This window comes from Bufo bufo, chromosome 1 (assembly GCF_905171765.1).
Source record: "Bufo bufo chromosome 1, aBufBuf1.1, whole genome shotgun sequence".
Lineage (NCBI taxonomy): Eukaryota > Metazoa > Chordata > Amphibia > Anura > Bufonidae > Bufo > Bufo bufo.
The window spans coordinates 798,385,488-798,673,845 of NC_053389.1; the positions used below are offsets into that span (position 1 = coordinate 798,385,488).

Below are 288,358 nucleotides of genomic sequence, written 5' to 3' on the forward strand. Positions count from 1 at the left end.
GGGATTGTTGGTACTGTATATGTATTTCTGTTCCCAGTATGCCATTGTTAAATTGGCTAAAGCTGGGGAGTACTTCGCCCCCATTGAAACTCCCTTTGATTGTAGGTAAAATACCCTATCGAAAACAAAATAATTATGGGCCATGAGAAACATGGTCACATCGAGGACATAGTCAATGAAGTCATCTCCATATCCACTATAATTATGCAAGTGGAACTCCAAGGCCTCCACTGCAACATTATGTGGGATTGAGGGGTAGAGTGCTACCACATCTATTGTAAGCCATCTATATTCTGGTTTCCATTCTTTAACATAAAAGGACCTCAAGACCTCTGACGTGTCCCCGATGTAACCGGGGTAACAGGGAAATCGACATTCATATAATCATATTCTTTTTGTGATAAATATGCATAGTCCAGTCCTTTTTTAAGGATCTGGACACATTCCTTTTGATATTTTCCTATAGGATTTGATGGAAGTTTGATATACGTAATACCATCTCCTAGAATTTCCATTATTTAGTGGTAATATATATCCCTGTCGAGGACTACAACAGATCCCCCCCTTGTCTGCCATTTTAATAATTATTTTCTGGTTATCAGACAGCTCTATCAGGGCTTGTCTTTGTTTTTTGGAGACATTGTGGGATGTGTTGCCGTCCGCGACAGCATCATGCACTTGTTTTAATTCTTTTTCCACCAAATCCTGAAATAGGTCCATATTGCTAGTACGGGACATTAGTGGATAAAAGTCAGGGTTAGAAATCCTAAACCTTTGCTTTATCAGACAGCTTTTGTCCTGTTCATTTTCCCTCTGTAAATCCTCCAGACATGTCAGAGTTAATTGCTCCCGGAATTCCATATTACTATATGGGTTGTGCATATTTGGAGAATCTGACACGCTGGTAGGATATTCTGGGGGATCGGCATAAAAAAAATGCCTAGCTACTGTTAGCTGTCTGATAAACCTGTTTATATCTAACAGTGTTGAAAATAAATCAAAATTCACACTTGGCACAAAATTGAGACCCAAACTTAATACATATATTTGTTCTTGAGTTAAAGTCTCTGTAGACAGATTAATCACATCATTGCACTTTTCCTTTATATCGGCATCATTTACCTCCTTTTCTGTCTTGTTGACATTACATGTCCTTTTCTTATGTTTGCGTCCCGATCTCCGGACTCGTTTTTTGCTGGGGTCGAATGGTAGTTGCTATTTGCTTTATTCTTTCTGTAGTATGAGGTTTTGGGTCTCGTTATTTCATATGCTTTGTCATGTTGATTGCTTTCTTGTGTGGACTCCTGGGATAGATCGCTTAGTTCCATAGTGTCCAGTTCAGATGAGAAATTCACTTTTGGTGCGTTTTCTTTTCCTTTATCTTTTTTATTGGTTTTTCCTTTTTTGAGGATAGATTTTGGGCTGGAGAAGGGATTTTCTCTTCTACCCCATTCATATATTTGGTTATGTTTGTAATCATATAAGTCTCTTTGAAACTTCTTGTGTTTCATTTCAATAATATGTTCCTCCATTTCTTTGATATTTGCACTCATGTTATTTTGCTGGGTTTCGAAGTCCGGTATGTTTTCAGACCTATTTGCTTTTTGTTTTAGGACCTTGATATCTGTCTGTAGGTCTTGTAGTTTTTCTCCTTCGTATTTGACAATCAATGTCATAAGTTTGGTTGAACAGGCCGATAATATTTGGTTCCATTCCAGCACAAATTGCTCAGAGAAAATCGTGGTTGGGATCTTTTTTATTTTTATTTTTTTTATCCTTAAACCTCTCGGGATCATGTTCTTTTCCAGGTACTTTACCAGTGTTGTATGCTCCCACCATACTCTTGTCTCTTGGCATAATATTTTCTCTAGTTGGTACATATCACTGACACAGGATGCTTCTTCCAATACATATTTATCCGTATCTGAAAATACTCGATCTGCTTTAGATCTTCGTTCCGGTGAGAAACAGAAAGCCATAGCAGAGTTCACACAAATCAGCCACACCTAGGTTTGGGCCAAAATAAGAGAAAGTCCTTGTAGTCTGCTGCCTTAAACCCTTTTGAATGTTGGAGTAGACTTGCTTCTGACCGGGTTAGTGAGACACGGAAGAGAAAAAGTCCTATGTAGGTATTTAAAATACAGTGCAGATACCAGCTCACTCAAATTTGCAGATCAGATATACCTGTGTGCACGGTGCCTGGTTTTTCAACCTTCTAAGCTACCAACAGAGGCTGGAACACCTTCTCATGCACTTCAGCAGCTCCAGCAGTGACGAGGAGCTTGACACCTACCTATAAGGTGTCTCCAAAAAAAAAATATCAATAGTGACATTTTGGGAGCCACTCCGTGGACTGCTACTTGACGGGTGAGGACCTGTTTTCCCTTTGTGTGTGCTGTTTTAACCGTTTTGTTACAGGTTGCCAGTGTTTGTCCTCATCCAGATGGTCATGCTAGTTAGGACTCCCCCCACCAGCACTTAACTCCCTCACGTCCAAGTTAGGGCTCTTTCACACCTGCGTTCTTTTCTTACGGCATAGAGTTCTGTCGTCGGGGCTGATCAGTTTTATCCTAATGCATTCTGAATGGAGAGAAATCCGTTCAGGATGCATCAGGATGTCTTCAGTTCCGGAACGGAACGTTTTTTGGCCGGAGAAAATACCGCAGCATGCTGCGCTTTTTGCTCCGGCCAAAAATCCTGAAGACTTGCCGGAAGGCCGGATCCGGAATTAATGCCCATTGAAAGGCATTGATCCGGATCCGGCCTTAAGCTAAACGTCGTTTCGGCGCATTACCGGATCCGACGTTGAGATTTTTCTGAATGGTTACCATGGCTGCCGGGACTCTAAAGTCCTGGCAGCCATGGTAAAGTGTAGCGGGGAGCGGGGGAGCAGCATACTTACCGTCCGTGCGGCTCCCGGGGTGCTCCAGAGTGACGTCAGCGCGCCCCAAGCGCATGGATCACGTGATCGCATGGCACGTCATCCATGTGCATGGGGCGCTCTGACGTCATTCTGGAGCGCCCCGAGAGCCGCACGGACTGTAAGTATACTGCTCCCCCGCTCCCCGCTACTACTATGGCAACCAGGACTTTAATAGCGTCCTGGCTGCCATAGTAACACTGAAAGCATTTTGAAGACGGATCCGTCTTCAAATGCTTTCAGTACACTTGCGTTTTTCCGGATCCGGGGTGTAATTCCGGCAAGTGGAGTACACGCCGGATCCGGACAACGCAAGTGTGAAAGAGGCCTTAACCGTTTTATCCCCTTTCTCAGGTTACTTGATAGCCTGTTGCTGCTATTATTATATGACATTTTAACCCTTTGGATTACAATTAACTCTTTTGCCCTGTGGATTGCAAAGAACTTTTATTAGTTTCCAGAGGATTCTGCAACTTCAAGCACTTCCAGGAATAAGGACTCAAGTTATTGTTGAGCCTATCCTTGCACTTAATAAATTTGCACTATTTTATATAACATGTTTTACAGCAACATAAAAGCTTACACCCAAAGAAAAGACTCAAACGTGATACCTGAGCTCTTTGTGATCCTATACTGTGACAATTTTGCACTATTGTAATTAATTTACTGTTATGTAATGTTTAAGTAACCTGCCCATTGTGTGTATTATCCTTCTAGGTGCCGCAATGTAAATTTATGCACTGTTCATGATGATTGCACTTAACCATTGCACTTAACAAAAATGTAACTTACTTAACCACCTCAGCCCCCAGTGCTTAAACACCCTGAAAGACCAGGCTACTTTTTACACTTCTGACCTACACTACTTTCACCGTTTATTGCTCGGTCATGCAACTTACCACCCAAATGAATTTTACCTCCTTTTCTTCTCACTAATAGAGCTTTCATTTGGTGGTATTTCATTGCTGCTGACATTTTTACTTTTTTAATCGAAATCGAAATTTAACGATTTTTTTGCAAAAAAATGACATTTTTCACTTTCAGTTGTAAAATTTTGCAAAAAAAACGACATCCATATATAAATTTTGCTCTAAATTTATTGTTCTACATGTCTTTGATAAAAAAAAAATGTTTGGGTAAAAAAAAAATGGTTTGGGTAAAAGTTATAGCGTTTACAAACTATGGTACAAAAATGTGAATTTCCGCTTTTTGAAGCAGCTCTGACTTTCTGAGCACCTGTCATGTTTCCTGAGGTTCTACAATGGCCAGACAGTACAAACACCCCACAAATGACCCCATTTCGGAAAGTACACACCCTAAGGTATTCGCTGATGGGCATAGTGAGTTCATAGAACTTTTTATTTTTTGTCACAAGTTAGCGGAAAATGATGATTTTTTTCTTTTTTTTTTTTTTTCTTACAAAGTCTCATATTCCACTAACTTGTGACAAAAAATAAAAACTTCCATGAACTCACTATGCCCATCACGAAATACCTTGGGGTCTCTTCTTTCCAAAATGGGGTCACTTGTGGGGTAGTTATACTGCCCTGGCATTCTAGGGGCCCAAATGTGTGGTAAGGAGTTTGAAATCAAATTCTGTAAAAAATGACGAGTGAAATCCGAAAGGTGCTCTTTGGAATATGGGCCCCTTTGCCCACCTAGGCTGCAAAAAAGTGTCACACATCTGGTATCTCTGTACTCAGGAGAAGGTGGGGAATGTGTTTTGGGGTGTCATTTTACATATACCCATGCTGGGTGAGAGAAATATCTTGGCAAAATACAACTTTTCCCATTTTTTTATACAAAGTTGGCATTTGACCAAGATATTTATCTCACCCAGCATGGGTATATGTAAAAAGACACCCCAAAACACATTCCTCAACTTCTCCTGAATACAGAGATACCAGATGTGTGACACTTTTTTGCAGCCTAGGTGGGCAAAGGGGCCCATATTCCAAACAGCACCTTTCGGATTTCACAGGTCATTTTTTACAGAATTTGATTTCAAACTCCTTACCACACATTTGGGCCCCTAGAATGCCAGGGCAGTATAACTACCCCACAAGTGACCCCATTTTGGAAAGAAGACACCCCAAGGTATTCCGTGAGGGGCATGGCGAGTTCCTAGAATTTTTTATTTTTTGTCGCAAGTTAGTGGAAAATGCTGATTTATTTTTATTTTATTTTTTTTCATACAAAGTCTCATATTCCACTAACTTATGACAAAAAATAAAAACTTCCATGAACTCACTATGCCCATCAGCGAATACCTTGGGGTCTCTTCTTTCCAAAATGGGGTCACTTGTGGGGTAGTTATACTGCCCTGGCATTCTAGGGGCCCAAATGTGTGGTAAGGAGTTTGAAATCAAATTCTGTAAAAAATGACGAGTGAAATCCGAAAGGTGCTCTTTGGAATGTGGGCCCCTTTGCCCACCTAGGCTGCAAAAAAGTGTCACACATCTGGTATCTCCGTACTCAGGAGAAGGTGGGGAATGTGTTTTGGGGTGTCTTTTTACATATACCCATGCTGGGTGAGATAAATATCTTGGTCAAATGCCAACTTTGTATAAAAAAATGGGAAAAGTTGTCTTTTGCCAAGATATTTCTCTCACCCAGCATGGGTATATGTAAAATGACACCCCAAAACACATTCCCCACCTTCTCCTGAGTACGGAGATACCAGATGTGTGACACTTTTTTGCAGCCTAGGTGGGCAAAGGGGCCCATATTCCAAAGAGCACCTTTCGGATTTCACTCGTCATTTTTTACAGAATTTGATTTCAAACTCCTTACCACACATTTGGGCCCCTAGAATGCCAGGGCAGTATAACTACCCCACAAGTGACCCCATTTTGGAAAGAAGAGACCCCAAGGTATTCGCTGATGGGCATAGTGAGTTCATGGAAGTTTTTATTTTTTGTCACAAGTTAGTGGAATATGAGACTTTGTATGAAAAAAAAAAAAAATCATCATTTTCCACTAACTTGTGACAAAAAATAAAAAATTCTAGGAACTCGCCATGCCCCTCACGGAATACCTTGGGGTGTCTTCTTTCCAAAATGGAGTCACTTGTGGGGTAGTTATACTGCCCTGGCATTTTCCAGGGGCCCTAATGTGTGGTAAGTAGGTAAATGACCAGTGAAATCCGAAAGGTGCTCTTTGGAATGTGGGCCCCTTTGCCCACCTAGGCTGCAAAAAAGTGTCACACATGTGGTATCGCCGTATTCAGGAGACGTTGGGGAATGTGTTTTGGGGTGTCTTTTTACATATACCCATGCTGGGTGAGAGAAATATCTTGGCAAAAGACAACTTTTTCCATTTTTTTATACAAAGTTGGCATTTGACCAAGATATTTATCTCACCCAGCATGGGTATATGTAAAATGACACCCCAAAACACATTGCCCAACTTCTCCTGAGTACGGCGATACCAGATGTGTGACACTTTTTTGCAGCCTAGATGCGCAAAGGGGCCCAAATTCCTTTTAGGAGGGCATTTTTAGACATTTGGATACCAGACTTCTTCTCACGCTTTGGGGCCCCTAGAATGCCAGGGCAGTATAAATACCCCACATGTGACCCCATTTTGGAAAGAAGACACCCCAAGGTATTCAATGAGGGGCATGGCGAGTTCATAGAAATTTTTTTTTTTTGGCACAAGTTAGCGGAAATTGATATTTTTTATTTTTTTCTCACAAAGTCTCCCGTTCCGCTAACTTGGGACAAAGATTTCAATCTTTCATGGACTCAATATGCCCCTCACGGAATACCTGGGGGTGTCTTCTTTCCGAAATGGGGTCACATGTGGGGTATTTATACTGCCCTGGCATTCTAGGGGCCCTAAAGCGTGAGAAGAAGTCTGGAATATAAATGTCTAAAAAATTTTACGCATTTGGATTCCGTGAGGGGTATGGTGAGTTCATGTGAGATTTTATTTTTTGTCACAAGTTAGTGGAATATGTGACTTTGTAAGAAAAAAAAAAAGATTCCGCTAACTTGGGCCAAAAAAAAGACTGAATGCAGCCTTACAGGGGGGGGGGGGATCAATGACAGGGGGGTGATCAATGACAGGGGGGTGATCAGGGAGTCTATATGGGGTGATCACCCAACTGTCATTGATCACCCCCCTGTAAGGCTGCATTCAGACGTCCGTATGATTTTTACGGATCCGATCAGTCTATCAGTGGATCCGTAAAAATCATGCGGACATCTGAATGGAGCTTTACAGGGGGGTGATCAATGACAGAGGGGTAATCAATGACAGGGGGGTGATCAGGGAGTCTATATGGGGTGATCACCTCCGTCATTGATCACTCCCCTGTAAGGCTGCATTCAGACGTCCGTATGATTTTTACGGATCCGATCAGTCTATCAGTGGATCCGTAAAAATCATGCGGACATCTGAATGGAGCTTTACAGGGGGGTGATCAATGACAGAGGGGTAATCAATGACAGGGGGGTGATCAGGGAGTCTATATGGGGTGATCACCACAGTCATTGATCACGCCCCTGTAAGGCTGCATTCAGACGTCCGTATGATTTTTACGGATCCGATCAGTCTATCAGTGGATCCGTAAAAATCATGCGGACATCTGAATGGAGCTTTACAGGGGGGTGATCAATGACAGAGGGGTAATCAATGACAGGGGGGTGATCAGGGAGTCTATATGGGGTGATCACCACAGTCATTGATCACTCCCCTGTAAGGCTGCATTCAGACGTCCGTATGATTTTTACGGATCCGATCAGTCTATCAGTGGATCCGTAAAAATCATGCGGACATCTGAATGGAGCTTTACAGGGGGGTGATCAATGACAGAGGGGTAATCAATGACAGGGGGGTGATCAGGGAGTCTATATGGGGTGATCACCACAGTCATTGATCACTCCCCTGTAAGGCTGCATTCAGACGTCCGTATGATTTTTACGGATCCGATCAGTCTATCAGTGGATCCGTAAAAATCATGCGGACATCTGAATGGAGCTTTACAGGGGGGTGATCAATGACAGAGGGGTAATCAATGACAGGGGGGTGATCAGGGAGTCTATATGGGGTGATCACCACAGTCATTGATCACTCCCCTGTAAGGCTGCATTCAGACGTCCGTATGATTTTTACGGATCCGATCAGTCTATCAGTGGATCCGTAAAAATCATGCGGACATCTGAATGGAGCTTTACAGGGGGGTGATCAATGACAGAGGGGTAATCAATGACAGGGGGGTGATCAGGGAGTCTATATGGGGTGATCACCACAGTCATTGATCACTCCCCTGTAAGGCTGCATTCAGACGTCCGTATGATTTTTACGGATCCGATCAGTCTATCAGTGGATCCGTAAAAATCATGCGGACATCTGAATGGAGCTTTACAGGGGGGTGATCAATGACAGAGGGGTAATCAATGACAGGGGGGTGATCAGGGAGTCTATATGGGGTGATCACCACAGTCATTGATCACTCCCCTGTAAGGCTGCATTCAGACGTCCGTATGATTTTTACGGATCCGATCAGTCTATCAGTGGATCCGTAAAAATCATGCGGACATCAGAATGGAGCTTTACAGGGGGGTGATCAATGACAGAGGGGTAATCAATGACAGGGGGGTGATCAGGGAGTCTATATGGGGTGATCACCACAGTCATTGATCACTCCCCTGTAAGGCTGCATTCAGACGTCCGTATGATTTTTACGGATCCGATCAGTCTATCAGTGGATCCGTAAAAATCATGCGGACATCAGAATGGAGCTTTACAGGGGGGTGATCAATGACAGGGGGGTGATCAGGGAGTCTATATGGGGTGATCACCACAGTCATTGATCACTCCCCTGTAAGGCTGCATTCAGACGTCCGTATGATTTTTACGGATCCGATCAGTCTATCAGTGGATCCGTAAAAATCATGCGGACATCTGAATGGAGCTTTACAGGGGGGTGATCAATGACAGAGGGGTAATCAATGACAGGGGGGTGATCAGGGAGTCTATATGGGGTGATCACCACAGTCATTGATCACTCCCCTGTAAGGCTGCATTCAGACGTCCGTATGATTTTTACGGATCCGATCAGTCTATCAGTGGATCCGTAAAAATCATGCGGACATCTGAATGGAGCTTTACAGGGGGGTGATCAATGACAGGGGGGTAATCAATGACAGGGGGGTGATCAGGGAGTCTATATGGGGTGATCAGGGGTGATCAAGGGCTAATAAGGGGTTAATAAGTGACGGGGGGGGGGGGTGTAGTGTAGTGGTGCTTGGTGCAACATATTACTGAGCTGCCTGTGTCCTCTGGTGGTCGATCCAAACAAAGGGGACCACCAGAGGACCAGGTAGCAGGTATATTAGACGCTGTTATCAAAACAGCGTCTAATATACCTGTTAGGGGTTAAAAAAAATCACATCTCCAGCCTGCCAGCGAACGATCGCCGCTGGCAGGCTGGAGATCCACTCGCTTACCTTCCGATCCTGTGAACGCGCGCGCCTGTGTGCGCGCGTTCACAGGAAATCTCGCGTCTCGCGAGAGGACGCACCGGCGCGTCCACCCAGAACAACAGGACCGCCGCAAAGACGCAATCCTGCGTACGGCGGTCCTGAGGAGGTTAAAGTGTGCCTTTTTACAGCTCTTGTTCTCTCCCCCTTCATACGGACTGTCATCATAGGGACATTGAATACTAATGGCCTACACCCGGTGATATATACCCATAGGTACCCAGGGTAGGACCAAGTGGTAAGTCCAGACAGATCCAATTACACAGGTACACCTGCTGCTTCGGGAATCGTTAGAAGCCCTAGGCTGCTCCTTCCCACTTGTTTTATGTTCTGGATTGTTCCCATCCGGAGGTGTCTTATTTCCAGGAGATCCATGGGAACGTACTGCCCTCCTCCTGTGACTTGCCAGAAGACACGGAGACGATAAATACTTCCCCTTCTGAGCTTTTGCCTAAGGTATGGTACCTCAAGCCTTAGAGCCTTATACACTGCTCAAAAAAATAAAGGGAACACTTAAACAACACAATGTAACTCCAAGTCAATCACACTTCTGTGAAATCAAACTGTCCACTTAGGAAGCAACACTGAGTGACAATCAATTTCACATGCTGTTGTGCAAATGGGATAGACAACAGGTGTAAATTATAGGCAATTAGCAAGACACCCTCAATAAAGGAGTGGTTCTGCAGGTGGTAACCACAGACTACTTCTCAGTTCCTATGCTTCCTGGCTGATGTTTTGGTCACTTTTGAATGCTGGCGGTGCTTCCACTTTAGTGGTAGCATGAGACGGAGTCTACAACCCACACAAGTGGCTCAGGTAGTGCAGCTTATCCAGGATGGAACATCAATGCGAGCTGTGGCAAGAAGGTTTGCTGTGTCTGTCAGCGTAGTGTCCAGAGCATGGAGGCGCTACCAGGAGACAGGCCAGTACATCAGGAGACGTGGAGGAGGCCGTAGGAGGGCAACAACCCAGCAGCAGGACCGCTACCTCCGCCTTTGTGCAAGGAGGAACAGGAGGAGCACTGCCAGAGCCCTGCAAAATGACCTCCAGCAGGCCACAAATGTGCATGTGTCTGCTCAAACGGTCAGAAACAGACTCCATGAGGGTGATATGAGGGCCCAACGTCCACAGGTGGGGGTTGTGCTTACAGCACAACACCGTGCAGGACGTTTGGCATTTGCCAGAGAACACCAAGATTGGCAAATTCGCCACTGGCGCCCTGTGCTCTTCACAGATGAAAGCAGGTTCACACTGAGCACATGTGACAGACGTGACAGAGTCTGGAGACGCTGTGGAGAACGTTCTGCTGCCTTCAACATCCTCCAGCATGACCGGTTTGGCATTGGGTCAGTAATGGTGTGGGGTGGCATTTCTTTGGAGGGCCGCACAGCCCTCCATGTGCTCGCCAGAGGTAGCCTGACTGCCATTAGGTACCGAGATGAGATCCTCAGACCCCTTGTGCGACCATATGCTGGTGAGGTTGGCCCTGAGTTCCTCCTAATGCAAGACAATGCTAGACCTCATGTGGCTGGAGTGTGTCAGCAGTTCCTGCAAGACGAAGGCATTGATGCTATGGACTGGCCCGCCCGTTCCCCAAACCTGAATCCAATTGAGGACATCTGGGACATCATGTCTCGCTCTATCCACCAACGTCACGTTGCACCACAGACTGTCCAGGAGTTGGCAGATGCTTTAGTCCAGGTCTGGGAGGAGATCCCTCAGGAGACCGTCCGCCACCTCATCGGGAGCATGCACAGGCGTTGTAGGGAGGTCATACAGGCATGTGGAGGCCACACACACTACTGAGCCTCATTTTGACTTGTTTTAAGGACATTACATCAAAGTTGGATCAGCCTGTGTCACGGATGGTGTACAGGAAACAAGACAATACAATATAAACAATGGCTCACTGGATCCACAACTAAGGAACAAAAGGGAGACCCCTGCAAGAGACCTGCCGCTCTCCCTTATTGCTCAGCCTATGCGACCACCCCAAAGGTGGATGGGCGCATATCCACGTACCTCGACTATCTTACACCTGATGACCCTACAATAGTGAGGGGACACGACCACCGGCTCCCTACACAGACACGGAGGGAGTCAGGGTCACCTGGATCCAGAAAATCATAAATACATAAACAGAACTTATCTTGCAGATGACTGGGGACTGTGGACTGTGGACTGGGAACTAGGAACAGCATGCACACACACTCCAGGAAGTTGTATAAGCCGCACACTACTGCATTCTGGGGAGGAACTTAAAGGGCAGCAATCAGTCCAACTGCATGACAGCTGAGATAGACTAACGAGATGAGGAACTTAACAAAAACAAAGAAACTCAAGGAGGAGGATCTGGAAAGCTCCTGTCAGAGCTTCTCAACTGTCTGGTTGTGACAGTACCCCTCCCTCTACGAGTGGACTCCGGACACTCAGGGCCCACCTTCTCAGGATGGGACCTATGGAAAGCCCTGATGAGACGAGTGGCCTTAATGTCCGTCACTGGGACCCACATCCTCTCCTCAGGACCATAACCCTCCCAATGAACGAGGTACTGGAGGGAACCGCGGACAAGACGAGAATCCACAATCCTAGAGACCTGAAATTCAAGATTTCCATCAACCATAATCGGAGGAGGAGGCAAAGGCGAGGGTACAATAGGTTGAACATAAGGTTTCAATAAGGACTTATGAAAAACATTATGGATCTTCCAAGTCTGAGGAAGATCAAGACGGTAGGCAACAGGATTGATGACAGACAGGATCTTGTAAGGCCCAATAAACCTAGGACCCAACTTCCAGGAGGGAACCTTCAATTTGATATTCTTGGTAGACAACCACACCAGATCACCAACATTCAGGTCCGGACCAGGCACACGTCTCTTATCTGCCACACGCTTATATCTCTCACTCATGCTCTTTAGATTATCCTGAATCTTTTGCCAAATAGATGACAAAGACGAGGAGAATCTGTCCTCATCAGGTAAACCAGAAGACCCCTCTCCCGAGAAAGTCCAAAACTGCGGATGAAACCCATATGCACCAAAAAATGGTGACTTATCAGAGGACTCCTGACGACGGTTATTTAAAGCAAACTCAGCAAGGGACAAAAAAGAACACCAATCCTCCTGATTCTCCGCCACAAAACAGCGCAGATATGTCTCCAGATTCTGATTGACGCGCTCCTCAACATGAGCATCACTCACAACTGCGGGTGGAAAGCAGAAGAGAATGACAACCGAACCCCCAAGCGAGAACAGTAAGCCTTCCAGAATCTGGAAACAAACTGCGTGCCCCTATCAGAGACTATGTCTGAAGGAATACCATGCAATTTGACAATGTGGTCAATAAATGCCTGCGCCAGCGTCTTAGCATTGGGCAAACCAGGAAAAGGGATGAAATGCACCATTTTGCTAAAACGGTCCACCACCACCAGAATCACAGTCCTCCCCGAGGAACGAGGCAAGTCCGTTATGAAGTCCATGGACAGATGTGTCCAAGGACGGGAAGGAATGGGTAAGGGAAGGAGAGGACCTGATGGCCGTGAATGAGGGACTTTGGCACGAGCGCAAGTCTCGCAAGCTGCCACAAAACCCTCAACCGACTTACGAAGCGCAGGCCACCAGAATCTCCGAGCGATGAGATCCAGTGTGGCTCTTGCCCCCGGGTGCCCAGCAAGGACCGTATCGTGGTGTTCCTTAAAAATCTTGTGTCTCAAAGCGAGAGGCACAAACAACCTCCCAGGAGGACAAAGATCAGGAGCCTCTGACTGGGCTGCCTGCACCTCTGCCTCCAATTCAGGAAAAAGAGCAGAGACCACCACACCTTCAGCCAAAATGGGACCCGGGTCTTCAAAATTCCCACCTCCCGGAAAACAACGTGACAGGGCATCTGCCTTCACATTCTTAACCCCAGGGCTGAACGTGACAACAAAATTAAACCTTGAAAAGAATAAAGACCATCTGGCCTGTCTCGGGTTCAGACGCTTGGCTGACTCCAAGTAGGCCAGATTTTTATGGTCAGTAAACACAGTAATAGGGTGTCTGGCTCCCTCTAGCCAATGGCGCCATTCTTCAAAAGCCAACTTGATGGCCAACAATTCCCTATCTCCCACATCATAATTTCTCTCTGCGGAGGAGAGTTTCTTTGAGAAAAAGGCACACGGTTGCCATTTGGCAGGAGAGGAACCCTGAGACAAGACCGCACCCACCCCTACCTCAGAAGCATCAACCTCAACTATGAAGGGTAACGAAATATCAGGTTGTACCAGGATGGGAGCGGAAGCAAAACTCTCCTTGATATTAGAAAAGGCCTTACGCGCCTCTACCGACCAGGAAGAAAAATCTACCCCCTTTCTGGTCATATCAGTGAGTGGTTTAACAGAGGAATAATTCAAAATACATTTCCTGTAATAATTGGCAAAGCCCAAAAAATGCATCAGCGCCTTCTGATTCTCAGGAAGCTCCCACTCAAGCACAGCGCGGACCTTCTCGGGGTCCATGCGAAAACCAGAAGCGGAGAGAAGAAACCCCAGAAATTGAATTTCTGGAACCGCAAACACACATTTTTCCAGTTTCGCGTATAATTTATTCTCCCGCAGAATGAGCAAGACCTGAAGTAAATGTTCCTTATGAGTCTTGAAATCAGGAGAAAAAATCTAAATGTCATCCAAATACACTAATACAAATTTTCCCATTAAATTATAAAAAATGCTGTTCACGAAATGCTGAAAAACGGCTGGGGCATTCATCAAACCAAAAGGCATAACCAAATTCTCAAAATGGCCCTCAGGGGTATTGAAAGCCGTCTTCCATTCGTCTCCTTCTCTGACCCTGACCAGGTTGTATGCCCCTCTTAGGTCTAATTTGGAAAAGACTTTAGCCCCAACAACCTGGTTAAACAGGTCCGGGATCAGAGGAAGCGGATAAGGGTCACGAATAGTGATACTGTTCAGCTCCCTGAAATCCAGACAAGGTCTTAAAGAACCATCTTTTTTCTTAACAAAGAAAAAACCAGCGGCAACAGGTGACTTCGAGGGTCGTATGTGTCCTTTTCTCAGACTCTCAGAGATATAAGCACGCATAGCGACCCTCTCAGGTTGGGAAAGATTGTATAAACGAGATTTAGGCAGCTTGGCGCCTGGGATGAGATTAATAGGGCAATCGTACTCCCTGTGCGGGGGCAAATCCTGAACTCCACTCTCAGAGAAGACATCTGAAAATTCAGAGAGGAAAGGTGGTACAGTCTTAGTAGAAACCTCAGAAACAGATGTCATGAGGCAATTCTCTCTGCAAAAGTCACTCCAACCATTTATTTGCCTCGCTTGCCAATCAATGGTGGGGTTATGTTTAGTGAGCCAGGGTAGCCCCAACACTAGAGGAGTAGGCAAACCGCTAAGGACGAAACATGACACATCCTCAACATGAGCATCACTCACAATTAAACGGATACTGTGAACTATGCCCTTTAATGATTTCTGAGAAAGTGGAGCGGAATCAATAGCAAAAACAGGAATATCCTTTCCCAAAGTGCATACCTGGAAACCATGAGTTATTGCAAATTGATTATCAATGAGATTGACAGCTGCTCCACTATCCACAAAAATCTCACAAAAAATGCTTTTGCTCTCTAGCGCCACCCTAGCAGGCAGGACAAAACGGGAACTACAAGCAAACGGAAAACCTTCAATTTCCGCCTCAACCCTGCCAATAGTAACAGACGGAACATTTTTAAAAGATTTTTTCCTTTTTGTTTCTTTATTACTCCCAGAAAACTGCCTGAATCTCCTAGAGGGACAAACATTTGCCAAATGATTTATACTTCCACAACAAAAACAAACCCTCCCATGCGGGCTGAATCTTCTATTGTCAGAGGCAATCAACCCCAGCTGCATGGGCTCCTGCTCAGAAGGGACTGACAGCGACTGAGACCCCTGCGCACAGAAAGAGACCGCTGCACTGTCCCGGGACTGAGTATGACAGGAAGGAGAGATCTCTCCTCTCTCTCTAAGATGCCTGTCAATACGAACGGCCTGAGACATAGCAGAATCCAAGGAGGTAGGTCTCTCATGAAAGGCAAATGCATCTTTCAATCTCTCTGAAAGACCATGGCAAAATTGACTTCGGAGTGCAGCATCATTCCAACCAGTATCAGCTGCCCATCTCCGAAATTCTGAGCAGTATATCTCTGCGGATTGTTTACCCTGGCATAACAGACGTAGTCTAGACTCAGCCAGAGCAATACGATCCGGATCATCATATATCTGACCCAGGGCTAAAAAGAATTCATCCACTGAACGGAGGGGCCGTGCCCCCTCCGGCAGCGAAAAGGCCCAGGATTGAGCGTTACCCCTGAGCAGCGATATAACTATCCCCACCCTCCGTTCTTCATCACCAGAGGAATGGGGAAGAAGGCGAAAATGGAGTTTGCAAGCCTCTCTAAAACGCACAAAATACTCACTACCCCCGGAGAACGTATCCGGGAGCGAGATCTTAGGCTCAGAACAAACTCCATGAACGCAAGCTGAACCGGTCACTTGAAACTGAGAAAAAGTCTTACGGAGATCAGCTACCTCCAATGAAAGACCCTGGAAGCGCTCAGCCAAAAGTGAAACCGGATCCATGCTTGAGACGGTTTTGGCGGCTTATAATGTCACGGATGGTGTACAGGAAACAAGACAATACAATATAAACAATGACTCACTGGATCCACAACTAAGAAACAAAAGGGAGACCCCTGCAAGAGACCTGCCGCTCTCCCTTATTGCTCAGCCTATGCGACCACCCCAAAGGTGGATGGGCGCATATCCACGTACCTCGACTATCTTACACCTGATGACCCTACAATAGTGAGGGGACACGACCACCGGCTCCCTACACAGACACGGAGGGAGTCAGGGTCACCTGGATCCAGAAAACAGAAAATCATAAATACATAAACAGAACTTATCTTGCAGACGACTGGGGACTGTGGACTGTGGACTGGGAACTAGGAACAGCATGCACACACACTCCAGGAAGTTGTATAAGCCGCACACTACTGCATTCTGGGGAGGAACTTAAAGGGCAGCAATCAGTCCAACTGCATGACAGCTGAGATAGACTAACGAGATGAGGAACTTAACAAAAACAAAGAAACTCAAGGAGGAGGATCTGGAAAGCTATTGTCAGAGCTTCTCAACTGTCTGGTTGTGACAGCCTGTAGTGTGTTTTTCCACTTTAATTTTGAGTGTGACTCCAAATCCAGACCTCCATGGGTTGAAAAATTTGATTTCCATTTTTTTATTTTTGTGTGATTTTGTTGTCAGCACATTCAACTATGTAAAGAACAAAGTATTTCAGAAGAATATTTAATTAATTCAGATCTAGGATGTGTTATTTTTGTGTTCCCTTTATTTTTTTGAGCAGTGTATTTAGCTTCCTCATAGACATCATAGTGATCGTGCTATAAGCCAAATTTCTACAGGCTATGATGCAGGGAAGGGAATACAGGATAAAGCCACCCTTCTATTTGCGGGCATTCCATTACATAATGGTGGGATTACGGAGTAAAGACCCCCCCATGCTTTCTTTGATGTCAAAAGCACTTAAGACATACAAAGTCAGTTAGTGAAGGTTTTGCTTTGTGCAGTTATAGGTTCACTGGTTATACCAAGAGAAGGAAACTGTGTGTTGGACATTTTACTCTAGTGGGCAGGAACCTCGAGGAAACCGTTATATGTTTCGTCTTTGTATGTTATTTTTGTGTATATTCAGGCAGCACTTTGTATTTATTGGGTACCCAGAGCTTATTCCTCACCGCCTAACATACGCCGAGGACGGCTTCATTTAAAGTAACGGGATATGTAACATCCTGAAGTATGTCACTAAACTTCTGTTCCCCTGCTTCATAATGTTAATTGTAAATGTGTATTACCATCTTGTGTAATTTAACTGTCTATTTGCCAAAATGTATATTTTTATGCCTGTTTTATATATATGCTGTAGTTCTCAATGTACACCAGCAGGTGGCAGCAGTATACAGCAGGTCAGAGTTAGCTTCCAGGCTGGAATAGACCATTCCAGGCTAGCTCCCCCCTTTCTGAGGAGGAGTGGACTGTTTCCCACATCCTACTTCAGGGTGAGGAAGGAAAGTTTTAGGCAGTGTGAGCCACCCCCCTGCTGGGGTAGGCTGTGTTAGTAGGAGCTCCCAGAAACAGGGATCCCAACCTAGGATCCAAGCCTCGGCTTAGGCCCAAGATCAACCTTCCCAGCCTGAGTCCTCTACCTCAGCTGTGGACAAAGAAAGCAGCCATATACAGCACTATAGATCTCCAGGAAGACAACACCATTCCCTGCGAGCAGTTCTGTAAGTACAGATCCAAAGACAAAGAGAAGCTAAGTACCTCATCAGCTAGTCAGGCCCAAACCAAGCAGACTAAAGACAGAGCAGAAGATAGATACCTGCCAGATTCTAATAGGTGTATGTACAAGAAGCAGAATATATGTAAATTCCTGCCACATATTGCCACTACCTGCTGGGATCCTAGACTATTGCTGTACTTGTATGGATCAAAGCTGCATAACACCAAGTAAAGACAAGTTGGACCCTATTATCTGTTTGGAACTTCAATTATTCCACAATTACTCCTGCTAACCACACTCAATTTATTGCATGTGAGCCAGGATACAGGAGTCCAGCCGTACCAAGGTAGGAGACACCGTTGATACTATACAAAGACATTATCCCCCTCAGGCATTCCTAACCTGGTACGTGTGCTCATACCATCTTAAAGGGCCCTGCTACAGTACCTGCGCAAGCTGCAATTGGCGTCACGAACTCTTACACATATAATCTGAAACACTGCATAGCATTCCCACTGACCCAGTGTCCTGCTCATTGCACACTGCCCCCACAGTACCAATTGTCCCCCACACTGCCACAACAGTACCAATTGTCCCCCGCACTGCCTCCACAGTACCAATTGTCCCCCGCACTGCCTCAACAGTACCAATTGTCCCCCGCACTGCCCCCACAGTACCAATTGTCCCCTACATTATCAATTTCCCCCACACTGCCCCCACAGTATCAATTTTCCAGACAGTATCAATTTCCCCCACACTGCCCCCACAGTATTGATTTCCCCCAGACTGCCCCACAGTAGTTATTTTTCCCTCACACTGCCCCACAGTATTAATTGTCCCCTGCAATACCCACACAGTATTAATTTCCCCCCACACTGCCCCCATGTAGTAGTTTGCTCCCCATGTAGTAATTTGCCCCATTGTCCCTTCAGTAATATGTATCCTCGCCTCCTATTCCCCTCAGTAATGTGCCCCAAAGTTGGCTTGGCACACAAAAAAATAAAATAAAAGCCAATACTTACCTGTGTCCTAGACTCCTGGCGCTCACTCATAGATAGGCAGGCACGCGGCGCACATCACTGTGCTGCGTCCCGGCACAGGCGAGTGATGACGTTATCGCGCCCGCCTGCGTCGGGAATACTATAGGTAATATAGCGATTTGCGACTTGCTGCGACAGCCGCCGTGCCCGAGCCCTGATAGCCTGCCCCGGGTGAATAACTTTGCAGTCCGTGCACATTATGTTATGTGCACGGCTGTGGCGGACCCCTATCCCGGCCGGGCCTTCGGACCACGTCAGTGGTCAGTCCACCCCTGCCCTACTGACAAGCCTGGTGGCTTCCTCGAAGGTCCTGAGTATGCGACAGGCGACTCTGACGAGCTGCCGCTGCATGATCTCTCAGTGACACATGCTTCCCACTGTGGGGGTCTTTAGCATGATGTAATCATTGACTGCTTTATGCTGCTCATACAGGAGCTCCAACATGTGCAAGGTGGAATCCAGGGAGTTGTAACATTACAGGTCAAGCGGTACAAAGGCGACTTCCAGGATTTAGCCACATTAGAATGGCTGAAATATATACGGACACTCTTCTGGACATGGACAACACCATGCACTGCACCATCAAATGTATCACTTGCACCATGCAGGGAGCATATGTTACTTCTCCCAAATGCAGCCACAGTGTTCCTGCCACTGTAGATGTGCTTGATGCGGATTTGCAACAGATCCACTGTGTAGCTTCTCTCACTCAGGCTCATCATCATGCATGGCAATGCACACATATGAAAGGAGGTAGGTGTAGTTGAAGCAATACTTGGATGTCCATTGAGGAGGACATGGAAGAGATGGATAGGCGCCTTGTATGGGAACCAGTCCAGCACAGACATCAGTAGGACCTGACCTTGTTGCTGTGGTGGAGCGTTGGCTCTGCCACACAAAGCATTGGTCCAGTGGCCCATGAAAGACATGTACTGTCTCTGGCAGTAACAGCTGCTCCTCGTGTCAATGGTGGCGTACACCTTGCGCACAGCAACTATGCCTGGGAGCGGCCCAGGTTCCCATCCATGTGAAAGCATAAGACAGGGGTGTCATTGTTTTTTAAAGTATTAAAAGATGACAAGTTGTAACATTTTCTGAAGACAAGAAGACAATTTTCAGCAATTTTTAAAGACAAGAAATTTCCATTTTTTTTAAAATAGTTGCAAAGTCCAATACAATCCATAGGAGGTCAGATAAACGAAATTTTTCATAAATTTTTTGTTAGAAAAAAAAACAATACAATACACCAGGGATCTGCAACCTCCAGCCCTCCAGCTGTTTTGAAACTACAACTCCCAGAATGCTTCATTCACTTCTGTGGGAGTTACAAGAACAGCCAAGTAAGTGTGCATGCTGGGAGTTGTAGTTTCACAGCAGCTGGAGGGGCGAAGGTTGCTGATCCCTGCAACACAATATTGGCCTTCACTGTGAAGAAAAATGACCACATGGGAGATGCACAGAGCCCCCACCAGCAATGATCACATAATTGTGGCCACCACCCGAGCTTAGCAGAGCCTATTCCGAGAGGTCCCTGCAGCAAAGTCCAGATCCCTGTATAAGGGTTAAAGGGTGACTACCGGGGGAGGGGGGATGTCTGTTGGTGGTGCAGTAAAATAAGTTTCTTGTATACTTATTAACTGTAAAAGCTTTGCAATAGGTTTTTTGGGGAAAAGGATGCAATTGTGCAATGCTTGTTTCAAGAATATATGCTGCCAGTGATGGGGTAAAATACACTTATTTGGACGCTTATTAACTGGCATTGTGGGGGGAAAAGGTGCAACTGTCCAACCTCTGCAGCAAAATATATGCTTCCGGGGATGCTGTAACATACTCTTTTTGTAATTGTAGCAGCTTTGCACCTTTTTTTTTTTTAAAGGCTGGCTCCAGCGCATAATTCAGCCATATAATGCCCACGTAGTGTACATGCTCATCCTCTGCTCCCAACCTGGGCACCCTACCAACTCATGTCTCTGGGCTTAATTCTACTGAAGAACTCTTCGTCTCCATCCCTCTAATACCATCCCCCTCTGTCAGACCCCTCATTGGTAGCCCATCTTACATAGATTCCAATTTAAAATCCTTATTCTAAATTACAAAGCTCCATCCAATCCAACCTAAAGGTCTTTCCACCTGGTGTCCTACCACTCCCTCCACCAGACGTGTCTACAGCTGACGACTCCCTATCCCGGCCTCTGTTATCTGCACACCTATTACAGATTGGAAACCAATATGACAACAATAATGTGCTACAAAAAATGCTACGAAGGCGGATGACGCTGACCAACAGTTTTGGTGACCATTTAGATCAACCAACTGGTGCCCTACAGTCTGAGAATAATACTGTTACACAGTGCCCAAGTAGTAGAACTAACACAGTACTACTAGAGCCAACCATATCAGTACCTATTCACTAGAATTAAGCAGAAAAATAGTGCCATACAGCATGAAAGTAATCCTATAGAAGACACTCTACTGCTATAAGGTAATTCCTGTTAAGTAGAATTAATAGTGCCATGCAGTGCACATAAAAAGTATCAAAAGCAGGGCGCACCATATACTACTACTAAAAGCAACCATATGAGTTTCCATAAAATAAAACCAAACATAGTAGCACCATACAGTGCTGAAATAATAAACTCAACATACTTCCACTAGAAGCGCCCTTATTAGTACCCCATCAATAACATAGTGCCCTCTATGACCTACATCCTTGGCATGGAAGAGTTATCTCAGTTACACATCCCCTTTCTATGTCTTATGTGGGTACATTGTCCCACATTTGTCTTTGTGTGTTATGGTCTTGTTTCTCCAGTAGGTGGCGGTACAATTCTTCAATAAATTGTAATTTCTGTCATAAAAAGATTAATGTGTCCTATATACTCTATATACTGTCCAGTTCCCTGTGTATTAGATGTAACTCAGCTGCCAAAATTCTTGAACCCCAAATCTGTCCAAGTCAGTATGTGTTGTGTTGGTGGCATGGGTACGCTGCTGTCCTGTCTTCTCGGACAGGCGACTCTCCACTTACCCTGTGTGAATTGGGACTAGTGCTCAGTAAACTTCCTTACTGCACTGCTAGAGTTAATCCTTCCCTCCTGCTCCCTGTCCAGCTGCTGACTAAGGTGCTGATCAGCCTTCCTATTTAGCTGGGCTGTGGATCCACCTCCTCGCCTGAGCTTTGAGGTTTTGTAGTCTCTAGTAACCAGCGGAGGTGTGATCTCTTCTCTGACTGCCCATCTACCTACCTTGCCCGTTTACCGATTCTGCTCATTGCCTCCTGCCCTTAACTTGGAACTGTCATCTGGAGTAAGTACATACTTATACAACCTGGCAATGTAATTCTGGATGTGGGGGGCACTCTAATATCTCTGGCTGTATATACTAATCACAATATGTTTAAGTAGTTCAATATAACAATAAAAGTGGATCTTGGTGAAATATAATTTTTTTTGCTAGAATGCTGAATAAAAAGCGTCATGCGCATCCAATTGTAGTTGTTATAAAAATTACTATAAAAATGCCGTAAAAATGTATTAATTAAGCCTATTTCTATGAATGGAAACCTTAAAATAGAAAACAAACAAAAAGATAATAACAAATAAAATATAAGAAAAATACTAGAAATATAAACAAAATATTAATTTGTAAAAAGAGACCATTCCTAAAATATCCCCTTCATAGGGATTTTTCCATCTGTTAATATTTGCAGGGTAATGGTCTTTTTACTTGTGTTCAGTAGGTGGCGCTGTGGCTTTAGAATTAAAAAGCTGCGAAGCGATCGGGATAGAATGACATCTAATTACGGGTATTAGTTTTTCTTTCTTCATTGTCTGAAAAAAAGTCCTTCTGTATTGGTATAGTTGATAATCCTGTTATGGAATAAAGGGGTAAGGATTCAGCTGATCGCTGCTTGAGTGATAGAGAGGTGCTATTTGTTAAGTAGGACTAGATATATACAGCCAGGTCCATAAATATTGGGACATGGACACAATTCTAACATTTTTGGCTCTATACACCACCACAGTGGGTTTGAAATGAAACAAACAAGAAGTGCTTTACCTGCAGACTGTCAGCTTTAATATGAGGGTATTTACATCCAAATCAGGTGAACGGTGCAGGAATTACAACAGTTTGTATATGTGCCTCCCACTTGTTAGGAGGCCAAAAGTAATGGGACAGAATAATAATCATAAATCAAACTTTCACTTTTTAATACTTGGTTGCAAATCCTTTGCAGTCAATTACAGCCTGAAGTCTGGAACACAGAGACATCACCAGACGCTGGGTTTCATCCCTGGTGATGCTCTGCCAGGCCTCTACTGCAACTGTCTTCAGTTCCTGCTTGTTCTTGGGGCATTTTCCCTTCAGTTTTGTCTTCAGCAAGTGAAGTGCATGCTCAATCGGATTCAGGTGAGGTGATTGACTTGGCCATTGCATAACATTCCACTTCTTTCCCTTAGAAAACTCTTTGGTTGCTTTTGCAGTATGCTTTGGGTCATTGTCCATCTGCCCTGTGAAGCGCCGTCCAATGAGTTCTGAAGCATTTGGCTGAATATGAGCAGATAATATTGCCCGAAACACTTCAGAATTCATCCTGCTGCTTTTGTCAGCAGTCAAATCATCAATAAATACAAGAGAAGCAGTTCCATTGGCAGCCATACATGCCCACGCCGTGACACTATCACCACCATGCTTCACTGATGAGGTGGTATGCTTAGGATCATGAGCAGTTCCTTTCCTTCTCCACACTCTTCTCTTCCCATCACTCTGGTACAAGTTGATCTTGGTCTCATCTGTCCATAGGATGTTGTTCCAGAACTGTGAAGGCTTTTTTAGATGTCGTTTGGCAATCTCCAATCTGACCTTCCTGTTTTTGAGGCTCACCAATGGTTTACATCTTGTGGTGAACCCTCTGTATTCACTCTGGTGAAGTCTTCTCTTGATTGTTGACTTTGACACACATACACCTACCTCCTGGAGAGTGTTCTTGATCTGGCCAACTGTTGTGAAGGGTGTTTTCTTCACCAGGGAAAGAATTCTTCGGTCATCCACCACAGATGTTTTCCGTCTTCCGGGTCTTTTGGTGTTGCTTAGCTCACCGGTGCGTTCATTCTTTTTAAGAATGTTCCAAACAGTTGTTTTGGCCGCGCCTAATGTTTTTGCTATCTTTCTGATGGGTTTGTTGTGTTTTTTCCAGCCTAATGATGGCTTGCTTCACTGATAGTGACAGCTCTTTGGATCTCATCTTGAGAGTTGACAGCAACAGATTCCAAATGCAAATAGCAGACTTGAAATGACCTCTGGACCTTTTATCTGCTCATTGTAATTGGGATAATGAGGGAATAACACACACCTGGCCATGGAACAGCTGAGAAGCCAATTGTCCCATTACTTTTGGTCCCTTAACAAGTGAGAGGCACATATGGAAACTGTTGTAATTCCTGCACCGTTCACCTGATTTGGATGTAAATACCCTCAAATTAAAGCCGACAGTCTGCAGGTAAAGCACATCTTGTTCGTTTCATTTCAAACCCATTGTGGTGGTGTATAGAGCCAAAAATGTTAGAATTGTGTCCATGTCCCAATATTTATGGACCTGACTGTATATCACATATATCGATCAATATGTCCGATATTCCCACATCAGCCAGCAGACGCAGCCATTACATCCACAGGAAAGGACTTTAACACTATATGTGTTATCTCGGCACTTTCAGTCTTTGTGTTATTCCATAACAGGATTATCAACTATACCAATATAGAAGGACTTTTTTTCAGACAATGAAGGAAGAAAAACTAATACCCGCAATTAGATGTCATTCTATCCTGATCGCTTCACAGCTTTTTAATTCTAAAGCAACAGCGCCACCTACTGAACACAAGTTAAAAGACCATTAGGCCTCATGCACACGATCGTTGTTCTGGTCCGCATCCGAGCCGCAGTTTTTGCGGCTCGGGTGCGGACCCATTCACTTCAATGGGTCCGCAAAAGATGCGAACAGCACTCCGTGTGCTGTCCGCATCCGTTGCTCCGTTCCGTGGCACCGCAAAAAAAAATAGAACATGTCCTATTCTTGTCCGTTTTGCAGACAAGAATAGGCATTTCTACAATGGGCCGCCCGTTCCGTTCCCTAAGTTGTGGAAGGCACACAGGCGGCTTCCGTTTTTTTGCGGACCTTAAAAAACTGAACGGTCGTGTGCATGAGGCCTTACCCTGCAAATATTAACAGATGGAAAAATCCCTTTGAAGGGGATATTTTAGGAATTGACTCTTTTTACAAATTAATAATACATTTTTTATATTTCTAGTATTTTTCTTATATTTTATTTTTTCTTATCTTTTTGTTTGTTTTCTATTTTAAGGTTTCCATTCAAAGAAATAGTTTTAATTAATTAATTAATTTTTACTGCATTTTTTATAGCAATTTTTATAACAACTACAATTGTACCTATTGACGATGCGCATGACGCTTTTTATTCAGCATTCTAGCAAATAAATGTATATGGCACCAAGATCCATTTTTATTGTTATATTGAACTACTTAAACATATTGTGATTAATATATACAGCCAGAGATATCAGCGTGCCCCCCACATCCAGAATTACATTGCCATTTTTGCCTAGTGACACTGGGGTGAGTCGCGGGGAGAGCCCCGAACCATAGTCTTCCAAAAAGGTGCAGCCACTTACTGACCTACACATACTTATACAACCTACAGGAAGGTTCCCAAACAGAACAAAAGAACCATGCCCAAAGATACAGTACAGACCAAAAGTTTGGACACACCTTCTCATTCAAAGAGTTTTCTTTATTTTCATGACTATGAAGGCATCAAAACTATGAATTAACACATGTGGAATTATATACATAACAAACAAGTGTGAAACAACTGAAAATATGTCATATTCTAGGTTCTTCAAAGTAGTCACCTTTTGCTTTGATCTTGGCATTCTCTTGATGAGCTTCAAGAGGTAGTCCCCTGAAATGGTCTTCCAACAGTCTTGAAGGAGTTCCCAGAGATGCTTAGCACTTGTTGGCCCTTTTGCCTTCACTCTGCGGTCCAGCTCACCCCAAACCATCTCGATTGGGTTCAGGTCCGGTGACTGTGGAGGCCAGGTCATCTGGCGTAGCACCCCATCACTATCCTTCATGGTCAAATAGCCCTTACTTTCAAAGTTTTCCCAATTTTTCGGCTGACTGACTGACCTTCATTTCTTAAAGTAATGATGGCCACTCGTTTTTCTTTACTTAGCTGCTTTTTTCTTGCCATAATACAAATTCTAACAGTCTATTCAGTAGGACTATCAGCTGTGTATCCACCTGACTTCTCCTCAACGCAACTGATGGTCCCAACCCCATTTATAAGGCAAGAAATCCCACTTATTAAACCTGACAGGGCACACCTGTGAAGTGAAAACCATTTCAGGGGACTGCCTCTTGAAGCTCATCAAGAGAATGCCAAGAGTGTGCAAAGCAGTAATCAAAGCAAAAGGTGGCTACTTTGAAGAACCTAGAATATGACATATTTTCAGTTGTTTCACACTTGTTTGTTATGTATATAATTCCACATGTGTTAATTCATAGTTTTGATGCCTTCATTGTCATGAAAATAAAGAAAACTCTTTGAATGAGAAGGTGTGTCCAAACTTTTGGTCTGTACTGTATATTATAAAATAATTATCAATTTATTAATGGTGAAATAAGATTCAGGATTAGGTGGCACTACGGCAAACTTTCGCTTCACCACTAGTCACACAGAGAAAACAGGGCCACGGTCTCTCGCGGTCTGGTGGTGCACGACTTGTCAGAAACAAAAATGGTTCCACATATAGAAATAAATAAGCGGCACTCACCATTCGATGCGAATGTTTCTTTTACTGGGTACAGAGAGGGGGATGACAAAAACAGTGCAATCACAGAAACATGGCGACGGCCGTTTCGCGTATCACCGCTTCATCTGGCCAATACTGACAACCTTTTGACGCAAATGACATAATCTTTTATGCGCCACGCGCGCTAACTTAGGCGCGTAATGTTGGCGTAGGCTGTCGCATATCATTGCGAATATAGGCTACATCAGCAACGGGGGGTTGTACATCGATGTAAAGTTATGCACATGGGAAGGAATAATGCAAGTCACCCGTACATACTAAATGGTAAAACACTGGGTAACACTGACATGGAAAAGGACCTAGGAATTTTAATAAACAGCAAACTAAGCTGCAAAAACCAGTGTCAGGCAGCTGCTGCCAAGGCCAAGAAGATAATGGGTTGCATCAAAAGGGGCATAGATGCCCATGATGAGAACATAGTCCTACCACTTTACACATCACTAGTCAGAACACACATGGAGGACTGTGTACAGTTCTGGGCTCCAGTGAACAAGGCAGACATAGCAGAGCTGGAAAGGGTCCAGAGGAGGGCAACTAAAGTAATAACTGGAATGGGGCAACTACAGTACCCTGAAAGATTATCAACATTAGGGTTATTCACGTTAGAAAAAAGACGACTGAGGGGAGATCTAATTACTATGTATAAATATATCAGGGGTCAGTACAGAGATCTATCCCATCATCTATTTATCCCCAGGATGGTGACTGTGACGAGGGAACATTCTCTGCGTCTGGAGGAAAGAAGGTTTGTACACAAACATAGAAGAGGATTCTTTACGGTAAGAGCAGTGAGACTATGGAGCTCTCTGCCTGAGGAGGTGGTGATGGTGAGTACAATAAAGGAATAAAGGTTGCACCTGGCAACCTCTCTATAGGTGTGCCTTTTATCGGTGTGCACAGGGTGTTATATGTGTTGTGTGCACTTCCCCTTTAAGTTGTTGTTTTCCCTTCCCTGGTGTTGGAAGGGTTAACCTCCTTCCTAGTGCGTGTGTGCACTGGGTGTGTCTGACTGTGGGTGTGGCTACCTGGCCCTATAAAGCCTCAGTGGAAGGCAGTAGTGAGAGAGGGTGCTTCAGCCATGCTTGCTGGAGACATCCTCCTGCTTATTTACCATCTGCCAGTGAGCGCCACCCTGGTTGTCATAAACGTTATGTCTGGTGTTAGTTTATGGTTTATCTATTATTGCAGCATATGGTTTACTGGGTTCCCGTGTGATGTCTGTTGTGTGCTGTGTCCTTTATGTTGGTTGTGGATAGCAGCACTTGCACGTGGGTTCCAGGTTGTGTGTCTGTGGCAGGTAAGTGTGGAACTAGTCTCACTTACCTGTCATTGCCATATGTCTGTTTATGTTCCCCCTTTCTATGTAGCTTGGCCAGTGAGACTCCTGTTCCTCCGTGTCTAGGAGGAACGGGTCGTCTTACCCTGCTCCTAGTCCAGGGCCACCTTGAGGGCGAGCAGGAATATCAGGTTCCGGAGTATGAGCCCTCCTACCTTCAGGGTTGGCTCATACGGATAGGAGACAGGGTCAGAGTTAGGGATGTGTAGGAGGTGACCAGCTCCCAGTTCTCTGTCCTGGCCTTGCAGCGACTCCATCTGCTGATACCGCACGGCTGAGGGTTTTCCCCATCCTCAGCCGTGACAGGGCCTGGATGTATTTCTGGAGCGTAATAATATTACAGGCTATAGCTACTAGAGAGGGGTCGTTGATCCAGGGAGATATTCTGATTGCCTGATTGGAGTCGGGAAGGAATTTTTTATTCCCCTAAAGTGGGGAAAATTGGCTTCTACCTCACAGTTTTTTTTTTGCCTTGCTCTGGATCAACTTGCAGGATAACAGGCCGAACTTGTAGGGTGTGCAGGATATGGCTGGGGTGTATTATTGTACGAACAGAGCCAATAAGGAATATTGTCATTGAGGGTACCACTTGTTCATGCACGTATTTACTTTTGTACCTAATTATAGCTTGTTTTGATTTTGTATAAATTATCTTGCCTGTTGGCAGGCTCATCTTGGCCTTTGGCCCTTGTATATATAATTATGTAGTCACTGTTGATCATGTGTTGTTCACTAAATATATGTATGAATCATTGTCCTGATTGGGGGTCTATTATGGCCCATAATTTGGACATGTTGCTTGTTCACTTACAATCACATCGCATATATAATCATGTAGTTACCCTCTTGAGATTGACTCAAAATACCAAATCATGATAAAATATTTAATTCGATGTTAGTTATCGGCTTGTTTGTTTATTGATGGTTACCTTTTGTGCTCGATTTAAATGTCTGTATCAACAACATTCACCTTTGCCCTTTGCGTTCCATTGTGTCCCATTGCGCTCCTTACCTGTTTGCGTTCCATTGGATGTGTGGCGCAGGTTGGCGGCCGGAGGTGACGTCGGTGCCGAGGTGCGTTTCCGGTCTTTGGAGCGCATCACGGCATCGACTTCCGTTTTGGGCCCCAGCGCGCGACCATGCACCGGGGAGTATCCAGGTAACACACACCCTCTGCCGCCCTTTCCCTGGTTCCCTCCCCATGACTTTTTGATAGGTTTTACCACAGCTTTGCATAATTATCAAGTAATCATGATGTGTATAAGAATTTTGAAACAGTCATTTGGATTTACATGGACCTCTGAGGAAGCTAGTCTCTGCACTAGCGATACGCGTGAGGGCTTTCTGCTCTCCTCACCGATGGGCTTTTGACCTTCCATGTGCTACCACTGTGTTGTGTGATAAGTATATTACCTAGGAATTGCAGGCATTTCATTGTTTTCCTGCTTTAGAATTGTTTATTTCATGGTAACCTTGGATGTATTATTGCACATCACTTTACCCATCAGTGGGGCTTGCTCCATGAATCCATGTTTTTAATTAATATATCTCAATAAATTATGTTTTATTCTTGGAGGTGCGGCTCAGTTATGGTATTTCTTTTCTTAGTTTAGTTTACACTATGGGGGCCTTATTACTACTGAGGGGTCTGTAGAGGCTTTCTTACCACTGGGGGAACAATAGGGAGCCTTATTTCTACTAGGGGCTCTGTAAGGACAATATTAATAATGGAGGGCTCTTCTACTAATGGAGACACTCTTGGGGATCATTATCACTGTTGGGGCACTGTAAGGGGTTGTATTACTAATGAGGGCATTCTAGAAGGGAATTACTATTGGTGGGACTTTGAGGAGCACTATTACTAATGGGGGGGACTATCTGTATGGGACAAATTTTTATTCAGGATACTATTTGGGGGTATTGGGGAGCACAGTGAGCAGCAGGATAACACTGCTGGGACTCGAGGTTGGAGGATCATGATAGAAAAGTGAGGAAGCTAAGATGTCTATGTGTCAAAGAGGCGCGGCTGAAAGAAGTTGTCCGGACCAAATGGAGTAGATGATAACAGAGAAGATCTATATTGAAAGAGACATCACCTGGGATGCACTGGATGTGAGAGGTATGTGCTGCTGTATAGCAAATACTGTAAAATGCAGTGTGTGGGGGAGAGGGTATTTGGCCATATCCATTGTTGCTTGGGCCCTGGGTCTTTTGGGACCCTAGCAATCTCCCTACACTGTCCCTGCACTGCCCCTATCCAATATTCTACAATTAAATGATTGCTAAAACTCTATCTCCCAATGCTCAGTTTACAGTGAAATGGTGACTCCCGCTTGGGATGAGGCTTTTATAGAGCTGCGACATCACAGTGGATGGCTATCTGCTGATTGGCTGACTGCATGTCATTATGGGTCATATCTCATTCCCAGGCTTCTTAATTTCTCTTTGTAACACATGTAGCCACCATTTTAGGGAAAAGAAAGATTTGTTATGTGAGGGAATTCGTATTTGTTGTGAATCACAAATTCTTATGGTTAGTGATGGGTGGACCCAGAACTTAACCCCGATCCACACTGAAGTCAATAGGGACCCGAACTTTGGGGTTGAAAAATGGCTGTAAAAAAGTCATAGAAAGGGATAGAGGGCTGCAAAAGGAACCAACATGGTGGTAAGAGTAGTGCAATTATCCTGCAAACAAATGTGGATAGGGAAAGACAGAGAACAGGGAAAATTCATTCTTGATTCTATTAATTTTATTTTAAATCATAATTATTTCCAATATAAGAGGGAATTCTATCTACAGAAGTGTGGCACGGCAATGGGGACTAAGTTTTCCTCTTTTTATGCAAACATCTTTATGGGGGCATTCGAGAAAGAGACAGGTCTTCTAGAACATCATCATATTAAATTCTATAATTGTTATATACATGATAATTAGAGTTGAGCGGACACCTGGATGTTCGGGTTCTACGAGTTCGGACGAACTTGAAAAAAACTGTTCGGGTTCGGGACCCGAACTTGACCCGAACTGGACCCCGAACACGAACCCCATTGAAGTCAATGGGGACCCGAACTTTTGGGCACTAAAATGGCTCTAAAATAGTCCTGGAAAGGGCTAGAGGGCTGCAAAAGGCATCAAAATGTGCTTAAGAGCATGGCAACTGTTCTGCAAACAAATGTGGATAGGGAAATGACTTAAAATAACATAAAATACAGAAAAATTAACAATAACAATCTGGATCTAGGAGTAGGAGGTTGAGGAGGCGGTGGATGGGTGTATGTGGCGGTGTAGGTTGACGTGGCGGTGTAGGTGGAAGCGGCGGTGAAGGAGGAATAGGTAGCCAACACTGATTTGTGTTATTTTTTATTTTTAAATTGGGGTATCCCCCAAAATATTGGGACATATAACAAAATAAAACAAAGAATAAGTGCACTTGAGTACAAGAATGGATGGTTGAGGCTGGTATAAATGTCTATTCTGCACAAGGTACGGACAAGTCCTGTGGGATCCATGCCTGGTTCATTTTAATAAACGTAAGCTTGTCCACATTGGCTGCGGCCTGTGATAAGGCTCTCTTCCGTGCTAAACATACGTTCACACTATACACTGGCTGCAGGGCAGGTCAGCACCTCCAAGGCTGACAAAGCTTTTCCACATTTGGGCCATGCTAACCCTGCCTTCTCAGGTGCTGGCGGTGCCCCAGCTGCGTTGGCGACCTCTTCCTCCTCCTCTGCCTTCGCCTTGTGCTTCCCCTGTGCCCGCGCTGTCAGGTGGGAATGCCATCATCAGCGTGCGCTTGTAGTCGCGCATCTTCCGATCAGTAACAGATGTTTTCACTAAATTTAGTTCCCTGTCAGCAATGCAGAGCAGGGGTTCATTCACGGCAAAAGGGGGTTCATGTCACCCAGCAATAGAACAGAGGATTTTGAGAGATTTAGGCCCCTGTCACCCAGGCACAGCAGGGGTTCATTCACGGCAAAAGGGGGTTCTTGTCACCCAGCAATAGAACAGAGGATTTTGAGAGATTTAGGCCCCTGTCACCCAGGCACAGCAGGAGTTTGTATACGCCAAAAATGGTAAAATGTCACCCGACAATTGAAAATAAGAATTTTTTCAATTTAGGGCACTAAAATTGGTACTTTTTTGCATTAAAATGGCTATAAAATAGTCCTTGAAAAGGCTAGAGAGATGTAAAAGGCAGTAAAATGTGCTTAAGAGCATGGCAACAGCTCTGCAAACAAATGTGGATAAGGAAATAACTTAAAATAAAATAAAATAAGTAAAATTACAAATTATTAACCTGCAACTCAGAGAAGGAGGTGGATATCGAGTCGAAGGTTGAGGAGGCGGTTAATGTGGTGTTGTAGGTTAGTGGCGTCGCTAGAGGGGGACGAGGGGGGGCAATCGCCCCCCCTATGTTGTTCTTTGCCCCCCCCGGTTGCCCCCCCGCTGATTCCCCCAGGTGAATACTATCTAATGAGCACTTCCATTATGGAAGCGCTCATTAGTACCGAAGGACCAGGAAGTGGTGAACGCTCTGTACTTACCACTTCCTGGTCCCCGGCTGTCGGCTGTGCAGGGCTGCGCACAGCGTGAGGACGCTCTGTGACCTCACGCTGTGCGAGCCAGTTTAGAGCACAGTCGACTGAGGAGGGAGAAAATTGCAGGCGGCGTCCGTCCAGGAGCAGGAGAGGTAAGTGTTTTTTTTCTTTTATAAAAAATGTGGCTGCTGGGGGCATAATGGGGGCTAATTGGAGCCATATGGGGGCTAATAGGAGGCATATGTGGGCTAATTGGAGGCATATGGGGGCTAATTGAAGGCATATGGGGGCTATGGGGGCTAATTGGAGGCATAAGGGGGCAAATTGGAGGAATATGGGGGCTAATTGGAGGCATATGGGGGCTAATTGGAGGCATATGGGGGCTAATAGGAGGCATATGGGGGCTAATTGGAGGCCTATGGGGGCTAATAGGAGGCATATGGGGGCTAATTGGAGACATATGGGGGCTAATTGAAGGCATATGGGGGCTAATTGAAGGCATATGGGGCTAATTGGAGGCATATGGGGGCTAATAGGAGGCATATGGGGGCTAATTGGAGGCATATGGGGGCTAATTATGCATAATGGGGGCTAATTAGAGACACAATAGGGGCTAATTAGACTATTAGAGGTATATGGGAGCTAATGAGGCATATGGGGGCTAATGAGGCATATGGGCGCTAATAAGAGGCATATGGGGGCTAATGAGGCATATGGGGGCTAATAAGAGGCATAATGTGGGCTAATAAGAGGCATAATGGCTTATAATGGGGGCTAATGAGGCATAATGGGGGCTAATAAGAGGAATAATGGGGTCTAATGAGGCATAAGGGCTTATAATGGGTGCTAATGAGGCATAAGGGCTGATATAGAGGCTGATATGGGGGTGATAAGAGGCATACTGGGGACTAATAAGAGGAATAATGGGGGTTAATGAGGCATAAGGGCTTATAATGGGGGCTAATGAGGCATAAGGGCTGATATGAGAGGCATAATGAGGGCTAATGAGAGGCATAATAACAGTGTCATCAACAGATGCCCCCATAACAGTGCGCCTGCGGAAGCAAGCAGAGGACGGCACAGCAGACGACTGAATAGCTTCTTTTGTAAGTAAATTGTTTTATTATAAATGTATCCCTGCATACCGCAATTCTCTCGTATTTTGTAATATTACAAACCGGATTCCAAAAAAGTTGGGACACTATACAAATCATGAATAAAAACTGAATGCAATGATGTGGAGGTGCCAACTTCTAATATTTTATTCAGAATAGAACATAAATCACGGAACAAAAGTTGAAACTGAGAAAATGTACCATTTTAAGGGAAAAATATGTTGAATCAGAATTTCATGGTGTCAACAAATCCCCAAAAAGTTGGGACAAGGCCATTTTCACCACTGTGTGGCATCTCCCCTTATTCTTACAACACTCAACAGACGTCTGGGGACCGAGGAGACCAGTTTCTCAAGTTTAGAAATAGGAATGCTCTCCCATTCTTGTCTAATACAGGCCTCTAACTGTTCAATCGTCTTGGGCCTTCTTTGCTGCACCTTCCTCTTTATGATGCGCCAAATGTTCTCTATAGGTGAAAGATCTGGACTGCAGACTGGCCATTTCAGTACCCGGATCCTTCTCCTACGCAGCCATGATGTTGTGATTGATGCAGAATGTGGTCTGGCATTATCTTGTTGAAAAATGCAGGGTCTTCCCTGAAAGAGATGACGTCTGGATGGGAGCATATGTTGTTCTAGAACCTGAATATATTTTTCTGCATTGATGGTGCCTTTCCAGACATGCAAGCTGCCCATGCCACACGCACTCATGCAACCCCATACCATCAGAGATGCAGGCTTCTGAACTGAGCGTTGATAACAACTTGGGTTGTCCTTGTCCTCTTTGGTCCGGATGACATGGCGTCCCAGATTTCCAAAAAGAACTTCGAATCGTGACTCGTCTGACCACAGAACAGTCTTCCATTTTGCCACACTCCATTTTAAATGATCCCTGGCTCAGTGAAAACGCCTGAGCTTGTGGATCTTGCTTAGAAATGGCTTCTTCTTTGCACTGTAGAGTTTTAGCTGGCAACGGCGGATGGCACGGTGGATTGTGTTCACTGACAATGGTTTCTGGAAGTATTCCTGAGCCCATTCTGTGATTTCCTTTACAGTAGCATTCCTGTTTGTGGTGCAGTGTCGTTTAAGGGCCCGGAGATCACGGCCATCCAGTATGGTTTTACGGCCTTGACCCTTACGCACAGAGATTGTTCCAGATTCTCTGAATCTTCGGATGATGTTATGCACAGTTGATGATGATAGATGCAAAGTCTTTGCAATTTTTCGCTGGGTAACACCTTTCTGATATTGCTCCACTATCTTTCTGCGCAACATTGTGAGAATTGGTGAACCTCTACCCATCTTGGCTTCTGAGAGACACTGCCACTCTGAGAAGCTCTTTTTATACCCAATCATGTTGCCAATTGACCTAATTAGTGTTAATTGGTCTTCCAGCTCTTAGTTATGCTCAAATTTACTTTTTCCAGCCTCTTATTGCTACTTGTCCCAACTTTTTGGGGATTTGTTGACACCGTGAAATTTTGAATCAACGTATTTTTCCTTTAAAATGATACAGTTACTCGGATTAAACGTTTGATCTGTCATCTACGTTCTATTACAAATAAAATATTGACATTTGCCATCTCCACATCATTGCATTCAGTTTTTATTCACAATTTGTTTAGTGTCCCAACTTTTTTGGAATCCGGTTTGTATTTATATATACTTATTTTGTTTTTGCCCCCCCATTTTTGACTGTGGTATCTTTGTGCCCCCCCCCCCCCTATATATTGTTCCTAGAGTCGCCACTGTTGTAGGTGGAGACAGCAATGGAGGAGGAGGAGGTAGCCAACAATGTTTATTTTTTATTTTTTATTGGGGTAGGTAGCCCCCAAAATATTGGGACAAATAAAAAAAAAGAAAACAAAGAATCATTTCACTTGACTTGAGTACAAGAATGTATGTTTGATGGTGGTATAAATGTCTATTCTGCACAAGGTACGGACAAGTCTTGTGGGATCCATGCCTGGTTCATTTTAATGAACGTGAGCTTGTCCACATTGGCTGTGGACAGGTGGCTGTGCTTGTCTGTGATGACGCCCCCTGCCGTGCTAAACACACGTTTAGATAATACCCTGTCTGCAGGGCAGGCTAACACCTCCAAGGCGTAAAGGGCAAGCTCAGGCCATGTGCCCAATTTGGAGACCCAGAAGTTGAAGGGGGCCGAACCGTCATTCAGCACGTGTAGGCGTATGCACACATACTGCTCCACCATGTTGGTGAAATGCTGCCTCCACGTTCCATATCAGCTGGTGGTGCTGGTTGTTGTGGCGTGCTGACAAAGCTTTTCCACATTTAGGCCATGCTAACCCTGCCTTCTTAGGTGCTGGCGGTGCCCCAGCTGCGTTGGTGACCTCTTCCTCGTCTTCCTCGTAAACATGGTTCCTCCTCCTCCATCTCCTCGCCTTGTGCTTCCACTGTGCCCCCGCTGTCAGGTGGGAATGCCATGAGCATGTAATCGCTCATGTGTGCCAGGCTGCCCAGAGGCAACGAAAAGCTGTCCTCTGTGGGAGGTGTATCGTCTGTGTCCTGTGTATCCCCCCAGCCACGCACCAGTGATGGCCATGAGCTGGTCTGGGTGCCACCCTGCTGTAAACATGGTTCCTCCTCCTCCATCTCCTCATCCTCCACCTCCTCATCCTCCAGAAGTGTGCCCTGGCTGGACAATTGTGTACCTTGGGTTTGTGGGTGCAGGAACCCACCCTCAGAGCCACTTGGGAAAGACTGGCCGGAAACCCTACAAAATGATCCCTCTTACTCCTTCTCCTCCTCCTGTGCCACATCCTCTTCCATCATCGCCAGGAGCGTTTTTTTCAAGGAGGCATAGAAGTGGGATAGTAACGCTGAGAACGGCGTTATCGGCACTGGCCATGTTGGTGGAGTACTCGAAACAGCGCAACAAGGAACACAGGTCTCGCATGGAGGCCCAGTCATTGGTGGTGAAGTGGTGCTGTTCCGCCGAGCAACTCACCCGTGCGTGCTGCAGCTGAAACTCCACTATCGCCTGCTGCTGCTCGCACAGTCTGGCCAGCATGTGCAAGGTGGAGTTCCACCTTGTGGGCACGTTGCATATGAGGCGGTGAGCGGGAAGGCCGAAGTTACACTGCAGCGCTGACAGGCGAGCTGCAGCAGGGTGAGAACGCCGAAAGCGCGCACAGACGGCCCGCACTTTATGCAGCAGCTCTAACATGTCGGGGTAATTTTCAAGGAATCTGTGCACCACCAAATTCAGCACATGCGCCAGGAAAACTGGCTAGTCCCAGAGCTGCTACGAGATTTCGCCCATTATTGCACACCACCAGGCCGGGCTTGAGGCTGACTGTCACAAACCACTCATCGGTCTGTTGTTCAAGGCCCGTCCACAGCTTCTGCGCGGTGTGGGGTTTGTCCCCCAAACAGATAAGTTTTAAAACTGCCTGCTGTCGTTTACCCCTGGCTGTGCTGAAGTTGGTGGTGAAGGTGATACGCTGACCGGATGAGGAGCCGGTAGAGGATGAGGAAGCGGAGTAGGAGGAGGAAGCAACAGGAGGCAAACTGAAGCGCCCTGCAATCCTCGGTGGTGGAAGGACATGCGCCAAACTGCTATCCGCCTCAGGCCCAGCCACCACTGCATTTACCCAGTGTGCTGTTATAAAGATAATAATGGCCCTGACCGTGCTTACTGGTCCACGTATACGTAGTCAGGTGCACCTTGCCACAGATGGCATTGCGCAGTGCTCACCTGATTTTGTCCCCTACTTGGTTGTCAAGGGAAGGGATGGCTCGCCTTGAAAAGTTGTGGCGGCTGGGCATGACGTACTGTGGGACAGTCACCGCCATAAGGCCTTTAAAGCTATCCGTCTCCACCAGACGGAATGACAGCATTTCAAAGGTAAGTAATTTAGAAATGCTGGCAGGTGGGTGGGTAGGGGGGTACTTCCTCTTCCTCTCCAGCGTTTGGGATATGGAGAGCTGAACGCTTCCGTGTGACATTGTGGAGATGCTTGGTGACCCAGGTGTTGGTGTTGCTGGCAGATCCTCTGTTTATGGGGTGCCAGGTGGCACTGTCACTCCAGAGGTGGATAAAGAGGCCGCGACTGCAGCAAAAGAGGAAGAAGGAGGAGCCAGAGACCTTTCTTGGTTTTTGAGGTGTCTACTCCACTGCAGCTCATGCTTTGCACGTAAATGCCTGGTCATGCAGGTTGTGCTCCGGTTGAGAACGTTTATGCCTCGCTTCAGGCTCTGATTGCACAGCATGCAAACCACTCGTGTCTTGTCGTCAGCACATTGTCTGAAGAACTGCCACGCCAGGGTACTCCTTGGAGCTGGCTTTGGTGTGCTCGGTCCCTTTCTGCGGTGGGCAGTAGGAGGCGTACTGTCTAGAGGACTGCCGCTCCGCTTTTGCACCCTTCTCCCTCTTCTGCTGTGCTGGTGGCTCTGTGCAACCACCGCCTCTTCCTCTGAACTACATCAGTCACTCGCATGACCTTGATTCCATGTGGGGTCGAGGACCTCATCGTCCTCTACACCATCTTCCACCCAGTCTTCACCCCTGACTTCCTTGTCGGTCTGCACGCTTTCGAAAGCCCCAGCAGTTGGCACCTGTGTTTCGTCATCATCCGAGACATGCTGCGATGGTCCTCCCATGTACTCATCTTGAAAAATAAGTGGTTGGGCATCGGTGCACTCAATCTCTTCCACTTCTGGGGCAGGGCTAGGTGGATGGCCCTGGGAAACCCTGCTAACAGAGTCATCAAAAAGCAGAAGAGACTGCAGCATGACTTGGGGCTCAGACTGCTTGGCTGATTTGCAAGGGGGTGAGGTGAAAGACTGATGGACATCGGCTGCAGGGGCCACCTGTGTTTTTTCAGCAGGAGGCTGGATGGGAGACAATGTGAAGGAACTGAATCCACTGTCAGCAACCCAATCTACTATTGCCTGTACTTGTTCAGGCCTCACCATTCGTAGAGCAGCATTAGGCCCGACCAAATACCACTGCAGGTTTTGTCGCCTACTCGCACCTGAGGAAGGGGTTTCACTTTTGCTTGTAGCTGGCACAGATCGACCACGTCCTCTCCCTGTAACAGGAGCTCCACCAGCAGCACCACGACCTGGGCCACGTCCCTTATTTGACGCTCTCCTCATATTTTTTGTATTTAGGATCTTGCCCTAAATGGGTGTTTAATTAATAGTAGAATATAACGACAGTATGTAAAGGGTGTATCTCACACGGCCTGAACCAGACTAGGCCTAAATTAAAGATTTCTTTGCACAAAATGGCTGTATTTCAAATGCCTAATTCTAACCCCTGTATGTATAGTGGGGATCACAAACGCCCTGAATCAGTGTAGGCCTGAAGTAAATATATCTTTGCACAAATAGGCAGTATTTCAAATGGCTGTATTTCAAATGCCTGATTTAAACCCCTGTATGTAGAGGTGGTATCTCACAGGGCCTGAACCTCTGTAGGCCTGAATTCAATATTGGTGCACCAAATGGCGGTATTTAAAATCTCTGAATGTAACCCAAATGTATTAAGGGTGTATCTCACAATGACATCTGCATCAAAGGCTGCCAACTACATTTTTGGAGCCCAAACAACTGTTTGTTTAACAACTGAATTTGACAGCAGTATATAAGCCTGTAATTTCACACGTGCTGATGCTGCAAGGCCTGAAAATAGTGTTTTTTGTCAAATAAGTGTGTTTTTCAAACCCCAGAAAAGTGTATTTCTAGCTTAAATTGCACACTGACTAATACAGATGTTGTAGATTGCCCAAAAAGTCTTTTTTTGCTAACAGAATATGAATGCTGTACATATTAAACTTGAATTTAACACTTGCAGATCTGGAAAATACTGTTTTTTGGGGGGGAAAAGTGTGTTTTTCAAACCCCAGAAAATGATGGGTGTATTTCTACCTTAAATTGCACACTGACTAATACAGATGTTGTAGTTTGCCCCCCAAAAATGGTGATTTGCATTGTCCCAAAAGCTCAGATGCAGTGCTGGTGCACTGAGCATGCATAAAATGGCCGCCGCCGCCACCCACCTAACTAACAGAATTCTAAAAGTTAGTATTTTTGGTCAATGAGCTCAGGGCAGGGTAAAACGATTGTGTCCTGCACCCACACAACTATTTGTCTGTAGATCGCTGAGTTAGATTCTCTCCTATTCTCTCCCTGAAATCACAAGTCCAGCAGCATCTTCTCTCTACACTTGTAACAGCAGAGTGACGTGCAGCGCTACGTGACTCAAGCTTATATAGAGCCTGGGTCACATGCTGCTCTGGCCAATCACAGCCATGCCATTAGTAGGCATGGCTGTGATGGCCTCTTGGGGCAAGTAGTATGACGCTTGTTGATTGGCTGCTGTGCAGCCTTTAAAAAAGCGGCAAGAAAGCGCGGAACACCGAACCCGAACTTTTACGAAAATTTTTGAATTTGGGTCCCGGGTCCAAAAATCCTAAAGTTCGGTACGAACCCGAACTTTACAGTTCGGGTTCGCTCAACCCTAATGATAATTATTTTTATTTGGAAAGTGGATAAAACCTCCCACTAATCAGTTATAGAAGAATTGAATTGTAACAAATGGAACATTTACAGGCCACATTGATCCCTTCTCCGTGGTATTTCTTTAATTTGAATTTATCTGTAAAAAATGACTGCATCGTAACGAGTACACATTTTAACCACCTCAGCCCCCATAGCTTAAACACCCTTAATGACCAGGCCACTTTTTACACTTCTGACCTACACTACTTTCACCGTTTATTGCTCGGTCATGCAACTTACCACCCAAATGAATTTTACCTCCTTTTCTTCTCACTAATAGAGCTTTCATTTGGTGGTATTTAATTGCTGCTGACATTTTAACTTTTTTTGTTATTAATCGAAATTTAACGATTTTTTTGCAAAAAAATGTCATTTTTCACTTTCAGGTGTAAAATTTTGCAAAAAAAACGACATCCATATATAAATTTTTCTCTAAATTTATTGTTCTACATGTCTTTGATAAAAAAAAAATGTTTGGGTAAAAAAAAAATGGTTTGGGTAAAAGTTATAGCGTTTACAAACTATGGTACAAAAATGTGAATTTCCGCTTTTTGAAGCAGCTCTGACTTTCTGAGCACCTGTCATGTTTCCTGAGGTTCTACAATGGCCAGACAGTACAAACACCCCACAAATGACCCCATTTCGGAAAGTAGACACCCTAAGGTATTCGCTGATGGGCATAGTGAGTTCATAGAACTTTTTATTTTTTGTCACAAGATAGTGGAAAATGATGATTATTTTTTTTTTCTTACAAAGTCTCATATTCCACTAACTTGTGACAAAAAATAAAAACTTCCATGAACTCACTATGCCCATCAGCGAATACCTTGGGGTGTCTTCTTTCCAAAATGGGGTCACTTGTGGGGTAGTTATACTGCCCTGGCATTCTAGGGGCCCAAATGTGTGGTAAGTTGTTTGAAATCAAAATCTGTAAAAAATGGCCGGTGAAATCCGAAAGGTGCTCTTTGGAATATGGGACCCTTTGCCCACCTAGGCTGCCAAAAAGTGTCACACATGTGGTATCTCCGTACTCAGGAGAAGTTTGGGAATGTGTTTTGGGGTGTCATTTTACATATACCCATGCTGGGTGAGATAAATATCTTGGTCAAATGCCAACTTTGTATAAAAAAATGGGAAAAGTTGTCTTTTGCCAAGATATTTCTCTCACCCAGCATGGGTATATGTAAAATGACACGTCAAAACACATTGCCCAACTTCTCCTGAGTACGGAGATACCACATGTGTGACACTTTTTTGCAGCCTAGGTGGGCAAAGGGGCCCACATTCCAAAGAGCACCTTTCGGATTTCACCGGTCATTTTTTACACATTTTGATTTCAAACTTCTTACCACACATTTGGGCCCCTAGAATGGCAGGGCAGTATAACTACCCCACAAGTAACCCCATTTTGGAAAGAAGACACCCCAAGGTATTCCGTGAGGGGCATGGCGAGTTCCTAGAATTTTTTATTTTTTGTCACAAGTTAGCGGAAAATTAAGTTTTTTTTCGTTTTTTTTTTTTTTCTTACAAAGTCTCATATTCCACTAACTTGTGACAAAAAAAAAACTTCTATGAACTCACTATGCCCATCAGCGAATACCTTGGGGTGTCTTCTTTCCAAAATGGGGTCACTTGTGGGGTAGTTATACTGCCCTGGCATTCTAGGGGCCCAAATGTGTGGTAAGTTGTTTGAAATCAAAATCTGTAAAACATGGCCGGTGAAATCCGAAAAGTGCTCTTTGGAATATGGGCCCCTTTGCCCACCTAGGCTGCAAAAAAGTGTCACACATGTGGTATCTCCGTACTCAGGAGAAGTTGGGGAATGTGTTTTGGGGTGTCATTTTACATATACCCATGCTGGGTGAGATAAATATCTTGGTCAAATGCCTACTTTGTATAAAAAAAATGGGAAAAGTTGTCTCTTGCCAAGATATTTCTCTCACCCAACTTCTCCTGAGTACGGAGATACCACATGTGTGACACTTTTTTGCAGCCTAGGTGGGCAAAGGGGCCCATATTCCAAAGAGCACCTTTCGGATTTCACTGGTCATTTTTTTACACATTTTGATTTCAAACTTCTTACCACACATTTGGGCCCCTAGAATGCCAGGACAGTATAACTACCCCACAAGTGACCCCATTTTGGAAAGAAGACACCCCAAGGTATTTCGTGATGGGCATAGTGAGTTCATGGAAGTTTTTATTTTTTGCCACAATCTTTCATGGACTCAATTTGCCCCTCAACGAATACCTTGGGGTGTCTTCTTTCCAAAATGGTGTTATTTGTGGGGTGTTTGTACTGCCCTTGCATTTGAGGGTCTCCGCAATCATTACATGTATGACCAGCATTAGGAGTTTCTGCTATTCTCCTTATATTGAGCATACGGGTAATGAGATTTTTTTTTTCCGTTCAGCCTCTGGGCTGAAAGAAAAAAATGAACGGCACAGATTTCTTCATTCGCATCGATCAATGTGGATGAAAAAATCTCTGCCAAAAAAAGAAAAAGGAGGGGAAAGGCGTCTGCCAGGACATAGGAGCTCCGCCCAACATCCATACCCACTTAGCTCGTATGCCCTGGCAAACCAGATTTCTCCATTCACATCAATCGATGTGAATGAATAAATCATTGCCGGGATTTTTTTTTTTATATATACAAAGTGTTTGCCAAAGTATATGAACACCACCACCTCCTCAGCTCATATGCCTCGGCAAACGTATCTTTTACACCGACTTGCGTGTAATCTGACAGCAGCGCAATGCTTCTGTCAGAATGCACATCAGTGCTGCAGCTAGTCGATCGGTTGGTCCACCTGGAAGGTAAAAAAAAACAAAACAAAAAAGAAAAAAACAGGCCGCAACGCAATAAATTTATTAACTTTTGAACAGAACATATAAACTTTTTTAAACTTTTTTAACTGAACGTTAACTTTTTTACTTACCGGTAATTTTTTTTTTTGTTTCGTTTTTTTTTACCTTTATAGAACAAACCTCTCCTTCCCCATGGGACAATGTGCAAAGCGCAAATCGCCCAAAGATGTGGCGAAGTACGTTATGCACTTTATCCCAGGTGAAAGGAGAGGTTTGCAGCAGCTGTGAGTAAAAGGGCCCTAATAGCCCTGTGTGCCTGTCCTGTGAGATGCAATCCCTATGCTAGGTGTACCTGTGTGTGGTACTTCCGGAAACACTCTCCATAGCATAGGGCAGGGTGGTCAGGACAGTCAGGACACAAATAGCGGGTGTCACGCCTTATTCCACTCCTGCTACAGACACGACATCTTTTTCGGGGTGATGGTTGGGTTGAGGTACCAGGAACGACACTGGGAAAATGTCGCTCGTGTAGACGGCTAACTACACTGGTGGATGGGGCCACGGAACCTTCTGGATACAGGAGGTTCTCGATGATCTCTTCCTGGAATTTGAGGAAGGATCGTGTTCTCCCAGCCTTACTGTAGAGAACAAAACTATTGTACAGAACCAATTGAATTAAATATACAGACACCTTCTTATACCAGCGTCTGGTGCGTCGGGAAACTAAATACGGAGACAACATCTGGTCATTGAAGTCCACCCCTCCCATGAGCAAATTATAGTCGTGGACTGAGAGGGGCTTTTCAATGACACGGGTTGCTCGCTCAATTTGTATTGTCGTGTCTGCGTGAATGGAGGAGAGCATGTAAACGTCACGCTTGTCTCTCCATTTCACCGCGAGCAGTTCTTCGTTACACAAGGCATCCCTCTCCTCCCTTGCAAGACGGGTGGTAACGAGCCGTTGGGGGAAGCCCACGCGACTAGTTCGCGCGGTGCCACAGGCGCAAATCCGTTCTAGAAACAAATGCCTAAAGAGGGCCACACTTGTGTTGAAATTGTCCACATAAAGATGGTACCCCTTGCCAAATAAGGGTGACACCAAGTCCCAGACTGTCTTCCCACTGCTCCCCAGGTAGTCAGGGCAACCGACCGGCTCCAGGGTCTGATCTTTTCCCTCATAGATCCGAAATTTGTGGGTATAGCCTGTGGCCCTTTCACAGAGCTTATACAATTTGACCCCATACCGGGCACGCTTGCTTGGGATGTATTGTTTGAAGCCAAGGCGCCCGGTAAAATGTATTAGGGACTCGTCTACGCAGATGTTTTGCTCTGGGGTATACAAATCTGCAAATTTCTGGTTGAAGTGGTCTATGAGAGGCCGAATTTTGTGGAGCCGGTCAAAAGCTGGGTGGCATCTGGGACGGGAGGTGGTGTTGTCGCTAAAATGCAGGAAACGGAGGATGGCCTCAAATCGTGCCCTGGACATAGCAGCAGAGAACATGGGCATGTGATGAATCGGGTTCGTGGACCAATATGACCGCAATTCATGCTTTTTAGTTAGACCCATGTTGAGGAGAAGGCCCAGAAAAATTTTAATTTCGGAAACTTGGACTGGTTTCCACCGGAAAGGCTGGGCATAAAAGCTTCCCGGGTTGGCGGATATAAATTGTGTGGCATACCGATTTGTTTCTGCCACGACTAAGTCCAAGAGCTCCGCAGTCAAGAACAGCTCAAAAAAACCTAGGGCCGAACCGATCTGAGCCGTCTCAACCCGAACTCCAGACTGGGCGGTGAAAGGGGGAACTAATGGTGCGGCTGAAGTTGGTGACTGTCAATCAGGATTTGCCAGCACCTCAGGGACTCTAGGGGGTCTACGGGCCTGTCTGTGCGGTGGCTGCAACTACTGCACGTGCCACCGTACCAGCTTCAACTGCCCTTCTGGTGCTCGCCACGTCACCATGTTGTACGGCAGTGCTGGTACTAGGTCAGGGAGGGCTGCGCTGCTGGTGTATGCCTCACCACGTGATCCGACAGCGCCAGCCCCACTCTGCTGCTCTTGAAGCGGATCCTGCGCAACCTGTGGTCTAGCGACACGGGGCCGGGTACGCCTGGTTCTATCAGGGACCTCCACCTCCTCGTCCGAACTTTGGGTCAGAGAGCCACTGCTTTCTACAGGTTCATATTCTGACCCGCTAGATTCGTCAGATGAGGGTTCCCATTCCTCATCCGACTGGGTCAGAATCCTGTAGGCCTCTTCAGAAGAATACCCCCCGTTTGACATTTGGACTACTAAATTTAGGGGTATTCCCTGAGACTACCCAAGAAAAAAAGCAAGCCTGTCTTACAAAGGGGAGGCTAGCGAAGTACCGAAGGCCGCTGCGGTTGATAAAAAATATCAAAACTGTTTTTTTTATCGCCGCAGTGCGTGTAAAATGAATGTACAGTGATCAAAAAAAAATATCTTTTTTGTCACTGCGGCGGGGCGGGCGTGGGTGAACGCACGTGTGGGCGACCGATCAGGCCTGATCGGGCAAACACTGCGTTTTGGGTGGAGGGTGAGCTAAGGTGACACTAATACAATTATAGATCTGACTGTGATCAGTTTTGATCACTTACAGATACTATAAAAGTACAAATGCTGATTAGCGATACGCTAATCAGCGAATCAGTGACTGCGGTGCGGTGGGCTGGGCGCTAACCGATCGCTAACTACCTAACCAAGGGGCCTAAACTATCCTAAAACCTAACAGCCAATACTAGTGAAAAAAAAAAGTGACAGTTTACACTGATCACTTTTTGTCTTTCACTAAGTGATTGACAGGGGGCGATCAAGGGGTTAATTTGGATGATGGGGGTGATGGAAGGTGATCTGGGGCTAAGGGTAGTGTTTGGTGGGTACTCACAGTGATGTCTGCTCCTCTGCTGGAACCAACCGACGAAAAGGACCAGCAGAGGAGCAAACAAGCCATTTAACACATCATATTTACTAATATGATGTGTTATGTGGCTTCTGATTCGTTTTTTTGAAAATCGTCAGCCTGCCAGCCAATGATCGTTGCTGGCAGGCTGGTGACGAACTTGTCCTCTAACTTTTGCCGGCCCGCGATGCGCATGCGCGGGCCGGCTTGGAGCCAAATCTTGCGTCTCGCGAGATGACACGTATATGCGTGACTGTGCGCAGCGCTGCCGCCTCCGGAACGCGATCCTGCGTTAGGCGGTCCGGAGGTGGTTAAAGAGGTCGACTCAAACAGCCCTACGGGCGAATTAAGTGAGTGAAGAGAAATTGTTCAGAAGAGACAACTCTAAAAGAACAACTAGGGGTTTTGCAAAAAAGGTTCAAGTAAAAAGTATATACATCTGGTCTGATTAAAGGCACTATGGAGAGGGTTATGAAATAAAGCCAACTTGATTGTTTGAAACCCCAGGCTCAAATGAAAGATTTAGGAACTCATTATTTAATTTCATCACTATGTATAACCCTAAACATAAACTTATTAAAAGAACCCTACAGAAACATTGGTCCATCCTACAAAAGGACCCGAGTATTGGTGGGGCGCTCCAAAAAACACTGAATATTACTTTCCGTAGAACACGCACCTTAAAGAACCTGATAGCCCTTTCATGCCCGAAAATTCATGCGAATATCCTTCAATCTGGTCAGGGCCATAAAGACAAAAATAGATGTCCAGAAACTAAGGGGTCATTCAAATGTGGTTCTAGATGTTGTAAATGTTGTGACACCATCTCTAATGAAATCAGTGAGGTCACAATTACAAATACAGGGGAATCCATTCAATTGAAACACTATATGAGCTGCAATTCAAGTAATGTAGTGTACATGTTGGAAGGTCCCTGCGGCCTACATACAGTACATAGGCCGCACCACTCAAATGCTCAGAGAAAGACTTAACCAACATTGCTCAAATATCACTCGACAATACATGAAACACAGTCTCCAAATGGTCTCCAAACATTTTTATAACATTCATGACAGAGACCCCAGCCTGTTAAAATTAACCCTCATCGACTGGATACCACATTCATATTTACATGTTCTGGATATTTAAGTTTAACTGCCTGGTCCCGTTTGGATTCAATGAGGCATTGGAATACAGCAACTATTAAACCCATCCGGGAGTATTAGCTTCCAGAACAACCCCCACCCCTCTCCCACATATCAGGTTCTTTAGCTCCTATAGGGTCCTTTTATACGAGATCGTTTTTTCTGCAATGTCTACTACCTATAGATATTGTAGCACCAATCTCCCTCTCTATTACCGTAATTCTATTTAGATGACAGTTTCACTAATGTGTAAAGACCAGGTCCCCAAAAAAAGATTTTTACATACCAGGAATATTTTATACACTCCTAGGTATGTGCATATATACACATGAGCGTACATATATATATACACATAGGTGTATAGAGGTGTTTGATTTAGAGTTCTAGGTGCACATATATACAGTAATTAACACAGACTGTGCAGAATACATAATACTTTAATAGTGAAGAATATGGTACAGTACATAAATCCCATTGCTTAAAGAAGTAAGATTTGGACTGTTTGTGATCAACTTTGACATCCAACAACTTCAAGTTCATCAGCAACGGCAGCAAAGTCATTACAGAGGGCTTGATGCTTAGGGTTTTGGCACTCTCTGTCATTTGGCCACCACTCGAGCCAAGAATCACTGTCCAGGACATAGGTGTAGCTGAGGAAATAGAGAGTACATAGTCAACATTTGTTGATTCTATCATAGAGTTGACCAACCAGTGAATCCTTGACTCCAACCTCAATGGTCAGACCTCTCACTTACCCTGATGTCTCTGTGTGAAATACATTATGGAAGGAGCCATAGATGATGTAATCTTTTCCTGTCTCCAAACCCAAATTTTCTCGACACTTGATGTGGCTGATAAAGGTCCGTTGCTTGCCCTTGGCATCTTCATCCGTTCCTAGGGTATATAAGATGAAATTAGTAGCGATGAGATGGCAAAATTGGTTCAAAAGTTAAAGCTGGAGCTTTAGATGTTATAATAATGACATAAGATGTGCAAATTGATCCAACCAAATTCAGAATTGTTCTGGCATTAGGGTACACTGGGTGAAACTTTTTGCCCATTATATTTTCTGAACTGATGGATTGGGTGGGTTGACACTATTGGCAGCTTCTCAGTACCATTTTCATGCCGATTACACCTATTTTAGCCTATTTTCTAAGAGTTGCTGTTTAGAGATATGCTTTACAGCAGCACATGAGCTATAGTAGACTTGAGATGTCAACTGATTTCTATGGGCATGCTCTGTGACCTGAACAGTGGTGATTGTTCAGGAAGGGGGAAGAGGTGAGCTGCGACCATCATCTCTTATGAATGATAGTTACTATCTTATAGGTATCCTGCCTGTGATGATAATGAAGTGACTGCTGAGAAGTAAGCACTACAGAACAGGAAGCTTATTATGAAACTTATTGGTAAGTGATAACTAAAAAAAAATCTGGTTTTTCTTTAAATAGATATAGAGATATAGTGGCAAAATTCAAAAATTTCACCAAGAATTATTTTAAAAAATTAATATAAAAATTTGAGACACTTTCTGATGACACATTACTTTATCCATCGAGAAAACTTAAAGAGGACCTTTTACCTATTTTTATTTGTTAAACTAAGTACCTTTACAAGCGGCGTACACTCCAATAATGCTCTTATAACTTCTCTTTTGTTCAAATGCCTCTCGGCTACTCCACTGTGCTCCGTTCTGTTTCCGTGGCCTGTATGCTAATAGATAGCATCGGTACAGGGAGGAGAAGATGCCAGCGCTTCTCAGTGGGCGTCTCCTTCTCCTTAGCTTTGGTGCAGTCCAATTGCAATGGAACGCATCACAGCCAGGAAGTAAAAAACAGCTCACCATCTTACTGGCTGTGATATGGTCCGCTGCAATTGGAATGCGCCACATCCAAGGAGAAGGAGACGGCCACTGAGAAGCGCTGGCATCTTCTCCTCCCTGTACCGATGCTATCTATTAGCATACAGGCCACGGAAACAGAACGGGGGCACAGCTGGGAAGCCGAGGGGCGTTTGAAAAAAAGAAAAGTTATAGCGGCATCAGCGGGGAGTACCCCGCTGGTAAAGGTACTTAGTTTTAAAAAAAAAACTGACAGGTCCTCTTTAACAAGTCTTTTAATTATTTATATATTTTTTTTGCTGGGTAGCTTTCCTTCGCCCCATTTTGGGGTACATAGAACTTATATATTAAATTTCCAAGATTTAAATACTTATGGATTATTTTCTGGAAAGTTTATCAGTATATGATTGGTGTGGGTCCGATACCCGGGACCCCGCCAATCTGTTTGATAAGGCATCTGCGCATCCTTTTGCAGCCCACCAGGCACAGTGTTGTACATTGTATAGTCACTGTGCTTGGTATAACAGCTTAGTTCCATTAATTTCAATGGGGCTGAGCTGGGCCTAGGCCTGGGCTTTGGCCATGTGGCCGATGGACGTGATGTCACCTGGCCTAGGGAATGCTGAGAAAAGGATGCTGCGCTATTGCGAGCGCCGCTTCTTTCTCAAATACTGTAGCTGATCGGTGGCGTCATCATTATTTAAGTATCGAAAATCCCCTTTAAGTTATATCATGAGTCCAAATCAGTTCTCATGGCTCATAATAACTTCCAGAAATTATAGAAAGATAGAAATATAGGTGTTATATAATATATTATCTATAGAAAGAACCTTATCTCAAACAGATCTGGATAACACTCCTTGGTCATTTGGGACTCATCCATGGCAAAATATTTCTTCTAGCCCTGCCCCAAGTTCTTCACAAACCCAAATCTCTTTTCCCGCTCACTCCTAACATGGGAAGAATTTTAAATTTTTAACGCATTTGTTGGTGGATGGGAGAATTTGGTGGATGGTATAAATTTCTATGACCTCAGTGACCTGCATCGAATCAGTCCTGGAAATAGTTTCTTGCTTAGAGATTTAGTTGTTGTACATCACATTCAACGTTACCTCTCTTGAAGACCTCTTTAATGTGCATTTCATATGTGTCATAGTCCTTTTCATAATGTATCTCAAGAACCACCGCCTTGAACACTGTGTAGATGAGGAAACAGTGAAATTAGCCATTACTTTTAACTAATAAGAAGTAAAAACAAAACTAAAAATGCAATCACTGTAGTGGTATATGGAATAAGAAAGTGATGGACTCTGTGGTGGGGGAACTACAGAGAACTCTGTGCTGTATATCTGGTAGTAGTGCAATATAAAGAACTCTTAGGACCCTTTTACAACAGTGATAGAAGGGTCATACAAACTCTTATTCCCAATAATTGACATGTGCAGAGGCACCGGAATAATACCACAGAGAAAAGATAATACCCACAGCAGATATAACCATGGGACTTCATAGTTAAAGTTAAAATGGGGCCTCCTTCAATTTATCGATCCCCATTTCAGAGTCATTCCTAAACAAAGGATTGAGGAACAGTCTGCAATTCCTGCTAACATGGTAGTTATGCCCATACTAAGATCCCTCTAAAGCATCGGTCTCATTCAGAAGTGTACTCATAGTGATTGCAGAGGTAGCAGTCACATCTGGGCCCTGGTTCCTGAGCAGGCCCAATGGCCCCTCTGGCACATAAGACACCCAAATTATACATGATCCATGGCCGGTGAGGACGCTCTGATACAGTAATCCATTGGCCCCCAGATGCTTCTACCTCCGGTCTGAAACTTTTCATAATTCTCTTAAATCTACAATAAACTACTCATTTACTATGGTAGTGTAACTCTCCATCTGTTGTAAAATTGCAGGGCATGTTAAGAGTTGAACTTTCATAATAACTAGAGGGTCACTCTTTGGAGAACACTCCCCAATGGTATCCCCTTGTTTGTTAGTGTAACAGCGGCTGCTGTGCGCCGCTGTTCCCCTGCTTACCGCCACGGTCCCGGGCGCAGTGTTCAGCCGCTGCTTCCCATTCACCGCTGCAGACCTGGGCTCTCTGTGTGGGTGCTATTGTTCTGGGATCCGCTCCACAATTTTCTCTCAGCCCTGGCCACAGAATGCTTGCTGCTTGTTTCATGCAGCACTTCCTTAAGGGCCGGAGCCCGTGACTTTCTGGTCTTTATGGGTTAGGTCATGTGACCTCACTGACCTATCCTAGCCCTCCTGCGCATATATAAGTGGCTCAGCCCCCTTCCCAGATGCCTCAGTGTCAAGGTCCTTGTGCCCTACTAAGGTTCCGGTTTTCAGCTTGTGTTCTTATGTTCGTGACTCGTATCTGTATTCCTGTTATATCCCTACCCGCTTGCCTTGACTCTCCTGTTGCCGACTCGGATTGCCTGACCTGTCCCTGTGCCACCTGCCCTGACCTTTTACCTGTCTGACTACGCCTCTGATACCTCCTGGTCCACCTGGACCAGCTGCCTCATGTGTCTATCCTCCTCAAGAGGCAGCGACCTGGTGTTCCCCTCTGGAAATTCTATCCTCACCATCAGGGGTACTATGAAGATCCAGGGGTTCACTTAAACAACACCCTTAGAGGAGGTAGGACACGTGTCACAGTGGGTTAACACCCGCTGGTTCGTGGCAGTTAGGTTTTTTCTCACATCTGTTAACTCCTTGTTCTACAAGTGTACTGTGCAAGCTGGAATTTAGTAATTAGCACCTAGTACAATATGGCAAGAGCACAACGCCACTGTGAAACACACCAACCCAAGGAAAGATAAAGTTAGATTCGGCCCACGCTACACTTGTGATGACCTTAGCATCACAAGGGAGGGGAAAGGCAGTCGGTTCTTAACCGGATTATCAGCCACTGTGATAGGGATCACTAGAGCTGATGTCTTAAAGGGACAGTGATGGGCCTAGCAAATGCCCCAGGGCTGTCCTATGAACCCATATGATAGCATACCCATGTTAGAATATACACAGCCAATGATGTACTAAAATACAAAGATATTCACAGGTATTATAATAAAAATAAAACTGTACTAAAAAAACAATGACTAGATTTAATTTTTAAAGATCATATGCCCTATCCACAGTATATGGTATAAGTATCTGATCAGTGGGGTAACAAGCTCCCCATTAAACATCACTTATCTAACTCAGGGAGAAGTGCAGATTAAAATATAGAAATTACCAGGCTCAGATAGCATACACCCATGTCTACTAAGGGAATTAAATGCAATAACAAACAACAAGGGTAGGTTAAGCTTAAGCTTTTCCACTGTGCACCAATAAAAAGCATCCAAATTAGAAGTCCACAACACTTCTCCAAACATGACATTCCAACACTACATCCGTGCCAGCTCTGAGAACTGAACAGGGTTGCACGTGAGGAGGGAGTTGTTTGGGTAAGGGGGGGGGGGGGGGGTGGAGTTGGGGGGGCCTGTATTATTAAAATATAAAAATATTTATCCCATACGGCGAATGGCTTAACACCTTAAGGACCCAGCCATTTTTCACCTTAAGGACCAGGCCATTTTTAGCAAATCTGACATGTGTCACTTTATGTGGTGATAACGCTTTAACTTATCCAGGCCATTCTGAGATTGTTTTCTCATCACATATTGTACTTCATGACAGTGGTAAAACTGAGTCAGAAAATTTCATTTTTATTTATAAAAAAAATACCAAATTTACAGAAAATTTAGTAAAAAATTAGCAAATTTCCAAATTTCAATTTCTCTACTTTTATAATAGGTAGTAATAACTCCAAAAATAGTTATTCATTTACATTCCCCATATGTCTACTTCATGTTTGGATCATTTTGTGAATGCCATTTTATTTTTTGGGGACGTTAGAAGCAAATCTTGAAATCTTTCTGAAAATTTCCAAAACCCACTTTTTAAGGACCAGTTCAGGTCAGAAGTCACTTTGTGAGGCTTACATAATAGAAACCACACAAAATGACCCCATTTTAGAAACTACACCCCTCAAGGTATTCAAAACTGATTTTACTAACTTTGTTAACCCTTTAGGTGTTACACAAGAATTAAAGGAAAATGGAGATGAAATTTCAGAATTTCACTTTTTTAGCAGATTTTCCATTTTAATCAATTTTTTTCAGTAACAAAGAAAGGGTTAACAGCCAAGAAAAACTCAATAATTACTGCCCTGATTCTACAGTTTACAGAAACACCCCATATGTGGTCGTAAACTGCTGTATGGGCACATGGCAGGGTGCAGAAGGAAAGGAACGCCATATGGTTTTTGGAAGGCAGATTTCACTGGGATAATTTTAAGCTGCCATGTCACATTTGAAGACCCCCTGATGCACCCCTAGAATAGAAACTCAAAAAAAAGACCCCATTTTGGAAACTACGGGATGAGGTGGCAGTTTTATTGGTACTATTTTAGGGTACATATGATTTTTGGTTGCTCTAAATTACACTTTTTGTGAGGCAAGGTAACAATAAATGGCTGTTTAGGCACCGCTTTTATTTTTATCTGACAGGTTAGATCATGTGCTATTTTTATAGAGCAGGTTGGTACGGACGCGACAATACCAAATATGGTTTGTTTCAGTTTTATATAAGAAAGCATTTTTAAAAAAAAAAAATTTTTGGAGTCTCCATATTCTGAGAGCCATAGTTTTTTTTTTATGCAATTGTCTTAGTTAGGGTCCCATTTTTTGCGGGATGAGATGAGTTTGATTTGCACAATTTGGGGTGCATATAACTTTTTGATCGCTTGCCATTACACTTTTTGTGATGTAAGGTGACAAAAAATGTTGTTTTTTATACGGTTTATATTTTTATTTTTTTATGGTGTTCACCTGAGGGGTTAGTTTATGTTATATTTTTATACAGCAGGTTCTTACGGACGCGGCGATACCTAATATGTATACTTTTTTTATTCATTTATGTTTTAAACAATAACAGCATTTTCTAACTTTAAAAAATCATGTTTCAGTGTCTCCATATTCTGAGAGCCATAGTTTTTTTTTTTTTTTATGTGATTGTCGTAGTTAGGGTATCATTTTTGTGGGATGAGATGATGGATTGATTGGCACTATTTTGGGGTGCGTATGACTTTTTGATTGCTTGGTATTACACTTTTTGTGAAGTAATGTGACAAAAAAAATTGATTTTTTGACACAGTTTTTATTTTATTTTTTACTGTGTTCATCTAAGGGGTAAGGTCATGTGATATTTTTATAGAGCAGGTTGTTATGGATGCGCAAAAATGAGAACACCTTCGGTATTGAAGAGCTTCATGTACAGCCAATTTGTGGCACTTAAACATAACTGTATCACATCTGTGGTTTGTGTGTTTCTGTAGCCTAGATATGGATATTTTAGGTAATGTATTACCACCTTACAAACTAGCATTGTGGCTAGACATCTGAGGAAGCGTACGCCTGGGCAGGAGCTGGCGTGGGATGCAACTTTTTGCTACATTTTGAAAGTTTGCAAAACATAAATGAGCCATTATCCAGGTCTAATTTGACGTTCTCGTCAAGAAAATTCAACTTAAGAAATGTATAAGTCGCAAAAAACTGCAAAAAGTCACAGAAATGCACTTCGACCCCATTATCTGTATTTTAGAAAACTAAAGGTCTAGATTCTAGATATGTTTGTGGCTTGGGCAGAGAAGTGGCAGATGAGGTTTAACACTGACAAATGTAAGGATTATGCACATGGGAAGGAATAATGCAAGTCACCAGTACATACTAAATGGTAAAACACTGGGTAACACTGACATGGAAAATAATTATTTTCACTAAGATGAGGAAAGTGGTCTTTGCCTCATGAGGGTTTTTACCTTCCTTTTGATGAATGTTGCAAGATAATGTTGGACATATATGTTTATTTTGCTTTAGCAAACCATGCAGGGAATTTACTAATATGGGATTTTCATACAACTGATTTAGGCTTCATGCACATGGCCGTTGCTTGGCCGTTCCATGCATTGGGGACCACAATTTGTGGTCCCCAATGCACAGGCACTATCCGTGCCGCAACGGATCCAGACCCATTCAACTTGAATGGGTTTGTGATCCATCCGCACCACAAAAAAATAGAACATGTAAAAAAAATTGCGGTGCGGAGGCACGGAGAGAAACCTCCCGCACCTCACCTTCCGGATTGAGGACCCATTCAACTCTCCCCTGACAGATTATGTCAAGAGAGACAAGGATCAGTCGAAATGAATATTTTTGGACAATCCTTTTGTTTCTCCAGGGCTTAAGCTGCCTCCAGAGGTGTTTGGCAGGAGCTTTTTCCGTTCACTCCAAATAATATGTTTGGCCGAGGTGAATGTGTATGGAAAAACTGGTACGGAGTCAGGAGAGATAGCGGTCAGACGAGCGATCATGAATGTGTATGGCCGCCTTTACTGTGCAGCTGTAATACCAATTGGAAGAACTACTGTGGGATTAAAGTCCTCAACTTCAGTTGATAGTGGGAGTAGAACAAACCAGGAGCAACAAAAACATGCAGAAAATTTCATTATGTGGCAAGAAGCCTATCTGTATATGTATGTTGATTGAAATCACCCTGGGACAAAAATTGTGCAACTTTCCAACAGTCCAAAGTAGGAATTGTGCAGAATGACATAAATGGGTGAATTGAACAAATGAGATATAAATATTTTATGAGCTGGACTTCTAGCTGGACTGTTGTGAAGGCATAATGATGATGCTGATTGGCTTATAGAAGTGTAATAGTTATAGCTCACCATAGTCTGATCCAGATTTGCAGGCCTTAGTCATTCGATCTAAAGCTCTGTTTTTGTCTGTTGTCTCTTGTTTCATCAAGCAGTTGCCTGAAAATGGATAAAAGTTGTTAAATCAGGAAAAATAAAGTCTATATACAAGATGCTTCTGACCTCCAAAATACAAACCGGATTCCAAAAAAGTTGGGACACTAAACAAATTGTGAATAAAAACTGAATGCAATGATGTGGAGATGGCAAATGTCAATATTTTATTTGTAATAGAACGTAGATGACAGATCAAACGTTTAATCCGAGTAAATGTATAATTTTAAAGGAAAAATACGTTGATTCCAATTTTCACGGTGTCAACAAATCCCAAAAAAGTTGGGACAAGTAGCAATAAGAGGTTGGAAAAAGTTAATTTGAGCATAACGAAGAGCTGGAAGACGAATTAACACTAATTAGGTCAATTGGCAACATGATTGGGTATAAAAAGAGCTTCTCAGAGTGGCAGTGTCTCTCAGAAGCCAAGATGGGTAGAGGATCACCAATTCCCACAATGTTGCGCAGAAAGATAGTGGAGCTATATCAGAAAGGTGTTACCCAGCGAAAAATTGCAAAGACTTTGCATCTATCATCATCAACTGTGCAAAACATCATCCAAAGATTCAGAGAATCTGGAACAATCTCTGTGCGTAAGGGTCAAGGCCGTAAAACCATACTAGATGCCCGTGATCTCCGGGCCCTTAAACGACACTGTACCACAAACAGGAATGCTACTGTAAAGGAAATCACAGAATGGGCTCAGGAATACTTCCAGAAACCATTGTCAGTGAACACAATCCACCGTGCCATCCGCCGTTGCCAGCTGAAACTCTACAGTGCAAAGAAGAAGCCATTTCTAAGCAAGATCCAGAAGCTCAGGCGTTTTCACTGGGCCAGGGATCATTTAAAATGGAGTGTGGCAAAATGGAAGACTGTTCTGTGGTCAGACGAGTCACGATCCGAAGTTCTTTTTGGAAATCTGGAACGCCATGTCATCCGGACCAAAGAGGACAAGGACAACCCAAGTTGTTATCAACGCTCAGTTCAGAAGCCTGCATCTCTGATGGTATGGGGTTGCATGAGTGCGTGTGGCATGGGCAGCTTGCATGTCTGGAAAGGCACCATCAATGCAAAAAAATATATTCAGGTTCTAGAACAACATATGCTCCCATCCAGACATCATCTCTTTCAGGGAAGACCCTGCATTTTTCAACAAGATAATGCCAGACCACATTCTGCATCAATCACAACATCATGGCTGCGTAGGAGAAGGATCCGGGTACTGAAATGGCCAATCTGCATTCCAGATCTTTCACCTATAGAGAACATTTGGCGCATCATAAAGAGGAAGGTGCTACAAAGAAGGCCCAAGACGATTGAACAGTTAGAGGCCTGTATTAGACAAGAATGGGAGAGCCTATTTCTAAACTTGAGAAACTGGTCTCCTCGGTCCCCAGACATCTGTTGAGTGTTGTAAGAAGAAGGGGAGATGCCACACAGTGGTGAAAATGGCCTTGTCCCAACTTTTTGGGGATTTGTTGACACCATGAAATTCTGATTCAACATATTTTTCCCTTAAAATGGTACATTTTCTCAGTTTAAACTTTTGTTCCGTGATTTATGTTCTATTCTGAATAAAATATTAGAAGTTAGCGATTTGTATAGTGTCCCAACTTTTTTGGAATCCGGTTTGTACTTGACCTCATACTTCTGAGAAGGGACATCAGGGAGATAGTGAAAAGGGAAGTATAAAATGGCGCACAAAAGTTTGGACTTCAGGCTAATACCTACTTACTGTATATGGGACATGACCCAAACTTATGACATTTTAATCTCAAATAGTGCACACAGTATTTATTTTTGTCAAACCCCAAAATGAATACAGACAGCCTAAGCTAATATTCCCCCAAAGACCAGATCCCCTAAACAATTACAGGCCCCAGATCAGATTTCTAAATATATATACCAGACCCAACAAACTGATACAGATGGTGACCTCAGATCAGATTCCTAAATATATTTAGAACCTCCAGAGCCCCTGAACTTTTACAGACCCTAGACGAGATCCCTAAATATTTTTAGAGCCTCAAGATACCCTGAACTTTTACAGACCCTAGACGATATCCCTAAATATTTTTAGAGCCTCAAGAGACCCTGAACTAATACAGACCCCAGACCAGATCCTTAAATATATTTAGAGCCTCCAGAGACTGTGAAATAATACAGACCCCAGACCAGCTGTCCCCTTAAACAGAGTAAAGACTAGATTCTTCTTAAATAAAGGCCCCAGGCTATCCTTAAAATACAGACTCCAAACCAGACATATAGATCATCACTTCTCTTTGTGTGGCAGTCCTTTTCAATCCTGAGTTTTCACCAGCACATTGTCCTGACGCTTGTCCCGAGGGGTTGAAGTGAATACATTCAGTATCTGGGGGAGTTTACAAATATACTTACCTTCAGCACATTGACACACATTTCCCCGACAAATGCGACCAAATAACTTGTTATCTTCTTGGGTGTGGTAGAACTTTTGACAGCGACTTTCTATAGGATTGAAAAAGGATACTGGTTATAATCTTTAGGTACTTGCTGTTTTGCCTCATTTAAGAAGTTCCCCAACTAAATTTTTTTTTTTTTTAAATATATCTGCCCTCTCTGAAATTTTTAGGTGTAGAAATTCCGCCAGACCTTAGTAAACTATACAAATTGAACTTCATACCATTACTAGACTCCCTACCAAAGGTATTAAGTTCATGGACCCCTACTTTTATCTCATGGCTAGGACGCAAAAACATGTTTAATTCCTTAATACTCCCTAAACTCACTTACTTAATGCAGATTTTGCCAATCAAACTTCCAAAAAACTTTCTTGAGTCCTTTAGAAAAACCTGCTCTAAATACATATGGGGCAACTTAAAACCAAGGATATCTCACAAAATTCTCCAACTACCCTTTACAAAAGGAGGTATAGGTTTCCCTTCATTAGATAGATATGTCAAAACTATTCACCTCTGTCGCATTATTGACTGGGTGAGACACCCAAAACATAAAATGTGGATTAAACTAGAAGAAGAGATAACCGGCTACCCTTTGAGAAGTCTAGTATTCTCAGACCCTCAATTAGCCCCGGTCACAAAAAAAGAAAACATTTTAGTTAATGCAACGATGTCCGTGTGGAACATAAAGCTTATAAGAGAAAGCTGCTCAAAATATCCATCACATCTACTAAGTCTGGGAGATTGCCTTCTCACAACAGGAGAAGGATTTAAAACCATCCCAACACAAATTCAATACAACACTACCCCACCCGCGGACCTCCTGGAAGAAGACGGGAGCATCCCAGACATATTTGCAATGAGAGAAAAGCTTAAGACCCCACTTCTAAACAACCTACATCACAATCTTATATCTAAGGTGTTAAAGAAAGCCATGAACCCAGATCAACAAACAAGAGAGCCTTCATGGTTTGAGAATTTGATCTCACAGTCACAGGCACCCAAGAAACCCATCCATAATATTAGCCAACAACTCCTCCTGAATGAAACACCGAGCTCATTATATTTCCTGAGAGAGTGGGAAAGAGATTTAAATATTAAATTCACAAAAGAAGACATTAAATGGATACTGATGTCACCAAAATGGTCCTCAAGATGCTCTAACATACAAGAGAATACATATAAAGTAATCTCTAGATGGTATCTCACACCAGTCAGATTAAGCCAGATGTATAGCAACACATCTGATAAATGTTGGAGATGTCTTGAGGATAGAGGCACCTTCTTACACATTTGGTGGACATGTCCACAGATAAAAACATTCTGGTCTCAGATCTTTAATAACATTAACGCCATTATAGGGAAAGAGAAATCGAAGATATCCATCAGTGCAGAAATTGCACTTTTAAACATTCTCCCACACAACCTAACCTCAACAGATAAGAAACTAGTAAAAGTCCTTTTGGCAGCAGCAAGGTTACTTATAGCTTCCAATTGGAAAGCACAAGGACCCTTATCCAGCACCTGCTGGTCAAACAAAGTAGCTTCCATTTCCAGACTGGAAGAACTTTCACATTGGGAACTTAGGACCCACGGTAAATACAAAAAAATCTGGTCTCCATGGATGAAATGGTTTTCCTCAAATAATCACACACTAACAGGCTCATTTGGTCCTGAAAGCGAGACATAATCTTTCGTAGCTCTCTCTAGACATCTAATACAAGTCAAGCTACAGCACGAAATCATCTAGATTGGCACATTTCCCCTACCCCCCCCTACCCTTTTTTCCTCCTTCCCTCTGTTTTTATACCTTATGTTTTGAGGTTTGTTTTTTTATTTCCTTCTCCTTGCAGGTACTAATTCATTTCCATGTCTGGAACACGATTATGTGAACAAATAAGTTTCTCACGACCTTTTGCTTACTCCAGACCTCTCCCTCCCTTCCTGAACCTTAGAACAGCATTACCTAGATTTGAGGTAGGTTCTCTGGCTCAGATCGTGAGTACTCAGAGAGCCTGGGACTAAGTAAACCTTTGCTTTTATTTTTATGTAAACTAAGTCCACTCTTCTCTTGGAAATGTTCTTATAAGTCACCGATGGCATAATATTTCAGAAATTGCCTTCAATCGCTTTATGGATTGTACCTGCCTGTTGGCAGTTTTGTTTCTGCCTTTATGTATGTATTTCATTACTAAAAATTAATAAAAAGATTTTGAAAAGAAATATATCTGCCCTCTCCTCACACCAATGGCAGGACTACTTTCATCAGAAGACATAATCTAAAACAGATTTGCTACTAGGGAATTATGATTCATACAGTACCAACTGCCTGACTTCTCTTGGACTTTGATATTGTGGGCAGTGCTGTTGCCGTTTTACCTGAGCAATCAGCCAAAGATGAGGGAGCGTTTGCCACTGAGACCCCTATAAAAACTCTGTTCCTGGCTGTTTAGTCGTCATGATTTTCAGTTAATAGTGATTGTGGCATTAGAAGGAAGGGGGAATCTAATTTTATTTCAAGACACGGAGGCTCCTATTGCTTTAACCCTTTCTTTACTGTCCACCAATAGCAGCAAAGAACATGACATAGCAAGTGGCCGCTCCCCACCCTGTCCCAGTATAATGGATCCAACATCCTTAAGTCCTTCCTCTTTCTTTGCTGCTGCCACCAAGATAAGTGCAATTCATACTGTTACATTCCTTTATTTTATGCCTAGTCACTGTACTGTATTTGCTTCTATTTGTTGTTTAGGGATTCTATCTTTCCCTTATAGGTCTTTTTCATATATATATGTATTTATAGTTCGGCATATACATTTATATATATAGTCTCAGCCTTAGGGACGGGTGTGGTTCCTTCTGGCGCCCCTGTTTTCCATACCTCGCTCTCCGCTACTTAGTCTGTCTTTCCCTCTACCCCTCACTGGTATTCTCCCTGCTGCGCTTGTCGGCAATTTTTTCTCTTCCCTCTCGTTCTTCGGCTGAGGTAACGTTTTGTCTCAGCCTTCCCCTGGCCCCACCTCCTCGGCTGCGGCACTCCCTTCTTCCTTCTCCTCTCCTCCGCGTGCTCTCCGGTCGCTCTGGGTTCTGACCCCGCCCTCCGACTGACGCGCCCGTAATCTTGCGAGACTTCGGGCGCCGCATTCTCCATTCCTGCCTGCAGAAGCGGACTACAGGCCTCTGGTTTCTTGCCTCCAGTCTCCAGTTCCTGTGAGCTCCCCCATTTTAGCCTTCTGTCTTAGGGGCCCCTACCTTGCTTGCTCTTTTTCCTGGCAGCCATAATTCTGGGCGGAGGGATCCAGTTAGGCCTTTTACTCTGTTCCCCTTTAGCCAGGGTTTGTTGCAACTAGGCCTACTGCCCTCTATTTATATTTACTATGTCCAGGCAAAAGGTTCCCTTAGGCCCCCTTGCCCTGGAGGCCCTGACTTGGGGGAAGCCCCAGGTACTCCTGGCCCCTTGTTGCCCGCGGGAGAGGACAATCCCCGGGTGGATGACTCCCAGTCTCTAGCGCTCCATCGCTCTATGACTGATACCATTATAGCGGCTATGGGGTCGGTGTCCTCCACTCTTACCGGGTCCATTTCTGTGGCCCTTATGGCCCACCCCTCTTCATCCAGAGTTCAGGTTCCCCATGCCACATTTGACGCTCAGTCATCAGCACTTGACCCGTCAGCCTCCAGAAATGCTTTTAGCGGTGTGTCTTTTGCCACCCATGATAGCGTGTCTATGTCACGCAAAAGGGCCTGTACCCGCCAGGCAGAAAAAGTGCGCCCTTGGAAATGTGCCAGAGCACAACCAGACACTGAGTCTGAATAGGACATCGGTTCAGATGAGGAGGCTCCGACTGATGCTTTATGCAACACTGATAGGGACCTTGGGGACGTGCCGGTGGACTGATCCATTTCAGCCCCTTCGGCCAGCGGCTTCCTAACTGGGGCCGCTACCGTCTCTTCAGCCACCCTGATAGACCCGGTTGGGGAACCCCTTATTGACCCGGATGCCCTCCATCATCCTAGATCGGCGGAGTGGCTCCGGGTGGACCATGTGGCCAAATACTTAGAGGCCCGTGTGCTGTCCCCCCTTAGCAAGGAAGCTCGCAATGCGCTATGGGCGGAATGCCCGAGACCACTGGTACTTAATAAGGTCTGTGATACCCCAGTGGTGGACCCTAAGATGGCAAAAATTTTGGCCAAATCAGGCTGGAATCCTTGCAAGGGTCTGGAATCAGCCTTAAAAGCCTGTCAGGACAAACTCATTGATATTTTTGGCCCCTTAGCCAGAATTTTCGAGCTGGCAGAAGCCGCTAAAACTGAGGATAGGCAGGTGGACCCGGGACTGGGTTCAATGGGCCATTTGTATTGCCGAGAATGTGAATACTTCCCTCTCTATTGAGAGGCGCAAGGCTATCTTATTTAAAATCTAACCTAAATTGGCCAACCTCGCCCTTACGGAGGCAGACAGGGATGCACAAGGATTGCTCTTCAGCGAATCCTTTATTAAAAACATGGGCCGTTTCGTGGGCGCCTTTACAGCACTGGACAAGGCCCAGTCCTCTATGAAGAGGGTTTTTCAGAATAGGGTTTCTACCAGGGCCGGCAGTTCCAGGGGCCATCTGTCCGGCTGGTCGACCTATCAGACCCGAGGTATGGGTCGAGGCTCCTTCTCTCAGAGATCCTTTTCTCAGAGGAAGCCCTACCCAGAGGCAGGGCAATCTTCTTCTTTCTTCCCCACTCATGGTTGATCGGGCCACTTCAGGGGCTACAGAGGTACCACGGGTTCAAGACAACCTTACGGTAAGTCTAACACCTCCTCTACATTTTTGGGATATTTATGTAGGGGGGAGGCTCCGTCTTTTTTCTCATGTCTGGTCCAGCATCACATCGGACCGGTGGGTTCTTTCCACAGTTTGGGGATTCCACATAGAGCTGGTAGACGACCCTCCTTTCCTGCCTCTCCCGCATACCCGGGTCCTCTCCCAGCAGGCGCAAGCTTTGGTGGACCAGGAACTGTCGGACCTCTACCAGAAAGGGGCAGTGGAACATGCCCCAGAATTGACTGTCGGGAGTTATCAGCAGCATCTTCCTAGTGGGGAAGAAAGGAGGGCAGATGCGCCTGGTAATCAATCTCCGAGCCTTGAATGCATTTGTGAGATAGCGCCACTTCAAAATGGAAGGGATTCACCTCCTCAGAGATCTTCTTCTTCAATGGTATTGGATGGTGAAGCTCGACCTCATGGATGCATATTTGACGGTCCCGGTGTCAGAGTCTTCCAGGGACCTTCTGTGTTTCATCTGGAAGAAGGACATTTGGCGGTTTACGTGTCTCCCCTTTGGTGCTTCACCAAATTGATGCGTCCAGCTATGGCTTTTTTGCGCAGTCGAGGGGTGCATCTAATAATCTACCTAGACGACATCCTTATCATGGCTCAGGACTGTTCCATCCTTATCAGGCATCTAGATTGGACGTTGAATCTCCTTTCCCGTCTGGGTTTTCTCCTCAACAGGGAGAAGTCCGTGCTATTACCATCCCACACCATGGACTTTCTGGGCTTCACGGTGGATTTGACCACGACAATGCTACGCATCCCTCGGAAGAAAATCCACTCTATCCGCAAAGAGTTGCGCTGCACCTTGGCGGTACCTCAGATCTTGCTGCACCACCTGGCCCGGATTATCAGCCTACTGGCCTCCTCAATTCAGGCAGTCTTCCCAGCCCCACTGCATTACTGGGCCCTACAACTCTTGAAGATTTCCCACCTGCACGCGGGGGCTTCGTACGCAGATCTCATCTCGCTGGATTCAGATACCAGAGACGAGTTGTTATGGTGGATCCACAATCTCTCAGCCTGGAATGGCAAGGCGATCTTCGGGCCCCAACCGGACTTTACGGTGGAATCGGACGCCAGTCTTTGAGGTTGGGGTGCTCACTGCGATGGTGTGGCCACCGGAGGATACTGGTCGGAGGTCAAGTCCTGCCTCCACATTAATGCTCTGGAACTTCTGGCGGGATCCTTCGCGATTCGCAAGCTTTGCGAATGGGGTGGCCAAGGCATGCATCAGGTTGCGCATGGACAATGTCTCTGCGGTTCGGTACTTCAACTCCATGGGGGCACTCATTCTGGTATGTTGTCTCAGCTAGCAAAGGACTTCTGGTAATTTTGTCTGTCCAGGGACATCGTGGTTCTGGCGGAATACCCTTCGGGGCTCCACAACACCCATGCGGACTGGAGATCTCGGTACCTCAAGGACGGCAGCGATTGGAAGTTGAGCGAACAGGTGTTCACTACTATATCATCTAACTGGGGTCCTTTCTCTATCGACCTCTTTGCTTCTCGTCTGAACACTCAGCTTCCCTTTTACAGTTGGCGCCCGGACCCAGACCCAGGACACCTTCCTACAGGACTGGTCGGGTTCCCTGATGTACGCCTTTCTGCCGTTTGCCATGATTCCGTGGGTCCTGAGTCAAGTTCGCCAGCAATTGGCCAATCTCGTTGTGGTGGTCCCCTTTTGGGGCACCCAATCCTGGTTTCTCCAATTGCTAGAGCTGACAGTCGACACACCCTTTCTCCTGACATACTTTCTGGATCTATTACGAGGACTGTCAGGGCTAGAGCATCTTCTCATACTGGACGGCTCTCTACGGCTCCTAGCATGCAGGATTTCGGGAACTCCTGATTTCGGAGACGACTCAAAGTCTTTTGGAGGACGCATGGGCTCTCGGTACAAGAAGATCTTATAGAGCAGCCTGGAGATCTTGGTCTAGCTGCTGCCTGGCTCGGGACTTGGATCTTTTTTCGGCACCTGTAGTGGAGATTTTGCAGTTCCTTACTTCTTTGTTCGAAAGGGCAAGGCGTACCGTACAATTAACTTGTTCAGGTCTGCTATTTCATCCGCTCACCAGGGTCTCGACAGGCGTGCGGCGGGCCGGCACCCCCTGCTGTGCCGTCTATTCCATGAGGCCTCGGTTCTCCATGACCTGGCATGTGTCTTGCGTTTTGATCCTCTTCTCTACCTGGCCGTCCAACCCGGATCTCTCCTTGCGCCAGTTGTCGGCCAAGTTAGTTACACTCCTGTGTCTCATCTCTTTTAAGAGAGTATCCGATGTCCGGGCCCTGGACTACGATGCCCGCTCTTTTACTCCAGAGGGCGTTACTTTCAATATTACTCGCCGCACCAAGACTCACATCTGCTCAGTGCATTATCCCGCGTTCCCTTCGACCCCAGCGCTCTGTCCGGTGGTCTGCCTCAAGGAGTATGAGGCTCGTACGTTGGTGCATCGCTCTCCCGCTTCTCCCCAGCTCTTTCGTTCTGTCGGCCCTTCACCCCTGTCACCAGCACTACATTGGCTCGATGGGTTAAGTTGGTGATGTCCTTAGCGGGAGTGGACACGTCAGTCTTTACGGCTCACTCCACCAGAGGAGCGGCGGCTACTTCTATGGCAGTAGCAGGTGCGAAACTGGAAGACGTCATGAGGTTGGTGGACTGGTCTAGAGTATCCACCTTCAGGGAATTCTACTTTCGACCACCACAACATGCATTCTCGTCTGTTATGGGTCGGCTTTAAACACGCAATAGGAGCCTCCGTGTCTTGAAATAAAATTGCATGATTTTCCTAGTCTATGATGTAAAGTCATGATTTTATGAAAGACACTGAGACGAGTATTGCCCCACCCTTCTGCCCGCCCTTTGTAGTCCTTTTTTGCTTCATATGTGATTTTCTCTTGCCTTGACTAGTTGCATTGCTAATGATCTTTTTCCTGAGGGAAGTTCGGCATTTTTTAGGTGTAATTCCGCAATTTCTGTATTTTCTTGTTTTTCAGGGTAATTCATCAAGATAGTTAGGAGCTTAACAGAGTGACTCCAGTGCAGAGTTCGCCATGGGGGTGTTTCCAGTTCCGAAGAGTTAAGCAGTTCGGGCCACATCTGTTGAAGGTTGAAGAGGAATGTTCCGAGTTCCTGTTATTGAGTTGGTGGCACCCCGCCAAGAAAGAGGAAGGACTTAAGGATGTTGGGTCTATTATACTGGGACAGGGTGGGGAGGGGCCAGTTGCTATGGTTACTATTTCTTATGTCATGTTCTTTGCTGCTATTGATGGACAGTAAAGAAAGGGTTAAAGCAATACTCGCCTCCGTGTCTTTCATAAAATCATGACTTTATGTCATAGACTAGGTTTTAAGGAACAGCCTTGGGCCTAACAAAGGTACTCAGGGCTAACCTGTGCTATCACCTATAAAAAGATGCCTGTGCATTTTGCATAAACACACAGGCAGTAAAAATACTTAATATTTTTTAAAGATTATGGAGGAGATTTATCAAAACTGAAGTAAAGGAAAACTGGCTTAGTTATCCATAGCAACTAGAGTTGCTTGAAGAGTGGGCAGAACAGTGCGCATGCCCGGGCCCGGCAGTGATGCGCGAACAGCCTACAGGGTAATATGATGTCACAGAGCCACAGGGCTGGCCTGAGCTTATTAAGGCGCGGAGTTAGGCGCGAGTGAGGCGGAGGAAATTGGGCACTTTCAGAAAACTCTCCGCCCCTGGGCACTTGCAACCGGTCATTGGCATATGATAAAAACGACTTTTTGGGCGATTTGAAGCATCTGAAGAACTAACCACGGGTAACATCTGTGTCATGTCTTTGTGCCCCACTAAACAATGTCACCTGTTTGGAACCGGTCAGGTAGGTGACAGACTCCCTTTAAATATTTTGAACCCCAGTCTCTGTGCAGCCTTGAGTTTTTCTAGCAACAGGCTCTGAATTTTCACTCTGTTCAGTCAGGCAGCTCAGCTGACAACTCCTTATCTCTGATCTCTGACCTCCTTAACACTCATTATATCTCAATTATTATCTTATTGATATAAATGTGACTTAACCCTTTCTACCCCGGGCTATTTTTTACCTTCCTTCCCAGGCCATTTTTTTGCAAGTCCGACATGTGTCACTTTATGTGGTGTTAACTTTGGAACACTTTTACTTATCCAAGCCATTCTGAGAATGTTTTCTCATAAAACATTATTCATTCACAAATTTAAGTCAGTATATTTTTCTATTATTTATTTAAAAAAAAGAATTTACCAAAAATTTTGAAAAATTCACAATTTTCTAAATTTTAATTTCTCTACTTTTAAGACAGATAGTAATGCCTCACAACATAGTTTTTATTAATCATTCCCCATATGTCTGCTTTATGTTGGAATCATTTTGTAAATGTCATTTTATTTTTTTAGTACGTTAGAAGGCTTAGAAGTTTAGAAGCCATTTTTCAAATTTTCAACAAAATTTCCAATACCATTTTTTTAAGCACCAATTCAATTATAAAGTGATTTTGAGGGGCTTACGTAATAGAAACCACCCATAAATGCCCCATTTTAGAAACTACACCCCTCAAATTATTCAAAACTGATGTTACAAACTTTGTTAACTCTTTAGGTGTTCCACAAGAATTAAAGGAAAATGGAGGCAAAATTTCATTTTTTAAGCAGATTATAGAAATACCCCATATGTGGTGGTAAACGGCTCTATGGGCACCTGGCAGTGGTCAGAAGGAAATTAGCGCCATATGTATTTTGGAGGCAGATTTTGCTAGAATGGTTTTTGGGCACCATTTTGTATTTGAAGAGACCCTGACGTACCCCTACAGTGGAAACCCTGAAAAAGTAACCTAATTTTGGAAATGACACCCTTTAAAGAATATATTAAGGGGGGTACTGAGCACTTTGACCCCCTAAGCGGTTTACAGAATTTGAAAACACTTGGCTGTGAAAATGAAAAGTTTGATTTCTTCCAATAAAATGTTGTTTTAGCCCCACATTTTTAATTTTCACAAGGGGTAACAGGAGAAAAAGCACCCAAAATGTGCTGAATACGGCAACACCCCATATGTGGTCGTAAACTGCTGTGGGGGCACATGGCAGGACTCAGAATGGAAGGAGCGACATATGGCTTTTGCAGCTCAGATTTGGATGGATTGATTTATGGGCGCCATTGATCTTTATTTTTTGAGTGATTGTCTTATGTGGGGGCTCTTTTTTTGCGGGATGAGGTGACCTTTTCATTGGTACTATTTTAGGGTACATAAGACTTTTTTTTGGTATTACACTTTTTGTCAGGTAAGGTGAAAAAAAGACTGTTTTGGAGTAGTTTTAAAAAAAATTATTCACAGTAATCACCTAAGGGGGCATATAATGTGATATTTTTATAGATCAGATTGTTATGGATGCGGAGATAACCAATGGGCCATATTTCTCATTACTCTGACAGCTCACTCCACTTTCACATATGGCTAAGGCCTCTTTCACACTTGCGTTGTTGGGATCCGACATGCACTTCCGTTGCCGGAGGTGCCAGCCGGATCCGGAAAAACGCAAGTGTACTGAAAGCATTTGAAGACGGAACCGTCTTCCAAATGCTTTCAGTGTTACTATGGCACCCAGGACGCTATTAAGGTCCTGGTTGCCATAGTAGTAGTGGGGAGCGGGGGAGCAGTATACTTACAGTCCGTGCGGCTCCCGGGGCGCTCCAGAATGACGTCAGAGCGCCCCATGCGCATGGATGACGTGTCCATGTGATCACATGATCCATGAGCTTGGGGCGCCCTGACGTCACTCTGGAGCGCCCGGGGAGCCACACGGACGGTAAGTACACTGCTCCCCCGCTCCCCACTACACTTACCATGGCTGTCAGGACTTTAGCGTCCCGGCAGCCATGGTAACCACTCTGAAAAAGCTAAATGTCGGCTCCGGCAATGCGCCGAAACGACGTTTAGCTTAAGGCCGGATCCGGATCAATGCCTTCCAATGGGCATTAATTCCGGATCCGGCCTTGCGGCAAGTGTTCCGGATTTTTGGCCGGAGCAAAAAGCGCAGCATGCTGCGGTATTTTCTCCGGCCAACAAACGTTCCGTACCGGAACTGAAGACATCCTGATGCATCCTGAACGGATTACTCTCCATTCAGAATGCATTAGGATAATCCTGATCAGGATTCTTCCGGCATAGAGCCCCGACGACGGAACTCTATGCCGGAAGACAAGAACGCAGGTGTGAAAGAGCCCTAAAGTCAGTTTTAGCTAAGTCAGATTTATGATCGGCCCTTTAAGACTGTGATAAATGTGGTTTGACGATAGCAGTTTATCCGTCAGTAAGCGGCTTTACAACAGCTGCACGTCTTTACGAAAAAGTCTCATGTTATTTTAAAAAGTCGCATAGGATAAGCATGATCCGCACTGGAGGGATTTTGCGCATTTTTATGTGACTTTTTTTTTACTTTTTAAATTGTCGCAATAGTAAATCTGTCTAGAGATTAATTTACATAAGAAAACACACCCTCTTTCAGAAAACTGGCGAGCATAGCGCAGAGCCAATAAAAGTCGCAAATTTTTGCGCAGTATAAGCAATTGCGCAAAAATTTGTGACTTTTTCACTCCATTATTCTGACTTTAGCTAATGATAAATCTGGCCCATATGTATATTATTTTTATTTTTGTTAAGTTTTACATAGTAAATGCATTTTTGAACAGAATTAAATCTTGTTTTGTGTTGCCATTTTCTGACTAGCCTTTTTTTATTTTTCTGACGATTGTCTTAGGTAGGGTCTCATTTTTTCATTTTTTGTGGGATGAGATGGTGGTTTGAATGATACAATTTTGGGGTACATAAGACTTTTTGATCGCTTGGTATTACACTTTTTGTGAGGCAAGGTGTCAAAAAATGGCTGTTTAAGCATAGTTTTTAAAAAATGAGAGGGGGCATCTCATGTGATATTTTTATAGATATACAGTACAGACCAAAAGTTTGGACACACCTTCTCATTCAAAGAGTTTTCTTTATTCTCATGACTATGAAAATTGTAGATTCACACTGAAGGCATCAAAACTATGAATTATCACATGTGGAATTATATACATAACAAACAAGTGTGAAACAACTGAAAATATGTCATATTCTAGGTTCTTCAAAGTAGCCACCTTTTGCTTTGATTACTGCTTTGCACACTCTTGGCATTCTCTTGATGAGCTTCAAGAGGTAGTCCCCTGAAATGGTTTTCACTTCACAGGTGTGCCCTGTCAGGTTTAATAAGTGGGATTTTTTGCCTTATAAATAGGGTTGGGACCATCAGTTGCGTTGAGGAGAAGTCAGGTGGATACACAGCTGATAGTCCTACTGAATAGACTGTTAGAATTTGTATTATGGCAAGAAAAAAGCAGCTAAGTAAAGAAAAACGAGTGGCCATCATTACTTTAAGAATTGGCAAAACTTTGAAAGTAAGGGCTATTTGACCATTAAGGAGAGTGATGGGGTGCTGCGCCAGATGACCTGGCCTCCACAGTCACCGGACCTGAACCCAATCGAGATGGTTTGGGGTGAGCTGGACCGCAGAGTGAAGGCAAAAGGGCCAACAAGTGCTAAGCATCTCTGGGAACTCCTTCAAGACTGTTGGAAGACCATTTCAGGGGACTACCTCTTGAAGCTCATCAAGAGAATGCCAAGAGTGTACAAAGCAGTAATCAAAGCAAAAGGTGGCTACTTTGAAGAACCTAGAATATGACATATTTTCAGTTGTTTCACACTTGTTTGTTATGTATATAATTCCACATGTGTTAATTCATAGTTTTGATGCCTTCATAGTCATGAAAATAAAGAAAACTCTTTGAATGAGAAGGTGTGTCCAAACTTTTGGTCTGTACTGTAGGTTGTTACGGACGTGACGATACCTGATATGTCTATAATTGTAATTTTTTTGTTAAGTTTTACACAGTAATTGCATTTTTGAACAGAATTAACCTCTTAAGGACCCTGCCGTTTTTCACCTTAAAGGGACACTGACAGGCCAAATCAGCATATTTAGTTATATATATGACATTACAGGTCTTATACAGTCTATTAAAAGCATCTAAGTATCCCCCCTGTCCACCTTATAAATACCGAAAAATAAAGTTTTATAACCTGCCTGTCTCGTCACCAATCTGCCAAGGGGCGGCGTTTCATCTCAAAATGCGCCCAGCCAGCCGCTCCTAACTGCCGTTCTGAAGCCCCGCCCAGCTCATCAATATTCACTTCGCTGGGTGGCGGCTATAACTCTCCACAGTCACGATCCTGCGCATGGGCAATTGAATCCTCCTGGCATCGTTCATGTCTAATCTTCTGCGCCTGCGCCCCGCCGTGGTTACATCGCTTTCGCGTACACACCCAGCCTGCGTCTTCGAGGCCGCTGCAGCCTCTGCCTCATCTGCCAATTGCCCATGTGCAGCATCGTGACTGTGGAGAGTTGTAGCCGCTGCCCAGCGAAGTGAATATTGATGAGCTGGGCGGGGCTTCAGAACGGCAGTTGGGAGCGGCTGGCTGGGCGCATTTTGAGATGAAAAGCCGCCCCTTGGGCATATTGGTGACGAGACAGGCAGGTTATAAAACTTTATTTTTCGGTATTTATAAGGTGGACAGGGGGGATACTTAGATGCTTTTAATAGACTGTATTAGACCTGTAATGTCATATATATAACTAAATATGCTGATTTGGCCTGTCAGTGTCCCTTTAAGGACTAGGCCATTTTTTGCAAATCTGACATGTGTCAATTTATGTGGTAATAACTTTAAAACACTTTTATTTATCCAGTCCATTCTGAGATTGTTTTCTCGTCACATATTGTACTTCATGACAGTGTTAAAATTGAGACAAAAAATTTCTTTTTTATTTATAAAAAATACCAAATTTACCAAAAATTTTGAAAAATGTGCAAATTTCCAAATTTCTATTTTTCTACTTTTATAATAGATAGCATTAACTCCAAAAATAATTATTACTTTACATTCCCCATATGTCTACTTCATGTTTGGATCATTTAGTGAATGCCATTTTATTTTTTGGGGACATTAGAAGGCTTAGAAGTTTAGAAGCAAATCTTGAAATTTTTCAGTTCAGGTCTGAAGTCACTTTGTGAGGATTACATAATAGAAACCATCCAAAAATGACCCCATTTCAAGGTATTCAAAACTGAATTTTTAAACATTGTTAAACCTTTAGGTGTTACACAAGAATTAATGGAAAATGGAGATGAAATATCAGAATTTCACTTTTTTTGGCAGATTTTCCATTTTAATCTATCTTTTTTCGCTAACCAAAAAAGGGTAAACAGCCAAACAAAACTTAATATTCCGTAATATTCAGTAGTTTACAGAAACACCCCCATATGTTGTCATAAATTGCTGTACGGGCACATGGCAGGACGCAGAAGAAAAGGAGCACCATATGGTTTTTGGAGGGCAGATTTCACTGGGATAATTTTAAGCTGCCATGTCACATTTGAAAACCCCCTGATGCACCCCTAAACTATAAACTCCAAAAAAGTGACCCCATTTTGGAAACTACGGGATAAGGTGGCAGTTTTTTTCATACTATTTTAGGTTACATATTATTTATGGTTGCTCTATATTACACTTTTTGTAAGGCAAAGTAACACCGTTTTTATTTTTTGTTATTTACAATGTTCATCTGTGCTATTTTTATAGAGCAGGTTGTTACGGATGCGATAATACCAAATATGACTGAGTTTTACATAATAAAGCATTTTTGAAAAAAAAAGATTTTTTAGTATCTCCATATTCTGAAAGCCATATATTTTTTTTTTGGGGGGAGCGACTGTCTTATGTAGGGTCTCATTCTTTTCATATGAGATGACGGTTTGACTGGTACTATTTTAGGGTGCATATGACTTTTTTATCGCTTGGTATTACGCTTTCTGTGCTGTAAGGTGACCAAAAATTGCTTTTTTGACACACTTTTTATTTTTTTTACAGTGTTCACCTGAGGGGTTAGTTCATGTGATATTTTTATACAGCAGGTTATTATGGACGCAACAATACCTAATATGTCTACTTTTTTACTTTTTTTCATTTATTTAAGTTTTACACAACAATATCATTTTTTAAGCAAAGAAAATATGTTTTAGTGTCTCCATAGTCTGAGAGCCATAGTTTATTTTTATTTTTCGTAGATTGTCTTAGGTAAGAGTATCATTCTTGCGGGACGAGATGACGGTTTGATTGGCACTATTTTGGGGTGCATATGACTTTTTGATCGCTTGCTATTACACTTTTTGTGATGTAAGGTGACAGAAATTAGCTTTTTTTTCAATTTTATTTACGGTGTTCCATCTGAGGGGTTAGATCATGTGGTATTTTTCTATCTAGAGCAGGCTGTTACAGATGAGGCAATACCTAATATGTATACTTTTTTTATTTATATAAGTTCTATACAATAACAGCGTTTTAAAAAAAGAAAAAAATCATGTTTTAGGGTCTCCATAGTCCAGAGCCATAGTTTATTTTAATTTTTTGGGCGATTGTCTTAGGTAGGAGCTAATTTTTTGTGGGATGAGATGATGGTTAAATTGGTACTATTTTTGGGGGTATACGCCTTTTTGATTGCTTGGTGTTGCACTTTTAGTGATGTAAGGTGACAAAAAATGGTTTATTTAGCACAGTTTTTATTTAATTTTTTTTACGTTCACCTGAGGGGTTAGGCCATGTGATATTTTCATAGAGCCGGTCGATACAGACGCTTTTGGGAAACTGACTTTTTTTTTTACTTGAAACGTATAATTTTTATTTAAAAATTTTTTTGGAAAACATTTTTTTTTTTACTTTTTTTTGTCCCACTCTGGGACTTCAACTTTTGTGGGTCTGATCCCCTTTACAATGCATTACAATACTTCTGTATTGTAATGTATTGGCTTTAAGTGTATTACTCAATGTAATACTGTGAGATCCAGGCAAGCAGTCTGTAAGTGAATTACTTTGAGTAATACACTTACAGCCAATGCTATGGCTGTCATAGACACCAAATTACCAAAGTGTGCATAGCCTTTAAATTTTAAGAACCAAAAAAGATACAAAATAAGTTGAAATGGGCTTTTCCAGGAATTTGATATTGATTCATCAATATTGGATCAGTGGGTGTCAACTGGAACACCTGGAAACTTCACCAATCAGCTGTTTTGGGCAGCCGCTGGTGCTGGAAGCTATGGAATGAATGAAAAGCTCTGTTGCCTGTGTATTGCCAATGCTGGCATATTGGAAATCAGCTGCCACTGATACTATTTATCTAAGTACCAGAGACCCCATGGATAATCTACTAGGGATGGACATATTAGAGACACCCACAAACCTTCAGGTATTGTCTGTATAGACAGTACAGCAGGCTGTGTGTGCATTATGGCAGATGCAATAAAGTAGGAGTTAATGGGGAGAAAAGTGTTAATAGACCGTACAGTCTCCAGGACTATGCCACCATCTAACGAGACCAGCGAGTAGCAAAGGAGCTTCATATACAGTTGTATCTGTGTGTACAATGTATAATGTATTATCTAGGCCTCCAGAATACAGTCCAGTTGTGATTTGTCATTACACTCCCTGCCCTCTAATAATGAAATGACTCTGCCGATCATGTCCCAGTCTACACAGCAGAAATGTGAGCTACAGGAAACAGAAAGTTTTCCATTTCCATTTTCTGTACAATGTTATTTAGCGTTTTTGAGATCATTACTAATTTTCTAACCTGTTTTTTCATGTTTGAACTATTTGTAGCTATTGGGGCCATACAGCTTCTAATATTTCATCCGATTACAGTACATACTGTAGAAGGTTGGGTTGCAGTATAAATGGTGTGTTGCTTTTTACATCAGTCTATAGCGATCTGAGGACTAAAGGTTTTCCATTTCAGTTTCCCAAGTCTATAAAGTTACCTGGTGAATAATAGTCATAGATTGTGATGGATCCAGGTTGGACAAGTCCCACATTTAAATATCTGTTAAGTTTAACCTTCAGACATTGTTCCTCACTGTGCGAGACCTGCCGGGATAAAAAATACATAAAAAAAAAAAAAGTTGAAGATCATAGTCCATGTGGAAATGGATTCCTCCAACATTATGACAACCTCAATTACAGCGTGAAAATATAACAGAAATGTAGATTACTGCAGCCTTCTTCCCAAAGAAAGAAAGAAAGCCATGCCAAGCTAATATCAAGTTAATATTTGCCATATAGTTCCTCACACCCCTGCAAACCCAGACCTCAACTTTTGCTCTTGGCCAGCACTTGGGGTGGAAGCCAGAGCAAAACTGGCACTTCTCCAGCTTCGGCTGTGGGGTGGCCATTAGCCCTGGTCCCATGTAGGAGCCTTCTAGTCCAGAGGGACCAGGATTGGTTTATGGGCGGCCCCTTCTGTTATGATGAGGGTCTCTGATGCACCATGACCTATGGCACGTTTTTGATGCAGAAAGCACGTACCTCGGTCTTTCATAAAAAAAATGTGTCCAGAGTGTCAATGTGGTGTGTTCAGTACCCTAGCATAGGGTAGTTGCAAACTGTTCTTTTAATGTAATGTTATTTAATATGTCTTGTAATGTACCAGCATATCTCAGTATGGATTGGTCACAGGTTAATAATCCTTACTTTCCCCTGTAGGAAGTTAGGTGTTAATCTTAGTAGTAGTTCAGTCATAGTGGATTTGCTGAGGAAGTGAGAGAACCTACATGTGCTCAATCCTTAGAGTAATAGGCCTGAGTTCTAGAGAAAAATTGTCTCTGAGGATGTTTGCATCAAGTAAGCTATTTCTACTTTATAGTGCTCCAGAAAGAAAGAGAAAGGAAAGATCTAAAAGGGCCAGAATCTGCATGGTTGGACATTGGAGTCAGTCAATAAAATTGAAATTAAAAAAAAAGTTATGGCTTTTGGAATATGGGGAGAAAATAATGAAAATCAAAAATTGTAAATGGACTTTTTCTTGAAAGGATTAATAAAGATCAATTGAAAAAATGTTTGTTTTTTTTAGCCCAAAATGAGTACAATGAATCATAATAAATTGCCCCAAAAGTGTGCATATTAAGTAGCAAAAATGATACAAAAATGTTTGAAAAATTACACAAGGTATTTGCTGTTTAAGGCTGATGAAGACTTTACTGCAGTGAGAGGGACATTGCTTATACACCCTTCACACTTAGACATGACCTGGCCAGTTGTATCTTAGTCAGGTACCCCTCATCTGGAAATTACAGCCACCATTGCAAGAGTCATATTGCCAGCCTTAGATTCTGCAAAGAGAGGGACTTTGGAGAGATATAGGGGAGTACTACAACCCCCATCCTCACCTATATCCACACGTTGCTATCTCAAAAGATTTGCAATGTCAATTGTTTGGAACGGCACCTACATCTCCTGACTTGCACCCTTACAACACTCATAACACCAAGGGCACCCCAACTACCATCAGGCAGGAGCCCCAATATCAGGCTATGCCTAGACAGAAGAAAGGGTATGCCCCGATTGCAAATATTGATAATAATTTGAGTCCAGCTGTTCCCTGCTCTGATGAGTCCTGTATATATGGTTGGGCGTGACCTGTGTTTCGTCATTTAGGGCCTTTGAAATTGCCTTCTAGCTACTCAAACCTCAGCAACCCAAGATACTGTCAGACAGGGCTGGCGTCATAAAAAAGAGTCATGGATCTAGCTATACTCAAATCCTCCACAGTGATATCAGAGAATGGAGGATAGATATAGTCAGAGAAAGTTGATAATTACAGATGCAACAAGAGGACGTAAAGACTTTTTGCCCAGTTGGCACACTTTGAGATGGGGTGCATCATTAGACTAAGAGAAGCAAGATGGTCATTTTGACGAATTGTCTGTCATCTAGGCCATTCAGACCTAGCTTTTAGGAGGGGTTGGGAGCAAGGACACATGGTTAACAGTCTCCAGATAACCCTGACAGACAACTTAAAGAGAGAATTATTTGCTCCACTGACAAGAAAAAGCTCCCACAATTTTTTGTCCACCGTCCAGACACAGGTGGCCCCTTCATTGCACACCCTGGTCTCTGCCCTGACTATTTCCAGGTGATTGCATCACTTCCTTGGCTTATCCATTTGCCAGATGGACAGGCCAACATTTATAGGACCAGATGCGGCTCCAGTTTCAGAAACCTATGTGTGCGCAGGATCTACGTGCAGGATATACAGGCGCAGCTGCAACATATGTAGGCAAATGTGCCACGGGATACCATACGGAACCTGTATGCCTCCATGCCCAACCATATCTCATTTTCTATCCATGCTAGTGTCCTGTTGAGCCACCTTTCAATTGTAGTGTTTCCCAATAAACTTCTCCTTTCGCTCTACCATTGTAATTAAAGATGAGCGAATTTCTCAAAAATAAGATTTGGCTGGTTTGTTGAATTTTCCGAAAAGATTTGATTCAATACGAATTTATTTGGGGTGAATTGCATTAAAAAACAGCTATTTCCTGGCTGCAGATAGCCTGTATAGTAGTGTAGAACACTGTGCCTTGCAATAACACGCATAGGGAGTCTGCTGTGGTAGTGAAACAATAATGTGAGTCAGTATGACATGCAGATGACAGGAGTCGCTTTTAGAATCAATGTACATATCACTTATTTGCGCAGTTATGGGGCCAAAACTGACCAAATAACTCAAGTGTGAACTCAACTTTATAGGTTGATATTAGCGTCAAGAAGAAGCACACTCCTTTTACACCGTCGTCAGTTGATTCCACATAGATGTCTACAGAACCTGTTCTATTAAACACTTATACAAGTAGAGCCCCCCGAAAGAGTGGAGAGGGTGTCAGCAGTAAGTTTGTGTTGACGTCACTGATTATTTTGCCCTTCCTCTGATCCGTCGGAACAATAACCCCCCAAAAAAACTGATCCTGTCTGTTGAGCATCAGCCTTCACTCAGTCAGCTTTGGTCAGTAATTCATCAGTATTGCTAAAGCCCAAAAAAAACTGGAGTGGATCCAAAACAGAGATGACACGTGAATAGAATATTTGCATGTCTTCTGTGTTTTGTACCCACTCCTGCTTTTGGCTACCAAATCATAAACAAATTCTGATGGAAGATAGGGACCATTTCATACGGGCCTTGTAGCTGCTACATAGACAGGATCTGTAGTGTGTCTCATTTCTGACAGATCAGAAGAAGGGTCAAATAAATGATGATGTCAACCAGGCCAAAAAAGGCTAAATAGTGGCCCAGTCATGGAGTGGGGAGAGTGGGAACAGCATGAGAAGTCCACAGAGTGGCCCAATGACATAGTGTTAAGGTAGCAGCAGCATGAGGAGACCACAGAGTGGTGAAGTGGCAGCAGCATGAGAAGACCACAGAGTAGTGATGTGGCAGCAGCATGAGGAGACCACAGAGTGGCCCATTGAATAGTGTTGATGTAGAATCAGCATAAGGAGACCACAGAGTGGCCCAGTGACATAGTGTTAAGGTGGCAGCAGCATGAGGAGACCACAGAGTAGCCCAGTGACATAGTGTTGAGGTAGCAGCAGCATGAGGAGACCACAGAGTTGGAGTGGCCAGTGACATAGTGTGGAGGAGGCAGCAGCATGAGGAGACCACAGAGTACTGATGTGGCAGCAGCATGAGGAGACCACAGAGTGGTGAATTTGCAGCAACATGACGAGACCACAGAGTAGTGATGTGGCAGCAGCATAAGGAGACCACAGGGCAGCGAAGTGGCAGCAGCATGAGGAGACTACAGAGTGGCCCAGTGACATAGTGTTGAGGTGGCAGCAGCATGAGGAGACCACAGAGTGATGAAGTGGCAGCAGCATGAGGAGACTACAGAATGGCCCATTGACATAGTGTTGAGGTAGGAGCAGCATAAGGAGACCACAGAGTGGCCCAGTGACATAGTGTTGAGGTAGCATCAGCAGCATGAGGAGACCACAGAGTGGCCAAGTGACATAGTGTTGAGGTAGCAGCAGCAGCATGAGGAGACCACAGAGTGGCCCAGTGACATAGTGTTGATGTGGCAGCAGCATGAGGAGACCACAGAGTGGTGAGGTCACAGCAGCATGAGGAGACCACAGAGTGAAGTGGTAGGAGCATGAGGAGACCACAGAGTGGCCCAATGACATAGTGTGGAGGTGGCATCAGCATGAGGAGACCACAGAGTAATGATGTGGCAGCAGCATGAGGAGACCACAGAGTGGCCCAGTGACATAGTGTGGAGGTGGCATCAGCATGAGGAGACCACAGAGTAGTGATGTGGCAGCAGCATGAGGAGACCACAGAGTAACCCAGTGACAGAGTGGGGAGGTGGGGGGCAATACCAGTACCAGCTGAAGATTGTGGCTGGCAGTAGAAGCACCTTGCAGCAGGTGTAGCATCAGGAGGGTGGAAGCATCAGAATAGTAGCTGAACCAGGTAGCCAGAAGAAACAGGTCTCCTTTGTCAAAGTGTTGGTATGGAACCATGGAAGATCTAGTCTGATGCATCAGGCACTGGTGTTTGAAAATCCTGGCTGATCCACGCCTGATTCATCTTCACAAACGTCAGTTTCTCCACATTTTGGGTGAACAGGAGAGTTCTCCTTTGGGTAACTATGGCTCCCGCAGCACTAAACACCCGCTCTGATGCCACACTGCTGGCTGGGCAGGAAAGCTTGTCCAGGCAAACTCTGCCAGTTGTGGCCACAAATAAAGTTTGGCTGCCCAGTAGTCCAAGGGATCTTTGATGTGGGGTGGTAGGGTGAACTCCAAGTATGCCACAACCTGCTGGATTAGGTTCTGCTCAATGTCTAGCTGCTACTGCTGGTGAGCAGTTTCTTCAGTAGGTGGGTGAAGAAAACTGCTCATCAGCGCCTCCAGACTTAAGTTGCTGATAATGGAACTGGTACTGGTACTGCTCCTGCCCCCCACCCCCCCGAGCAGCCATGGCAGTGGAACGTGAGCGCAGAGGCCCTGCGTGAGAATGGGCGATAGCGCACATAGGCAGCGGCCAACTGACTACATAGGATGTCTTGATAGTAGTTCAGTTTGTCCTCCCTCTCAGTGGGTGTGAAAAAGGCCCCCATTTTGGATCAGTAGTCATGGTCTAACATGGTGGAGAGCCAGTACTCATCCTTCTGCCGAATGGTAACAATTCGTCTGTCACTACACAAGCAAGTGAGCATGCATTGGGCTATTTGCGCAAGTGACTCGGAGGGAATCCCTGCCTCCATCTCCACTGCATACTGCCATGGTGTGTCCGGGTCCTCTGCCTTGTCTTCCTCATCGCCCTGTAGCTCCTCTGGCTGATCCTGCTCCTCCTGCTCCTTCTCTCCTGTCTCCTGGGTAGAAAAACCACCGATTTCTCTACAAATTACTTGTGCTCGAATGTCGTCCTCCTCCTCCTCCTCTAGTTCAGCCCCCAAATGGCTCATGTGGCCGTGTTGTAGTGCCATGTTTTCTGTCCCCTGGCCAGCCAGATTTTGCAGCATCTGTTCCAGGACATGAATCAGGGGAATGACGTTGTTCATCCAATATTTCTTGTGACTGACCATTAAAGTGGCCTCCTCAAAGGGTCCAAGCAAACGGCAGGTGTCAAGCATGAACTGCCACTGGCTAACATTGAAGTTACACAGGGGAGTATCTCTGTCCACCTGTATCATTAAGAAATCGTTAATGGCCTTTCTCTGTTGATATAATCTGTCCAACATATGGAGGGTGGAATTCCAATGGGTGGAAACACATATCAGCCTAAGGAGGGTGTGCTTTGCAGTGTACGAGTGGCTGAAGTGCATGCAAAGTTTCCTGGCCATTTTCCGGATGTCTTGCAGATGGGCGGAAGACTTCAGGAACAGCTTTACAATCAGATTGAACATGTGCACCATGCAGGGTGCATGGCTCAGCCCTCCTTGACGCAGCACCAACACCATGTTCTTCCCATTGTTGGTCACCATGCTTCCGATTTTGAGTTGTCGAGGAGAAAGCCAGGATTCAATTTGTTGATGAAGAACGTGGAGCATTTCCTCCCTTGTGTGACTCCGTTCGCCCAGGCAAACCAGGTGCAGAACAGCGTGACACATTTACCCAGTTGGTGGTAAAGGACATATATTGTCCTTGCCCATAGTTACCCCATAGTTACCCTGGCCACGCTTCACCTTCTGCCCACAAATTCTGCAAATGGCCATGTTCACGCCTAACAAAAATTTGCCACACCGCGTAATATGCCATTTTCCCCCAAACTCTCCACGCTGACTGCCTGCTACCGCTGCCCCCGTGAACCCCTGCACCGCTACTTTCCTGGCCGTTAGGCTCCTGCGAAGCGGGTGGTCTTCCTTGCGCACGTTTGGCTTCCGACCACCCACTGCTGCCACCCTGCTGGCTCAGCCGCTGCCTCAAGCTTGCCACCCTCTTCTCCTGATGATGATAATGATGATGATGAAGTCCCTAATTCACCTGGCTCCCAAGTGCAATCAGATACACATAATCATCATCATCATCATCTGCTACTGTCTGCACATCACTGATGTCCCCCTGCTCCACCTGCTCCTATGTGACTCTCCTTATCTCTACTTTCCCGCCTTCCGGAGGAAGCAGTGGATGTCTTCTCCAGATCTTGGCTGGGTAGTAGCTGCTGACTGTCCTCTAGTAGCTTGCCCTTGCTGAAAAGTGGAGCCGAACCTATATATAATATAATATAATACTTCTCGCGCTGCGGGAACGGAAAATGACAGAGGAAGGTTCAGGACAGGTGGGGGCACAGGGCCTGCTCCCGGGCCATGCCAACTAAGCGTTGTGTCAGAGGAATCCACCGACTCTTGGCTGGGGTGTCTGATGTCCCTTGCGACGAAGTCAAAGACCGAGTCAACCATTCAAGCACTGCTGGGTTGCTGGTCAAGACACGACCGCTTGATTACTTTGGGAGCCCAGGCTTCTCGCTCGACTTCTGCTGCCACTCCCCCCTCTGCCTGCGACAGAAACATTTTGTCCACTGCCCTTTCCCTTTGTCCACTGCCCTTTCTGTCTGACATACTGTATGATAAAATAATTAAATTAAAATAATTCCAAAAAGGCTGTAGTACAATATTACTTCACTGCTGAACAGCAATTAAGATATATATATATATATATATGTATTAAGGCATTTGCCTGGATTTGTGGGAGGGGCTGAGGTCCGCCTCCAGCCTATTTAGGGCACCCCCCTTACCTGGCTCCTGCACCGTCTGAGGTCTGAGCTTTGTGAGAGGAAGTCGCTTGTTGGAGTTCTGAGGAATTTACCTGCGAGCCGCTGATTTTCTGAGAGCTTTTTTCGTCGCCGTCTGGTTCTGGTCGTGGAGCATTGCTGTTCTTTTCCCAGCTTCTCTCGGTTCACTGTGGGTCGCGTTTGCCCGTCAAACTGTGAGTTATTTCGTACGGGTCAGCAGGGCCTCACGGTTGCCCCAGCACCGGTTCATCTCATTTCATCAAGGCACACCAATGTCACGGTTTCATGCAAGTCACCATCATTCATTTCTGTCACACCTGTTCATGCGTTCTCATTTACAATCCGCACCACCAGTTGGTCATACACACTGGCAGCATGCGGCATGGTTCCTGGTTCAAACACCCCCCCTTTTCTGTTTTCCACACGCTGCACCCATGTCACCAGCAGCTCCTTTTTCAGGCCCTCTGGCGTCTCCACAGGGCCGTCATGCCGGCCAGCAACCTGCTGATCCCAGCACATTCCCCGGTTGGTTCACCCCAAACAAACATTCATCATGCACAGCACAGTGGGCTGCTGCCGTGCACCCCCCCATTCATTTTCACTTTTTCACCGGGCTGCCGTTCGTCCCTTCCCTGTCGCCTCCTGCCTGTTGCCGCTCCTCCTGCCGCGCGGCCGATGGCGCCCGACCGCGTCCTGGGGCCTGGTCTGCGCATGCGCGGCCGGGGGTTCTGCGCATGCGCGGCATTTTCGCTGGCGCATGCGCAGTGTCCCGACGCCTCCGGACGTTTGTGTTCAACACACTGATTCTTCCCAGCCTCCACATGTCACTCCTCACTCGCAACCCCCCCCGGTCATTCATGTGCGCAGTCGTGGGGGCCAGCAGCAGTGCAACCGCACAATCTCCCCCCCCCCCCTTTCCATTCATTACCTGCACTGGGCTCACCGCGGCCGTAACTTCCCCTCACCACCTGCTGCCTGGTTGCCGCTCTCCCTGCCGCGCGGCCGGCCGCGTCCTGGGGCCTGATCTGCGCGTGCGCGGCGGGGGTTCTGCGCATGCGCGACGGCTCGTCGGCGCATGCGCGGTGTCCCGGCGGCCGTGCGCGCGGCATCTGTGTCCGGGGGGCCGCCGTCGGGCGGCAGGGGAGGCCGCGACATGCCCCTCTAGTTACACATTCCCCAGGAGCCCCATTAAAGACAGTGAAACACATCACACCCATGAAATAAACAGGGAATCATGAGCAGGCCCCTCTTGGCCAAATCGTGCATGATCTCACCATGCTGATCGCCGGAGGGGCATAGTCTTCCCATCCGCATTCAGCTACAAGTGACGGTCTGTCTCTAAAGGGGTCGTCACCTTTTCACAACCATGTCCAAAGGAAAAAAAAAAAAAAAAAAAAAAAAAAAAAAAAGATAATATATAATATATATATTTTTGCTTCATATTCAATAAACATGTGGGAATTGCGGGGGCACTGTCCAGAAATGTTCCAAAAAAAAAAAAAAAAAAAAAAGACAATATTTTGCAGGCGCACACTTTCCGCCTGCCCATGGCCACGGCACGCACTGGTCTCGTTCACATCAGGCGCAAGCTATCATTTCATGTGTAACCGCCATGATCCTCCCGGTCATACATATGTACCACAGGCATTTACGCTTTTCATCACGCTATGTCATGTTTACCCTCCCCCTTATTTTTTAGGCGGTCAACCTATACTGTTTTACACTACCGTGTATCCGGAGAATTTTTCTTGGTACCAGGTACGTTCACCTGCTCATTTACCAAAATCTTCCTTACATTTCGGATGGTCCCGTTAGGGTCAGCGTGCTGGCTTTAGGGGCACGATCATCCCACTAGGTAACCCCCCCCCTTTTCTTGGCTTCGCCGACAGTTAGTGGTCCCGCGAGGCCGACACCCCGCCTCAAACGTACGGAGGCACCTGCCCAACGCGCCACCTCGTTAGTAAGCCGCCTCGCATGTTGCATAGAGAGGGCCTCACCTGTCACTCCCTTCCCCTAGTCCTGTCTTACAGTCACCGAGAGGCCAACGCTCCTGCCGCTACCACGAGTGGCCTCATTACCCCCTCGCGCCAAATCATAGGTAGAGCCTCTCAAAGCCGCTTGGCAATTAGCAGGGCCTCATCTGTCACCATGCAAGTGTAATTTTTTCGCCATTTGGCCTAGCTAGCCAGCACGATCCTGCATGGCCTCAAATTAATCAATTTTTTTTATTGTAGTATGTCGCTGGATGGGTTGGAAAACTTCTCCCTACCTGGCACCCCTGCTAGATCTGTCACTGCCACTTCGGGAGACGATCTAGCCAGTCCAGCGTCCATCCGGTCCTGGACAATTCCTCGCATCACGGCGGAGTTGAGGAAACGGCATGTTCCCTTCCCCGCCACGGCTAGGAAAGCGGAGCTGTTCCGGCTGTTACGCGCTTCAACCGATACTAGCGATGCGGGGCAAGGACCCAGCCAGTCCGGCACCGGGGACATCCATGCCATGCTGGCCTCTCTGATGACATCCATGTCAACAATCAACGCCAGGCTGGAGAGGCTGGAAACGGTCACCACGACCCTCTCCTTGGCGGGTCCGCCACCGGCGGCATCACCGGCACCAGTCGGTTTGCCGGTGGTCACACCATCCACTAGCGTGGAGGACCGGGAAGTCAACCCGGCGCATATGATTCCTGAGCACTTGAAACGGGATATCCTGGAAGGTAAGGATATAAACCTGGCCTCCCTTCTGATTGCCTCCCAGGACGTGGTCGAAAACACGACGTACGCCTATGACGAGGTGTCAGTTGTGGTCAAGTCCAGGGATGCCCGGCTCAATAGGAAATTGACCATTCCCGAATTCGTGTTGGCCTTCGGAATCTACAGAGAGGTCATCTGTGCGGTCTACCCCAACAGAAGGGAGGAATTCGACCTCTACTTACACAAACTGGTGGATTTGGGCAACAAATACGGAGGGTCAGCGTTTTATGACTATCACAGGTCTTTTTCGGCAAAGGTGGCAGGGGCGTTCTCCCAGTACGGAGTCCGCTCCAACTGGGCGAGGATCGACACGGTCATTTTTTGTCGCCACTTCGCAGGCCTTAGGACCCCGGCCTGTGCGCACTGCTCCTCCACGGCCCACACCACCAATTTCTGCCCGAACACGTCGGTCAGACAGGGCCCCTCCCAGGCAGCTGGTCCCTCCGGGGTCCCGGAGAGACTGGCCCGGGACAAACTGGGTCGGCCGATCAAATTTCTAGGCAAATCGATGATTTGCAATAATTTCAATGAGGGGTCCTGTATTATAACGGATGTAAATTGTTACACATATGCACCAAATGTTTCCGGGCACATGCCAAGTCCATGTGTCCAAATAAAATGTTTACAAAACCGTATCTAACAACTATCAACATGCCAGTTTTTACCGCGCTCATGTCGCAACACCCCTCCAGGCATCTATCAGATTTCCTCGTTTCAGGATTGACAGAAGGATTTCACACGGGCATCCTGTATATGCCAACAGGCACCCTGGAATGTCCCAATCTTTTATCCGCTCTACACAACCCCACCGCCATTGACGCCCTCATAGCCCAAGAGGTAACAGAGGGTTTTGTGCTAGGTCCTTTCAAGACTCCCCCATTCGCCACATGGCGCACCAACCCCATTGGCATCGTCACTGGGAAATCTTCCCAGAAACAGAGGCTCATCATCGACCTATCGGCACCTCACGGGACGGGCAACCCCAGTCTCAACTCCCTCATTCCCTCGGAGGAATTCTCTCTGCAGTATACCACCATAGATCACGCCATCACGGCCATCAGTCAAGCAGGGGTGGGGGCATGGCTCAGCAAAACCGACATCGCCAACGCCTTCAAATTACTTCCGATTCACCCTACACTGTGGCACCTGCATGGCATCAAGTGGTCTGGGGATTATTATTTTTTCTCCCGATTGACCTTCGGGTCCAAAAGCAGCCCGGCCATCTTCGACGTGTTTGCGGAAGCATTATGCTGGTTGCTATTGAATATAGCAAGGTGCCCGCTGGTTTTACATTACCTTGATGACTTCCTATTGGTGGAAGAAAACACTTCCCCTCCTTCCAGCCTCAGAGCCACCATCAAGCTGTTCAAGGAACTGGGGGTCCCCCTCTCCACCAAGAAGACAGAGGGGCCGGACACGATCATCACCTTCCTGGGTATCCAGTTGGATTCAGCTTCAATGCAAGCCAGTTTGCCGTCCGGGAAGATCCAGGACATCCTCACCCACATAGACGGCTATCTTCAACTCGGCACCTGCAACCGCAGAGAACTACAGTCCCTGCTGGGCTCCCTGAACTTTGCCATGCGCATCATACCCCAGGGTCGCTCGTTTATTTCACGGCTTCTGCACCTCTTCCCCTTGTTCCTACACGACTCGCACAGATTGTCCCTGGATGCCCACGCTGCGGCGGATCTGGGAATGTGGAGGAGATTTCTGTCCACCTGGAATGGTAGGAGCTTGTTTCTCCCTCACCTGTCGGACTCTTCCCCCTCTATCTGGTCAGATGCGGCATCTACCACAGGCTTTGCGGCCATATTTGGGGACGATTGGCTGTGGGGCAGCTGGCCTCCTGAGGTCCAGGGTCTGGAAGGATTCTCCACTACCTCAGCGCTTTTTGAGATCTATCCCATCGTAGCGGCTGCCGTGGCGTGGGGTCATTTATGGGCAAATCTGGCGGTCCGCTGCTACTCGGACAACCAAGCAACCTGCCAGATTATAAATAAAGGTCGTTCTAAATCCCTCACAATCATGAGGTTCATGCGAAGACTTACTTGGCTGGCCGCCTGCAACAATTTTTTCCTGCATTGTTTCCATGTCCCAGGGGTGTGCAATTCGGCTGCTGACAATTTATCTCGCTTCAAATTTCAGGCTTTTCATCAGGATCTCCCATCAGCATCACCCACTGCCTCCAGCACCCCGTCATTTCAGCAACTCATTCTGGACTAGAGGCCATCATGCGGCATAGCCAGTCTTTGTCCCACTTTTCACTATCAGTCAATACACATAGAGCATACAACAGAGCATTCACGCTATTCAACAGATTCCTGGTAGAACACAACATCACGCACCCTTTCATCATGACGTCTGTTTTGGGATTTGCTTCTTTTTGCCACCTCAAACTAAAAATGTCATACAACACCATCAAACTGTATCTTACTGGCATTCAACATCATATGCTAATCTTGCACCCTAACTACACCAGCTTCATGGCCTCCCACCAAATCAAAACAATACTCAGAGGCATTCAGAAGACGGAACCCGCACGTCCAGCCCAAAGGCTGCCCATCAACAGTCATGTTTTCAAGACATTATCCGACCTGCTGGACGCCACGCCTTTTGATACAAATACCAACGCGGTCATCAAAACGGCTATTTACTTAGCCTTCTACGGGTTCCTGAGGCCCGGGGAATTCACTACCACCTCCACATCCCAAACCTCATCTTGTCTCCTTGTCTCCCACTTATCTAAACACCTGGATCACTACGTCCTGACCTTACCTCACTCCAAGAGTAGTCAGCGTTCACCTGTCAACATCTCATATTACCCCACGCACAACAAATGGTGTCCGGTGAGGGTGCTGGACACATACAGTCAGCTTCACAGGTTCCTACCCTCTCAACCGCTACTTCAACTTCATGGATCGGTGCTCACCACGACCACCTTCATGATCCATGTCAGATCATTTCTCACCCAACTGGGCCTTAACGCGGCCAACTACTCGGGGCACTCCTTTCGCATCGGAGCTGCATCCACGGCCTCCAGTGCCAACATCCCTGCCCATGTTATCAAGAAATTGGGACGCTGGAAGTCGTCCGCTTACGCACGATACATTCCCAATCCAGCGCAAGAGTTAAGGGTGGCTTTCCAAAGCATGTCGGGTTGAGCTGTTTACATGTTTTATTGGTTACAAATAAACTGGTTTATTTCCATTTTTGCCCTCTTCTTTCTTAGGCCTACCTCGTCCTCGGTTTCGGCACACCACAACCGACTGCATTTCTTTCCCTGCTTCCCAGGGCTCTTCTCTGTACTACCGTAAGCACCTAACACAAGTATTAAGGCATTTGCCTGGATTTGTGGGAGGGGCTGAGGTCCGCCTCCAGCCTATTTAGGGCACCCCCCTTACCTGGCTCCTGCACCGTCTGAGGTCTGAGCTTTGTCCCTCCCACCACTCCACTCATTTACAACTCATTTCTTTTATGTCTTTTCCTTGGGTGGGCCCTCTTCTTTCTTAGGCCTACCTCGTCCTCGGTTTCGGCACACCACAACCGACTGCATTTCTTTCCCTGCTTCCCAGGGCTCTTCTCTGTACTACCGTAAGCACCTAACACAAATATATATATATATATACACATATATATATATATATATATATATATATATATATATATATATATATTTAGTCCAGAAAAAAGAACGGCACTTCAATAGGTCATGAGAAAATAACTCATTCAAATACCCGTGCGGTGCAACATTTTGGCTCAATGCTAGAGCCTTTTTCAAGCAAAGAACATATAAATATGGTGAGTATATATACACTGCTCAAAAAAATAAAGGGAACACTTAAACAACACAATGTAACTCCAAGTCAATCACACTTCTGTGAAATCAAACTGTCCACTTAGGAAGCAACACTGAGTGACAATCAATTTCACATGCTGTTGTGCAAATGGGATAGACAACACGTGGAAATTATAGGCAATTAGCAAGACACCCCCAATAAAGGAGTGGTTCTGCAGGTGGTGACCACAGATCACTTCTCAGTTCCTATGCTTCCTGGCTGATGTTTTGGTCACTTTTTAATGCTGGCGGTGCTTTCACTCTAGTGGTAGCATGAGACGGAGTCTACAACCCACACAAGTGGCTCAGGTAGTGCAGCTTATCCAGGATGGCACATCAATGCGAGCTGTGGCAAGAAGGTTTGCTGTGTCTGTCAGCGTAGTGTCCAGAGCATGGAGACGCTACCAGGAGACAGGCCAGTACATCAGGAGACGTGGAGGAGGCCGTAGGAGGGCAACAACCCAGCAGCAGGACCACTACCTCCGCCTTTGTGCAAGGAGGAACAGGAGGAGCACTGCCAGAGACCTGCAAAATGACCTCCAGCAGGCCACAAATGTGCATGTGTCTGCTCAAACGGTCAGAAACAGACTCCATGAGGGTGATATGAGGGCCTGACATCCACAGGTGGGGGTTGTGCTTACAGCCCAACACCGTGCAGGACGTTTGGCATTTTCCAGAGAACACCAATATTGGCAAATTCGCCACTGGCGCCCTGTGCTCTTCACAGATGAAAGCAGGTTCACACTGAACACATGTGACAGACGTGACAGAGTCTTGAGACGCCGTGGAGAACGTTCTGCTGCCTGCAACATCCTCCAGTATGACCGGTTTCGCATTGGGTCAGTAATAGTGTGGGGTGGCATTTCTTTGGAGGGCCGCACAGACCTCCATGTGCTCGCCAGAGGTAGCCTGACTGCCATTAGGTACCGAGATTAGATCCTCAGACCCCTTGTGAGACCATATGCTGGTGCGGTTGGCCCTGGGTTCCTCCTAATGCAAGACAATGCTAGACCTCATGTGGCTGGAGTGTGTCAGCAGTTCCTGCAAGACGAAGGCATTGATGCTATGGACTGGCCCGCCCGTTCCCCAGACCTGAATCCAATTGAGCACATCTGGGACATCATGTCTCGCTTTATCCACCAACGTCACGTTGCACCACAGACTGTCCAGGAGTTGGCAGATGCTTTAGTCCAGGTCTGGGAAGAGATCACTCAGGAGACCGTCCGCCACCTCATCAGGAGCATGCACAGGCGTTGTAGGGAGGTCATACAGGCACGTGGAGGCCACACACACTACTGAGCCTCATTTTGACTTGTTTTAAGGACATTACATCAAATTTGGATCAGCCTGTAGTGTGTTTTTCCACTTTAATTTTGAGGGTGACTCCAAATCCAGACCTCCATGGGTTGAAAAATTTGATTTCCATTTTTTTATTTTTGTGTGATTTTGTTGTCAGCACATTCAACTATGTAAAGAACAAAGTATTTCAGAAGAATATTTAATTAATTCAGATCTAGGATGTGTTATTTTTGTGTTCCCTTTATTTTTTTGAGCAGTGTAGGTAAAACAGCACACATCATCCTCATGTGACCCAATCAAATCAGTGGGTGTTGACAAAATTAGCATACATAGCAGTAAGAAAAAATGCATCAAAATATACAATATGCATTGCTAACTAGTAATATATATATATATATATATATATATATATATACACATATACAGTACAGACCAAAAGTTTGGACACACCTTCTCATTCAAAGAGTTTTCTTTATTTTCATGACTATGAAGGCATCAAAACTATGAATTAACACATGTGGAATTATATACATAACAAACAAGTGTGAAACAACAGAAAATATGTCATATTCTAGGTTCTTCAAAGTAGCCACCTTTTGCTTTGATTACTGCTTTGTACACTCTTGGCATTCTCTTGATGAGCTTCAAGAGGTAGTCCCCTGAAATGGTTTTCACTTCACAGGTGTGCCCTGTCAGGTTTAATAAGTGGGATTTCTTGCCTTATAAATGGGGCTGGGACCATCAGTTGCGTTGAGGAGAAGTCAGGTGGATACACAGATGATAGTCCTACTGAATAGACTGTTAGAATTTGTATTATGGCAAGAAAAAAGCAGCTAAGTAAAGAAAAACGAGTGGCCATCATTACTTTAAGTCAGTCAGTCAGTCAGCCGAAAAATTAAAAGTAAGGGCTATTTGACCATGAAGGAGAGTGATGGGGTGCTGTGCCAGATGACCTGGCCTCCACAGTCACCGGACCTGAACCCAATCGAGATGGTTTGGGGTGAGCTGGACCGCAGAGTGAAGGCAAAAGGGCCAACAAGTGCTAAGAATCTCTGGGAACTCCTTCAAGACTGTTGGAAGACCATTTCGGGTGACTACCTCTTGAAGCTCATAAAGAGAATGCCAAGAGTGTGCAAAGCAGTAATCAAAGCAAAAGGTGGCTACTTTGAAGAACCTAGAATATGACATATTTTCAGTTGTTTCACACTTGTTTGTTATGTATATAATTCCACATGTGCTAATTCATAGTTTTGATGCCTTCATAGTCATGAAAATAAAGAAAACTCTGAATAAGAAGGTGTGTCCAAACTTTTGGTCTGTACTGTACAGGGAGTGCAGAATTATTAGGCAAGTTGTATTTTTGAGGATTAATTTTATTATTTAACAACAACCATGTTCTCAATGAACCCAAAAAACTCATTAATATCAAAGCTGAATATTTTTGGAAGTAGTTTTTAGTTTGTTTTTAGTTTTAGCTATTTTAGGGGGATATCTGTGTGTGCAGGTGACTATTACTGTGCATAATTATTAGGCAACTTAACAAAAAACAAATATATACCCATTTCAATTATTTATTTTTACCAGTGAAACCAATATAACATCTTAACATTCACAAATATACATTTCTCACATTCAAAAACAAAACAAAAACAAATCAGTGACCAATATAGCCACCTTTCTTTGCAAGGACACTCAAAAGCCTGCCATCCATGGATTCTGTCAGTGTTTTGATCTGTTCACCATCAACATTGCGTGCAGCAGCAACCACAGCCTCCCAGACACTGTTCAGAGAGGTGTACTGTTTTCCCTCCTTGTAAATCTCACATTTGATGATGGACCACAGGTTCTCAATGGGGTTCATATCAGGTGAACAAGGAGGCCATGTCATTAGATTTTCTTCTTTTATACCCTTTCTTGCCAGCCACGCTGTGGAGTACTTGGACGCGTGTGATGGAGCATTGTCCTGCATGAAAATCATGTTTTTCTTGAAGGATGCAGACTTCTTCCTGTACCACTGCTTGAAGAAGGTGTCTTCCAGAAACTGGCAGTAGGACTGGGAGTTGAGCTTGACTCCATCCTCAACCCGAAAAGCTCATCTTTGATGATACCAGCCCAAACCAGTACTCCACCTCCACCTTGCTGGCGTCTGAGTCGGACTGGAGCTCTCTGCCCTTTACCAATCCAGCCACGGGCCCATCCATCTGGCCCATCAAGACTCACTCTCATTTCATCAGTCCATAAAACCTTAGAAAAATCAGTCTTGAGATATTTCTTGGCCCAGTCTTGACGTTTCAGCTTGTGTGTCTTGTTCAGTGGTGGTCGTCTTTCAGCCTTTCTTACCTTGGCCAGGTCTCTGAGTATTGCACACCTTGTGCTTTTGGGCACTACAGTGATGTTGCAGCTCTGAAATATGGCTAAACTGGTGGCAAGTGGCATCTTGGCAGCTGCACGCTTGACTTTTCTCAGTTCATGGGCAGTTATTTTGCGCCTTGGTTTTTCCACACGCTTCTTGCGACCCTGTTGACTATTTTGAATGAAACGCTTGATTGTTCGATGATCACGCTTCAGAAGCTTTGCAATTTTAAGAGTGCTGCATCCCTCTGCAAGATATCTCACTATTTTTGACTTTTCTGAGCCTGTCAAGTCCTTCTTTTGACCCATTTTTCCAAAGGAAAGGAAGTTGCCTAATAATTATGCACACCTAATATAGGGTGTTGTTGTCATTAGACCACACCCCTTCTCATTACAGAGATGCACATCACCTAATATGCTTAATTGGTAGTAGGCTTTCGAGCCTATACAGCATGGAGTAAGACAACATGCATAAAGAGGATGATGTGGTCAAAATACTCATTTGCCTAAAATTTCTGCACGCAGTGTATATATATATATATATATATATATATATATATATATATATATAGAAATTGGTCCAGATAAAGAATGAAAATAAGATTGAGATATAAGCTACCATTGCTTACATAGTCTGTGTAAACATCCATGTTGCCTAAGATATGCCAAGGGATAGATCTTTGAAATGTAGATGAACTAGAGTCATTCCAGCTTACAGAATTTAAATTCCCCCCAACCCCATATCTCTTTCCCTCTTCATCAGACTTTTTGTATTGACGATGGTCTAGTAGAATTTATAAAATGGCCAAGGGTAATTTTTGTTGTTGTTGGATGTGTTGCTTAGTAGCTCAAATAGGGACCAAATAAGATTGATTGGATAGTCTTACTATGACAATTGATGTATCAAAAAGGAACTTAGCTACTTTCCTTAACTGGTTTTTAAACCAGCAATTAAAATGTCTATCACAGTCAGGAACTGGAACTGAGCTGCACCTAAGCCACGTGACCTATGAGTGTGATGTCACTGGTATAGGGTATGCTGCAAGAAGGCCACAGCACTCACATGTGTGTTAGATCCCCACCAATCAGATACTGGTGACCAGAGCATAGGACATCAGTATAAAAAAGATTAAGAAAAAAGTTTTCCCCCAATAAGCATTCTTTTGTTATGTTAAAAATTGTTCTCCCAGAGTCGGATGACCTCCTACAAATGATGTGTCACTATCAACTATCCAACCCTTACTCCTTTCAGTCTGTGACACCTTCAAAATGTTATTGCATGCAAACCAACAAAAGTACCAAACTTTTCTCTGGGAGACTCCAGTCAGGACCACAATAAAGCCCCAGTAGCTAAAGAGCCACTATGTATGACCAGAACTTTCAAGAGCTCCAGTCATGTTTCTTACCTTGTAAGGACAGGAAATGGCTGAGGGGAAATAAAAGGCCCTTTCTTATGTCCTTAAGCAGGTTTCCTGTCTCTGAGAGGTATGGTGTTGTCATGGAAGATAGAATTCATTTGTATGTATGGTATGAGTGCAACCATGAGCATCCTATTTTATTTCCTTTTATACTTAATTATATTATTATATGTTATATAGTATAGTACATATGATATGGTATTATAGATGAACCTTATTAAATTTTACTTATTGTAATGTTAAACGAAATAGCAATGGACATGTAACCAATTGACTTCTCACCTGCTGCAGGTAGATGATTAGAGCTCCTTTTTCAAATGCCCCTTTGTTTATCTCAAAGTAAGAGATGTACTTGTCCACTCCATTCTTAAGCTGGAAAACATAACAATATTCTGGTTAAGATAACATAACAGCCTTGATCTTCAAAAAACTTTCTCATTGTGTCAGTATAACATGTCTGTGTACATGAAAATAGAAGCTCTCCTATGATACATGCGCCACATCCCTTTTTATTGACCTTTACTTGCCTTGTTTAGGTCTTTTTCATCTGGGGAGAATCCAGTCATCATGGAAATATCAATGATGGACATGGTAGCATCTACAGGTTTGCGGTGTCTGTGGATATCCCAAGTTTTTGTTATTCAATGGGTTTTGGATATAATCAACTTCTAACATATAGACACTTTATTAGCTCACTATTTATGAAGTAAAAAGTGTGTTGTAAACTTCTCAAGGCTGGGCCACAACCGTGACCCTAAAAATACTGTCAATGTAACCGGTGACTCTCAGTGTATAAGAGATATCAGTGCCAAGTGGAACCAAATAGATGTAAATGGAAAGTCGCACATTCCTACTTTGTAATAAGACTTCAAACACAGAACTCTAGTGTTACACATTGTTATCAAAGTCAATAAATCCTATCCAAGTGACCTACCAACCTTTATACACAAAGTGTAGAGTGAAGTTCAAGGGGTGTGGAGAAGTCCACTTATACACGTATCTAACACCTTTCCTATGTACCGTACATAGACTGACTTCAAGCTTTGTCAAGGCTGTCCAGCAAGCTTTTGTAACAGAATGAGAAGGTTTGGGTTCATTTTCATGTTGTAGGGTGGTCTGAATTATAATTTAGAGTCTGGTTTCAGGTCTTGCAGGCCAGTGTCAGGAGATAGAGCCCGAAAGAGAAGAGGACTCGGGAATGAAGAGTGGTAAGTAAACACAAAGGGGTCTGGTCAGAGATCTAAATATATTTTGATGTTTGGGGTATTCATTAATTTTGGTGTCTAGGCTGGAGTCTGAATTAATTTTATTTGCGTGTGAGTGACTCAGATAGGATTTATTGTCTTTCAAACACTGTGTCCTCACAGTGATGTTATAAATGGAAAGATCTTTTGACTCAAGAAAGATATAAACCGAAAAACCATAGAGCACGCTAAAGACAAACCTGAAGCAGATGTTGAGAGAAATTGTCTCCAAAGCATCATGTCCAGCTGTTAAAAGATAGAAAATCAGAGAAACACATAATTATATACCAAAAACATCAAGTTGGATTAACAAATTAGAATATTTTAATAAAAACATAATCATCATAGTAGTTTACAAGATGTGCATGAAAATAACATCTTTTTTTTGTCTAAGATAAACCTCTTCCAGGACTTGATTAAAGAGGTAGGCCACTATATAAGTACGTTACATAACATTGTAGGAGGCAGGGTAAAAATGAGTTTCCAAATATACTTTATTTAAAAAATCTGTCTGCTAATCTTTTTATAGTAAGCCACGCCCCCTGAGCCCCGCTCTGCCGTGCATCCAGTTCGTCCATGGCTGCACGGGACATGCAGGAGCTTTAGAGAAAGCTCGTCCATGCCTTTATTGTAACTGCACAGGCGCTGCTCTCCTAATCTCCTAAGAGCAGCGCATGCCCAGTCTGCCCCTGCCACTTGCGCGCTCCCTGTTCCGTCTCTGACAGGAATCCGCTGCTTGTTCTGTCAGTACAGCTTATTCCTGTCAAAGTTCTGAGCGGGGAGCCTAGTAAGAGCACGTCTGATCTCCTGGCTATAATGAGGGCAGGAGCTTGATCAGGTTTACTGTGAGTGATAATGCACTGCAGAACACTATACAGTGTACTGCAGTGTATTGTAAACCATCAGACCCACTGGATCTTCAAAAACCAAGTGGGTCTGGGTCACAAAAATAATTAAATAAAGTAAAAAAAAATGTTAAAAAAAAATTCTTCTTGTAAAAAAATAGGGAAAAAAAGAAAAGTAGACATCTTAGGTATTGCCACGGTATTGCCGCGTCCATATCGACTGGCTCTATAAAAATATCACATGACCTAACCCCTCAGGTGAACACCAAGCGATCAAAAAGGCGTATGCCCCCCAAAATCATACCAATCTAACGTCACCTCACCTCGCAAAAAATTAGCCTATACCTAAGACAATCACCCAAAAAAAATAAAAATATGTCTCTCAGACTATAGAGGCACTAAAACATGAATTTTTTTGTTTCAAAAATGCTTTTATTGTGTTAAATGTACAAAAAAATAAAAAGTTTACATATTAGGTATCGCTGCATCCGTAACAACCTGCTATATAAAAATACCACATGACCTGACCACTCAGATGAACATCGTAAAAAAGATAAAATAGAAACGGTGTCAAAAAAGCAATTTTTTGTCACCTTCATCACAAAAAGTGTAATAGCAAGCGATCAAAAAGTCATATGCACCCTAAAATAGTGCCAATCAAACCATCATCTTATACTGCAATAATGATACCCTACCTAAGACAATCGTCAAAAAAAATTTAAAAACTATGGCTCTCAGACTATGGAGAAACTAAAACATGATTTATTTTTTTGTTTCAAAAATAATATTGTTGTGTAAAACTTAAATAAATAAAAAAAGTAGACATATTAGGTATCGCCGCGTCCGTAAGAACCTGCTGTATAAAAATATCACATGACCTAATCCCTCAGGTGAACACCGTGAAAAAAAAAAAAGTGTGTCAAAAAAGCCATTTTTTGTCACCATACATCACAAAAAGTGCAATACCAAGCGATCAAAAATTCATACGCACACTAAAATAGTACCAGTCAAACCGTCATCTCATACTGAATAAAATAAGCCCCTATATAGGACAGTCACACACAAAAAAAAACTGGATATCAGAATATGGAGATGCTAAAAAATTTTTTTTTGCAAAAATGCTTTATTATGTAAAACTAAAACAAACAACACAAAAAGTCATATTTGGTATTGTCTCATCCATAACAACCTGCTCTATAAAAATAGCACATGATCTATCCTGTCAGATGAACATTGTAAATAACAAAAAATAAAACGGTGCCAAAATAGCTATTTTTGTTACCTTGCCTCATAAAAAGTGTATTATAGAGCAACCAAAAATCATATGTACCCTAAAAAAGTACCAAGAAAACTGCCACCTTATCCCGTAGTTTCTAAAATGGGGTCACTTTTTTGGAGTTTCTACTCTAGGGGTGCCTCACGGGGTCTTCAAATGTGACATGGCAGCTTAAAATTATCCCAGTGAAATCTGCCCTCCAAAAACCTTATGGCATTCCTTTCCTATTGCGCCCTGCCGTGTGCCCGTACAGCAGTTTACGACCACATATGATGTGTTTCTGTAAACTACAGAATTAGGGCAATAAATATTGAGTTTTGTTTGGCTGTTAACCCTTGCTTTGTTACTGGAAAAATTTATTAAAATGGAAAATCTGCCAAAAAAGTGAAATTCTAAAATTTCATCTTCATTTTCCTTTAATTCTTGTGAAGCACTTAAAGGGTTAACAAAGTTTGTAAAATTAGTTTTGAATACCTTGAGGGGTGTAGTTTCTAAAATGGGGTCATTTCTGGGTGGTTTCTATCATGTAAGGCCACTTTCACACTAGCGTTCGGGGCTCCGCTTGTGAGCTCCATTTGAAGGGGCTCACAAGCGGCCCCGAACGCATCCGTCCAGCCCTAATGCATTCTGAGTGGACGCGGATCCGCTCAGAATGCATCAGTCTGGCGGCGTTCAGCCTCCGCTCCGCTCAGCAGGCGGACACCTGAACGCTGCTTGCAGCATTCGGGTGTCCGCCTGGCCGTGAGGAGGCAAGCGGATCCGTCCAGACTTACAATGTAAGTCAATGGGGACGGATCCGTTTGAAGATGACACCATATGGCTCAATCTTCAAACGGATCCGTCCCCCATTGACTTTCAATGTAAAGTCTGGACGGATCCGCTCAGACAACTTTCACACTTAGAAATTTTTCTAAGTTATAATGCAGACGGATCCGTTCTGAACGGATACAAACGTCTGCATTATAGGAGCGGATCCATCTGATGACGGACCCGCTCTGAACGCTAGTGTGAAAGTAGCCTTAGCCTCATAAAGTGACTTCCGACCTGAACTGGTCCGTAAAATGTGGGTTTTGGAAATTTTCTGAAATATTTCAAGATTTGCTTCTAAACTTCTAAGCCTTCTAACGTCCCCAAAAAATAAAATGGCATTCACAAAATGATCCAAACATGAAGTAGACATATGAGGAATGTAAAGAAATAACTATTTTTGGAGTTATTACTATCTATTATAAAAGTAGATAAATAACATTTTGGAAATTTGCTAATTTTTCCCCATTTTTGGTAAATTTGGAAAAAAAATATAAATAAAAATGAAATTTTTTGACTCAATTTTACCACTGTCATGAAGTACAATATGTGACGAGAAAACAGTCTCAGAATGGCCTGGATAAGTAAAAGTGTTTTAAAGTTATTACTACATAAAGTGACACATGTAGGATTTCTAAAAATGGCTTGGTCCTGAAAGGGTTAAGGGCCCCCTTAAAAACCATTTGTCACTGCTTTTTGCTCCCAAGTTCTCTTCACCTCTATGCTCTGCCACACATAACCTCTTGATGGTATGTGTGGCAGTGTCAGGATCTTGTGTAAAATGGAGCCATAGGGTTGGAAAACTTTAATACACTGATCTGTAGTCTGACTCTGTATTATTTTTTTTTGCTTTGGTCTGGGATCTGGATTAATTTTGGTTCCGATATCAGACCTAATTTTATTTTTAGGCCTGGTCTGAGGTCTCATTATATTTTGGGAACTTGGTGGGGTCTGAATTAATGTAACTTCTGCCATAATTTTGAGACAGTTTAATCTCTGACTTAATCTGGGGGTCTGGGTCTTAATTTTGGTCTGGTCTGGGTCTGGAACAAATTTAACATCTGGACGAAGGTCTCAATTTATTTTGGAGTTAGTCTATAGTCTCAACTAATTTTAGGGTCTAGTCTGAGATCATCTCCTCATTAACTTTGAAGTTTAGCATGGGGCCTGAATTAATTTTAATATCAGGTCTCATTTTATTTTTTAGTCTAGCTAAGATCTAAATTTATTTGGGGTCCTATCTGGATCACAATTCTGGTTTTGGTCTGGGATCTGAGGTGTCAATCCATGTTAGGACTGTTATCTCCGTTAATTTTGGTGTTTGGTTTTGGGTCTGTATTAACGCTAGGATCCGGTGTCATTTTAAGGTGTATTTATTTTAGAGTCTACTCTGAGATGATAATTTTATTTTGGAGTCTGGGATCTGAATTTATTTTGCGATCCGCACTAGGGTCTGAATTCATTTTGTCGGAATTACATTTTTTTTATACTGTCTTTGGAGCAGTTCATAATGAAGCCTGAGGTCAAGTTTAAATTTGGGGTTTATTGGCATCTCGACTAACTTTGAGGCTTAGCGACAAAATAAATTTTAGGTTCTGTTATGAGTAGAGTTGAGCGAACACCTGGATGTTCGGGTTCGACGAGTTCGGCCGAACTTTCGAAAAATGTTCGGGTTCGGGATCCGAACTCGACCCGAACTTCATCCCGAACCCGAACCCCATAGAAGTCAATGGGGACCCGAACTTTTGGGCACTAAAAAGGCTGTAAAACACACCCGGAAAGGGCTAGAGGGCTGCAAAAGGCAGCAAAATGTAGTTAAATCCCCTGCAAACAAATGTAGATAGGGAAATGATGAGTTAACATAAAATAAATAAAAATTAAACAATATTAATTGGAGTGAGGTCCCATAGCACAGAATCAGGCTTCAAGTCACCCACCAATGGAGAAGGTCACTTACTATTATTTTGACCACAGCACCCAGACAAAGGAGAGAGGTCCCACAGCAGAGAACCAGGCATCATATCACCCACCACAGGAGTAGGCCACCATTTAGTTACTTTGACCCCTACACCCAGACGGAGGAGAGAGGTTACACAGCAGAGAATCAGGCATTTAGATCACCCACCACAGGAGTAGGCCACCATTGAATCAGACCCCGGCAACCATGTCAGATGGCACAAGCATAAGCTTTATATCAATCAGCACAGGAGAAGGCGACTTTGACAGACTTTGACCCCTACACCCGGACGGAGGAGAGAGGTTTCAAAGCAGAGAATCAGGCATTTAGATCACCCACCACAGGAGTAGGCCCCAATTTAATGGGACCCCGGCAACCATGTCAGATGGCACAACCATCAGCTTCATATCAATCAGCACAGGAGAAGGCGACTTTGAAAGACTTTGACCCCTACACCCAGACGGAGGAGAGAGGTTTCACAGCAGAGAATCAGGCATTTAGATCACCCACCACAGGAGTAGGCCCCCATTGAATCAGACCCTGGCAACCATGTCAGATGGCACAACCATCAGCTTTATATCAATCAGCACAGGAGAAGGCGACTTTGAAAGACTTTGACCCCTACACCCAGATGGAGGAGAGAGGTTTCACAGCAGAGAATCAGGCATCATATCAACCACCACAGGAGAAGCCACCATTTAGTTACTTTGACCCCTGCACCCAGGAAGAGGAGAGAGGCACCACAGCACATATTCTGGCATCATATCAGCCACCACAGGAGAAGCCACCATTGAGTTACTTTGACCCCCGCACCCAGGAAGAGGAGAGAGGCACCACAGCACATATTCTGGCATCATATCAGCCACCACAGGAGAAGCCACCATTGAGTTACTTTGACCCCCGCACCCAGGAAGAGGAGAGAGGCACCACAGCACATATTCTGGCATCATATCAGCCACCACAGGAGAAGCCACCATTGAGTTACTTTGACCCCTGCACCCAGGAAGAGGAGAGAGGCCCCACAGCACATATTCTGGCATCATATCAGCCACCACAGGAGAAGCCACCATTTAGTTACTTTGACCCCTTCACCCAAACAGAGGAGAGAGGTTCCACATCAGAGAATCAGGCATCATATCAACCACCACAGGAGTAGGCCACAATTTAATGGGACCCCGGCAACCATGTCAGATGGCACAACCATCAGCTTCATATCAATCAGCACAGGAGAAGGCGACTTTGAAAGACTTTGACCCCTACACCCAGACGGAGGAGAGAGGTTTCACAGCAGAGAATCAGGCATTTAGATCACCCACCACAGGAGTAGGCCCCCATTGAATCAGACCCTGGCAACCATGTCAGATGGCACAACCATCAGCTTTATATCAATCAGCACAGGAGAAGCCACCATTGAGTTACTTTGACCCCTGCACCCAGGAAGAGGAGAGAGGCCCCACAGCACATATTCTGGCATCATATCAGCCACCACAGGAGAAGCCACCATTGAGTTACTTTGACCCCCGCACCCAGGAAGAGGAGAGAGGCACCACAGCACATATTCTGGCATCATATCAGCCACCACAGGAGAAGCCACCATTGAGTTACTTTGACCCCTGCACCCAGGAAGAGGAGAGAGGCCCCACAGCACATATTCTGGCATCATACTAACCACCACAGGAGAAGCCACCATTGAGTTACTTTGACCCCTGCACCCAGGAAGAGGAGAGAGGCCCCACAGCACATATTCTGGCATCATATCAGCCACCACAGGAGAAGCCACCATTGAGTTACTTTGACCCCCGCACCCAGGAAGAGGAGAGAGGCACCACAGCACATATTCTGGCATCATATCAGCCACCACAGGAGAAGCCACCATTGAGTTACTTTGACCCCTGCACCCAGGAAGAGGAGAGAGGCCCCACAGCACATATTCTGGCATCATACTAACCACCACAGGAGAAGCCACCATTGAGTTACTTTGACCCCTGCACCCAGGAAGAGGAGAGAGGCCCCACAGCACATATTCTGGCATCATATCAGCCACCACAGGAGAAGCCACCATTGAGTTACTTTGACCCCCGCACCCAGGAAGAGGAGAGAGGCACCACAGCACATATTCTGGCATCATATCAGCCACCACAGGAGAAGCCACCATTGAGTTACTTTGACCCCCGCACCCAGGAAGAGGAGAGAGGCACCACAGCACATATTCAGGCATCATATCACACACCACAGGAGAAGGCCTCTTTCAGTGATTTAGGCCTTTGGACCCAGACAGAGGAGAGAGGCACCACAGCACATATTCTGGCATCATATCAGCCACCACAGGAGAAGCCACCATTGAGTTACTTTGACCCCTGCACCCAGGAAGAGGAGAGAGGCCCCACAGCACATATTCTGGCATCATATCAGCCACCACAGGAGAAGCCACCATTTAGTTACTTTGACCCCTGCACCCAGGAAGAGGAGAGAGGCACCACAGCACATATTCTGGCATCATATCAGCCACCACAGGAGAAGCCACCATTGAGTTACTTTGACCCCCGCACCCAGGAAGAGGAGAGAGGCACCACAGCACATATTCAGGCATCATATCACACACCACAGGAGAAGCCACCATTGAGTTACTTTGACCCCTGCACCCAGGAAGAGGAGAGAGGCACCACAGCACATATTCTGGCATCATATCAGCCACCACAGGAGAAGCCACCATTTAGTTACTTTGACCCCCGCACCCAGGAAGAGGAGAGAGGCACCACAGCACATATTCTGGCATCATATCAGCCACCACAGGAGAAGCCACCATTGAGTTACTTTGACCCCCGCACCCAGGAAGAGGAGAGAGGCACCACAGCACATATTCAGGCATCATATCACACACCACAGGAGAAGGCCTCTTTCAGTGATTTAGGCCTTTGGACCCAGACAGAGGAGAGAGGCACCACAGCACATATTCTGGCATCATATCAGCCACCACAGGAGAAGCCACCATTGAGTTACTTTGACCCCTGCACCCAGGAAGAGGAGAGAGGCCCCACAGCACATATTCTGGCATCATATCAGCCACCACAGGAGAAGCCACCATTTAGTTACTTTGACCCCTGCACCCAGGAAGAGGAGAGAGGCACCACAGCACATATTCTGGCATCATATCAGCCACCACAGGAGAAGCCACCATTTAGTTACTTTGACCCCTTCACCCAAACAGAGGAGAGAGGTTCCACATCAGAGAATCAGGCATCATATCAACCACCACAGGAGTAGGCCACAATTTAGTTTATTTGACCCCTGCACCCAGGAAGAGGAGAGAGGCCCCACAGCACATATTCTGGCATCATATCACACACCACAGGAGAAGGCCTCTTTCAGTGATTTAGGCCTTTGGACCCAGACAGAGGAGAGAGAGGTCAGAGATTAGCTTCATATCCCCCAGCACAGCAGAAGACCGCTTTATTTGACTTAGGCCTCAGCACCCAGACAGAAGACAGAGGTAGCATGGCAGAGGTTATGGCTTCATGTCACCCGTTAGTTTAACCGGCCACTTTCATCTGGTTAGGCCCCGGCGCCCAGACAGAGAAGAGTTTCATTCAACTGTGGGTTTCATAAAATTTGTATCAAATAAAGAAGTGGCCCGTAGCACAACAAGACATGTTTTAGGCAGTTAATAAGGACTACTCTGCACAAGGGAGGGACAGGTCCTGTGGGATCCATGCCTGGTTCATCTTTATGAAGGTCAGCTTGTCCACGTTGGCTGTGGACAGGCGGCTGCGCTTGTCAGTAATGACGCCCCCTGCCGTGCTGAATACGCGTTCAGATAAAACGCTGGCCGCCGGGCAGGAAAGCACCTCCAAGGCATAACATGCTAACTCTGGCCACGTGGACAATTTCGAAACCCAGTAGTTGAATGGGGCCGAACCATCCGTCAGGATGTGGAGGGGTGTGCAGACATACTGTTCAACCATGTTAGTGAAATGCTGCCTCCTGCTAACACGTTCCGTATCAGGTGTCGGTGCAGATAGCTGTGGCGTGGAGACAAAACTTTTCCACATTTCTGCCATGCTAACCCTGCCCTCAGATGAGCTGGCCGTGACACAGCTGCGTTGGCGACCTCTTGCCACTCCTCTGCCTTCACCTTCCACCTGTTCCCCTGTGACATGTGGGAATGCTCTTAAGAGCGCCTCTATCAGCGTGCGCTTGTACTCGCGCATCTTACGGTCGCGCTCCAGTTCAGGAATTAAAGTGGGCACATTGTCTTTATACCGGGGATCCAGCAGGGTGGCCACCCAGTAGTCTGCACACGTTAAAACGTGGGCAACTCTGCTGTCGTTGCGCAGGCATTGGAGCATATATTCGCTCATGTGGGCCAGGCTACCCATGGGTAAGGACAAGCTGTCCTCTGTGGGAGGCGTATCGTCATCGTCCACCGTATCCCCCCAGCCACGCACCAGTGATGGGCCTGGGCTGCCACCCCGCTGTGAACTTGCGTCATCCTCGTCCCCCTCCACCTCCTCCTCCTCATCCTCCTCGTCCTCCAGTACAGTGCCTTGGCTGGCGACTTGTGAACCTGTCCTCTGCTGCTTAAACAAACCTCCCTCTGAGCCACTTCGAACAGACTGGCCCGAAAGTGTTAGAAACGAGCCCTCATCCTCCTCCTCCTCCTCCACCTGGGCCACCTCCTCTAACATCATTGCCCTAAGTGTTTTCTCAAGGAGACATAGAAGTGGTATTGTAACGCTGATAACAGTGTCATCGCCACTGGCCATGTTGGTGGAGTACTCCAAACAGCGCAGCAGGGCACACAGGTCTCGCATGGAGGCCCAATCATTGGTGGTGAAGTGGTGCTGTTCGGCAGTACGACTGACGCGAGCGTGCTGCAGCTGAAACTCCACTATGGCCTGCTGCTGCTCGCACAGTCTCTCCAGCATGTGCAAGGTGGAGTTCCACCGGGTGGGCACGTCGCATATGAGGCGGTGAGCGGGAAGGCCGAAGTTCCGCTGTAGCGCAGACAGGCGAGCAGCGGCAGGATGTGAACGGCGGAAGCGCGCACAGACGGCCCGCACTTTATGCAGCAGCTCTGACATGTTGGGGTAGTGGTGAATGAACCTCTGCACCACCAAGTTCAGCACATGCGCCAGGCAAGGGATGTGCGTCAAACCGGCTAGTCCCAGAGCTGCCACGAGATTTCGCCCATTATCGCATACCACCAGGCCTGGCTTGAGGCCCACCGGCAGAAACCACTCGTCGGTCTGTTGTTCAATACCCCGCCACAACTCCTTTGCGCTGTGGGGCCTGTCCCCCAAACATATGAGTTTCAGAATGGCCTGCTGACGTTTACCCCGGGCTGTGCTGAAGTTGGTGGTGAAGGTGTGTGGCTGACCGGATGAGCTGGTGGAAGCAGTGGAGGAGGAAGCCGAGTAGGAGGAGGAGGCTACAGGAGGCAGAAAATGATGCCCTGCGATCCTAGGGGGCGGAAGGACGTGCGCCAAGGAACTGTCCGCCGGGGGCCCAGCCGCCACTACATTCATCCAGTGTGCAGTTAGTGAGATATAGCGTCCCTGGCCGTGCTTACTGGTCCACGTATCTGTGGTTAGGTGGACCTTGCCACAAATGGCGTTGCGCAGTGCACACTTGATTTTATCGGACACTTGCATGTGCAGGGAAGGCACGGCTGTCTTGGAGAAGTAGTGGCGGCTGGGAACCACATACTGCGGGACAGCCATGGCCATCAGCTGTTTGAAGCTGTCTGTGTCCACCAGCCGGAATGACAGCATTTCAAAGGCCAGCAGTTTAGAAATGCTGGCGTTCAGGCCAAGGGCTCGAGGGTGACTCGGGGGGAATTTGCGCTTCCTCTCTAAGGTTTGAGATATTGAGAGCTGAACGCTGCTGTGTGATATAGTGGAGACGCTAGTTGACGGTGGCGGTGGTGGTGGTGTCGGTGGCACATCCTCTGTTTGCTGCTCGGCAGGTGGCAACATTCCTCTCGAGGCGGAAGCCGAGGCAGCAGCGGTAGAGGGAGCAGGGGGAGCCTCAGCGAGTGCCTGGTTTTTAAGGTGTGTACCCCAGTGCAGTTCATGCTTTGCATGTAGATGCCTGGTCATGCAGGTTGTGCTGAGGTTCAGAACGTTAATGCCTCGCCTCAGGCTCTGATGGCAGAGCGTGCAAGTCACTCGGGTCTTGTCGGTAGGACATTGTTTAAAGAAGTGCCATGCCAGGGAACTCTTTGAAGCTGCCTTTGTGGGGCTGGGTCCCTGTTGGCGATGTCCAGTAGCAGGCGAACTCTGGGGGCGGCGGCTCGTCTGCTTTGGCCCCCTGCTCCCTCTTTGGCTTCGCTGTTGTCTCGGTCTCACCACTACCTCTTCCTCTGAACTGTGAAAGTCATCGCCACGACCTTCAGTCCATGTGGGGTCTAAGACCTCATCGTCCTCTGCATCGTCTTCCACCCAGTCTCCCTCCCTGACCTCCTCCTGTTCAGTCTGCACACTGCAAAAAGACGCGGCAGTGGGCACCTGTGTTTCGTCATCATCAGAGAGTCGGTGACTCTGCTGTGGTGGTATTCCCATGTCCTCTTCATCTGGAGACATAAGTGGTTGTGCGTCAGTGCATGGTATGTCTTCCTCCACTGGGGAAGGGCTAGGTGGACGCCCCTGGGAAACCCTGGAAGCAGAGTCTTCAAACAGAAGAAGAGACTGCTGCATAACTTGTGGCTCAGACCGTTTCCCTGATATGCTTGGGGGTGATGTGACAGACTGATGGGCTTGGTTTTCAGGTGCCATCTGTGCGCTTTCCGCAGAAGACTGGGTGGAAGACCATGTGGTGAACGTGCTGGAAGCACTGTCGGCCACCCAATCGATTAATGCCTGTACCTGCTCAGGCCTTACCATCCTAAGAGCGGCATTGGGCCCCACGAGATATTGCGGTACATTCTGCCGGCTAGTTGAGGGAGTTCGTTCCCTACTGTGTGCGCCTGGGGCCGAACGGCCACGTCCTCTACCAGCAACAGAGGCTCCACGGACACCACCACGACCGCGTCCTCGTCCCTTAATAGTATTTTTCTTCATTGTTGCGATTCAACTCGCACCACAATGAAATATATTATTTTTTATAAGCAAAATCCCCTCACTGGAATACTTTCAGTCTTTTGACTGTATGGATTACAGATGGAATGACTGTTATATGTGAGTACCGCTTTCTTTGACAGATTCTAGTATGGGTACATATATGTTTTCCCAACCCCAGCACATTAGTTTGCTAATTCCAGATGTATGAAACGCAGGCCTAACTGTATCTAGTATATTGAACGCCAGATAAACTAACTTGGCTTTTTTTAAATAAAATAAAAATTCCCTCACTGGAATACTTTCAGTCTTTTGACTGTATGGATTACAGATGGAATGACTGTTATATGTGAGTACCGCTTTCTTTGACAGATTCTAGTATGGGTACATATATGTTTTCCCAACCCCAGCACATTAGTTTGCTAATTCCAGATGTATGAAACGCAGGCCTAACTGTATCTAGTATATTGAACGCCAGATAAACTAACTTGGCCTTTTTTAAATAAAAAAAAAATTCCCTCACTGGAATACTTTATGGCTTTTCACTGTATGGATTACAGGTGGACTGGTATTAGTAGGGGTGACACAAGCACACCCAAGTCCCTGATGTAGGATTTCTATGGCACAGACCACTATTACAAGTGATTAATGGACGTTGGGAGAGATTGTGCTGCAGCACTAGTCCCAAGATGGCCGCCGCCTATCAGCCCAGTAACATGTGCCACAAAATGGTCTGCACAACCTTTAAAAAAAATAGCCTTGGACTGTGCTGCTAAATCGCTATTGGTCTGAATCCCAGGTGTAGATGTCTGACTTGTTTGGAGCTTTGGAATGCACACTGTGGCAGCTTCTGCTGCAGCACTACAAGTCGCAAAATGGCGGCCGGCGGTCAGCCCAGGTACATGTGGATGGAAAAATCACTCTGGCCACTCTAAAAATAGCCAATCCCTATCAAAAAAGCAGCTCAGCTGCAGTTGTTCAGATGAATCACAGGTGGAGGAGAGAAATTTGCTTCCAGTTATTCAATTATCCCTGCCTATTCTCGCCCTAGCATCAGCTGCGTCTATCCCTGTTCTATTCACATCGGGAGTGAGCACGTCCCGACGTGCGCACAAGCTTATAAAGAGGCTGAGTCACATGCTGCACTTGGCCAATCACAGCCTTGCCAATAGTAGGCATGGCTGCGATGGCATCTTAGGGCAAGTAGTATGATGCATGTTGATTGGCTGCTTTGCAGCCTTTCAAAATGCGCCAAAATACATGCCGAACGACGAACCCGAACCCGAACTTTTACGAAAAAGTTCGGGTTCGGGTCCGTGTCACGAACACCCCAAAATTCGGTACGGACCCGAACTATGCTCGAACTGTTCGCTCAACACTAGTTATGAGGTCTCAATTTATTTTGGAGTCTAGTGTCTAGATTCATTTTGTTATATGGTCTGAGAATTGTACAGATTGAACTACTGTATACATAAAAATATACTGTTCTGTCCATCATTTTATATTGTATGGAGGATCTTAGTAAAATAAAAAAGGGGGACTGTTTTTTCCTTGCATGAATTCCAAATAAATATGTTACTTTTGATAAATATGACAATAAGGTTGACGCCCACTAGATATTGTGGAACCTCCACCAAGCTTAAAGGGGTTGGCCCCCATAACTAAAAAAAACAATAAAGTGCCCCAGACAATAACTAAAGCCAAGAGGTATTTGTATCATGAGAGATATACTGTGTATATATTTTTTTTCTATTTCATTCAGCATAGCATTGCTCACATTGATCAACACAACATATAATGCAACAGCTCTCTGCAAACCAAATAAAGTACAAAAACATATTATAATGCTTATGCTATGCTTAGGCTAGTTTCACACTTGCGGCAGGACGGATCCGACATGCTGTTTAGCATGTCGGATCCGTCCTGTGGCTGTTCGCCGTGCCCCCGCTCCGTCCCCATTGACTATAATGGGGATGGGGGCGGAGCTCCGGCGCAGCACGGCGGTGCACGGAGAAAGCCGCCGGACTAAAAAACCTGACATGCAGTAATTTTAGTCCGGCGGCCTTAAGCCGTGCACCGCCGTGCTGCGCCGGAGCTCCGCCCCCATCCCCATTATAGTCAATGGGGACGGAGCGGCGGCCCGGGGGCACGGCGAAACAGCCGCAGGACGGATCCGACATGGTGAACAGCCTGTCGGATCCGTCCTGCCGCAAGTGTGAACATACCCTAATAAAGTACATTTTGTACAAAATTATTTGAGCCCGTCTGCCGCACGTCAAGGCGATCTCTGCAAGACGAGAACCTAACACTACGTTCTACCTGTTAAGTGCCATGACAGCGACCATGAAATTTAGAGGCTGTGTGTGCGTAAAGTAATCCCAGCATGCATCACAGCAAGCATCTTCAGAGGAGCAGTCACATGACATCCCTGCCTACTTGTGAGGCCATAGTGACAACAGCACCTCAGGTGTCATCTCATCTGTCCACCAGTCAAATAACTACATAGAGAAATCAACATAATGATAGAAATCCTGCATTCTCAGCATTGAATAAAGGTTACCGCTTTTCCCACAATGTGATATATATAAAATACATACATGTGTGTATATGTACATAGTTGTACAGGGTGTGTGTATATATATAATATGTGTGTGGAGATGGAGAGATATCTATCATCATTTACTGTATCTATTTACATCTCTATATCTATCTATATCTACTGTGGTGGAAGGTGTGTATTTATGATCCAGATACCTCGATGGATGAGATAACTGAAATCCAGAAAGCTGCAGTCGTTTCAGCAAAGTGTAGTTAGCTGAGACAGGTTTGTTTAGATTCTGTTCTGGGTTTCTGCTGTTTTTTTAAAAAAAACAGAGCTAATGTCTGTGATTGACCATAATGCCGATCGCAGACAGATGTCATGGTCTTTTGTAACCACAGCATCTGAGGTGGCTTTACCCAAGAGTGCTGCACCACATATAGTGGCCCACAATGCACAGGTACCAGCCGAGTGCAGGCAGTTTGCAGATGTGGACCCATTCACTTCAATGGGTCTGCGATCCGCAAGATACGTTCCGCACCACAAAAAGATAGAACACGTTCTAATTTTTTGCGGTGCATAAGCACGGAGAGAAATCCTTTGGAAGCACTTTGTACTGCTTCCGTGGGCTTCTGATCCGTGCCTCCGCTCCATACCACTCTGTATCTTGCAGATTGCAGACCCATTCAAGTCAATGGGATGTTTGCTGTCCGCAATACAGGAGCAGGGCACACACACACTTGTGTGCATGAGCCCTTAGGCTACTTTCACACCTGCGTAAGGTGCGGATCCGTCTGGTATCTGCACATAACGATCCGCACCTATAATGCAAACGCTTAGATCCGTTCAGAACGGATCCGTTTGCATTACCATGAACAAACAAAAAAAAAAAAAAAATTCTTTTTTTTTTTTGTTCATGATAATGCAAACGGATCCGTTTTGACTTTACTTTGAAAGTCAATGGGGACGGATCCGTTTGAAAATTGAGCCATACTGTGTCATCTTCAAACGGATCCGTCCCCATTGACATACATTGTAAGTCTCGACGGATCCGTTTGCCTCCGCACGGCCAGGCGGACACCCGAACGCTGCAAGCTGCGTTCAGGGGTCCGCCTGATGAGCGGAGCGGAGGACAAACGGTGCCAAACTGATGCATTCTGAGCGGATCCGCATCCACTCAGAATGCATTAGGGCTGGACGGATGCGTTCGGGGCCGCTTGTGAGCCCCTTCAAACGGAACTCACAAGCGGAGCCCCGAACGCTAGTGTAAAAGTAGCCTTAGACTGCAAATGATAATTCACAGCAGTCTATAGGAGAAGCAATCTAAAGATCGCATGTTCAGATTCCTTAGGAGGGCTTTTAAATAAGGAGGGCTTTTTAAAATATTAAAATTAAAATCATCCCTCTTTCTCCAAAATAAAGATAAAAATAAATATGAAGTAAAAATATAAATTATCTTTGGCACCGCCTTTTAAAAAAAAAAGCTATCACTATTAAAATATGTATCCCATAGGGTGGACGGTATAACTGAAAAAAAAATCTAAAATGGCCAATTAGACTTTTTTCATTGCTTCATAAAAAATAAAAAAAAGTGATCAATAACCCACTCACCCACACACTCCAAAGTGGTATAAATAATAAAACTACATATCACAACGCAAAAAATTAGCCCTCAGTCATCAATGTAGACAGAATTCCAAGCCTAATGATGGCTTGCTTCACTGATAGTGACAGCTCTTTGGATCTCATCTTGAGATTTGACAGCAACAGATTCCAAATGCAAATAACACACTTGAAATGAACTCTGTGGAACAGACGAGAAGCCAATTCTCCCATTACCAGTGGCGTAACTACCGGGGAAGCACAAGAAGCGGCTGCTTCGGGGCCCGGGCTGCCAAAGGGCACAGCGCCCCCGCAAGGTGTGACAGTTTATTTTCAAGTTAGTTAAATATGATCGATTCTTGTCTTAATGTTCAGGGCCCCTTCACAGCAGCAGTGGCAGCAGACCAGGCCCCCTCGCTAATGTGATCTAATCTTACTGTCTCCTGATGTGTCTGGGATTTGAACCCACAACCTCCATGTGCCATGTATCAGAGGCAAAGCATTTACCCACACAGCCATAAGGGCTGCATTGCTACTGATTGAAAAAATATGAGACTTCTACTGTTATAGCTGGCTAAGTCTACATCTATACACAACACACCCAGCTGCCCCAACACACCCAGCACTGTTATATCTCTTTATGACAGCTGTCCCAGCACACTCAGCTCTGCTATATCTATCTCTATTAGCACACTCAGCTCTGCTATATCTCTATATATGACAGCTGCCCCAGCAAACCCAGCTCTGCTACATCTATACACATGACAGCTGCCCAAACACACCCAGCACTGCTACATCTATACACATGACAGCTGCCCCAGCACACTCAGCTTTGCTATATCTCTATATATCTATCTACTGTATAGCAATACTTAGAGATATATAGATGTAGCAGAGCTGGGTGTGCTGGGGCAGCTGTCATATATAGAGATATAGTAGAGCTGAGTGTGCTGGTGCAGCTGTCATGTGTATTAGAAGTAGCAGAGCTGGGTGTGCTTGGGCAGCTATCATATATAGAGATATAGCAGAGCTGAGTGTGCTGGGACAGCTGTCACATAGAGATATAGCAGTGCTGGGTGTGTTGGGGCAGCTGGGTGTGTTGTGTATAGATGTAGACTTAGCCAGCTATAACAGTAGAAGTCTCATATTTTTTCAGCCAGCAGCAAGGCAGCTCTTGTGGCCGTGAGGTTAGGTGCTTTGCCTCTGATACAGAAGGTTGTGTGTTCGAATGCCAGCAGAAACTTTTCTGAAATACAAGCACTGTCTCCATATATGGACATACATGGCGGGACACAGGAAGAGGCTGCATCGCATCGCTGACATGGAGGTAAGTATAAGTGTTTATTATTATTTTTTAATACCTGACTGTTACTGCCATAGGGGGAGCGGGAGGCACTTGATACTGGCACATGGGGGGAGGGGGGTTGGCACCTGATACTGGCACATGGGGGGGAGGGAGGTTGGCGCCTGATACTGGCACATGGGGGGGAGGCACCTGATACTGGCACATGGGGGGGGGAGAGGCACTTGATACTGGCACATGGGGGGGTTGGCACTTGATACTTGCACGTGGGTTTGGCACTATGATACTGGGACATGGGGAGGGAGGAGAGAGGCACTTGATACTGGCACGTGGGAGGGGGAGTTTGGCACTTGATACTGGCACATGGGTGGGTTTGGCACTATGATACTGACACATAGGGGGGAGATAGGCACTTGATACTGGCACTTTTTTTGGGAGGAGATGGCACTATGATACTGGGACATGGGGAGGGAGGAGAGAGGCACTTGATACTGGCACGTGGGAGGGGGGGTTTGGCACTTGATACTTGCACGTGGGTTTGGCACTATGATACTGGCACATGGGGGGGAGGCACTTGATACTGACACTTTTTTTGGTGGGGAGATGGCACTATGATACTGGGACATGGGGGGGAGAGAGAGGCACTTGATACTAGCACATGGGGGGTTTGGCACTATGATACTGGCACATGGGGGGTGGGAAGGAGAGAAGCACTTAATACTGGCACATTGGGGGGATGGGAGATGGCACTATGATACTGGGTCATGTGGGGGGGAGTAGAGAGGCACTTGATAATGGCACATGATGGGGGGGCATCTATGGGGACACTTACTGGCACATTATTGGGGGGCATTATGGGGGACACTAGGCCGGCAGCCTATCAGAGGCCGGACACTGAGGGGCATCTACTGGGGCATTACAAGGGGGTATTTTTGCACTGTCACATTATAAGGAGAATTATTACTACTGGGGGGGGGCATTATAGTGGGCTTTATTACTCCCCCATGGTATAACCCCCTAGTAGCAGCACCAGCCTCTCCCTGCTCTGCTATCCCTCTGCCCCTTCTCCAAATCCTTAATATGAAATCTTTCTCATTAGGATAAAGCACATCAGCTCCGCCGAGCCCCCCGGCCAAGTGTTGAAGTGGCGTCCGAGATCCCCAAGGGTCAAGTCAAGTAACTGTAAGTTTTCATTTGAAATATGTTTATGTTATACACATATAGCATCCACTGTACCACACAATATACAGTATACCGCTACACTGTGCCCCACAATATACAGTATACCGCTACACTGTGCCAAAGGAGTGGGGTTTACACAGGAGGAGGGAGGTGCAAAGCGCACTGGGGGGGCCCTTACAAATATTTGCTGTGGGGCCCAGTCACTTCTAGTTACGCCCCTGCCCATTACCTTTGGTCTCTTAACAAGTAGGAGGCACATATACAAACTGCTGTAATTCCTGCACCGTTCACCTGATTAGGATGTAAATACCCTCAAACTAAAGCTGACAGTCTGCAGGTAAAGCACATCTTGCTTGTTTCATTTCAAATCCATTGTGGTGGTGTATAGAACCAAAAATGTTAGAACTGTGTCGATGTCGCAATATTTATGGACCTGACTGTACATTTCCAGTTCCCTCAGAGACGTTAGATGGCTGAAAGCTTCAACTATAATTGCCTGGATCTGCTAACACATCAAATCTTAAGATGGCACAGTTCTGAAATCGACACTTACCAAGATTTTCTTTATCCACAGTGACTGACAGATCAAAGTCTTTGCATTCTTGTTCCTCCGCTCTCACTAGCTCATAGTAAACAGCCATCACCTAAACAAGGGATGATCATAAACACCCATGTGAGATTGAAGGGTTGTTAACAATTAAAAAACAACTGCCTCCTTCTCGAAACAGTGCCAAATCTGTTCATTGGTTGTGTGTGGTGGTGCAGCTCAGATACTGTACATTAGTAGAACTTGGATGGAATACCAGACACAAACCATGGACAGGTGGAGCTCTGTTTATGAAAAAAGCAGCCATGTTTTTTTTTCTAAACCTTGATAAAAGCGTCACTATGCAAACTTTAGATTTTTTTACATTTTGACCCGTAACTGGACCAAACAGCTAACATCTTGAGGATGAGCAGCATTTCAGCAAGGTGGCTCAGTGGTTAGCACTGGTGTCTTGCAGCGCTGGGAGTCCTAGATTTGAATCTAACCAAGGACAACATCTGCATGGAGTTTGTAAGTTCTCAATGTGTTTGTGTGGTGGTACTCAGGTTTCCTGATAGGGAACTTAGATTGTGAGCTCCACTGGGAAAGCTACGAGTAAAAATACATTCAAAAATAGATTATACAAAGTGACAGAGAGTGCACTGAGAATGTGTGTCTGCCCTCCATTTATTTCTATGGGAACACAAAAAATAGCCAGACGCTGACTTCTGGCAGACCCATAAAAGTGAATGGAAAGGTGGCTGCACTCATGCAGTATACTCTCCATTTATTTCTAGGGGACTCCCGAAAATGGCTGAGCATGCTAACACCTATTGTCGGCTCTCGCATAGAAAAAATGAAGGCACACTCTCCCCCGCTTTGCAGACTCCATTGTACAGAGGTGGGACCCTCACCTACCTAACATTAGTGGCCTAGTCTAGAGATATATCACCTATGTTTGAGGTGAGACAACCCCTTTAACCAGCTAACTGGTTTGCCAAAATCCAGCTTGGGCAGTGGGAAAAGTAGCTAACTGTTCTGCCTGAGCTGGGCAGAAAATGGAGGGGGGAGGGCTGCTTTAGATTCTGCTATCTCATAAATGGTAGCAGCTAGAAACATGCAAATGACTTTGTTTGAATGCTGACTTTCCAGTCTTTGATACAAGACCAGCCAAGTCCAAGCAACAGAGGAGAAATCACTGTTAAAAATTGAGTTGGGAATAATTGCGGGTAAAAACAGCATCCCGATTTCTATCAGTGATATCTTCCCCTGTACTGAACACATTGCTGTCATTCTGGTATTGTTTGAAAGCTTGGAATGTCATCATTCAAACAATATGAGCAGTTAAAGCAGCCCCCCCCCCTCCCCTTCAGTCTGGAGGATAATGAGGGAGCAGCTGCAGAGCTGACAGGAGGCAGGAGGAGAGAAAACAGTAAAAATAAACAGAAATGTGACATTATCATCATGTTAGTAACCCAGATAATAAAATTATATTATTTGTACCACAAAGTGAAATCTGTAAAAAAAAATCCACAAAATAATGTAAAAATTTACCCCTAAAAATAAAATAATAAAAGTTATTAAATACACAATATATACCCCAACATGGTTCCTAAAAAACCTACAACTAATCCCGCAAAATAAAAATATAGAAGAAAATTTTTAAAAAAAGTTATGACTGCTAGAACACAAAGGGGAAAATGTTATTGGTTCTTAAGGCTAAAATTAATAATGTCACTAAGGGGTTAAAAATGCAATAGTGTCCCCTGAGTTGTGCCCCAACAAGATTTACTGCAGACAGACATGAAAAATTGACAAGAAAAAAAATTTGACATATTTGGGCGGGTTTTTCCAATTTTAATGTTACTATTAGGAGGTTAAGTTTCAGATAAAATAACTGCAAAGTATACCTCAATATTATGTACAGTCTTACCGTTAATGTAGCTTTTCCACTTCCCGTTGCCTTGACCGCGAAACCTTCATTTATATTGGTCTGTAAAGAAGCAATCATATGAAATGGCCTCATCATTTTGTTATGTGCCCCAGTGAGTATCACATCAAAACATCAAAGTCATTTTGTTAAAGGGAACCTGTCACCGGTTTTTAACCAAAAGAATCATCGATATCCTGTTCTTCCCCACCCTAATCATCCTAGAGTTTTCTTTTTTTAAACACCTCCAAGTACTTCTTTTACAGTCGACTTTTGCTTTTTTTCAAGTTATGTAAATTAACTGCTTACCTCATCACTTCCCATTCCTAACCCCACCTCCCGTTATAAGAGTGACAGAATCTAAAGATCCTACCCTCCTCCCAAACTCACGTCCCCAATCCCGCGTATGTGCAGAACCAGTCACCTCACTCACGAAAAAAAATCTAGAATATTCACGATTACGAAGATATAGCACTATGTTCTAGATCTTCACGAAATCTCGAAGTGCCGATATTCACGATAAAAATTTGTGATTTGAATATTTGCGATCAACATTACTCCTCATCTCACACTGATCATATAATGTATACTGCGCAGCTGCGAGACTTGGAAGAGAAGGGGTGGAGATGAGCAATCGTAGAGGTGGTGTCTTATTCGTTTGTGAGCATGGCTGGACTCATATCTGAAGCATGGAGGAGACAGGACTCATCTAAGGTGCATTTACATATATGGCGGGAACATTTATTTTAGGTTTTTCTCTGAACTGATAGTTTGTTCAGAATTGATTTTAATATCATTATTAATGTATTAAAAAGTATTTATAGAAAAGTTAGTGGATAAATAGGCTTAGAAAGTGATGACAAGTTTCCTTTAAGCCCTAGGCTCCATTGACGGATCATATAGTTGCATTCACAATGGCTTCATTTCTCCATTTTGTGGAATATTGACTTTGTTCTCAATGGCGTCATGGTTTTGTTCACAGTGGCATTATAGCTCTATTCACAATGGCTTCATGGTTTCATTTTCATCAGGTTTCAGTTGTCTCTGATGAGCATAATAGTGCAATCAGTTGTACTTTCTATCTCTAGTAACCATAGCACATTCCCATCTTTTAAGGTCTGCAACTTTAGATCCATCTCTACCCATTTCCCCATGAGTACCAGTTGTCTATAGCCCCAGGGCATACCCCACCAGTTCCTTGATCACTTTGCTGCCTGGCTTCTAAGTATGTGAAATACTCCCATTATGGGCACGTTTAACATCCCCATTGACAATCCCATCTTCCCACCTTCCCCTGTTTCTATCTTTAAACTCCTCACTAGGCATTTCTCAACTTACAAAATCTTGTTCTGATCTTCTTCTGACTTTACTCAGTTTCTGACTTTATCAACTCTCTTCTCTCGCTCGCTGAATACAACCTTCTCTCCTTTGCTATCAAACAGTCTCATCCATCTCAGGACACATCTACTGTTCCTATCTCACATATAGAAATCTGCACTCTTATAGACACTCTACAATCTTCATTTTCCCAATGTGTCTGCCAAACATTATAAAACACTTTCCTGAATGAAGCACTGCCCCTATACTCCAAACCTCTTGACACAGACAGCAACAACCTTGGTACATGTCTGAAACTCCTTGCTCTATGTTGTTCCAGAAATGTCCTGAAATACGAACCTCATCCATGACCTGAACCTCCTAGTCTAAAGACCACTCGAGTAGCACCAGTTCTCTCTAATATACTACTATGGACAATCAGATTAATTTCCAACATCCTCACTTTTAAGGGTGCTAATCTACCTCTTCTCTGCTCACCATGTTTCTACATTACTCCTCACAATCTGATCCTTCCATCCAGCAGTATCTCCAACACTCCATGCACTTCAAATCTGTGCACACACAAATACTGGATGAATGAGTGTCTCATACTGTTTCACTTACTAATACTATGAGCTATTACTAGACAAGAAGGTGGAACCATTTTACAAAAAGAGCACTTTTACCTCTTGGGGCACTTATCTCCTCCTAGATAGTAAGCTCTTGTGAGCAGAGCCCTCACTCCTCTTGTTTACATTTTTACATAGTTTATAGTGATGAGCGACAGGGGCAATATTCAAATTCGTGATATTTTGCGAATATTTGGGCAGTCATTATTTTCTTGATTGTGGAAATCGGCAATTGAAAAATTTGCAATAAAAAAAATATGCGTTACGAAAATTCTTTTTCGAAAATTCGCAATCAACACTACTCCTAAAGTCAAAGATATTGCAGCCTTCTCATTGGCCCACAAGCTAGAAGCAGTGAGGGATCATGTGTACTGATTAAAAAATAAATCTCGAATATTCGAAATTAGGAATATATATCACTATATTCTAAATATTCGCGAATTCTTGAAGTGCCGATATTCGCGATAAAAATTTGCAATTCGAATATTCGTGATCAACACTAATAGTTTCTTAGGCTACTTTCACTCTGGCATTTTAGTTTCAGTTTGTGAGATCTGTTTCAGGGTTCTCACAAGCGGTCCAAAACGGATCAGTTTGGCCCTAATGCATTCTGAATGGAAAATGATTCGCTCAGAATGCCTCAGTTTGCCTCCGTTCAGTCTCCATTCCGCTTAGGAGGTGGACACCAAAACGCTGCTTGCAAAACGAAACTGAGCCAAACGGATCCGTTCTGACACACAATGTAAGTCAATGGGGACGGATCCCTTTTCTATGACACTATATGGTGCAACAGAAAACGGATCCGTCCTCCATTGACTTTTGATGGTGTTCAAGACGGATCCGTCTTGGCTATGTTAAAGATAATACAAACGGATCCGTTCTGAACGGATGCAGACGGTTGTATTATCTGAACGGATCTGCACCAAACGCGAGTGTGAAAGTAGCCTCATACTGTAATGTCTGATTTTGTCTGTGCATGTTCTCTCTGATTTGTAAGGTGCTGCCGAATATGTTGGTGCTCTACACAAAGATTATTATTAGGCAGTGACATTCATTAGGATCAGTTGCAAAACAGATTGGTAATACCCAAGCAGAAGATCTTAGTAACTGTGGAGCTCCAAATCTCCTCTGACATTAACATCAGCATACAAACTGTGCACAGGGAGCTTCATGGCATAGGTGTCCATGGCCGAGCAACTGCATGCAAGCCTCGCCTCACCCTCGAGTTTCTGCTGCGGAATCCACATCGGATTTTTCCACACGACGAACATAGTCAAGTGGACATTCTCAACTATGGTCAACACCAGCATTTGACAACATAACGACAATGTAGTCAAAGAAGATGTTCTCACCTCCTCTGATCGAGGTTGCAAAGCATTTTGTAAATCGATACGTTGTACAGTTTTGTCTTTTCTTCCAGGTAAGTGGAATGAAACATCCATGTTCAGCTTCTTTATATCAGCTTTAGCCACATTGTATTCGGCCAGAGCTTGAAATAGCATTATCGTGGCCTAGAGAAGATCAATAAAAAGAAGAAAAAAAAATAAGCCTCTTAAAATGGGCGCAATGTATTATCTCGGAAGTCATCTACATGTGTAATGAAGGACACATATTGTAAAGTCGGGTAGAGCAGCAGACTAACACAAAGTTACTGGTGGTGTAGAACAGTCCAGCATCATATCAGCATAGTAGCCTACCAGACATTATGAAGAAGGCCTGTAGAGGCATCAGATTGGTGGTAAATGGCAAAAGCTATTTAGAGGGGGGAAAAAAGACTTGTTGTTTTTCCAGAAGTTGCATCACCATTGTCCATGGACTTTTTTTTAGCTGTAACTCAATCTCATGCATCAGAAAGGAACAGAATTACAATGTCTGACACAGCCCATGAACAGCAGGGGTGCAAACCATTCTTTCTAATTCTGGACAACCCCTTTAGGCCTCCATGACTCACTTGTGTTGAAACTACTTTTTCACCATAGCGATGCTGCTCGGTAAGCCAACGAACCACTGGATCTACAGCGTCATGTGTTTCCATTTTCAAAAGAGCAAGGAGAGCATAAGACGTGGCTTCTATAGAGACCATCTTGGATCCTTCATCCCAGAAAGTTTTATCTTGGAAAGTTGGAGAAAATGATGGTAAATATTGGTGGTAGTAGAGTATAATGGAGAATATTTTCAATAAATAATGGCAATATATTAGACATAGTTAAAGTGATCTCACTTCAGCAAATGGCTTTTATCATGTAGACAAAGTTAATACAAGGCACTTACTAACATATTGTGATTGTCCATATTGCCTCCATTGCTGGCATTATACATTGCTCATTTCCAGGGGTTACAACCACCCTACAATCCAGCAGTTGTAGAAAAAAGCTGCTGGCTTCTCTGGTGGTTGGTACCATGGGAGTTCACTTAGGCACTTTTTCCTATGGCCATCGCTGCTGGACTGTATGTTGGTCATAACCCCTGAATATGAGCAGTGTATAATGCAATGAAAAACAATATATGATGCCAGCAAAGGTCTCAATATGGACAATCACAATATGTTAGTAAGTGCCTTGTATTAACTTTTTCTACATGATAAATACAATTTTCTAAAGTAAGACAGCCCCTTTAACAGTCATTTTTACAATGGAGCGGTCAGGAGCGTAGCTATATGGGATGCAGAGGTAGCAGTCGCTACCGTGCCCAGGAGCCTGAGGGGGCCCAAAGACCCTTGTGGTGCATAAGAAGACACCAGTATGATAGAAAGTGCATGCTGGTCAAGTAACACCTCTGGCTGGAGAGAAGGAGTTAGGTCAAGACTTTGGTGTGATGGGTGCCGTTTCAATTTTTGCCTCAGGCAGCACAAAGGCTATGGCCCCTTTCACACGGGCGAGTATTCCGCGCGGATGCGATGCGTGAGTTGAACGCATTGCACCCGCACTGAATCAAGACCCATTCATTTCTATGGGGCTGTTCACATGAGCGGTGATTTTCACGCATCACTTGTGCGTTGCGTTAAAATCGCAGCATGCTCTATTTTGTGCGTTTTTCACGTAACGCAGACCCCATAGAAATGAATCGGGTTGCGTGAAAATCGCAAACATCCGCAAGCAAGTGCGGATGCGGTGGGATTTTCACACATGGTTGCTAGGAGACGATCGGGATGGAGCCCCGATCATTATTATTTCCCCTTATAACATGGTTATAAGGGAAAATAATAGCATTCTGAATACAGAATGCATAGAAAACTAGCACTGGAGGGGTTAAAAAAATAAATAAAAAAATTTAACTCACCTTAATCCACTTGATCGCGAAGGCGGCATCTCTTCTGACTTCTTTCTTTGCTGTGTGCAGCAACAGGACCTGTGGTGACGTCACTCCGGTCATCACATGATCTTTTACCATGGTGATGGATCATGTGATGGACCATGTGATGACCGGAGGGACGTCACCACAGGTCCTGTTGCTGCACACAGCAAAGAAAGAAGTCAGAAGAGATGTCGGCTTCGCGATCATGTGGATTAAGGTGAGTTAAATTATTTATATATTTTTTTATCCCCTCCAGTGCTAGTTTACTAAGCATTCTGTATTCAGAATGCTATTATTTTCCCTTATAACCATGTTATAAGGGAAAATAATACACTCTAGAGAACACCGATCCCAAGCCCGAACTTCTGTGAAGAAGTTCGGGTTTGGGTACCAAACATGCGCATTTTTTCTCATGCGAGTGCAAAGCGCATTACAATGTTTTGCACTCGCACGGAAAAATCGTGCATGTTCCCGCAACGCACCCGCACATTTTCCCGCAACGCCCGTCTGAAAGAGGCCTATGTGCTTCCCTGCCCCGGGCCACAAAGCACTGAGGGAAAGGGGGCCCAAGCTGAACTCTTGCACCAGGGTCCATGAGCCTTTAGATACCCCTCTGGGAATGGTCCATATACAGTTGCAGCAGCTGATATTGTAACTGCCGTGGTGTAGTGTCCCAATAATGGAGTATGCCTACACTATTTGCATGGTGCTACTCATTCACAGTATTAACGTCACATGCCGGTCAGCAGAGTGGTAGCTGCTACATACAGTGTATAGTTGAAATGAATCCCTTTTTATCAACCGAAAAGAAAAGGAATAATACCATTAAATTTAAGCCAGAGCGTACATTAAAGAGGTTGTCCCATGAAATATATTATACAGTTTTCAAACCAGAACCTGGATCTGAATACTTTAGTAAATATATGTAAATATTTTATTATATCTTTTCATGGGACAACGCTGAAGAAAAGTAGTCAGTGCACAGCTTGTATAAGTATATGTAAATTTGGTGTGCCCTCAAAATAACTCAACACACAGCCATTAATGTCTAAACCGCTGGCAACAAAAGTGAGTCCACCCCTAAGTGAAAATGGTCAAAATCTGCCCTCCCGGTGTCATGTGACTCGTTAGTGTTACAAGGTCTCAGGTGTGAATGGGGAGCAGGCAGGGGCGTACATAGAAATCATTGGGCCCCATTGCAAGAATCTAAATTGGGCCCCCTAACTCCTCCCACTACCCAGCCTAGCCCATACCACCACCTGCCCTGGCTCCTCCCCTGCCACACCCCCATTGTATTCCTACTGACCCAGAGACTGAAGGGCACAGGTCAGTTTGGCCACAAAGGGAACACCGTAGGAACAAAACCCGTAAAACGGTGGAGGAATTTCTTTTTTTTTCTATTCCACCCCACTTGGAATTTTTTTGCCTGCTTCCCACTACATTGTATGCCATATTAATGTACAACTTGTACCGCAATAAATGCAACAGTTCTTCACCCTTATGGCCCCAGAATACGCCACATGACCTTTCCCCTCACAGCAATGAGTTTCCCTCACTCACAGCATCTGAGAGTGTTAACAGCCGGAAGTGTGGGATTCCTCTTCAGGTGCGCTTTTCTCCAGGGGAGATCGGGAAAAGCATCCTGTTCTATAATTAAGCCACAGCCTGTACTCGGCTTCCAGGCTCATTGTTAGTATATCCCAGTTTTGGCCACTAGGTGGCAGCACTGAACTGTGATATAGTGATTTCTATACAAACTAAGGGTCCATTCACACGTCCGCAATTTTGCTGAACAGGTGCGGACCCATTCATTTTTAATGGGGCTGGAATGTGCTGTCTGCATCCACATTTGTGGATCCGCACTTCCGAATCCGTAATTCCGTTCCGCAAAAGAATAGAACATGTCCTATTCTTGTCCGCAATTGCAGACAAGAAAAGGCATTTTCTATGGAACGCACATTGCCTGTGTCCGTGCTTTGCGGATCCGCAAAACACATACAGACGTCTGAATGGACCCTAATGGAGCAATGTAAGTTGTCGTCCACTTGGGGGACCTAACAAAAAGTAAAAAATATAAAAAAATTATTTAATTCACCCCCATTCCCCAAAATAAAAAGAAACAAAAAGAAAATAGCATTATGGGCATCGCCGCATGCGAAAATGCACATACTATTAAAATATTTAAAAAGGTTAGCCCATATGGTGAATGGCGTAACAGATACAATATTTTAAAAAATGCAGATTCATGCATTTTTCATCACTTTCTTACCCAAGAAAATTGAATAAAAAGTGATCAAGTCATGCATACCCCAAAATGAACCCCCATACATCTCCGTAGACATAACTATAAAAAAGTTATGAGGGTCAGAATATCGCTATGAAAATTAAAAAATATTTATTTTGAAGTCCTATGTATTTAAGTTTTATTTTGACTCTATTTTTAAAACATTTCTGTGGGGATTTGCACTCACAACCATCCACATTAAAGGCGAGAACCTTAACCACTGGGCTATAGAGCTTAATGCTAAGTCATTGCTGAAAAACCTCATAGAAGTTTCTCTTGTATTAAAAACCTCATAGACGTTTCTCTTGTATGACACAAGAGAAACGTCAATGAGGTTTTTCATTAATGACTTAGCACTGAGCTCTATTAGACCAGTGGTTAAGGGTTGATGTTCCTGGAGGGATACACCAAATGGAAAAGGACTTAGGAAAACTAGAGGAATGGTCAAAAATATGGCAACTAAAATTTAATGTTGATAAGTGTAAGATAATGCACCTGGGACGTAAAAATCCAAGAGCAGAATATAAAATCAGTGATACAGTCCTAACCTCAGTATCTGAGGAAAGGGATTTAAGGGTCATTATTTCAGAAGACTTAAAGGTAGGCAGACAATGTCATAGAGCAGCAGGAAATGCTAGCAGAATGCTTGGGTGTATAGGGAGAGGAATTACCAGTAGAAAGAGGGAGGTGCTCATGCCGCTCTACAGAGCACTAGTGAGACCTCATTTGGAGTATTGTGCTCAGTACTGGAGACCATATCTCCAGAAGGATATTGATACTTTGGAGAGAGTTCAGAGAAGAGCTACTAAACTGGTACATGGATTGCAGGATAAAACTTACCAGGAAAGATTAAAGGACCTTAACATGTATAGCTTGGAAGAAAGACGAGACAGAGGGGATATGATAGAAACTTTTAAATACATAAAGGGGATCAACAAGGTAAAAGAGGAGAGAATATTTAAAAGAAGAAAACTGCTACAAGAGGACATAGTTTTAAATTAGAGGGGCAAAGGTTTAAAAGCAATATCAGGAAGTATTACTTTACTGAGAGAGTAGTGGATGCATGGAATAGCCTTCCTGCAGAAGTGGTAGCTGCAAATACAGTGGAGGAGTTTAAGCATGCATGGGATAGGCATAAGGCCATTCTTCATATAAGATAGGGCCAGGGGCTATCCATAGTATTTAGTATATTGGGCAGACTGGATGGGCCAAATGGTTCTTATCTGCCGACACATTCTATGTTTCTATGTTTCTATGTTTCTATGTTCTTTTCTTTAATGTAGATGGTTGTGAGTTCGAATCCTCACTGAAAAATTTCAAAAATAGAGTCTAAATTAGACTTGTATACACAGGGTGTCCCCCAAGCATAGTGACCATGCTTGGGAATACTCCTTTCATGTTCATAACACTGACTCCATATATGGACACATATATGGAGTCAGAGCTTGGAAATTCCCCACTCTGGTGCCCTGACTGGGCATAGGGAAAGCAAGCAGGGCCCCATAGCAGCTGCATGGCCCCAGGCCCCATAGCAGCTGCATGGTCTGACTATATTGGCCACTGGGAGCAGGTATGTTAAATTTGGTGTTATTGTTCTCACACTCTCTCATACTGGTCACCAGAAGTTCAACATGGCTCCTCATGGTAAAGAGCTCTCTGAAAATCTGAAAAAAAGAATTGTTGCTCTACATAAAGATGGCCTAGGGCCTAGACTATAAGAAGATTGCTAATACCCTGAAACTGAGTTGCAGCACATTGACCAAGGCCATACAGCGGTTTAACAAGACAGTTTCCACTCAGAACAGGCCTCACTAGAAGCCTTTTGGAAATCCATTACAATGATAATCAATAAAACTTTTAACACGACAGCTAAAATTCCCCCAAACCTGATTCTATTTAGTATATTCGATATGCAAACTTCTACTATCAGGCACCCTTTAACACTACATATGTTAAACGTAGCCAAGCTGCTTATCCCTAAACTATGGAGGGAAAAAGAACCCCTTTCCATCTCAGAGTGGCTGAAGGAGATGCATACCCTACATAATTACGAGAAACTAAGATTAATTAGAGATGATAATAAGCCAAAATACCATCAAACTTGGGACGCTTGGATCAAACTTTTAGAAAAAGATGCCATAACTGAACATCTTTAATTAATCAGCTTCATCATCCTGACCCTGCACTCATAAGGTTAGATTAAACCTGACTCCCTCCCCTCCCCTGCCCCGTGGTTCCCCTGTTAAATTGTTCTCCCCCAAAGTTACTGTTCTCTTTGAGATATAGCTGGGATGACTCGACTAGGTTTGGCACACTCAGTAATTTAGAAGTTGGTTAAACTCCAAAGTATTAAGGACACTGTAGTGGTAATGTTGTCAATAAAGACTTCGGTCCTAACTTGATATTTGATTGCCTGTCAACCCAGCGTCAATGGTTATAGGTTCAATAACTTTTGAGAACTGAAAATTTTCTTTCTTACATTAATACTTGATTGTTGTACAATCCCATTGTAATACATGTCATGATATTTAATGCTATGTAGACCAATCTTATTTATGTTTATGATATAGATTTTCATTATCATTTTATTGTAAAACAGAATTACTTTTTTGAACCTTAAAAATTTGAATAAAAAAAAAGAATTTCAACAGAACAGGCCTCGCCATGGTCGACCAAAGATGTTGAGTGCACGTGCTCAGTGTCATATATAGAGGTTTTCTTTTCAAAATAGAAGCATGAGGCATTTCTGCAGATGTTAAAGGGGTTGAGTGGTCAGCCTGTCAGTGTTCAGACCATATAACGCACACTGCATCAAATTGGTCTGCATGACTTTCATCCCAGAAGGAAACCTCTTCTAAAGATGATGCACAAGAAAGCCCTCCAACAGTTTGCTGAAGACAAGGAGACTAAGGACTAGTGATGAGCGGGAGGTGCCATATTCGATTTCGCGATATTTCGCGAATATTCGAATGAATATTCGTATTATTTTCGTCGAAATCGAATATTCGTAATTATTTTATTTTTCGCGAATAATATGCGATTAAATTAATCGTACGATTTTTTATTTATATTTTTTTCCTGTATAAGGCAACGTTCCTATGACTATGGCTAGGCTAATATGTGTATTTTACGAAATTTCTTAATATTGCTCTAACTTCGTCTTTTAGAATATTCGGAATATTGCTCTAACTCCGTCTTTTAGAATGTTACGAATATTCTAAAAGACGAAGTTAGAGCAATATTAAGAAATTTCGTAAAATACACATATTAGCCTAGCCATAGTCATAGGAACTTTGCCTTATACAGGGAAAAAAAAAAATAAAATCGTACGATTAATTTAATCATACGATTATTAGCCTAGCCATAGTCATAGGAACGTTGCCTTATACAGGAAAAAAAAAAAAATCATACGATTAAATTAATCGTCTGATTTTTTTATTTTATTTTTTTTTTTAAAAATCCGAATATTCAATTTTGCGAATATTTGGAACTATATTCTAAATATTCGCGAAATCTCGAAATTGCGATATTCGAGAAAAAAATTCGAAATTCGAATATTCGCGCTCAACACTACTAAGGACATGGATTACTGGAACCATGTCCTGTGGTCTGATGAGACCAAGATAAACTTATTTGGTTCAGATGGTGTCAAGTGTGTGTGGCGGCAACCAGGTGAGGAATACAAAGACAAGTATGTCTTGCCCACAGTCAGCATGGTGGTGGAAGTGTCATGGTTTGGGGTTGCATGAGTGCTGTCGGCTGTGGAGAGCAACAGTTCATTGAGGGAACCATGAATGCCAACATGTACTGTGACATGCTGAAGAAGAAAATGATCCCCTCTCTTCGGAAACTGGGCCGCAGGACAGTATTCCAACATGATAACGACCTCAAACGCACCTCCAAGACGACCACTGCCTTGCTAAAGAAATCCAGGGTAATGGTGTTGGATTGGCCAAGCATGTCCCCAGACCAAAACCTTATTGAGCATCTCTCAGGCATCCTCAAACGGAAGGTGGAGAAGCGCAAAAACTCTAAAAGCCACCAGCTCCGCCATGTCGTCATGGAGTAGTGTAAGAGGATTTCAGTGGCAACCTGTGAAGCTCTGGTGAACTCAATGCCCAAGTGAGTTAAGGAAGTGCTGGAAAATAATGGTGGACACAAAAAATATTCACAAATTGGGCACAATTTGGCCATTTTTCACTTAGGGGTGTACTCACCTTTGTTGCCAGCGGTTTAGACATTAATGGCTGTGTGTTGTTATTTTGAGGGCACGCCAAATTGACACTGTTATACAGGCCATACACTGACTACTTAACATTGTATCAAAGTGTCAGATCTTCAGTGTTGTTCCATGAAAAGATATAATAAAATAATTACAAAAATGTGAAGGGTGTAATCATTTTTCTGAGATACTATATGTGACAGGGCTGGATCTAGCTTTGTTGGATAGAAACTGTAAGGATCTGTCAGCTCTCCTGTGTGGTGTAGTATAGAGGATCTGTCAGCTCTCCTGTGCGGTGTAGTATAGAGGATCTGTCAGCTCTCCTGTGCGGTGTAGTATAGAGGATCTGTCAGCTCTCCTGTGCGGTGTAGTATAGAGGATCTGTCAGCTCTCCTGTGTGGTGTAGTATAGAGAATCTGTCAGCTCTCCTGTGTGGTGTAGTATAGAGGATCTGTCAGCTCTCCTGTCTGGTGTAGTATAGAGGATCTGTCGGCTCTCTTGTATGGTGTAGTATAGAGGATCTGTCGGCTCTTCTGTGTGGTGTAGTATAGAGGATCTGTCGGCTCTTCTGTGTGGTGTAGTATCGAAGATCTGTCGGCTCTCTTGTGTGGTGTAGTATAGAGGATCTGTCGGCTCTCTTGTATGGTGTAGTATAGAGGATCTGTCGGCTCTCCTGTGTGGTGTAGTATAGAGGATCTGTCAGCTCTCCTGTGTGGTGTAGTATAGAGGATCTGTCAGCTCTCCTGTGTGGTGTAGTATAGAGGATCTGTCAGCTCTCCTGTGTGGTGTAGTATAGAGGATCTGTCAGCTCTCCTGTGTGGTGTAGTATAGAGGATCTGTCAGCTCTCCTGTGTGGTGTAGTATAGAGGATCTGTCAGCTCTCCTGTGTGGTGTTGTATAGAGAATCTATCAGCTCTCCTGTATGGTATATAGAGGATCTGTGAGCTCTCCAGTGTTGTGTGGTATACAGGATCTGTCGGCTCTCCTGTGTGGTGTAGTATAAAGGATCTGTTTGATCACCTGTGTAATCCTCTATACAACACAGGAGTATCTGTCCGCTCTCCTGTATGGAGTATTGTATATATGATCTGCTTGCTCTCCTGTGTGGTGTAGTATAGAGGATCTGTCAGCTCTCCTGTGTGGTGTAGTATAGAGGATCTGTCAGCTCTCCTGTGTGGTGTAGTATAGAGGATCTGTCGGCTCTCCGATGTGGTGTAGTATAGAGGATCTGTCGGCTCTCCAGTGTGGTGTAGTATAGAGGATCTGTCTGTTCTCCTGTGTGGTGTAGTATAGAGGATCTGTCAGCTCTCCTGTGTGTTTTAGTGTAGAGGATCTGTCAGCTCTCCTGTGCGGTGTAGTATAGATGATCTGTTAGCTCTCCTGTGCCGTGTAATATAGAGGATTTGTCAGTTCTCCTTTGTGGTATAGTATAGAGGATATGTCTGCTCCCCTGTGTCGTGTAGTATAGAGGATCTGTCAGCTCTCCTGTGTGGTGTGGTATAGAGGATCTGTCAGCTCTCCTGTGCGGTGTAGTATAGAGGATCTGTCAGCTCTCCTGTGTGGTGTAGTATAGAGAATCTGTCAGCTCTCCTGTGTGGTGTAGTATAGAGGATCTGTCAGCTCTCCTGTCTGGTGTAGTATAGAGGATCTGTCGGCTCTCTTGTATGGTGTAGTATAGAGGATCTGTCGGCTCTTCTGTGTGGTGTAGTATAGAGGATCTGTCGGCTCTTCTGTGTGGTGTAGTATCGAAGATCTGTCGGCTCTCTTGTGTGGTGTAGTATAGAGGATCTGTCGGCTCTCTTGTATGGTGTAGTATAGAGGATCTGTCGGCTCTCCTGTGTGGTGTAGTATAGAGGATCTGTCAGCTCTCCTGTGTGGTGTAGTATAGAGGATCTGTCAGCTCTCCTGTGTGGTGTAGTATAGAGGATCTGTCAGCTCTCCTGTGTGGTGTAGTATAGAGGATCTGTCAGCTCTCCTGTGTGGTGTAGTATAGAGGATCTGTCAGCTCTCCTGTGTGGTGTAGTATAGAGGATCTGTCAGCTCTCCTGTGTGGTGTTGTATAGAGAATCTATCAGCTCTCCTGTATGGTATATAGAGGATCTGTGAGCTCTCCAGTGTTGTGTGGTATACAGGATCTGTCGGCTCTCCTGTGTGGTGTAGTATAAAGGATCTGTTTGATCACCTGTGTAATCCTCTATACAACACAGGAGTATCTGTCCGCTCTCCTGTATGGAGTATTGTATATATGATCTGCTTGCTCTCCTGTGTGGTGTAGTATAGAGGATCTGTCAGCTCTCCTGTGTGGTGTAGTATAGAGGATCTGTCAGCTCTCCTGTGTGGTGTAGTATAGAGGATCTGTCGGCTCTCCGATGTGGTGTAGTATAGAGGATCTGTCGGCTCTCCAGTGTGGTGTAGTATAGAGGATCTGTCTGTTCTCCTGTGTGGTGTAGTATAGAGGATCTGTCAGCTCTCCTGTGTGTTTTAGTGTAGAGGATCTGTCAGCTCTCCTGTGCGGTGTAGTATAGATGATCTGTTAGCTCTCCTGTGCCGTGTAATATAGAGGATTTGTCAGTTCTCCTTTGTGGTATAGTATAGAGGATATGTCTGCTCCCCTGTGTCGTGTAGTATAGAGGATCTGTCAGCTCTCCTGTGTGGTGTAGTATACAGGATCTGTCAGCTCTCCAGTGTGGTGTAGTATAGAGGATCTGTCAGCTTTCCTGTCTGGTGTAGTATAGAGGATCTGTCAGCTCTCCTGTGTGGTGTAGTATAGAGGATCTGTCAGCTCTGCTGTGTAGTGTAGTATAGAGGATCTGTCAACTCTCCTGTATGGTGTAGTATAGAGGATTTGTCAGCTCTCCTGTGTGGTGTAGTATAGAGGATCTGTCAGCTCTCCTGTGTGGTGTAGTATAGAGGATCTGTCAGCTCTCCTGTGTGGTGTAGTATAGAGAATCTGTCAGCTCTCCTGTGTGGTGTAGTATAGAGGATCTGTCAGCTCTCCTGTGTGGTGTAGTATAGAGGATCTGTCAGCTCTCCTGTGTGGTGTAGTATAGAGGATCTGTCAGCTCTCCTGTGTGGTGTAGTATAGAGGATCTGTCGGCTCTCCTGTGTGGTGTAGTATAGAGGATCTGTCAGCTCTCCTGTGTGGTGTAGTATAGAGAATCTGTCAACTCTCCTGTGTGGTGTAGTATAGAGAATCTGTCAGCTCTCCTGTGTGGTGTAGTATAGAGGATCTGTCAGCTCTGCTGTGTGGTGTAGTATAGAGGATCTGTCAGCTCTCCTGTGTGGTGTAGTATAGAGGATCTGTCAACTCTCCTGTATGGTGTAGTATAGAGGATTTGTCAGCTCTCCTGTGCGGTGTAGTATAGAGGATCTGTCAGCTCTCCTGTGTGGTGTAGTATAGAGGATCTGTCAGCTCTCCTGTGTGGTGTAGTATAGAGGATCTGTCAACTCTCCTGTGTGGTGTAGTATAGAGAATCTGTCAGCTCTCCTGTGTGGTGTAGTATAGAGGATCTGTCAACTCTCCTGTATGGTGTAGTATAGAGGATTTGTCAGCTCTCCTGTGCGGTGTAGTATAGAGGATCTGTCAGCTCTCCTGTGTGGTGTAGTATAGAGGATCTGTCAGCTCTCCTGTGTGGTGTAGTATAGAGGATCTGTCAACTCTCCTGTATGGTGTAGTATAGAGGATTTGTCAGCTCTCCTGTGCGGTGTAGTATAGAGGATCTGTCAGCTCTCCTGTGTGGTGTAGTATAGAGGATCTGTCAGCTCTCCTGTGTGGTGTAGTATAGAGGATCTGTCAGCTCTCCTGTGTGGTGTAGTATAGAGAATCTGTCAGCTCTCCTGTGTGGTGTAGTATAGAGGATCTGTCAGCTCTCCTGTGTGGTGTAGTATAGAGGATCTGTCAGCTCTCCTGTGTGGTGTAGTATAGAGGATCTGTCAGCTCTCCTGTGTGGTGTAGTATAGAGGATCTGTCGGCTCTCCTGTGTGGTGTAGTATAGAGGATCTGTCAGCTCTCCTGTGTGGTGTAGTATAGAGGATCTGTCAGCTATCCTGTGTTGTGTAGTATAGAGGATCTGTCAGCTCTTCTGTGCGGTGTAGTATAAAGGATCTTTCGGCTCTCCTGTGTAGTGTAGTATAGATGATCTGTTAGCTCTCCTGTGCCGTGTAATATAGAGGATCTGTCAGTTCTCCTTTGTGGTATAGTATAGAGGATATGTCTGCTCCCCTGTGTCGTGTAGTATAGAGGATCTGTCAGCTCTCCTGTGTGGTGTAGTATACAGGATCTGTCAGCTCTCCAGTGTGGTGTAGTATAGAGGATCTGTCAGCTTTCCTGTCTGGTGTAGTATAGAGGATCTGTCAGCTCTCCTGTGTGGTGTAGTATAGAGGATCTGTCAGCTCTGCTGTGTGGTGTAGTATAGAGGATCTGTCAACTCTCCTGTATGGTGTAGTATAGAGGATTTGTCAGCTCTCCTGTGTGGTGTAGTATAGAGGATCTGTCAGCTCTCCTCTGTGGTGTAGTATAGAGGATCTGTCAGCTCTCCTGTGTGGTGTAGTATAGAAAATCTGTCAACTCTCCTGTGTGGTGTAGTATAGAGAATCTGTCAGCTCTCCTGTGTGGTGTAGTATAGAGGATCTGTCAACTCTCCTGTATGGTGTAGTATAGAGGATTTGTCAGCTCTCCTTTGCGGTGTAGTATAGAGGATCTGTCAGCTCTCCTGTGTGGTGTAGTATAGAGAATCTGTCAGCTCTCGTGTGTGGTGTAGTATAGAGGATCTGTCAACTCTCCTGTGTGGTGTAGTATAGAGAATCTGTCAGTTCTCCTGTGTGGTGTAGTATAGAGGATCTGTCAACTCTCCTGTGTGGTATAGTATAGAGGATCTGTCGGCTCTCCTGTGTGGTGTAGTATAGAGGATTTGTCAGCTCTCCTGTGCGGTGTAGTATAGAGGATCTGTCAGCTCTCCTGTGTGGTGTAGTATAGAGGATCTGTCAGCTCTCCTGTGTGGTGTAGTATAGAGGATCTGTCAGCTCTCCTGTGCGGTGTAGTATAGAGGATCTGTCGGCTCTGATGTGTGGTGTAGTATAGAGGATCTGTCAGCTCTCCTGTGCGGTGTAGTATAGAGGATCTGTCAGCTCTCCTGTGTGGTGTAGTATAGAGGATCTGTCAACTCTCCTGTGTGGTGTAGTATAGAGGATCTGTCAGCTCTCCTGTGTGGTGTAGTATAGAGGATCTGTCAGCTCTCCTGTGTGGTGTAGTATAGAGGATCTGCCTGCTCTCCTGTGTGGTGTAGTATAGAGGATCTGCCTGCTCTCCTGTGTGGTGTAGTATAGAGGATCTGTCAGCTCTCCTGTGTGGTGTAGTATAGAGGATCTGTCATCTCTCCTGTGTGGTGTAGTATAGAGGATCTGCCTGCTCTCCTGTGTGGTGTAGTATAGAGGATCTGTCAGCTCTCCTGTGTGGTGTAGTATAGAGGATCTGTCAGCTCTCCTGTGTGGTGTAGTATAGAGGATCTGTCAGCTCTCCTGTGTGGTTTAGTATAGAGGATCTGTCAGCTCTCCTGTGTGGTGTAGTATAGAGGATCTGTCAGCTCTCCTGTGTGGTGTAGTATAGAGGATCTGTCAGCTATCCTGTGTTGTGTAGTATAGAGGATCTGTCAGCTCTTCTGTGTGTTTTAGTGTAGAGGATCTGTCAGGATTCCTGTGTGGTGTAGTTTAGAGGATCTGTCAGCTCTCTGGTATGGTTTAGTATAAAGGATCTTTTGGCTCTCCTGTGTGGTGTAGTATAGAGGATCTGTCAGCTCTCCTGTGTGGTGTAGTACAGAGGATCTGTCAGCTCTCCTGTGTAGTGTAGTACAGAGGATCTGTCAGCTCTCCTGTGTGGTGTAGTACACAGGATCTGTCAGCTCTCCTGTGTGGTGTCAGAAACATAGTTAGACAAGCTGTTTTAGAACAATTTTGGAGGCACATTAAGGGGCACATTTATTTAGACCATTGTTTTAGACGCCGGTCTTAATAAACCTTTTAAGCTGGCGGTGGATTCGCCTGAGTTATCAAGTGGCACCAGCCTCTTAAATACTTATGTGGATCTTCTATCAGCTCTAAATGTAAAACAGCTACCGAGCTGTCTTACATCTATGACTGAAACAGGCGTTGAAAATGGTAAATTATAGGGGCTTGCGGGCCCGTCCCCTTCCCCACCCATGCCCAATTTTTTAGACCTGGAGTGAGCGGGGAGAAGTCTCAGATTGTGGCGCAACTAACCGCTGCACCGCAATCTGCACCTGAAATATGCCTAATAAATGAAGCTTAATTACCTTCACCGCCATTTGCTCACAGATATGCCTCCAGCTCTTTTTTAAATCCCGGCATTTTGCACCATTACTACCTCTTGGGGTAGACACTCCACAGTTTGATTCTGTATTTGTAAAAAAAAAAATCCTGTATTCGTCTCTTAATTACCGTTTCTTAACACAAAGATTGTCCCCTGGTCTTTTGTGTCTTTTCTTGGTATGGACCACCCAATTATGTAAAGCAGAGCCTCTCTAAGGCGTCCAGCGTAATACTATTCTGGCTAAGGCCTGTTTTGCACCACATATGAAGGAAGACATCTGTGATTCACAGCCAGCAGTTCTTTTTCTATTTTGTGCACTTACATATTCTGCACCGCTTCACAGACATTATCATCACTCACTGTCCCAAGTGAGGAGGTCTCTTTTTAATTTCCTGTCGTCATGTGAGGAAATCCACACAATCATAAGAAGAACATACAAACTCAAAGCTGATGTTTCTCTTGGTCAGATTACAACCTACAACCGCTATAATGTTAAACACTGAGACCACCATGCTGGCCAGTTCTCCGACTGCAGGCAACCCTCTAACCACCTACCGTACATAAACCTCACCTTTTGCTACAGACAGAAGCTTCTGTGGGTCCTTTAGTCTGCCAGCCAAAGCAAGTGCATATGATGTGATTGCAACTGAATGTGGTTTCTTCAGTTTTTTATAGTGTTCCTCTATGAAGTTCACAGCTTTATTAATGCTGACATGCAGATTCTTAAAGGAAGGAGAGATACTTTAGCAAACATTTGGAAAATATCTGGTATCAAAAGCAGTGACAGTTATTAACATCTTATGTCTCTTAAAAGGTTTATCAAATACAGAAGCACTGTCATAACATTGTAATATAGTGACTTCTACTAGATAAGGGTTAAGGAAAGAAAGTAACAAGCATTAAGCAAATCTATAGGCTCCCGTTATAGCGACAAAGACCAATAGAGCCTTTTGGCCTCCCTGGGTGGTATATCTCTTGGGAACCTTCTTTTTCACTATATTAACTAGTGACAGACTGTGCTGTTCCATGCCGGGCATTCCAGTGAGCTTACAAAATCCATCCTTACCTAGTCAAAATGTCTATTGTAGCCTTCATTATGCCACAAGTCTTAAAGGAGCTACTACACAGAAAACTGTAGCATTGGGATACAGCTCCTGCTCAGATGGGGTCGTATGCGCCACTGCAGCCAATGACTGAGTTTCAGATTCAGTTGTTTCATGTCCACATGTACATCACTGCTTGACCATGTGCTGCTTGGGGACACATGAAGGCAGGGGGGCCAGTCATTGGCTGCAGCCGTAGATACATAACCTTGTCTACGCAGGAAGTTGAGAGACTGGACCACAAATCCAGTGAACACAGCCTAGGAGCCTGAGAGTCGCAACCCAATGGCAGGGACCAGGTGAGTATGGATTTCTCCACAGTTCCCAATGCCTGGGGTTAGATAAAAAAAAAAAAAAATTATATATATATATATATATATATATATATATATATATATATATATATATATCTACAACCTGGACAACCTTTATAAGATAATCTACCTGTACACAGCAGTGCTCAACAAAGTCTTTGTTAAAGTGTAGCTAGGCTAAAGATCTAAATTCTACCTTCCCTTTAAGAATGACTCGCCAAAATTTGCAGATACTACAGAACATGACTCTTCACAGTTTAAAACTGGTTGTCTGGTCTGACTGTTTACTTTTTTTATTCCTTTTCCAGAACATGATTATGGAGGGTTGTCTGCTTTTAACAGAATTCAGGGATCAGCATGACTGCAGCTACATGGACTGGAGACGTTCATTGTCTTCTATGGGGGAGTGTTGTGGGCATGCTCAGCGACCTGTACAGAGGTCACTGTCCACCAAAGGTAAAATGTGAACCATGAGTATCAACTATTCAGACAGGTTTGATCCTACATTACACATATACTCTTCTGGGTGCTATTTATCATTAGGGAGACTAAAAAATGTGCATGAATATTGTATGCCAGGTGACACTGCTCTTGATTTCTAGGAAGAATATATGTAAATTTGCATATATTAATTCTTTCCGGCAGTAGATAGGATGTAACCTCTTCATTTTTGTCAAGCATGCCAATTTGCATACCTTTGGGTTCCTGGGAAAGATATTCAAATTAGCTTTACTTCCAAAACAGAAAAGAATGCTAATCAAAAAGCTCTTGAAAATAAGTTTAACAAACTAGATTGAAACAATATCATTTTCTGATGGCACATTCCCTTTTTTGGGGCTTCTGCATCCTCCAATATGGAGCACAAGGAAATTTATCTGTCAACTTTACATGTGGCTATTCCACACATCACCCCTGGTAATACGTTGGTCAGGAAGCTAGAGTACAGAGATCCAAATTTTCCTAATGCTTCAGATTGTGTAGTTCTTAGCACACCTGATTTCATAGTCCCTCTGTAACACAGTTCCCTCCATTGCAGATATGCAATTAGACCTTTGTCTTTTCCACTTGCTGACCCAGTGGAATTTTGGACTTACCAATGAAGGAGTTTTCCAGTAGTTAGATATGGTCCAACACCCAGCACCCCCACCAATTAACTGTTTTGCGCAGCTGTCAATGTAAAAATCTATACAGAGGATGCCACTAGCAGGCGGAATGTTTCATCCATTGTGTAATGGTCATGTTGGGGTACTGCAGCTCAGCTTCCATTCAAGTAAATGAGAAATGTGCTGCAGTACACTGGCAACAGCAACTCTGAATGGCAAAGTGGAACTTTAGTGTAAAACAATGGTGGAAATCATGCTACAGGAGGACAACGAATAAAGGTCTGGTGTGCCAAGAGATCGCCAACCTCCTGGCTGTAGAGAATTACTTCCTTTGAGAGAGGTAGAGAGAAAAACAGGACCCGTGAAGTCTAGGGCTTTAGATTGTACCACTGAGCACCATTAAAGAGTCCCTGCCCTGCACCTCATAGAAAGAGTCATCCAAAGGTCTTCCTTCTGTTGCTGACCAGACTTGTCTATAAAGTATCTTAGGGAATTCTAAAGGTCAAATAGGATTATGGTTATCATGTGGGACTTGCTGCTTTAGAATCCATCTCCTTTATTCTGTGTCCCTGGTAAAACGGTCTACAAGTACATCTGCTAAGAATGTGACAAAAAATATCAATGAGTCACTGCTAGGATGTACAGAGATAGAGGCGCTGATAACTAAGGTTTGCAGCACCCTAATGGTTGAAAAGCATAACTTCTGAAAATGCTGTAGTTACTGGTTGCACGCCACGTGATCCATGTAGATGCCTATAAGGTAATGGTGGTATGACCAAGAAAGAACCTCTGTAACATCTGGTCAATGGGGTCCTCCCTCAGGAGTTGATGTCCTCAGCCTTAGATCTGTTCTGACTGAAACATCGGAGTTTCACCGTTACCAAATACAATTTTGAAAATTGCAACTGTGTCTGCTCTTACTCCGTCTACATATTACGTATGAGTAGAGAGTGTCCACCGTCCGACCACTGTGCCAGTGAAACAACTCCCTACAGGTCATGTTGTTAGTTAATAAGTTCTTTCTACAAGTCACTTACATTGACAGAACTGGCGCAGAGTTTCTGACTTTCCGAAAGACTAATAACAACAAAAGCCGTCACAGCAACATCAGCATCTGTCGAACCCGCGAGACCACCCTGAGAAAGAGAAAAAAATATTTTTAGTAGGCAACATCATCGCTGAATCTTTACAGTTTCTTAAGCTTTGCTGAAGCCTGTGTTGCCTGACCACCACAAGATGCCACTCAACAAACCCCAACGCAAGTCACTTAGAGAGAGTTCAGATCTCCGTTTCATTTTCCGTTCTTCTAATCCGTCAGAAGAACAGAACAGAAGAAAAAAAACAGGATTCTGTAAAAAAAAACAGACCCTGTGTATCAGTTTATGCACAGGATCCATTTTTTACAGGATTTTGTAAAAAAAAAAAGTGATCCTGTTGCAAGTTGTTATCCGTTTAAGCCATTTCCATCAGAGATCCGTTTTTTAAGACAGGAAAAAAAAAAGTCAGACGGAAATGGCTCAAACAGATGACAAATCTGCAATAGGACCGGTTGTTTCACAGAATCCTGTTTTTTTCTGTTCTTCTGATGGATCAAAAAAGAAAAGAGGAAGAAAAGGAAGAACAAAAAAGGATATATACAGTACAGACCAAAAGTTTGGATACACCTTCTCATTCAAAGAGTTTTCTTTATTTTCATGACTATGAAGGCATCAAAACTATGAATTAACACATGTGGAATTATATACATAACAAACAAGTGTGAAACAACTGAAAATATGTAATATTCTAGGTTCTTCAAAGTAGCCACCTTTTGCTGTGATTGCTGCTTTGCACACTCTTGGCATTCTCTAGATGAGCTTCAAGAGGTAGTCCCCTGAAATGGTCTTCCAACAGTCTTGAAGGAGTTCCCAGAGATGATTAGCACTTGTTGGCCCTTTTGCCCTCACTCTGCAGTCCAGCTCACCCCAAAGCATCTCGATTGGGTTCAGGTCCGGTGACTGTGGAGGCCAGGTCATCTGGCGCAGCACCCCATCACTCTCCTTCATGGTCAAATAGCCCTTACTTTCAAAGTTTTCCTAATTTTTCGGCTGACTGACTGACCTTCATTTTTTAAAGTAATGATGGCCACTCGTTTTTATTTACTTAGCTGCTTTTTTCTTGCCATAATACAAATTCTAACAGTCTATTCAGTAGGACTATCAGCTGTGTATCCACCTGACTTCTCCTCAACGCAACTGATGGTCCCAACCCCATTTATAAGGCAATAAATCCCACTTATTAAACCTGACAGGGCACACCTGTGAAGTGAAAGGCATTTCAGGGGACTACCTCTTGAAGCTCATCAAGAGAATGCCAAGAGTGTGCAAAGCAGTAATCAAAGCAAAAAGTGGCTACTTTGAAGAACCTAGAATATGACATATTTTCAGTTGTTTCACACTTGTTTGTTATGTATATAATTCCACATGTGTTAATTCATAGTTTTGATGCCTTCAGTGTGAATCTACAATTTTCATAGTCATGAAAATAAAGAAAACTCTTTGAATGAGGTGTGTCCAAACTTTTGGTCTGTACTGTATATATATATATATATATATCACTCCCCTTCTCCAAATTTCAAATAAAAATGAACAATAAATAAAAAATCATAGGCACCACCATGTCCAAAAGTGCCCCTACTATTAACCCTTTGAGGACACAACTATTTTTCACCTTAAGGACCAGGTCATTTTTTGCAAATCTGACGTGTCACTTTATGTGGTAATAATTTTGAAATGCCTTTGCTTATCCAAGCCATTCTGAGATAGTTTTTTAATGACACATTGTACTTCATGACATTGGTAAATTTGAGTAGATATGGATAAAAACATTTTTTTTTGAACATTAGAAGAATTTGAATGCTAGAATCAATTATTAAAATGTTTAAGAAAATTTCCAAAACCCACTTTTTTAAGGACCAGTTCAGTTATGAAGTCACTTTGTGGGGCATACATTGTAAAAACCACCCATAAATGACCATTTTAGAAACTACATTCCCTTAAGTTATTCAAAGCTGATTTTACAAACTTTGTTAACCCTTTAGGTGTTCCACAAGAGTAAAAGGAAAAAGGATAAGAATTTTTTTCTTGTCAGGTTTTCCATTTTAATAAATTTTTTAGGCTGTAACACATCAAGGATTAATGGGCAAACAAAACTCAATACTTACAGGTGAAACTCGAAAAATTTGAATATCATGCAAAAGTCCATTTATTTCAGTAATGCAAATTTAAAGGAAGCTTAAAATTTGAATTTTGTGAAAAGGTTCAATATTCTAGTTTCAAAGTGTCAGACTCTAGTCGGCTAATTAATCCATACCCCCTGAGCAAAAGGTACTTCAAAATTGTGACTTTGGGGTTTCATAAGCTATAAGCCATAATCATACAAATAATAACAAATAAAGGCTTGAACTATCTCGCTTTGCATGTAATGAGTCTATCTCATTTGTTAGTTTCACCTTTGCATTACTGAAATAAATGAACTTTGCGCGATATTCTAATTTTTCGAGTTTCACCTGTATTACCCTGATTCTGCAGTTTACAGAAAAACCCCATATGTGGTCGTAATTTGCTGTATGGGTGCACAGCAGGGCGCAGAAGGAAAGAAGCACCATAGGGTTTCTGGAGGGCAGATTTTGCTGAACTGGTTTTTAGGAACCATTTCACATTTTAACTCCTTAAGGACTCGGCCCTATTTCACCTTACGGACTTGCCCATTTTTTGCAAATCTGGCCAGTGTCACTTTAAGTGCTGACAACTTTAAAACGCTTTGACTTATCCAAACCATTCTGAGACTGTTTTTTCATCAGATATTGTACTTCACGACACTGGTAAAATGAAGTAAAAAAAAATCATTTTTATTTATAAAAAAATACCAAATTTACCAAAAATTTGTAAAAAATTGCAAGTTTCCAAGTTTCTACTTCTATAATACATAGTAATACCTCCAAAAATAGTTATTACTTTACATTCCCCATATGTCTACTTTATGTTTGGATAATTTTGGGAATGATTTTTTTTTTGGGGGATGTTACAAGGCTTAGAAGTTTAGAAGCAAATCTTGAAATTTTTCAGAAATTTTCAAAAACCCAATTTTTAGGGACCAGTTCAGGTCTGAAGTCACTTTGCGAGGCTTATATAATAGAAACCACCCAAAAATGACCCCATTCTATAAACTACACCCCTCAAGGTATTCAAAACAGATTTTTACAAACTATGTTAACTCTTTAGGTGTTCCACAAGAATTAATGGAATATAGTGATACAATTTCAAAATTTCACTTTTTTGGCAGATTTTCCATTTTAATAATTTTTTCCAGTTACAAAGCAAGGGTTAACAGCCAAACCAAACTCAATATTTATGGCCCTGATTCTGTAGTTTACAGAAACACCCCATATGTGGTCGTAAACTACTGTACGGGCACACAGCAGGGCGCAGAAGGAAAGGAATGCCATACGGTTTTTGGAAGGCAGATTTTGCTGGACAGTTTTTTTTGACACCATGTCCCATTTGAAGCCCCCCCTGATGCACCCCTAGAGTAGAAACTCCCAAAAAGTGGCCCATTTTAGAAACTACGGGATAGGGTGGCAGTATTGTTTGTACTAGTTTAGGGTACATATGATTTTTGGTTGCTCTATATTACACTTTTTGTGAGGCAAGATAACAAGAAATAGCTGTTTTGGCACCGTTTTTATTTTTTGATATTTACAACATTCATCTGACAGGTTAGACCATGTGATATTTTTATAGACCAGGTTGCAATTTTTTGGGGCGAAAACTTTATTTTTTAAACTTTTTTTTTTCACTTTATTTTTTGTCCCACTTTGGGATTTGAACTTTTGGGGGTCTAATCCTTTAAAATTGATTCCAAAACTTCTGTATTGGAATGCATTGGCTGTATGAGTAATACTGTGTGTATTACTGATACAGCTTCCGGCCTGTGAGATCCAGGGGGCTGGATCTCACAGGCTCTTCACCGGAAGGCAGCGCGATGCCTCAGGAAGGCATCGCGCTGCCTTCCATGCCATCGGGTCCCCCCACAGCCCCATGGGGACCCTATGGCACCGCCGACCACCGCCGCCGCACCAGGTAAAGGCCAAAAACCGCAGGTCTGAATTGTCACGGGACCCCCCCGCACATTTTGCCGTGGTGCCAATGATTTGAGCAGGCACCGTGTTCCTATCACCGCCCGCCGGGCGGCGGTGATCGGAACTATAGATGACGTACCGGTAAGTCATGGGTCCTTAAGGACTCGGGAACCATGCCGTACCGGTACGCCATGGGTCCCTAAGGAGTTAAGCCCCCTAATGCACCCCTACCTTAGAAACTCCCAAAAAGTAACCCCATTTTGGGCTCCTTTTTTGCGGGAAGAGTTGACATTTTTATTAGTACCATTTTTGAGTAAATATGATTTTTTGATCATTCTATATTACACTGTGACAAGGTCATCAAAAAATTGGTTGTTTTGGCACAGTTTTTATACAGCATTCAGCTTGGGGGGTAGATCATGTGATATTTTTATAGAGAAGGTCGTTACAGATGTATAGATACCTAAGGTATCATATGCACTCCAAATAAAATCTATAAAAAATTAGAGATGTCCCAAACATAAAATTTTCCGTTCGTGAACGGCAAACACGAATTTCCGCAAATGTTCGCAAACCGGCGAACCGGGCAAGCTGCCATAGACTTCAATAGGCAGGCGATTTTTAAAGCCCACAGGGACTCTCTGACCACAATAGTGATGGAAAAGTTGTTTCAAGGGGACTAACACCTGGACTGTGGCATGCCGGAGGGGGATCCATGGCAAAACTCCCATGGAAAATTACATAGTTGACGCAGAGTCTGGTTTTAATCCATAAAGGGCATAAATCACCTAACATTCCTAAATTGTTTGGAATAACGTGCTTTAAAACATCCAGTGTGTGTATCGATTAGGTATGATGTTGTATCGATCAGGTAGTGTAAGGGTTACGCCCAGGGCCGGATTAAGAACATCATGGGCCTGGTGCTGAGGATTTTGCTGGGCCTGTTTATGGAACTGCACTCAGTGTCTTAATTACATATATATTTTATCGATACCAATAAAGTATTTTGTTCCTGCAACTACCCCTTCATTTGGCGTCTATCTTGGCAACATAGAGGGGGACCACGGGAGGGGGACCCTGAGGGTGTGGCACCCTCAGGGCACTATAGTGTCAGGAAAACCGCTTTGTTTTCCTGACACTATAGTGATCATTTAACATGACTATGAAGATTACTGTTTTCTAGCTGCTGTGGACTGTGGACAATAGTGGTAATTTTCATAGAGCTGTGTTATGATTTATGGACACAGCACTCAGCATGCTTAGCCAGTCAGATAGAAGGATGGCTAAGCATGCTGAGAGCTGTGTCTAAATAACATAACACATTAAAGGGATTCTGTCACCAGGTTTCACCCCTGTCAGCTAAACATATGCTGATGTTCAGGGCGTCTTCACGATTCCTAATGTGGGCTTATAAATGTCATCTGTGGGCTTATTTAGCTAAAAAACAGCTTTTACTAACCTGTCAGTCAAACAAATAAGGTGCCCAAGGGGATGTTAATGGATGCAAGGTGTCGGCCGCACCCGCCGCCGTTCGTGCCCAGCGCCGCCTTTCCGGACTTCTGCGCCGCCTCCTAATCCTCTGTGCTGCCTCTCGCTCTCCCTCCCTCCCCCTCCTCCTGCTGTAAGATCTCGCACATACAGGGGTTGAGCGAAGTGCCGGCACATGCGCACTTCGCTGTAAGAAGCCAAATGGAGAAGTCTGCACGGGCGCATCAGGCAGAGCCCTGTGCGCAAGCGCGAGATCTTAAAGCAGAAGGAGGGGGGAGGGAGGGAGGGAAAGCGAGAGGCAGCACAGAGGATTAGGAGGCAGTGCAGAAGTCCGGAAAGGCGGCGCTGGGCACGAACGGCGGTGGGTGCGGTGGGCATCTTGCACCCATTAACATCCCCTTGGGCACCTTATTTGTTTGACTGACAGGTTAGTAATAGCTGTTTTTTTAGCTAAATAAGCCCACAGATGACATTTATAAGCCCACATTAGGAATCGTGAAGACGCCCTGAACATCAGCATATGTTTAGCTGACAGGGGTGAAACCTGGTGACAGAATCCCTTTAAAGAAATTACTGTTTCTAGCTGCTGTGGACTGTGGACTGTGGACTAGCAGCTAGAAACAGTAATTTCTTTATGTGTTATGTTATAGAGACTGAGCTCTCAGCATGCTTAGCCGGTAAGTAATTTTCATAGTGCTGTTCTGATTTATAGACACAGCTCTCAGCATGCTTAGCCTTCTATCTGGCTGTGCTTCTTGAGAGTCACAGTCCACAGGCTCAGAATCAGCCAGATAGAAGGCTGGCTAAGCATGCTGAGAGCTGTGTCCATAAATCATAACAGCACTATGATTGCCCTCCCTTCCAACTGGATGAGTTTATCTGATACCTGCTCCAGAAGCTCCTGCTGTCTCGCGGGCTGGTGTGGCTGAGCGCTGTGGGCCGTGTGCTGGTCGAAACTGCTGAGCAGGTTGTACACAGCGCAGCATGCAGGAGGGATAACTGCGGGGGCACTGAGGTCATATCCGGCGGGCCGCGGCATTACAGGAACAGCACCAGCTGCTCTGACGTCCTGCCGCCGGATATCCTGTGATGTATATCCGGCGGCAGGACGTCAGAGCAGCTGGTGCCGGATATGACCTCAGTAGTGATAGGAAGTTCGGATCTTTCAGATGAATCGGTTCATGAATCGGATCTTGGGTTCACTTGCTGAGTCACTGACTGCTGAGCTGACTCGCAAGTGAACCGAAGACTCTAGGTGCCGGTGCGCATGCGCAGATGCTATCCATTCGATTCACTTGCTGCTGCTGACTCAGTCGGCTCTTCAGCTCTCCAATGAGTGAGTCAGGATCAGGAAGAGTGATTGATTATAGTGATAGTGAAGGGAAGCTGAGGCTGACGCCGGACAGGAGGACTCAGGAGCTGTCACTGTGGTGTGCATTGTTGTCTGTTGTGCATTGTTACCCACAGTGACCGCAGTCTGACACTGACAGTAGTACTACCAACCAAGTGAAGTGAAATGTGAATGCACAGGGAAAACTATGTGCTGAACTGATAACAGTATTACAGTAACACAGTCACTGGCTGATAATAAAACAGTCCCCACTTAACGGAATCCATAAAGGAGATGTGAACCCACCCTTAGTTATATAGCTACTGAATGAGATGCCTTTAACATATAGATCTCCTGAGAAGCCAATTTGATCCTAAAGGGTTAATTCAACCTGTAATCTAAACTCTGTGTCATCTGTCACTTCTCTTATCTCTCTGCTCCTGTCAAAGGCGTACATAGAAATCACTGGGCCCCATAGCAAGAATCTAAATTGGGCCCCTATTCCCCTTTTATAGCCCCTCCCACTACCCATTCCAGGCCTCTCTCTTTGTTCCATGAACTATGTTCGCTGCTGTTTTATAATTTATGCCATCAGGGCCGGATTGGGATTACAAAACAGTCATAATAGATACAGTGTGTACAGATGTATAGTGTATACAGCAGTGTACTGATATGTGAGGAACGTGGTATAATAGATGCAGTGTGTACAGGTATATAGTATATACAGCAGTGTACTGATATGTGAGGAACGTGGTATAATAGATGCAGTGTGTACAGATATATAGTATATACAGCAGTGTACTGATATGTGAGGAACGTGGTATAATATATGCAGTGTGTTCAGGTATATAGTATATACAGCAGTGTACTGATCTATGAGGTATAAATTACAGCTCGTACCTCACATATCAATCCAATACTGTATATACAATATACCTGTACACACTGCATATATTATACCTTGTACCTCACATATCAGTACACTGCAATATATATTATATATCTGTACATATTGCATCTATAATACTGTTTAATATATGCAGTGTGTGTGTGTGTGTGTGTGTGTGTATATATATATATATGTGAGGCATACAAGGTATAATACTGTAGATGCAGTATTTATAGAAATATGTGGTCAGTTATACATTATAGTCACTGTGTGTGTGAGGTACATGAGGTAGTGGTCACTGTACCTGTCTGAAGTATTATACATGAGTGAGCAATGAGTAAAAACAGGGCATGGGGGGGGGGGGGGGGTAAATGATGAAAAGTGGAGGACCTCCTCTTACCACTCCATTCCAGTCTGTATGGATCAATGCAGAGCTGCTTGTGAACTTCTAATACTTGCTGTTAGGGGTTGAAGGACCTGTGATGATGTCATCACAGGTCCTGGCAGATGTACCTTTCAAACCTAGGAACTACACCATTTTTGGTGCAGTTCCTTTGCTAGATTCTGCAGGACCTGTGATTCTGAAGATGATGTCATCACAGGTCCTGGCAGATGCACTGTTCTAACCTGGGAACTACACTTTACACTGTGCAGTTCCCTTACAGGACCTGTGATGACTCCCTGTACTACTCAGACGACTCAGAGCTGCTAGTGCTTGCCTTGCCTCAGCTCTGATTGGTTGGTGGGCGGGGAGGGGAGGGGCTGGCAGAAGCAGCTTCCACTCTAGGATCATATTACGCTCCTCCCGAGTCCCTCCCTCAGGCTCCTGCTGCCAGCGTGAGGTGAGCGTCTCTGCAGTGTCTGTGTGCTGTGTGACGCTGTGTACAACAGAGGACTTTTAACCCTCCCGACGGCCTTTTGGCTGGCAGATGGGCCTATTTTATGGTAGGGGCCTGGAGCTGCAGCTCCATCAGCCCCTACGTTAATCCGGCCCTGGTTACGCCCGCTTCACAGTGACAGACCAAACTCCCCGTTTAACACACCGCAAACAACCGCAAACAGTCCATTTGCACAACCGCAAATTTCCCATTTGCACAAGGTTGGATACCAAGCTAGCCATATCCCGTTCCTTGTCCTCACTGACGTCATTGAAGGTCTCTTCCTCCACCCAGCCACGTACAACACCAAGGGTCCCCGAAAGGTGACAACAAGCCCCCTGGGATGCCTGCTGTGGTTGGTCTTCCACCTCCTCAAAGCCACCTTCCTCCTCTGACTCCTCTTCTTCAGACTACTCTCTCTGCGTTGCCGCAGGTCCAGCAATCGACGACGACAAGGCTGCTTCTGGTGGTGATGGTGACCACAACTCTTCCTCTTCATGCTCATCTACGGACTGATCCCACACTCTTCGCAGGGCACGCTCCAAAAAAAACCGCATGGGATCAGGTCGATGATGTTGCCTTGGGTTTGACTGACCAGGTTTGTCACCTCCGCAAAAGGACGCATGAGCCTACAGCCATTGTGCATGAGCGTTCAGTAACGCGGCCAAAAAATACCCAGCTCCGCAGAGGCTGTCCTCTTTTTTTTAAATTAAAAAAATCTGTTCTTACCAGTTTAATTTCTGCTTTGTCCCCTATCAGGGGCCTGTGTATGGAATAGATTTTAGGAACCAGGAGATGGAAAAAGATGGTTGGTCAGTCCTCTTACTTCCAATTTGGGGCACTGCGCGTGCGCCATGCAATGTACTGTGCCACCCGATATGAGTGGTGTGTTAAGTGGTACTATTCCTATCAGTTTAATCCCTGTTACGTCCCCTATCAGGGGCCGGTGTATGGAATAGATTTTAGGAACCGGGAGATGGAAAAAGATGCTTGGTCGGTCCTCTTACTTCCAATTTGGGGCAATGCGCGTGCGCCGTGCAATGTACTGTGCTACCCTATATGAGTGGTATGTTAAGTAGTACTATTCCTATCAGTTTAATCCCTGTTACATCCCCTATCAGGGGCCGGTGTATGAAATAGATTTTAGGAACCGGGAGATGGAAAAAGATGCTTGGTTGGTCCTCTTACTTCCAATTTGGGGCACTGCGCGTGCGCCGTGCAGTGTACTGTGCCACCCTATATGAGTGGTGTGTTAAGTAGTACTATTCTTATCAGTTTAATCCCTGTTACGTCCCCTATCAGGGGACGTGTATCGTATAGATTTTAGAGAACCGCAAAGAGTTGTCAACAGTTGACACACTCATGACATAAATTTTATTCCTCTATGCGTCAATCTTGGTGTAGTGATGACTGTGCTTGTGTGCATGTTTGGGAGATTGCAGGCGATGGCGATTTTTCAAAGCCTATGGTCGTGCTGAGGTAGTTCAGTGACAATGATTCTGCAGTGTGGGCCCATTGTTGGCCTAGTAGGCTTTAATGATCACTTTAGATGATCACAAAGAAAATTAATGTTTTTTTTATGCAAAATTATCCAGCCGATCGCTTTTGGTCTGTTCACAATGAAGCAACGACCTTATCATCTGGGGTGTGCCAACATTGCCTTTGCCAACACACTCATAGAGGTGATTGCTTCATTGTGATACGCAAGCCCCTTCACCACAACAAGGTAAACGATCACGAAGGGGAATTAACACATGTATGTGCCTTTTTTTTTGTTTTGTTTTTGCAGCCACAGTGCAGCACCAGAGGCCAGAAAAATTAGGCATATACACATGCCTGAAGAATTAGGTATTGTTGCAGCCGCTGCTGTAGCAGTGGCCGAAAAAATTGATGTTTTCCAGGCAGAAAGTGCACTAAAACATTGCGGCTTGAACCCTAGTTGGTGGCGGAGAAGTCACGCAAGTCATCCAGCATGCAGAGATTAAATACAGCAGCATGTGGAACATTTTTAGCCCAAGGCATCTCATCAGGCCTTTTTTAGTCAAATGCATCCCCCACTGTCAGTCCCTTCGGGATCCATGCCTCATTCATCTTAATAAAGGTGAGGTAATCTAGACTTTTTTGACCTAGGCGACTTCTCTTCTCTGTGACAATACCTCCTGCTGTGCTGAAGGTCCTTTCTGACAGGACACTTGAAGCGGGGCAGGCCAGAAGTTCTATCGCAAATTGGGATAGCTCAGCCACAGGTCAAGCCTGCACACCCAGTAGTCAAGGGGTTCATCGCTCCTCCGAGTGTCGATATCTGCAGTTAAGGCGAGGTAGTCTGCTACCTGTCGGTCTAGTCGTTCTCTGAGGGTGGACCCCGAAGGGCTGTGGCGATGCATAGGAATTAAAAAGCTCCACATGTCCTCCATCAACAACACGTCTGTAAAGCGTCCTGTCCTTGTCGGCATGGTCGTGGTAGGAGGAGGATTACTTTCACCTCTTCCCCTGTTAGATTCCCGTTGTGCTGTGACATCACCCTTATACGCTGTGTAAAGCATACTTTTTAATTTATTTTGGAACTGCTGCATCCTTTCCGACTTGCGGTAATTCGGTAACATTTCAGACACTTTCTGCTTATACCGGGGGTCTAGTAGCGTGGCCACCCAGTACAGGTCGTTCTCCTTCAGCATTTTTATACGAGGGTCCCTCAACAGGCATGACAGCATGAAAGACCCCATTTGCACAAGGTTGGATGTCGAGCTACTTATGTCCCGTTCCTCGTCCTCACTGATCTCATTGAAGGTCTGTTCTTCCCCCAGCCACGTACAGCACCACGGGTACCAGATAGGTGACAACGAGCACCCTGGGATGCCTGCTGTGGTTGGTCTTCCTCCTCCTCAAAGCCACATTCCTCCTCAGACTCCTCTTCCTCAGACTCCTCTTCCAGCGTTGCCGCAGGTCCAGCAAGTGATGCTGATAAGGCTGTTTCTGGTGGTGATGGTGACCACAACTCTTCCTCTTTCTCTTCACGCTCATCTATGGCCTGATCCAGCACTCTTCGCAGGGCACGCTCCAGGAAGAAAACAAATGGGATGATGTCGCTGATGGTGCCTTCGGTGCGACAGACTAGGTTTGTCACCTCCTCAAAAAGACGCATGAGCCTACAGGCATTGCGCATGAGCGTCCAGTAACGTGGCAAAATAATACCCAGCTCCACAGAGGCTGTCCTAGCACCCTGGTCATACAAATACTCGTTGACGGCTTTTTCTTGTTGGAGCAGGCGATCGAACATTAGGAGTGAAGAATTCCAATGTGTCTGGCTGTCGCAAATCAAGCGCCTCACTGGCATGTTGTTTCGCCGCTGAATATCGGAAAAGTGCGCCATGGCCTTGTAGGAACGCCTGAAATGGCCACACACCTTCCTGGCCTGCTTCAGGACGTCCTGTAAGCCTGGGTACTTATGCACAAAGCATTGTACGATAAGATTCAACACATGTGCCATGCACGGCACATGTGTCAACTTGCCCAAATTCAATGCCGCCAACAAATTGCTTCCGTTGTCACACACCACTTTGCATCCAGTTGGTGCGAGGTCAGCCACTGATCCACCTGTGCGTTCAGGGCGGACAGGAGTGCTGGTCCGGTGTGACTCTCTGCTTTCAGGCAAGTCAACCCCGTATCGGGGATGTGGAATAGCCCCTGGGGAGCTGGGGTGGTGCAGTTGATGTAGAGCAAGGCGCAGCAGAAGAGGACTCAGCCGAGGAGGTTAGCGAAGAGGATGGAGTAGGAGGAGTAGAGGAGGTGGCAGCAGGCCTGCCTGCAAGTCGTGGCAGTGTCACCAACTCCTCTGCAGAGTCACGCATTCCATGCTTGCCAGCCGTCAGCAGGTTTACCCAATGCACAGTGTACGTGATATACCTGCCCTGACCGTGCTTTGCAGACCAGGTATCAGTGGTCAGATGGACCCTTGCCCCAACACTGTATGCCAGACATGCCATGACTTCCTTTTCCACAATAGAGTACAGGTTGGGGATTGCCTTTTGTGAAAAAAAAATTCGGCCGGGTACCTTCCACTGCGGTGTCCCAATAGCTACAAATTTTTTGAAGGCCTCAGACTCCACCAGCTTGTATGGTAAAAGCTGGCGGGCTAAGAGTTCCGACAAGCCAGCTGTCAGACGCCGGGCAGTCAGATATTAGCTTCTTACGCTCAAACATTTCCTTGACAGACACCTGACTGTGGGCAGATGAGCAGGAACTGCTGAAGGTGAGAGGCGGAGTGGCGGGTGGTTGAGAGGGGGCAAGGAGTGATTGACAGCAGTGGTTGACGTGGCTGAAGATGCTGGACCAGGAGGAGGATTGTGGCTTTGAGTTTGTGTGCTGCTTGTACTCATCATGTGTTGATCCCATAGGCGTTTGTGATTTGAGATCATGTGCCTTCGCAAAGCAGTTGTACCTAGGTGGGTGTTGGACTTCCCACGACTCCGTTTCTTTTGGCACAGGTTGCCAATGGCATCGCTGTTATCAGAGGCAGACACACAAAAGAAATGCCACACTTCTGAGCTTTGCAATGACGGCATTCTGGTGGTGGCAACAGCATGCGCTGATTGGATTGCTGTCTGGCTGACCCCGGGTGCCGATACATGCTGTCTGACTGTGCCACTAGCTCCTTGCGACGACCTCCCCCTGCTTCCAACTCGTCTCCTCCTCCTCTCTGTCTCCCCATCAGAACTTTCCCCCTGTTCTTCTTCTCTTCGAGCAGGCACCCACGTGACATCCACGGACACATCGTCATCATCAACCGCTTCACTTGTATCTGAAAACTCAGCAAAGGAAGCAGCAGCGGGTACAACATCATCATCACACCGTACGTCCATGTGTGTAATGCTGCCTGACTGAGACATATCCCTGTTATCTACATCCTCTGGCAATAATGGTTGCGCATCACTCATTTCTTCCAACTGATGTGTAAATAACACTAACAATAATCCTCTGACAGATCAAGTGAAGCGACTGTGGTGCTAGTGTTGGTGGTGGCGGCAGGCGGTCGAGTGGTAACTTGAGAGGTGCCCGAAGCTGAGCTGGAGGAGGATGGTGCGTCAAGGTTCAGAGCGGAAGCTGTAGAAGATTGGGTGTCCTGTGTTAGCCAGTCAACTATGTCCTCAGAACTTTTCGAGTTCATGGTACAGGGCCTCTGAACACTGGGCATTATTCTAGGGCCAAAGGAAATCACAGCACCACGACCACGACGGCACCTGCGGGGTGGCCTACCTCTGCCTGTCATTTTTTTTTAGATTATTGGTACTATGCGTGCAAGGTACTGTGCCACCAGATATGAGTGGTGGGCACTGGCAGTGGGCACAGTACACTCTGCGAGCCTGACACACACTGGCAGGCAACTGCAATTATATTACAGAGAGAAAAAAAAAAAGCAGACTGATGTACTTGCCTTAAAAAGGGCTTTTTGGGTGCTGTCAGGACGCTGTCCTTACAGCAGAGATCAGATGAGTCTTTGAGGACTGGAGTGGACACAGAACACTGGCCTAGCTAACGATTTCCCTATTAAATCAGCAGCAGCTGCACTGTCCCTGCTCTCACTAACTCTGCAGCTTCAGAATGAATCTAAGATGGATGCTGTCCTTGCTTTTTGATAGGAGGTGGGAGGGTCTGGGAGGGAGGGTCTGCTGCTGATTGGCTGGAATGTGTCTGCTGACTGTGAGGTACAGGGTCAAAGTTTGCTCAATGATGACGTATAGGGGGCGGACCGAACATCGCATATGTTCTCCCGCCGCGGCGAACGCGAACAAGCGATGTTCGCCGGGAACTGCTCGCCGGCGAATAGTTCGGGACATCTCTATAAAAAATACATATCATCTCAGATGTTTTTTCAGTAGTAAAACAAGAAAAACAATATAAACGGAAAAACAAGAAAAATGTGGTATTGTTGTAATCGTACTGACCCAGAGAATGAAGGGCACAAGTCGGTTTTACCGAATAGAGGACACCGTAAAAACGAAACTCACAAAATTGAATTTTTCTTCCAATTCCTTCCCATTTGGAATTTTCTTTCTACCTTCCCACTATGACATATGCAATTGAAAACCGTGCCATTAGAAATTACAACTTGTCCCTCAAAAAACAAGCGCTCATATGGCAATGTGAACCGAAAAGAAGTTATGAAGTTATGACCCCCGGAAAGTAGGGAATTAAAAAACGAAAATGCAATAACGTAACATTGCAAAGTACTGAAATGGTTCAAGAGCCCGTTTTCAAGCATTGAAGGTGTTCTTGGATTTCATAATGATGAGTTGTCCTTAGGCTACATTCACATCTGCGCTTTCGCTTTCTGCTATTGAGATCCGCTATAGGATCTCAATAGCGAAGGAAAATACTTCCGTTTTGTCCCTATTCATTGTCAAAAGGGACAAAACTGAACTAAACGAAAAGGAGTCACCAGAATGCACTCCGTTCCGTTTGGTTGCGTCCCCATCGCGGAAAGAATAACGCTGCAAGATGCAGACCAAGACGGATAGACAGAATAGAAAACGGATTCGTCCCCCTTTGACTTTCAATGGTGTTCATGACGGATTCGTCATGGCTATTTTAATAATAATACAACCGTCCGGATGCAGATGGTTGTATTATCAGTAACGGAAGCTTTTTTGCTGGATCCGTCGTTGCTGTTGTGAAAGAAGCCTCAGCTGTAAGAAGGTGATGGTATGTGGATGCAGAGTTTGGCAGTTGTTCCACAAGATAAACTGTTGGACACAGTGGCCAAGCTATCAGGGAAGTGGCTGCTTCGGGGCCCGAGCTCAGAAGGGGTCTAGGAGCGGTACTAAACAGTGTCGGACTGGCCCCACCCCCTCTACACTCACTGCAATGCTCTAGAATACTAGTGGTGCAAAGTAGTCAGATAAGCCCCGCCCATCAGCATGGAGCATTAATGGAGGAGCCTTGCTGCTTCATTGTGCAGCCATGGATCAGTACACTGTGTTACAGGGAGATCCAGTCTCCCCTCCTTCTCCTGTACTATTAGTACAGTCCAGCTTCCATATACTGCTCTGTAGTCGGCAATAACAGGAGGATGAGGGAAAACTGATCAGTGTGAAACAGGAAGTCCTGCAGGAAGAAGAGCCTGTGTCTGTCCTCCATCTCTGCCCCCCCCCCCCCCCCCCCAAGCTGACATTCATCTGCTGTCCTCTGGGCCCCCTTCCCCAGTCCACCTATCCATCTGATGCCAGTCCCCTGGGCCCCCTAACCATCTGATGCTCCCAGTCCCCTGGGCCCCCTAACCATCTGATGCCCCCAGTCCCCTGGGCCCCCTAACCATCTGATGCGCCTTCCTCTGGGCCTTCTACCTGCTGGTCAATGTCAGAATAGCACTGACATTAAAATATATAGGGATAATGCATTGCATTTTAAAATCAAAAAGCTGTATGTTATAGTCCCCTTGTGGGACTATTAAGTGGTAAAAAAAAGTAAAAAAAAACTCATTTATTTAATAAATAAAATCCCATTAAAAAAATTACCATTATTTTTCATTGAAAATACGCTTTTCAATTAAAGAAATTGAAAAAAAAAATCTCCCCCATATGTTTGGTATTGCCGCGTCCATATCGACCCGGACTACAGAAATATCATGTAAATTATCCCCTACGGTGAACGCTGTAAAAAAAAAGAAAAAAAAAGACAGAATTGCTCATTTATTCTTAGTTGCCACCGGAAAAATGTAATAACAAGCGTTAAAAAAGCGTTATTTACACCAAAATGATGCCAATGAAAAATACAAGTCGTCCTGCAAAAATAAAGCCCTCACACTACTCTATAGAAATAAAAAAAAAAAAAGTTATGGGTCTTGTGAAGCGGAAATGCAAAAAGGAGTTTATTGCAAAAAAGTTGTAAAACGCAAAAAATAACTATATGTATTTGGTATCTCTTTAATTGTACTGACCCAGAGAATAAAGATATTATGTTATTTATACCAAAAAATTAACGCCGTAAAATTTATAAAAATAGCAATACTGCAGTGGCAGTATTGCTATTTTTCTCATCTCCCTCCTAGAAAGAGTTAATAAAACTTAATCAGAAAGTTATGTATACCCTAAAATGGTGCCATTAAAAACTACAACTGGTCCCGCAAAAAAACAAGCCCTCATAAAGCTATATAGACGGAAAAATAAAAAAGTTATAGCTCTTGGAACGCGATAATGAAAAAAGGAAGAAAAACGCTTCAAAACACTAAGGGGTTAAAAAAAAGAAAAAAAAGAAATAATAATCACTAAATAACCACATGAATTGGGTTTGCAAAGAAGTATGTGTGGGGGGTGGTGCTACAAAATTTGCTGTGGGGACCAGTCAGTTCTAGCTACGCCCCTGGTTGGACCTCAGTGTTAACTGCAGCCGCCACTATTTGCACTGTGGGACATTGGTGGCACCAGGTCAGTTACTGTAGTGGAGTCAGTGTTCAGAGCAAGGCAGCCATCCTTGTACTGTAAGTGGTATTTCCCAGAGAAAGAGGGCAGTCTGACAAACCTTGGAACGTGATAAAGGAAAATAGCCAAGCCATATTGTATATCCATCCACAACAGTATGGAGTAGCATTGGCTATTTTCCCTTGTCATGTTCCAAGGCTTTTTATAAAAGTCAGATATTGACTCATAAAGAACTACTTGACACCAGTGAGATGGTTCTCTTTCTATGGAAGATACCTTTTTTTTTTTTACATAATATGTTTCCACTATGTGTCCAAACACAGCTGGTCTCCCAAACTAGAGCACGTACCTCTCCTAGACGAGTAAAGAAACCATGGCAGATTACAGAGATCTCCGTTGATGGTCCATCATGGAAAACGTCTTTGTCTGCCTTGTTTTTTACCTTTTTTTATATCTAAATTGGACCTCATCTGTCTTTGAGATTTATGGGAGTCTCAGTCGATGCTCCGTCACAATCAAAATGATTGGGAAATGCTCTAAAGTCCTTATAATATATTACTTGTAATGATCGCCAAAAGAGATGACCGAATCGGGTGCACCGAAGTGGAATTCGATCCGAATTTCAGGATAAATTCGATTCACCGCAAACCCAAATTTTTAATACTGTAAAAAAAAAAAAAATGCATACTTACCTCCTCCATTTGCTCGCGACGGGCTGGCCGCCGGCATCTTGATTGAAGATCTCGGCCAAAATCCCAATTTCAGAAAATACTGCATTTTAATTTATATGCAGATGACCTAACTAGAGCATAGAGGGCACGCGTTAAACAAAACAAAAATGATACATACAATCGGGACTCGTTGGTCATCAATCTTCCATGATGTAGAAAGGGGCAGTCCCATAGGCAGGGTAGTAGTCCTAACTTGGGGATCTCTCCCTACTATTCACCCTATATTTGTGTCCCTGCCTAAAAAACTGAATGGCTGCCCCGATAGGGGCGATCCCGTATTCAGGAACCTTTTATATACCCTAGGATGGCCCTGAAAAGGTGATACAGGCCCACCCTTAACTATTGGTATATTATTACCATTGAATGTCTACTACTCTATTTATACCTGTCTGATGCCGATTGGGACACTTGTTGAGTGTCCCCTGATGAGCCTCATTTATCATACTGGGCGAAACGCGTTGGGATCAAGGGACCTAACAAATATATGTTGGTATTTTTCAATTATTGAGGTGCCCTTCTAATAATATACAATAGAGTTGAAAGTGTACTTGATGTCTTTTTGGACGGTTGTTTTGTTCATAGTAGTCTTCACTGTGGGTATATGAACTCCATCATCATATTTGAGTAAAAATATCTTTGATACATTACGCATTTTTTATTTTTGTATATAGATTAGGGCACATTATTTAACTATAGGCCACCTCATCAGGGTGGGTCTGTATTACCTGTTTTCAGGGCTACCCTAGGGTATATAGGAGGTTCCTGAATACGGGATCGGCCCTATCGGGGCGGCCATTCCGTTTTTTTAGGCAGGGACACAAATGTAGGATGAATAGTAGGGAGAGATCCCCAAGTTAGGACCACTACCCTGCCTATGGGACTGCCCTTTTCTACATCATGGAAGAATGATGACCACCGAGTCCTGACTGTACGCATCAATTTTTGTTTTGTTTAACACGTGTTGTATGTGGGGTTATTTAATTAGTACAATAAATGTTACGTTTTATACTATAGTGGTACTCTGTGATAGTGATATAGTACTTGTAATTACACCACTATAAGGATATCTTCCCTTTGACGGGTTACTGTCTTAGCTGTGATTTTTTTTTAGCATAGAGGGGCCATCCACAGCCCTTGGAGCACCAGTTTGTTACACCCTTTCAGCTTCAATCTCTCCCCCATTCACCTTGATTGCCAGGGCTAGACATCTCATCTATACCAGTCTTCTTGTTCCTGCGCTGTGTCTTACGGTTTCTGCAAATTCCAACTGAGCAAGCACCAAGACCTGTCATCTCGCACCTGCACTGTTGTGTCTCCTGGTCTTGGCGCTTGCTCAGCTGGAATCTGCACTGCCTGTAGTGCAGCAAGAGATCCACTGAGCAAATGCTAAGACCAGAAGACAAGTGTAGACCTGTCAATCAAGGGAAAGTGGGGAGGGACTAAAAGCGGAAGGAGTGTAACCAACTGGTGCTCTGAGGGCTCTGGTCAGCTCCTCAGTGCTCCAATTGGGTCAGGTGTATATGAATAGAAATGCAGTATTCTCTGTAATGAAGCAACAGATAATCATGATCAAGTTATCATTTTTATCAGCATGAACAACTCCATCAGGCTTTATGCCTGGTTTAGTAGGTTTGATCTTTAAGTCTTGCTTTCCTCAACCTTCTGGCAGTGAATAACTTAAAAATTGAAAGTTATGTGTTTATTTGAAGTTCTTACCCTTGAATATTGTTCACTAATAGGAATCTTCTCAGTGAACATCCCATCCGGCTTCTGCTTCGTCAAAATAAGCCACTTCACAGACTCACACAGTTTATCATCACGAATGCTAGTAATACTCTTAGCCATAGCAAAAACTTTGAGAATATAAGCGGTGAGCCTAAAGACAAAGCAATGGTGGAATTATTATGAAAAAGATAATAAGCCTACAGAAGAATATGCCATCAATGACCCTAAAAGAAGAAGTCATAGCTACCATGTGCCAGAGTCTGTCCCAGGGAAAGATCCTAAAGATCCATCACTTTTACGATAATTGAGCTGATTGACATAACCTAGTAAGAAAGTAAGGCAAGACCAAATATGGAATGGTTACTTACTACAGTAGATACAACATGAAGATTGAACTCCTAGTAATGTCACCCCAAGAGATAACCTGATACTACCTATGTTGACTTTTTGAATGGCGTCCTCCCTGCGATTGACTCCTATTCGGTCCCACTGATTAGTGGCATCAAGATAATATGTGGCGATAACAACTGGAGTAAGCCTCTTCATATTTTGTTCGCAACAACCGATTGGCGTAACGATAAGATGGCTTATGCTGGCACCGTCTATGGCATCTTCAAGAAATTGTGCAATTGGTATTCCTAAAGAAAGACATATTATTTCCAAAGATGAACATTCACTTGTATAGTCTTGTAAACCAACTAAGGGCAGGTTCACATCAGCATTATGAATTCCATTATTGCTTTCTGTTATAACATCGCTATAACGCAAAATAACTGAAATTGTAAGACGGATTTCAAAACGGAAACCTTTAGAGGCCTTCCGTTTTGATTCCTCATAATAGAGGTCTATGGGCAAGCATAACGGATCCGTCTGGTTTCCATTATGCAGGACGAAAAAGAAAGTCCTGCATAACAAAAACCAGACGGATCGATCCGTTATGTTGCCCATAGACCTCTATTATGAGGGGTAAAACCAGAAGGCCTATAAAGGTTTCCGTTTTGAAATCTGCCTTACAAATTCCATTATTTTCCGTTAAAACCATGTTATAATGGATTGCAATAACGGAATTCATAATGCTGATATGAACCCTCCCTAAAAGAGATTTAAAAAAAAAACTGTGACAGGTCATCAGCAGGTACCCAACAGCAATGGTCGTTACTCAGCAGCGCACCTTGTACATTGACAATAATTGTAGTTGGTGAGCCTGGAACAATTTTCTTATTGGCAAGTGATGGCACCTTTACTACATGATCTCCACCTGAAAGAACCAAAGATGTGAAAATGAATGGTCATCATGGTAACGCAACCTCTCAATTCTGTTGGAAATTAAGGGGTGACATGAAATGTCAATTGAAAGTCCACCCAACATCTGTGCCCATCATAATTAATGGTGTTGCCAATGAAGCCTTTCCATAAGAGTGATGCTTTTTATTGGGTAACAGGTGAACCAACGCCATATTAGAAGAGTTTTTCTGATCAGAGACAGCCCATTTCACAATGTGTGTGGCATGATGATCACTGAATCGCTGTGCGTCTGGCTTTATTCAGAATCTTGTGTTATATATATACGAATTGTGGCATCACAAGGGATCTGTATATAGCCTGGTTAGGTTGATCATACCCTGATCATGACTATATGTTGCCTACTTACAGAAAATACGGAATTTTTATTCATATGTAGATAACCTAACTAGAGCATAAAGCGGCCATCCACAGCCCTTGGAGCACCAGTTTGTTACACCCTTTCAGCTTTAATCTCTCCCCCATTCCCCTTGATCGCCAGGGCTAGATATCTCACCAATACCAGTCTTCTTGTTCCTGCGCTGTGTCTTCCAGTCTCTGCACTTGCCCAGTCGATCTTCTACTGTGCTCCAAGGAGTGCAAATTCCAACTGAGCAAGCACCGAGACCTGTCATCTCGCACCTGCGCTGTTGTGTCTCCTGTTCTCGGCGCTTGCTCAGCTGGAATCTGCGCTGCCCGGAGTGCAACAAGAGTTCCACTGAGCAAATGCTGAGACCAGAAGACAAGTCTATACCTGTCAATCCAGGGGAAGTGGGGAGGGACTAAAGTTAAAGGAGTGTAACATCTGGTGATCTGAGGGCTCTGGTCAGCCCCTCAGTGCTCCAATTGGGTCAGGTGCATATGAATAGAAATGCAGTATTCTCTGTAATGAGAATAAAGCCTTTCCATAAGAGTGATGCTGTTTATTGGGTAACAGGTGAACCAACGCCATATTAGAAGAGTTTTCTGATCAGAGACAGCCCATTTCACAATGTGGGTGGCATGATGATCACTGAATCGCTGTGCGTCTGGCTTCAGGCAGAATGTTTCTTTATGAGTTGTGGCATCCCAAGGGATCTGTAAGGATGTTCATATTTCTTTTACCTAAAGTCTATAGATACCTTTGGGGGCAATTTTTTTATTTTATTTATGCACTGTATTAATTTAGAGCTAAACATTATTTTTTTAAATTTGTCTTTGTTTAAAAATGTTCAACCCCTTTCTCTGTACAGACTTTAGATTCTGTAGTGCCAGGCTCTGTGTTTATACTTTTTCCCTCAGCTGATGGCTCCTAATCTCTAATCTCCTGACCTCATAGACAATCATTATAGGTCAGTTCTTATTTTACTGATAAGAATATAGGTTAAATAATCATTTATGAGCTGTTAGTAGTTCAAAGATAAGGGACATACATAGCCTGACGGTGAGGTTTCAAATGAAAGTAGGATGCATACAGTGAGGCAAAGAGTTACCCCTTTATGATAACAACTGCTCAAACATTTTAATAAAGACTGATTGAAAAAATGATTTTTAGCCCTAAATGAGTAAAATGATATCATAACAAATTGCCCCTATTGGGTTCATAGCTTTAAATGGGTTTTCGCGTGCTTAGATATTGATAAACTATCCTCAAAATCCTCATCAGACTGGTGCAGGTCCAATACTCAGACTGGTGCAGGTCTAATGCTCAGACTGGTGTGGGTCCAAGTTTCTAGTGCTGGAAACTAAACACTGGAAACAAGGCTCCATCGCCTGTGTAGCTTCGTCGCTGGAGTAATGCAGGTCAGCTCCCATTCACTTGAATGCTGAGCTGCAGTTCCACGACATAGGTTCTACACAGTGGACAGAGCCTAGTGCTTGAGGCTCCGGCAGCTGCCCAAAACAGCTGATTGTTGGGGGTGTTGGGTGTCAGACAGCTAAGATCTCATATCGATGATGTATCCTGAGGATAGTCCATCAACATATATGCTAAGTACTGAAAACCATTTTAGCTGCAAATTAAACTATACCATCATGTAGTGCCAAAATAATACCGGCATATACAATGCAAATTGTACCACCATATAGTTCCCACATAATACTGAAATTCTGTTTCCAAACATTAGCACCATGCACCACTAATCAATACTAGGGTTCCTGTCCATGGAGCGATTGCCCAGTGTGCCACACCCTAAAACAATCCCTGAAACTGGGAAGTGCCACAAAGATGGAGGGGGAAGATCCTTTAAAGGTCAACAGCATACATTGTTTTTGCTACAATATTTTTTACTCATATATAAGCAAAATACATTAAACTATTTCAGGAAATACTGTTTTAGGCCTCCTGCACACAAACAAACAAATTGCGGTCCGCAATGCACGAACACCGTCCATGGGGCAGCCGCAGCGGATCGCAGACCCATTCACTTTAATGGGTCCGTGATCCGGCCGTTCTGCAAAAAGATAGGACATGTTCTATCTTTTTGCGGAACGGAAGTACGGGACGAAACCCCACGGAAGCACTCCGTAGTGCTCCCGTAGGGTTCTGTTCCGTGTTTCCGTCCCACACCATTCCACATTTTCAGACCGATTGAAGTGAATGGGTATGCATCTGCGATGCAGAATGCCCATGGAACGGCACCCGTGTATTGCAGATCCTCAAATGTGGTCCGCAATACGGCAACGTTCATGTGCAGGAGGCCATAAAGTGGAATTTTCTTTAACCACAGCTCCAAACCTAATTTAAATGGAGAGAAGGACACTTACTTCTTGCTTCTGGCTCCAGTATTACCGAGGATACAATTTCCGTCTTACGAACACCTTCCGGCTGAAATGGAAAGCAAAAATTTTAGATGGTGTTAAAACAACCGTCAGTCATTTTCACAAAAAATTGTGGCCAAGTGCCAATGTAATTACTGTTTCAAGAGGTTGCCCAAGACTTACATAATAAAGACCTTTCCTCAGACTAGGTCATCAGTAAGGATGAGTGAACTTTACGTTTTGTAGATCCATCCGGTTTCCTTTATGCAGAAGTCCTCTTCTGCATAACAGAAACTAGACGGATCCATTATGCTGGCCATAGACTTCTATTATGACGGAAAAGGCATTCCGTCATGGAATTGTGTTATGTTCCGTGGTAACGGAATCCATAGTGCAATTCAGCGTAAAACTGAACCCGAACTTGAACTTCAAAACTTGAAGTTCGCCCATCCCTAGTCATCAGTATCAGATCAATGGAGGGCTGACACCTGGCACACAGATCAATGAAGGTCTGACACCTGGCACACAGATCAATGAAGGTCTGACACCTGGCACACCTCGGCCGATCAACTGTTTGGGCAATTACAGGCACCAGAAACTGTACAGTAGATTGAGCCAAACAGAAATTAATAAAATAAAAATTGCCATAACTCATACAGTAGCCATACTCTCTTACCACGACTTTCAATTTCCTCTTGACACCATCGCCTGCTAATTCTCCGTAGATTGAAGCTTTCACCTGAACATAGTGTTCCCCTAAAGAGAGCGGTACAATGACAAACGGAACTACAGTCGATGAGTTTTCATCCACCGTCACCTCCACTGTGTGCTGCCTTCTGGCTGTAGAAAGGCTGCAGAACTCAGGGTTGTGAGCAAACGTCACTCGCACCTAAAATGAGACCATATTATCATTATTTACAGCACGTCAAATACTATATGACACAGTGTTACTTTTCACCTACCCTAATCTGCTTGAGGTTAGGTCAAGAACCATGAAAGAAGGCAAAAGTACTGTAAATTCAGATTATCAGTTTAGTAGAATTAAGGATGAGTGAACCAGGCTCAGTCCAAATGTTTCTATTTTTCGACCGGCAGAAAAACCCAAATCTTTTCAGGTTCATGTAAGACGAATCCATGAAACCGGCATGTAGCGCTATTTTATCATACATGGTGGGAAAAAAGCAGTCGGGAGGAAGAAGTGGTCTTACATGACCATGAGATTAAGTGGGGGGGGGACTTGCTCTGATTGGCCCCATTTTGCCACTGTTTCTGTCTGTCTGCCTAACTGCCATCACGTTCTATACAGCTCCTGTGGCCTACATCATGCCACTAATGGCTCTCAATCGTCAGTTTACATGTATTCATTTTCCACATGGTTGAAATTTTTTTCAAATAAATTGGCGGAGGGGCTTTAAATTTCTTTAAGCAGCATACATACGTGATTACTGCATCAATACTGACATTTTCTCTCAGCTCAGGCTGAATGCGATCAATAGACCTCTCCTTGCTGTTGGTGGCCCATTCTACCACTCTTGCGGTCTGTCTGCCTACCATAACGTTCTGTACGGCTGCTGCTGCTGCTGCCCGCATCATGCCACTAATGCCACTTGCCAACCATAACCTTCCCCCAAGCCAATTTTTTTTTTATCCCAAAACACGTTATATGTTTAAACATCATCTTCCCCCAATGAGGGACAATTTTTGGAAGCTTTGGAATATGAAAAAGCATGAGACATGTACCAATGCTATATGATATTAAACGTGCTGTATGTTAACGCCATCAGATGTGCGTTTACCCATAGCTAGGTATGTCAGTGTCACTCAGACATCATTTACTATTGCTGTCATTGCGTTCCGAAGCTTGAAGAGGGGGAGTGGGATTATTTTTTTTTTTTTTTATAAACTAAAAGAGATAAGTTTTCCTAAGGGTACTTTCACACTTGCGGCAGAGAATTCCAGCAGGCAGTTCCGGCGACGGAACTGCCTGCCGGATCCAGCAATTCTGACGCAAACAGACTGATTTGATGCGGATCCGTCTGACAAATGCATTGCAATACCAGATCCGTCTCTCCGGTGTCATCCGGAAAAACAGATCCGGTATTTATTTATTTTTTTGCATTTTGAAAGGTCTGCACATGTGCAGACCGGAAATCCGGATCCGTTTTGCAGGAACACTTAACTGATGCATCCTGAACTGAATGCTCTCCATTCAGACTGTATTAGGACTGTATTTTCCGGTATTGAGCTCCTGTAACGGAACATCGGAAAAGAAAAACGCTAGTGTGAAAGTACCCTAAAAATGATGAGTCATAAGAACCAAGAGGGTTTAATGTACTGTGGTAATGTGTATGGTAAATAGTTCACATGTATGGCTAGCAACAATGATGGCGGTTTCTTCCCTCTTTCTTCCAAATTTTTCTGTAATTCCCCGACTGATGGGTACCATTTAAGATGCTGCCTAACCACAGGCAGCATGAAGCCTCAAAAGGTTGCCTGATTACAGAGATCTATGTTCTACTCTGAGCTATGTTTTACTTACTGTGAGAGGAGTCTGGGCATAGGCAAAAGAGTCCGCTGTGTGGCTTCTCCCTTCTCCCTGCTTTACTTGTCTAGGGAGAGATCTGTCAACCAAGCTAAGCAGTGTAGGGAGAAGCCGAACTCTTCTCTCCATGCCTGGACTCTTCTCCCCATACCCATACTCTTTTACCTATGTCTATATTCTTCTTCTTGTACTATGGGGCACATTTACTAAAGCTCTAAACTGGCGCACAAAAGCGGAACAGAGGTTTTCTGCCACTCCGTTTTAAACGTGGGTGGAGCTTAGCAGAAGGGGCGGGGCCTCCTTACCAGAACATGTTTTACATCATTTTACGCTAGAACACTGGCCCAAATGATAAGAGCTCACAGCTGACCTGGATATCAGTTTCTGGCGACTGGACGGCACAAAAAATGAAAAAAAAAACTATTATTAGGAGGCATGCTTTTTCTGATACATTTTACTCCTATGGACTTTTACCAGGGTTGGCTTATGAAGCAATAGTCTTTAGTAAGTGTGCTCCTGTATTTTCCCTCCCATAAAAGAGCCTGTCGGGATATTATGCAGCCCATGATGGAGACACCTTGAAACGGAAGGCAGGTTCTCTTTGAGGATCTCCACATAATCCACTCAGTCGTATTAGTCTTATTCAAAAGGTTATCCATGAGGTATAAATAATACTCATTCTTTTGAAGCTTTGCTTGTATTTTTCTGTCCTTTTATTCATATAAATAAATTGCTATAATACATAGTAATCCTGAGAGCGCTGAACTGATTGCTACCCCATGCTGCCCAATGTTTCGGGGTTCACGCCCCTCTTAAGGACCCATGACGTAGCTTTACGTCATGGGTCCGATCCCGTGCAGCGGGCACCTTAGCCGCGGGGTCTCTGCTATTTTAAATAGCAGAGACCCGCGGAACATGTATGCGATCAGCCATAAGGCTGATCACATACATCCTACCTTTCAGATGCCATGGGCAAATGTGACCACGGCATCTGCGCAGACCGGAACCGGAAGTCTCGCACTTCCGATCCGGTAACAGCGTTCCCCGGCTGAGATCGGGGGACCTGTTACTATGATCTAATTGACCGAAGCCCCAAGCCGACTTCCGAGTCAATTAGATGTATATATCAATACAGGCCACTAGGTGGCAGCCTTGTATTGATATAGTTCAATTGAAGTCTTCAATGACGGCTATTTAGCTATCACTGAATACTATGGGCAATAGAATGATTGCCAGTTATTGTCACCCAAGGTGACTTAAAGTAAAAAAAAAAAAAGTTTTTACTAATATTTTTTTTTTTTTAAAAACCTAAAAGTTCAATTCACCCCCCTTTCCTTAAAATAAAAATACGTAACCAATAAAAAAAAAACCATACACATAGCTACAAAAAAGTTATAGGGGTCAGAACATGGTTATGAAAAAACAAAAAGTTTTGTATTAAAACGCAAGAAAATATATTCAAGTGTGGTATTATTGGAACCGTACTGACCCGGAGAATGAAGATAACAGGTAAATTTTACCGCATAGTGTACAGTGTAAAAAAAAAAAAAACTTTATCAGGATTGCTTTTTTTCCCCAATTCTACCCCATTTGGAATTTTTTCTTCCCCCTCCCTACTACATGGTATGCAACCGTAAATGGTTCCATTAGAAAGTAGCACTTGTCCCGCAAAAAATAAGCCTTCATAAGGCTATGTGAATGGAAGAATGGAAAAAAAAAACGTTAGGACTATGGGAAGGCGGGGAGTGAAAAACTAAAATGCAAAAATGGAAAATCGAAGGGTCCTGAAGGGGTTAATCATACATCTCTTTGATGATGTCATGGTGCACAACAAATGTGATTCAATGACAAAGTCTGCTTAGAAAAAGTCTGGTTGGTATAAATGAATTTACCTTTAGTTGCTTTGATTCATAATTGTAGATGATGGCTCGAATTTCAACCTGTTCGTTCCTCACTACAGAATATGGAAGTCTTAGGTCAATAAAGAAGTTCTTGAAGGCTTGGATTTCATATGGTTTGGCCACACACATGCCTGTATGGATGGAATAAGACAGATGGTGAGTATCATCATCTGACACAACACTATACTATTATCTTGCTGTGAAGGGGGGGGCTATAATAATACAAAAGGTAATAGACTATGCATTGCAATTAGAGATGTCGCAAACATAAAATTTTCCGTTTGCGAACGGCTAACGCGAATTTCCGCAAATGTTCGCGAACGGGCGAACCGCCATAGACTTCAATACACAGGCGAATTTTAAAATCCACAGGGACTCTTTCTGGCCACAATAGTGATGGAAAAGTTGTTTCAAGGGGACTAACACCTGGACTGTGGCATGCCGGAGGGGGATCCATGGCAAAACTCCCATGGAAAATTACGTAGTTGACGCAGAGTGTGGTAAGTTAAATTCGCAATGCGATTAATATAACCTGTATTAATCGCATTGCGATTACAACTTAGATCTGAGTTCTTAATGGTTGTATTGCTAGAATATAACGAAGATTGAGAATTCTAGCAATACAACATAAAGTAACACAGTACTGTGTGTTAGGTAGTACTATTCCTATCTGTTTAATCCCTGTTACGTTCACTAGTATTATTATTATTATAAGGTGTGTTAAGTAGTACTATTCTTATCAGTTTAATCCCTGTTACGTCCCCTATCAGGGGACGTGTATATGGAATCAATTTTAGGAACCGGGAGATGGAAAAAGATGCTTGGTCGGTCCTCCTACTTCAAATTTGGGGCACTGCGCGTGCAATCTAATGTGCCACCAGATATGAGTGGTGTGTTAAGTATTACTATTCTTATCAGTTTAATCCCTGTTACGTCCCCTATTAGGGGACGTGTATATGGAATCAATTTTAGGAACCGGGAGATAGAAAAAGATGCTTGGTCGGTCCTCCTACTTAAAATTTGGGGCACTGCGCGTGCAATCTAATGTGCCACCAGATATGAGTGGTGTGTTAAGTAGTACTATTCTTATCAGTTTAATCCCTGTTACGTCCCCTATCAGGGGACGTGTATCGTATAGATTTTAGAGAACCGCAAAGAGTTGTCAACAGTTGACACACTCATGACATAAATTTTATTCCTCTATGCGTCAATCTTGGTGTAGTGATGACTGTGCTCGTGCGCACGTTTGGGAGATTGCAGGCGATGGGGGTTTTTCAAAGCCTATGGTCGTGCTTAGGTAGTTCAGTGACAGTTGAGTGACCCAGAAAACAATGATTCTGCAGTGTGGGCCCATTGTTGGCCTAGTAGGCTTTAATGATTACCTTAGATGATCACAAAGAAAATTAATGTTTTTTCTATGCAAAATTATCCAGCCGATCACTTTTGGTCTGTTCACAATGAAGCAACGACCTTATCATCTGGGGTGTGCCAACATTGCCATTGCCAACACACTCATAGAGGTGGTCGCTTCATTGTGATACGCAAGCCCCTTCACCACAACAAGGTAACAATCACGAAGGGGAATTGACACATGTATGTGCCTTTTTTTTTGTTTTGTTTTTGCAGCCACAGTGCAGCACTAGAGGCCAGAAAAATTAGGCATGTACACATGCCTGAAAAATTTGGTATTGTTGCAGCCGCTGCTGTAGCAGTGGCCAGAAAAATTGATGTTTGTTTTCCAGGCAGAAAGTGCCCTAAAACATTGCGGCTTGAACCCTAGTTGGTGGCAGATAAGTCACGCAAGTCATCCGGCATTCAGAGATAAAATACAGAAGCGTGTGGACCATTTTTAGCCCAAGGCAGCTCATCTCATCAGGCCTTTTTTAGTCGAATGTATCGCCCACTGTCAGTCCCTTCGGGATCCATCCCTCATTCATCTTAATAAAGGTGAGGTAATCTAGACTTTTTTGACCTAGGCGACTTCTCTTCTCAGTGACAATACCTCCTGCTGCACTGAAGGTCCTTTCTGACAGGACACTTGAAGCGGGGCAGGCCAGAAGTTCTATCGCAAATTGGGATAGCTCAGGCCACAGGTCAAGCCTGCACACCCAGGAGTCAAGGGGTTCATCGCTCCTCAGAGTGTCGATATCTGCAGTTAAGGCGAGGTAGTCTGCTACCTGTCGGTCGTTTCGTTCTCTGAGGGTGGACCCCGAAGGGCTGTGGCGATGCGTAGGACTTAAAAAGCTCTGCATGTCCTCCATCAACATCACGTCTGTAAAGCGTCCTGTCCCTGCCGGCGTGGTCGTGGGAGAAGGAGGATTACTTTCACCTCTTCCCCTTTTAGATTCCCGTTGTGCTGTGACATCACCTTTATATGCTGTGTAAAGCATACTTTTTAATTTATTTTGGAACTGCTGCATCCTTTCCGACTTGCGGTAATTCGGTAACATTTCAGGCACTTTCTGCTTATACCGGGGGTCTAGTAGCGTGGACACCCAGTACAGGTCATTCTCCTTCAGCCTTTTTATACGAGGGTCCCTCAACAGGCACGACAGCATGAAAGACCCGATTTGCACAAGATGCCGAGCTACTCATGTCCCGTTCCTCGTCCTCAGTGATCTCACTTAAGGTATGTTCTTCCCCCCAGCCACGTACAACACCACGGGTACCAGATAGGTGACAACGAGCACCCTGGGATGCCTGTTGTGGTTGGTCTTCCTCCTCCTCCTCAAAGCCACATTCCTCCTCTGACTCCTCTTCCTCACAATCCTCTTCCAGCGTTGCCGCAGGTCCAGCAAGCGATGCTGATAAGGCGGTTTCTGGTGGTGATGGTGACCACAACTCTTCCTCTTCCTCCTTACGCTCATCTACGGCCTGATCCAGCACTATTCGCAGGGCATGCTCAAGAAGAAAACAAATGGGATGATGTCGCTGATGGTGCCTTCGGTGCGACTGACTAGGTTTGTCACCTCCTCAAAAGGACGCATGAGCCTACAGGCATTGCGCATGAGCGTCCAGTAACGTGGCAAAAAAATTTCCAGCTCCGCAGAGGCTGTTCTAGCACCCCGGTCATACAAATACTCGTTGACTGCTTTTTCTTGTTGGAGCAGGCGGTCGAACATTAGGAGTGTTGAATTCCAACGTGTCGGGCTGTCGCAAATCAAGCGCCTCACTGGCATATTGTTTCGCCGCTGAATATCGGAAAACTGCGCCATGGGCATGTAGGAACGCCTGAAATGGCCACACACCTTCCTGGCCTGCTTCAGGATGTGCTGTAAGCCTGGGTACTTATGCACAAAGCGTTGTACGATCAGATTACACACATGTGCCATGCACGGCACATGTTTTAACTTACCCAAATTCAATGCCGCCAACAAATTGCTTCCGTTGTCACACACCACTTTGCCGATCTCCAGTTGGTGCGGAGTCAGCCACTGATCCACCTGTGCGTTCAGGGCGGACAGGAGTGCTGGTCCGGTGTGACTCTCTGCTTTCAGGCAAGTCAACCCCAAGACGGCGTGACACTGCCGTATCCGGGATGTGGAATAGCCCCTGGGGAGCTGGGGGAGTGCCGTTGATGTGGAGCAAGACGCAGCAGCAGAAGAGGACTCAGCCGAGGAGGTTATGGAAGAGGATGGAGTAGGAGGAGTAGAGGAGGTGGCAGGCGGTGTCACCAACTCCTCTGCAGAGCCACGCATTCCATGCTTGGCAGCCATCAGCAGGTTTACCCAATGCGCAGTGTAGGTGATATACCTGACCTGACCATGCTTTGCAGACCAAGTATCAGTGGTCAGATGGACCCTTGCCCCAACACTGTATGCCAGAGATGCCATGACTTCCTTTTGCACAATCGAGTACAGGTTGGGGATTGCCTTTTGTGCAAAGAAATTTTGGCCGGGTACCTTCCACTGCGGTGTCCCAAAAGCTACAAATTTTTTGAAGGCCTCAGACTCCACCAGCTTGTATGGTAAAAGCTGGCGGGCTAAGAGTTCCGACAAGCCAGCTGTCAGACGCCGGGCAAGGGGGGGACTTTGTGACATTGGCTTCTTACGCTCAAACATGTCCTTGACAGACACCTGACTGTGGGCAGATGAGCAGGAACTGCTCAAGGCGAGAGACGGAGTGGCGGATGGTTGAGAGGGGGCAAGGAGGACAGCAGTGGTTGACATGGCTGAAGATGCTGGACCAGGAGGAGGATGGCGGCTTTGAGTTTGTGTGCTGCTTGTACTCATGTGTTGATCCCATAGGCGTTTGTGATGTGCGATCATGTGCCTTCGCAAAGCAGTTGTACCTAGGTGGGTGCTGGACTTCCCACGACTCAGTTTTTTTTGGCACAGGTTGCAAATGGCATCGCTGTTGTCAGAGGCAGACACACAAATAAAATGCCACACTGCTGAGTTCTGCAATGACGGCATTCTGGTGGTGGCAACAGCATGCGTTGATTGGCGTGCTGTCTGGCTGAGCCCGGGTGCCGATACATGCTGTCTGACTGTGCCACTAGCTCCTTGCGACGACCTCCCCCTGCTTCCAACTCGTCTCCTCCTCTTCTCTGTCTCCCCATCAGAACTTTCCCCCTGTTCTTCTCTTCAAGCGGGCACCCACGTGACATCCACGGACACATCGTCATCATCAACCGCTTCACTTGTATCTGACAACTCAGCAAAGGAAGCAGCAGCGGGTACAACATCATCATCATCACACCGTACGTCCATGTGTGTAATGCTGTCTGACTGAGAAATATCCCTGTTATCTACATCCTCTGGCAATAATGGTTGCGCATCACTCATTTCTTCCAACTTATGTGTAAATAACTCCTCTGACAGATCAAGTGAAGCAGCTGTGGTGCTAGTGTTGGTGGTGGCGGCAGGCGGGCGAGTGGTAACTTGAGAGGTGCCCGAAGCTGAGCTGGAGGAGGATGGTGCGTCAAGGTTCCGAGTGGAAGCTGTAGAAGATTGGGTGTCCTGTGTTAGCCAGTCAACTATGTCCTCAGAACTTTTCGAGTTCAGGGTACGTGGCCTCTGAACACTGGGCATTATTCTAGGGCCAAAAGGAATCACAGCACCATGACCACGACGGCCCCTGCGGGTGGCCTGCCTCTGCCTGTCATTTTTTTTAGATTCGTTAAGTTGTACTATGCGTGCAAGCTACTGTGACACCAGATATGAGTTGCGCTGGTGACACTATGCACTTGCAGCTGGGCCTTAAACACACAAACACTTGTGTGCAACTGACTGCTATTTATTCACAGTCAAAATTGTTGTTTTTCTTTAAATGGAATCAAATGTGACACCAGATATGAGTTGCGCTGGTGACACTGTGCACTTGCAGGGCATGAAACACACACGCGTGCCGGCAACTGACTGTTATTATACACTGCGTGCAGAATTATTAGGCAAATTAGTATTTTGACCACATCATCCTCTTTATGCATGTTGTCTTACTCCAAGCTGTATAGGCTCGAAAGTCTACTACCAATTAAGCATATTAGGTGATGTGCATCTCTGTAATGAGAAGGGGTGTGGTCTAATGACATCAACACCCTATATCAGGTGTGCATAATTATTAGGCAATGTCCTTTCCTTTGGCAAAATGGGTCAAAAGAAGGACTTGACAGGCTCAGAAAAGTCAAAAATAGTGAGATATCTTGCAGAGGGATGCAGCACTCTTAAAATTGCAAAGCTTCTGAAGCGTGATCATCGAACAATCAAGCGTTTCATTCAAAATAGTCAACAGGGTCGCAAGAAGCGTGTGGAAAAACCAAGGCGTAAAATAACTGCCCATGAACTGAGAAAAGTCAAGCGTGCAGCTGCCAAGATGCCACTTGCCACCAGTTTGGCCATATTTCAGAGCTGCAACATCACTGGAGTGCCCAAAAGCACAAGGTGTGCAATACTCAGAGACATGGCCAAGGTAAGAAAGGCTGAAAGACGACCACCACTGAACAAGACACACAAGCTGAAACGTCAAGACTGGGCCAAGAAATATCTCAAGACTGATTTTTCTAAGGCTTTATGGACTGATGAAATGAGAGTGAGTCTTGATGGGCCAGATGGATGGGCCCGTGGCTGGATTGGTAAAGGGCAGAGAGCTCCAGTCCGACTCAGACGCCAGCAAGGTGGAGGTGGAGTACTGGTTTGGGCTGGTATCATCAAAGATGAGCTTGTGGGGCCTTTTTGGGTTGAGGATGGAGTCAAGCTCAACTTCCAGTCCTACTGCCAGTTTCTGGAAGACACCTTCTTCAAGCAGTGGTACAGGAAGAAGTTTGCATCCTTCAAGAAAAACATGATTTTCATGCAGGACAATGCTCCATCACACGCGTCCAAGTACTCCACAACGTGGCTGGCAAGAAAGGGTATAAAAGAAGAAAATCTAATGACATGGCCTCCTTGTTCACCTGATCTGAACCCCATTGAGAACCTGTGGTCCATCATCAAATGTGAGATTTACAAGGAGGGAAAACAGTACACCTCTCTGAACAGTGTCTGGGAGGCTGTGGTTGCTGCTGCACGCAATGTTGATGGTGAACAGATCAAAACACTGACAGAATCCATGGATGGCAGGCTTTTGAGTGTCCTTGCAAAGAAAGGTGGCTATATTGGTCACTGATTTGTTTTTGTTTTGTTTTTGAATGTCAGAAATGTATATTTGTGAATGTTGAGATGTTATATTGGTTTCACTGGTAAAAATAAATAATTGAAATGGGTATATATTTGTTTTTTGTTAAGTTGCCTAATAATTATGCACAGTAATAGTCACCTGCACACACAGATATCCCTCTAAAATAGCTAAAACTAAAAACAAACTAAAAACTACTTCCAAAAATATTCAGCTTTGATATTAATGAGTTTTTTGGGTTCATTGAGAACATGGTTGTTGTTCAATAATAAAATTAATCCTCAAAAATACAACTTGCCTAATAATTCTGCACTCCCTGTATTACAGTCAAAAAAGTTTTTAGTTTTTTTTTAAATGCAAACTACTGTGACACCAGTTATGAGTGGTGGCACTGGGCAAGTGGGCACAGTATACGCTGTGAGCCTGACACACACGCTGGCAGGCAGGCAACTGCAATTAGATTACACAGGGAAAAAAAAAAAAAAGCAGACTGATGTTCTAGCCCTAAAAAGGGCTTTTTGGGGTGCTGTCCTTACAGCAGAGATCAGATGAGTCTTTCAGGACTGTAGTGGACACTGAATACACTAGCCTAGCTATCGATTTCCCTATTAAATCAGCAGCAGCTGCACTGTCCCTCCTCTCACTAAGAATGCAGCTTCCGAATGAATCTAAAATGGATGCTGTCCAGGAGGTGGGAGGGTCTGGGAGGGAGGGTCTGCTGCTGATTGGCTGGAATGTGTCTGCTGACTGTGAGGTACAGGGTCATTAGGAATCCAGCTCTAAGTTGAATTCGCAATGCGATTAATATAACCTGTATTAATCGCATTGCGATTACAACTTAGATCTGAGTTCCTAATGGTTGTATTGCTAGAATTGATGAATATAATGAATATAGCACTATATTCTCAATCTTCGTTATATTCTAGCAATACAACAACCATTAGTAATCCAGCTCTAGGTTGAATTCGCAATGCAATTAATAAAACCTGTATTAATCGCATTGCGATTACAACTTAGTCAAATTTGTGACACTGCAGCTTCCGAATGAATCTAAAATGGATGCTGTCCTTGCTTTTTGATAGGAGTTGGGAGGGTCTGGGAGGGAGGGTCTGCTGCTGATTGGCTGGAATGTGTCTGCTGACTGTGAGGTACAGGGTCAAAGTTTACACAATGATGACGAATATGGGGCGGACCGAACATCGCATATGTTCGCCCGCCGCGGCGAACGCGAACAAGGGATGTTCGCCGGGAACTATTCGCCGGCGAATAGTTCGGGACATCTCTAATTGTAATATGTTACTTTGAAAAACAATCCTATTTCTAAGGCCTCATGCACACAACCATATGTATTTTGTGGTCTGTAAACTGTGGTTCGCCAAAATACGGATACTGAGCACTGTGCACTGTGTGCATCCCATAATTGTCGCTCGCCTCATTGACGTAAAGCCTCTTCTTGCATGACAAGAATAGGTTATGTTTTATGTTTTTTGTGGGACTGATATGTGAACATACAACAGCACATTTGTCGCAGCCCCATTTAAATTAATGGGTCCGTATCTAATCCACACAAAAAAAAATTGAAAAAAACACAGTTGTGTGCATGAGACCTGAAGTTACGAAAATGGAAATGAGGGAAAGCTGTAACACTATTGAAGCTGATGTACAAGAGTGGCACTGTTTCTTTAAAGACAGCGGAGACCCAGTATATTGTGCCCCACCCCATTAATTTATGTTAATGTGTTTGTGTAGCAGTTGCACACAATTACCCATGGTAGTGGTTGTGATTGTCAGTCATTACTGCATGGCAGTACCAAAAGAGAGGGGATTAGGATTGGGAAGCATATTTACTGCCTCACTAGCAGAGTATATTTTGGTTGCAAAGGACATCCAATTGCACAAAGTTTCAAACCTGTTGCAAAGTTTCCTCATGTGGCCCACTGCTTCTTCTGATACGACCATGAGTGTATAAATACCGGCAGTCATCCGGCCCCATTAAGGGATACATTTTGGACAACTTGTTCAGAACAAGCTACTGCTTCTTCTAATTCTAACATGTAAAACAAGGCAGGCATCTGACCCCAATAGGGTTTTTTTAAAGAGCATAACAAATCTGACAGCGCAGTGTGTTACTAAACAGGCTGTTTGTTAGCACCGTAAACCATGCTTTTACCCATAGCTATTTATGTCAGTGTCACGCTCTCATTAAGGCTACATTCACTTGACCGTATGTATTTTGCAAAAAATACGGAAGACGTCCGCGTGACATCCGTGTTGCATCCGTGTTGCATCCATTTTTTTTTGCAGATCTATTGTAACAATGCCTATCCTTGTCCGCAAAACTGACAAGAATAGGAAATGCTATAATTTTTTTGCGGGGCTACGGAATGTACATACGAATGCGGACAGCACACGGTGTGCTTTCCGCATTTTTTGCGGACCCATTGAAATGAATGGGTCCTCATCCAATCCGCAAAAAAAAAGAGCGGACACGGAAACAAAATGCGTTCGTGTAAATGTAGCCTAATGCTGTCTTTGCATAAAATAAAGTTTTCATTAGAAGAAAATCTGAAACAAATTTTAAGAAACTTGCTCATGTCTAGTCATAAGGGATCCAAAAACCCTAGAAGAGTCTTCACAGCACATGCCAAACCCTTCTACAAATTTAATAGAAGAATATAAATATTTATTTTTCACAGCTTTTTTTCACAGCTTTTTGATTTTTACCTTTATTCTCTGATAGGCTCACGGCCAGTAGTTCCCATGTTGTGATGGAGTCCTTCAGGAAAAAGTTTGTCAGGAGCTTTGTAGAAATACTGATGAAAGATAAACACCATATTAATTAGATTCTCCACTTTTAACAATCCCTACTTATTAGAAAAGTCCCTTTAATAATAAGCTGATTGCAAAGGTTCCTCTGCTGGTACAGTACCCCAAGCTTAACATAGAAACATAGATAAGAACAGATAAGAACCATTTGGCCTGTCTAGTCTGCCCAATATACTAAATACTATGGATAGCCCCTGGCCCTATCTAATATGAAGGATGGCCTTATGCCTATCCCATGCATGCTTAACCACTTCAGCCCCCAGTGCTTAAACACCCTGAAAGACCAGGCCACTTTTTACACTTCTGACCTACACTAATTTCACCGTTTATTGCTCGGTCATGCAACTTACCACCCAAATGAATTTTACCTCCTTTTCTTCTCACTAATAGAGCTTTCATTTGGTGGTATTTCATTGCTGCTGACATTTTTACTTTTTTTGTTATTAATCGAAATTTAACGATTTTTTTGCAAAAAAATGACATTTTTCACTTTCAGTTGTAAAATTTTGCAAAAAAAACGACATCCATATAGAAATTTTGCTCTAAATTTATAGTTCTACATGTCTTTGATAAAAAAAAAATGTTTGGGTAAAAAAAAAATGGTTTGGGTAAAAGTTATTGCGTTTACAAACTATGGTACAAAAATGTGAATTTCCGCTTTTTGAAGCAGCTCTGACTTTCTGAGCACCTGTCATGTTTCCTGAGGTTCTACAATGCCCAGACAGTACAAACACCCCACAAATGACCCCATTTCTGAAAGTACACACCCTAAGGTATTCGCTGATGGGCATAGTGAGTTCATAGAACTTTTTATTTTTTGTCACAAGTTAGCGGAAAATTATGATTTTTTTTTTTTTTTTCTTACAAAGTCTCATATTCCACTAACTTGTGACAAAAAATAAAAAGTTCTATGAACTCACTATGCCCATCAGCGAATACCTTGGGGTCTCTTCTTTCCAAAATGGGGTCACTTGTGGGGTAGTTATACTGCCCTGGCATTCTAGGGGCCCAAATGTGTGGTAAGGAGTTTGAAATCAAATTCTGTAAAAAATGACCTGTGAAATCCGAAAGGTGCTCTTTGGAATATGGGCCCCTTTGCCCACCTAGGCTGCAAAAAAGTGTCACACATCTGGTATCTCCGTACTCAGGAGAAGGTGGGGAATGTGTTTTGGGGTGTCATTTTATATATACCCATGCTGGGTGAGAGAAATATCTTGGCAAAAGACAACTTTTCCCATTTTTTTATACAAAGTTGTCATTTGACCAAGATATTTATCTCACCCAGCATGGGTATATGTAAAAAGACACCCCAAAACACATTCCTCAACTTCTCCTGAGTACGGGGATACCAGATGTGTGACACTTTTTTGCAGCCTAGGTGGGCAAAGGGGCCCATATTCCAGAGAGCACCTTTCGGATTTCACTCCTCATTTTTTCCTGAATTTGATTTCAAACTCCTTACCACACATTTGGGCCCCTAGAATGCCAGAGCAGTATAACTACCCCACAAGTGACCCCATTTTGGAAAGAAGACACCCCAAGGTATTCCGTGAAGGGCATGGCGAGTTCCTAGAATTTTTTATTTTTTGTCACAAGTTAGTGGAAAATGATTATTTTTTTTTTTTTTTTTTTCATACAAAGTCTCATATTCCACAAACTTATGACAAAAAATAAAAACTTCCATGAACTCACTATGCCCATCAGCGAATACCTTGGGGTCTCTTCTTTCCAAAATGGGGTCACTTGTGGGGTAGTTATACTGCCCTGGCATTCTAGGGGCCCAAATGTGTGGTAAGTAGGTAAATGACCTGTGAAATCCGAAAGGTGCTCTTTGGAATGTGGGCCCCTTTGCCCACCTAGGCTGCAAAAAAGTGTCACACATCTGGTATCTCTGTATTCAGGAGAAGTTGAGGAATGTGTTTTGGGGTGTCTTTTTACATATACCCATGCTGGGTGAGATAAATATCTTGGTCAAATGCCAACTTTGTATAAAAAAATGGGAAAAGTTGTCTTTTGCCAAGATATTTCTCTCACCCAGCATGGGTATATGTAAAATGACACCCCAAAACACATTCCCCAACTTCTCCCGATTACGGAGATACCAGATGTGTGACACTTTTTTGCAGCCTAGGTGGGCAAAGGGGCCCATATTCAAAAGAGCACCTTTCGGATTTCACAGGTCATTTTTTACAGAATTTGATTTCAAACTCCTTACCACACATTTGGGCCCCTAGAATGCCAGGGCAGTATAACTACCCCACAAGTGACCCCATTTTGGAAAGAAGAGACCCCAAGGTATTCGCTGATGGGCATAGTGAGTTCATGGAACTTTTTATTTTTTGTCACAAGTTAGTGGAATATGAGACTTTGTATGAAAAAAAAATAAAAAAAAAAATAAGCATTTTCCACTAACTTGTGACAAAAAATAAAAAATTCTAGGAACTCGCCATGCCCCTCACGGAATACCTTGGGGTGTCTTCTTTCCAAAATGGGGTCACTTGTGGGGTAGTTATACTGCCCTGGCATTTTCCAGGGGCCCTAATGTGTGGTAAGTAGGTAAATGACCTGTGAAATCCTAAAGGTGCTCTTTGGAATATGGGCCCCTTTGCCCACCTAGGCTGCAAAAAAGTGTCACACATGTGGTATCGCCGTATTCAGGAGAAGTTGGGGAATGTGTTTTGGGGTGTCATTTTACATATACCCATGCTGGGTGAGAGAAATATCTTTGCAAAAGACAACTTTTCCCATTTTTTTATACAAAGTTGGCATTTGACCAAGATATTTCTCTCACCCAGCATGGGTATATGTAAAATGACACCCCAAAACACATTCCCCAACTTCTCCTGAGTACGGCGATACCAGATGTGTGACACTTTTTTGCAGCCTAGATGCGCAAAGGTGCCCAAATTCCTTTTAGGAGGGCATTTTTAGACATTTGGATACCAGACTTCTTCTCACGCTTTGGGGCCCCTAGAATGCCAGGGCAGTATAAATACCCCACATGTGACCCCATTTTTGAAAGAAGACACCCCAAGGTATTCAATGAGGGGCATGGCGAGTTCATAGAAAAATTTTTTTTTTGGCACAAGTTAGCGGAAATTGATATTTTAAATTTTTTTCTCACAAAGTCTCCCGTTCCGCTAACTTGGGACAAAAATTTCAATCTTTCATGGACTCAATATGCCCCTCACGGAATACCTGGAGGTGTCTTCTTTCCGAAATGGGGTCACATGTGGGGTATTTATACTGCCCTGGCATTCTAGGGGCCCTAAAGCGTGAGAAGAAGTCTGGAATATAAATGTCTAAAAAATTTTACGCATTTGGATTCCGTGAGGGGTATGGTGAGTTCATGTGAGATTTTATTTTTTGACACAAGTTAGTGGAATATGAGACTTTGTAAGAAAAAAAAATAAAAATTCCGCTAACTTGGGCCAAAAAGATATCTGAATGGAGCCTTACAGAGGGGTGATCAATGACAGGGGGGTGATCAATGACAGGGGGGTGATCAATGACAGGGGGGTGATCAATGACAGGGGGTTGATCAATGACAGGGGGATGATCAATGACAGGGGGGGTGATCAATGACAGGGGGGTGATCAATGACAGGGGGGGTGATCAATGACAGGGGGGGTGATCAATGACAGGGGGGTTGATCAATGACAGGGGGGTGATCAGGGAGTCTATATGGGGTGATCACCACAGTCATTGATCACGCCCTTGTAAGGCTTCATTCAGACGTCCGGATGCGTTTTGCGGATCCGATCCATCTATCAGTGGATCCGTAAAAATCATGCGGACGTCTGAATGGAGCTTTACAGGGGGGTAATCAATGACAGGGGGGTAATCAATGACAGGGGGGTGATCAGGGAGTCTATATGGGGTGATCACCACAGTCATTGATCACGCCCTTGTAAGGCTTCATTCAGACGTCCGGATGCGTTTTGCGGATCCGATCCATCTATCAGTGCATCCGTAAAAATCATGCGGACATCTTAATGGAGCTTTACAGGGGGGAAATCAATGACAGGGGGGTGATCAGGGAGTCTATATGGGGTGATCACCACAGTCATTGATCATGCCCCTGTAAGGCTTCATTCAGACGTCCGGATGCGTTTTGCGGATCGGATCCATCTATCAGTGCATCCGTAAAAATCATGCGGACATCTGAATGGAGCTTTACAGGGGGGTGATCAGGGAGTCTATATGGGGTGATCACCACAGTCATTGATCATGCCCCTGTAAGGCTTCATTCAGACGTCCGGATGCGTTTTGCGGATCGGATCCATCTATCAGTGCATCCGTAAAAATCATGCGGACATCTGAATGGAGCTTTACAGGGGGGTGATCAGGGAGTCTATATGGGGTGATCACCACAGTCATTGATCATGCCCCTGTAAGGCTTCATTCAGACGTCCGGATGCGTTTTGCGGATCGGATCCATCTATCAGTGCATCCGTAAAAATCATGCGGACATCTGAATGGAGCTTTACAGGGGGGTGATCACGGAGTCTATATGGGGTGATCACCACAGTCATTGATCACGCCTCTGTAAGGCTTCATTCAGACGTCCGGATGCGTTTTGCGGATCCGATCCATCTATCAGTGGATCCGTAAAAATCATGCGGACGTCTGAATGGAGCTTTACAGGGGGGTGATCAATGACAGGGGGGTAATCAATGACAGGGGGGTGATCAGGGAGTCTATATGGGGTGATCAGGGGTGATCAGGGGCTAATAAGGGGTTAATAAGTGACGGGGGCGGGTGTAGTGTAGTGTAGTGGTGCTTGGTGGGACTTTACTGAGCTACCTGTGTCCTCTGGTGGTCGATCCAAACAAATGGGACCACCAGAGGACCAGGTAGCAGGTATATTAGACGCTGTTATCAAAACAGCGTCTAATATACCTGTTAGGGGTTAAAAAAAACACATCTCCAGCCTGCCAGCGAACGATCGCCGCTGGCAGGCTGGAGATCAACTCTCTTACCCTCCGTTCCTGTGAGCGCGCGCGCCTGTGTGCGCGCGTTCACAGGAAATCTCGGCCATCGCGAGATGACGCATATATGCGTGACTCTGCGCAGGGCTGCCACCTCCGGAACGCGATCCTGCGTTAGGCGGTCCGGAGGTGGTTAAACTCCTCCACTGTATTTGCAGCTACCACTGCTGCAGGAAGGCTATTCCATGCATCCACTACTCTCTCAGTAAAGTAATACTTCCCGATATTACTTTTAAACCTTTGCCCCTCTAATTTAAAACTATGTCCTCTTGTAGCAGTTTTTCTTCTTTTAAATATTTTCTCCTCTTTTACCTTGTTGATTCCCTTTATGTATTTAGCAGTTTCTATCATATCCCCTCTGTCTCTTCTTTCTTCCAAGCTATACATGTTAAGGTCCTTTAACCTTTCCTGGTAAGTTTTATCCTGCAATCCATGTACTAGTTTAGTAGCTCTTCTCTGAACTCTCTCCAAAGTATCAATATCCTTCTGGAGATATGGTCTCCAGTACTGCGCACAATACTCCAAATGAGGTCTCACTAGTGCTCTGTAGAGCGGCATGAGCACCTCCCTCTTTCTACTGGTAATGCCTCTCCCTATACACCCAAGCATTCTGCTAGCATTTCCTGCTGCTCTATGACATTGTCTGCCTACCTTTAAGTCTTCTGAAATAATGACCCCTAAATCCCTTTCCTCAGATACTGAGGTTAGGACTGTATCACTGATTTTATATTCTGCTCTTGGGTTTTTACGCCCCAGGTGCATTATTTTGCACTTATCAACATTACATTTTAGTTGCCAGATTTTTGACCATTCCTTTAGTTTTCCTAAATCCTTTTCCATTTGGTGCATGCCTCCAGGAACATCAACCCTGTTACAAATCTTTGTGTCATCAGCAAAAAGACACACCTTACCATTGAGGCCTTCTGCAATTTCGCTGATAAAGATATTAAACAATATGGGTCCCAGAACAGATCCCTGAGGTACCCCACTGGTAACAAGACCTTGGTCTGAATATACTCCATTGACTACAACCCTCTGTTGTCTGTCCCTCAGCCACTGCCTAATCCATTGTGATTTGTGGGGAACCTTGGCAGTTTAATTTTCCTGCAGTGCTGCCACAGGGGAAATAGAGCATTAGACATGTGAAACCTTTTAGTTTAGGCATTGTCTGGTTTCAGTACCCTATGGGGGTGTTTTGAGCAGTGATATAGATTGTGACCGTATGTTCTTGTTAACCTACCAAATAGTAATTACAATAAAGTATTTATATTTTTTTTTATGGAGTGAACGTTACTGAAACATCAGACAACACAGGGTTTGTTTGTAGTCTGTTACCATGGAGATACATTGTCTGTATAGGAGCTATAGATACACATTGATAGGATATTTTTAATTAAAAATGCTTACAAAGATTTTTTCATTTTAGATGTTTAGAAGCAATAAATTGGTTACAAAGTCGACATACTATTTAAAGCAACTGACTGGTTGACTGAATGATATATTCTAGGCTATTTTTGCACCTATAGCAGGGGTAGGCAACCTTCGGCACTCCAGCTGTTGTGAAACTACATCTCCCAGCATGCATACTTAATCTGCTATTCTCTGAACTCCCATAGAAATGAATAAAGCATGCTGGGAATTGTAGTTTCACAACTGCTGGAGTGCCGAAGGTTGCTGATCCCTGCCCTATAGGATGAGTAAAATTATTTTTTTATTTCTTTTTTTTTTTTTATATACAGTACAGACCAAAAGTTTGGACACACCTTCTCTTTCAAAGAGTTTTCTTTATTTTCATGACTATGAAAATTGTAGATTCACACTGAAGGCATCAAAACTATGAATTAACACATGTGGAATTATATACATAAACAAGTGTGAAACAACTGAAAATATGTCATATTCTAGGTTCTTCAAAGTAGCCACCTTTTGCTTTGATTACTGCTTTGCACACTCTTGGCATTCTCTTGATGAGCTTCAAGAGGTAGTCCCCTGAAATGGTTTTCACTTCACAGGTGTGCCCTGTCAGGTTTAATAAGTGGGATTTCTTGCCTTATAAATGGGGTTGGGACCATCAGTGGCATTGAGGAGAAGTTAGGTGGATACACAGCTGATAGTCCTACTGAATAGACTGTTAGAATTTGTATTATGGCAAGAAAAAAGCAGCTAAGTAAAGAAAAACGAGTGGCCATCATTACTTTAAGAAATGAAGGTCAGTCAGTCTGCCGAAAAATTGGGAAAACTTTGAAAGTAAGGGCTATTTGACCATGAAGGAGACTGATGGGGTGCTGCGCCAGATGACCTGGCCTCCACAGTCACCGTACCTGAACCCAATCGAGATGGTTTGGGGTGAGCTGGACCGCAGAGTGAAGGCAAAAGGGCCAACAAGTGCTAAGCATCTCTGGGAACTCCTTCAAGACTGTTGGAAGACCATTTCAGGGGACTACCTCTTGAAGCTCATCAAGAGAATGCCAAGAGTGTGCAAAGCAGTAATCAAAGCAAAAGGTGGCTACTTTGAAGAACCTAGAATATGACATATTTTCAGTTGTTTCTCACTTGTTTGTTATGTATATAATTCCACATGTGTTAATTCATAGTTTTGAAGACAACTCTTTGAATGAGAAGGTGTGTCCAAACTTTTGGTCTGTACTGTATGTTAATACCCAAAATTGTTTGGGCTTTAAAGGGATATTCCAGTTACAGAACGTTACCCCAATCAACAAGAGAGGAGATTACTATTAGATCAATGGGAGTCCTACCACTGGGAACTCCACCCATCACAAGAACGGTTACCTGGTGGAGTTCCTCTGAAATAGACGGAGCGGTTGGTCAGAAATGTGCTCCTCAGGAACTCCCTTAGAAATGAATGGAGCATCAGGGTGAATTTTCAACCAGCCGCTCCATCTATTTTAGGGGAACTCCACAGGGTATGGGGACTCCTGTTCTCATGATTGGTTGAGGTCCCAGAGGTAGGACCCCCACCAATCTAATAGTTATTCCTAGGGGATAATGTTCTCTAACTGGAATTCCCCTTTGATGACCAAGCAAGTTTTTTTTCATCCTCACATTTCGCAACCCTTACTTTTTTTTCATCTGTGTAGCCAAGACAAGTTGTATTTTTTAATGATGCCAGATGCATCGGGTTTTAAGTTTAGTTTTTTTAGTTTAATTTGCGATATAAATGGTATTTAAACTTTATTCTAAGGGTCAGTACAATTACAACAATACCTATTTTTTATATATATTTTTTTGTTTTACCACTTTTGAACTGTAATCACACTTTAAAAATAATTTTTTGTCGCCACATTCTGAAAGAGTACATACATTTTGACAGCTTTTAAGTAAAGGGAAAAAGAAGATGGCAGACATAGAGCCAGGGGGTGGTAATAGGGTGACGGAGGTAACCTCAATGATGTTGTGGTGGTAAGAGCTGTGGAGACCAGGACAAACATACTTTCTGTGGAACTTTTGTTATCATGAGTAGTTTGAATATGAAGTTTTATTCTGTCATATTCTTTTATTGCACTGTGCACTGGAGGCGACACTTTACTGTGAAGTGCTCTATCTGTTGAGCTTCTGGATAGCCACTCCCTTCTGCTATGAGTGACAGCTGTAGCATACAACTAGGAGCTGCCACTCAGAGCAGAGGGGTGGATGCACTTAAGAAGCAGATCCTGGCAGAATACACCTTCATATTTACACTACTCCTGATAATAAAAGCTCCACAAAAGGTGTGTACTTCTCTCCCCAGCCACTACCTAGGGCTGTCAGCGGTTTATCATGTGAAAAACTGCTGACAGATTCCTTTAAAGAGGATACAAGGCCAGGTTTGGAGTCATCCCTGGTATCATTGAACAGAACTGTGGTCATATGCTTCTACAGACAAGGCATGCAGAATTAATGCAACACAACAAAATCTAGGCCAGTGCTTGCTGCGACACCTTTACAAATAAAGAGAAACCAAAGAATCTTGTTGCTCTCAGCAGGTGTTGATTTTCAGAGGTACTTAATTGGGCAGCAAACAACTGGCATTTTTCTGTGCCTTTAAGAAGTCACCATTGCGATTCACCTTTAAATAAAAACACTTATTGATTAGCTAAAAGTCAAGAAGTTAAATCCTTAAAGCACCTACTTTTTTGCATTAGGTGCTTCGTCCATTCTTAGAACGTTCCAGTACCAGCTTTCTGGAAAGTCACTCCTAACCAAAATATCAGCATCCGGCAAATACTCAATTTCCTCATCACCTGTACGGAAGAAACAGTTTACAAGATTAAATGGGTATTCTCATCTCGGACATATATGGCCTATCTGCAAAAAAATTCTAAAATATCTGATCGATGCTGATCCCACCCCTGAAACCCACACCAGTGTTGAGAATGGCTCTTTCCATTCCTTTTTATGGAATTTATGCAGTCCGGCAAATATGGCCGGCTATTCCCCTTATTCACTTAGAAGTAAAATCTTATAGCGTTTTAGTAGAAAAAAAAAATCTCAGTCCTAAAGGGTTTGTACAGAATTAGAAAAACATGGCTGCCATCTACCAGCACCACAATTGCCCTTGGTTAGTGTCTAGTATTGCAGCTAGGCCTCATTGAAGTGAACAGAACTGAGCTGCGATACCACCCACAACCTGTAGACAAGTGTGGCGCTGTTGTTGGAAGAAGTGAAGCATGCTTTTGCATTCCTGTATGAACCCTTTAATTTCCTTGCCACGTGTCCACTCACTTCTGTCGTAAATATCAGTTTCTTTCAGTATCCTCTCAGCCTTCAGCTTCATTTCAATGTATCTGCAGCAGTCCAGGAAAGCTTCCACACACTTTTCTACTTCTTGAATGAGGCGAGCGCGCCGCTCACAGCTGTGGCCCATTGGGTTGCTAATCATGCCATCATGGCAGCATTTCTTCTCCAGATCTGTGTAATTGGAGGCTAAAGGATTGAAGAAACATGTTTATTTTATGACACCCATCAACACTATCAGTCATGGAAAGGACCACACGGTATGAACAGGACCAAACCCTGCTCCAGTTCCATAAATCCAATTGGTCCAGCCAGTCTGATTCTGATGCTTCTCGGTTCCCGGATGGCCTCTGCTACATGATCCCTCTCAACACACAGAAAATAGCTACAGGCCACAGAGGTAGACCACCACGGTCACAGATTGGCTGAACAGGCATTTCCTTGAGTGTCCAGAAGGACCATAAAGCAGAGAATGGCGGAGCATCATGGAACGGGAGCCACGAGGGATCTGTGAAGTATGGCGTTTTTTAAGCATTCTTGATCTATGGAAAAACATATCGACCAGACAACGTCTTTAAAATCTGATATTATATATGGCTACAGTTGGCTTGAGGACCTTGTGTGTGTGGTTCTTAATTACCCAAACCCATGCCAAAAAGGACCCAGAATTCAGTGAGACAGACCCAGGTTCCTGCCACACATCTCATGGGAAGAGATCAATCATATACTGATTTTGTTTCATGGAAATTCTCTAATACTGACAGGCACGGAAAGGGATAGCTACATGGCTGCTTGAATGGAAGCTCCTGCTGGAGGAGCAGTAAGTAATACAGGACCATGGGCAATGCGAGGAGGGTTTTGCAATATTGGGGCATTGTGTCTGATGCTGTTGTATAGGTTTTGCTGTAGAAGTAACTACTCTCTGGGTACTGCTGAAGGATTATTACATAGTCACTGCTATACAGCTGGTATCATTTAATTAATGTTCCTTTGTAATGGGCTTAAATGGTATGGTCAACAACTTTTCTACCTGTGCAGGGTGTAGATAAAGCCCACCCATGAAGATTGCACTGTCATTTTATATATATGTTAATATTTTTACCTTATATGCATGTTGTAAATGTGCTACAATGTCCCCTTTTGGCCACAAAGTGCGCCTGCTGCAGCAGAAGTCAGGAGGCTCATGCAAGAGGTTGCTAGACAGGAAGTGGGTCAATTATGCTGCTGATTTGAACAGTCCCCAGTAGAGGGAGCCCAGTGATGAGGGCACTGTGTCTGCATTACACAGGTGGTGCAAATGGCCTAACATATTCCGTTTTACCGCCAGCGCGTGTTGGCTGTTTTCTGTCATGGCTGCACAATTTTCAATGCATTGCTGTACAGACCCAGAAAGAAATAGAGCATATCTGGCGATTTGAGGAGAGACAAACTGCAGAGGAGGAACAGTGACGGTTTTCGAACATTGCCGTAGATCCAGAAGAAGAGTGCCAAGAGGTTTGTGCTTATCAAGGCCGAGGAGTTTAGTGGATATATGCTTTCATGAATTAATATGTATTATAAGACTATGCTACCTATTGGAAGTCCCATGACACCACATTTCAAAATCCAAAAATAGCCGGTAACAGCCGCAAATAGTAAGTAACAAAAAAACAAACAAAAAAAAAAAAAAGAAAAGAAAAGAAATCTGCAATTTCTCCTCCTACCCTTCTGAGTTTTGTGTTCCATTAAAGCCGCTGACGTGCTTCTTTTGCGTCTCTTAGTGTCCACACATGATGGATCTGAGAATAAAAGAGAAAATGGCCTGGAATGAAAATCATGAAAAAACTGAGCAAAAAAAACAACAACAAAAAATAACAAAACAAATGGCTTCTTAAAGGAACATTCCAGGAAAAACTAATACACAGGCCCTTGGTTATTAACCACTTTGCTGCAAAAACTGGAGTGAAGAGCTGAATAAAAGTCACCAATGATGGTGCATGAAATTTTTGTACAAAATTGTGTGTTTTCTTTATACTCTCATGTTTTCAAAGTGCAGGGGAAAGCGGGTGCGGTTTACTGGCAGTGATTGGGTCAAAGATACATTTACAGTATTAATAGTAAATCCAGAAAGACCCAAATGATACTTTCCATTGTTTTATGCTTAATACTCGTATGCTTAATATGAGGGAGGAACACCCAACATAGATTTCTGTTTTGGGGATATGTGAATCTTCATGTCATGCACCTCCCTTCAGACCCTACACTACACTATGGCTTGAAACTGTGGTCCACTAATGTGAGTACTCCTAGGTTTTGGCAAAAATGTGATACAAGAGGAAATGATCTATATTACACTACAATTCTGGCATAAAATACAGTCTTAAAGTAAGCCAACCAATAACTGGCATAAAATTAGAAAAAAGTGTCTGTATCTTGCACAGTGGTAATCATCCAGCCCGAGCCACCATGATAAATCTGGAGCAGGTCTAGACAGCCTGTCTAATGTGTGGATAAATAAGGACACCTTTGAAAACTAGTCAGGTACTGGTGGTGGTTTGGGAGGCAAATGTGTTCTGACCAGTTCCTTTTAAACCCAAGACCTAGTACTGCAAGATGACAATGAAAACCACAGTGCCACTAGTGTTGAGCGCGAATATTCAAATTTCGCATTTTTTTCTCGAATATCGCAATTTCGAGATTTCACGAATATTCAGAATATAGTTACAAATATTCGCGAAATCGAATATTCGTATTTTTCTTTAAAAAAAAAATTGTACGATTAATTTAATCGTACGATTTTTATAATTTTTTTTCCTGTATAAGGCAACGTTCCTATGACTATGGCTAGGCTAATATGTGTATTTTACGAAATTTCTTAATATTGCTCTAACTTCGTCTTTTAGAATATTCGTAATATTGCTCTAACTCCGTCTTTTAGAATGTTACGAATATTCTAAAAGACGGAGTTAGAGCAATATTAAGAAATTTCGTAAAATACACATATTAACCTAGCCATAGTCATAGGAACGTTGCCTTATACAGGAAAAAAAAAAATTAAATTTTTTTTTTTTTAAATCGTACGATTAAAAAAAATCGTACGATTAATTTAATCGCATATTATTCGCGAAAAATAAAATAATTCCGAATATTCGATTTCGACGAAAATAATACCAATATTCATTCGAATATTAGCGAAATATCACGAAATCGAATATGGCACCTCCCGCTCATCACTATGTGCCACTATGACAAACGCTACAAAGGAAAGCCATCATTCACAATTACCGGATCTCTCTTTAGTGGTCATTCCAAAATTTGTCTGTACAGCCAGTCCAGCATCGTAAAACACTCCCATATTATCAGCACCACTTCCTGGACCACATCCAAGGTCAGATTTATCCACGATTTCCCATACCTGAGAGGCAAATAAGAACCATATAAGCCTGTCATCACAAATGTCATCAATAATGTAAATGGATATGATGGGTTTTGGTATGGTCAATAATTTCTTGGATTCACCCTGCATTTGGTATATTCACATCGTCCTACTTATTTCTACTTATTTATTATCTACAAACGTTTGAGGACCCTATCTTTTTGGCTACAGCTTCACTTTGACACTAGGGGGGTCATTTATTAAGACTGGCATTTTAGATGCTGCTCTTAATATCCCCTAAAGCTGTTGGTGGATCCGCCGGAGTTATGTAGAGTTGCCGGTCTCTACATACCGTAACTTCGGTGGATCCACCGCCGCTTCTAAATGTAAGATAGCTTCCTTGCTGTCTTACATTTAGACCATGTTCTACGCCTAAAGCAAGCCTAGAAAATGGTAAATGAGACTGGCCTACCAGCCCTCCCCCTTTTTTAGACCTGGCATGAGTGGGGAAAAGTTGCAAAGGAATAATATACGCTAATATAGACGTATTTCGGGTTAGTAAATGACCCCCTAGGTCTCTATGCTCTGTGGTAAATTGTTGCATTACCACATCAGGAGAGTGATATATACATTTCTCTTTATAGTTTTGAGACGTCAACATATCTACAGGTTCTCACCTTTCTTTGAATCAGTTTATACTTGCTGTTTACTGTGAAGACACCTTTATCGACTGCCACCAGTCCAACGGTGGAATTATAATTTGCTTTTAAAGTCAGTTTTACTAGATCTTGAGGTTTTGCAATGTTTCTGTCGGTCTGCAGGGTCAGCTGTGGATCAGAAGAAGCATAGAAATACAATTAGCTGTGAGTTTCAAAAGAATGAATAGATGGGATCTAAAAAATTCCCCATGCAATGCAAAATAATAAGGTTCTGGTATGTTGGCGGTCTTCTGGTTTGAACCATCTCATCTGATTAGAGATCAACTTTAACCCCTTAATGAACAGCCTGTTTTGAGCCTTATTGACCAAGTGTTTTTCTTCCTTTTTTTGGGAAGAAAGGGATGCAAAAGAGGTCTTAACAAGCTCTGCCTCTGATGACACCAGATGTAAGGCAGCTATCCTATAAGTCATTGCTCAAAACTTTAAATAGGCCTTAAGACATGACTCGGATATTATATAAGCCCGCACCTCATCTGCAGACAGATGTTTCGGGGTGATTGCCTCTCATCAGTGCAGAGCAGAGAGTTCTGGCTTAACTGGGTAAGAGGCCTAAGGCCTCTTTCACACGGCCGTTTTTTTTCCCGTTTACTGGCCGTTTTTTGCGGTCCGTATATGGTCCGTATACGGAACCATTGATTTCAATGGGTCCGCAAAAAAAACGGAATGTACTCCGTATGCATTCCGTTTCCGTTTTTCCGTTTTTCCGTTCCGTTTTAACATAGAACATGTCCTATTATTGCCCGCAAATCACAGTCCGTGGCTCCATTCAAGTCAATGGGTCCACAAAAAAACGGAACACATACGGAAATGCATCCGTATGTCTTCCGTTTCCGTTCCGTTTTTTGCTGAACCTTCTATTGAAAATGTTATGCCCAGCCCAATTTTATCTATGTAATTACTGTATACTGTATATGCCATACGGAAAAACGGAACGGAAAAACGGAACAAAAACGGAAACACAACGGAAACAAAAAACGGAACAACGGATCCGTGAAAAACGGATCGCAAAACACTGAAAAAGCCATACGGTCGTGTGCAATAGGCCTAAGTCAGGATTTCTCCTTGGGCTTGTTAAGAGCTCATTTGCACCCCTTTCATCCCAAAATTCCAGAGATCTGTATGGCCTATAAGTTTCCTCACACCTGCTAACTCTTTCACGCCCAGAGTTTTTGTTTTGTGCTCCCTGTTGTACTTGCCAACGCCACCATTTAATATTGCATATGATGTAGTGAGAAGCGGGAAAAAAATTCCAAATGGGGCGAAATTGCAAAAAAAAAGCAATTCCGCCACAGTTTGATAGGTTTTTTATTTACGACAATCGATGTACGATAAAAATAACTGGTTACTTTTAATTCTACAGGTCAGTACGAATCCAGCGATACCTTATATGTATAGTGTTTCTTGCATTTTGATAGTGATAAAAAAAATAATTTTGTCACCATATTTTGACCCCTATAACTTTTTTGTAATTATGTGTACGGAGCTGTCTGGGGGCTCATTGTTGGTGGGGCGATCTGAACTTTTCATTCTGGGGTGTGTATGACTTTTTGATCACTTTTTATTAAATTTTTTGTAGAAAATGAAGCGACCAAAAACGGCGAATCGGCCATTTGGACACTTTTTTCTGTTTTGCTGTTTGCCGTATGGGGAATATATTTTTATATTATGGGCGTTTTCCCACATCGCAACACCCATGATGTGTATTTTTTTTATTTTTTTTAGTTCTTTTATTTTTATTTTGGGAAAAGGGGGGTAATTTGAATTTGAATGAACTACCATCCAAAAACACAGTTGCAACAAGTCTGTTTGGTCACTTTTTGTATTTTTATTTTTTATTATTTTTTATGCGTGCGCTCCGCATGATATATACCTGGGTCAATACTTCATGTACAATATTTTGATGTATCTTTTAATAATATTTTAATGAATGTTTATACAAATGGTGAATTAATAAAATACAGATGATTTGTTGAGAGACAGTCTCATTAATAGATCATTTTTAAAATGTGTTATCTTACCGTTCCTATACAATCTTCCACCATGTGCACCCACAGGGAGTCAGAGACTATCTCTCTGTTAACAGTGTAATATGCAACAATACGGAATGATGGCATCAAGTCCTCAGTGATGAACAGTGGCACGCTGACCGGGTTCTGGCCAGCCAGACGACTATACTTGCCCACTTTCATTATTCGGCCTTTGCTTAGTATCTGGAAAAGTAGGAAGTCATGGTATCACATATCAATGATTGTATATCAGCTCTAACATTGCAATCCAATCTAATACCTGCAGATCTCACTCCTGATCTGATTTCTAAAGATTACATTTGGGGCTGTATTGCAGATCACAATCCCAGTAGTTTTTCAGTTAGTGTTAAGTGAATTGAAGTATCTGAAGTGGACTTCAATACGAATTTCAGGAAAAATTTGATTTGTCACGAAGTTTAATTTCCTTGCGCTTTGTGGTAATGAATACATTTTTCCTAAAATGGTGTCTGAAAAAAAAAAAAAAATTCTCACCTCATCCACTTGCTTGCGGAGTAGCTGTCCACTCCCATCTTGATTGAAGAAAACCCACCAAAGGACCTGCGGCGAGCGTGATGACTTCACCATGTGATCACGCTTGGCGCACGTAGTGACGTCACTGATTATGTCACCACGTGCTCCCAGCGTTATCACGTGGTGGCATCATCAAGCTGGCCGCAGGTCAAGTGGCGGGCTTTTTTCAATCAAGACGGGTGCGGACTGCATCTCCGCGAGCAAGTGGATGAGATGAGTATTATTTTAACCCCTGATTAACTCCTGAATCAGCATTGAACGTGGCTTCTGAGGGGTTTAGTGAAGGGAGGTGGCACAATCGCCGTTCCCTGTCATTGCACTGGCTCCATACAATGGAAAGCAATTCTTGACAAAGTAATTTGTAAAAAAAAACTAATTTCTTGTTGAAGTTTGGCGAAGCAGCCGAATTGAATTTTTCAAAACATTTCTCATCTTAGCATTGGAACAAGATGTGGCTCATATCTCTAGCTGCTATAGAGCCTTAGATAGAGCCATTAGTAGCACATCTCATACCTCGTTGACTTATGAAGAGAAAGTTGCCAGCAAATACTGTAGTCAGTACAAATTAATTAGCAGCATTGGCCTCCTGCTGGTAATATGGGATATGGTGGTGGTCTACTGGCCAGTAGGAAACCCTAAACTTCCATATAAAAGCATCATGTGCCCATAGCCACCTTGATTGGCTAACAGTCTGCCAGTCAATCAGATGGGCTGGATATTGGCTAGTCCTTCAGGTTCTGGGCTAGCTCAGAAGCACAGACACCATTGTGAGATCATCCATCAATGTGAGAGGATATTTATGCCATGTGTCTGGCCGCTCTGGCAGATACAAATTACAGACGACACCAGTCTTGGAGGGTTGCGGGGATAGTTTAGGGATATATTTAGTTAGGTACAGTAGATTGAATAAATAGGTAGAAAAGTCAGTGTTTTATCAGTAGAGAGGTATAGTGTAGGAGAGCGGAGAGTACTCTGAGTGTGACGGCAGCTAGAGCTGTTCATGTAATGCACTTACATGAATCCTGCAGTGACTGCAACATAATTATTTTTTCTGTCCATGATCAGCCAGCCTTTTCTTCACATGGGATATGCTGCTCAATTGTGCCCTTTTCTTTCTTAAAGCCAATTTCAATTTTAATTCAGCGCATTTTACTGCATTAATATACCAGCTTAATTCAGCACATTTTATATCATTTATATATCACTTTAATGAAACATATTTTACTGCATTAATGTAACAGTTTAATTCAATGTATTTTAATATTGATAATACACCTGTTTAACTCAAAGTTTTTTACTGCATTAATATACAAGTTCAATTCAACGCATTTAACTGTTAAAGAGTCACTGTACTTTTACACATTTTCATTTCATTTTAATGGAGAATGATGTAAATAGCAAATTATAAACCCATTTATTTAAAAAAATCTACCTGCATCCACCTGAAAAATGCTGTAAAGTCATGACCAATGCCTGATTTACAGTCCACTGCCTGTTGTCAGGCAAGATCCAACCTTAGTAACAGAGACACAGAAGATGGCTCACAGGAAATAGGAACATTTTAGAGCTAGCTGAGGCTGATAAAAATGCTGCTTCTACACAGCTTTTGAAGATTATAGGAGCCTACTGTGTGTCTGTAAGTGTGATTTCTCCCTCCTTATTTGTTCTGTCAGCGCTGGAGTTGAAAACAAACATAGTAGGAAGTAAGAGAAAGGACATCACAGCAGTACAGTGCTGCCAGATTCCAGAGAAGGGAGACACCCCCTGCTTCTGAGTGTAATGCATCTAGCTATGCAGCTGAACCAGGGAATAATATGGCTGAAAGAGACATAAGGGAAATCCCAAAAGACCTGTTGCTTCATAGCACTTTTTTGAAAGATCAGGTACGCTTTAAAGGTGCCATGACAAAGGGTGTCCCATTAATATGCAATGCTCATTCATTCCATTGGTCAATTTTCCATCCAGCCAACAAAAAATGAACAAAGGAATGAATGATTAATAGTGCATATTAATAAAAGAAAATTTTATTCCTACAATTACATATTTAACCTTTAAACCAAATCCAAAATCTCATGGATTTTATTAAAGTGAATGAATCCAAAAAAGCACAAGTTTAAACTAAATTATTTCATTTTTTCTCAAAAACAATTAATCTTCTAAAAGTATTTTTTTCCAATAGATTCATGACACATCTGGTGGTGGAATAGATGTTTTACACATTAATTACTGTAACATGCAGAAAGTTAACAATGCGGTATGATCAGTTTCGTACCCTGCCACTGCGATGTTACTCTGTTGGGCTAAGCCCATCATGATACTCCATTGGACTAGAATCTTCATGGAGCCTAATATCCTGCATGGTGCCCAAATAACAGTGGCATAACACAAAAGAATCACACAATACCACCTTACAGCGCTCACATTATACCAACACACAGATAATAGCTCCATACATGATTTTGAGCAGTAGTCTATGTAGTACTCTATTTGGTAGTTATTGAACCAAAGTTTACTTACCAAGTAGGTGAAATGGTTGATCTGATTCTGGACTGCAACATTTGTATTCAAGATATTAAAATTTATAAAGATTTGTGTATTGGGTTCCAGGACATTATTTGGGACTTCAATGTGAAGGTAGTTGCCTTGTCCATGTAATGATTTATAGGCCACCACTGTTGTTTCTCCAGATGCCTGCATGTTGTATGCTAACCCGGGCACATCTGTTCTCACCTATGGATTTATTGATACAGCAGAATGAGACAAAGAATTTTGGATGGGGAATTGTTCTTAAACTATTGTTTGCCCTTGTTCCAGCCACCTCTGGCTCAAACCCTTGAAGACCCTGCTGTCCCATAGAGAATGAATGGAGCATGGTTGAACTGCCACTTTATCGGATCAAAGGGACCCTTATCCTTGGGATCGGTGGGGGTTCCAGGGTTAGGACCAAAAGCGATCAGTTAGCTATTCCTTATCCTGTGGATAGGGGATAACTTTTAAACTTTCCACAACATTTTAACACTTGTAATGACAAAACCAGAAATCCAGTACTTACCTTCTTAACCTAATGGCGACCAAGCTCCGTAAACTTATGGTGTGGAATGAAAGCTCCTGTTCCTGCAATCTAGCAGGTGCAGGCTGGGTCCCCATCTGTCAGTGCTTTATTACCACTTCTGCTATCTTCTTACATTGGTACATAGCGTTTAATGAGTGGTATGCAGTGAGAAGAGGAAGAGGCTATGTCGGTTCCTCTATTCCTCTATTGGACCCGGCAATCACATAATAGTCAGGAAATCTAAGGCAGAGCAGCGCTGCAGAGCCAGATAAGTTCTGCATGTGTACAGTGCCACAAATAGGGGGTAGGTTTCTCCTTTAACTGAGGCTCCTTTGGGCGACACAATTACAGTGGAAATGTGTCCATATTTCCAGAGGTCTTTAAAGTTTCCCCCAGAGTACTTCTTATGATCTCTTAGGGTACATATTATGTGTAAAATTCAAAAAAGTAAAAAAATAAATAAAGATAAATAAGAAAATACAAATAAGAAAAAAAATACCAAAGAAAATAAAAATGCCAACAAAACCAAAACCATTACCATAATCATACTGTTCACTCAAAATTATTCCTATTATATATCAAAATGGAAATAAATGCCTTGCTATTTTTGCTGCATTATACCTCACTGCTATACCATCCCTGCTATACCACTGTTGGACCATGTACAAGCAGTGCCAGCTTAACCCATTCATATTAGTAGATGTAATGTTAGTAGAATAAGTGGTACATCAGGTGACCATGATTATGCAGTAGTGATTGGCTGATAATACAACCCATTAAGCAGTGGGACCCCTTCCCATCTGGTGTCACCTCAGTAAACACTGGTATCAGCCTACTAATCAGGGTCATAAAATAAATAAGTTATTACTGTAATACTTATTTTCCCAAAGTTTAGGTGTAGAATAGATAAAAGACACAGATCAGGTAAAATAGGGCAAATAATTTGGCCTAATGTGTTTTGGAGCCCATGGCCATCTAGGAAAAATGCTGTACCTTTGTAAAGTTGAGGAAGACCAAGAGGAAGCTATCACCCTGTTACTACCAGGGAGACCTGCAGTTGCAATGTACTATGTCATGATTTTATGACCATATGGACCATCATAGCCTCAATTATCCACTGCAACCAAAACAATGTCAACCAGAATATTGTATTAATAGTAAAATAATACTCACGGATATTTTTAAAGAGTTTATATTTGCAGCCATGTTCAATCTCAGTCTCACCACTCCATCTTGATTAGTTATACCTCGGTCCTTTTGGTTTGCCACCACCATGATGCTTCTTGCAGGAGAACCATCTGGGTTGTTTACCATAAGCTACATGGAAGCAAAAAGATGAAAAACCATTAACAGTAAACCCAAAAGTTTTTACCCAACCGTTTCTTTGTGGAGATCCCCTTTATGGTCTTCTAACAGCTGAAGGCTTTTTGCTAGGTTTGGCAACCTGACAACCAATCACATGAGCGAGCTGCAAACCACTTCAATTGAATGTCGTAGTTTTTCCTATTCTGGGTGACAAGTGGCTCGGTGCAGAGTTTTTGCCATGTAGTCAAGGACAGCACAGCCTTCGGTTGCAGCTAAGTAGAGGGCAATAGGTAGCCTCTTGCATTCAAATCTTTGGACAATTCCATCAGACGAGCTAAATCTTGACTCATAATAGCATGCTGTACTGTAAATATCATATAGAGCAAAAATACAAACCTCAAGATCAAGTGGCATTCCAGGCTTAAAATACTTGGATGTTCTGCTAAAGATCATTTTATATGGAGATTTCACAATGGGAATGTCATCCAACTCCGCTTCTACAAAGTCAGTGCCTGTAATGGAAATATTTGCATTCATTTGCATTCAATTTTCAAATGGAAGAATCATTTATCTCATATCACTCCAACCAAGATCTCCTGATGCCACCCTTCTCCTGGACTGATATATTCTACCTATGCTTTTGATAAATAGTACATGAGGCCAATAGTATTTCCAACCATGGCCATTAGAGAGATCCTCTGCTTTGGAGTAGAAGGGTCCCGTGCAGGAACCACGAGTGATCAGCTGGAGTCTGTGGTAGACCTGGCAATGTTTAGTTTCCATGCAGTTCAGGTGAAAATAAGCATTATGCAGTTTACATTCAAATCAATGGGTTGTCTGTGTAATGCAGGACAGCACAGGTCCTCCAGAGAGACACTCTTTGTAAGTGCTCTCCATTCAGGCCAAGACATGAGGATCCTTAATAGAGGACCCCCTCATTTAATGTAGGTTTCCTTAAAGGGAGTCTGTCACCACATTTGGGCATATTAGACTGATCAAATAGTGTTATATGTGCCACCCAGAACTTAAAAACGGTACCTTTGTTGTAGAAATCGGACCTTTCTTTTAGCCGAAAATCAACTTTTAACATTATGTTAATGAGCCCTCTCAAGTGCCCAGGGCGGCGTCTCAATCCTCCGAGCCCCAGGCAGCACCTCCTCAACGGCTCATAACCCCGCCTTCCGTGTGCGTCTGCCCGCCCGTTTACTCCCCTCCTCTGTCCTTTTCCACTGCAGCTGCGCGGTCAAATTCGTAGCGGGCGCAGGTGCTGCCTGGGGCTCGGAGGATTGAGACGCCGCCCTGGGCACTTGAGAGAGCTCATTAACATAATGTTAAAAGTTGATTTTCGGCTAAAAGAAAGGTCCGATTTCTACAACAAAGGTACCGTTTTTAAGTTCTGGGTGGCACATATAACACTATTTGATCAGTCTAATATGCCCAAATGTGGTGACAGACTCCCTTTAAAGGGGTTATCCAACCCCTATAATGACCCCCCCCCCCCAATTCCGGGCCCCTCATATACATTATACTTATCTTTTCCCCAGCACGATCCGAGCGATAGGGAGATGCAGTGGCGGCCATGCAGGGATCCGGAGAGTCGCAGGTGCCCGGGAGCAGGTAAGTATAATGTATACGAGTGTTCTGGGCATTGGGGTGGTCATTATAGGAGTTGGATAACCCCTTTAACCGGTTGTATGAAAATCAGTTTTCTAAGTTGGACAATTCCTTATTGTGAGAAACTATGTCTGCATTCCTAAGGGCTCTTTCACACTTGTGTTGTTTTGTTCCGGCATAGAGTTCCGTCGTCGGGGCTCTATGCCTGAAGAATCCTGATCAGGATTATCCCCATGCATTCTGAATGGAGAGAAATCCGTTCAGGATGCATCAGGATGCATCAGGATGTCTTCAGTTCCAGAACGTAACGTTTTTTGGCCGGAGAAAATACCGCAGCATGCTGCGCTTTTAGCTCTGGTCAAAAATCCTGAACACTTGCCACAAGGCCGGATCCGGAATTAATGCCCATTGAAAGGCATTAATCCGGATCCGGCCTTAAGCTAAACGTTGTTTTGGCGCATTACCGGATCCGACGTTTAGCTTTTTCTGAATGGTTACCATGGCTGCCAGGACGCTAAAGTCCTGTTTGCCATGGTAAAGTGTAGTGGGGAGCGGGGGAGCAGTATACTTACCGTCCGTGCGGCTCCCGGGGCGCTTCACAGTGACGTCAGTGCGCCCCACGCGCATGGATGACGTGATCGCATGGATCACGTCATCCATGCGCATGGGGCACCCTGACGTCTTTCTGGAGCGCCCCGGGAGCCGCACGGACGGTAAGTATACTGCTCCCCCGCTCCCCACTACTACTATGGCAACCAGGACTTTAATAGCGTCCTGGGTGCCATAGTAACACTGAGCGCATTTTGAAGACGGATCCGTCTTCAAATGCTTTCAGTTCACTTGCGGTGTTACGGATCCGGCGGGCACTTCCGGCAAATGGAGTACACGACGGATCCGGACAACGCAAGTGTGAAAGAGGCCACTGTGTGAAATTGAATTTTGTTTCAGGAAAACTGCACTGTATTGAGAACCTGCAATGAAATTTCAGGCATGTGCCAGAAGCAAGGGGTTAATTGCCATGCAGACCTCAACACTGGACTGATTCAAGGGTCAGCATAGGGGTCACACCTAGGATGTCCCCATTTATTGTCAATAAACAGAGGTGCTGAGAAGGACCTCAGGGTCAGAGCATACAGAAACCACTGTAGGAATGTCACAGTCACTCATATTGAGAGGACCAGGCAATCTGTGGGGTAGTTAGCTAGGAAGTGAAGGTAAGTAATACTCGCAAATTGATGCACTATGCTAGGTACTTAGGACCTAGATAGAATTTGGAGCAGCAACACCAGTAGCCAAGGGTGAGTGCTAAACAAGGGCAACCAACCATAGCGCTTCCTACCCCTTGCAACCACAAGTCTTCAGACCTCTGATGGCCCAAGACTGGAGGATGATAGACCAGGTTGGCACAGTAAAAACAACAATGTAGAGGATGCTGTGCTGGGCTTTGCTGAGGAGAGACAGTCAGCAAATATATAGCATATAGATTTGGCTAGTAGAGAGTAACCCCTGATCACTGTGATGCATAAGGGTGCGTCACATGGAAGGACCAACGGCCTATGTCCATGCTGATGTAAAGGGTGCACACCATGTGGAGGGAATCTGTGGCCTACACTTAGTTGTATTGTCATCTTCATAACTACCACCTGTGGGGGCCGTAGAGCAAAGATGTTGATGCTAATTTCCCTGGGTTGAGGACAGCATTTCAGGGCATAGACTGGGAGCAGCTACTGTCACATAATAATACTGAGGATAAATGGGAGAGCTTTAAATCCACATTGAGTAATTGCACTAAACAAATTTATTCCCTTAGGTAACAAGTATAAACAGCTATACCCCATGGCTTACAGCGTAAAAAGCGCAATAAAAGACAAATAAAGAGCATTTAAAAAATACAAATCTGAGGGGTCAGCTGTAGCGTTTGAAGATTACAAAAGGCTTAATAAAATCTGTAAAAAGGAGATAAAATTAGCAAAAATACAAAATGAATAGCAGGTGGCTAAAGAGAGCAAAACAAATCCCCAAAAATTATTTAAAATTATAAATGCTAAAAAACCAAGGTTCGAGCAGGTAGGTCCCTAAATAATGGTAAGGGGGGGGGGGGGGGTAGTCACTGAAAATAAGGAAAAGGCAGAGTTACTAAATGTTTTTTTTAGCTCTGTATATACAAAAGAAGAGAAAGGAGCTGATATCTGTGGTGCCGGGGCTGTTAGTACATCCAGTGATATATTGAATTGGCTAACTGTAGATATGGTCTAAGACAAGTTAAATAAAGTAAATGTGAACAAGGCTTCGGGTCCAGATGGATTACACCCAAGAGTGCTAAAAGAGCTAAGTTCAGTCATTGCTGTGCCCCGGTTTATAATTTTTAAAGATTCTGTAGGTACTGGTACATTGCCAAGTGATTGGCGCAAGGCAAATGTGGTGCCTGTATTCAAAAAAGGATCTAGGTCCTTCACAGGTAACTATAGACCTATAGGCTTGGAAAGTATAGTTTGTAATTGGATTGAAAACTGGCTAAAGGACCATGTTCAGAGAGTTGTGGTCAATGATTCCTATTCAGAATGGTCCTGGGTTATAAGTGGTGACCCCAAGGTTCAGTGCCGGGCCCTTTATTATTTAATTTATTTATTAATGATATTGAGGACGGGATTAATAGCACCATCTCTATTTTTGCAGATGACACTAAGCTGTGTAGTACTGTACGGTCTATGGAAGATTTCCACACACTACAAGCTGACTTGAACACTTAGAGTGATTGGGCATCAACTTGGCAAATGAGGTTCAATGTGGATAAATGTAAAGATATGCATCTTGGTAGTAATAATCTCTGTGCTTCATATGTCCTAGGTGATGGAGCACTGGGAGAGTCACTTATAGAGAAGGATTTGGGTGTCCTTGTAGATGGTAGATTAAATAACAGCATACAATGTCAATCAGCTGCTTCTAAGGCCACCAGGATATTGTCATGCATTAAACGAGGCATGGACTCGCCGGGCAGGTATGTAACACTACCACTTTACAAGGCGTTGGTGCAGTCTCATCTTGAACATGCAGTTCAGTTCTGGGCACCAGTCCATAGAAAGGATGCACTGCAGTTGGAAAAAGGACAGACAAGAGCGACTAAACTAATGAGGGGCATGGAGGGTCTCAGTTATGACGAAAGAAAAATAATTTAATTTATTTAGTCTTGAGAAGAGACTTCTAAGGGGGGACATGATTAACCTGTACAAGTAAATAAATGGGTCATGCAAAAAATACGGTGACAAACTGTTCCATGTAAAATGCCCTCAAAAGACAAGGGGCACTGCTTCTGAATGGAGAGGAAAAAGTTCAGTCTCTAGAAGCATCAAAGCTACTTTACTGTAAGAACTGTGAATCTGTGGAATAGACTCCTCAGGACGTGGTCACAGCAGGAACAGTGGGCAGTTTTAAAAAGGGTTTAGATGAATTCTTAAAAGTAAATGACATTAATGCTTATGAAAACGTGTAGAAATCTGAGACGCACTTCCTTCTGAGATTTGTGTCTCCACCTGTCCCTTGGTTGAACTTGATGGACTTATGTCTTTTTTCAACCGTATTAACTATGTAACTATGATGCTCTTTGAGTTGGGTGTAACGCCAACATTTACTTCAGACGTAAAACACACCATCTTACTATTCAGCTTTCACACTCATGAAGACATTTTATCATGTGATTCTTTTAGTAAGCAATTTCCAAACCTAAGTCAGTGATGACTGTCACCGAAACGTAGAGCTTGTACTCTAGCAAATCGTCTACTTTCTTGACAGACTTTATTAGGTCTCCTCTTAGAAGTTTTACTTCCTCCCCTATTCCATCATAAATCTAGACGGGGAAACATAATTAACCAAAATAAAAAAATAAAGGAATATTTCAGATGTGAAATAAAGACAATGATATCATAGCAGACATAAAATTGTTATTTCGGACAATCAAATAGTTCTAAATTACCACAAATTATTGTGGAATTAATTAATTTAATTTGTAATACCATGTCTAGCCACATAGATTGCTGTAGCAGAATAAAGTTCTTATTTAGAATATCACACATACTCCCCCTAGTGGTAAAATATGTATTGCAGTATTTACATTTGCTGTTCTGTAAAACACAAAACTAATGCAATGAATATAGGTAGAGGTGAGCGAATTTCATTTTATAAAACTCGTTCACGCTTCGTTTGGTGGTAAAAGCAGAATTGCGTTATGGTTTCCATTACCACGGACCATAATGCAATTCTATGACGGAATGCATAACGTTATTCATTCTGTCATATTAGAAGCCTATGGCCTGCATAACGGATCTGTCCCATTTCCGTTATGCTCAAAAGGACTGGATAACGAAAACGGGACGGATCCATTTTGCTGCCCATAGACTTCTATTATGACGTAATGAAAGGCATTCTGTCATAGAATTGCGTTATGGTCCGTGGTAATGGAATCCATAAGGCAATTCTGCTTTTACCACCAAAGTTCATCTCTAGATATAGGCATAACGGCATGTACACTGTCAAGTAGATTAACATTTTTGCATGCTTCACCTGAATGTTGTGGTTTTCCCACCTACTCATCTCCCTGTCTATGACATTTTTCTTAACCCAACAGATTACTGTAAGTAACATCTACATTGCATTTTCCAAGCATGGTGCCAGTGTAGGGCAAATGCCAAATCCAACACAAGGTAACACCATGGCACTCGCTGTATTATACATTGCAATTTTATTAATACATTCAAAATCAGTAAGATCCAGATATCATGATCAGGCAATTTCAGAAGAAGCTCATATCATGTAAAGAACATTTTCGGCCAAGAAAAGACTTTCCTCAACTATATGAGCCTGGTGTTTAAAATTGAAGCTCTGGCTGTCTGGACCCCTCTTTCTGACCCCATTCTACCCTAACCTCATGAAAACGACCATCCAAAATTTGGATAGCACCTGGTAGGACCTGGATGGTTGGGTTCTCAAAAAAGAGGTCAAAATGCATATAATATAATTTATCATATAAAAACTGATCTTCATAAAGAAGTCGTTTTTCTTAGAGTTTATCTTTTGGATGAATTGCTACCTGACTTTCCAGGTCCAGGTACCACCAAAAGAATTTCTTTAGACTAAATTTGTGGTGGCCATTCTAATCACAGTTAATAGCTACAACCACCATCAAACACCACTGAGTCTGACAGACTGATATGATAGAAAAGCCATCATAGTACGACTTAAGGTCTGGTCAGCTTGCCTCTCCACCAGTTATACTGACTTATTCTAGCCATCAACAATCAAGTAACCTATATGAATCCCACACCCTTAATCTGTGCCTGATCCCTTTGTCTACACTTCCCCTTGCTCTAATTTATCATCTTTTCCCTTTTTAATATCCCTCTAAGAACACTTTCCATCCAGCTAAACTTTCCTCAGATTTTTTTTTACAATTAACCACAGAAGTTTTATGGTCATTTTTTGCATTTCTGAGGTCACTGGTTCATAATCAACAGGTAATTATGACCTGAATAATTATCACAGGTATTGGCAATTTCATGTATTGCAGATATGTCTTAACTATGCCAATTTGAATGGTATAACAATAGTCAAGTCTACTGATGATGTCTTGTTTCTCCACATTTAATATGCCTTTCCTACATTTTCAACTTTACTATGCGTCTCAAACATCACTCAAAGTTGAATGTGGTTCCGAAGGTGCAAAAGGTTGGGTCTGATCAAGTTAGTTAATCATATTACACTTTCTGAAGTTTGAATGCCTACACCCTGATATCCTTTCATTCATTCAATATAAGAGTTTTTAATAAACTATTTTACAGTACCTGAATTGCTCTCAGTGAGTCTGTGATACCTCTCTTTTGATTGTCCTTCTTTAGGCCAAAGATAACAAAGGCTTGACCGTTAACTGGTTTCTTATAAATGTACCTAAGCATTGGAGAAATATTGGGTCAATAGAAGTGAGTTTCCAGTTGTCAATTAGACAAATCTTTTGCTTCCACATCAAATCACATTGGATATGTATGGCCCGCCACTATTTGGCATATAATAAGCCATGACATCTGTAGACACCTCTTGGCATCCCTGCAAGTCAGCTGTTTGAGGAACCCGTGGTGCTCACCAGAGCTCTGGTGCGCTCCATGACTTTCACACAGCTTGCCAAGCACTGTCCATGTGATAGTGGCTGTGCTTGGTCTTGCAGCTCATCCCCATTCACATGAATGAGACTAAGCTGCGCCTAGCTCATGTGACCAATGAATGTGATGTGGGTTAGGAAGAGGCCTAAGTGCTCAAAGAACGTTTTCATACAGCTGATCAGCTCAGGTCCCGGATGTCAGACCCCCCGATGATTTGATATTGATAACCTATCCTGAGGAGAACTCCTTTAACCAAAGGCAGTATTGATCTGTTAACTGCCAAAGCCTCACACTATAGGTCTGTGCTCCTCCCCATAAACCTTCCCTGTCTGATCGACCACTCCTTCTTGTTAATAATTCTCTCATCCCTTGGCATCACAGACTTGATCTCTTCATAACAACAAAACAGCTTTCCACTCACACACCACCTCCTGTTCTAGTCATATCTTTGTTAGAGTCCTTCAAGGCTTTTTCTGGTTTCCCTGCTGTTTTATGTCTAAACATTTGGGCTAGGAGAGCCTAAAAACTCCAATGGCATTCAATACCACTTTTATTCTCCTATTCTCCTCCTTTTCTTCCTTTTTCTAAAACTCAAGGAGAAGACACAAATTCATTATCATTTTCCCATTTCACCTAATCCCATCATAAGATCTATTTAACACCTCATAAGACCTCTGCCTTGAAAATGTGCACTGTCCTTGAGATAATTCATCCAAGCCATTTTGACATTGGTACCATTGATGTCTATGGAGAAGTCATTACCACTATGTTCTCTATTATGCAAGATCTCCATGGTCTTCTATAGGGCTTTATGGTCATTCTTTACCAGATATATATTAGTCCTTATTCTCATCACATATATTTATTTTCCTCATTAACATTGTCCTTGTCTCTTCCCTAAGTCATTCTGTATCCTGAACCTTAGTGCCATTATATAAGCTTCCAACATAAAGTTGACTTTCTACTTCAAAAAAACTTCAAGGGAGTATTCCCACCGAGGACATACATGGCATATCATCGGAATATGATTTAAATGTTTCATAGATGTGGGACCTGCACCTGTCACGGCAGGGAGTGGGGGAAACCCCCCACCGTGCGGTGTCAGAGGGTAAAGGGGATCAGCCTGTCCAAAAAAAGTAACAAGGGAGCAGGTCACCTCCTACAGCGTCCCTAATCCTCTCCCTGACTCCTCACTGTATGAGCGGACCCCGATGGTGGGACGACTCATACTCAGGATTCCTAGAAACCCTAAGTCGCCCTGGTAATCCCTCACTTAGGAGCAGGGAAGAGACGACCTGTTCATCCCAGTCATGGAGGAACAGGAGTCTCTATCTGAGGCCAGGCTGCAAGGAGAGGGGAACACATACAGCTATAGAGATGGCAGGTAAGCGAGACTAGTAACACACTTACCTGCCACAGACACACTGACTGGAACCCGTGCACAAGTGCTGGTGTCCACACCAACATTAAAAGGACACAGCACACACCACAACCACACAGGAACCCAGGACACCCATAGCTGCAATAAACGTGAGACACTATAAGAACATCTATGACCACAAGGGTGGCCCTCACTGGACAGATGGAATATGAAGACCATCAGCATAGCTCCAGCACACACCATGGCTGGAGTACCCCCCAGCTTCAGGCATCCAGCAGAGGCTAAATAGCCCAAGCAGCCACACCCACACACACATAAACCCAGTGTTAACAAAACACTAGGAAGGCAGTTAACCCTTCCAACACCAGACAAGGGAAGGAAGCCACTTAAAGGGGCAGTGCACACACAAGCACAGAAAGCTACACGTTGCCGCAGGCAACAACATGCGAGGCAACCATGTCACGGCAATCACCCAGAAGGCCGAGACACTGCCACCGCATGCACACACAGCAACACGTTGCCGCGGGCAACCGCAAGTATAGCAACAGTGTCACAGCACACACCATAGGCCGTGACAGCACCCTTGTGGAAAAGGGCTGTTTCTGTAAGTACCAAAGAAGTGACTAATGAGAGCCAACCGCATGTGCAGCCACTACTCATTGTCTGTCAGAATGTGGTCTCTGATAGTTAAGGGACTCAGATAGGTGCTCAACACGAGAGGTAGGACCCAAATCAACCATATATTTATGGTTGAATCGAAGTAATAGCTAAGGCTGAGTTCTCACTTCAGTTATTTGATCAGTTATTTCCATCAGTTAGTGTGAGCCAAAACTAGATGCGGGTCAAAAACACAGAAGAGATGCAGATCTTTCCATTATAGGCTTCACTACGTTTTTTGACTCACAATAACTGATGTAAATAACTGATCAAATAGCTGAAGTGTGAACTCAGCCTAATTTGGGTTGCTTGATTAATATACCATAACATACATCGTCCTAATTCTCCAATCCATAATTTTGGCCTTTATGATTATACAGTTACTTACTGACTTGTAATTGTTACTGAAAAACTTTTATCATCTAGGTGCATGAATTTTTTCTCCGCTGTAATGGTAACTTCAAAATTTGGTAATACTGGGGAAAAAAGGATCAGTATAAATAAATGAGTCCCATCATCATTCCTCCTCCCCAAAAAGACAACTGGGACCTGGAAAGTCAGGTAGCAATATAATCACTACTGTTCTCGCAGAAGAGGTCTCCATTGTTTGTAAATTAATGAAGACTAGTGTTGAGCGGGAGGTGCCATATTCGATTTCGCGATATTTCGCGAATATTCGATTGAATATTCATCTTATATTCGTCGAAATCGAATATTCGTCATTATTCCATTTATCGCGAATAATATGCGATTTAATTAATCGCGTATTGCGATTGTTCTTTTGACAGTATAAGGCAACGTTCGACTAATTGACTATGGCTAGGCTAATATGTGTAATTTTATGAATATTCTTAATATTGCTCTAACTTCGTCTTTTAGAATATTCGTAATATTCTAAACGACGAAGTTCGAGCAATATTACGAATTTTCGTAAAATACACATATAGATTGTAATTTAGCTAATATAGTGCTATAATCCTTATTTTTTTTGCCTCTTCTGTACACTATAAAAAAAATTACTATAGCAGTATATTAGCTAAATTACAATCTATATGTGTATTTTACGAATATTCTTAATATTGCTCTAACTTCGTCTTTTAAAATATTCGTAATATTCTAAAAGACGAAGTTAGAGCAATAATATTCCACTTTGGCATACTGCTCCACGACAAGCGTCCCCGTAACCATGGGAACGCCTGTGGGTTAGAATATACCATCGGATCTGAGTTTTTACGATCTCAGGGAAAACTCAGATCCGATGGTATTTTCTAACCCACCGGCGTTCCCATGGTGACGGGGACGCTTGTCGGAAAGGTGTATGCTGAAATTGATTAAATAACGATTTTGTCATGCGGTCGGGCACACGTATTAACCATTACGATTTTTCTGTTGTAATATTCGTGAACTCGAATATTATAACCGAGATTATTGGTTTAGATTAGAATAGGACGAATATTCTAAAATCGAATATACAGCAATATATTCTTTATTTCGAATATTCATCATATTTGGTCCATCTGAAAACGTGATTCCTTCCAGCTTCAATTCAGTTGCTTGTGGGCCAATGGCTCATTGACCCACAAGCAAGAAGCAGGGAGGAATCATATTTTCAGATGAAAAAAAACAAAAAACGAATATTCGATTTTGCGAATATATAGAATATATAGAACTATATTCGAAATATTCGCGAAAACTCTAAGTTGCGATATTCGAGATAAAAATTTGTTATTCGAATATTCGCGCTCAACACTAATGAAGATCAAGGTTGCCTATTTTTGACAATATATCTTAAGATCCATGTAACGTCAAATCTGGGCATACTTGCTAACCTGGACCATGGAGAACCTGGATGTCTACCCCTGTGGGAGCTCTAGCGGTATTAGTAATCATCCAGTTGACAAAAGAAATCTTCTTACCATATTCTTTCACATCAAATTTTGCAGAGAATTTTTCTTGGGAGTTGTCATAATGTGCTGTGATGGTCCAAGTGCCAAGCCTGCAAGGAAAGGAAACTATATCAGCATTTAGACTTGAAGAAACACATGAGGGGAAAAATGGAAAGGGAAAGTACCCTAACAGTAACATTTCACAGCGAAACACAGCGAAACACAGTGGAAAAACAACAATTTAATCTTGAATAGTGAAATTTCCAAATCTTCCAAATTCACTGTGGCTAGAGATTGTTGATCATACCAATTGCTGTCCACCTTGAGTTTTGGTATGACCCTCATCCTAACATTTTCTACTACTTTGTGTATTTATTGAATAGTTAAAGATGCAATGTCGCCAATTCTTCTCATGCATTAATTCAAGTATACTGATTTTTGTTTGCAGTTGTTTCACTACTGGCCCCCACTGTCAGCTTTTATGATGCAGAGAACTGTTGTGGAAATATTCATTTCAACTGACTCTTATGGTTGTTCAAAGTCAAGTACCTGTCCTGCTTCAACAAGCAGAAAATGGCTAATGGAAACCAAAGTCCAGTGATTGGCTCATCAGCCTTTCCAGGAATTTCGAGTGTGCCTAGCAGGCATAGAAAATGGAAAGCACGGTGTAATGACAGTGGTCATCATCCCGCTCACCATGGTGGGTGTGAGCACCGACCCACTCACCCTGGTCGCTGGAATCTCATGTGCCTCTTGCTGGCAGGTTTCAGCTTACTTCTTGCTGGAAAACGCTCCTTCCTAGCAATAGTGTGTGCATGCTTTCTGGTTCTAGTACTCACACGCACCCTGATTTTAACTCCCTGCCTATGGCTGGCCACTTGTGGGTATTTAAGGCACCTTTCCCTATGGGAAGATACCTGAGCAATAGGTATATTAGCCTGCTAGAGACTGTGAAGGTGCTCTACTTGAGCTTGTCTGCCCAGGTACCGACCTTTGGCTCATTTCCTGGAATTTGACCCTCTGCTGTCTACCCTGACCTGTGTCTGACTACCATGCTGACCCTAAGATGCCTGCCTTGAGCTTCGCACTATTTCTCACATTTGTATGTACTCTGCCTGCCCTGACCTCAGCCTGTTGCTGATTATGAGTTTTGCTATGAGCCATTGTCTTTTGACCCACGTGGGTCAGCAGCCAACGACGCAGAGACTGTTCCAGGAGGTAGTGACATGCTGCGTTCTCTGCAGGGAAGTCCAGATGCCTGTATAGGGGTTAAAGGCTGAAAACCAGGGAAACCTAAGCCGAATCTGTTGGAGGACACAATGATTCCATACCCACTGCCATAACACTGAGGAGGCCAGAGCAGCATTTAATGGCAGCAAAAAGAGATTGGTGGAGATGAGCAATGCTCCCTAGAAAACCCTTTATCATGCTCTAATAAACATGTACATGACATCTTGGCCTCCATTCACCAAAATCTATATGAAAAATATATGTTTGTATAACAGAAAAATAAAAGGGAATGGGGATCGTATGGTCAGGGCAAGATGCTTTTCATCAAAGTTAATCAAATAAACAAACTGTATACTACTCAGAAAGATAAAATCATTTAACAAGTGGATTGGTTGTCCTTACATTGCTAGGTCAGACAATTCATAATTCTTAGAGATGATGCCAAATTTATCAGGGAACCAATTCCCTTGTGCTGTAATCATCCCATCTGGGTTCTGAAAAAGATTTTTAAAAAAACTTAAAGAAAGCACCTCTACATGTTTTTGACGTCACTTAGATTAAAGGAACACTAAATCTAGAAATGAATTAGAAAAGTAAACAAGAAATATATTTTTTTGTCCTACTACAGACAGGGCAGAGAGGGGAGGCTTCTGCTGCAACCAGCTGTCTGACAGCCAGATACAATAGTTAGGAGCAGGTGCGGAAGGTGACTTCTCCTTCTCCTGCGACCTGTTCCCAACCGCCTTACAAATGTTGGTGGTTGGGATTTTAAATATGGCACCCCCTCACGAGTGCAGCAGGCACCATAGCAGTCAGGTGCCTACTGTTTTAAGCAGCAATAATATGTAATGCAATCAAAGCTAATGCCAATCACATACATTTAACCCCTGGGAGGCCGTTGTCAAATGTTGCCCCGGCATCTCTGAGGATAAAAACTGGGACCACGTGCTTCCAGCCATGCAGCGGCTCACCCTAGCGAGGAACAGGGGAGTTGGACGTAGTGTGTGGCAGCCTTGGTCCTCCTGAGTGACATGAGGCTGCTGCCCATAGAGAGCCTGCCTATGGATGGGCTCTATCGGAACTTAGGGTAATTCTCATAGACTCCAATGCTAAAGCGTTGGAGTCTGTGACCGAAACAATCTAATGATTGCTTTTCATAGTTTCCTAGGGAAACTTTTAAAAAGTGTAAAAAAATAGAAAAAAGTTTTTAAAAATATAAATAATATAAAAAATATATAAAAATTCAAAGCACCGCCTTTCCACAAAATTAAAATTAAAATACACACGAAATGTAAAAATAAATATCATGGGCATCGCTGTGTGTGAAAATATTTATCCCATATGGCAAACAGTGATTTGGCAATTTTTAGTTGCTTTAACTTCCACAAAAAATGTATGAAAAAGTGATCAAAAAGTCATACACACTCTAAAAGATATTTAAAAACGTACATATCTCCCTGCAAAAAATTGAGTAACAGGTCAGTATTAACTGCATAGGGAACGCTGTCAAAATAAAACCCATATATCTCTTGCAGATTGTGTTAATTTTGTGTTAATTCCACCTCATTGGGAATTTTTATCCCTCCCCCCATTACATTGTATGCAACTGTAAATGGTGCCATTAGAAATTGCAACTTATTCCGCCCCCAAAAAAGCCATAATATGGCGATGTGAATAGAAAAATAAAAAAGTTATGGCTTTGGGAAGGCTGTAAATCAAAACATCAAAAAATAAAAAATTGCCTGTTATTAAGGGGCTAATTAAAATATAGTACAAAATACAGTAGGTTCAAAGGAATAGAGGAGATGAAGTGCAGGGGTTTATATTCAGTATATCATTTTTTTTTTCTGTTTATTTTCTGCATTTAGTAGGAAACAACTGAAAATTTATGAAAATTCTCACCTTAATCTCATACATTACTGTCTGTTTTTTTGGCTGCATCTTGTAGTTCATTGGGTAAATACGGTAGAGAGCTAAAGAGACACAAGGTAAACTATTACTTTAAGAAATGCGCTACATGGAAATTAATGCTGCAAATCATCTTTATTTCCAACCACTTATATCCTTAAAGGGGTTCTTCAGGAATGAAAAAAAAATGAAAATACCTTAATATTGCTTTTTTATAAATATATTTCCAAAATACATTTCATTAGTTATAATAGCTTGTTTTGTCTAGGGAGCAATAATCAGGGGAAATAAAATGGCTGCCATACTATTAGTACCAGGGCTGGCCTTAGGTGTTCAGGCGCCCTGTGCGAGCTAATCTTGTGGCGCCCCCCCCCCCCCCCTCGTTCACCTAAACATACACAAAGAGTTTTTTTTTAATTACAGATAATTTAAGTGCAATTTAAGTGCAAACAAGTACAACCATACCCAGTGTCACCCATAGCCATTCCCCTGCCCCCCTTAATCATACCCAGTGTCAACCAAAGCCAGTCCCCTGCCCCTTAATCATACCCAGTGTCTGTCACCCTTATCCAGTCCCCTGCCCCCTTAATTAGACCCTGCCCCCATTTAATGAAAGATATTTGGTAAAAAAAATAAAAATAATAATAAGAACAGGTACTCACTATTTGAAGTCTTCTGCTCCCTCCCTGTCTGCAGAGCAGCGGCGGCCGCCCTCACACATTGAGCGGATCCTTCCGCGGCTCTCTGTGAAGGCACAGCACTTGGACGCTGCGCCTGCGCCCCTATGCTCCTCCTCCACGCTCCGGAACCTGACCTGGCATCTGCAGTGGCTCAGCTCGCCAGGCTCGCCTCACACAATCTCACGCCGGCATGCTGTAAGAGACCGACTGCGAGCTGTGTCGGCCGCCGGGCCCCCCTGTTGCCATGGCGCCTTGTGCGGCCGCACAGCTCGCACACCCCAAAGGCCGCCATCCTATTAGTACACACAAAAGTCACTTCACAGCACTGAGGTAAAGAGCTGGCTCATCCTCCTCCTCTCTGCTCTGCTTGTCACAGGTTATAATCCTGAATACAAATGATAAAAATTTCAACTGGGAATTGAGTTCATGAGGAAACATGAAGTACAAAGAGAACAGACTGTGGTAATGGAGACTGCATACAAGAGCTGCTGCTCATTATCCACATCTCCACCTCCTCTCTGTACTTCATGTCTCCTCATGGACTCCATTCCTAAAGAGATTCAGCTGAAGATCCTATCAGCTGTATTCAGGATCATAATCCCTGACAAGCAGAGCAGAGAGGAGGATCAGGTAGCTCTTTAGCTCACTGCTCTGAAGTTACTTATCCTGCTGTGTGAATGGGACAGGTTTTGTGTGCACTAATAGGATGGCGGTCATTATATTTCCCGTGATGATTGCTCCCTAGACAAAGCGAGCCATTATAAATAATGAAAGATAATTGAGAATATATTTATAATAAAGTAATATTTACATATTTTAATTTTCTTATTTCCTGGAGAACCCCTTTAATCATAGCCCATGTCCCTCAGTTCTCAGCTCTTAATTATTAATATGGCATTTCACACTTCTTTGGTTTAAAGAGGTTTCACTCTGCCACACCAGTTTTCTGGTGGAAAAAAAAGTCACAAACACTGTGCTTGTGACCCTTTTATCGCCACTTGTGCAAGATTTTTTGCACAAGTGCTGTTTCTCCTCCTCCCTTGCCACTTTCCCAAAATGGGGGCATGACAAGGGTGGTGAAGGGGTTGCCAGAGGGCCCAGAACATTTGTGTTCTTTTATGTCAGTTTACGCCCCTGGGTAGTGCAGATTTCAGTTTAGGAGCATGGACTGCCGGAGATGAAGAGGTGCATGCCTATGTAATAGATTCAACACAACTCCATGTTTTTAGTTCACTGAGAACTGTATAAGTCTATACAGTAAGTCCCCCCTAGTGGCAGATGCATAACACCATTGTCATCACACTGGAAGAGAAAACTTTACCATGAGTGGTGAGGATTGATGACCCTTATTCCCCAGGGCCCTGGTATATACAAAAAGTACAGTAAGTATTTGTTACCTTTAGATCCTGGGGTGTAAATAGTTTTGTCCGTCTGAATGACGATGTATCCGCTATGAAAAGACACAAGAACTACTTTCTCCAAGTTACACTGTGATGAGATCACTTGGACAGATACATAATATTTTTTCTTTGGTTCATTCAGAAGGTCCTGTGATTTAACCTGAATTCACAAATGTAAAAAAAAAACATCATTAGCAATGCAATATATGCAATAAGGTAGGGCTCAATTACATAAAGTAATCCCCAGTCTAAAGTCAATGAAAAAACTAAAGAAAAGAAAGACCTTCATTTGTTAATAGGATGATGTATGGGGTAGCTAGAGTTGAGCAAATCAAATCCACTAAAGTGGAATTGGATCTGAATTTCAGGATATATTCGATTCACCGCAAAGCCGGATTTCCTCGTGCTTCGTGCTAGTGAATCGATTTAACCTTAAATAATATAAAAAGACTAACAAAAAATCATACTTACCTCCTGTATTTGCTTGTGACGGGCCAGCCGCCACCATCTTGAGTAAAGATCTCGGCTAAATTCCCGTGCATGGTCACCACATCAGATGGTATGACGACGTCATCTCGGGTCGCGCAAGATTTCGTGCCAGATCTTCATGCAAGTTGGAGGCGGCCAGCCCGTCGCAAGCAAATGGAGGCGGTAAGTATGATTTTAATTTTTTTTTCTGTTAATTTTACTCAGATTTTACTCTCAGATGCCGTGATCTTGTATGAAAATGACATCTGAGGGGTACAATGATGGTGAGCGCCACTATTGCAGCTTTCTGTCATTACACTCACTACTCACTGTACATACCTGCTCAGATGCCGTACAGTACACACTACTACAACCACAAATCTACAACCCTACATCCTACAGAACAGATATATCATCCATGAAGATAGGAAGGGTTTTATTCACACTTGTAGAGCTGCACATCTAAACATTATGAAAGCTAAGGGAGCTGGTGGCTACATCCAGTAGATGATCAAGTGGAGAGGTACCTGAATATCTGAACATTTTGTCCTCAATGGTAGGACAGAATGCAAGCAGGGGATCTAACTCTTCCTATAAACAGAGCTCCCAGATATGGGGATCTTCCGGTGTGAATTCTTGTTGTGAGCATTACTCAATAATACATCCTACAACATATGGCTACACATTAGTTATATGTGGGTAACTTACATTTATGGTAGTTGTTCCCAAGAAGCTATTTTTACTATTGACAGAGATCTTGCCCTGAGCAAACAAGCGTGTCTTCAGTGGAAATTCCTGGACTCTGATATCGGCCTCAAATCCGGAGCCATGTCCATCAAGTACAATAGTTTCTTCAGTGTCAGAACGTAGGATTCCAGGAGTAATCAAAGTGCATCTGTTCAGAGAAGAAAAAGCTATAATATGGTGGAAACTTTAATCACTCATCCTGTACACCAACTTTGTCTCCCAAGTCGAAGTGAATTACCCAATAAATCACTGCTCTGTGCCAACAAGGGACAAGCATATTTTACTCTTGAAGAAGAATCTGGTTTGCTTTGTCTTAGTCATGTTACAAGGCCTAGTAAAAGGTTGGACATTGGCTCATACGAAAGCTTTCCCCAATAGGTATCACTAGAGAGACAGTTTACCTTCTTCCTAGAGGAGATATACTTTGCATATTTATTTTGCCTAGCCTATAAGACTCATTACACCAACTTGGTGGTCTCCACAAGGAGAAACTCTATTCCCTCAGACTATGCCGTGAAAACCCAGGAAAACAACCCAGTGTTCAGATATAACCTAGAACATAAATGGGTTTGTTGAAAGGGTTGCCTAGCTTAGAAAACAGAATTAATTAAAGGAAAACAAAATGTGCAAATGTCTCCAACAATCTACTTAGAATAATGTCAAGTACGTCATTACTAAACATGGCCTTTCAGGGACTGACTGGGAACTTAACCCCTTAGTGACCAGCCTGATTTGGGCCTTACTGACCAAGCGTTTTTCTTCTTTTTTCATCGTCGCGCTCCAAGGCCTATAACTTTTTTTTTTCTTTCTGTCTATATAGCTTTTTGAGGGACTGTGGTTTTTAATGGTGCCGTTTGGGGATACACACAACTTTCTGATTAACTTTTATTAACTCTTTCTGGGAGGGAGATGGGAAAAACTGCAATACTGCCACTAGGTTTTTACGTTAGAAATTTTACGGCGTTCATTTTTCGGCATAAATAACATAATATCTTTATTCTCTGGGTCAGTACGATTACAGAGATACCAAACACATCTATTTTTTTTTTTTAGGTTTTACAACTTTTTTGCAATAAAACATTTCTTTACATTGCCGCTTCCCAAGACCCATACTTGCAGGACGACTTGTATTTTTCATTGGTATCATTTTGGAGTAAATGGAGCTTTTTGATCACTTGTTATTAAGTTTTTTCGGTGGCAACTAAGAATAAATGAGCAATTCTGTAATTTTTTTTTACGGCGTTCACCGTAGGGGATAATTGATGTGATATTTATGTAGTCCAGGTTGTTACGGACACGGCAATACCAAATATACGGGGGAGATTATTATTTTTTGCAATTTTTTTCATTGAAAGCATATTTTCAATGGAAAAAAAGTGTAATTTTAGTATGGATTTTTTTTATTTAATAAATGTGTTTTTTTCTAGTTTTTTTTACCACTTAATAGTCCCACAAGAAGACTATAACAGACAATATTTTGATTGCTTTTAAAATGCAATGCATTATCCCTATAATACATTGCATTTTAATAGCAAAGCTACTTTAACATTGACCAGCTGGAAATTACTACAGCCGGGACCAGGGCCTACAACAGATGCCAGGTAGCCTTCAAACACATCGGCACCCCGCGATCGTATTTGCGGGGTGCGGATAGGAGACAGAGGGAGTCCTCTCCCTCTCCCTCCTGGCCCCCGGCGCCAGCTCGCAACTCACTATAACTAACAGCGCTGCACTAAGCAGATGGTCCTGGAGTCCAGACTAATGGAAAGACTGTGGCGGCGCCGGCGAGACACACTGCAGCGGGGCCCGTGGCCGCTCTGAGCCCCTCTCTGCTGCCTGCCTCTTTAAGAGAGCAGTGGCGTCTGCAGTGTGCCGCCGCTGCTGCACAGGCACGTCTTAGCGTCTGTGACGTTGCCACTGCCAGCTACGCCCCAGAAAAGAAGAAAGAGCCAGCGCCAGCCAGCCACTGTCTGCCAGGGAAGGCCCACACGCAGCCAACAGCAACAGGTACAAATAACAACTGGATCTCACCCGTCCCAGTGCCAGTAGCAGTGGGAGCGGAGATGTGCTAGCCTGGAGAAATGTGCATTTGGGCGGGGAGGGGGGGGTGTTTGGGGTTAGAATGATGTGCTGAAGAAATGTTCTATTGGGGGGGCTGGGGGGGTGGTTAGAATGAGAGATGTGCATGTGATGTGCTGGAGAAATGTGCCATGGGGGAGGAGAGATGTGCTGCTGCCACTGGCCCATGGAGGGGGAGAAATGTGCCATGGGGGGATTTGGCACTTGATACTGGGACATGGGGGAGCGGGAGGCACTTGATAATGGCACATGGGGGTGGGGTGGTGGGTTGGCACTTGATACTGGTACATGGGGGGAGCGGGAGGCACTTGATACTGGCACTTGGGGGTGGGGGGGGGTTTGGCACTTGACACTGGCACATGGGGGGTTGGCACTTGATGCTGGCACATGGGGGGTGGGCACTTGATACTGGCACATGGGGGGTTGGCACTTGATACTGGCACATGGGGGATTGGCACTTGATGCTGGCACATGGGGGTTGGCACTTGATACTGGCACACGGGGGGTTTGGCACTTGATACTGGCACACGGGGGGGTTGGCTCTTGATACTGGCACATGGGGGGTTGGCACTTGATACTGCCACATGGGGGGGTTTGGCACTTGATACTGGCACATGGGGGGTTGGCACTTGATACTGGCACAGGGGTGGTTGGCACTTGATACTGGCACATGGGGGGTTGGCACTTGATACTGGCACATGGGGGGTTGGCACTTGATACTGGCACATGGGGGGGTTTGGCACTTGATACTGGCACATGGGGGTTTGGCATTTGATACTGGCACATGGGGGTAGCGGGAGGCACTTGATACTGGCACATGGGAGTGGGGGGGTTTGGCACTTGATACTGGCACATGGGGGGGGTTGGCACTTGATACTGGCACATTATTATTTGGCACTATGGGGGCTTCTACTGAGGCCACAAAGAAGAGGTATTTTATATGGGGGGCTCTGTGTGGTACTAGTATTATCAGGGGTATTATCTGTTTCTGCAGTATAGTATTGGGGAGCACAGCGGCACAGTATTGGGGGTAGTAGGATGATTTGTCCAGAAGATGAGAGAATGATGGAAAAGTAGTAAACTAAGATTTTTTTTTGTTTGTTGTCAAACTGCAGAGACGGAAAATAGCGACAAAATGGTGGTCTGGTCTGAAGGTCTGAAAGGAGAAGACGAGGACAGAGAACATCTACTTCAAAGGAGACGCCACTAGATGTAAGAGGTATGGGGCACTGTATATCTGTAGTGATGGGGGGAACGGTAAAGTCAGCAAGTGTCGTGTGGAGGGGGGCTTATTGTTTCACCTAGAACCGGCCCTGGCTCCCTCTGTCACCTCTTTTCATGCGGCGGGTGCCATTGCCTGCGGCATGTAAAGTGTTAAACAGCCCGGGCTGTTAGAGCAGAGCTGCGGCTCTCATGCGAGCGACCCGTGCAGCGCTTAGACTGGGCCACCGTAAAAAAGCGGCGGCACAGCCGAAGGCCCCTTAGTGACTGCCGTAAAAACACGCATCGGTGGTCACTAAGGGGTTAAAGTGGCCCTGAAAAAAAAAAATGCCCCCAAGTTGTAGGTGGGTCCAAATTGACAGAAGGCAGAGCAACACAAGTAGATAGAGCCAACATAAGCCAGAAGTAGGGAGGGACTACAGAAGTAGACGGGGCCAACAATACCATATTGCAGTACAAAATACCGCCCCAACAAGACCAAATACCACACTGCAGCATAAAATACTGCCCTATGACCATAGTGAGGGCGGTGATAAAGATGAATTCAGGAGGCCCCCTGTGGCTGCTGGCCAGGTGAATAAGTACCCGATGCTCCTAGCATTAATCAAAGCTGGGAGCATCAGATCGTTATGTACCTAGCCAGTGGCCATGAGGAGGGCTTGGGTGACCCTCTGAGAATTAGGCCTCCAGAAAATTTCCCTGTAGGGTCTATGGCTAGTCCAGCCTTGTGGCCATTGAAGAGGATCTTCTGTTCTTAACTATTGATGATCCTCAATATCCTATTGACAGGGTAACTGGAGTCGAAATGGCTGTTTTGCAATGGTGCCAGTGCTGGAACCTGGCACCAGAACTGTTTACTGTTTCCTGTCCCTACATGTTGGAGCCTCATATACCCTGAGGACGCTGCTGTTTAGCGCTAATGTGCATTGGGTTGTTTTTTTCTATGGCAGCACTATCTCCCTACACATTTGTATGAACTTTGTATTTTAACTGCTTCCAGACTGCCATACGGCTATATATGTCGGTGGTCTGGACTTTAAATATGGTGCCCGCTCCGGAGCAGAGCAGACGCCATAGCCGCGGGGTGCCTGCTGTTTCATACAGCAGACACCAGCTGCAAATGTCTGTGACCAGCGATAATGCCAGTCACTTAAAACTTCAGATGCCGTGGTCAATCCTGACCACGGCATTTGAGTGTGTGCAAACCAGGACGCGTGCGCTTCCATATGTCCTCCAGCTTCCACCGACGAGGATCAGGGGAGCTGGAATGTGTTAGCAGCAGCCCCTGTCCTCCTGTGAGAAAGGAGGCTGCTGCTAAGCAATTTCTGTGAAAAAAAATAAAAAATACACATCATAGGTATCCCGGCGTGCAAAAATGCCCGTACTATTAAGATATAAAAAATGGAAAATGGCGAAACGGAAAACGGCCTATTTGTCATTTTTTTGTCACTGCTCCTCCCCAAAAAAATGTATTGAGCCCTCACACAGCTCCGCATACATAAATACAAAAAGTTATAGGGGTCAGAATATGGAGACTAAAATTAAAAAATTATCATATTCAAGGGTTTTATCTTATTTTCACTATAAAAACGCAATAAAAAATATACATATGTAGTATTGCCAGATTCGTACTGTCCTGGAGAATGAAAGTAAGGGTCCATTCACACGTCCGGATCTGCAACACACCCGGCTGGCACCCCCATAGAACTGTCCATTCTTGTCTGCAATTGCGGACAAGAATAGGAGATGTTCTGTTCTTCCGATTCACAGCTCCCGAAATGCGGATGCGGAGAGCACTTAGTGTGCCCTCCGCATCCATTCCTGCCCCATTAAGAATGAATGGGTCCGCCCCCGTTACGGATATTGCAGAATGGATGCGGACCCATTCCACGGACGTGTGAATGGACCCTAACTGGTCAGTTTTATAATATAGGGAACGCCATAAAAACAAAACCCCAAAAATGTCACCCCAATTATAACTTTTTCCCCGCTTCTGACCACATTTTATGCAATAGTCAATCGTGCCATCAGAAAGGGCATCTTTTCCTGCATACAGCTATGTGAACAGAAAAATAAAAAAGTTATGGCTTTGGGAGGGCTGGGAGTAAAAAACTAAAGCTAAAAAAAGAAAACGGAAAATCGCCTGTCATGAAAGAGTTCATGCATATTGGATTTCATTTTTGCACATTATTGGTTTAGGGCGATGTTTCTAAGGGTATCTGATTGAGTCTATTAAAAACATTTTTTTCTTCTTATTCATAATTTATCAGCAAGATGATGCATTATTTGTGTCTATTATGTTTATGTATTTCAAATCCTGTTATTTTGATGTTATCTTATGGTAGGGAGGTGATATAACTTGTCCCTATTCGGGGAGCACGCCTGGGAGTGGGGTGCTTTACATCGCCGTCTGTATGGGATGAATATGTTTTTAAGTGTGACTACATTACTTGTTGCTCCAATAAAGATTGCCCTTGTGCCTGGCCTACAGTATCATGTGTCCTGTATTTTTTATTGATTGCTGCTAGTTGCTCGGCACATTGGTGGTACCCAATTGTTAGGAGAGTATTTAGCTGTGCCCGCTTATTTAAATTTATTGCAGGCACATTGATATTCTAGCAATAGTAATGCTCCGGATTGGTTTAGTTTTTTTTTGGGAAGAAGATGCAGAACAATGAACATGCTCCTGACATGGAACTTTACAAAATGCTCACCTCTAGTTGGTGGTTCCACCTCTGAGACCCATCTAATAATTGACCCACATTTCGCAGCCCAAGGAAGCCTTCTGCATAAGTCTTATAGAGCATATAGTTGGCTAGCCCTCTACTTTTCACCTTCCAATGACTGTGTGGCTGCATTACACAGAAACATAGAATGTGTCGGCAGATAAGAACCATTTGGCCCATCTAGTCTGCCCAATATACTAAATACTATGGATAGCCCCTGGCCCTATCTTATATGAAGGATGGCCTTATGCCTATCCCATGCCTATCCCATTGGACTGTAATAGTATTGAGCGCAAATATTCGAATCGCAAATTTTTTATTGCAAATGTATAACATTGCCGATTTTTGCAATCAAGTAAATAATGACTGGAGATCATGAATTCTCGAATTTGCAAATTTTTTGTGAATATTCGGCCAAAAATTTGCTAAATATCGCAAATTCGAATATTGCTTATGCCGCTCATCACTAGACTGTAAAATGGGGGTCTCAGGACCATTGTTGGAATAATATGTACTTGTCTGAATACAGTTTATAATGAAGAATAATATGTATAAATAGTGGTGTCTCTATCACATCGGGTCAGTCAGCGTTGTCCTAATCAGGTAAAGCTGCCGTAACCCTAAATAATATGTGAAGAAAACTGTTGAAAGCTGAGATTTAAGGAGCTGTTTGGTGGGATTCACGTACTATAGACAAGTGTTATTTGTCCTTGTACTGCAAATCAAGGAGGCAACACGGTGGTCATCAAGATTTTCTTTATCTTCTCTCTATTCCAATGGAGTTGAGTAGATATCTGACACAACCCATGGCTAGGTGTGATGCTGATGTTTCTGAAAGAAAGCAGCCAGGTCTTTTTGATCTTGTACAAACCCTTTAATCACCATGCCATTCGTGTAAATTATGGAATACCTAGTGTAAAAGCTCCATGCAGGATATGCACGTCATAGGATCACAAAAGCTGAGTCCATGCCATCCACAGGGGAAGCCCAGCAGAAATTGACCTTTGATACCAGCCATTTAACCTCTAGAATGCCACATTCTATAAGGAGCTTGATAGATAGAAAGGGGCTCCTTCTATCATCCCACTTGTGCATCACAACATGATGGCAGCCAAGTACCTGACAAAGACCCCCAGGTCTTCCAGAGTCATCTGCCTTGTAGGTAAAGATACTACTAATACTACAGATTGTAGGCAATTCATGGGACAAAAAAGCTAAAATCATTATACAGTACGGTAAAAAAAATTTAATTAGCCGTAGATTAGAACAGATAATTACAAGGTTTTCAAAATTTTAGATGACCTATTTCACAAGTTTATCAGGTTTTTTTTGTTATTCCTTTTCTGAAGACACTGATATTGACAACATGTTAATGAGTGATAACTAAAAATACTCACAGTGGTTGTGCATAGGAGCCCAAGAGACAGGACAGCACTAGGAGACCTGCAACTCTCCACTCCATGATGCAGTTAGAGACTGGTCAGGGAATGTGGACATTTATAAAGTGTGCTGACCTTAATCCGGTAATGCTAATGCTCTCCAAACAATGCTTGAGTAAATATAGTGGTGGGGGCTTTCAATTTACAGCAAGGAAAAGTACAATGGTTATGTTGTCTTTTAGAGGTATTACATGGAATTCAGGTGTGGCAAGAACTGTCTCCACTCAGGTTTCTCTCAATGCCAACATCTCAGCCCACACTCTTAACTCCATACTAACCAGATGGTCAGCAACTAAGTTGATTCCCCAGGATTCTGCCCTTGGTCCTATCTGCAGTCATCCAGTTTCTCACTCACTTCCAGTCTACCACTATACTTGTCTGGACTGGACCCCATCTCCTCTTAGATATGTACGCACTACCTTCCATCGGTCTAAGATGGGCTATTTTGGCCCCAAGTCTCTCTGAGGGATCTGAACTTTAAGCAATTCTCTTTTGGGCACTAAACCTTTTCCATTTCACAGATGATGTTACACGCCATGCTTGCGTGTTGCACACTCCCAGTAAAGTTAGAACAGGATTCCAAAGCAGCGGCATGTGATCAAAAACTCTTTTCAGATGGTGGACAGGACTCCAGGTCTTCAGGTTGATACTTTCCAGGGATATAAATGTCACCATACAAAACAATCAAATAACAAAACTATTAAATAACAAAACGAAAAATATTCTACAGTTTTCAAACCAGCACCTGGATCTGAATACTTTTGTAATTGCATGTCATAAAAAATTTAGTTATTCAATAAAATGTATCTTTATAGGGCCACTTCAATTCTTATTTCTTTGTCCTGCTCACTGAGAAGGTCGCACATGCTCAGTTTCATCTTTCAACTGCCTCCTGAGCTGTGATAGGCAGAGCATGGACACGCCCCCTCAGCTGCTGCAGAAAAGACACTCCCCTTGAGCTGTCAGCTTGATATAAATCTAGCAGAGGAATGAATGGGGAGATCTCTGGATCCATGTGAGGTACAGGGCTGGTTCTAGCTTTATTAGAAAGATATTGTCATGGACTATCCGATTAGAATTTTTTACATTATTTATGGGATAACCCCTTTAGGCACAAAACCTCAGGTACACAACCTAAACATAGTGTTAAGTAGGAAATATGAAACCAAATGAACAATATAGACTAAAATGTGTTTGGTTGTATCCTTGAAACGATCATTCACTAAATGATTGTTCATTTAAGAGTTGTTCCACCATGCTACCAAGCATCTGCAGATCCGCTGTGTCACTTGAACAGATTTGCTTTGGAGCTATTACTGAGGCATTCCTTGGTCTTTACCCTTTAAACCCTACACAGGGACCTGGACTCTGCTGCAGGGGAACCACCAGGCTGCAACGTTTTTCATGTTAGCACTTTACTTACCCTGTTCTCAGTATCACAGCATTCTGGTAGGATATTTACATGCAGAACTTTCAGTTTTCCTCAGATTCCTGCTCTGTTTTCTAACCAATCCCAGCATGCTTTGCTTTGTAATGAAGTGAGTCAAGGATAGTCAGAAATCACATTCTACTGTCAGGGACTGTGAAGAGAAAGGATAGAATTACAAAGAATAAGAAGAATTGTGTAATTTACTATGCTGAAATATGCCTAAATTAGGCGTATTTCAGGTGTAGATAGCGGCACATCGGTTAGCTGTGCCGCTATCTGTGACTTCTCCCTGCTCACGCAAGGCCTACAATTGTGGGCGCGGGAAGGGGCCAGGCCAGAGCAGGCAGGAAGGCCAGCCGGCCACCCCGACTTAGTAACCATTTTCTACGCCTGGTTTATGCATACAAAAATGTCTAAATGTAAGACAGCAAGGAAGCTGGCTTACATTTAGAACCGGCACTGGATGCGCAGAAGTTGTAGAGAAGTCTGCGCCTCTTCATAACTTCGACGGATCCTCCGCCAGCTGTGGCGCTTTATTAAGACTGGCGTCTAAAACCCGGTCTTAAAAAATGTGCCACTTAGTCCTCTAAGCCACCACTTTTATTTCTTGATCCCACAACACTAAACATCACCTGCCCTCAATGTTCAGAAGCTTAAGAATATGATAAAGCATAACACATGTTCCGGCACAGTGTGTTTTTTAAACACGCTGTATGTATGTTTACCCACAGCTGTCAATGTCACTCAAGCATCATTTACTATTGCTGTCATTGAGTTTGAGAGCTTGGGGAGGGGGAAGGAAAAAAATCATAAAAAAACAAAAACAAACTAAAACAGATAGGTTTTCTTAGGAGACTAGAGGTTGTTATATACCAACTGTCAGGGCATTTGGAGCAACTTTGGTTTGGACCGAATCAATTTGTGTCTGAAACTAACTTTTTCAAAAATTCTGTGAACGATCTCGAGTGGTTCACTCCTCTCTACTCTGTACTGTTTCATAGGGAGTGCTCTGCCTAACTAACATGGACAGAAAATACATAGGAGGCTTGAATACCTGTGGTAGGAAAAGCCCTGAGAAACATTATAGAGCAAACTGCATGGTTTCACCAAAATGGGAAGTTCTGCATGTTCTGCAACATCCTGCCAGAATGCACTGATGCTGAGAACAGGGGAAGGAAAGTGCTGACGTGAAAAACAGGTATATGGGGGAAAATATGCCGTGTTTGGGATGTTCTGGAAAGATAAAAAAAAATATCATGATGGGACTGGAGACTCCTTAATTTTTTAATTTTCTATGTATTGTAGGTTTTCAGCTTTTTTTTTGGCCTGATACCTCGGATTTTCAGGTACAAAGGGTGTGTTTAATTATTATAGAAGCTCTTTTACCACCTAGGAAAAAATGGGCTAAAAGAAAAGACAATAGTCAGGTCTGAAATTTGTTGCCTAGTAGCATGCACTTTCTGTCCTTAGTTAATAATAATAATGGTCAATGCAAGGTCAGGCACAGGTTAGGTTAGACAGCAGAGGGTTAGAGTCCAGTAAACAAGTAGAGGTTGGTACATGGGCAGACGAATGGATACATCCAGTGGTGTACTAAGGGGGGGGGGCGGTCCACCCGGGTGCTGGCTCTCAGGGGGGTGTCAGAAGCAATTAGCGCTTCCATCAATACAGATGGAAGCGCTCATTGCTGGAGTGCTGGGAGCTGGGTCCTGTCACTCACCTCTCAGCTCCCGGCGCTCCTTCCCTCCTTCAGGCCGGCTGGCCGTGCTCTGAATGGTGAAGTAGGAAGACTTCTCCCTGCTCCACAATTCAGCCTGGAGGCACAGATCGCACTGCTGGCCTGTGTGGGCGGAGCCTGCAGCCCAGAAATCTGCCTAAGCTCCGCCCACACAGTGCTGCAGAACAATCTGTGCCTGTAGGGAAGAGAGGTATGTGAGCTTCAGGAACAGGACAAGGTGAGTAGTTACTGTGTTTTTTTTTTTTTTACAGATGGGGCACAGAGGGCTTTATTACTATGGAGGGGCGCAGAGGGCTTTATTAATATAGAGGGGGCACAGAGGACTTTATTACTATGGAGGAATTGCAGAGAACTTTATTACTATGGAGGGGTCACAGATAACTTTATTACTATAGAGGGGGCACAGAGGACTTTATTACTATGGAGGGGGCACAGAGGCCATTACTACTATGGAGGGGGCACAGAGCCAGAGGGAATTACTACAATGAAGGGGGCACAGAGGGCATTATTACTGTGAAGGGGCACAGTGGGCATTATTACTGTGAAGAGGGCACAATGGGGATTATCACTGTGAAGGGGCACAATGGGGATTTCTACTATGGAGGGGGCACAGAGGTCATTACTAGCCCAATAGGCATTACTACTATTATGGGGGCACAATGGGCATTATTACTGTGCAGGTGGCAGAGTGGACATTATTACTATGAAGGGATCACAATGGGGATTTCTACTATAGAGGGGGCATAGAGGGCATTACTAGCACAGTAGGCATTACTACTATTAAGGGGCAAAATGTGCATTATTACTGTGAAGTGGGCACAGTGTGCATTATTAGTATAAAGGGGGCACAATGGGGATTATTACTATGAAGGGGACACAATGGGGATTATTACTATGAAGGGGGCACAATGGGGATTATTACTGTGAAGGGGGCACAAAGAGGGTATTACAACTGTGAAAGGGGCACAGAGAGGGCATAACTACTGTGAGGGGGGCAGAATGTGGGCATAAATACTGTGAGAGGGCACAATGTGAACATAACTACTGTGAGGGGGCACACATCTGTACAAAACTAGTGTGAAGGTTGTTAAATGAGGGGAATACTACTGTGAGGGGATAAAAAAAAAATTACGTATTGGGGGGCGGGGTGCCAGAGAAAGGACCCGCCCCGGGTGCCAAACACCCTAGGCACGCCACTGGATAAAACACACCTTTGCAGGTACTAGCAAGCTATGAAATCTATTGCTCAGCTACCTTACCACAGGGAAAGGTACCTTAAATACCCCAGGGTTGCCAGTTATTTCCTGGTGAAGATTAGGAGGCACACATGGTGGCTCTTTTCATAGCCGGGGGGAGAATGTATGTGCGTCCTAAAAGATGCAGAGGAGAAGAGGCCTTCCAGCAAGCAGGCCACATCCTGCATGGATGGAAACAGCATACTAGGCAGCCGGACCTGCTAGGAATAGGGCAGTGGAAAATGGGCCCGAGCCATCGGTTGAGGCAAGCAGGGTAGCAGCGGGATGGAGACGCAACAGTACCACTATCTATTTTATTGTTGGTGTTGCAGTGCTGTTTTTAATCCCAAAGATAATAAAACCTTGAAAATTTTAATTTGGATTGTGTAGCCTGAGTTGATGAGTTTTCTACTTCACACAGCTCCAACATAGTTCAATGTATAATCCAGAGTGCACCTCTCCCCCCAACGGATGCTCAAAGTAAATGAAGAAAATGTTCTGCCAGCCCTATAGCAAAGCCCCTGCATAGAAGCAGTAGCTACAGACTAGAGATGGCCTTGCAGTACGCACAGGGGTCGTTTCGCAGCAAACTTTGCTCTTTCGCGATTCGCCGAACATGCGAACATATGGCGATGTTCGCATACGCCATATTCTTTTGCATTGCGCCGAACTTTGACCCATGACACATCCATCAGGTGGGACAGGACAGCCAATTGAGACGTTTCAGCACATGGACACACCCCCACCCTATAATAGAACCCGATCTGGCAGCCATTTTACATTTTGTGTTTTGCCAGGGTAGGGAGAGGTTGCTTTGTGGTGCAGGGATAGACTGTTAGGGAGTAGGACACCAAACGCTAGCTAATAGGGCCACAAAAGTCCTTTTAAGGACTGGTATAGGTGTGCTATCGATAGGTGTGATATACTGAGGGGTGTAATATACTTATAATATACTTTCTAACATAGAAAGTATATTATAGTGCATTTGTATTGTGCAGCAGTTGTGTGCGGTTCTGCTGCAATACCGCAGCTATATAGAGGGGAAAAAAACGCTATTGGAATAACTAATTGCAACTGGTGTGATATACCTGTTGCCCCAAAAAAAAAAGATTGAGGGGTGTAATATAACTATAATATACTTTCTAACATGGAAAGTATACTGTGCATTTGTATTGTGCAGCAGTTGTGTGCGGTTCTGCTGCAATACCGCAGGTATATAGAGGGACAAGTGCTATTGGATCAAATATTTGCAATGGGTGTAATATACCTGTTGCCCCCCAAAAAAAACTGATTGAGGGGTGCAATATACCTGCTTCCACAAAATACTGATTAAGGAGTTTGATATACCTGCTTCCAGAAAATACTGATTGAGGGGTGCGATATACCTGCTTCCACCAAATATTGATTGAAGCCTATGATATACCTGCTTCCACAAAATACTGATTGAGGGGTGTGATATACCTGCTTCCACCAAATATTGATTAAGGGGTTCTATATACCTGCTTCCACAAAATACTGATTGAGGGCTGCGATATACCTGCTTCCACCAAATATTGATTAAGGGGTTCTATATTCCTGCTTCCACAAAATACTGATTGAGGGGTGCAATATACCTGCTTCCACCAAATATTGATTAAGGGGTTCTATAACCTGATTCCACAAAATACTGATTAAGGGGTGTGATATACCTGCTTCCACAAAATACTGATTGAGGGATGCGATATACCTGCTTTCACAAAATACTGATTAAGAGAAACGATACACCCACTTCCACCAAATATTGATTGAGGCCTGCGATACACCTGCTTCCACAAAATAATTATTAAGGGGATTGATATACCTGCTTCCACCAAATATTGATTGAGGCCTGCAATACACCTGCCTCCACAAAATACTGATTAAGGGGTTTGATATACCAGTTTCCACCAAATACTGATTGAGGCCTGCGATATACCTGCTTCCACAAAAACTGCTCTTCTCTAGGGACTTTTGCACAGGGTCATTTTGAAAATGAAAGGCAGAGGAAGAGGCAGGCCATTCCGCAGGGGTGGTAGGGGTCGGGCAGGCGCACTAGGCCAGTGCCTAAGTGGAAAGTTGGAGAAGGTGCGTGCAATTACGTCAAAGGACGCACCAGAGTTGGTTGAGTGGCTCACTCAGCCTTCCGCTTCTGCACCCTCCTCATCCTCTGTATCTGCACCCTCCTCACTCTCTGCTGTTTGCACCCCCAAAGACACCACCACCACCATAGCCCCTCCACTTGAGTCAGAGGAATTATTTTCCCATCCATTCCCAGACCTTACCAATGCGCAGCCATTCTTGGTATCGGATGAGGAAGAGGAGGTAGCGACGGCTGCCATCAGGTGGTCTGACGACAGTACCCAGATCAGCCCAAGGAGGGTAGTCCCCGCTGTTGCTGCCTACTCTGAGATCTCTAATGTCAGTGGTGGTGAAGGTGACAATGATGACGTGTCAATGGACGTCACATGGGTGCCCACAAAAGAGGAAGAGGAGGGGAGTTCAGAGGGAGAGACGGAGCAGCAGATAGGGAGGAGAAAGAGGAGAAGCAGGCAGAACTCGCAGTGCACCGGAGGCAAAAGCAGACTGCAAATGTTTCTGGAGCGAGTCATCCACCATACACGGTCACATCTTGCGCTCCCAGGGCGCCGGCACATGGCTCCGCAGTGTGGGCTTTTTTTTTATGTGTCAGCTGCTGACAATAGTGTTGCCATCTGCAGCCTGTGCTGTCAACGCATAAGGGTATTCTCACACTTGCGTTATTCTTTTCCGGCATAGAGTTCCGTCCTAGGGGCTCTATACTATAAGAATTGATCAGTTTTATCCCCATGCATTGTGAATGGAGAGCAATCCTTTTAGGATGCATCAGGATGTCTTCAGTTCAGTCTTTTTGACTGATCAGGACAGAGATAATACCGCAGCATGCTACGGTTTTATCTCTGGCCAAAAACCCTGAACACTTGCCTGAATGCGGCATTTTTTTCCATAGGAAATGTATTAGTGCCGGATCCGGCATTCAAAAAAACGCAATGCCGGATCCGTCCTTCCAGTCTGCGCATGCGCAGACCGAATAAAAAATAAATAAAATCAATGTCAGTTCCGTTTTTCCGGATGACACCGGAAAGACGGATCCGGCATTTCAATGCATTTGTAAGACAGATCAGGATCCTGATCAGTCTTACAAATGCCATCAGATGGCATACGTTTTGCCGGATCCGGCAGGCAGTTCCGTCGCCGCAAGTGTGAAAGTACCCTAAGTCGCAGTAAGCCCAACACTCACCTAGGGACGACTGCCTTAAGAAGGCACCTGGCCTCCCATCACCAAGCTCAGTGGGAGCAACGCCGTCAGAACACACAAGCCACACTCCCGGAGCTCCACGTCCTGCCTCTTCTCCTACTCCTCTCTCCTTGTAAATAAGATTACAAAATCCGAGAGAATTGCGGTCTGCAGGGATACATTTATAATAAAACAATTTACTTACAAAAGAAGCTATTCAGTCGTCTGCTGTGCCGTCCTCTGCTTGCTTCCGCGGATTCTTTCCCCTTCTTTCTGTCTCTCGTCAGTGTGCAGGCGCACTGTTACGGTGGATCTGTGGAAGACACACTGTTATTATGCCTCTCATTAGCCCCCATTATGCCTCTCATTCACCCTCATTATGCCTCTCATCACTCCCATATCAGCCCCCATGCCTCTCATTAGCCCCATATCAGCTCTTATGCCTCATTAGCCACCATTATAATCCCTTATGCCTCATTAGCCCCCATTATTCCTCTTGATAGCCCCATTATGCCTCTTATCACCCCCATATCAGCCCCCATGCCTCTCATTAGCCCCCATATCAGCCCTTATGCCTCATTAGCCCCCATTATGCCTCTTATTAGCTCCCATTATGCCTCTTATCACCCCCATATCAGCCCCCATGCCTCTCATTAGCCCCCCATATCAGCCCTTATGCCTCATTATCCCCCATTATGCCTCTTATTAGCCCCCTATTATGCCTCTCATCACCCCCATATCAGCCACTATGCCTCTCATTAGCCCCAATATCATCCCTGATGCCTCATTAGCCCCCATTATAAGCCATTATGCCTCATTAGCCCACATTATGCCTCTTATTAGCCCCATAGGCCTCATTAGCCCCCATATGCCTAATTAGCTCCCATATGCCTCATTAGCCCCCATTATGTCTCTAATTAGCCCCAATTATGCCTATCATTAGCCCCTATTATGCCTCTTATTAGCGCCCATATGCCTCATTAGACCCCATATGCCTCATTAGCTCCCATATGCCTCATTAGCCCCATTATACCTCTAATAGTCTAATTAGCCCCCATTGTGTCTCAAATTAGCCCCCTGATGCCTCTCATTAGCCCCCATTATGCATCTTATTAGCCCCCAAATGCCTCATTAGCCCCCATATGCCTCATTAGCTCCCATATGCCTCATTAGCCCCATTATGCCTCTAATAGTCTAATTAGCCCCCATTATGCCTCTCATTGGCCCCTATTATGCCCCCAGCAGCCTAATTTTTTATAAAATAAAAAAAACACTTACCTCTCCTGCTCCAGGATGCCACCTGCAATTTTCTTTCTCCTCAGTCGACTGTGCTCTGAACTCGCACGCACAGCGTGAGGTCACAGAGCGCCCTCACGCTGTTTGCAGCCCTGCACAGCCGACAGCCAAGGACCAGGAAGCGGTAAGTACAGAGCGTTTACCGCTTCCTGGTCCTTCGGTACTAATGAGCGCTTCCATAATGGAAGCGCTCATTAGTATTCACAGGCCATTGGGGCTCAAGAGGCAGAGCAGCTGCTTTAGGGAATTAGCGAGGGGGCACCCGGGGGTGGCAAAGAATAACATAGGGGGTCAATTGCCCCCCCTTGTCCCCCTGTAGCGACGCCACTACTGACCACAGACACGTGGTCTAGCAAACACGGGCAGGGAAGGTACATAACATTTACTGCCCACTGGGTGAACCTTCTGACGGCCGTCAAGCATGTACAGTTGCAAGAAAAAGTATGTGAACCCTTTGGAATGATATGGATATCTGCACAAATTGATCATAAAATGTGATCTGATCTTCATCTAAGTCACAACAATAGACAACCACAGTCTGCTTAAACTAATAACACACAAAGAATTAAATGTTACCATATTTTTATTGAACACACCATGTAAACATTCACAGTGCAGGTGGAAAAAGTATGTGAACCCCTAGACTAATGACATCTCCAAGAGCTAATTGGAGTGAGGCGTCAGCCAACTGGAGTCCAATCAATGAGATGAGATTGGAGGAGTTGGTTAAAGCTGCCCTGCCCTATAAAAAACACACACCAGTTCTGGGTTTGCTTTCCACAAGAAGCATTGCCTGATGTGAATGATGCCTCGCACAAAAGAGCTCTCAGAAGACCTACGATTAAGAATTGTTGTCTTGCATAAAGCTGGAAAGGGTAATAAAAGTATCTCCAAAAGCCTTGCTGTTTATCAGTCCATGGTAAGACAAATTGTCTATAAATGGAGAAAGTTCAGCACTGCTGCTACTCTCCCTAGGAGTGGCCGTCCTGTAAAGATGACTGCAAGAGCACAACGCAGACTGCTCAATGAGGTGAAGAAGAATCCTAGAGTGTCAGCTAAAGACTTACAAAAGTCTCTGGCATATGCTAACATTCCTGTTAGCGAATCTACGATACGTAAAACACTAAACAAGAATGGATTTCATGGGAGGATACCACAGAGGAAGCCACTGCTGTCCAAAAAAAACATTGCTGCACGTTTACAGTTTGCGCAAGAACACCTGGATGGTCCACAGCAGTACTGGCAAAATATTCTGTGGACAGATGAAACCAAAGTTGAGTTGTTTGGAAGAAACACACAACACTATGTGTGGAGAAAAAGAGGCACAGCACACCAACATCAAAACCTCATACCAACTGTGAAGTATGGTGGTGGGGGCATCATGGTTTGGGGCTGCTGTGCTGCGTCAGGGCCTGGACGGATTGCTATCATCGAAGGAAAAATTAATTCCCAAGTTTATCAAGACATTTTGCAGGAGAACTTAAGGCCATTTGTCCACAAGCTGAAGCTCAACAGAAGATGGGTGTTGCAACAGGACAACGACCCAAAGCATAGAAGTAAATCAACAACAGAATGGCTTAAACAGAAGAAAATACGCCTTCTGGAGTGGCCCAGTCAGAGTCCTGACCTCAACCCGATTGAGATGCTGTGGCATGACCTCAAGAAAGTGATTCACACCAGACATCCCAAGAATATTGCTGAACTGAATCAGTTCTGTAAAGAGGAATGGTCAAGAATTACTCCTGACCGTTGTAAACGTCTGATCTGCAACTACAGGAAACAATTGGTTGAAGTTATTGCTGCAAAAGGAGGTTCAACCAGTTATTAAATCCAAGGGTTCACATACTTTTTCCACCTGCACTGTGAATGTTTACATGGTGTGTTCAATAAAAACATGGTAACATTTAATTATTTGTGTGTTATTAGTTTAAGCAGACTGTGATTGTCTAATGTTGTGGCTTAGATGAAGATCAGATCACATTTTATGACCAATTTGTGTAGAAATCCATATCATTCCAAAGTGTTCACATACTTTTTCTTGCAACTGTAATCCGTTGCACCCATGTGGATTTGGTGTTACCGCCACAGATTGCATGCAGGCCTGCCTCTTCTTCTCCTCCTTCTACTCCATCCTCCGTCTCCTCCTCAGCTGACTCCTCCTTTTCCACTGCTACCGCCTCTTCCGCTGCACCCCCCAAGCTCCCTAGAACCCATTCAACGTGCCAGGTGAGACGTTGCCATGCTGTGCTGCGTCTGTTGTGCCTGGAAGCCGAGAGTCACACCGGTCCTGCACTGCTCTGCGGTCACAGGCCTATCAGTGGCTAACCCCGCTCAATTTGACAGTTGGTAAAGTGGTGTGCCACAACAGTGCCAATCTGTTGAGAGCGCTGAAACAGGGCAAAATGACACAAGTGCCGTGCATGGCACACGTCCTGAACTTAGTCGCGCAGCAATTCGTTGCCAAATACTCCGGGGTCCAGGACGTCTTGTGGCAGGCCAGGAAAAGCTTTGTCCATTTTAGAAGATCTTACATGGCCATGGCTTGCCTTGCTGACGTTCAGTGATGACACCACCTGCCCGTCAGACGTCTGATTTGTGACAGCCCGACGCACTGGAACTCCACCTTGTATATGCTTGATAGGCTGCTCCAGCAGGACCATGGCGTTAACGACTACCTGTACGAACTCTGCAGCAGGACAGGTTCTGGGGAGCTTGGTTTCTTTTCACCGCGCCAGTGGCTGCTCATGCGCGACGACACATGCAGACTTCTGCGGCCATTTGATGAGATCACTAAACTGGTCAGTCGCAGCCAGGGCACCATCAGTGACATTGTAACTTACGCCTTATGCATTGCGTCGTGTCATTGATCAAGCCGTCGAGGAGCAGGAGCTGGAAGATGAGGAAGTCGCAATGCTGAATGAATTCCCAGGGGGGGCTACTCCATCTGAGACAAGTCAGCAGGAGTGTGAAGAGGAGTCAGAAGAGGATGGTGGCTGGGGGGAGGAGGACGATGAGTAGCAAGAAGAGCAGGCTTTGAGGGGGACATTAAACTTTTTGGGGATTCCTGGTGTTGTCCGTGACTAGGGGGAGGAGACTGAGGTCAGCATTCTCCTGGGCGATGAGCAGGAGCCAGGGCGCTGCACCGCTTCCAATTTAGTGCAAATTGGGGCCTTCATGCTCCAGTGTTTTAAGAGGGACCCCATATAAAAAGCATAAAGGGAAAGGACCAGTACTGGGTGGCAACGTACTTAGACCCCCGGTACAAACACAAAATGGTGGACATGTTACCAGCATCGCAGAGGGCTGGCAGAATGCAGCATTTCCAGGCCATGCTGAGAGAGATGCTGCATTCTGCTGTTGCGGGCGCTGGCAGAGGAATTTCCAGCCACAGCGAAACAGGTGCAGGTACCAATCCTACTGCGCCTGCAAGAAGAGGGCAGTTTGAAGATGTGTTGGTCACTTCGGATATGAGATCGATCTTGCAGCCAACCCATCAAGAGCCGCCCTCCTGATCCAGCCTCAGGGAACGCCTAGACCGACAAGTGTCCAACTACATCGAGTTAATGGCCGATGTGGACGCTCTGAGAAGCAAGGAACCCCTGGACTACTGGGTGTGCAGGCTTGACCTGTGGTCAGAGCTGGCACAATTTCCCATGGAACTCTTGGCTTGCTCCTTGTCGAATGTCCTGTCCGAAAGGACATTCAGCGCAGCAGAGGGCATCGTGACCAATAAGCGCACTCGCCTAGCTCACGACAGTGTGGACTACCTCACATTTCTAAAAATGAATGAGGCATGGATCTCGGAGGAATTTAACACCTGTGACGACCACGTGTAATTGAATTTCCTCATGCCAGCCCACACATATGCGCCACTACCCAGAACAAAGAATGGTCCTTGTCTTATGTATATACAGCGGCATAAAAGGCCTTTTCTGTCAGGTGAATGCCTAATTTTTGGGGCCTCTACTCCAGTGACCGTCTAATGTACCGCCAGCCACATCATCACAAGTTCTTTTCTTTCTGGTGAATGCCTAATTTTTGGGGCCTGTACTGGCCTACAGTAAAATTGTTATCCACTAACCATCTAAAATGCCTCCAGCCACATAATCACTTGTTCTTTTCTGTCAGGTGAATGCCTCATTTTTGGGGCCTGTAGTTAATTTTCTAGGCTCCAGCAGGTCACATTTTTGAGATTTTCCCTTTAAGAAGAATACAAATGGCCCCTGATTAAAATACATATTTGTTTGTGGGAATTTTGCCATTGATCCCCCTCTGGTATGTCACTGTCCATGTTGTGGGACTATTTGTGCACTTCTACTAAGTATTTGGTGTCTGCAAATATGAGCTGAAGGTTTTTCAGGTCTGCCTGCCATTAAAGTGAATGGGGCCCGCCGTGATCGCGAACATTTCATGCATCACTACTACAGACTGCAGTGAGAGGTCTATGAATGACCTCACGCACCCCCTATCCCCCTGCCAAAGGGGCTTAGCCATACAGCAGTGGTGCTGTTGGGCTGCTGGATCTAACAGGCTGCAGGTGCTGTGTGGTGGTATTGTCATCATTTGTTGTTGTGCCATCAGAGTTGATAACATAAAGGAAAATGGTTCCTCACGCAAGCTCGGAGTCGGTATTATTTGTCTAAGGACTAAATTTGATGAAAGAGAAATGTTTGTTAATGGATCCACCATTCAGCCGTGTGGGGAAAATGCAATCATCAGATATGCAAAAGCAGTTGAACAATTGATTTCTAATGAATGGAGGAACAAGGAAGTTAAACATTTTCATAGAGATTGTAACTACCCTATTGTGCAAGATTGTTGAGCTCACTTTCACCTTCCTGAAGGCCTTGAGCACGGTTGAATCTCTACCCTGCCTCTGGGACTAATAGCCCTTGTCATAACTAGAGATGAGCGAAGTTTTCAAAAATTCGATTTGGACGCTTCGCCAAATTAAAAAAAAAAATTCACTTTGTTCCGAATTAATTTGGCAAGAAGTGAGTTAAATCAGCTATTTCTCGGCCTGCAAGGAGCGTGCGTCTCTGTGAACATCACTGTGCATTGCAGCAACATGCTAGCTAGTCCTTTCTGGTAGAGAAACAGTTACTGTGCGTCAGTGTGACAGGCAGCTTACATACAGTATACGGATGTGTCACTATTAGACTCAGTTCACACTTCACTTATTTGGTCAGTGTCAGGTCCAAAACACAGAACAGGTGCAGATCTTTTCATGATATGTTATCGGCGAGTAGGATTGGCTGCTGATTTTATACTCACCATACAGTAACTGCTGGAATTAACTGACCAAATAACTGAAGTGTGAACTCAGCCTTACAGATCAATGTTAGTGTCGGGTATAATGTACTTAACCGTGCAGTGGCCCAAGATTCTACTATAGAGTGAGAGCGCTCTCATTTTACACCGTCTGCTGTTTCCACATAGACTGATAGTTAACCTGTTAGCCACTGATTCTACTAAACTGTGAAGGAGCGGTCTCATTTACCTGTTTGTGGGGTGTCCACATTGATTGATAGACAAGGTATTGCGTTACCACTCATTCTACTATAGAATGAAAGAGCGGTCTGATTTTACACCGTCTGCTGATTCCACATAGATTGCTAGAGAACCTGTTCTGTCACCTAGTGATACAGGTAGAGCCCCCCTGACAGAGTGGAGAGGGTGTTAGCAGTAAGTTTGTGTTGACGTCACTGATTATTTTTCCCTTCTTCTTATCCATCAAAAGAACAACTCCAAAAAAACGGATCCTGTCTTTTGATTATCTGCCTTAACACATTCAGTATTTGGTCAGCAACTGATCAGTATCGGTAAAGAAAAAACAGGAGTGGGTCCAAAACAGAGACGACACGTGAAGGAAATAATAAAAAATATATTTTTTCTATGTTTTGGACCCACTTCTGCTTTTGGCTTCCAAATCATGATCAAATCCTGATGTGAAATACTGATCGTGTAATAGAGGCCTCATGCTCAATTTACATGAGTTTTGGCCATTTGCCTCTGAAATCAGTTTAATTCAGATAAAAAAGAAGTCCGTCATGCAGGACTTTAATGGCCTCTATCACACAGAATGACAAATTATTAAATCACCTATGGTCTAAATGTAAACGGTACACTCCCCCGGCTTACAAAATGACACAACAAAAAGGAGTGCATAACACACCAATGTGAAAAAATGCGAATCAATTTTATTAATGTATCCATAAAAGACGTACATGATGCATAATATATATAGGTAAATGAGCAGGGACTACCACAATCCTACATCACCCTACTGTCTGCCCAAACTGATGGATGGAAATGCTTTGATCTCTATGCAAAGTGCAAAAGAGTGGCCAGATATCTGAATCAATGTAATGCCACATAAACAAGAGATCTATTGGGGTTATGTTCGTGCCTCAAATGACTGGTGAGCAATACTACCTAGGTCACAGACTACAAGTCAAAAATGCCGGGTGGTGCATGAAGAAATGAGGCTACATACCAGCAGGACTGGGACAGACACCAGGGCAATGGCGCTCCTCGACGCGCCTTTCGCGTGTTGTTCGCTTCCTCAGGAGCAGTTAAAGACCGGGGAGGGAGGGAAGAACTAATAAAGTGCCGCCTACCAATCCAGTGTCCAGTGTACAGTCAGTATTTGGTCAGGTTTTTTCATCAGTATTTGAGCAGTTGAACAGGAGCGGGTTGAAAACAGAGTTAACATGTGATGGAAATGTTTGCATGTCTTCTATGTTTTGGACCCGATCCTGCCTTTGGCTTCCAAATCATGATCAAATCCTGATGCAAAATACTGACCGTGCCTTATGGATGCTCAAACGACAGGATCCATTGTGTTATGTTCATTTCCCAGTTCTTCTGACGGATCAGGAGAGCGGTAAAATAAACTGTGATGTCAACACGGCCAAACAGGGATACTAGTGTCCCTAGAACAGACTTGTGAGAGTGGCAACATCATGAGGAGTCAACACAGTGGCCCAGTCACAGAGTGGGGAGGATGGCAACAGCAGTGGCAGTAATAGGACAAGATGGTGGCAGTAGGAAAAGATGGCAGCAGAGGCAGCAGGTGTGTGCCATCTGGCGAGTGGCAGCATCAGAATGGTGGCTGAAGCACGTGGCCAGAAGTAAAGGGACATTTTTTACAATGTTCTGATGTGGCAGCACACTGCAGTCACACACTGCGGCCAGAATGATCTACAGGCAGAGTTGAGCGGACACCTGGATGTTCGGGTTCGACGGGTTTGGCCGACATCACAAAAAAGTTCGAGTTCAGGATCCGAACTTGACCCGAACTTGACCCCGAACCCCATTGAAGTCAATGGGGACCCAAACTTTTGAGCACTAAAATGGCTGTAAAAATGTCATGGAGATGGCTAAAGGGCTGCAAATGGCAGCAAAATGTGGTTAAGAGCATGGCAAGTGCTCTGCAAACAAATGTGGATAGGGAAATGACTTTAAATAACATAAAAAATGTAAAAATAATGGAGGTCCATATGGAGTAGGAGGTTGAGGACGCAGTGGATGTGGCGGTGTAGGTGGAAGCGGCAGTGGAGGAGGAGGAGATAGCCTACACTGCTTTTTGGTTTTAAATTTACTTTTATTTTTTAACCCCTTAAGGACACAGGACGTACCGGTACGCCCTATTTCCCGAGTCCTTAAGGACACAGGACGTACCGGTACGTCCTGACTTAAAATCGGGATTCCGGCGCCGCAGGGGGTTAATCGGAACGGGATGCCGGCTGAAATCATCCAGCCGGCATCCCGTAACAACGCATTGGGGGGTCATTTGACCCCCCCGTATCGGCGATCGCAGAAAACCGCAGGTCAACTCAGACCTGCGGTTTTCTGCGTTTCCGGTCCATTCGGGTGTCCTGTGACCCGATAAACCGGAAAAAGACTGCGATCGGTGGCGTAATTATACACCACCTATCGCAGTCCGAGGATTTGGAGAGGCGGTGCTGGCCCTGGTGCTGAACACTGCTGTCCAGGGTGCTGATTGGTGCAGGGGAGAGAGGCGCGAGATTCAAACTTCCTGCGCTCCTCTCTCCCCTCCTCTTCCTGTTCTGCACGAGCACCCAGCATCGTCCAGCATCAGCTCCTGAGTCCCCCCTAATCGCCATCCATCACCCTCCTGCATCCATCGCCACCCAGGTAGGTTAGGGTCAGTGAGGGAGAGGCACCGTTAGGCAGGGAAAGAAGGGAAAAGTTAGTTAGGAAAAAAAAGAAAAAGTACTTTTATTCAAAACTTTTTTTGATCCATCTATCAGACCCCAGACCCCCCCCTACCACTTGCCCTTCCCCCACCACCCCATTTTTGGCTAGACCCGGTGGTCCAAAAACCCAGTGTACAGTATGGTCATGACACGCTCCCGGTTTGAGGCCATCCGGAAATGTCTGCATTATTCCGATAATGCAGCATGTCCACCCCGAGGTAATCCTGCCTATGACCGGCTGTATAAGATACGGCCGGTCATCGATCACTTTGGGGCCAAATTCATGGAGGCCTATGTACCTGGAAGGGAGGTCGCGGTTGATGAGTCTCTCGTTGTGTTCAAGGGGAGACTCAGTTTCGCCAATATATTCCCACAAAGCGGGCGAGGTATAGCGTGAAGCTATACAAAATTTGTGAGAGTACCTCAGGGCACACTTACAAATTTTGTGTGTACGAGGGGCGAGATTCCTGTATTCAACCCCCAGAACGTCCCCCCACTCTGGGTGTTAGCGGGAAACTCGTGTGGGACCTTATGTACCCACTGCTGGATAACGGTTACCACTTGTACGTGGATAACTTTTATACCAGTATCCCCTTGTTCAGGTCCCTTGCCGCCAGATCCACGTTCGCTTGTGGGACCGTGCGGAAAAATCAACGCGGCCTCCCTGCCTACCCCCTCCAGGTACCTATCCCCAGGGGTGAGACCTGTGCCCTTACCAGTGGAAACCTGTTGCTGGTCAGGTATAAGGACAAGAGGGATGTCCTTATGCTGTCCACAATCCACGGTAACAGCACCACCCCAGTCCCTGTGCGAGGTACCGCGGCAACGGTCCTCAAGCCCGATTGTATCGTCGACTACAATCGGTATATGGGAGAAGTTGATTTCTCTGATCAAGTCCTCAAGCCATATAACGCCATGCACAAAACCCGGGCATGGTACAAAAAAGTTGCGGTCTACTTAGTGCAGGTTGCCATGTACAACTCTTTTGTACTATCCCGAAGCGCTGGCAGCACAGGGACATTCCTCCAATTCTATGAGGCAGTCCTCAAGGACCTGATCTTTTCGGACCGGGAAAGAGCAGGCCGGAGTACCTCGGGAACTGGAGGCGCCCGGATCATCCCTGGCCAACACTTTCCAGGTGTGGTCCCCCATACTGGAAAGAAGGGACGAACCCAAAAAAAAGTGCAGAGTGTGTCACAAGAGGGGGATACGGAAGGACACCACCACTTAGTGTGACACGTGCCCCGATCATCCGGGCCTCTGCGTTATCGATTGCTTCAGGGAGTACCACACTTCCATGGAGTACTACATTTTTATAATCCCCAACAGTCCACTAGAGAACATAAAAAACTATGTCTCTCAGACTTTGGAGACACGGAAACAATTTTTCTTTCCCCAAAAAATATTAGTTTTAGTGCAGGCATCCTCAAACTGCGGCCCTCCAGATGTTGTAAAACTATAACTCCCAGCATGCCCAGACAACCTACAGCCATCAGCAGGGCATGGTGGGAATTGTAGTTTTACAACATCTGGAGGGCCGCAGTTTTAGGATGCCTGCTTAGTGTCTCCAAAGTCTGAGAGCCATACATATTGGGCATCGTTGCGTGCGTAAAAGTCGTCGCTATAAAAATAACTTTTGACCAAACGCCTTGGATGAACGGTGTTAAAAATATAAAATAAAAACGGTGCCAAAACACCCATTTTTGGGCAAAATTTCAATTTGAATCCATTTTGCCGGTAATAAAGCAAGGGTTAACAGCCAAACAAAACTAAATATTTATTGCCCCGATTCTGTAGTTTGCAGAAACACCCCATATGTGGTCATAAATGGCTATATAGCCGCACGGCAGGGCATAGAACGAAGGGAACTCTATATGGTTTCTGGAAGGCAGATTTTGATGGACAGTTTTTTTTTTGACACCATGTCCCATTAGAAGCCCCCCTGATGTAGCCTAGACTAGAAACTCCAAAAAAGTGACCCCATCTAAGAAACTACACCCCTCAAGGTATTCAAAAGTTACTTTACAAACTATGTTAACCCTTTAGGTGTTCCACAAAACTAAATAGCGAATGTAGAAACAATTTTAGAATTACATTTTTTTGTTACATTGCCTCAAAAAGAGTAATATAGAGCAACCAAAAATCAAATTTACCCCTAAAATAGCCCCAAAACAACAACCACCTTATCCCGTAGTTTCCTAGATGGGATCACTTTTATGGAGTTTCTACTCTAGGGGTGCATCAGGGGGCTTGAAAGGGTACATGGTGTAAATAAACCAGTCCAGCAAAATCTGCCTTCCAAAAACCATATGACGTTCCCCTTCTTCTATGTCCTGCCGTTTAGCCAAATAGTAGTTTACGACCACATATGGGGTGTTTCTGCAAACTACAGAATCAGGGCAACCCATTTTGAGTTTTGTTTGGCTGTTAACCCATTTTTTCCAGTAATAAAGTAAGGGTTAAAATGGAAAATTTTTCAAAAAATAGAAATTTCTAAATTGTTTCTCCATCTGCCATTAACTCTTGTGGAACACCTAAAGGGTTAACAAAGTTTGTAAACCCCGTTTTGAATACCTTGAGGGGTGTACTTTCTTAAATGGAGTCACTTTTTTGAAATTTCTATTCTAGGGGTGCAACAGGGGGCTTCAAATGGGACATGGTATAAACAAAACCAGTCCTGCAAAATCTGTCTTCCAAAACCCATATGGCGTTCCCCTCCTTCTATGTGCTCCCGTTTGGCCAAACAGTAGTTTAGGACCACATATGGGGTGTTTCTGCAAACTACAGAATCAGAGCAACCCATTTTGAGTGTTGTTTGGCAGTTAACCCTTGTTTTACTCCTGGAAAAAATTGATTATATTGGAAAATTTTCCAAAAAATAGAAATTTCGAAATTGTTTCTCAATCTGCCATTAACTCTTGTGGAAGAACTAAATTTCAAAATTTGCTTGTAAACTTCTAAGCCTTGTAACATCCCCAAAAAATTAAATATCATTCCCAAAATGCTACAAACATGAATTAGACATATGGGGAATGTAAAGTCATCACAATTTTTGTGGGTATTACTATGTATTACAGAAGTAGAGAAACCGAAACTTTGAAATTTGCTAATTTTTCAACATTTTTGGTAAAAATTGTATTTTTTTACGCATAAAAATTAACTTTTTTGACCCAATTTTAGCAGTGTCATGAAGTACAATATGTGACGAAAAAACAATCTCAGAACGGCCTAGGTAAGTCAAAGCGTTTTAAAGTTATCAGCACTTAAAGTGACACTGGTCAGATTTGCAAAAAATGGCCTGGTCCTTAAGGTGAAATAGGGCTGTGTCCTTAAGGGGTTAAATTAGGCTACACCCCAAAACATTAGGAAATATAATCTGTGATAACCCCCTCCAGTCGTGCTAAACACACGTTCAGGCAATACACTGGCTGCATTGCAGGCCAGCACTTCCAAGGTGTAAAGGGCAAGCTCAGGACATGTGCCCAATTTGGAGACCCAGAAGATGAAGGGGTTGACCCATGATTCAGTACGTGTAGGAGTGTGCATACATACTGCTTCACCATGTCGCATGTCCCCCGTGATGTCCACGATCCAATTGGATATCTTCTCTATCATCTTTCGATGTTCTTTTATGCGCCTACCATGGTGATCACGGGTGGCGGGGAATCAGGGTTCTAGGCTGGAGAGGGAGCTTGAGAAAAGCATACCACATGCAAGGGAGGTCAATGGATGAAATTAAATGTAATCGAGCGGAAATGTGGGACAAAGTATTGAAGCATAAGCTTCCAAGTTAAGGAGGGGGCGCGCGGCAATTACCCACTACCGACTCGGGGAGGTAGTGACGATAAATAACAATACAGGACTCTGTAAGATGCCCTGTTATTGGAATGATTAATAAAAAATTATAGGGAATGTCACTGTGGTATTTTGGATTTGAAAACGTTAGCCAGGAGAGGCCCTGCTGCCGCTTTGTTGACTCTACATAACTTCTGCCTGATCGCACGTCCCTGTGACGTCCACCATCCATTTGGATATCTTCTCTGTCAATTTTCGATGTTCTTTTCTGAGCCTACCATGTTGATCACGATTATCGGCGAATCAGGGTTCCATGACGGAGAGGGAGCGTGAGAAAGAGAGACCACATTTAAGGGAGATAAATGGATGAAATTTAATTTTGATCGAGCGGAAATGTGGGAAAAGTTATTAAAGCAGAAGGATCGATTTAAAGGGCCAATTAAAGACACATTTTAGAAATTGAAGTCCCTGTCACCTATGTAGAGCAGGGGTTTCTATCCTGCAACATTAGTAAAATGTCACCTTACAATGTAACAGACGATTTTTTGAAATTTATGCTCCTGTCACCTATGCAGAGGTGCCCCGTGACACCCACCATACATTTGGATATCTTCTCTATCAACTTTCGATGTTCTTTTCTGAGCCTACCATGTTGATCACGGTTATCGGCGAATCAGGGTTCCACGCCGGAGAGGGAGCGTGAGAAAGGGATACCTCATCCAAGGGAGGTCAAAGGCTGAAATGTGATGGAGCGTAAATGTGGGACAAGTTGTTAAAGCGGAAAGATCGAATGAAAGGAGGTGGCGCGCGTCAATTGAAGATGAATTTTAGAAATGTAAGTCCCTGTCACCTATGCAGAGCAGGGGTTTTTCATCGTCAAAAATGGGTTAATGTCAGAGGCGTACATAGAAATCACTGGGCCCCATAGCAAAAATCTGAATTGGGCCCCTTAACCCCGCCCACTACCCACCATGGCCCCTCCCACTTCCTGACCTGGCTCCTCCCATGCCACACCCCGATTAAATAAATTTATACATGACCTACAGATGGGCCATGTCACTTGCCAGGCTTTAGCAGAGTGGGCACAGGACAGTGGACATGTGTGGCATACATATTGCGCCCTAACTGAGCGAGTGTAGGGCAGGAGCGTATACACATCACTCCTCCTGCCTCTGTCCACTGTGCTAAAGCCGGACGTAAGCCATCCCCCACATCTTAATCACATCACTTCTCTTACCCCAAACCCCTTTAACTCCTTGCTGCTGATGCTGAGTGTGCACATATGCGCATGTGTTTGTGTGTGTGGGGGGGGGGTGGTTTGGCTGGTTGGTGAAATATCATTTGGTGGCTATGTGCACACTCAGCATTAGCAGCAAGGAGTTAGAGGGGTTAATATCCATCCAACCCCGCCTAATGCCCTCCAAAATGCGGGGGGGGGGGGGGTTGTTAGGAAGGAGTAGGTGTAGGAGGAAAGCACACTGTCCTCTATGAACCCCCCCAACCCCTAATGCCCCCCAAAAATCTCAGGACAGTGTGCTTTCTTCCTACTTCTCCCCCATGGGCATTTTGGGGCTCATAGAGGACAACAGGACTCACTGGAGTGGGATTGAAGCATGTCCCACCCTGTCCTGGCTGTCCCCCTCCCCACCCCTCCTCTCTCTTGCTGCCTGGCCTGTCAGGTTAATCTGACATTAGTCTGAGTATCTGACATTATCATCGATCGATCATACCTGGTCTCTGCTGAGTGCTGTACTGCTGACTGAGTCTGCTCTCCCTCTCTCAGGCAGCCAGAGCCAGGCAGTGACACGGCAGCCTTCAGGCAGGAGTCAGGATGGACGAACGGTTCTTCAGGGCAGGCCAGCCAGGGACAGGGTGCTTCTTCCTTCTTAGTCTCCTCAGGCACACTGGCGACGGCCGACGGCGAAGTGATTCTCCCGCCTCCCTTGTGCACACTGCCACTGGCCAATCAGCAGCTGCCTCAACAGAGTTGCCTTGTGCTGATTGGCCAGACAGCAGTCAGGATCATCAGGTCAGGATCAGGTCAAACTCTGTTCGGCGCCGGGGGGGGGGGGGGGGGTTCTAGAGATTACGGAAGAATAGTTGGCTCACGCTGAGAATAAAAGCAGCCGCATAGCGCTATAGCCGCATGTCATGAGTGGGCGGGGCCAAATATTGTGGGCGGGGCCTTCTCTGCGTTCCGGACCCCCCAGTGCCGCGGGCCCCATAGCAATGGCGTGGTCTGCCTCTATGGGCGGTACGCCACTGGTTAATGTCACCCATCAATGGAACAGACAATTTTAAAAAATTTCAGTCCCTGTCAACTATGCAGAGCAGGGCTTTATTCACGGCAAAACTGGGTTCATGTCAAACACCAATTGAACAGACAATTTTACAAAAATTAGGTCCCTGTCACCTATGCAGAGCAGGGGTTTGTATACGGCAAAATTTGTAAAATGTCACCTGACAATATAACAGACGATTTTTTAAAACTTATCTTCCTGTCACCTATGCAGAGCAGGGGTTTATTCACGGCAAAAATGGTAAAATGTCACCCAAGAATGTAACAGACGCTTTTGCACCCTGCTCCCTCTTTTGCTGTGCTGGTGCCTCTGTGCGACCATCGCCTCTTCCTCCGAACTAGACAGGTCACTCACATGACCTTGATTCCATGTGGGGTCTAGTATCTCATCATCCTCCACATCATCTTCCACCCACTCTTTACCTCTGCCCTTCTTGTCGGTCTGCATACTGAAGAAAGCCACAGCAGTGGGCACCTGTGTTTTGTCATCATCAGAGACGTGCTGCGGTGGTCTTCCAATGTCCTCATCCTGAAACATAAGTGGTTGGGCATCGGTGCACTCAATCTCTTCCACTTCTGGGGCAGGGCTATGTGGATGGTCCATGGAAACCCTGCCAGCAGAGTCCTCAAAAAGCAAAAGAGACTGCTGCAAGACTTGGGGCTCAGACTGCTTGCCTGATTTGCAAGGGGGTGAGTTGAAAGACAGATGGCCATGGGCTGTAGGTGCCAACTCTGATCTTTCAGCAGGGGACTGGGTGGGAGATAACGCGAAGGAAATGTAGGCACTGTCAGCCCCCCCAATCTACTATAGTCTGTACTTGTTCTGGCCTCACCTGATTCGTACTGTCTTAAATGCAGTGTAGGCCGCAAATGTACTTTCTAGCGCAAAAGATGAGCATTTGTCACCCAACAATGTAACAGACGAATTAGTGAAATGTATTTCTAGGTAGAGCAGGGGTATATCACAGCTAACTCTACTCCATCCATAAAATAAAATAAAATACGTACAAATAAAAAAATTAAAAATGTGATTTATGAGGTGGAGGTCCATATGGAGTAAGAGTTTGAGGAGGCGGTGGACGTAGCGGTGTAGGTGGAAGCGGCGGTGGAGGAGGACGAGATAGCCAACACAGGTTTTTGGTTTTAATTTAATTTATTTTATTAATTAGGATACACTCCAAAAGAGTATGAAATATCAAAAATACAAGAATGAGCAATTGCGCTGTAGTATAACAATGGTTGGTTAAGGCCGGTATACATGTCTATTCTGCACAAGGTACGGACAAGTCCTGAGGGATCCATGCCTGGTTCATTTTAATGAACGTGAGCTTGTCCACATTGGTTGTGGACAGGCGGCTGCGCTTGTCTGTGATGACGCCCCCTGCCGTGCTAAACACACGTTCAGATAATATACTGGCTGCAGGGCAGGCCAGCACCTCCAAAGCGTAAAGGGCAAGCTCAGGCCATGTGCCCAATTTGGAGACCCAGAAGTTGAAGGGGGCAGACCCGTCATTCGGTACGTGTAGGCGTGTGCACACATACTGCTCCACCATGTTGGTGAAATGCTGCCTCCTGCTAAGACGTTCCATATCAGCTGGTGGTGCTGGTTGTTGTGGTGTGCTGACAAAGCTTTTTCACATGTCGGCCATGCTAACCCAGCCTTCTGAGGTGCTGCCGGTGACCCAGCTGCGTTGGCGACCTCTTCCTCCTCCTCTGCCTTGGCCTTGTGCTTGCACTGTAACCCCGCTGTAACAATTTTAAAAAATTTAAGTCCCTGTCAACTATGCAGAGCAGGGGTTTATTCACGGCAAAACTGGGTTCATGTCACTCACCAATTGAACAGACAATTTTACAAAAATTAGGTCCCTGTCACCTATGCTGAGCAGGGGTTTGTATACGGCAAAATTAGTAAAATGTCACCTGCTAAGACGTTCCAAATCAGCTGGTGGTGCTGGTTGTTGTGGCATGCTGACAAAGCTTTTCCACATTTCGGCCATGCTAAACCTGCCTTCTGAGGTGCTGGCGGTGCCCCAGCTGTGTTGGCGACCTCTTCCTCCTCCTCTGCCTTCGCCTTGTGCTTGCACTGTAACCCCGCTGTCAGGTGGGAATGCCACCAGCAGCGCGTCTGCCAGCGTGCTCTTGTACTCGCACATCTTACGATCACGCTCCAGTGAGGGAATTAAGGACGGTACATTGTCCTTGTAACGGGAATCCAGCAGCGTGGCCCCCAGTAATTAGCACAAGTTAGAATGTGGGCAACTCGGCGGTCGTTGCGGAGACACTGCAGCATGTAATCGCTCATGTGTGCCAGGCTGCCCAGAGGCAACGAAAAGCTGTCCTCTGTGGGAGATGTATCATCTGTCTCCTCTGTATCCCCCCAGCCACGCACCAGTGATGTCCATGAGCTGGTCTGGGTGCCACCCTGCGGTGAACAAGGTTCCTCCTCCTCCATCTCCTCCTCCTCATCCTCCACCTCGTCATCCTCCAAAACTGTGCCCTGGCTGGACAATTGTGTACCTTGAGTTGTGGGTGCAGGAACCCACCCTCGGAGCCACTTGGGAATGACTGGCTGGAAACCCTACGAAATGATCCCTCTTCCTCCTCCTCCTCTTGTGCCACATCCTCTTCCATCATTGCCAGCAGCGTTTTTTCAAGGAGGCATAGAAGTGGGATAGAAATGCTGAGAACGGCATTATCGGTACTGGCCATGTTGGTGGAGTACTCGAAACAGCGCAACAAGGAACACAGGTATCGCATGGAGGCCCAGTCATTGGTGGTGAAGTAGTGCTGTTCCGCAGAGCGACTCACCCGTGCGTGCTGCAGCTGAAACTCCACTATCGCCTGCTGCTGCTGCTCGCACAGTCTGGCCAACAGTCTGGGGTAATTTTTAAGGAATCTCTGCACCACCAAATTCAGCACATGCGCCAGGCAAGGGATGTGCGTCAAACCGACTAGTCCCAGGGCTGCTACGAGATTTCGCCCATTATCGCACACCACCAGGCCAGGCTTGGGGCTCACTGGCACCAACCACTCATCGGTCTGTTGTTCAAGGCCCGTCCACAGCTCCTGCACGGTGTGGGGTTTGTCCCCCAAACAGATACGTTTTCAAACTGCCTGCTGTCGTTTACCCCTGGCTGTGCTGAAGTTGGTGGTGAAAGTGTTACGCTGACTGGATGAGGAGGCGGTAGAGGATGAGGAAGCGGAGTAGGAGGAGGAAGCAACAGGAGGCAAACTGAGGCGCCCTGCAATCCTCGGTGGTGGAAGGACATGCAGCAAATTGCTATCCGCCTCAGGCCCAGCCGCCACTGCATTTACCCAGTGTGCTGTTATGGAGATAGAGCGTCCCTGACCGTGGTCCACGTATCTGTAGTGAAGTGCACCTTGCCACAGATGCGTATCTGTTGCGCAGTGCACACCTGATTCCCCCCACTTGGTTGTGCAGGGAAGGGATATCTTGCCTGGAAAAGTAGTGGCGGCTGAGCCCAATGTACTGTGGGACAGCCACCGCCATAAGGCCTTTAAAACTCTCCGTCTCCACCAGACAGAATGACAGCATTTCAAAGGCCATGAATTTTGAAATGCTGGCATTCAGGGCCAGAAATCGCGGGTGGGTAGGGGGGTACTTCCTCTTCCGCTCCAGTGTTTGGGAGATGGAGTGCTGAATGCTTCCGTGGGACATTGTGGAGATGCTTGGTGACCCAGGTGGTGGTGTTGCTGGCAGATCCTCTGTTTGCGGGGTGACAGGTGCTACTGTCACTCCAGAGGTGGATGAAGAGGCCAACACTGCAGCAGAAGAGGAAGCAGGAGGAGCGAGAGACCTTTCTTGGTTTTTGAGGTGTCTACTCCACTGCAGCTCGTGCTTTGCACTTAGATGCCTGGTTATGCAGGTTGTGCTCAGGTTGAGAACGTTTAGGCCTCACTTCAGGCTCTGATTGAACAGCGTGCAAACCACTCGTGTCTTTTCGTCAGCACATTGTCTGAAGAACTGCCATGCCAGGTGTCATGGTCTTACCTGCTTGCTGCTCTCCTTCGTTTGACATGTGCTGGCGGCCATCTTGGTTTCTGGGTTTCTTGTAGCCTTCCACCCTGCGGCTCCTCCTTCCCCTGGGAGGAGCTGGATGCCTAGCTCATATATATAGGAGGTCTGTGGCTTCAGTTCCTTGCTTGGTCCTCTTGTGTTCACATGCTTCTAAGACTGCTGCTGCTTCTGGTTCCTGATCCTGGCTTCGTCTGACTACCCTGCTGGTTCCTGATCCTGGCTTCGTCTGACTACCCTGCTGGTTCCTGATCCTGGCTTCGTCTGACTACCCTGCTGGTTCCTGATCCTGGCTTCGTCTGACTACCCTTCTGGTTCCTGACCTCTGGCTTCGCAAAGACTCTGCTCGGTTTCACCATCCGTTTGGACTTTTGCTTTACAGCTTTATTTTCAATAAAGCCTTCCTATTTTCACTTATCTCTTGTTGTACGTCTGGTTCATGGTTCCGTGACATTAGGACCAAGCCATGAATTCTGACGGTACAGGGCCATCCTCGCTACCCACGCTGGTTGCCAGACTTGATCAGCAGGATCACCTGTTGGGTCGGTTCGCTGTGGCGTTGCAAACCCTGCTTGAACGCACGGCTCATTTGGCTCCCGTTGCCGATGGGTCGGTTGTCGCTCCTGGGCTCGCTCCTACTGCCGCTCCGGTTGTTGCGCCAGAGTCTACCCCGACACCTGTTGTTGCGCCTGCGGTGTTTCGGGGTATGACCGGTTCTGCCCCTCTTCCACAGCGCTTTGGGGGAGAGCCAACTCAGTGCCGAGGTTTCCTTAACCAGGTGGGCATTTATTTCGAGTTGCTGCCACATGCCTTTCCCACTGAGAGATCAAAGGTGGGCTTCTTGATCTCGCTGCTCTCGGACAAGGCCTTGGCCTGGGCCAGCCCTTTATGGGAGAACAACAATCCGGTGGTTGCCGAGTTTTCCGGTTTTGTTGCTTCTCTTCGGAAGGTATTCGATGTGCCGGCTCGTGCTGCCTCTGCTGCGAAGCTCCTTATGTCCATCAGACAGGGTTCACGATCCGTAGCTGAATACGCCATTGAGTTTCGTACCCTGGCAGCAGAGGTGGGCTGGAATAATGAGGCTCTGGTCGCTGCTTTCTCTCATGGTCTCTCGGATGCCTTGAAGGATGAGGTTGCAGCTAAGGACCTACCAGTTGTGCTCGAGTCTCTTATTTCTTTCCTGATTTTGATTGACACCAGACTCAGGGAGAGACCTTCCTTTAAGGAGAACCTGCGGAGGTCTTCTAACAGATTGGTGCCTACGTTTGCTGTCCCACCCGTGCCTCCCTCTCCTCCCACGCCTCCTGGGGATGACTTGTCTGGGGGTGAACCCATGCAGCTGGGGTTTGCTCGCCTGTCCGAGGGGGAGAGGGCACTCCGGAGACGCGAGGGCCGATGCATGTACTGTGGTCTCGGTGGGCATTTTCGGTTGGCATGTCCGAACCGTCCGGGAAACGCTCGTACCCTGAAATCCTGTCGGGGGCAGATCTTGGGTGGAGTCTCCTCGTCCCCGGTTTCCCGTGTTGACAAACCACTGATCACTGTTGTCCTCTCCTGGGTCGGGGGCTCGGTGACGACCCAGGCGTTGGTGGACTCTGGTGCTGGTGGTTTGTTCATTGATAGTGTGTTCGCTGCCGCCAATTCCATTCCTCTGCAGGCTCGAGGTTCCCCACTGGCTCTTGAGGCGATAGACGGCAGACCCCTTCTGCCGCCACACGTGACTCATGAGACCCTTCCAGTGGGGATAGCCATTGGTGCCGTTCACAGAGAGTCGGTCTGCCTCCAGGTTATTTCGTCTCCACACTACTCGGTGGTCTTGGGGTACCCCTGGCTCCAGAAGCATAATCCGACTTTCGATTGGAGATCGGTCGAGATCCTCTCGTGGTCACCGCAGTGTGGGGCTAGTTGCATCCATGGGTCTGTCAAGTTGCTGTGTACTTCCTCGGACTCTCTGTTGCCTCCTGAATACGAGGAGTACCGGGATGTATTCGATAAGGTGCGCGCGGTTGCACTACCTCCGCACCGCCCATACGATTGTGCCATAGAGTTACAATCTGGTGCCGTTCCTTCTCGTGGCAAAGTCTATCCACTGTCGGTAGCGGAGAATGAGGCCATGGAGGAGTACGCTTTCACGCGGACACATTCGCAAATCTTCGTCCCCGGCAGGGGCTGGATTTTTCTTTGTGAAAAAGAAGGGCGGTGAGTTGAGGCCTTGCATCGATTACAGGGGTCTCAATCGCATCACGATCAAGAACGCTTACCCGATACCCTTGATTTCCGAGCTGTTCGATCGCCTTAAAGGGGCCACGGTCTTTACCAAACTCGACCTGAGGGCGGCATATAACCTGGTAAGGATCAAGGCGGGCGATGAGTGGAAGACCGCGTTTAACACCAGGACCGGTCATTACGAATCCTTGGTGATGCCCTTTGGGTTGTGCAATGCGCCCGCAGTCTTTCAGGAATTCATCAACGATGTTTTCCGTGACCTGTTGCAGCAGTGTGTGCTAGTCTATTTGGATGACATCTTGGTATATTCTGAATCCATGGAGGCCCACATTCTGGATGTCAGACGAGTGTTGCAACGGTTACGAGAGAACAAGCTGTTCGGTAAGCTTGAGAAATGCGAATTTCACCAATCCCAGGTAACCTTCTTAGGTTACATCATTTCCGCTGAGGGGTTCTCCATGGATCCTGAGAAGGTTTCGGCTGTCTTACAGTGGCCCCAGCCCAGTGGTCTTCGTTCCCTGCAGCGCTTTTTGGGCTTCGCCAATTATTATCGGAAGTTCATCAGGGACTTTTCCATGCTGGCCAAGCCTCTCACGGATCTGACCAGGAAGGGCAGTAATTCCCAGGTCTGGCCGCTCGAGGCCATCCGAGCTTTTGAGGCCCTAAAGTCCGCCTTTGTGTCGGCTCCGATTCTGTCGCATCCCAACCCTGGGTTGCCCTTTGTCCTCGAGGTGGACGCGTCTGAGACGGGAGTAGGCGCCCTTCTGTCTCAGCGTAGAACACCAGAGGGTCCTCTGCTTCCTTGTGGGTTTTACTCCCGGAAACTGTCTTCCGCGGAGTGCAACTATCAGATTGGTGACAGGGAGTTATTGGCCATCGTGCAGGCCCTTAAAGAATGGAGGCACTTGCTCGAGGGTTCGGTGGTTCCGGTTCTCATCCTGACGGACCACAAGAATCTGACCTACCTTTCTGAGGCCAAGAGATTGACACCACGTCAGGCCAGATGGGCTCTGTTCTTGTCACGTTTTAATTACGTGGTCTCCTACCTACCCGGTTCCAAGAACATCAGGGCGGATGCCTTATCACGGCAGTACTCCGAGCTGTCCAGGGAGGAGTCGATTCCGACTTCGGTCATACCTCCGAATCAGATCCTGGCCGCCATTCGCACCAGCCTGACCTCTCCCCTGGGTGAGCAGATTTTGGCGGCTCAATCTGGTGCTCCCTCTGGGAGACCCAACGGCAGATGTTTTGTGCCTGAGGAGTTGCGCACTCGGTTGTTGCGAACCTACCATAACTCCAAGACCGCGGGGCATCCTGGAAAGAATCAGCTGTCCTGGGCTGTTTCACGTCTGTTCTGGTGGCCTTCCCTACGTTCCGACATCGCCGCATATGTAGCGGCATGCTCCGTTTGTGCCCAGAGTAAGTCCCCTCGGCACCTTCCGTTGGGCCTTCTGCAACCCATAGCCACCGGGGAGCGCCCATGGTCACACCTGGGGATGGATTTCATTGTGGACCTCCCTGCATCCCGAGGCCATACGGTCATTCTCATGATTGTGGATCGGTTTTCCAAAATGTGCCACTGTGTTCCTCTCAAGAAGTTACCCTCTGCACAAGAGTTGGCCACGATTTTTGCCAGGGAGGTCTTCCGGTTGCACGGTTTGCCCAAGGAGATTGTGTCGGATCGGGGGAGTCAGTTTGTGTCCAGGTTCTGGCGCGCCTTTTGCTCCCAGTTGGGGATTCATCTCTCCTTCTCCTCGGCCTACCACCCTCAGTCCAATGGGGCCGCAGAACGATCCAATCAGGCCTTGGAGCAATTCCTTCGTTGCTATGTCTCCGATCACCAAGACAATTGGGTTGACCTCCTGCCTTGGGCTGAGTTTGCCAGGAACACGGCGGTGAACTCTTCCTCTGGGACGTCTCCCTTCATGGCCAATTATGGGTTCCAACCTGCCGTGTTACCGGAGGTATTCTCTCCCCAGGATATTCCGGCTGTGGAGGATCACCTTTCCGTCCTACGTGCTTCTTGGGTACTGATCCAGAAGTCCCTTGAGGTCTCTGCGCAGCGCCAGAGACTCCAGGCTGATCGCAGACGAGCGCCTGCTCCTTCCTACCAGGTCGGAGACCGTGTATGGTTGTCCACCCGCAACCTCAACCTTCGAGTGCCCACTCCCAAGCTGGCGCCTCGCTTTGTTGGTCCCTTCCGAGTGCTTCGCAGGGTAAACCCGGTAGCCTATGCCCTTGCGCTTCCTCCTGGCATGCGGATCTCCAACGTGTTTCATGTCTCCCTGTTGAAGCCACTGGTGTGTAATCGTTTCACTTCCTCGGTTCCTCGGCCTCGTCCGGTCCAAGTGGGCAATCGTGAGGAATATGAGGTGAGCAATATCCTGGACTCACGCCTGGTCCGCGGTCGGTTGCAGTTTTTGGTCCATTGGCGTGGTTATGGTCCAGAGGAGCGTTCCTGGGTTCCCTCCGCAGATGTCCATGCTCCTGCCTTGCTCCGAGCCTTCCACGCACGCTTCCCTCAGAAACCGTTTTGTGCTCCGCGGAGGAGGGGCCCTTGAGGGGGAGGTACTGTCATGGTCTTACCTGCTTGCTGCTCTCCTTCGTTTGACATGTGCTGGCGGCCATCTTGGTTTCTGGGTTTCTTGTAGCCTTCCACCCTGCGGCTCCTCCTTCCCCTGGGAGGAGCTGGATGCCTAGCTCATATATATAGGAGGTCTGTGGCTTCAGTTCCTTGCTTGGTCCTCTTGTGTTCACATGCTTCTAAGACTGCTGCTGCTTCTGGTTCCTGATCCTGGCTTCGTCTGACTACCCTGCTGGTTCCTGATCCTGGCTTCGTCTGACTACCCTGCTGGTTCCTGATCCTGGCTTCGTCTGACTACCCTGCTGGTTCCTGATCCTGGCTTCGTCTGACTACCCTTCTGGTTCCTGACCTCTGGCTTCGCAAAGACTCTGCTCGGTTTCACCATCCGTTTGGACTTTTGCTTTACAGCTTTATTTTCAATAAAGCCTTCCTATTTTCACTTATCTCTTGTTGTACGTCTGGTTCATGGTTCCGTGACACCAGGGAAATCCTTGGAGCTGGCTTTGGTGTGCTCAGTCCCTTGCTGCAGTGGGCAGTAGCAGGCATACTGTCTAGGCGACGGCCGCTCCGCTTTAGCACCCTGCTCCCTCTTCTGCTGTGCTGGTGGCTCTGTGTGACCACCGCCTCTTCCTCCGAACTACATAGGTCACTCGCATGACCTTGATTCCATGTGGGGTCGAGGACCTCATCGTCCTCCACATCATCTTCCACCCGGTCTTCACCCCTGCCCTCCTTGTCAGTCTGCACACTTTCGAAAGCCCCAGCAGTTGGCACCTGTGTTTCGTCATCATCCGAGCTGTGCTGCGATGGTCCTCCCATGCACTCATCTTGAAACATAAGTGGTTGGGCATCGGTGCACTCAATCTCTTCCACTTCTGGGGCAGGGATAGGTGGATGGTCCTGGGAAACCCTGCTAACAGAGTCATCAAAAAGCAGAAGAGACTGCTGCATGACTTGGGGCTCAGACTGCTTGGCTGATTTGCAAGGGGTTGAGGTGAAAGACTAATGGACATCGGCTGCAGGTGCCAACTCTGATCTTTCAGCAGGAGACTGGGTGGGAGACAATGTGAAGGAACTGGAGGCACTGTCAGCAACCCAATCTATCCCCTGTACTTGTTCTGGCCTCACCATTCGTAGAGCCGCATTAGGCCTGACCAATTACCGCTGCAGGTTCTGTCGCCTACTCGCACCTGAGGAAGGGGTTTCACTTGTGCGTGTAGCTGGCACAGATCGACCACGACCTCTCCCTGCAACAGGAGATCCACCAGCAGCACCACGACCTGGACCACGTCCCTTATTTGACGCTCTCCTCATATTTCTCAATTTTAGGATCTTGCCCTAAATGGTTGTTTTATTAATAGCAGAATAGAATGACAGTATGTAAAGTGTGTATCTCACACGTTCAGATGCAGACTAGGCCGCAATTACCGAATTTTTCGCCCTATAAGACGCACCGGCCCATAAGACGCACCTAGGTTTTTGGGGAGAAAAATAAGAAAAAAATATTTTTAACCAAAAGGTGTGCTTTTAGTGGGTTTGGAACTAATGGTGGTCTGTGGATGGCAATATTACTGGGGATCTGTGAAGGACACTGTTATGGGGGGATCTGTGGATGACGGACACTGTTATGGGGGGATCTGTGGATGACGGACACTGTTATGGGGCATCTGTGGATGACGGACACTGTTACAGGGGGGAGCTGTGGATGACGGACACTGTTATGGGGGGATCTGTGGATGACGGACACTGTTATGGGGGGATCTGTGGATGACGGACACTGTTACAGGGGGGATCTGTGGCAGGCACTGTTACAGGGGGGATCTGTGGCAGGCACTGTTATAGGGGGGATCTGTGGCTGGCACTGTTATAGGGGGGATCTGTGGCTGGCACTGTTACAGGGGGGATCTGTGGCTGGCACTGTTACAGGGGGGATCTGTGGCTGGCACTGTTACAGGGGGGATCTGTGTCTGGCACTGTTACAGGGGGATCTGTGGATGGCACTGTTACAGGGGGGGATCTGTGGATGGCACTGCTACAGGGGGGATCTGTGGATGGCACTGTTACAGGGGGGATCTGTGGATGGCACTGTTACAGGGGGGATCTGTGGCTGGCAATGTTATATATGTGCCATCCACAGACCCCCACCCCATAACAGTGCCATCCACAGACCCCCCAGCCCATAACAGTGCCATTCACAGGCCCCCCCCCCCCACCCCTTAACTATGCCATCCACGGATCAGCCCCCCCCCCAGTATACAAATATAAAATGTCTCATTCAATTAAAATTTATTACATATGCCCCCTCACTCCTAAATTCCTAATAGTACCTTACATCCTATTCCTAATAGGTTCTGTACAATGCAGGCAGGCAGGCCGGGGGGGCGGCGCGTCACTCACTGACGTCACTTGCCTGCGCCGCCTGCTTCATTCATAAAGTAGGCGGCGCAGGCACGTGACATCAGGGAGTTACGCTGCCGCCCGCCCGGCCTGCCTGCCGGCATTCTACAGAACCTATTAGGAATAGGATGTAAGGTACTATTAGGAATTTAGGAGTGAGGGGGCATATGTAATAAATTTTAATTGAATAAGACCTTTTATATTACTATACCGGAGCGGCGGGGCGGCGCTATAGTACACTGACTGCACCGCCCTGCCGCTATTCCCGGCCCCCAGCTCCTCCTCCCAGTCACTCCCCCGGCCCCCGCTCGCTCGTACCATCCAGCGATGTTAAACTGTCACCATTCGCCCCATAAGACGCAGGGGCATTCCCCCCCCCCCCCATTTTTTGGGGGGGAAAAGTGCGTCTTATGGGGCGAAAAATACGGTAGGTATTTTTGCCCAAAATGGGTGTTTTAGAACCACAGTATTTAAAGTGTGTATCTCACACGTGCAGATGCAAACTAGGCCGCAATTAAAGATTTTTGCCCAAAATGGGTGTTTTATTAATAGCAGAATAGAACCACAGTATCTAAAGGGTGTATCTCACACGTACAGATGCAAACTAGGCCGCAATTAAAGATTTTTGCCCAAAATGGGTGTTTTATTAATAGCAGAATAGAACCACAGTATCTAAAGGGTGTATCTCACACATACAGATCCAGACTAGGCCGACATTAAAGATTTTTGCCCAAAATGGGTGTTTTGCTAATAGCAGAATAGAACCACAGTATGTAAAGGGTGTATCTCACAATATTTTTTTTTGCGCAAAATGGGTGTTTTATTAATAGCAGAATAAAACCACAGTATCTAAAGTGTTTATCTCACACATACAGATGCAGACTAGGCCGCAATTAAAGATTTTTGTCCAAAATGGGTGTTTTATTAATAGCAGACTAGAACCACCGTATCTAAAGGGTGTATCTCACACGTACAGATCCAGACTAGGCCGCAAATAAAGATTTTTGCCCAAAATGTGTGTTTTGCTAATAGTAGAATAGAACGGGTGTATCTCACAATGACATATGCAGCAAAGGCTGCAAAATTAAGTTTTTGCCCAAAATGGGTGCTTTATTAATAGCAGAATTGAACCACAGTATCTAAAGGGTGTATCTCACACATACATATGCAGACTAGGCCGCAATTAAAGATTTTTGCACAAAATGGGTGTTTTGCTAATAGCAGATTAGAACCACAGTATGTAAAGGGTGTATCTCACACGTACAGATCCGGACTAGGCCGCAATTAAAGATTTTTGCCCAAAATGGGTGTTTTGTTAATAGCAGATTAGAACCACAGTATGTAAAGGGTGTATCTCACATGTACAGATCCAGACTAGGCCACAATTAAAGATTTTTGCCCAAAATAGTTGTTTTGCTAATAGCAGAATAGAACCACAGTATCTAAAGGGTGTATCTCACACGTACAGATCCAGACTAGGCCGCAATTAAAGAATTTTGCCCAAAATGGGTGTTTTGCTAATAGCAGATTAGAACCACAGTATGTAAAGGGTGTATCTCACACGTACAGATCCGGACTAGTCCGCAATTAAAGATTTTTGCCCAAAATAGGTGTTTTGCTAATGGCAGATTAGAACCACAGTATGTAAAGGGTGTATCTCACACGTACAGATCCGGACTAGTCCGAAATTAAAGATTTTTGCCCAAAATGGGTGTTTTGCTAATAGCAGAATAGAACCACAGTATGTAAAGGGAGTATCATACCATGACATATGTAGCAAAGGCTGCAAAATTAAGTTTTTTGCCCAAAATGGGTGTTTTATTAATAGCAGAAGAGAACCACAGTATCTAAATGGTGTATCTCACAATGACAAATGCAGCAAAGGCTGCAAAATTAAGTTTTTGCCCAAAATGGGTGTTTTATTAATAGCAGAATAGAACCACAGTATCTAAAGAGTGTATCTCACACATACAGATGCAGACTAGGCCGCAAGTAAAGATTTTTGCCCAAAATGGGTGTTTTGCTAATAGCAGAATAGAGTCACAGTATCTAAAGGGTATATCTCACACGTACAGATCCAGACTAGGCCGCAATTAAAGATTTCTGCCCAAAATGGGTGTTTTGCTAATAGCAGAATAGAACCACGGTATCTAAAGGGTGTATCTCACAATGACATATGCAGCAAAGGATGCTAAATTACATTTTTTGCCCAAAATGTTCTAAAAAAAAAAAAAAAAAAAGTAAATAACAGCAGTATATAATCCTTGAATTTCACACGTGCAGATGCAGCAAGGGCTGTAAAATTGTGTATTTTGCCCAAAATGGGTGTTTTTTAAAACCCATAAAATTATAGCTGTATTTCTACCTTAAATTGCACACTGACTAATGCTGCAAAGGCACCAGATGTAGGATATTGCCAAAAAAGTTATTTTTTTTAAAACCAGATTATTATTGCAGTATTTCAAGCTTGCATTTGAATGTCACAAAAGCACAGATGCAGTGCTGGTGCACTGAGCTTGTATAAAATGGCCGCCGCCGCCCACCTAACTAACAAACGGATAAAAGTTATTTTACTGGGTCACTGGGCTCAGGGCAGGGTAAAAAGATTGTGCACTGCACCCACACAACTAAATCTATGTAGATCGCTGAGTTTAATTGGAGTTCTGATCACAGATGCTCTCCTATTCCCTGAAATCACAAGTCCAGCAGCATCCTCTCCCTACACTTGTAACAGCAGAGTGACGTGCAGCGCTACGTGACTCCAGCTTATATAGAGCCTGGGTCACATGCTGCTCTGGCCATCACAGCCATGCCATCAGGGCCGTCTTTGCCGCAGGGCAAAAGGGGCAGCTGCCCCGGGCCCAGTTGCTCATGGGGGCCCTGGCGGCTGGCCCAACTCGCGACTCTGACTCAGTCTCTCTAATAATCTAATATGCAGAAGCGCTGCAAGCGCAGCACAGACAGTCTACTCATCACCAGTCACCCACACAGATGTGACGTCTACAGGGCCGTCTTTGCCGCAGGGCAAAAGGGGCAGCTGCCCCGGGCCCAGTTGCTCATGGGGGCCCTGGCGGCTGGCCCAACTCGCGACTCTGACTCAGTCTCTCTAATAATCTAATATGCAGAAGCGCTGCAAGCGCAGCACAGACAGTCTACTCATCACCAGTCACCCACACAGATGTGACGTCTAGACAACTTGAACTTACAGCGCCGACCGCCGAAGCACTTCGGCCCCCCGCCCCCGTCACTCACGTCTCACGTGGTAAAAGGGGGTGTGAGTGTCTTGTGTGAGTCATCACCGTCCGCAGCCTGGTGAAGCGCCACGGCGGAGCAGGCACCAGCAGGGACTAAGTCCCAGCCTCCGGTCCAGAGGCTAAAGGGATTGGCTGGCAGTGGTGAGTGAGTCACACACAGCCTCACGTGATGTGATCATGTGACCACTTACCAGATAAGAAGTCCAGACCAGTCTCAAGTAGTCACTGACCTGCTGACCTGACCTAGTGACCTACCTACCTACCTAATAGTACAGACTACACTGCCGCGCCAGGAGGGGAGGACAAGACTGAGGAGGAGGTAAGCAAAAAGCAGTGGCACGCTGCGCATAGGCATTATATATATATATATATATATATATATATATATATATATATATATATATAGACTTTATTTTATATTTGAAGAAACCGGTCAGGACTCAGGTCACCAGATCCATCCGACCATTCATAAATTTGTGGGGGATTATTATAGAGAGCCCCAAGCGACAAGGGCAGGGGTTGGGTTCTTCTCTCTGTCTGACTCTGCTGCTGAACTGTGGCCTGGGGCCATCACTTGCCACATTTACTAATCTTTGCTCAGGAAGGGGCCCTCATGGTGTGGACTGGACTGGTCATTTTCACTAAGGAATAGTTTAACCATTTATGTGCAAAAGAGAAGATAAGAAGTCAGCTCCAATCAGATATCTGCACATAGACCAAGACTCTGGGTCTATGTGCAGATATCTGATTGGAGCGGACTTAGTGACCTCTTTTTTTCTTTTTTGCACATAAACGGTTAAACTATATTCCTTAGAAAAAATGACAAGTCCACACCATGAGGGCCCCCCCTGAGAAAAGATTAGTAAATGTGGCAGGTGGTGGCCCCAGGCCACAGTTCAGCAGACAGAGAGAACTCCTTTGTCTCTCTTCTCTCTAATAATCCACCAGTAATTTAAATAACCCCATTAGTGGGGGATTATTATAGAGACGGGAGACAAAGGAGTTGGGTTCTCTCTGTCTGCTGAACTGTGGCCTGGGGCCACCACTTGCCACATTTACTAATCTTTGCTCGGGGGGGGCCCTCATGGTCTGGACTGGACTCTGGGTCTATGCAGATATCTGATTGGAGCTGACTTAGTGACCTCTTTTTTTCTCTTTTGCACATAAACTGTTAAACTATATTCCTTAGAAAAAATGACCAGTCCACACCATGTGGGTCTATATTTATGAGGCCCCCCTGAGCAAAGATTAGTAAATGCGGCCGGCCCCAGGCCACAGTTCAGCAGACAGAGAGAACCCAACTCCTTTGTCTCCCCTCTCTATAATAATCCCCCACTAATGGGGTTATTTAAATTACTGGTGGATTATTAGAGAGAAGAGAGACAAAGGAGTTCTCTCTGTCTGCTGAACCACCACCTGCCACATTTACTAATCTTTGCTCGGGGGGGGGGGGGGGGGGGGGCCTCATGGTGTGGACTGGACTGGTCATTTTCACTAAGGAATAGTTTAACCATTTATGTGAAAAGAAAAAATAAGAAGTCAGCTCCAATCAGATATCTGCACATAGACCAAGACTCTGGGTCTATGCAGATATCTGATTGGAGCTGACTTAGTGACCTCTTTTTTTCTCTTTTGAACGTAAACGGTTAAACTATATTCCTTAGAAAAAAATGACCAGTCCACACCACACCATGAGGGCCCCCCTGAGCAAAGGGTGACACCAGCCATAGCAACGCCACTGCCTCTATCTGTAAGTCACTGGAGTGCACATTAGGCAGTGGAACTGTGAACTGTCTGAACGGCTGTACAGTCGGTAGTGGCATGTGACACGTGGTAATAATAATGTGTCTGGTAAAGACCTGTGTCATGTCATGTGTGATGTGCATCCCAATTATGCCATACATACGTGTGCAGATACTGGTCCTGTACTCCTGTGAGGCTGCAAGGCAGGGGTGTGGTGTGGACCAATCATGAGACTGCATTGTGCTTAGGCCTCATGCACACGGCCGTTGTTTGGGTCCGCATCTGTTGCTCCGTTCCATGGCCCCACCAAAAAAATAGAACATGTCCTATTCTTGTCCGTTTTGTGGACAAGAATAGGCATGTCTACAATGGGCCGCCCGTTCCGTTACGCAAATTGTGGAAGGCACACGTGCGGCTTATGATTTTTGCGGACCGCAAAAAACGGCACAGTTGTGTGCATGAGGCCTTACAGTCCCTAAATAAATAATACTGCTTCTCAATGTGCACATATAATAAATAGCCCCATACAGTGTTCACCTAATAATAATATAACACCAACATTACATAATACTGCCACATAGTAGGTACACGCAGCACACTGCTATGTAATACCCACATATTACTGTCTCCATACTGTGTTCACATGCTATATACTGGCCACCATCATGCCTATTGATCTAGACTAGGGAATGGGTAGGTTTATGATGTTTCCCAGCTACAGGCGTTTATAAGGCGGGATCCAGGGGGCCCAAGGAAATCCTTGCCCAGGGTCCAATCAATATTAAAGACGGCCCTGCATGCCATTAGTAGGCAAGGCTGTGATGGCTTCTAAGGTCAGACAGTTAACCGTTTGTTGATTGGCTGCTCTGCAGCCTTTCAAAAAGCGCCAAGAAAGCGCCGAACACCGAACCCGAACTTTTACTGAAATGTTCGGGTACGGGGTCCAAAAATCCTAAAGTTCGGTACGATCCCGAACTTTACAGTTCGGGTTTGCTCAACCCTATCTACCGGTGAAACTTGAAAAATAAGAATATCATGCAAAGTTCATTTATTTCAGTAATGCAACTTAAAAGGTGAAACTAACATATGAGACTCATTACATGCAAAGCGAGATATTTAAAGCCTTTATTTGTTATAATTTGGATGAATATGGCTTACAGCTTATGAAAACTCCAAAGTCACAATCTCAGGTCCTCTATGCTTAGGCTGTATGGATTAATTAGCTGACTAGAGTGTGACACTTTGAATATTGAACCTTTTCACAATATTCTAATTTTAAGTTGCATTGCTGAAATAAATGAACTTTTACACGATATTCAAATTTTTCGAGTTTCACCAGTTCTCTTTGGGGTAACTATGCCCCCTGCCGCACTAAACACCCGCTCTTTGAGATAGGTATTGGTAACCCTTTTGTGTGTGTATGATTCACATCCATGAGCTTGGCTTGACTTTGATTCTCTTGCTCCTTAGGATCTAAGCCTGGACCTAGTTGTACCTCTCTGGTCAATAACCTCAGCTTTGTTTCTGACTGTGATCTCTCTCTACATTTACCAATCAGGGGTCCACCACCAATGAGGTCAGGTGAGGTGATCGCCTCAGGCAGCACCAAGTAGGGGCAAGAGGGGGGCAGCGGAGGAGCCACGGGCAATGAGTGCTTTTATTGTGGCAAAGGGGTTAGGTTAAGAAATTGCCATTAGTGAGGGTGCCATTTTAGTTTTTGCCTCTTCTGCTGGCAATTTGAGACTCCTACAGAAACCACGACCTGGGGATTCCCTGCAGTGAAGTTGAGATCCCTGTATGGCTTGCCCCAATTGAACTATGTCATTTTATACAAAGTGCTAGCTCAGAGGGTCTACTTCTAGTTCTAGTGCAACTGTATTATATCACCTGCAGTAAGGTGTGTGATATCTCTATGCAAATACAGTAGTAATGAAGGATAAAGAAGGCACCAAGTCTGAAACCAGGACTCCTTCTTAACAAATTCTATTCAGCCTGAAGAATCGCCATAAACTGCGACCACACTTTAGCTGCTGCATCTGAATACCTTAACATGATGGTAGTCAGCACTAAGGAGAGCTTAGGAGCTAGCTGTAGACTGTTCATACTGTACATTGAATTTAAAAGCGTTTTCCGAGATTTTTATACTGATGACCTATCCTCTGCCCAATCAGCTGTTTGAGAAGGCGCCGGCACTCCTGTGAGCACCACAGCCTTCTCGCAGCTCAACAAGCGCAGCGCCATACACAGTATAGCAGCTATGCTTTGCATGGAAGCTGAGCCCCATTCACTTAAAAGGAGCTAAGCTGCGCCTAGTACATGAGACACATGAGCACAGGGCTGGTGCCACCAGTAAGGCGACTTAGGCAGTCGCCTTGGGCGCCATTTAGCAGGGGGCGCCCGTTGCGGGTTTAAAAAAAAGTTGGTTATATAAGTTCGGGCGGCCGGTCGGCGGCGCCCCTCATGCTGCGCCACTTGAGCGGCTGAGGCTGAACGCTTGCCGCTCTAAAGAATCCTGCCTGCGCCTGCTGTGGCTGCTCTGTGCTGTTGTTAATGTAGCGTGGCCGAGCTCTGTTCGGTCTGCAGTACAGGAGCGTTTGTTTCCTGTGTACCCGGCCGGACTGACAGGAAGTGCTCACTAAGTGAGCACTTCCTGTCAGTCCGGCCGGGTACAGGAAACAAAAGCTCCTGTACCGCGGATCGAACAGAGCTCGGCCACGCTACATTAGAGGTGGGGGTAGAAATTAGAATGAGAGTGACAAGGGAGAGGGGGGTGGAATAATGAGAGTGACAAGGGAGGGGGGGTGGAATAATGAGAGTGACAAGGGAGGGGGGGGTGGAATAATGAGAGTGACAAGGGAGGGGGGGTGGAATAATGAGAGTGACAAGGGAGTGGGGGGTGGAATAATGAGAGTGACAAGGGAGGCGGGGGGTGGAATAATGAGAGTGACAAGGGGTGGTTGAATAATGAGAGTGACAAGGGAGTGGGGGGGTGGAATAATGAGAGTGACAAGGGAGGGGGGGTGGAATAATGAGAGTGACAAGGGAGGGGGGATAATGAGAGTGACAAGTGAGGGGGGGTGGAATAATGAGAGTGACAAGTGAGGGGGGGTGGAATAATAAGAGTGACAAGGGAGAGGGGGGGAATAATGAGAGTGACAAGGGAGGCGTGGGTGGAATAATGAGAGTGACAAGGGAGGGGGGGTGGAATAATGAGAGTGACAAGGGAGGGGGGGTGGAATAATGAGAGTGACAAGGGAGGGGGGGATAATGAGAGTGACAAGGGAGAGGGGGGGAATAATAAGAGTGACAAGGGAGGGGGGGATAATGAGAGTGACAAGGGGGGGATAATGAGAGTGACAAGGGAGAGGGGGGGATAATGAGAGTGACAAGTGAGGGGGGGGTGGAATAATGAGAGTGACAAGGGAGAGGGGGGGATAATGAGAGTGACAAGTGAGGGGGGGGTGGAATAATGAGAGTGACAAGGGAGGGGGGGATAATGAGAGTGACAAGTGAGGGGGGGTGGAATAATGAGAGTGACAAGAGAGAGGGGGGTGGGATAATGAGAGTGACAAGGGAGAGGGGGGTGGAATAATGAGAGTGACAAGGGAGAGGGGGTGGAATAATGAGAGTGACAAGGGAGGGGGGGTGAAATAATGAGAGTGACAAGTGAGGGGGGTGGAATAATGAGAGTGACAAGGGAGGGGGGTGGAATAATGAGAGTGACAAGGGAGGGGGGGAATAATGAGAGTGACAAGGGAGAGGGGGTGGAATAATGAGAGCGACAAGGGAGGGGGGGTGGAATAATGAGAGTGACAAGGGAGGGGGGTGGAATAATGAGAGTGACAAGGGAGGGGGGGATAATGAGAGTGACAAGGGAGGGGGGTGGAATAATAAGAGAGACAAAGGGGGGGTGGAATAATGAGAGTGACAAAGGGGGGTGGAATAATGAGAGTGACAAGGGAGGGGGGAAATAATGAGAGTGACAAGGGAGGGGGGAAATAATGAGAGTGACAAGAGAGGGGAGGAATAATGAGAGTGACAAGGGGGGGGGAGAGTGACAAAAGAGGGAGGGGGGGGGGAGAGTGACAAAGGAGGGAGGGGGGGGGGGGGGAGAGTGACAAGGGAGTCCCCAGAGTCAGACCAAGAGCCAGACTGCAGCCAGAGACCAGATCATCTTATTGTCCTGGTGGTAAGTAGACAATGCAATATGTTTATTATTTAATTGTTTAGTTATTAATACTACATTGGAAACAAAATTACCTCACATTTAGGGTCCATTCACACATCCGTGTGTGTTTTGCGGATCCACAAAACACGGACAGCGGCAATGTGCGTTCCGCATTTTGCGGACCGCACATTGCCGGCACTAAGAGAATATGCCTATTCTTGTCCGCTATTGCGGACAAGAATAGGACATGTTTTATTTTTTTCAGGATCGGAATTGCGGATCCGGGTCCGCAATTCCGGATCGGGGCCGCACAACGTGCGGCCCCATAGAAATGTATGGGTCCGCAATTCCGTTCCGCAAAAAGAGACGGCTACAAGAAGCTGGATTAACCCTAAGGGAAACATAGCAGTTCTTTTAATTTAAAAGCTGAGAAAGGGGTGGAACATGATATGGGCAGATCATCTGATAAGGGGGGGAGGGGGCGGCAAAAATCCTTGCACCGGCCCTGCATGAGCATGTCATCACTTGGTCTAGGAAGATCTGTAAGAAGGCCGTGGCACTCAGAGGAGCTCCGGTGCCTTCTCAAACAGCTGATCGGCGGGGGTCCCGGACCCCCACTGATCAGACACTGAGGATAGATCATCAGTATAAAAATCTTATATATACACCAATAATGAATGACTCACAGAAGTGAGTACCCGTGCCAAGCCTGCACGTCAAGTTAGACACCATAAAAGAAAAATAGGGCTAGCACAAATAGTAGTGAATATAAACTTTATTATAGTCTCAATACGAGACAAAATACAGTAAAATACAGGTAAAAGACAATGTAATGGTGGATGGAAAACACACAGGACGACATGGGACACCACTAATCACTCAACATATCAAGGCTGGAAAGATCGTATAAATATCACATAGTGTATACATAACCCCAGATAGGTGTCTAATGCATATAACCAGCCAAAGCTATAAGAACAGAGTAAAAATTAGATACAGTACAGGGAGGTATAAAGTGCATAGTGCTGTATGTCTTTTTTGAGCCTATGACGCTCTGTAGAGTATTATGGCACTGCAGAACATATTACTGAACAGGTAGAATAATGACTCACAGGTGACATCTTCTCTGACGATCATTCTCTCTATTTCACCATCTTCTCCATTTGACCTAGATAATGATGATGACTTCTTCCAGTGGGGATTTGCCTCTACTGCCATGCAGACTCTTTGGATCCTCATTCCATATACCGGGGCATTTCAAACATGGTGCCAGAGGGACCACAGAAGAGAGGCATTGATAATATACCTGCTGATAGCATAACGTGAAGTGTGTCTAGTCAACTTGTCAATGCTATTGATCCGACACCATCTCAGCATAGTAACTGACCCTAGTGGCAGTGGGAACACTACAAGTGCTCTTCCAGACTGGGACTTCATGTGCTGCTGCCTACATATAGCAGGGATCTAAATGTTAAGAAGTAGAAAAAGATTGACCAGGAATATGTAGTACAGAACCATTTCAGACCCTATAAAATACCTCGTGCTGTTTCAGCTCTGTCGGGTGCATAGGTTAGTGTCTGTAGCCATCCTTAGGCCCCTTTCACACGAGCGAGTTTTTCACGCGGGTGCAATGTGTGACGTGAATGCATAGCACCCGCACTGAATCCGGACCCATTCATTTCAATGGGTCTGTGTACATGAGCATTTTTTTTTGCGCATCAGTTTGCATTGCGTGAAAAACCCAGCATGTTCTATATTCTGCGTTTTTCACGCAGCCCTGGCCCCATAGAAGTGAATGGGGGTTCAGTGAAAAACGCATTACATTCGCAAGCAAGTGCGGAGGCAGTGCGTTTTTCACTGATGGTTGCTAAGAGATGTTTGTAAACCTTCAGTTTTTTTTATCACACACGTGAAAAACGCATCAAAACGCATTGCACCCGCGTGGAAAAACTCAACAACTTAACGCAATCGCAGACAAAACTGACTGAACTTGCTTGCAAAATGGTGCGAGTTTCACTGAACGCACCCTGAACGCATCTGGAGCCAATCCGTCACGCTCGTGTGAAAGAGAACAAAGTTCTGGTATTGGATAAATGATATCTTTATGCAGTACCTAGCTGAACAGTGTTGCCTAATATTTACTTGCTGCTCGAGAGATTAGAGAGAGCACAGACAAATATGCAAGAGGCATTCCTATACCTGATAAGCCATTTACATGGAAATGAAAAAGGAAAGCAAAATAAAGGTCATAGATAGGTGTTACGGCATACAAGGGAATGCTCCAAACTCCGAACGGAACCTCACAAATAGCTGTTATCAGACGAATAGGAAACACGCCCAAGCGGCTTACACTCCTGGCAATCAGTCTCTAACAGCATACGGTGAATCCCCCCAAGAACGAGACGAGGCTCCGTGTTGAGGGTCAAGCAGTGGACAGCCAGAGCTGTGCGTTTATTGATCTTATATAACATTGTTACACACTAGTACCACCCACAGGGTTTTGTAAAACAACCAATAAACACGTACAATACAGTAAAACACTCCCACACAAAATCCTCCCCTCTGCCTGTGATACAATTACCTTACACAATGGGTTGATGTAATTATCACAGGCAGGAGAATACACAATGTCTTCTGTCCTGGAGACAACCGAGTAGTAAGTCAATTATCTCTCAGGACAAAGGGAAATCGCCAATACACACGTGGGGACAATAGGACAGACATCACTATTCAAATATACAATGTCACAACCATTACAGTAAACACAGACATTTAACATATCCCAAAATGGCACGAATTAGACCAGAGGTTCAAAAGTTAGTAAAAGTCCTTTGTGAACAAAGGAAGCATGGCTTTTCTGCCCAAAACCAATTTTTACAGAGTAAGGCTGTGTGAGATAATTGGCTTAACTGGGTGTGGTAAGCCAACTAGGTACAGAAAATACCTCTATTCACAACAACAAAACTACACAAAAATACATAACTCCTATCAAACTGAACAGAACCCCCACATTCAACTTATCCCCAGATGGCTTGGATCTGAGCGCTCAATATATCTGAACAGCGCTCAGATGCCACAAACACAGTCAAATCGCCATGGGGTTTAAGTTTAGCATGGGCTGATGAGAGCGCCCATAATCCTGGGGCAAGAGGGTGGCAACCAGGCCCCTCCAAAACCCAGTGGCAAGGTTGGTTTCGCCACAATAGGGTTGAGCGAACCTGAACTGTAAAGTTTGGGTTCGTATCGAACCTTAGGATTTTTGGACCCTGGACCCGAACCCGAACATTTCATTAAAAGTTTGGGTTCGGGTTTGGTGTTCGGCGATTTCTTTGCGCTTTTTGAAAGGCTGCAGAGCGATTAACTGTCTGACCTTAGAAGCCATTACAGCCATGCCTACTAATGGCATGGCTGTGATTGGCCAGTGCAGCATGTAACCCAGCCTCTATATAAGCTGGAGTCACGTAGCGCTGCACGTCACTCTGCTGTGCTTAGTGTAGGGAGAGGTTTCTGCTGGTGATTTCAGGGAGAGAATAGGAGAGAGTCTTTGTTCAGAACTTGAATCTAACTCAGCGATCTACATACATATAGTTGTGTGGGTGCAGGGCACAATCTTTTTACCCTGCCCTAAGCCCAGTGACTGAAAAAAATAACTTTTATCCGTCTGTTAGTTAGGTGGGCGGCGGCGGCCATTGTATGCAAGCTCAGTGCACCAGCACTGCATCTGAGCTTTTGTGACATTCAAATCCAAGCTTGAAATACTGCACTAATAATCTGGTTTTAAAAAAAATCACCAAATCACCTTTTTTTTGGCAATATACAACATCTGGTGCATTTGCAGGATTAGTCAGTGTGCAATTTAAGCTAGAAATACAGCCATAATTTTCTGGGTTTTTAAAAACACCAGTTTTTTGGCAAAAGCCACTATTTTACAGCCCTTGCAGCATCAGCACATGTGAAATTCAAGGGTTATATACAGCTTTCACATTCAGTTAGTAAAAAAAACATTTTTTTTTGGCAATATGAAACATCTGGATTAGTCAGTGTGCAATTTAAAGGGACACTGACTGGCCCAAAAAGCATATTTAGGTATATATATGACAGTACAGGTCTTATAAAGTGTATAAGAATCATCTAAGTATCCCCCCTGTCCACCTTATAACTACAGTAATGTGAAGTTTTATAACCTGCTTGAATCGTCTTCAATCTACCCAAGGGGCGGCATTTCTTCTCAACTCGCGCCCAGCCAGCCTCGCCCCAACTGCCGTTTGAAGCGCCGCCCAGCTCATCAATATTCACTTCGCTGGGCGGCGCACTAATCCGCACTAATCATATCGCGCCTGCGCACTAATTAACCCCTTTTCAGCTGTAACAGAGCAGCGCTCTGAAGCGCTGCTGTGAACTGTGCCCAGCGCATGCGCATAAAGCAGAGGCTGCATCGGCCTCTGAGAATGAGACTGTGCGCAGGCGCGATGCGATCCCGGCCAGTGAGGGTGCCGGGCGCATGCGCTGAAGATGAGCCGGAGGCCGATGCCCATAGTATTGTTTTGGGCATGCGCCGAATCTTGCGTCGGGGACACTAGTAGCCGCCCAGCGAAGTGAATATTGATGAGCTGGGCGGCGCTTCAAACGGCAGTTGTGGCGAGGCTGGCTGGGCGCAAGTTGAGATGAAACACCGCCCCTTGGGCAGATTGAACACGATTCAACCAGGTTATAAAACTTCATTTTACTGTATTTATAAGGTGGACAGGGGGGATACTTATATGCTTTTAATACACTTGATAAGACCTGTACTGTCATATATATACCTAAATATGCTTTTTGGGCCTGTCAGTGTCCCTTTAAGCTAGAAATACAGCCATAATTTTCAGGGTTTTTAAAAACACACTTTTTTCCCAAAATACCCAATTTTACAGCCCTTGCAGCATCAGCATGTGTGAAATTCAAGGGTTTTATACTGCTGTCATATTCAGTCATTAAACAAACACCCGTTTTGGGCAAAAAAGTTTATTTTGCAGCCTTTGCTGCATATGTCATGGTGAGACACACCCTTTACATACTGTAGTTCTATTCAGTTATTTGAAATACAGCCATTTTGGGCAAACAAATTTAATTGCGGCCTAGTCTGGATCAGTCGGTATGAGATACACCCTTTATATACAGTGGTTATATTCTTCTATTAATAAACCACAGTTTTTTGGGCAAAATACACAATATTTCTGGCCTTGCAGCATCAGCACATGTGAAATTCAAGGGTTATATACTGCTGTCATATTCAGTCATTAACCACCTCTGGACCGACTAACGCAGGATCGCGTTCCGGAGGTGGCAGCGCTGCGCACAGTCACGCATATACGCGTCATCTCGCGATGGCCGAGATTTCCTGTGAACGCGCGCACACAGGCGCGCGCGCTCACAGGAACGGAAGGTAAGAGAGTTGATCTCCAGCCTGCCAGCGGCGATCGTTCGCTGGCAGGCTGGAGATGTGTTTTTTTTAACCCCTAACAGGTATATTAGACGCTGTTTTGATAACAGCGTCTAATATACCTGCTACCTGGTCCTCTGGTGGTCCCCTTTGTTTGGATCGACCACCAGAGGACACAGGTAGCTCAGTAAAGTAGCACCAAGCACCACTACACTACACTACACCCCCCCCCGTCACTTATTAACCCCTTATTAGCCCCTGATCACCCCTGATCACCCCATATAGACTCCCTGATCACCCCCCTGTCATTGATTACCCCCCTGTCATTGATCACCCCCCTGTAAAGCTCCATTCAGATGTCCGCATGATTTTTACGGATCCACTGATAGATGGATCGGATCCGCAAAACGCATCCGGACGTCTGAATGAAGCCTTACAGGGGCGTGATCAATGACTGTGGTGATCACCCCATATAGACTCCCTGATCACCCCCCTGTCATTGATTACCCCCCTGTAAAGCTCCATTCAGACGTCCGCATGATTTTTACGGATCCACTGATAGATGGATCGGATCCGCAAAACGCATCCGGACGTCTGAATGAAGCCTTACAGGGGCGTGATCAATGACTGTGGTGATCACCCCATATAGACTCCCTGATCACCCCCCTGTCATTGATCACCCCCCCTGTCATTGATCACCCCCCCTGTCATTGATCACCCCTCTGTAAGGCTCCATTCAGACATTTTTTTGGCCCAAGTTAGCGGAATTTTTTTATTTTTTTCTTACAAAGTCTCATATTTCACTAACTTGTGTCAAAAAATAAAATCTCACATGAACTCACCATACCCCTCACGGAAACCAAATGCGTAAAAATTTTTAGACATTTATATTCCAGACTTCTTCTCACGCTTTAGGGCCCCTAGAATGCCAGGGCAGTATAAATACCCCACATGTGACCCCATTTCGGAAAGAAGACACCCCCAGGTATTCCGTGAGGGGCATATTGAGTCCATGAAAGATTGAAATTTTTGTCCCAAGTTAGCGGAACGGGAGACTTTGTGAGAAAAAAATTAAAAATATCAATTTCCGCTAACTTGTGCCAAAAAAAAAAATTTCTATGAACTCGCCATGCCCCTCATTGAATACCTTGGGGTGTCTTCTTTCCAAAATGGGGTCACATGTGGGGTATTTATACTGCCCTGGCATTCTAGGGGCCCCAAAGCGTGAGAAGAAGTCTGGTATCCAAATGTCTAAAAATGCCCTCCTAAAAGGAATTTGGGCCCCTTTGCGCATCTAGGCTGCAAAAAAGTGTCACACATCTGGTATCTCCGTATTCAGGAGAAGGTGGGGAATGTGTTTTGGGGTGTCATTTTACATATACCCATGCTGGGTGAGAGAAATATCTTGGTCAAATGCCAACTTTGTATAAAAAAATGGGAAAAGTTGTCTTTTGCCAAGATATTTCTCTCACCCAGCAAGGGTATATGTAAAATGACACCCCAAAACACATTCCCCAACTTCTCCTGAATACGGCGATACCAGATGTGTGACACTTTTTTGCAGCCTAGGTGGGCAAAGGGGCCCACATTCCAAAGAGCACCTTTAGGATTTCACAGGTCATTTACCTACTTACCACACATTTGGGCCCCTGGAAAATGCCAGGGCAGTATAACTACCCCACAAGTGACCCCATTTTGGAAAGAAGACACCCCAAGGTATTCCGTGAGGGGCATGGCGAGTTCCTAGAATTTTTTATTTTTTGTCACAAGTTAGTGGAAAATGCTGATTTTTTTTTTTTTTTTTTTTTCATACAAAGTCTCATATTCCACTAACTTGTGACAAAAAATAAAAACCTTCCATGAACTCACTATGCCCATCAGCGAATACCTTGGGGTCTCTTCTTTCCAAAATGGGGTCACTTGTGGGGTAGTTATACTGCCCTGGCATTCTAGGGGCCCAAATGTGTGGTAAGGAGTTTGAAATCAAATTCTGTAAAAAATGACCTGTGAAATCCGAAAGGTGCTCTTTGGAATATGGGCCCCTTTGCCCACCTAGGCTGCAAAAAAGTGTCACACATATGGTATCTCCGTATTCAGGAGAAGTTGGGGAATGTGTTTTGGGGTGTCATTTTACATATACCCATGCTGGGTGAGAGAAATATCTTGGCAAAAGACAACTTTTCCCATTTTTTTATACAAAGTTGGCATTTGACCAAGATATTTCTCTCACCCAGCATGGGTATATGTAAAAAGACACCCCAAAACACATTCCCCAACTTCTACTGAATACGGAGATACCAGATGTGTGACACTTTTTTGCAGCCTAGGTGGGCAAAGGGGCCCATATTCCAAAGAGCACCTTTCGGATTTCACAGGTCATTTTTTACAGAATTTGATTTCAAACTCCTTACCACACATTTGGGCCCCTAGAATGCCAGGGCAGTATAACTACCCCACAAGTGACCCCATTTTGGAAAGAAGAGACCCCAAGGTATTTCGTGATGGGCATAGTGAGTTCATGGAAGTTTTTATTTTTTGTCACAAGTTAGTGGAATATGAGACTTTGTAAGAAAAATAAAAAATAAAAAAATAAAAATCATCATTTTCCGCTAACTTGTGACAAAAAATAAAAAGTTCTATGAACTCACTATGCCCATCAGCGAATACCTTAGGGTGTGTAATTTCCGAAATGGGGTCATTTGTGGGGTGTTTGTACTGTCTGGGCATTGTAGAACCTCAGGAAACATGACAGGTGCTCAGAAAGTCAGAGCTGCTTCAAAAAGCGGAAATTCACATTTTTGTACCATAGTTTGTAAACGCTATAACTTTTACCCAAACCATTTTTTTTTTTTACCCATTTTTTTTTTATCAAAGACATGTAGAACTATAAATTTAGAGCAAAATTTCTATATGGATCTCGTTTTTTTTGCAAAATTTTACAACTGAAAGTGAAAAATGTCATTTTTTTGCAAAAAAAATCGTTAAATTTCGATTAATAACAAAAAAAGTAAAAATGTCAGCAGCAATGAAATACCACCAAATGAAAGCTCTATTAGTGAGAAGAAGAGGAGGTAAAATTCATTTGGGTGGTAAGTTGCATGACCGAGCAATAAACGGTGAAAGTAGTGTAGGTCAGAAGTGTAAAAAGTGGCCTGGTCTTTCAGGGTGTTTAAGCTATGGGGGCTGAGGTGGTTAAACAAACACCTGTTTTGGGCAAAAAAGTTTATTTTGCAGCCTTTGCTGCATAGGTCATTGTGAGATACAGCCTTTACATACTGTGGTTCTATTCAGTTATTTGAAATACAGCCATTTTGGGCACAAATCTTTAATTGCGGCCTAGTCTGGATCAGGGCGTGTGAGATACACCCTTTACATACTGTGGTTCTATTCAGTCATTAAACAAACACCCATTTTGGAGTGCTTGCGTACTAAGGAAGATGTAATCTAACCTCTGGTAAGAGGAGTGAGCAGAAGAAAAATAGGTATAGTCCTTCTCATTGGAATGCATTGCCCTCCAGACGTCTATAAGACCCTGTTGGGAAAGTGCTTTTTTTATTTTATAAAGCGATATTTTGGACATGGATGAGGATCCAGGGGAAGAATCAAGGCTAGGGACTAATGCGACATTAAAGTCACCTCCCAGGATTACAATGCCCTCAGCAAAGGACTCAAGATTTTTTATGTTTTCTAGAATCCATGCGGTTTGTGCAGTGTTAGGTACATATATATTACAAAAAGTGAATAGTTGGGGACCTATTAATCCTTTCACAAAGATATATCTACCATCCCTATCCACCAAAGTGTCTTGAAGAATAAACGGAGTGTTTTTATGTATGGCAATACTGACCCCTTCTGTGGCTGTGGATGGAGAAGTGCTATGAAACCATTGTTTACAAAGCAAATGAGATAGCTTTGGAACATGTTTTGTGCGAAAATGGGTTTCTTGTAATAAAGCTACCTGCACTCTCAATTTATGCAAATAATGACATACTTGGCTCCTTTTAGAAGGTGCGTTTAACATTTAACGTGGTGTCTCCACATATGAGACATTTGAACTTGGGAGTGGGTCTACAATGGGTGGACCGAGTCCCCACTTGAGCTAGCTATTGTGGATAATAAAGATAGCTGATCAGATAGACCTGAGAGGAAACATTGGTGGCAGAAAAAGGGGACTTGCTGCGAATATTTGCATTTAACTCTTTCGCCACTAGGTGTCACCATTTGCATAGAAAACTTTTACCACAACTTTTAACCAGTGAATCTCTGCACATATTGAACTCATATAATCTGTTGAAGAGACAGTAAAGCTTGAGGAGAGTGAAATTGGAAGTAGCCTTCCAACTCAATAAACACATAGTTTAAGCTAGAGAAGGAGGAAAAGCAGGGATAGTTATGCAGGAACTTCAATTAGTAAAACTTGCCAGGAACATGACAAGGGTTCCTGTTTTACATTTCACAAGAGGTAATGTGACCTGGCATTCGTAGGTCGCCAGAAAGATTATGTATAGACGGCGATTCAAATCTGTCATATGTTGATCCGACCTCAGACGGGTGGTCGCCCCTGGGCTTTCTTTGATTTCTCATGGTTTGTAGAGTGAAACTAAATCGCACCTCCTCATTCCTATACTATTGACTACTGTATGTAATAAGCAGCATTTCTTATGATAAAACATGGCTATACAGCGGTTATATCAATCATTTGCTGTGCACTATTAGGAGGCAATTAGTATACAGTTTGATCAAAGAGCATAAGCCCACTTACCGCGACAAGGTTTCCTCCTGTTAAGTGGGAACCTACTCTAACCGTAGCGCAGTGCCGTGTGGCGACCACCGCGTCTCCACACTGCTCCAGCAGGCAATGGGATCCAGCAGCCAACCAGCCGCCCCGCTGTACAGCAGAGCCACCTAGGCCTCGGATCCCACAGCTCCACCAGCACAGCACAGAAACAGCGACGGCCGCCATCCAGCGCCGCATGTGAACTGGTGCTAAAGGATCACCTGTTCACAGCTTCTCAGGAACTCCAACTGAGATGTGGTAGGAATTAAAACCCTGTGCAGACTACTGCTAATTTAAGTACAGAGCACCTGTGTCACATGGGGAGGAGTGCTGACTTAGTATGGGGGGAGAAAGACTATAGAACGAATAAATCATGGTTTGTAGAGTGAAACTAAATCGCACCTCCTCATTCCTATACTATTGACTACTGTATGTAATAAGCAGCATTTCTTATGATAAAACATGGCTATACAGCGGTTATATCAATCATTTGCTGTGCACTATTAGGAGGCAATTAGTATACAGTTTGATCAAAGAGCATAGGCCCACTTACCATGACAAGGTTTCCTCCTGTTAAGTGCACAGCAAATAGTGCACAGCAAATGATTGATATAACCGCTGTATAGCCATGTTTTATCATAAGAAATGCTGCTTATTACATACAGTAGTCAATAGTATAGGAATGAGGAGGTGCGATTTAGTTTCACTCTACAAACCATGATTTCTTTGATTTCTGTCGCCTATTTGTTCCTTCTTGCCAGGAGTCCCTTGAAGGTAGTGAAGGTAACGAGGCCAGAATTTGTGCAGGGCACCAGTCCTGAACATCCAAATCTTTAATGTCCAGAACATCACATACCCTCTGCAAATCAGCATGTGATCGGATAACTTGTTTTCTAATCGGCGTGTTGATTAGTAATCCGAAAGGATGAAGCCATCTATATGTTAGCTTTTTTTGCTGCAAAATGTCCAGTAGAGGCTTCAGGTGCCGTCTCTTCCTGAGAGTCATGGGCGATAAGTCCTGATACAGCGTAATAACAGAACCTTCAATGTCCACCGTTTTATTATTTCTCGCTGCTGCAAGGATCTGTTCTTTTACTATAAAGCTGGTCATGCGGCAAATGACATCCCTGGGAGGATCTTGTGGCTTTGGGATTGGCCTCAATGCCCTATGGACTCTGTCCATCTCTAGCTTTTCTAGAGGACAATCTGGTACAAGGCGGGGAAAAAACAACACCACCTCTTGTTTCAGGGACTCCATAGAAACAGATTCAGGGACCCCTTTGAGCCTTATATTATTTCTTCTGCCCCTGTTGTCTTGGTCCTCAACTAGGGCATACAAATAGTTAACGTTGGCCTGTGCATTGTCCATGCTGGTTGCCACTTGTTCCCCAAATTCAATGAGGGATTGCTGCCCAGATTCTAGTGCATCGACTCTGGCACTTAGCTGGTGTATATCTTGTTTAATTTCAGATAAGTCCTGCCTTAGTGGCTCTAAAGCGTCGTGCAGGAGGTCTCTCATAAAGACTCTGGACAGAGGTAAGTCATCTGCAGTTGCTGTCTCCTCTGTATCGCTATCTCTCTCCCCCTCTGATTCAGCGTCTTTACCTGCAGTTAGAGCCGCTCGGCGTGCGGTCGCCATCTTGGAATTCAGACCTCACTTCTGTTTTCCTCACAAATCTGTCCAAATCGCTTTGGTTTGAAGCGGTCTTCAGCCTCCCAGGTGTTTCTTTGGGTTTATCCTTGCCGATTTCCCCCATTTTGTGCTTTGATCGCTGTAATAAGCTCAAAAGGGCTCGGTCAGCAGCAGAGCTCTTCACTCAGCCTGCATCCGGCTCGGCTGCTAGACTCCGCCCCCCAAACACCCATTTTGGGCACAAATCTTTAATTGCGGCCTAGTCTGGATCAGAGTGTGTGAGATAAACCCTTTACATACTGTGGTTCTATTCAGTCATTAAACAAACACCCATTTTGGGCACAAATCGTTAATTGCAGCATAGTCTGGATCAGGGCGTGTGACATACACCATTTACATACTGTGGTTCTATTCAGTTATTTAAAATAAAGCCATTTTGGGCAAAAATCTTTAATTGCGGCCTAGTCTGGATCAGAGCGTGTGAGATACACCCTTTACATACTGTGGTTCTATTCTGCTATTAATTAAACACCCATTTAGGGCAAGATCCTAAATTTGAGAAATATGAGGAGAGCGTCAAATAAGGGACGTGGCCCTGGTCGTGGTGCTGCTGGTGGAGCTCCTGTTGCAGGGAGAGGACGTGGTCGATCTGTGCCAGCTACACGCACAAGTGAAACCACTTCCTCAGGTGCGAGTAGGCGACAGAACCTGCAGCGGTATTTGGTCGGGCCTAATGCGGCTCTACGAATGGTGAGGCCTGAACAAGTACAGGCGATAGTAGATTGAGTTGCTGACAGTGGATCCAGTTCCTTCACATTGTCTCCCACCCAGTCTCCTGCTGAAAATCAGAGTTGGCACCTGCAGCTGATGTCCATAAGTCTTTCACCTCAACCCCTTGCAAATCAGCCAAGCAGTCTGAGCCCCAAGTCATGCAGCAGTCTCTTCTGCTTTTTGATGACTCTGTTAGCAGGGTTTCCCAGGGCTATCCACCTATCCCTGCCCCAGACGTGGAAGAGATTGAGTGCACCGATGCCCAACCACTTATGTTTCAAGATGAGTACATGGGAGGACCATCGCAGCACGTCTCGGATGATGACGAAACACAGGTGCCAACTGCTGGGGCTTTCAAAAGTGTGCAGACCGACAAGGAGGGCAGGGGTGAAGACTGGGTGGAAGATGATGTGGAGGACGATGAGGTCCTCGACCCCACATGGAATCAAGGTCATGCGAGTGACCTGTGTAGTTTGGAGGAAGAGGCGGTGGTCGCACAGAGCCACCAGCACAGCAGAAGAGGGAGCAGGGTGCAAAATCGGAGCGGCCATCACCTAAACAGTACGCCTGCTACTGCCCACCGCAGCAAGGGACCGAGCACACCAAAGCCAGCTCCAAGGATTTCCCTGGGATGGCAGTTCTTCAGACAATGTGCTGACGACAAGACACAAGTGGTTTGCACGCTGTGCAATCAGAGCCTGAAGCGAGGCCTAAACGTTCTCAACCTGAGAACAACCTGCATGACCAGGCATCTAAGTGCAAAGCACGAGCTGCAGTGGAGTAGACACCTCAAAAACCTGGCTCCTCCTGCTTCCTCTTCTGCTGCAGTCTCGGCCTCTTCATCCACCTCTGGAGTGACAGTGCCACCTGCCACCCAGCAAAAAGAGGATCTGCCAGCAACACCACCACCTGGGTCACCAAGCATCTCCACAATGTCCCACGGAAGCGTTCAGCTCTGCATCTTCCAAACACTGGAGAGGAAAAGGAAGTTCCCCCCTACCCACCCGCGATCCCTAGCCCTAAATGCCAGCATTTTTAAATTACTGGCCTTTGAAATGCTATCATTCCTTCTGGGGGAGACGGATAGTTTTAAAGGCCTTATGGTGGTGGCTGTCCCACAGTACGTTGTTCCCAGCCACCACTACTTTTCCAGGCGTGCCTTCCCTTCCCTGCACAACCAAGTGGGGGACAAAATCAGGTGTGCACTGCGCAACGCCATCTGTGGCAAGGTGCACCTCACTACGGATACGTGGACCAGTAAGCATGGTCAGGGATGTTATATCTCCATAACAGCACACTGGGTAAATGCAGTGGCGGCTGGGCCTGAGGCGGATAGCAGTTTGCCGTATGTCCTTCCACCACCGAGGATTGCAGGGCGCTTCAGTTTGCCTCCTGTTGCTTCCTCCTCCTACTCCGCTTCCTCATCCTCTACCAGCTCCTCATCCGGTCAGCGTAACACCTTCACCACCAACTTCAGCACTGCCAGGGGTAAACGACAGCAGGCAGTTTTAAAACTTATCTGTTTGGGGGACAAACCCCACACCGCGCAGGAGCTGTGGACGGGCCGTGAACAACAGACCGATGAGTGGTTGGTGCCAGTGAGCCTCAAGCCCCGCCTGGTGGTGTGCGATAATGGGCGAAATCTCGTAGCAGCTCTGGGACTAGCCGGTTGTACGCACATCCCTTGCTTGGCGCATGTGCTGAATTTGGTGGAGCACAGATTCCTTAAAAATTACCCCGATATGTCAGAGCTGCTGCATAAAGTGCGGGCCGTCTGTGCGTGCTTTCGGCATTCTCACCCTGTTGCTGCTCGACTGTCAGCGCTGCAGTGTAACTTCAGCCTTCCCGCTCACCGCCTCATATGCAACGTGCCCACAAGGTGGAACTCCACCTTGCACATGCTGGCCAGACTGTGCGAGCAGCAGCAGGCGATAGTGGAGTTTCAGCTGCAGCACGCACGGGCGAGTCGCTCGGCAGAACAGCACCACTTCACCACCAATGACTGGGCCTCCATGCGAGACCTGTGTTCCTTGTTGCGCTGTTTCGAGTACTCCACCAACATGGCCAGTGCCGATAACGCCGTTCTCAGCGTAACTATCCCACTTCTATGCCTCCTTGAAAAAATGCTGCTGGCGATGATGGAAGAGGATGTGGCACAGGAGGAGGAAGAGGGATCATTTCATAGGGTTTCTGGCCAGTCATTCACAAGTGGCTCCGAGGGTGGGTTCCTGTACCCACAAACGTCAGGTACACAATTGTCCAGCCAGGGCACAGTTTTGGAGGATGACGAGGTGGAGGATGAGGAGGAGGAGATGGAGGAGGAGGAACCATGTTCACAGCAGGGTGGCACCCAGACCAGCTCATGGCCATCACTGGTGCGTGGCTGGGGGGATAAAGAGGACACAGACGATACACCTCCCACAGAGGACGGCTTTTTGTTGCCTCTGGGCAGCCTGGCACACATGAGCGATTACATGCTGCAGTGTCTCCGCAACGACCGCCGAGTTGCCCACATTCTAACTTGTGCTGATTACTGGGTGGCCACGCTGCTGGATCCAAGGACAACGTACAGTCCTTAATTTTGTCAATGGAGCGTGATCGTAAGATGCGCGAGTACAATCGCACGCTGGTAGACGCGCTGCTGGTGGCATTCCCACCTGACAGCAGGGGCACAGTGGAAGCACAAGGCAAAGGCAGAGGAAGAGGTCGCCAACGCAGCTGGGGCACCGCCAGCACCTCAGAAGGCAGAGTTAGCATTGCCGAAATGTGGAAAAGCTTTGTCAGCATGCCACAACAACCAGCACCACCAGATGATATGGAACGTCTTAGCAGGTGGCAGCATTTCACCAACATGGTGGAGCAGTATGTGTGCACACGCCTACACGTACTGAATGACGGGTCTGCCCCCTTCAACTTCTGGGTCTCCAAATTGGGCATATGGCCTGAGCTTGCCCTTTACGCCTTGGAGGTTCTGGCCTGCCCTTCAGCCAGTGTATTATCTGAACGTGTGTTTAGCACGGCAGGGGGCGTCATCACAGACAGACACAGTCGCCTGTCCACAGCCAATGTGGACAAGCTCAGGTTCATTAAAATGAACTAGGCATGGATCTCTCAGGACTTGTCCGTACCTTGTGCAGAATAGACATGTATACCGGCACTAAGCAGCCATTGTTATACTGCAGCGCAATTGCTCATTCTTGTATTTTGGATATTTCACACTCTTTTGGAGTGTACCCTAATTAAAAAAAATATAAAAAATTAAAACCAAAAACCAGTGTTGGCTACTTCGTCCTCCTCCACCGCCGCGTCCACCTACACCGCTACGTCCACCACCTCCTCAAACTCCTACTCCATATGGAACTCCACCTCATAAATCCATTTTTATTTTTTATTTTTACGTATTTTATTTTATGTAATTTCACTAATTTGTCTGTTACATTTTCGGGTGATATTCACCAATTTTTGGGTGTGATGTACCACTGCTATACCTACTAGACAGGTAAAAAAAATAATAATAATTCCGGTGAAATTCACCAATTTTTGGGTGTGATGTACCACTGCTATACCTAGTAAACTGGTTAAAAAAATTAAATAAATTTGTCAGTTACATTTTCGGTTGAAATTCACACATTTTTGCGTGTAATATACCCCTCCTCTACCTTGTTGACAGCTTAATAAATTTCAATAATTTTTCTTTTACATTTTCGGGTGACAATAAACATTTTTTTTCTGTCATAGACCCCTGCTCTACCAAGTAGACAGGTTAATAAATTTCTGTAATTTTTCTGTTACATTCTTGGGTTGACATTTTTGCAATGTCAACATCGCGGGCCGGCAAAAGTTAGAGGAGTATTTCGTCAGCAACCTGCAAGCCAATGATCGTCGCTGGCAGGTTGCTGATTTTTAAAAAATCGAATCACAAGCCATCTAACACCTTATATTTATAAATATAAGGTGTTAAATGGCTTCTCTGCTCCTCTGCTCCTCTGCTGGTCCTTTTCGTCGGTTGGTCCCAGCAGAGGAGCAGACATCACAGTGAGTACCCACCAACACCACACTTAGACCCCAGATCACCCCCCATCACCCCAATTGACCCCTTGATCACCCCTTGATCGCCCCTGTCAATCACCTAGTGAAAGGGAAAAAAGTGATCAGTGTAAACTGTCACTTTTTTTTTTTTCACTGGTATTGACTGATAGGTTTTAGGATAGTTTAGGCCCCTTTGGTAGGTAGTTAGCGATCGGTTAGCGCCCAGCCCACCGCACCGCAGTCACTGATTCGCTGATTAGCGTATCGCTAATCAGCATTTGTACTTTTATAGTATCTGTAAGTGATCAAAACTGATCACGGTCAGATCTATGATAGTATTAGTGTCACCTTAGCTCGCCCTCCACCCAAAACGCAGTGTTTGCCCGATCAGGCCTGATCGGTCGCCCACACGTGCGTTCACCCACGCCCGCCCCGCCGCAGTGACAAAAATTATTATTTTTTTTGATCACTGCACAATCACTTTACAAGCGCTGCGGCGATAAAAAAATCAGTTTTGATATTTTTTATCAACTGCAGCGGCCTCCGGTACTTCGCTAGCCTCCCCTTTGTAAGACAGGCTTGCTTTTTTTCTTGGGTAGTCTCAGGGAATACCCCTAAATTTAGTAGTCCAAATGTCAAACAGGGGGTATTCTTCTGAAGAGGCCTACAGGATTCTGACCTAGTCGGATGAGGAATGGGAACCCTCATCTGATGAATCTAGCGGGTCAGAGTATGAACCTGTAGAAAGCAGTGGCAGTCTGACCCAAAGTTCGGACGAGGAGGTTGAGGTCCCTGATAGCACCAGGCGTACCCGGCCCCGTGTCGCTAGACCACAGGTTGCGCAGGATCCGTTTCAAGGGCAGCAGAGTGGGGCTGTCGTTGCCGGATCACGTGGTGAGGCATATACCAGAAGCGCAGCCCATCCTGGACCTAGTACCAGCACTGCCGTAGAACATGGTGAAGCTTCGAGAACCAGTAGGGCAGTTGAAGCTGGTACGGTGGCACGTGCAGTAGTTACCCCGTCGCAGCCACCGCACAGACAGGCCCGTAGAGCCCCTAGAGTCCCTGAGGTGCTGGCAAACCCTGATTGGCAGTCCCCAACTTCAGCCGCACCTGTAGTTCCCCCTTTCACCACCCAGTCTGGAGTTCGGGTTGAGACAGCTCAGATCGGCACTGGGATTTTTTGAGCTGTTCTTGACTGCGGAGCTCTTGGACTTAGTCGTGGCAGAAACAAATCGGTATGCCAATCAATTTATAGCCGCCAACCCGGGAAGCTTTTATGCCCAGCCTTTCCGGTGGAAACCAGTCCAAGTTTCCGAAATTAAAATTTTTCTGGGCCTTCTCCTCAACATGGGTCTAACCAAAAAGCATGTATTGCGGTCATATTGGTCCACGAACCCAATTCATCACATGCCCATGTTCTCTGCTCCTATGTCCAGGACACGATTTGAGACCATCCTGCGTTTCCTGCACTTTAGCGACAACAGCACCTCCCGTCCCAGAGGCCACCCAGCTTTTGACCGGCTCCACAAAATTCGGCCCCTCATAGACCACTTCAACAACAAATTTGCAGATTTGTATACCCCTGAGCAAAACATCTGCGTAGACGAGTCCCTTATACATTTTACCGGGCGCCTTGGCTTCAAACAATACATCCCAAGCAAGCGCGCCTGGTATAGGGTCAAATTGTATAAGCTCTGTGAAAGGGCCACAGGCTATACCCACAAATTTCGGATCTATGAGGTAAAAGATCAGACCCTGGAGCCGGTCGGTTGCCCTGACTACCTGGGGAGCAGTGGGAAGACAGTCTGGGACTTGGTGTCACCCTTATTTGGCAAGGGGTACCATCTTTATGTGGACAATTTTTACACAAGTGTGCCCCTCTTCAGGCATTTGTTCCTAGAACAGATTGGCTGCTGTGGCACCGCGCGACCTAGTCGCCGGGGCTTCCCCCAACGGCTCGTTACCACCCATCTTGCAAGGGGGGAGAGGGCTGCCTTGAGTAACGAAGTGAAATGGAGAGACAAGCGTGACGTTTACATGCTCTCCTCCATTCACGCAGACACGACAATACAAATTGAACGGGCAACCAGTGTCATTGAAAAGCCCCTCTCAGTCCACGACTATAACCTTCACATGGGAGGGGTGGCTATGAGCTGTGCGCTGCGATTGGCTAGCGCTGCAGCAAGGGACACGCCTCATACAAGAAATCAGTCAGAGGGAGCGCAGACACCGGAGCCTATACCGGGCGAACGGAGAGGCGCCCAGACATACTAGTAAGTGCAGGGGGACCCCTGGGCGCCGCTCTGCCCACTGATATAGTTAGTTTTTAGTTTCTACAGTTGTGAAAGGTCCTCTTTAACGTTCAGTTCAAAAAGTTAAATAAAGTTTATATGTTCCGTTCAAATTTTATTATAAAGTTAATAAATTTATTGCGTTGCGGCCTTGTTTTTTTCTTTTTTGTTTAGTTTTTTTTACCTTCCCGGTGGACCAACCGATCGACTAGCTGCAGCACTGATGTGCATTCTGACAGAAGCATTGCGCTGCTGTCAGATTACACAAAAGTCAGTGTATGCGGCGCTGCAAGACGAGATTTCTCCTCTGCAGTAAAAGATACGTTTGCCGAGGCATATGAGCTGAGGAGGCGGTGGTGTTCATATGCTTTGGCAAACACTTTGTATATAAAAAAAAATAAAAAATCCCAGCAATAATTTATTCATTCACATCGATTGATGTGAATGGAGAAATCTGGTTTGCCAGGGCATACGGGCTAAGTGGGTATGGATGTTGGGCGGAGCTCCTATGTCCTGGCAGACGCCTTTCCCCACCTTTTTTTTTTTTGGCAGAGATTTTTTCATCCACATTGATCGATGCCGTACTCAGGAGAAGTTGGGCAATGTGTTTTGGGGTGTCATTTTACATATACCCATGCTGGGTGAGAGAAATATCTCGGTCAAATGCCAACTTTGTATAAACAAATGGGAAAAGTTGTCTTTTGCTGAGATATTTCTCTCACCCAGCATGGGTATATGTAAAATGACACCCCAAAACACATTCCCCACCTTCTCCTGAGTACGGAGATACCAGATGTGTGACACTTTTTTGCAGCCTAGGTGGGCAAAGGGGCCCACATTCCAAAGAGCACCTTTAGGATTTCACAGGTCATTTTTTACACATTTTGATTTCAAACTACTTACCACCCATTAGGGCCCCTAAATTGCCAGGGCAGTATAACTACCCCACAAGTGACCCCATTTTGGAAGTAAGACACCCTAAGGTATTCCGTGAGGGGCATGGCGAGTTCCTAGAATTTTTTATTTTTTGTCACAAGTTAATGGAACATGAGACTTTGCAAGAAAAAAAATCATCATTTTCCGCTAACTTGTGACAAAAAATAAAAAGTTCTTTGAACTCACTATGCCCATCAGCGAATACCTTAGGGTGTCTACTTTCCGAAATGGGGTCATTTGTGGGGTTTTTCTACTGTATGGGCATTGTAGAACCTCAGGAAACATGACAGGTGCTCAGAAAGTCAGAGCTGCTTCAAAAAGCGGAAATTCACATTTTTGTACCATAGTTTGTAAACGCTATAACTTTTACCCAAACCATTTTTTTTTTTACCCAAACATTTTTTTGTTATCAAAGACATGTAGAACAATAAATTTTGAGAAAAATCTATATATGGATGTCGTTTTAAAAAAAAAAAATTACAACTGAAAGTGAAAAATGTCATTTTTTTGCAAAAATTTCGTTAAATTTCGATTAATAACAAAAAAAGTAAAAATGTCAGCAGCAATGAAATACCACCAAATGAAAGCTCTATTAGTGAGAAGAAAAGGAGGTAAAATTCATTTGGGTGGTAAGTTGCATGACCGAGCAATAAACGGTGAAAGTAGTGTAGTGCAGAAGTGTAAAAAGTGGCCTGGTCTTTCAGGGTGTTTAAGCTAGGGGAGCTTAGGTGGTTAATTGATGCACCCAACCTCCTTTCATTCAATGCTTAAACTTTAACAAGTTGTCCCACATTTGCGCTTCAATAACTTTTCCCATATTTGCGCTTCAGTAATTTGTCCCACATTTGCGCCTCAATAACTTTTCCCACATTTGCGCCTCAATAACTTTTCCCACATTTGCGCCTCAATAACTTTTCCCATATTTCCGCTCGATCCAAAACAAATTTAATCCATTTATCTCCCTTAAATTTGGTCTCTCTTTCTCACGCTCCTTCTCCGGCCTGGAACCCTGATTCGCCGATAACCGTAATCAACATGGTAGGCTCAGAAAAGAACATCGAAAGTTCATAGAGAAGATATCCAAATGGATGGTGGACATCACGGGGGCACCTCTGCATAGGTGACAGGAACATACATTTTTTTTAAATTGTCTGTTACATTGTCAGGTGACATTTTTTTTATTTTGCAGGATAGAAACCCCTGCTCTGCATAGTTGACAGGGAATACAATTTAAGCAATTCTTCATTAATTGATGCGCACCACATCCTTTCATTCAATGCTTAAACTTTAAAAAGTTTACCCACATTTGCGCTTTAATACTTTGTCCCATATTTCCACTCCACCGGCGTGGAAACCTGATTCGCCGATAACCGTGATCAACATGGTAGGCACAGAAAAGAACATCGAAAGTTGACAGAGAAGACATCCAAATGGATGGTGGACGTCACAGGGACGTGCGATCACTCAGAAGTTATGTAGAGTCAACAAAGCTGCAGCAGAGCCTCTCCTGGCTAACGTTTTCAAATCAAAAATACCCCAGTGACATTCCCTATAATTTTTTATTAATCATTCCAATAACAGGACATCTTAAGAGTCCTGTATTGTTATTTATCGTCACTACCTCCCCGAGTCGGTAGTGGGTAATTGCCGCGCGCCCCCTCCTTAACTTGGAAGCTTATGCTTTTTATACTTTGTCCCACATTTCCCCTCGATTACATTTAATTTCATCCATTGACCTCCCTTGCATGTGGTATCATTTTCTCAGGCTCCCTGTCCGGCCTGGAACCCTGATTCTCCGCCACCCATGATCACCATGGTAGGCGCATAAAAGAACATCGAAAGTTGATAGAGCAGATATCCAATTGGATTGTGAACATCACGGGGACGTGCGACATGGTGGAGCAGTAAGTATGCACACACCTACACGAACTGACTGACAGGGGTCAGCCCCTGCAACTTCTGGGTCTCCAAATTGAGCACATGGCCTGAGATTGCCCTTTACGCCTTGGAAGTGCCGACCTACCCTGCAGCCAGTTTATTGTCTGAACGTGTGTTTAGCACAACTGGAGGGGGTTGTCACAGGTTATATTTCCCAATGTTTTGGGGTCTACCCTAATTAAAAAAAATAAAACTAAATTTTACACCAAAAAGCAGTGTAGGCTACCTCCTCCTCCTCCACCGTCGCGTCCACATACACTGCCACATCCACCGCCTCCTCAACCTCCTACTCCATATTGACCTCGTCCTCCTAGATCAAGATTATTATTTTTTTTTTTAATGTATTTTATGTTATTTAAAGTCATTTCCCTATCCACATTTTGCTGCCATTTGCAGCCCTCTAGCCCTTTCCATGACATTTTTACAGCCATTTTAGTGCTCAAAAGTTCGGGTCCCCATTGACTTCAATGGGGTTCGGGGTCAAGTTCAGGTCAAGTTCGGGTCCCGAACTCGAACTTTTTTGTGAAGTTCGGCCGAACCCGAACATCCAGGTGTCCACTCAACTATAGTCATAGACGTAGTCAGATTTTCCCCAATGAAATTCATTACGACCAGTTATGTCATCTTCATTGCTCTTCATCATCAGATCATTTGCCTCCCCTTGTAGATAATTTTTTAGCAGTATTACCATCTGAACACTGTCCTTGAAAGGTCTACTAAGGTTTCCTATAGGTCCCCAAAGGACAAATTTTGTTCCTGTCCATAATCACTACTTCAGGAATAAGTGATTCTGGTCTTTGGAGTAGGATGTTAATACTATGCCATTTTCAGTGTGTTAAAGAAAGGCAGCTAGCATGGCTATCACTTTAGTGATGTTTGGTACAGTATGTTCTACCTACTCTCTGAATTAATCATCTAGAGCAGGGATGGGCAAACTGCGGCTCTCCAGCTGTTGTAAAACTACAACTCCCAGTATGCCTAGTCTGCCTATAGCTATCAGCTTACAGCAGGGCATGATGGGATTTGTAGTTTTACAACAGTTGGAGAGCCGCAGTTTGCCCATCCCTGATCTAGAGTCATAGATCCACCATTCTGTCTCTCCTCGTCTTTATTCTCTCCACTTTCAGGTTCAAGATTTCCTTTATGTCCTCTTACGTATGGCAATTAAGCTATTAGCCCACCTCTATATGTTCCCTTGCACTATCACCGCCACCAGTTCTACCACCACCGCTCCTACCATGACAGCTTCAAATGTTACCATAAGTAGGGATAAGTGAACCTGGACTGTACTGTTCAGGTTCGTACCGAACATTACGGTGTCCTTGGCGCCA

General features: G+C 44.6%; 1 protein-coding gene across 1 annotated transcript; it reads right to left on the reverse strand.

Moving 5' to 3' along the window:
- Window positions 1–47,502: 47,502 nt before the first annotated feature.
- Window positions 47,503–221,585, reverse strand: LOC120986500 (venom factor-like). The gene is made up of 41 exons (XM_040415122.1): window positions 221,472–221,585; window positions 214,010–214,196; window positions 212,831–212,993; window positions 210,748–210,818; window positions 209,248–209,339; window positions 207,646–207,725; window positions 206,118–206,205; window positions 203,380–203,482; window positions 201,266–201,389; window positions 196,328–196,443; window positions 195,800–195,943; window positions 194,092–194,304; window positions 191,035–191,226; window positions 188,975–189,124; window positions 188,207–188,336; window positions 186,646–186,720; window positions 184,931–185,131; window positions 184,338–184,449; window positions 175,116–175,204; window positions 165,768–165,907; window positions 162,010–162,222; window positions 161,340–161,400; window positions 158,485–158,571; window positions 157,748–157,951; window positions 157,561–157,636; window positions 157,305–157,464; window positions 137,777–137,875; window positions 134,791–134,941; window positions 120,046–120,206; window positions 119,447–119,605; window positions 116,152–116,211; window positions 114,246–114,336; window positions 95,327–95,372; window positions 94,410–94,497; window positions 94,165–94,254; window positions 74,973–75,078; window positions 58,193–58,282; window positions 55,712–55,798; window positions 50,034–50,117; window positions 47,834–47,972; window positions 47,503–47,728 (listed from the first exon to the last, which is right to left on the reverse strand). Exons 1-41 carry the CDS (start codon window positions 221,534–221,536, stop codon window positions 47,587–47,589), a joined length of 4,929 nt encoding a protein of 1,642 aa, XP_040271056.1. The 5' UTR covers window positions 221,537–221,585; the 3' UTR covers window positions 47,503–47,586.
- Between the last annotated feature and the right edge of the window lie 66,773 nt (window positions 221,586–288,358).

Excerpts from the sequence above, each read along its gene's own strand:
- LOC120986500 (XM_040415122.1), bottom strand. The coding sequence starts at position 221,536 with ATGGAGTGGAGAGTTGCAGGTCTCCTAGTGCTGTCCTGTCTCTTGGGC. Across the intron at positions 212,994-214,009 it reads TGGGAACAACTACCATAAAT|GTTAAATCACAGGACCTTCT; the intron begins GTAAGTTACCCA and ends TTGTGAATTCAG. Across the intron at positions 209,340-210,747 it reads CAGTAATGTATGAGATTAAG|AACCCAGATGGGATGATTAC; the intron begins GTGAGAATTTTC and ends AATCTTTTTCAG.